Below are 240,247 nucleotides of genomic sequence, written 5' to 3'. Positions count from 1 at the left end.
GGCAAAAAGGGCATTAACAAAAACCAGTTGTCTTTGCCCTGCTGATTCTCACCACTGCTTCAGTCAGACACCTTTTCTGTGCTCAGCCATCGTGGAGTGCTGCTAGAAGGGATTACAGACTAACACAATTAGGAGAAATACTTCCTTCATCTAGAAATTTATGCTTGTTTTCTTGGGCACAGCAATAACAACAACCAAAACATCCAAACATCAAACCAAAACTAAAAGAACTCTCAGAATAATGATCTAAGGTCTTTGCAATGTCTTTAGATTGATTTGCATAATAAGAACATTAAGCAAATCCAAAATTAATTGAAGAAGGGTTGACTTCTGCATTCTGCTTGTAATTAAATATAGATCTCAAGTTGGAAATCAACCTTGGTAAAGCCTGGACTTTCTGAGTCCTGGAGACACCCAAATGTGTGCTGCAGTTTGCCTGAGCTGAGGAGGATGAATCCTCTCAGGTTCTGGAACTTTATTCCCTGCCTGCAGTGCATCCTGTGACCTATATGCCCCAAAATTCCATTTCTCCTACCAAGCAACTGGCCAATCTAACAGCAGAAAATGAAATTCAGAGGAATAATTCCCCTAAAAAAGGTTGAAGGATAGTTATGGTTTGATTAATCACCTTCTGACCAGCCACGTTTCAGAAAAGCCAGGCTGCAGGTGGAGAGGACCTTTCCAAGAGGACCTTTTATTTCCTATTATTAGGTTTATTTCCTAATAAACTTAGTGCACCTAAAACCATTCACAGCAGGCCTTTTGCAAAAGAGTTCTCTCAGTTATAGAATATCCAGTTTGTTTTTTAAAGTTTTTTTGTTTGTTTTAATTTTTTTTTGTTTTGTTTATCTTCTGGTGCTCAAATTTTTAAGTCTTGTTTGAGCTTTCTAAAAGAACTGCATTTCTTTCAGAGGTGATGGTACCTCTCCTATGATTAGAAAAGCTGGCATTAGTGAGACATGTTGAAGAGAAACCAAAAGCTGAATTACCCATTACATGCTCCCTTAGGTGAATGTCTTTCCTTGGTGGTTTATGGGCAGAAATGTTAAACATTAAAAATCTGCTCAATTGTGTATGAGATCCTTGGAGCAGATAAATGACCCTGTAATAACTCCAACTCCTAAAGCAGATGCTAATTAGGCTGGGGGTAATTTTTAAGGCATTGCCATAGTGAAAGTTTCCAGAATGTTCTCTGCTCAAAGCAGAATTTGGGAAATTCTTTTTACAAAGCAGCTTTAGTTATTCCTGGAATATAAGTGAATAAAGACATTTCCATAAGTTATTGTGTTTTATTGTGGTTTTAGCTCCTTAAACCAGTGAGGTGATTTGACCTGTTCAGGCACTTCCTGAAAGGACAGAGCTGAAGGATAGAGCTGCATCTTGAATGATACAGAAGTTTTCTGCCAATTTTAAAAATATGTTTGCAGTATTACTACTTGTCCCACAATGTTGTCCCATACTTGTCCCACCCATGCTGACATGTCTGCTGTCACCACCATGGAACAGCTTCTATTCCTCTGGTTATTGGTGTGTCAGTGACTGCAGGAATCAAGGCTCCAACTCCTGTGTGACAAGAAGAGGAGCAGAATTTTGGCTCCTGCTCCTTTTCTCATAGCTGTGAGCAGGCTCTGAGGAAGGGCTTTGCCTCAACTCTCTCTTTTGGGGAGTGGTCTGCAGTCCATCGTGGAAAACAGACATTCCTGAATGCAATAACAACAACAAAAAAGGTTGTTGTCTACAACTTGGTTTCCCAACCCTGAAAAGCTGATTCAGACTCCCATGCAACTACAGTTGCCTGGATGAAATCTGGTAAGCAAACAGAAATATCCATTCCTACTAAAAGCCAAACCACTCCTTTTGTACAGGAAAAAATGCCTTCAGAAATGGCAACAGTGAGAGACAGCTTTTTCTTGGATTTCTAAGCACATGACTCCTCACTGATGGCAAGGAAGGTGCTAGAAAGTGGCAAACTCATGAGGTAGGAGAAGCAGCTTCCATAAAGGTATTAAGTTCTACAAGATGCTCTGTGCACACTTGCTTTGCTAAAGGGTTAATTTGTGCCTGGAAATGACCCTCAGCTTGTCCTCCTTCTGGGCATCTTTTCCCTGACTCCTCTCCTGTTCCCTGCACACTGAGGTGCACTCTTATCTCTTCTCCCTGGATAACTGTGCCAAGTTATTTCTGCTTGGCTTCTTTGCTGGTGGCTCCTGAAGTGTTCCAGCTGAGAAAAGGTCCTGTCACCTTTCTGCACAGAACCTTTGTGTTATCAGAAAGGCTTTGACTGATGCAGGATTCTCTTTTGCCTGTGTGTCCCAGACATGGCAAGCAGCTTCTTTATGTTTGATTTCAACACCACCAGAGAATCCAATTAACAGTGATGTGAGAAGTGGTGAAATGGCAGTAAAAACAGGTAATGTTTTCTGAATTACTTAGCAATTTAAATGGGCTTCTACATTGCAAAGACCACTGGGGGACTATTGGTACCAGCTAAGGGTAATTAATAGTGGGTGGGAAGCTGGACTGGAAGAAAGAAAAAGCAATTGACAGCATCGTTATGACCTGCAGACACCAGGGACTTGGGCTGACCCAGAGAAGGTAAAGGAAGGTAAAAGAAATTTGAAAAGAAGGTAAAGGAAATTTGATCCCAATTGATTTGGATCAAATCAGACCAAATCTTTTCTGTCTTTAACATCCCCAATATCTTCCTTTATGTGCCTGAATGTTGGAGATTGGTAGTATCAAGCAATTATTTGCCTTTATCTGAAGTTGTTTTGATACATTCTTCCCTCTGTGCTGAATAATTTAATCATTAGTAAAATCCATGTAATCTTCCCCTAAACATTAAATTTGTCATCTGGTGTTTCTTTCCCCTGCACATTTCTTTCATTCCTTCTATAATCTACAAGGAAGAGCATCACTTTACTCCATAGTAAACTTAATGTGGAACACTTAACTCCATAGATGTTCACAGTATTTTATTCCCTATGCAATACTACTTCTGCATTCTAGTTTAATTCCATGAAATTCTGTATTTACTCTTTGCTTCCTAAACATTCAGATTTACCCCTTTCTGGTTCTTATCTGGTTTTCTGCAAATGTGAACCATTTGGCCTGTCTGACATCCCATACCCTGCCAAACAGCAGAGAAACTAATTGAAACACTCAGAGCATTTCAATTTCCATCCGTGGGCCAAATTCTCGGTTGTCATCAGCTCCGTTGGCGTAATCGTGGGGCTCCACAACAGTACGTGGAAATCTGCTGACACAAATGGAGGCTGCAGCCCACTGTCTGGAATTGAGATCCATTCTTTCCTCGCCTGATGGGAAGGAAATTTTTTGTACATCCTGATGCTGTTTTGTGCAGCGCGGATTGTCAGTAATTGCCACCTTTGTCCCCCTCATTAGGGAATGTGCTATATCCAGCAGCTGGGATGGACTGCTGTACCAGCCAGGGCTGAATGGGGCAGCGGTCACATCCACTCTTGGCAAATGCTTCCAGCCTTGGATCCTGTTCCTTTGCATCCTGATGCTGAAAGTTCTGTTTACTACAGTTTTCACAATAGCCTTGGAGAACGAGGACTCCCAGAACACAATAGTGAACCTCCCAAGGAGTTGCCAAGAGGGGAAAAAAATACATTTCCTTCTTTGGCAGTGGTGGGATATAGGTAAGGCTGTGCAGTGTTCCTGGCCAGCAAGGGGGGCAGAACAACACTTCTTGTCTCCCATGAAGTTTGATTGGAGAAAATGCCTTTTTCTTGGACAAGGGGAGCCTCGAATGATTTTTCTTGTTCAAGGATATTAAATATAGAGAGGAAAGAAGGATGGAATCCAAATATTTAAGGAGAAGGGAAACTGTGGACAGCTCAATTCTCAATGTGCCCTAGACTGCAGTATTGTTATGACCTGCAAATGCCATTTAAAATAGAGTGCCATGAGTGCCTATCGAAAATATGGGGACATCTTGTTTACAGGCAGAGTATCACAACTGCTTACTAAATATCACTAACAGAAATTCTAGCACAGGGAATAAACTGTGATATCATGAATATTCATGAGATGTTTCTGGAAGTGTGGGAACAGTCAGAGAATGAACCACAATGTACAGGACTGCTACTCCAGGGTTCTACTGCTCTATCTGGTTCCCAATTTCTGATTCTTTTTGTGTCTGGGAGAAAAACAGATGAGTTGAGGTAAGAAGCAAAGATGATATCCACGGTACTTTTCCCTCCTCCTCCCTGGAGAGAGGGGAAAGAATGGCATAGCTGCCACTGAGGCTGGGCCTGGAGCCACCCAGGACTCCTTAGAGAAGCAATGTGACAGAGATAATTGTGCTGAAGGACTTGGTTTGTGGTGTGAGGGAGAGTGGGTCAGGAAAGGGCTGGAAGGATCGAGTCTGAATGAGGAGAATGCATTGGGAAAGGGAGACAGAGGAGCCAAACATATAAGAAAGGAAGAAAGAGAAAACAGATGAGTAGAGGAACTCCAGCTTCTGGATTCTGTCACTAGGGTTTCCCTATATCTGGTACAGATTTTAGCAGGATGGGTGTTGATTTTGAGGCAGTTAACAAAACCAGAGCTGTGCTCTCACAGCTTGGGCAGTAGCCTGAGTGTGGCTGTTGTGCAGGCATGAGGCCTTTTCTGGTTTTTATTTTCAATTATAGTGTTAGTTTTGTTCATCTTCAGCAGCATTTAAAACAGAATTAGTCACACTTGCACTCAGCTCAAAGACATGTTTTTTAAATTAAGCTTCAGTCGAAGAACAAATGGATTTAAATAACAGGAAAACGTGTTTCACAGAACTTTGAAAAGTCCAGTAAAGCCCCAAACTTAAAAATTCTAGAGGTCCAACAACACCTCCTGTATTCTAACCTCATTTTTTCCCTCATCTCAGGTACCCTGTGAAGGAGTGCTTGAAATTCCCAGTGCCTTTGGAGCAGAAGAGAGCCCGTGCCTTGCACACCTCAGAACCCTTCCACAATCTCACCTTCTTCATGGAGAACTCCCAGTGCTCCAGCAGCCACAGCAGGGCAGCTGAGAGCCTGGCAGCCCCAGGAGAGCCCAGGTGAGGGCACAGGGTCAGCCCTGGGCCAGGTGTGCCCTGCTGGGGCACCCAGGGGACCTGTGCAGTCGGACTGGCCAGAGGCAGGATTGCTCTGGGGAAGGGGAGGATGAGAGAACGAGCGTGGGTGGAACACGGGAACTCTCTCTGGTTGGCTGGGGCTCTGCTCCGAGGAGAAATATGCTGACTTTTGTATGGATGTGATAAATGGGCTTTAAGAATAGCAGTGATTTCTTAATCCAGTTTTGCAAGTACAAACAATTACAATGCCTTGTAAAATAGTTGCTTGGATTCCATAGTCCCAATGTAACAAAGATCAAACTGCCTTTCAGCTTCTGACGATCGCTTGAACTCCTGGGTGAGGGAGGAGGGGAAGGAATGCCAGAGCTCAAAATCAAATCTTGATATCTTAATCTTTGATATGAACTTTTGGGGAAAAATATTAGAAATGGATCCTGCTATTTTATTCTTTTAAGCATTGGTGGGTTTAAACACGCTTGTTGTTTTGAGCTGCAAATTCCATGTGCATTTTCTGATGCCCCAGTGTATATTGAAATACAGGAGACAGGCATTTCAGCTCTTCAGGACAGAGCAAAGCAATTTTCTCTGAACAGTTTCTACAGTAGTGATGGGATTGGCTGGATTATGCTCTTTTTAAGACACAGGGAAGAGAACAATATTTTATTGTGATGTGTCTGCAGCTATAGTTCAGTTTCAGAAAGGAAAGGAAAACATACGATGACATTGAAGCTCTATATGCCCAAAACACCCCAAATCTGGATCTTCAGTTAAAACACAAAATGTGCATTGCTGAGATACTCCCAGTTTAAACACAGTCCCTAATGAGCAGTGCTGCAGTGGCATCTGAAAAAACACAGAAAATAAATCAGCACAACGTGTCACTGCTGGCAGGAATATTTCTGTGTGTGTAGAACATAATCCCAGGGCTGCTCTGCCATATGTGGTCTGAATTGCCTTGCATCCCCAGGGCGAGTTATTGCCTTCACACAAGGCTCAGTGCTGAAGGTGTTTATCCTTTTAAAGCAGGGATTACAGAATCTCTGTACAAAACTACAGGGGAAAAAGTTATAAAAATGGGGTTTGTTTCTTTTAGCTGGGATGCTCCAGCATTCTGAGTTTAACTGCAGTTGTAACTTTCCTGTAGGTAGTGTGGCCAGGATCTGATTCAGAGCCCATGGGTGGAAAAAACCCCAATCCCTGTTTCTCTTTTTCTGTTCCTTCGTTTCCTTTCCATCTCCCTGTTGTGAACTGGGGGAATTGGCACTGAGGTGCACTTGGGTCAGGGCCGGAGGAACAGCCCCAAAAAATCTCCTTCCTGCAGCTGCAATAAAGAAAGTGAAATGTGCTGTGTGTCTGTACTCAGCCAAAGAACTGAACATGGAACTTTTAATTGGATGGCTACTTTTTTTTTTTTTTTTTAATTTAGAGTTCCATCTCAGGTTTTCCCTTTACAGTAGGCTTTTAAAATCATGCAATCATTTTTAAAAGGAATTTGTTATCAAAGGTAAGAGCCAGTGCATGATTTGGCAATATTTTTGTAGGTCACTCAGGCATTTGTAGCCCGCTCTCTCTCTGTTACTTATTATTTCCTCTTTTTGCAAACCCTTTTCATATGATCTCTTGTTGTGTGGACACGGAAGTTTCCAAGTTGCGGCTGCCCAATCTGAGTCTATCAAAGGAGGAGAAATGAGGAAATGATTAATTGTGTTTGAATTTGATCATTCTTTCAGTTTTAATAGCACTGGGGCTCTTAACATTAAGTGATTTGGAACAAGCACTAACACGAGTTTGTTGCCATGCAACATTGGGATAACCTGAGATGTCCTCGTGGCTCTGGGCAGTGGGAATGGAGGGATGTGGGGGCTGGATGGGGGCTGGATGAGGGGTGGGATGAGGAGCAGGATGGGGGGCAGGATGGGGTGCTGGATGGGGTGCTGGATGGGGTGCTGGATGGGGTGCTGGATGAGGTGCAGGATGAAGCACTGGATATGGGGCAGGATGAGGAGTAGAATGGGGGGCAGGATGTGGGGTGGGATGCAGGGCTGGTTGCAGAATGCAGAATGGAATGTGAGCTGGATACAGGGCAGGATGTGGGGTGGGATGCAGGGCTGGGTGGGATGCAGAATGGGATGTGAGCAGGATGTAGCATGGGATGCAGGGAGGGGTGGGATGCGGGGCTGGATCTGGGGCTGGATGCAGAGCTGGACACACGACACGGGATGGGATGTGGAGCTGGATGCGGGGTGGGATGCGGGGTGGGATGTGGGGCAGAATGGGGGGCTGGATGAGGAGCTGGATCCGGGGCAAGATATGGGGCAGGATACACGGCTGGTTGTGGGTGGAATGAGGAGCTGGATGCAGGGAGGTGCACGATGCTGGGACTCCCCGGTGGCTGCCAGGACCAGAATGGCAGTGGCTCTGTGGGGCTGGATGTGGGGTGCGGGATGCGGGATGCAGGATGTGGGATGCGGGATGAGGGTAGAGATGCGGGATGCGGATGGCCCCGGCTCTAGATGCGGGATGCGGGATGCGGGATGCGGGATGCGGGATGCGGGATGCAGGACACGAGATGCGGGATGCGGACGGACCCGGCTCTAGCTGTGGGATGCGGGATGCAGGACACGAGATGCGGGATGCAGACGGACACGGCTCCAGCTGCGGGATGCGGGATGCGGGATGCGGGATGCGGGATGCGGGATGCGGGATGCGGGATGCGGGATACAGACGGACCCGGCTCCAGCCGCAGCACTCCCCGCTGGCCGCCGGACCAGCCCTGCAGCGCTGCTCGGGGCGGCCGCCAGCGCCGCCTGCTGGGCACGGCCGGGCAGCGCAGCCCGGGGAGCCGCGCCTCCCGCGGAGCTCCGGGAGTGAGGACAAGTCACCCCGAGCGACAGTCACCCCGAGAGGATGGACGCTGCCCTGCACGGCGCTGGAACCGAGCTTGGGAAGGGATTGAACAGCAATGACTGCTGTGGTGTTAATCCCGAGGAAGCTTTACTTTAAAATCCAGAGAGAACTGAAAGCTGCCCTGCCGAGGTTTGTTCAGTGTATGCACATGTTGAACTTCTACAAAGCACCGATTTCACCTTTTCTTTCATACCTTACACTTTGGCAAAACAAGAAGCAGTCGCTCCAACTGATAATACAAGTTCAACTTCAAAACCTAGGTGGAAAACTCTTACAGTGAATTAGGGTTAGTGCACAGCCATCTCAAAATCAATGGCATTGATCTCCTCGGCGCTTGCATCACACCAATGGTAATAGATGTTTGCCTGACGTTGGTGGGGCTGGGTGTGGTGGCAGTTGTTGGGCTGGTGTAATGCCTGGGAGTTTGGTGATTAATGGGAGTGCAAGGAACTTGTAACACGTGAGGGATGCATTTCCAACAGCTCAGCCAGCCCTGGAATGACTGCACCAGCTGGTGAGTGACAAATCAGTAATTGAGCACACGAGCAGCACTACCTGCAGGATGTCTGTGCATTGCAGAAGGGATAAGGCAGCAGACAAGTTAATTAGTATATCCTACTAATTTTCCTTCTCTTTGCTTTAATTGTTTTGGGGGCTTTTGAGGTTATTTTCTTTTTTTTATTATCTTTTTTGATAATATTGTGATTCGGTGCTTGTACAGAACTTTTCCCTGTGAGTTTTCCTTTCCAAACCCGTGGTAATTATATCGATATCAGGCAGGCAGCAGCCGAAGGAGAGGTACAGAGTATCTCCAGTGAGAAGATAGCAGTAGGCTTGGGAAATCCATCCTAACCCAATCTGCCTTGGAGAAGGGACAGGGTGGGCCTTTTCTGCTGAAGTGAGTTTTTGGCACACGTTTGCTGTTACAAAAGCTGATGTGCTGGAGGAAGAACTAGCACAGGTCACTGAGTGCAATGGCATATGGATTACATATATTGTGTGCTTTGGGAGGCAAGAGGCTGAACTGTCTTTTCTGCTGGCAATTGAAAAGTAAATTTTGGAGTAAGATGCACAGAGCTGGTAAACATTAATATACAAGGCTGAAAAACATTTCATTGCTCAGAGAGCACCTCATATTGATTTTTATTTATTTTCTAATCTATTTTGGGGAAAATCCTCTTCCTCTCCAGGAGGATGCCCCAGAGGGCCCCAGTGCCCCCCCATGCCCTGAGGGCTCACCTGCTGCACTCCAGGCTTTGCCTTGCAAGGGTCCCAGAGCCTCTTCATCTCTGCTGGCCAAGCTTTGGTCCCTGAGGTTTGTGTCTCTCGCGACAGAACAAATATATCAGAGTTCTGGTGTGCTCTTCATGTCAGTCTCCTGAACTGAGAACTGCAACTCCCCTGCTTTTCAGGAGTTTGTGCTCCTAGAGAAGGGAGCTGATCAGAAGGGAGGCTTCTTTCTTTTAGGTTTTTTAAAAGTAGTGTGTTTCTACCCCTTTCTAGTCCTGAAATTCTCATTGGCATCTTGCAAATCATGGAGCACAGTGTTTGCATCTGGGCAATGGGTGTTCATTCCCTGCATTGTGAATCTACTTTGTGAAATATTGATACCCAGAGGAACCCACCCTTCACTTGTTTAAAATGTAAAAGATCCCTGTGCTGGATAGCAATCCATTTTGCAACATGATGGCCTTTTCTGGCTCAAATCCTCCTCACAGTACCCACAGGGTTTTCAGCCTTCATTGATGTTAAAGTGCAGTTGGCTTGTAAATGCATTGGACTCCTTTTGGTTTGGGTTTAATGAATAGAAAATGTTTGCCTTAGCAGCAGATTGAGTGCCAGTATTTCACAGAGTGAACCAGTCTCCTCAAAGCTCCAAAAAATTGACCAACTCCTCCAAAATTGGCGTAAATGAGTTCAGTTATTGTAAACCAACTTTCAACGCTGCTGCAGCGAGATCAGCTAAATGAGCAGAAAACCACTCGGCCTTTTGTGTGTGTGTCAAAAACCCAGTGAAAAAAGAGGTTTTGATCTGCTGTGCTGTTAAATCACTCTGGATGCTGATTCCAAAGGGCATGGTGCTGAAAAGCAGAGCTGGCACCAAGATGCTTTTCTAGATTCGATGATGGATTGCATTTTGGAGGTGCATTGTGCAAACTGGGCACCAAAATTACCCTTGACTTAATCATCATTTCATCAACTTTCCCAGCCTTACTGATCTTGATGCAAAGGATCAAAAATTACTTCAAAAAGACTTCAAAAATGGTTTTAAAGTCTCTCCTAAATGAACACAACCTAGAATATGCAAGTTCCCATTTCAGGAGAATGAGCAGACTCTCTGGAACACTGTAGAATATGTGACAATGATTGATTTGTTTAAATGAATGTTGGTTTTGTTTTTCTTGTCTGTGTCAATTTTATTCCCATATGTTTGTAATTGTTCAGGATTTTTCACAGTCCTGTTCTAAGAACGAGGCTAACTGGAAATGTAACTTTTAGATTTTCCCAGTTCTCAGAGGCCACTGTTCAGACATTACACAGCCCAGAGGAAATGTGAGGTCTGTCACAGTCTGGTGACAAAATTCAGTCAGTTAAAGTCTTGTGATACCTTGGTGAAGGGTGTACAGATTGTCATTGCTTCTTTTCAGGGCTCAAGGAAGGGATTGAACTATTGGGAAGCAGGGTCAGAACGGAAAGTAAGGCTCAGTTTTAATCAGAGGGGGCTCTAGATGTGAGAGCCAGGCTGAGCTGATGCTGAGCTGAGGCAGAAATAAATGTGGGTTTATAAAAGCCAAGTTCAGCTGCAAACTGCCTGAAGCTGGGTCTGAACTCCCGAGCTCCATGGCAGGCCAGGAACAAGTATAGATTTTATTGAATTTACTCTTTCTAACCCAAGCTGACCAATTCTGTGAAGCTCAACCCCGAATAGCCACAAATACTCCCTTTCCACAAGTCTTTCTTGTGGGGAAAGGAACAGGAACATTCATCTGCCACTGCTTGCACAATTCCAACCCTGCTTCAGGAGAAATTTTGGCAGCCCAGGCACAGTAACTTGAACTTGGGTTTCAAGGGATGGTGCAAACTCACTGCTTAGAGGGAACAAGGGAAAGTCTCCAAGAATTGGGTCCACTGAATGGTCAGTATAATTCAGTATTCCCTCTTTAATGGCAATATGATAGGATAACAACAAAATAGTTATTTTACATAGTTAATTTGGTAATCATGCTGCTTTGGTGTAGCACCCAAATCACAGACTCCTGATTAATGAGAATTTTCTGAGATGTTCTACTTTCCTCTTTGGACTTCTACAGAACGGACAAAATTCTGGTTTGAGAATGCCAAAATCACAGGGGAAAAAAAAAAGATAAAAAAGGAAAAGGACTAATTAATCACCAGGATTACCAGGAATGTTTGCTCTCCCAATTCCATTTGGGCTCCAAATGAGAGTTTCCTGTGCTGGGCTGTACTGACTTGCAGCACCGAGCCCGGAACTGAGCGGGGAGCAGCTGCTGAGCACTGCCAACACATTTCCTGCTGAAAACCACGGAACGTGATGGCAGAGGGACTCACAGGGCTCAGCACCACCGGGAATAAACCTGCAGAGCTCCTGGGAACTGAAACATCCCGGGATGCTCTCTGGGGGCATTTCAGGAGAAAGCGGCAGCGAAGTTTTCCATGTGCCGAGCGGAGAGCACAGGAAAGCATTCCTTGGGATTGCTGAGTCACCCCGAGCGGAGCCAGCAGCTGATGCAATGCTGCGTTATCACCGGAAGATCTCCGGTAATCACAGCCACACCTCTGCTTTCAATAGCTCCGCGAAGGCTCCGAGCTCCTAACCTAACCCAGCGGAGGTGCGCTCAGCGCCTTCGCGTTTCCTCAGCCCTTCTCGAGGGGAAAGAATAAATGCAGAGAGTGGAGGCAATAGCAGTCTTCTGCCACGGAACTATAAGGTGCTTCATGCGGAGAAATCCACAGCAAAAGCACTTCTCAGTACACAAAACTATTCTGATATTTTGATGGAATAATCCACAGCAAAAGCACTTCTCAGTACAGAAAACTATTCTGATATTTTGATGGAATAATCCACAGCAAAAGCACTTCTAAATACACAAAACTATTCTGACATTTTTATGAAATAATTCACAGCTAAAGCACTTCTCAGTACAGAAAACTATTCTAATATCCAGAGCAAAAGCACTTCTCAGTATACAAAACTGTTCTGATATTTTGATGGAATAATCCAGAGCAAAAGCACTTCTCAGTACAGAAAGCTATTCTAATATTTTGATGTGTGTATAACTCTCAACATTACTGCTGCAAACAGCACAAAATTGTCTGGGTTTTAATTGTAGCAGAAATTGTTTAAGATTTACTGAATGTAAACCAATGAATTCTCCATTTTCAGTCGCTTCTCTAAAATTTTGTCCACCACATCAGATTGTATAATTTTCATTCAGTAATTTCTGTGTGTGACTAAGCTAATATATTTTGTTACCAGCAGAATGAGAACCAGCAGTGCTGCTTCATTTACTTTGTGATCAGCTTGATTGAGGAGAGAGGAAACTGCTAAGAATGTTAAGCTTGACCTGGTAAGAATTATGATAAAAATGGTTCTAATTTCTGCATCAAAAAAAACCCTCAGTGCTAGCAAAAACTGGTATTTAAGTTGGCTATGACACTAATATGACCAAAAAATTACATTTTCAAGAGAGTTGAGGAAAATGGGAGATCAATGTATTGCTTGTTTTACTTTAGAAACTCTACATTTAAAAAAATAATTGATATTCCTTCTTCCACACCCTTCTGCTGTAATTATGTAAAGAATCTAGATTATGCTTCCGACTCGATTTAACTGTTTTATAATAAGTCACAAGCATACTTTGCCTACTTGATGATATTCCTTTAAGGCCGTGCCAGTCTTTCCATTATTAAATCATGTTTAGTGTTTTGTACTGGTTGCTTAAAAAAAAAAAAATTAATTTCAAGCTCGAACTTGCCACGCATTCCCAGTTAGCCATTTGTGTGAGGGAGCACAAAACCCATCACTGCTTAGCAGCTTAACACACTATTTTTCAGTTTAATGGAAATTTTGGCCTTTTGAAAATGTTCATCATAATGAGGTCTTTAGGGTGTTAATTGGGAGAATAACCTTAAAAAGAAGGAAGAGCTGTGAATATTGTCTGTGCTGCCCCTGTATATTCTTCTCTTTCCATCCCCCATCACAAATGTGAGCCACTCAGAGAAAATCTGACTTTTGGGCTGATCTGCAAGTTTTCAACAAGACAATTCACACCCAAATACAGATACAGGAGCCCCAGTTATCACCTCTCCTGCTGTGGATTTATTGGTTTATCTGAACCTCAGAATTAGGTGAGATTTGAAGACATTTGTGTGTCTTTTGTGACATTTTTAGGTGCAGATTTTCCCATGTCCCACCCTGCATCCCCCAGGAACACACAAAGGCTTTGCTACTCAGTATCACTGACCAATCTATAGAACAATTTTTTTTAAAAAAGAAAAGCTTTGTGTTTTGTGGAACAGGGTAGGAATTTTTAATGGTGGAATTCCCATTTCAGGAGAGCTAACAATTAAGCACTTAGGTGCTTTATGTGTTCCTAGGCAGAATTCAGTGCCCTTGCTGCCAGGTGTTTTGCATGATGTGCTGAAGGGCAGAAAGAAGTGTTGATTTGCAATACCTCCACCTCAAGAAGATGCACCAAAATACCTCTGTGAGGAGAGCAAAAATCCTCTTTCTGGCTTGGGCCTGAGGAACAATTGTCCAAGGGACTTTAACCATTCCCCAGGTGCTCTGCTGGCTCTACCAACACCCGTTTTTACATCTTCAGCCTGAAAAACTATCTGCTCTATAGTCCTTGGACATAATTCTATTTTAGTCCCTGTTTTTCAGAACTGAATTCAGATTGAATTCAGCTTTTATTCAGTCAGCTTTGATTATCTGCTATTTGTAGAGAGAGCTGAGGCCAATTAAGCCTCCAGTTTGTTGGGTTTCTTTTCATTTTGGTTTTCTTGTTTATTTGTCTGTTTTGTTTAGGGCTTTTTTTGGCTGGGGGGAAAGCTTTTTTTTTTTTGGTTTTGCTTTTTTTTGTTTTTGTTATTGTTTTCTTTTGTTTGTTTGGGTTTGTTTTGGTTTGGTTTTTTTTTAACCAATTTTAGGCTTTTTGCTGCAATCAGAGAAAGGTAGGCTAAGAAATGCATCCTAAAACCTCTCAGGCAGAGTACATTTACTGCCCTGGGAGTTGTGAACTCCCATCCCATCCCATCCCATCCCATCCCATCCCATCCCAGCTGCATCCTGAGCTCACATCTCCTGCTCTGTGCCACTGCCAAGTGGTCTCTTCTCCAAATGCTTCCTAGGCTGGATCTGCTATCTCCCAGATCAGGGAGACGGATTCTGATGTGGCTGCAGACTCTAGACAGTTAAATTCACACAAATCCACTGAAGGCAGTTTGCTTTCCAGAAGTTGCTGAGGGCAAAATTTGGCTTTTTGCAGTTTGAGGGTGGGCTGTTTAACCCAAACAAGTTTCGGCTTGTTCCGTTGTAATTTAACAATATATTTTCCCCTCGCTGGCTGTGTTCCTCCCAAGAGATGCTTGCACCTCCTTGATGCATGAAAGGATGCCTGTATTTAATGTACATATTAAATAAGTCTGTAAATTCTCACATAATTTTACATTTAAAAGTCCCATTTGAGGTGTGTGTGTGTGTATATAATTTTGTGAGGTGCAGGTATAGAAATAAAACAGTCTTTGCTCTTCCCTTTTGTACCTCCTCGAGACATGTAATCTACAAAGAGGGAGAATTGCACGATGAAATGTGCCAGAGTGGAATGCATAATTATTCCAGAGGAGGGTAAGTCAGTTCAGAACTTGTACTAACATTCTTAAGGGCAGCAGGAGTCTCTTTGCCATGAAATTACATCAGCTCCCCGTGGCTCAGAGTCAATGCACATGCTTTCCCTTTCTAGTAAAAAAGGTGTGAAAGATGCTAATGCCTTCAAAAGTGTACCCTGGAACAAAGCTGAGTAAAGAATATTTGCTGGAGTGTGGTGCTCACCTGGAAATGAACCTCAGTTTGAGGGGAGAAGAGATTGAGACATTGTGCTTTTGAAACGACCATTTTGGGCTTTTTAATAGATTGAGTCGTGACTTGCAAACAGACAAAAACCATCTAAACAAGAAAAAGAATGCTTCCTTGATCCCAGTTCAGAGGCATTCCCACAGCAGGTGGGGCAGAGCCTTTCCATTCCAGGTCTCCTCCATAGACCCAAATTTGTTGCAGCTCCAGCAGGGGATGAGCAGAGCCCTTCCGTGGTGGGTGCAGACAGCACCACCCATTGCAGGGCTGTGCAAGGCTGGGTTTTGGCTGGGATTGTGTAGTAACAACACCAGAGGTGGAATCCATTCTGTATGGAAACACCCCCAGTTCCTCCAGCCCTCCCTGCCAACTGATTTATTGGAATTGTCACCAGGACAAACACAACTCAGCACAGCTCCAAATTAGCAGCATTTCTAGCTAGCAATTAGCCCTTCTTCAGCTGGTGGGCAGGGAGTGACTAATTTCCATTTCCCCACGAGGAGAGGGGAGGAAAAGAACATTTCCTTTCTCTGAAGCTAAAGCTCTGCTGCTGGGAGCTGTTTGGTGAGTCTATTGTGTTAGGCAAATCTCCCGTGGACTGGGAGCTGCTGTGTCACCCTGGCAGCACCGTTTGTTTGCACACTGAATTCCAGTGGCAGGGTTTTGTGGCACATCCTGCTTCTTCCTGCACGAGGCCACTGGAGTTTCTGGGCTGTGCATGGCTGAAGGTAAAAATATACATATATATGGGGAAAACCTGCCTGAAGATTGCCAATGCTCATAGCACAGGGGGTGCAAAGAAAGGAAAACGGGGAAAAAAGCAGAGGCTGCAGGGGTTTGGCTTGAAGCAGCCCAAAGTCTGAAGAATTCAGTGATGATAGATAGACAGGATAGTGATCTCCTGTTTGAAGGCCCATCTGGAGGATTTACATAATCAGCACTGGCAGGGGTTGTTCAGCAGATCTCCAGCCAGAGCAGCCCTGGCTGCCTCACAGCTCTGCACTCAGTGGCAGTGAGGGGGCTTTGCCCCTCTGCTGTCCTCAAAAAGTGTGTTCAAACCACTCCTGATTTCAGAGGATGAGGCATTTTAGGAGAGAAGCTCTGAGATGCTCATATTTTATTACAGCAGGTGTGAATGAAATAAATGTCTCCTTCTCTCCCGCTCTGATTACCTGGAAAGGTTTTGCCCAATGTCTCCACCAAGGAGATCCCAGGAGCCCTCAATGGCAGGATTTCTATGAAATCCCTGAGGGCAGGGGAAAGAAGCACCAGCATCTTGCTTTTCCTTGACAGCAGAACTGCTAATCCACCACCTGTGATCCACATGAGTTCTTTGGGAGATCACCTTGGCTGTCCTGAGTGACAGGAAAATTCCTCTCCAGGCTTTGCTGCAGCCTCCAAAGGGCACGAGGCTCACTAATGAAGCACAGCTCTTGTTAATTCTAATTTCAGTTCCACCTAGAGTTCCTTCAGCACTGCAGACACTGTGGGACTGACAGAGCAGATCCAGCTGGGTAATTTGAATTCCTCACACTCCATCAGCTCTGAGAAGTGCTTGTCACTCCAACACTTGGGACACACTTCTGGCAGGTAGCTCCCCAAATGAAAATAGCTAAATACCAACCCACATGCACTGCTTGTTGCTTTTCTTTCTTATCTAGGGAGACAACAGACCTTTTGTAATGCCAATGCAGGTGCTATATAAATCTACAGGATTTTTTACCAAAAATTCATTCCTAGTGAAAAAAGCAGGAGAAGAACATGAAGAGCTTTCATTTTTTACTATTTACTGTTGTTACCTTTGTGGTGTTGGGGAGCACAGGTCAGTGCAAGGCAATGACAACTCAAAATCTTGCTTTTAGGTAAAAAAGTGGTTATTCCTTGGAGGTAATAAAGCCTTGAAGGAGAATTTGGTTCATTGGGAGGTTTCTTTTACCTTGTTTCTGTCCCTTTTATAGGACAAAGACTGAGCCCCAAAGCCAGGGACATCCTCCTCCATCATACACACCTCATCCTGGGAAATCCAAGTGTCAGATTATGGGATGTGGATCAGACTTTAAACCCCACAGCCACCCTTGGAAGTGCTGAGCAATGCCACTACTAAAAGAAGTTAAAACTACAGCTCCAGTAAAAATCACAAATCCTGTTAATTTTATTTTGTTTTGTTTAAATTGTTCCTCTTCCTAATTAGTTCTGTCATTATTTGTGGTTAAAAAATTCCCAAACATGTCTCTCCTGGGCTATATTAACATGAAATGGGGGTTGGCCTTTCTGTTGTTTTCTTGGCTTATTTTAAATTTTGATACTTGAGACATTATTTGAATTCGTTCTCTTTTAAAAGAAGTTCAGTTTTTTTATCATTCTTAATCTTGAATTAATTTTTGAGATGCGATAATTTAACTGCAGAGCAGAAAATCAATGTTTTATGAAACTCAGTGTAAACTGTCATCTTGAGGTGGAACGTTCTTCCTTGAAAAAGAGGAGGGATTACTGAAAATGAGGAAAAATGGGATTTTACAAATTTGACTGTTTATTTGCTTAACTGAATATACATTTGGAAAACTAATCACTAATTTTAGGTGCCTGTTTTGAATATTTTGATGCAAAATTTAAAAAAAAATCTTAAAAATTTCTGTTTGTAGTATTCAAGCAGAGAGCCCTGTCAGTGCCAGACAACTGCCCTGCCTTCCCCAATTTTGTAAATAAAAGCTGCACTGTACGTGATCTGCTCCTTGAGCCAGCCTGGCTAGGAGAAGAGCTGTGTTTTGGTGAGGTAGGAAGTATGCAAAGTACACACAGTGTTTACAAAGTACCTTGGTACTACTTTGACTAATTTTTACTGGAGAGTTAGTGGTTGTTTCAAAGCTGGATTAGTCACTTGGGCTGTAATTACAATCTCTTGAAATCTGCTTCGGTGTTTTGAATTGGCTGCAGGCCTAATGGTCAGAGAATGGCTCCATCTCCATCTCAAGACTAAACTTGATTAGTGGCTCTTGGAGCTTTCATACTTTCCTGATTTTTAAGTGAAAGATGAATAAAGATGGAGTGCTGTGCACAGAAACTGCAGAGCTGTCTGTGCAGGGAAAGGTGGAGTGAAGAACAGCCCTTGTGCTCATGGGGATTAACCCACAGCCAGCCCTGTTCCACTGGGGCATCCCATGGGGTAACTGCTGATGATCCCACAGACATCAGGGAAAAGCCCTGTTCCCATTGCTGCATCCCTGCACACATCCCATAGGATGAGCCCACAGTCAACCCTTCTCCACTGGCGCATCCTGTGGGATAACTGCTAGTGATCCCACAGCCAGCCCTTTCCCATCCCTGCACACATCCCATGGGATAACTGCTGCTGATCCTGCTCACATCCCATGGGATAACTGCTGCTGATCCCATTCACACATCCCATGGGATAACTGCTGCTGATCCTGCTCACATCCCATGGGATAACTGCTGCTGATCCTGCTCACATCCCATGGGATAACTGCTGCTGATCCTGCTCACATCCCATGGGATAACTACCTGCTCAGACCTCACACACAAACTCAAACCCCAACCCCTCTGAGAAGCGAGACAAAAGGGACAATCAAAGCTCCTTTTTTTCCCCCTGCTGATATTTGGGAGGTGTGCTGGGATGGCTCAGAAATGCCTTAGCCAAGAGGCAGAGCCCGGGGAGAGGAGCGTGCAGCAGCTTGTGTGTGACACTCCTTGGCACGCTGCAGGGCTGGGGAGCGCTGGCACTGCGGGGAGGCAGCGTGTTCTGCACACTGCGTGGGAGGATGCACCAGGCAGCTCGGATTGCATCATCTCCCTCGCTTTTTTTTCTCCCCTTTCTTTCTTTTTTGTCTTCCAGATGGTAAAACAAAGGCTGTAGTGAAACCCGTTTTCTCCCAGGAAGAGGTGGGAGGGAATTTTATATGAGCGAGAAACTTTGCCTCGAGTGGAAATCTGGACTAATGAAGTACCTGTAATTCACATTGTACTAAATGTTGCTGAAGCCAGGCATGTACTAATCATGAGCAGTGCCAAACTATGCATAATTGCTATGCTTTCTCTGTAGCAGTAATTAATTTGCTGTAGCAACTTTGATTAATCTTTCTAATCTAAAAGTAAAGTGCTTCTCAGACATGAAAGGCTCTCCGAGTGCTCAGGGTTGTTGTTGCAGCCTCGTGGAGGGTGTTTCAATCCAGTGGGGGGCAGGAAGGGGACAAAGCTTAGAAAAATCAAAGTCTAGCTGATATTTATGAATTAATAACTAACGAAGAAGTTAGAGAATTCTGTTTTGCCTCAGAATTCATCAGCTAAGCTACAGGCTTCTGTCCACAGTGCATTCCTCCTGAAAGAAAAGAGAATTGCTTCAGTCAGAGAGCTTCTCCAAGGGCTGATCCGGAGATGAGGGGCTGAGATTGCCTCTCACACAGGACAGTGATTCAACATTTCAATTTTTTCCTGTTTTCTTCATTTGTGGCGCAAACTCACCCAGAAATCCATTTGAGTCTGAACCTGAAGCACTGCTCCAGGCAGGGCTGTGCAGCTCTGCTCCCAGGGCAGTCCCACAAGGACCAGTTGTGCTTCCCGGGGGACCTGGAGCTTCCCACTTTCCAGGAGAATGTGTGCTGAGATCCCTGAGGAGGCTGCTGACCCAGAGCTGTCAGTGCTCAGCTCTGACATCTCTGCACGGTAAAGTTTCCACATTCCCTGCCAGCCTGCCAGGCTCCTCACCCCCAGGAGCCCAAGGCTGCTGAAGGACTGGTGCCTTCAGAAGGTGCTGCTGACCTGCCCAGGCTCCATGGACCAGCACAGCTCCAAGAGCTGGAGTTTCTGAGGCTAACAGAGGTGTCTGCAAAGCCACCACAAATCCCAGAGGGTTTTCAGTGACCACAGTGTTGCTCTTTCTCTCCCTCAGCTCTGTTAATATTCCAGGTATTTTTTCTTGTTTTCTCTGTTAGCACCATTTCCTGGCAAGGATTAGTGCTGCATGTAATTCACGATAAGGGATTCAGAACAACACAAAAATCATTTGGAACTGGATAGTCCAGAGATTACTGGCAAACTTCAGCTGGATTCAGATAACTTCTGTTAAAAACTGCTGCTACTGCCTCAAAATCTGGGATCAATTCTGCTTGCACAAGTCAGAGAAATATTTTTTAAAGACATAACTCAGTAAAAAATGTAAATGTGATTCCCACAGTTTATAGGGCTTTTTTTCAAACAATGCTGATTCAACAAGGGAATTCATTGTGATAGTTTATTTTCTTACAGCTGTAGTTTGTGTCCAAATATTTTATAATCATAAAGCTCCCCTCTTGATATCAGTCAAAATAGACAATATATATTGATGTTGAAACAAGCTTTGTAGAAGACATATTTTTTTAAATCAGGCATGGGACTTTACATTTATTTGAAGGTGTTCACAAAAATAAGGGTAACATCATGCATATTCTTTGCAACTAAACCCAGTTATGGTTACAGTTTGGAAATAAATTATTTAAATAGACATATGGCGATACAGTAGTACATATACACTCTATTTATGACATTTAGTGTACTGATAACTCCCAGCAATACATAAGAAGTCTACAACCAGCTGATGGAAGGATTGGATAAGGAGGAAGAAACTGCTTCAATTTCTCACATTATTTCTGTGGCTTGACGAGAATGTCAGTGTGAACTGCCCCCTGATTTTGGGAGGCGAGAACAAGTCAAGACTATACTTCTGCAGTACAAAACATTTACACACAAAATACACATGCATTGCAATGCACTGGAAACGGGCAAAGCAAGGAGAAACCCATTCCTCAATGCTTTATTAACACAATTCTACAAAGGAGTCTCAAATAGGATTAGATACTTCAGTCACAGTAAGGCCACAAAATTACAATGGATAAGGACCTTAGAATTGGACATTCTGCGGGAGCAATGGAACCCTTCCTTCCTTACAGATGTTTATCCATGTTCCTGAACGGCACCTCACCAAAGTCCTCCTGCTATTTATTCTGTTTGTTTGTAGGTTTAACATATTGCTTGGTACAACAGTGAGCACAGTAGAGAAGGGTGCTGGCACAGGGAGAACAAAACCTATGGACATTCACGTTGGCGCTGTCAGACTATACCAGGGATGAAGCTGAGCAGCTAATCCGAAAACAGACTGGCAAAGGATTTCCTCAAGTTTCGGATGGTCTCGGCTTTCGCCTCGTCCTCGTTCACGGATGATCGGAAGAAGGAGGACTCGGTGAAGCTGAAGGCGTTTGTCAAGGACTGCGACTTGCTGCAAGACACAAACACAGCAGTTCTGCATGGTCACATCGTCCCCCAGCCACCACCCCCGGGCTCTTGGGTGAGGGGTGAGGAGAGGGGAATTGTCCCTCAGATGTGGCCAAAAATGGGTTTTCACCATTCCTGTGCCACACAGTTCTGTCCCACACAGCACATCCCTCCTGCACTCCAGCCTGGCACTAAAGCTGGATAATATTTCTTCTAAGGAACACACTGTTGTTTCATTTCCTTTCTACGGAGCTGAATTGGGTGATGTAAATCAGAGCTTGAGGAAAATGTGGGCCTGGCTACTGAATCCCAATCACAGCCCTACAGGGATGATTAATAACTGTGTTTTGGTAAGGCTGCAAACAGTTCTGCATGGAGAAAAATCAGGTGTTTTGACCAGAGCTGGGAGAATGAATCCTAAGGTTTCAATGTGCTCTCCCTCTGTCTATACGTACTGGACATTAGATCCTTAATGGAGGCTTAAAGACCTTTATAGCTTAAAAAAATACCTCAAGTCAGATATATTTTTTCTTGTCTATAGGCAGTGCCTGGCAAAACTACTTAGTGCTATCATGTAACTTCTGTGCAAGTTCCCAGAAGCATGAAAAACTCAAGGAGAACAAGAAGGAAAACAGCTGAAGTTTAAAACTTTAACTTGTGACTTGTCAGATAAAATAACATCTAAAAAATAGGTTTGAATTGAAATAGAGCACATTAATGAGTTACCAGCTTTTTACAAAGACATCCCTGCATTAGTGAAACGAGTTACCTGATTTCATTTTTATCTCAGTACAATAGATTGCAGTTTTGGCTCTAGTAAAACTGAAACACTTTTCTTATTCAGATTGTCTCAGACTCCTCATGGTTTGCAGCTTCTCTACTTCTAAACTAATAATGTACAGCAAACAGTGCTGCAGGCGCTTTAGGTTTTTCATAAATTATAGTTGTGCTAATGAGAATAGACTGATAAATGTTTGTTTGTACTCACTGAAAGAGGGAGGGTGGGAAGCAGCACTTGACTTGATTAGTAACACAATAAGCAGCCTAATTAAATATTTATTCACAGATTAATAACATGTACATACAGGTTAGGCAACAGCATGTGGGTGAATACAAAGCATACACATGCAAATAGAGTTAATCCTACAGGCAGGAGATCTGAGCCTTGCTGTGGACCTAAAACTGCTTCTGAAAGTTAGAAAAGCTGCTCTTATTATGGCTCACATCTTAAAAACTTTCATTTCTCCTTTGTTTTTTTTTTTATTTTCAATACAGACTCTTCCATTTGAAGAAGAGACAAATGAATCTGGATGTGAATAAAAAATTTAAAGGAGAAAGCTGGGAACCAGCATGTGGCAGAGTCCTGTAATTGCTCTTAGCTGCTTTTCTGCAGTGCCACAAGTTGCCAAGTTAAGTTTCAAACTAGAAACTGGTTTCCATCTTGCTTAAAACAAAATCCACCTCTCTATTTTCTGTGTGTATTTAAATGATGGATGAATCAATTTGAGGTTTAGGATTATAAAAGAGGACAAAGAAATACATTGTGCCAGGGAGGCAAGGGAAACATTGTCCTCTTTGCACACTGCCATCCAGCACATCTCTGGCACTGAGCTGGGCTCAGGGAGGACCCAGGGCTGTTTCCCCTCGTGCTAGCACAGGAGAGGTGGAACAAGGGGATCTGTGCTCCTTGGAGGAGACAAAGACTCCATGCAGGTCTTTGTACCCAGCAGACCAAGGAGATGTGTCTGAGGTTCTGCTGGCAGTGGCTGTGCCAGGGCTGCTGTGCTGGCAAACTGCAAACCACTGCTGCTGCCCTCCCTGGGGCTCCTGCTGGCTGGGTTGGAGCTGGGAGGGAGGACCCTTCCTCTATTCCATACTGGATACAGATAAATCTGTAAGGAATCTTCCACAAGTGCGACAAGCACTTTTTGTTTTGTGCAGCCTTCTCTGGGCAGGGCCTGAGCAAATCCCACTGCACTAAGGGCAGCACCAAGAACCAATTTGGCAGCCACTGTCCAGCATTATCCAGCCTGGATTGTTCTGAGATAGGGAAAATTCTGTTTTGGAAAGGGAATTTGTGTCTCAGTGACTGCGAGGTTAAAAGTTGAAGCAGATAAGACTTCCTCCTGGAGTGCAGGCTGACAGCACACCCAGCCGTGAGTCAGTGGCTCCAAAAGGAGGAAACAAAGGCAAGAAAGGTGCTGCTTTCCCAGACCTGGCTGGGGCAGAAACACAACTGGCAGATGGAATTTTGTGCCGTGCTTAGGATAGAACTAACCATAGTGCCTCACTTCACTCCATAAACAGAGATCAAGCTTTTGCAAATATTAAACTTATTTTAGGCTTATGTAAAATAGCATTAGACCTGAGCATTAGACCACCTCCCAAACGACATTTACACAAAACCAGTGCCACGAGGAGAGAAGAAGAAGGGATAAAGCGACTCTTACTTGAGCTGGGGATGCGGCTGAGGCTTCTGCTGGGGCTGCGGCGCTGGCTGGGGAGCAGCTGGCTGAGGAGCTGGCTGGGGCTGTGCCTGTGGCTCTGCTTCCTTTGATAACCTGGAGCTGGGAGGACCTTGAGCCTGGGGCCGTGGCTGCTGGGTGGTGGGTCCGGGTGGCCGCTGGGGCTGCGAGGCTGCGGGCTTTGCTGCCTGCCCCGCGGGGAACAGGCGCTGCAATGGCTCCTGGCTTTGGGATTGCATTCCTTGGGGTTGCACTGGGCCCCCTAGGTTCAGCACAAGAGAAACTTCATCACGTTATCGTTTCAAAGAGGCCTTATATATGAAAGACTTCATATCCAACACTTTAAAATAATCCTCCAACGTGAGTCATGCTACTTGCGAGGCAAAATTCTACTCATATGGACTGAGCCTGCCCGGGGGCAATAGCACTAGTCACACCTGGAACATTAGGAACTTGCTTGGAGCCCCCAGGAATCACCCTTAAAATTGCTAAAGAGCACCCCATTTACCCCAGGTACTGCCTTCAAAGCAAATCAATGGAGTTACACCCAGGATAGCTTTGTTCCGAGTCAAGGAGAGGCTGTGAGATAACTGAACACAGTAACAATATCTATTTCAGCAAGACATTCACTACTTTCTGTGGAGTTATTGCAGTTTTATTCCTCCAAAGTCTTACTATTATTTCTGTAATATTCCTCTAAGATTCACTCTTGTAGCAGTAAAACAACTTTATACTGAAATTTTCTGGCTAATTGAAAGTATTTCCATAACTTACTTAACCCCTTAGTGAGATATGTCAAGAACATCATAAGAAACGCAAGGAAATCATGACTAATCCTTCACCAAGATGATCTTTCACTGAGAAGGCACAACACTGGCAAACTACTGCGTGAAGTGTGAGAGACTACAATGTGCAGGAGAGGCTGAGGCTGTGAGATCCACAGCTGAAAGATGCTACAGCATCATCCAGAGGGGTTTTTTCTGCTTTCTGAATGACACAGGCCTGTGTCAGATATCAGGGCTTGCTGCCTGCAGCCCAGCTCCCAGCTCTGACTGGGCTTTTCTGGACTGGTGGTTGTTATAATTGAATTTTAACTCTTGCATGTCACAATGGTCTCAGGACATCTGACTTCAGGGGAGAAAGGATGGGAGGAAATTCTGAGTATTTGTTTGTATAATGCTTCACTCAGGGTAAGAGCTGTTGTAAATATCACAGAACACAACTGAGCCAGACATTCTGGATATCTGGGAATTTTTAGTCTTGCATAGATATTCAGTGCAAATAAAACACTTTATCTGCTCAGGTCTCTGAAAGAAACCCTTCATATCTGGATGTACTGCTGCATTCCATGATTTTTTTCATTTTTATGCTGTTCTAGTCAACTTTCCCCTCACTACACGAGGCTGCAGTGTGTGTGTGAGGACAGTGTGTGCTCAGTGAGTTTCAGCACAGTCGTAGCAGCGTGTTGTGGTGCAGAAAGATAAATAGCACGTACTGTGTGCTGAGGAATGTGCCTCCATTGTGTATTAATTTGAACCACTTTTGTAGGAAATATTTGAAGGTGATAACATGGTCTTGCAACATCTTAATAAGGAGCATTTTCTTATTAGTCTCCTTTCACTCAATATCGAAAACCAGAAAGGTTTCTTTCCCCCACTTGTACGTACAGGCTTGAATGCCAGAAACTTTACACTGAAGACAGATATAACTTTCTTTTATTGCACATTAAGCTGTACAAGATATTTCACATAAAAGATATACTGCTGTCACATTTCCAGCGTTTGCTCACTTTCTTGCAGCTGGGTTGTACAAAAGGCAACAATCATGAAAGAAACTTTTTACCAAAAATAACTCAACAGAACTGAACATTAAGCCTACACTGTAAAACATCTGTTCCCTGTTACCCACAATATTGCACCTAAGCATGCTGACATGCAGAGAGACATCTTGGCTTGTTTCTTGGCTGTGGGATGTAGGAACTGTGTGTGCCCTGCGGATCCTCCCCAGGGAGCAGGCTGCAGTCCCGCGGGGACACCCAGCTCTTCCGCGCACACAACGCACAGATGTCGTGTGAGAAGCACTTGTGAGCACTGGCACTACTCCATGCAAAAATATACCAACTGCTCGGAAGAAAAATCGCTCATCAGATTCAGTTCTCCACCCCAGGGCAGTGAGGTTTGGTCGCTTTTAGGGTGGCTGGAGGGAAGGATTTGTGAACCTGATTGCTACGTGGAATTTCCTTCATATAGAACAGAACAGCCAATGCCATCGTTGGAATGATCACTGACCCAGACAAATGCTGATCACTAAAGCAAAATATTCATGTAATTTACTGATAGGTAGTAAACAGTAGCACTTACCACAAACATTTAAATAGCGAATAATGCATACCTTAATTCTCATCTTACCAGCCAGCTTGTACAAATAAAAGAAACACTAAGAATGATGAGACTCACTGATAACTTTTTCCAGTGTTTGTAGGGAAAACAGAAGCAGAACATAAGGCTGTTTTCCCTTTAAACATAATTGTTTGCACTAAACTAATGGCCACTACTCATCTTTGTGCATATTCAAGATGAAAATTATAGTTTTGTGGCTCGCTTGCAACTAAGCTTTCTGGTATGCCAGCAGTGTGCAGCTCGTGATTCCAGGCTAGATTTCTCACAACAGATTAACTGCCTGCCCGTGGAGTTCTCACAACATTGCATTAGAAACTGCTCATGTAAAAATCACAAAGAATTTACCTACAGAAAACCTAGCAGTTGTCAGGCATCTCAAGGCCTTTTGCATGTTCGATGTCAAGCAGCTCTTATAAACCCTATTTATGTGGATAACGCCGGGACTGGATTTTCTTTACAGCTCTCTGGAGACTTCTAGGTGTAAAATAGGAGACCTGAGTTGGTAAAGAAAACCACTGACATTTCTGTCTTGCATCCTAACCCAGGATCCTCAGCTGGTTAAAGGTACCTTGGTCTGCCATCCCCTCACTCCTGAGGGTTTGAAATGAAATGAGCTCTTACAGGAAGTTTAACAGTCCTTGAGGTACTTCTCACCAAATAACCTGGGATTTAAATCTCAGGTAAGTATAAGATTTTTTGAAAGTATTTGCATTAGTTTTCATTAAAAATCTCCATAGATTACTAATTCAGAATGACAACAAAAGGTACTACTTAATTGAAATAGGATACATTAAATACTCACACTTTCACTGAGATATTGCACATAGGTGGCCCATTTACATAGCTTTGTAGCTAATAATTTAATGCAGAATTACTAAAAATATGAATACCAGTATGTAAAATAGAAGATATTTTAAATATTCCTTGGGAAGATCTGTATTTTATGGAGTCACTGAAACAGCAGACTTCCCCTCGCGTGTAAGTAAAACTCAACGGTTAATAAACTTTATAAAATTATAAATCAAAAGCCTCACTAGCAAATCCTACTCTAGACTTTGAAAAATATCTCTGGATCACCTAGCTATCGCTCATGCACACGCACAGAAAAATAAAGGCTATGAGTACAGTGTGCACACTCACAGAGTAAGCAAAGGGCTTTGCACCTCGGGGGGATTTACTCAACGATATCGAATACTCCAAAAATACTGTCTACCCATCCAAAATGTACAGTGGCACTGGGCTCTAGAGAGGCACATTCTCCGTACACTGTTGACAGCAGCCCTGCATCACAAGTTTTACAGAGGAAGGTTGGAAAGCTTTACACGCACAGACAGGAACAAGGAAACAACCAGACGGGAGATTGACACTGCATAGAAAAAACACAGTCCAGGTCAGCACTGAAACAATGGCAAAGTGAACAGAACCGGCATGGTTGCTTTTAGGATTGTTTGTTTCTTTTCTTTGCTTTTCTTTCAATTTGGTTGGTTTTTTTTTTTCAATATTTTCATTTTTGCTTTAACCCTTGCTTTTGGTGTCAATTAGCTAAGTAGCCTGGACTTGTTTTGGTCCTACTGCAACGCCATTACAGTCGAGAATGTACTGTAAACAACCTTGAGGTGGTGGTCGCTGAGGTGGGACTTTGTTTGGCTCTGGCTCCTTTAGTGATCCACTCTGGAAAATACATTTGAAAACAGAAGAGAAAAGAAAAATCAAATTAGAGTAGCTCGGTTCCAATTTTCCACTAATTTGTCTTTATTTTCATTAGAAAACTCTTTACTGGTGGGGCTGAACATATACTTTAAATTTATTCCAGATACCATTTTTTAATTTAGTTGCTGTCTGATTTGATATATGAAAACTGGGCTAGTCCAAAGCTGAGCTCTTATAAAAATTGTTTTCCCTTTGCTGCATGTGAGCAGGAGGCAGGGAGTGCCTTCCCAACCCTTACCTCCATTTGGGTAAGGACTTTATCCTCAGTTCCCAGCACCAGGAACCATTTTTTTTTAATCTCATTACTCCTTCTCTCTCTCTCTCTCTCTCTTTTTTTTTTTCTTTCTTTCTTTTTTTTTTTTTTAAGGACTGACTGAATAGGAAATGGATTTCAGCAGATACCTTTGTGTAATTTAAGAAATAATTTATTTTTAACTATGTTCTCTTGTATCCAGAAGCATTTGCACTGCAGGAGTTTTGCCAGTGATAGTTTCACTTTGATTTGCTGGCTGTAAGTGGGGAGGGAGATGGGCTGCTCCAGCTTCACTGTTTTGCTAAGCAAAATGAAAGAAGAAAGCAAAAACCACAGACAAATAATAAAAATAATTGACATTACTTCATGCTTCTCCATCTGACATGTTATTAGAAACACATGTAATAGTTCACTTTTCAAAACAGGAGGTTTATTTGGCAGTATCCTTTTCACATGGATGCTTGTGAAAGGAAAAGATGGGCCTGAACCACAACCTTGGAGCAGAACACCCTCTGGGAACAGGAGTGTTTAAATCCAAACCTTGTCTTAGGCCCATCTTTAATAATTTGAAACATAAAAGACGTTAAATCATTGGACAAAATAGCCTGGAATTTTTTTTAAGGATTCAGAAATCCAATTGCCATCTGTCAAGAGGGGGAAAAAATCCCAGAATTTATTAAAGAGCAAATGCAAAATCAATTAAACATGTTCCTTGCAGAGCTTACTGGGTTTTTTTCCTGATAGATTTGTATTTGATCTCACTGCTGGTGCTTTATTTCCAGAATAAATCTTGCTCCCAGTGCTGTGAATTGCTGCCCAGCCATGCAGCTGGCAGAGCTCTAAATGCACAACTCTGCAGTGCATGCAGCTGCTGCAAGTCCCTTTGCCTGCTTTAGCTGCATAAATAAAAGGGCACAGGGCAGGTCTCAAACTCTCTTTATTTAGCATTACCAACCTGCAGGAGACCCAGTGAGGAGTGAAAATGATGCCCACAAACTCTGATTTGTGAATTACCTGACCCAGCTACACAGCTCCTGGTGAGCATCACCAAAAGGAGGAGGAGATGGAGAAAACGAGAAACTCTCATAAGGAGAGACAAAGCCACCAGAAAATGTCCCCAGAAAGTGCTTTAGAGCAGGTTAAAGTCCTTTCTGTTTCGTTTCCCTCCTTGTGTGATTTGCAGAGCCACTCTCGGGGGCTGCTCTGCTCCCCTGGGCACGCTGAGCACCTGAAGGGTTTGTGGATTATCTGTGGATAAAGTGCTCCCTGCAACATCTGCCTTTGCACCACGAGCTCCCTGCAGCCCAAGGCAAGCAGTCCAGGGTGCAAACTCGCAAAGCTGCCCTGGAGGAGGCAACTCCTTCCTTCCTGTGCCTGGCTGGGGTGCTCCTGGCAGCTCCTGTCCCTGCAGTGCCCCTGGGACAGGCAGGATGCTCCTGGTAGCTCCTGTCCCTGCTGTGCCCCTGGGACAGGCAGGATGCTCCTGGTAGCTCCTGTCCCTGCAGTGCCCCTGGGACAGGCAGGATGCTCCTGGCAGCTCCTGTCCCTGCAGTGCCCCTGGGACAGGCAGGATGCTCCGGGAGGAGAACACCAGCACTGGGGATACAGAACACCCACAGGTTCCTTCTGGAGGCCCAAAGACACCACGTGGCTTTGTTAGGAAGCACAGACAAGGTTTTATAATTGCAATTACCACGATTAGCATGTGACAGGCTCCCTACCCTGAGCGAGGGCCACAGCCCAACGCGGGGCTCCCTGCAGTGGCCAGCAGGATATCAGTGCTATTGTCTCTCTGCTAAAACCAAAGACACCTAGGGAAAACTCATGTTTCATTTAGAAGCTGGAAACACAGGCTGGCAGTTGAAACTCCCATCCCTTTTAATGGCAGAACAACACCTGCAGGGCTCTGTGTGCCCTGTGCCCCGGGGCTAGAGCAAAGCTGCCAGTTGTTCTGCACTGGGACCTCTCAGCTTTATCACACCATGAGCTGACTTGACATGACAGCAGCAGCCTTGCGCAACCTGCAGATCTCTCATCTCCCAAAGAAACCATTTTATCCCCAATGAGGCTTTCAATAAACACAGTAGGAGCTCACTAATCCTTCCCTCAGCTCTGCTGAGAGTTTGGAGCCTTTGTGCATTTTCTGTTGAAGGTGTATTTCCCCCTCTCCAGTCACTGACTGCAGCTGTCCTGATTTTACCACCCACACATCCTTTTTTTTTTCTTTTTTTTTCACCAGCTATCACCTGGTGCTTCCAGGAACCTCACCCACACTCCAGGCCAATCACATGGGTATATTACTTTGGCTAATTAGCCAACCCACCCAGGCTGACCCAAAAAGTCTAATTAGCATCGCATTCCTAGTTGAGAAATCTTACTCATGGTTTTTCAGTGGTCTGGAGTAATCCAACCCTTTTCAAGAGCCTTTCTTTCAGACACTCAGAAACCTTGATACTTGATATTAAAGAGCCTTTGAACCAGCCTTGCCTGCTGCCCTGAGCCAAGACCTTTAATAAAACCCAGGCTCCTTCTGAAACACCAGAATGAGTGTTTCAGAGCTGGCAAATTGGCTGCAGACTGTTCTTCTCACCTCTGCAGGGTGGTGCCAATGGGAGAGCTGCTCACTCTGAGAGCAGAGCTGCTGGGCCAGACCTGTCCTGCAGAGTGTTCACCCCTTGTGCTCATTTGCTGTTTCCCTTTGCTGCCCAGCCTAGAAGTTCACCCTCCTACCACCTTCTCTCAGCACAAACATGTTTTCCAGCACTGCAGCTCTGAGCTACACACATTGCTGGGCTGCAGGGATGGAGGATTAAATGCAGGTTTTATCCTGGAGAATGGCCCTGCACAGCCCCTCCTTGGGATGCTGAGGAATAAAGAGCAGGATCTTTAAAAGGAGTGTGTTTGGGATGGTTTGGGATCACCTGAGTGAGGTGTGGTGACTCTAGAGGTGCCAGTAGGATCTCCTTTGGTTCTCATTTGGTGGAACACAACTTTCCCATCCCATCCCATCCCATCCCATCCCATCCCATCCCATCCCATCCCATCCCATCCCATCCCATCCCCATTCCCATTCCATCCCATCCCCATTCCCATTCCCAAGGAGAAGGAGTTGCTGATGCTGACAGGAACATCACACAGGAGCTCTGCTGTTCCAAGGGGTTTGCTGTTTATAAAACCACCCTACCAAAATCCAGCCCCACTAGGGGAAACCTCCAAGCCACATGAATGCTGCAAATACACTCCAGAGATTTCTCAGCTCTGGGGAGAACAAGTGAGGATTTGGCTGCAGAATGACCTTTAGGACTATTTGCTAATTACAGCCAGAGCACGAATCCCACTGTTTATCTAGAAGATAAATGTCTCTAGATGTCTCTGGAGCACTTCCTTCCTTTCCACACCTGCCTGAAACACTCTCCTTAGAATTTTAGGGGTAGAACTGGTGAAAAACATGTTTATTCTTCAAAGCAAGTTGTATTAGAATTTGATCAGGGCTTTACTGCTTTTTCTACCTTAACATAAATGCAGATTGGATTCATATACACTTGAATTTTGAACAGTCTGAAGAATGTTGAAATGGGTGGGAGCAAAAGCAGCAACTTGGCAGGGAAATAGCCCTTGGGCAAAAGAGATGCTAAACAGAGTCCCAGCAAAAATTGATTTTGATTTGGCTGAGGTTGAAGACTTTGTGAACTGCAGTTGGAGCACGTAGAGTTGTTTTTGGGTCTCATTTGGTTTTCTTTGTAATGCAAGGACAGGAGCTTTTCATAGGTATTTCAATATTTGAGGGCAAGGCCATGTTTTTCAGGTCAAGAAGGAGAGGGATGAATTGAGAGCTGCCAAAATATGAGCTGAGTTAGAGTGCATAAAGGAGCAGGAATAAATAGTAAAACACTTCAGGAACAGGAGAACTAAGAAAAGCTGTGATTGCAAAGGAGAGAGGTAATTGAGATGGTTTAAGTAGAGAGTAAATAGTAAATGAGTGTTTGAAGTGTCATAGATTGTGATAAACACAGGAGAGAGGGCAAGATGGCAGGTGGGATAAAAGCTAAAAATGAGATGCAGGTAAAAAGAGAACATTCTTCATCTCAGAAATGAAAACCAGCTGAATCATGAGATGCAGGATTTCCTAGCAGGTCTCTCTAAGAACTGGGAATGGCCAAGTGCCACTGGAGAAGTTAAGCATTAATGCTGCAGGAATTACATTGTGGGTGAGGAGACAGGCAGTCATTGAAGACAAAGCTTCTGGGAAGGATATCAGTGGGATGTAGGACTGGAGGAGATTGTTAATTAATGAAGTTGGCACAAAAAAGTAGGTGTGGGCTACTAAAACCAGCAGATGATGCAGAGCTGGAAGACTGTAGGAGCAAAATATCCTGAAGAAAGGATGAAATTGATGAGTGGAGTTACCAAAAAAAAAAAAATCTAAAAAATGTAATGTCCCAAATAATTAATTTATGGACCAATGATGTGCATCTGTCACAAAGGCAGAGCACACTCACTGAAACCTAATGGGGAAGGTTTGTGCAGTGAAAACCCCAGAATGTTATCCCAGCTCAGTGAAAGGTTTGCAGGAGCTGTTGGGCTCACTGCAGGGTCTCACTGCCCCAGCCCTGCTCAGGAGAGCTGAGCTGGCTCAGGAAATGCTGCTGGACTGCCCAGGCTGAGCCTGCAGCCTTTGGAAGAACCTGTCTGCTTGGTTCAGTGCAGTGAAGGGTTTGGTAAACAGGTATGGGGGCAAAAACCAAGCCAAAGGACAATGCAAACCAAGGAGAAATGTGTATAAACTGAATAAAACTGGGTGCAGATAAGCCTGTGCTGTATCATTCAGCAAAGCAGTGAGATCCTGAGGTGGCTTTCTGACACAGAGCACCCAAAAATACAAAACTTTTCAGGAATTTCTTGCTCCCTGCTGTGTCCATGCAGGGAGGGTGGCTGGGGTGTTTGCTGGCTGCTGGGTCACACCTTCCCCTGTTCCAGAGGACTCCAGGTGATGGATCTGCTCCATCGTGGTGCCAACAGCACTGAGCAGGACTGCAAAGAGTTTGCAATTTGCTGATTTTACCCATTCCCTCTGGGCTGAGGGAGGAACAGTGACAGCTACAGTGGAGAGAGGAGTTTGTTGCACATGATCAAAAAATCCACTTTTCTGCTGTCTGTGCAAGGGGGCAGTAAGAGGAGAGTTCTCTCCTGCTGTTCCCAGGTTTTTGGAGTGCCACTGTCCTGTCTTGCCCTTCTGCACTGAGGGAATCTCCATGGAAAACATTCTCCCAGCAAAACCAAGGCCAGCCTGGAGTTTCTTCACGTTGAAGTTGTCAGAAAGAATTTGAAAACTCAGACCAGCTTTTGTTGTTGCTCAACCGACTTTCCAAACTGCCTCTGCAAAACCTGTTCGAGTCTTCCCCTGAATGGGTCATTTTAAAATGACTATTCAGAGCAGAAAACAGGAAAATCAGCACAATTTTAATTGGAATACTATTTTAAAAATGCACTGAAAGGAGTTGTTTGGTTTTTTTTTAACATTATAAAGTATCCTACCCTAGATTTTATAGAGTGTTTTCCATTGCTAGATAACTATTTACTTCCTAGACAAATAGCTTCCCTCTTGAATATTTTTACACACAGTCTTAAAAATCATAGAATCATGGCAAGGTTTGGGTTGGAAGGGACCTTGGAGATATTTTTTTCCAGCTCCCCATGGGCAGGGAAGCTCCCAACAGAGCAGGTGGCTCAGGGGAGGTGAGCAGGGATGCTCTGCTGTTCCCATGGACACTCCAGGGCTTTCCCTGAGATCCTGAAACAGCTGAACTCCCTCTGTCCATTCCAGCCCTACTTTTTGCTGAACAAAGAATAGTCCCACCTCTCCATCTGATGAGGTTTCTGGAGAATTAGGTGTTGATTTATTAGGGAAAGTGACTTTCTGAAGCACCATCAGCTACTGAAGCTTGCTGCTCCCTTCCCCAGCCAGGCAGTCATGCAGTGGATGAGGATGCAGCTCTTTTGTTGCTTCCAGGAGTCAGATTTGCACTTTTGCAGCAGGGAATGTCAAACCCACTGAGCTGCCCAGCGGGAGCAGATCATTCTGGGATGGCAGTGAGCTCCCCCGTGTGCTCACACCGAGCAGGATGGGGGATTGGGGCAGAACAGCTCCAGGACACCCGGGAGAGGGAGCTGAACACATGCAGGAGATCATTTCAGTATGTGAATGAGGACAAGAAGAGGATATCATTGGTATTGTGTTTAAAATAAATGTGGCAAAATACATCCTCATCCACTGAATGACTGCCTGGCTGGGGAAGGGAGCAGGAAGCTTCAGTAGCTGATGGTGCTTCAGAAAGTCATTTTCCCTAATAAGTCAACATCCTACTTCTCCAGAAACCTCATCAGATGGAGAGGTGGGAACTGTTTTTTGTTCAGCAGAATAGCAGAAAAGGGCTGAAGTTTTGCCCCTGAGCCCAGGGACTTTGTGTGAGGCTGTGCTGGGTCTGCTCCTCCAGTCTGGACAAAAAGCAGGTTATTTTTATGGCTATTTTGAAAGATGGGATTCCAGAGTTGGAATTGTGTCTGTGTGAGGGTTGCCTTTTTTTTTTAAATTTTCTCTGGACAAATCAAGAATAGTTGAAAATGAGCTGCTCTGGTTTGGATTCTTCCATAATTCCTCTTGGTGCTTGTTTAAAGATTTTGACACACGTTTAGCACTTGGTCCTCACTGAAAATAAACCGTGGCAGGGATTGCTGGGGAGAGGAGCAGAATTCCTGCAAGTTAAACATGGAGTAAAGCCAAGCAGCTCTGCTTCACAGGGGATGATTGAAAGGTCAGAGGAATCAAACAGAGAAGTCAAGTGGAGACAGGGAATAATAATAATTAAAAAAAAAAAGGTGAGGGGGAAACACCCACCACGGTGGGGAAAGAAGGGAGACCAAGGAAAAGCCTCCAAAAAAAAGATATTTCTATTAGGTTCATCTTAAATAAACAGAATCAGAGAGCGAAAATAGCTGAAAAATAAGATAAAATAAAAAATCCAGGGATGTTCTAGGTGATGGTAAGTACAGCACTAAGGCAAACCAGAGAGGTGCAGCCTGGGCTCTCCTGGGCTGTTGGTTTCTCTGGCAGCTTCTCCCTGGTCAGCAAGGATGGATCTCTGCTGCCCTTGCCCTCCTTTGGAAGAGGAGAGGGTTTGCTCCAGAATGGAATGAGGACAAGTTTGCAGCTTCCAAACCAATTCCAAACCAAAAAGCTGTTTCTGACAGAACTGTACTCAGACCAGTCAGGCCACTCTACACTGGGGAGCTCAGGAGTGCTTTAAACCCAATTATTATCTTTCTCTGGGGGGAGAGACCATGGAGCACCAGAATTCCCAATACCAGACTGGGAGATGATCAGGAGATCATCTGGCAGGAGGTAATAAAAAGTTAAGAAAAACATCAATTTGTTGTGTGAATGAAGACAAGAAGAGAATATTATTGTTATTATGTTTAAAATAAGTGTAGAAAAGTACCTGTTCAGTACAACACTTGCTTTGTTTTTCAGTTTTACCAGCACTTTGTGACCTTCTGCCTCCCAAAATCAGCACTGAGGTCACCCAAACCCTCCTGGCTCTGGATCCTCACCCTGCCAGCTTTCCTTGGAGGCTTTTCCCTTTGAGCTTCTCTTCTCAGGAGTATTTTGGGAGCAACTCTTTCTCCTACCCAGCTTTGCTTGGCTTGTTTGCAGAAATGATTTCTTTTTTTGGGGTGTACTGCTGGTGATAAGCATTCAAATAGAGGGCTGAGAAATAAATTTAAAAAAATATTTATAATTTTAAAAAAGAATCAAAAATCAGGCTACAGCCAGAAAGCTTTATTTCATTTGGACAAATTTCAGCAGAAATTTTGACCCAGCGACCCCAAAGCTTTAAAACAAGTCCTTTAGGATATTCTCCTACGGTCTGAAGGCCATCAGATACCTTCAGAATGGCTCTGGGCAGTGAAGGCACCCTTGGCCAGTTCTTGGCACACTGAACCGAGCTAAATAGGATAACCATTTTTAATTAACATTATGGATATTGTGATTTAATCGCCCTGGTTTGATGGATCCATTCACAGCTGAGCTCCCGGGGGGTTGTGCAGAGGTTTGTATTTATCCCCAGCAGCTTCCCTTGGCTCTCACTCCCTCTGCTGGTGCAGGAGCTCGGGAAGGATTTTAAACTGTTTATTTTCACTTTCTCAATCACTTTGTCAGAAAAATTTCTCAGATATTTGTATGTTGTGTCCTTATTTCTATGTTGTGTCCTTATGGATATTAAAATTTTAGGATTTATTTGTTCAAAGGTGGACAAAACAACCCCAGTGTAGGGGAAAAAACCCATCATTTTATACTTGTGATAAATAAATTTTACTGGGATGAACTGTACCCCAAATATAGCTTTTTACGAGGCTGTGGCTCCCACTTGTTTATTTTCTTCTGCTCCTCTTAATTCCATCTGTTTGTATTGAGATCTAAAAGAGTAACAGCTGTTCTGCTGATATCTTCACTGACATAAAATAACTAAGAGGTTAAAAATCCCTTTTTTGATTGAAATAAGCTCACACAGATAAACATTGTGTGTGTGTGTGTGTGTGTGTATATATATATATACACACACTTATATAGGTACACCTTAAGGTAGCATATTAAAATATATTCCCCATTAAAATAATGAAAAGGAATGAAAGAAACACATTACAGTTTTGATGCAATTTTTTCATCATGATTTTCATATCATGATGAAAACATTTTGAGTAGGGAGCGTTTATGGTTTGTAAAATTCATCGAAAATCCCTTTGTTATTGTGGTTCAGCTTATGGATTACGATGTAACTCATTGCAATAATAACTAATAGATAAATCCCCAACTGATTTATTCTGTGACAGAAGCCACAAGGTGTCGCTGGGACGCAAAAAACCAAAATACTGCAGCAAAAGGGGCACAACCTTCTGCGAAAATGACACTTGTAAGAATGGCTTTCGACTTAAATAACCTCTGGAAGGAGCTGCCTTTCGTGTTCTGTCATTGATATCTCCCAGCAATGTTTTTCCTTGCTCTTTGTGAGTTTTGATGGTTTAGATTCTCTACCAATATATTTAGGCAGGCATCCTTTGAGTCACCACAAGAATCCTGTCAGTCTTTTAATAAGAAATGTAATTTTTCTTCCCAAGGATTTCAGTTTAAAAGGACTTTATGGACGGTGGAAGTGGTGGGGAAGAGCCAGGGAGGTGTTTGTAGGCACTGCTGCCTCCCAAAGTGCCCAGAGGCTTTCTGAGACAAACAATGAGCAGAGGAAACCTCAGGGATTGCTAAACTAAAATAAAATAAAATAAACCTCCACAAGGTGCTCCATTGGTCTCCACACAGACATTCTGTGTGTCCATGGCCAAGCTGTGGCACTTGGGGGAGAGTTTGGGAAGAGAAACAATTGGGAAGAGAAACAATGGGGAAGAGAAACTTCCCAGAAATTGCAGAGGGATGCATTCAATCCTGCTCCTGCAGGGTCCCCTGCTGCCCTCCTGGAGCAATCAGGCTGATCTCTGGGTGGATTTAAATTCTGTCCCACAAAGCTGGGCACAGCAGCTTCAGGATGGTCCTTCATCCCCTATTTCCATCTCTCCCCAAGAGGAGGAAATGCACCATCTGTGGGTTTGGGGCTGTTAGGTCATTAGCAAGCTGTCCCTAAATCCCTCTGTCGGGACAAACCCAACTCCACAGGGCTGATCCAGCTCAGCAGGACCCTCCCTGAACCCTCCATTCACCCTGTCTCAGAATAATTCACTGTGGGCTTTTAACTGGTTTGTTTTAGCAGGCAGTTCCTCTTCTAATCAAGGTTTCCTGTTCTAATCAAGGGTTTTAATTGAGGTGAACCTCTGTGAGAAACCTCTGTGTGAAAGCAGAAAATAACTTAGGGCTAAAGCCCACACCTCAAATTCAGTGCAGAAATGTTTAATTTTAGCAAGCAGACTAATGCTGAATTCTCCATTTCCACAGAACTCCAGGAGAGGATCCTTCCCAATTCAATGTGTTCCCTGCAGTTAAAATCAAATCAACTAACTGCATTTGCTGGTCATCATAAAAAGGGCAGTGATTTGAAGCAAATTACTGCTCATCAGAAGTCTTTTCCTTTAAAATAAACCAAACTAAATCCAAGAAGTGGAAGGGAACAGAACTGTGACCACTCCTGTGGAAACCCAGGAGCAGGGAATGTGCTGATGGTTTGCTTTTCTCTTTAAAACCAACACTTTTTTTGTATTTGCACTACATCCACGTGTGGTTCAGTTTTCTCTCTGGATATCCTTCAGGAGTAACCTAAACTAAGTAGGAACCTACCAGAAGTCCATCAGCTACCCAGGGTATTCTCTCTGCTTCCACCAAATCTCTGGTTTAAGAGAAAAAAAACCTTTCTGTGGACATGCTGAGTGACTGAGGAATTTCAGAACCTTCTAAAAAGTTCCTAAATCCAAGGGATGGAAAAGAACACTACTGGGGCTATTCCTATGGAAACTCAGGGACAGGGAGTTTGCTGATAATTTGCTTTTCTCTTTAAAACCAACACTTTTTTGTGACTTACACTATGAGCACATATGGTTCCATTTTCCCTCTGGACATCCTTCAGGAATAACCTAAACTAAGTAGGAACCTACCAGAAGTCCATCAGCTGCCTAGGGTATTATCTCTGCTTCCATCCAAATCTCTGGTTTTAGAGCAATAAAACCTTTCTGTGGACATGCTGAGTGACTGAGGAATTTCAGAATCTTCTAGAAAGGTTCTTAAGTCCAGGAGATGGAAGGCAGCAGAACTGGGGCTACTCCTGTGGAAACCCAGGGATAAGGAGCTTGCTGATGATTTGCTTTACTCTTTAAAACCAACACTTTTTTGTCATTTACACTATGTGCACATGTGGTTCAGTTTTCTATCCGGACATGGAGCAATAAATCTGGATTAAACTGCCTGGCTGTATCATGTAAGGGATCAGGGAAGGGAGAATAAGCTGGTTTATTAGCATTACAAACTGATAATTGCTTGATTAGCATTGTGCCACTCCTTCCTTTTCCAGCAGGAGAAGCAGGGTGTGGCTGGGAATGCTGTGCTCCTCGTGATGCCATCATGTCCTGGATATTGTGCCTCTGGAGCCCAAATTCCTTCCTTCCTCCCTTCCATCAGGGAGAACAAATCCCTTATTCTCTTGTGGATCATGCAGCAGGGTCTCTCCAGAGCTGGCCTGAAAGGACATTTTCCTAACAGGATTTTCCTTAGCCTCAGCTGCTGCCATGCCCATAAACATTTGCATTTTATGGTGATTCTCATGGACAATGCCATGTTGAGCTGATGTTTGACCATTACTATTCCATTCACAAGTTCTGGCCCAGGAATGAGCCTAACCCAGCCTGCCCTGAGCACTTCTGCACATCCAGAGCAGAACTCTGGAGTTTCCTGTCAACACTGGGAGGCAGAGAGAAGTGGTTCTGCTGGTTATTCACTGGGTAATTCTCCTATTCATTCCAATTTTTGGAAAAAAATTGGAAAAGGCTTCTCTAAAGAGCTGTCAGAAGTATTCAAAGGGGTTTTAAAACATGGAAATGTAGATTTCCATCATCTTGTTGCCTGCAAATAGAACAGGTTTGTTCATGGAAATCTTTAAAAATCATATTCTTAGATCAAGTTCTATTCTCAGCATGGTTTCGGGTAAAACAAGCTGTCATGCTTTTAAATAATAGGAACAGTTTCATTTTTGGAAGGATTTCTTTGGCTGTTTTGAAGTCATTTGAACTTCCGTGAGGCCAAGTTTCCTGCTGCCCATTTCTGTGCCCTGTGAGCAGCAGGAAAACCTGCTGCAGGGGCTGGACAGATGTTTGAGATAAACAAACAGCCAACGTGCAGAACATGTGTTTTAAAAATCTCACATTCAGACAGATCATGGATTTCATGGGTTTTACAACCTGTTTAACACCTCCAGGCACTGTCCCTCTGAGGATTCCCTTTGGAATTTGCTGCCCTGGCAGTGGGACAGCAGAGCCCTGCCAGCCTGCAGAGCCATCCCCACCCAGCCCGGTCTGCCCAGCGCCCAGCAAAGGCTGATTTTCCTAATCGTTGGTTTGTATTCTGATGGGTGTTTAATTGGGGTGGGCTTGGCCATTGAGGACGTTTCTAAATTGAGATTTTTTATGCACAATGCTGCAGTCTGGATTAGATCAGAAACACCTTCAAACCCCCAGATAACGAGGAAATGCAGACATGGCACATCTGCAGCTCTATTATTGACCACAGGCTGCTCACCTGAAAGCAGAACACAGCAAAACCCAGCAATTCCTCTTTGATATCTCCATTCCTCTGCTCTCCAAGGCCAAACCCACCCATGGCCAGAGCTGATTTGGGGTGAATCACTGCCTTTGCAGTCTGTGTCACCTCGGGAACAGGCAGTGTCCCTGCCCTGCAGGTGAGTGAGGTGTTTCTCAAGAATACAAAATAATTTCTCACTTTAGAAAAGGGGAAGGCTGTTCAAAAGGGAAAGGGGCAGCTTTGTTTCAACAGATTGATTGTGTCTTAGCAAAACAACCCAGCTAGAAATGAACTACACGTGAGGAGTTACCTGCTTTAGATATTACAGATCTGTTTATGATTTTCCCTTAAAGCTGGGAAGATTACTTGTGTTTGCAAATGGAATCTTCAGCAGAAAATCAGATCCCCTTTCCCTGCCCCAAACTGGTAAAATGAGGCCAACTTAAAGAGTCTGCTTAACTGAGAGGAAAACTAACAAATATTGAGATTAATCTGGGGGGATATCTCTGGTTTTCACAGGTTTTTTTCCCAACTGCAATTTGTAATTTAGGGGAGGAATAAGGAAAAGAAGGTTAATGTTGAATAACATCCTTTTGCCATCAGTAAGGGCTGAATCCTTCAGGAATATCCCAAATTAAATAGGAACCTGCCAGAAGCCCATCAGCTACCTAGGATATTATCTCTGCTTCCATCCAAACCTCTGGTTTAAGAACAAAAAACCTTTCCATGGACATGCTGAGTGACAGCAACAACTGAGGAATTGCAGAACCTCCTAAAAATGCTCTTTCTGTCCTATTTTCATTCTGCACTCAGGTGGGCAGTTTTTCTTTGGAAAGGCTTGGAAACTGGTTTTACATCCAACAAATATCCAGTTCCTTTGGATGACACCAGTGACAGTAAACTCTCCTCCTCCCTTGGCTGCTCTGAAATCCAGGAAAACCTACCCAAGACCTTGCATTTGTTTTTCCCCAAAATGTGATATTTCACATGTGAGCCCATTAATGTGACAGTGATGTCTATTACTGCTTTAAATTTTGATTTATGTTGACTTATACTGACTGGGCAACTCTAAATTTGACTCTTTGCTTCATTTTAACGTATGGATAATCTGCTGCTCCTAAAAGAAAGTACTTTGGCACCAGGTGATTTATTTTTTCCCCTTCTTGCCTTTCTTTTTCAGTGCCCTTTACAATGGACTTGAGTCATGGTGGATGGAAACTTCTCCATTGTATGTGGTTCTGTGGCTGAAACAATTTTGTGCTCAGTTTCAAGTGGCTGCAACAGAAATAGAAGCCACACCACTTTTTTTTTTTTGTTTAATGTGGGACTGGGTATTTTTATATCTTAAAGCACGACGAGATATTTGAAGAACAAATTAGTCACCCTGCCTCAAGAACTGCTCTGTCTGAGGTATGCCACAAAATTGTTCTCAAACTGTTTACCTGCCGTGGAGCCTGCTGGGAGCAAAAATAGATCCTGGATTTAGGCTTGGTAATTCCTGTCCTACAGTTTGGCTGATTCTGGTGCTTCCCTTGTCCCTGTGGAGTGCAGAGGTCCAGGGCAGCAAGAAAATCCTTAACAGCTCATGGTCTGGGTGTGTTTGATTGAGTTTTACTCTTTACAACCTGGTCTAGTTCCTTGCCAACCTCATTGTAAAGGATTTATGTCCAATCTGAACCTCTTTCAGTTTAAAACTATCACTCAGTCTGGGTAAAAAAAGGGATTATATTTTATATTTATATTTTCTATTTTTGATGTTTAAGCCCTGTTCAGGACAGATCCCCCAGGTCACCACTCGTTCCTGGTTTCCATCTGAACTCTGGGCCCAGAATTCCTCACCCATCCAATCCCACTCATCACATCCACCCCTCGCCAATGAACAATGGAAAAAAACCTTCTGTTCTCAGAGCCTTTTACAAAACACCACACTGCTGCAGTCATTAAAAGGGTCAGCAGAAGAAACCCCATGTTTTGGGGTCCATGGCAATGGGAACACCAAGGGGATTCCTGAAACTGCATTCCCACACTGGAGCTGTCAGGCCAGGCAAGATGAAATCAGTGAAATGCATCTGTTTGCCACCTTCGACCCATGTTTTCTATTATGCTGAACAAATTTCAGGAGTTTCCGAGATTACCAAGATATTTTCATGAACCAAATGATATTTTCATGTATTTTCATAATATTTTCATAAATTGCAGCACATCAAAAAAGATTGTAATACATTAATTTGTCACAAGAGCAAGAATTCCTGCCAGCATTCCTTCTGAAACCCTCCTGTTTTCCACGACAGTGGTTCTTATTATCTCCATGCTATTTTATATATGGAACTGGAAGGAAACAGCACAAAGCCTGGCAGTTCACTGAACCCACGGGTGAATTTCCTGCTAGAAACACAGCAACACTTGCACTTCTCGACGATACCTGGAGACACTGAAACACAACAAACTGATCAAATGTGGCAGTGAGTCCCTGAATCCTGGAGCTCCCAGATGTCCCAGTTCTGGGGGGAACATTTTGAACCTAAAATGCAACCAGGAGATGCTCTGTTTGCAAAGCTCTGTGTCCTACCTGAGGTTGCTGAGTGGCAGTGGGTCTCTGAGGAGATGGAATAGGAGTTTTGGACAACATTTGGTTCATTTTGCTTACGACTAGCTCGGTGATGTGCTGCCTGTCTTCAGCCTGGTGCTCCCCAATCAGGGGCATGGCACAGTCCATCACCTGCAAAACACAACAGCACGTCAGGAAACCTCCAGGGAACTTCAGTTTTGCCGTGCCATCCCCTCCCAGTCTCACCAAATACAGGTTTAATTCACACCTGGGCACAAACCCTCTGGGAAAACAGGAATATGGAGCACAGGGTTGATAAGGAAAATGAGATTTCTCAGGTGATCCAGTAGTCTGAAGGAATTGTTCTCCTGCCTCAGCTGAAGGTTTCCTCCCCTGCCTGCTTTTGGGGCTCACACTGTGTCTGGGAGCTTTGAATTTGGGAGTTTTGAATTCCAGCATGGAAATGCAAAGTCAAACTGTGAAATTGTGGAATTTCGCTAGGGAAGCTTAGGTCCTTATTGCACCTAGGGGGTCCAATAAGGCGTTATCAGGGTCCTCACTGATTCATTAAAAACTTTAAATAATGCCTTGTTATTATTGATGTCCTTTCTCAAAAAGTTGTGTGGCTGATGTAAAGAATAAGTAAGAATTTCTACAAAGAAAGAGATAAAAAGGGCACATTTCCATTTTAAATGCAACAGGTTAATAGTGCTCAGTGGTTATTTGTTGCAGCTACTCCAGTGAATAAAATTAATACTGAATTCTGCCACTTCTGTGGGTCCCAAGCATTTGTTACTTGTCCAGAATATTTGTTACTTCTTCAGAATATCTGTTACTTCTCCAGTGAATCTAATTTTGTCACATCTATGTTTCTTCCAGGGGAAATAAAAGTGTAACAGAGTAACCCAACTACTATTCAGAGTGGCGCTGGATATTCCTACTTAAAAAATGAATAGGATTTAATTCACTTTTGAGAAACTTCACCATTCTGCTGGGGGCTGCAGCCTTGAGCTGTTTGGGTTGTTTATTCAGCCTGAGAATTTGCAGGGAAGTTGACATTTTCTGTCTGATTCTGCAAATCTTTGCAAAGTGGAGGAGTTTTGTCACCTGAGGTGACCCAGGATCAGTCTGGAGAGCATGGTCACACCTGCATTGCATGGATCCCTCCTGGAGGGGAAGGGATTTAGTGGGAACAAAACTCCTCTCAGTGCCCCAACCTCCACAGAACATCTCCTTTATTAACAAACAACATGGTTTTACCTTCCTTCTTTCAGATATTCAAGAGCTTCTAGGAATTAGACCCAGGAGTTTAAAGAGACATTTGGATTTTAGAGAACATTGTACCTTGCACAGGAGATGGGAAGGAGCTGCATTATGAATATAATTAATATATAAACAATATAAATAATCTGACCTAAGCTTGACCTTTTCAAACCACGGTGAGTGCTACGGAAATTCTTCCTGAGTGACAAAGGCTGCTTTGTGCCAATAATGGGATTAGTTTGAAGTCCAAAATCATTTCCATTATTCTTCTGTTTGTTCATTTACAAGACTCACTGGCATTGTGTGTTGGCAACCAAAACGCTGGCAAGGCTGGAGCTGGGATTTTCAGATCTAGGAGGTCTCCTCTGAGCTTCCTCACAGCCAAAAGGCTTTAAAATAACCCCAAAGTAAACAGTGCAATAATAACTGAACTCCAGAACAAATGTTTCCCTAGAAATGAATGAATGGTCTTCCACCCTAGGGCCACATCAGCAGTAGTGGAGAAATGCTTAATATGGACACTGAAAGTTTCTTGAAAGTTTGCCACAGTTTTTAACAATCATAATTGCAAGTGGAGCATCTCAATGTTTTTAATTGATCGAGAGAAAGCTACTGACCCAGTAAGGGTTGGTATTTCTGAAGGGGTAAAATGTGGCCTTGCAGGTTGTGTGGCTCTTTAATGTTAATTTCTGCTCCCTTCCTACTACTTGTTAAAATTGCCATAATGCCTAAAGATCCACTTGCTTGGATCCTGAGCTGCTTCCTGCAAGAGGAATTTGCATGGAGCCTGGAGGGAGGCAAAGCACCAGGACTGTGAAGTGTTAATAATGCCTGAATTTAGAAAGCTTTGCTTGTTTGGTTGTTCACTACAAACTGTCTGATTTCCAGAGAGGGAGGACTGTCTGTGCTCTAAAAACCTTCCACCCTTGAAGATATGTTTTAATGAGAGCTATTTTTGAGAATATACGCTGTAGGGTGTAGATTACCTCCCCTCTCACCCAATATCAGTTAAAAGTTTCACAGGCAGGCAAAGAAAACCTCCCTTTGTTTACCATCCACTTACATTAAAACAATTACTTGGAATGACTGTGAAACAAATTGCCTCAAATAAGGTCCTGCTAAGGGATTAGACAGGATTAGGATCTGGACGGGGTTGGGGCTGAATTTCTGCCTTTAAGGACTTCTACAGCTCGAGTTCACACATCAGCTTCCTTTGGGAGATGCTGCCAAGGTGTTCAGCAGAACATGTGGGGAAAGTGAAAACAGGAAATCCTGAGGTGTCACATCTTCATGCAAACTCCAGGAGAGAAGTCCTTACACTCCTTAAATACAGAATTTTCAGACATAACCACATCTTGAGGCAGATTCCATACGATTTGGCATTAAAAGAAGAGCCATTGGCCATTTTCAATCTCTTATCACTCGGATGGGTTTTGCCCTTGTTAAAATGCTTTGGTTTGTTGCCACAGTGGCACAAATATTGTTGGCCAAAGACATGGCAGGAGAGCACCTCTGCCACTCCTGCCTTGGTGGCTTTTGGTGTATTTTTTTTCCCTTTAAGAGAATGCAGTCTATTTCCATTCCTAGTACAGAATTAATGACAGCTAAGGGAAATCAGTGCATTTTACAGAAATGTATCTTGAGAATATTTGGGGCAACACTAACAGCTTTTAAATCCTGAGTGCCTACAGGAATGTCAGGCTGGCATTTCCCCCCTCTACAAGACCTGACAAAGTTTAAACACACACAAAGCTCCCTGTTTATAAATAGTCTATTTACAGCCTGTGCTAGATTTAAAATCCCAGTTAAAACCAGCCAGTTTTTAGTTCAGCATATAGTTCAGCCATTTAAAATATTGGAATTTCCCACTAAGAAGATTTCACAGGGTAAAAAAAGAGGACATCTGTAATTTATAAAATCAAATACGTTACTTTTGCAGATGCCAGTAAAAACATGGGTCTCTATGATTTACAGGCAATGCACAGTACTGGCAGCTTTCATTTATATATCAACGTATTTCCATTTCAGCAGCCAATTCTTTGGGATGAATTTCTCTTATCACCCAGGGACTGATGGCACATATTAGTGGAAAAGGTAAATAGGCAAAATTCAGGCTGTGAGACTGAGACTGGCAAGAAAAAGAAGAGAAATTGCGTTTGGTGATTAGGAAGGGAAATGGGATGGGATTTACAAAGAGGCAGTGCAGTTATAAGGTATCAGTAACTGCAGAGGGACCACATCATCGTGTTTGAGGGAGAAATTCCGAGTGGCACTGCCCCCAGTGCAGCCTGTGCTCATCCCCAGGGGCTGGGATGGCCTGGCAGAGCTTTGGGAAGTGCTGGGAAAGGAAGGGCTGGGGAGGAGAAAGGAAGGGCAAAGGGGAAGAGCAGGGGGTGCAGAGGGAGAAAGAGGAGTTTCCCAGGATGCTGGAATTCCAGAGGAACAGCCAGAGTGCCCAGGGAATCCTGCAGGACAGATGGATCTCCTGGGAAAAGATCTCTGAATTCCAGGAGAAGGTGAGATAATTGGTGAGTACAGAGGAAGGAACTTCCCTTCACTGAGAATCAAGGCAGGATTGAAGGCTGGGAGGGTGGGAAGTTGGGAAACCATCCCTTTGCCCCATGAGCACAGCAGCTGTGGCATGGCAGCATCACCCAGGGGTTGCTGCTCTGGGCTGCTTTTGTGGGGCTTTTTTGGGTGCCTCTGACTGATCAAAATCATGGTCTGAATTTGGTTGCAAAGGCAGAGGCTGGCAGGTTTTAATTGGGGAGTTCTGTGCACAGGAAAATCCCTGACCTAAAAACCACTCTGATTTTGGGGAGGTTAAGGCTACATGGGACTGAGGAGGGATGGTGGGATTTTTGAGGAATGAGGGAGTGGCTGGATCTGGAGCAATCCCAGGGCTTTCCCTGAGGTCTCCAGAGCAGGAATAATTTGTCCTTGGGAATGGAACCACACCTGGGAAGTGGGAAGGGGAAAATCCAGCAGAAAACCAGTGCTGGCTGCTGGGGAATTTTAGTCCTTGCTGCAATGGGGGAATAACATCTGCAGGAGAAGGAGGAGCAGCTGGAATTCCTGGGTGGAGGATTCAGTGCCTACAGACCAATCTGGGAGGCCTTGGGTTCATCTGGGATGAAAACAAACCAAGCAAATCATTTCTACTCCAATCAAAATCATTGGATTTGGATGCTGTGAACTTTTGCACATGTAGTTGATTTTTTCTAAAAAGGTAAAAAATATATAGAGAATGCAGTTTATGTGGCTGAAAAAAATAATAGTGCTTTGAAGAGAATATGGGAAAGAGATTGTTTCAATCTATAAAATAACAGCTAATTTAACAGCATGTGAATTTTACCTGTATTCACCCCCTGGTAACTAAGTGGGGTTCTTACAAAAGAAAATATTAAGGTGGTTGTGTGGAAACAGTGTTATTGCTGTTAGTTTAAATTTTTAAAAGTTTGGGTATTTTGACAATAAATAAAAAAGATCAGTGAAAAATTATTAGGGTGGAACCCAAATATTGATGTTACTCATGCAGATCAGTAGTTATTGCTCCATTCAGCTAAAAACCCCTTCATTAACTCCATCATAGATACACTTAATTTAATTTTCTGTCTAAAATAAGGGTTGATGTCATAGTTTCTGGGATTGTATTTGGAAAATTTCAATGGATTAAATATGTTACTTCCAGAATATAAATAAGGTCATGGAATAAACAGATTTTTTCTAGCACATGAAGGAATAGATTCATGAATTCAGCACTAATGCATCATAAACTTGGGGAAAATTGTAATTAAAAAGTTGTTTTATTTCAAGAATTGTATCTTAGACACTTTAAAGTTACAAGTCCTATTTTTGTGCCTTTCTGAGTCAAAAACCACTAGGGAGCTAATTTTAATTTAGCCCAGGGCAAAATGAAGCAAGAGGGAATAAAGCACCTGCACAGCCTGTTCAACCTGGAGCAAAATTTGGCAGATTTTTGTGAGGCTACTGTAAAGGATTTGCTCTCTCTCTGCTCTCTCTGAAACTGAAACACCACACTCTGAGTTTTTGTTGAGTTTCCCAGAAATTTGGTTTTCTGAGAATGAAACGGGGAAGATAAAATCCTGTAGGGCCAGAAATACAAACAATGCTCTTCTCCTCCTAGTGCTGAAACTTCCAAAGTGTCAATTGGAAAAGGGAAAGGGGAAAAGTCCTGATATTCAAGGAGTTAACAGCTGCATGGACCTTGGTTTGATGTTTTATCAGGAAGGAGAGGGGAGGCAGTCAAACAGCTGCAGGTTGCAGTGCTGTGTTAATAAAAAATCCTGTTTTACAGCTTGGCTGCTGCTTGGCACTGAGAATTCCCAAGGAGGGGAAAGAACAGACACCAACTGGAGAGACAAGGCTGTTGCACAGCATCAGAGCTTGGCCCTCCTCCTGATCCACCTGCCAGCTCCTCTGCTGGGCTGAGGCATCCTTTCATTAGTTTATTCCTCCCTAGGAGGAGTTTGGAGACAATTCCTGGGAGCAGGGCAGTGACAGGCAGGGGGAACCCCTGTGTTCCTCTGGAAAAGGCAGATTTTTTCCATTCAGCAAACCTGTTCTGTTAAAAGGCAAAGTTACCTCTCATATTCTCCACCTAAAACCCTGCAAAGAGCCCAAAACTTCCCGGAAAAACACAGTTTTGTGCTTGAATAACGAAATCACTTCAATATCTTGTCCCTCCTGTCTTCAGCAAAGTCGGTGTGGATATGTGAAGTGGAATTCTCCTGGAATCCCCATTCCCTGCAGGGCTGGGTGACACACCTGTCACCTGTCCTCCTGCTGGAGGTCACACCTGTTGGATGCTCCCAGTGCAAATCAGGAAGGACAAAGCAGCAAATATTATTTCATGCCCTGAGGCAGTCTGTGTGTTCCTTGCCAGGGGATGTGTGCAGGATTAAGGTGTCAGTGACACCAAACCCCTCCTCTTCCCTGGGCTGGGACATCCCCCCAGGGCACAGCTCCAGCACTGATGGACTCACTGCCTGCCCTGCTCAGCTCCCTGCAGCTCAGCCAGCACATGCCAGCTGTAAGAACTTTTATTTTCCTGTTCTGAAAGGACACAAAGGGAGAAAATTCTTCCCATCTTGCTGCAGACAGTTTCCCACTCCTCGCTGTGGCCCAGAATTCAGTTAAAATTGCAGAGTAATAAGTGTGGGTGTGAGTTGCCTCTTTAGCACCAAACGATCATCGCTTTTCCAGATGTTCTGTTGGGTGGGAATTTTGCAAACAGCCCCACATTTCAATGCCTTTCACAGATCCCAAATATCCCTGCTGATGAGCATTGCCATCTCCCAAACAATTCAGCTGATTCTGTACAACAGCAGGAATTATCACATTTCCATCCACTCTTTCTTTTCCTTATTTTTTAATTGCAACATCTCTTCTGCACCCTCATTAAAATGCTCTGTAAACTCAGCTCCTGATGCATCCTGCAGCCCTTAGAATTCTGGGGTTTAGAATTCTAAATTTCCATGTCTCTGGCATGGAAAAGGAGATTTGTTCAGAATCAGAAAGTGAGGCAGTCTCTTGGTCCATGACACAATTTGCAGTGGCTGTTTAATTTTTAAAAATGTTTCCCCTGCTCCTCCTACCCAGCAGACCTCCCAGGCCTGATGCAGGTTTTATCTTATAAAATAAATTTTATGCCAAGCCTGGCAGGTTTTATTTTATGTGCCAGGCTTCGGTGGGGGCTTCTGGTGCTTGCTGGATTGGCCCAGAAATTAAAAATATTGTGCAATATCACAAATGTGGGAACAGCCAAGTTCAGGGAGTGAAAATGAAGAGCATTGAGTCTGACAGGAGCCTCCTAACTCAGAGTGTTACAATCAGGGAGACATCCCTCACTGCCACAGGAAACAGGAAAGGTTTGGGTGCATTCCTGCAGGAAGAGCAGGATAGAAAGAAAAAAATGAAATAATAAGGGAATTAAAGATATCAGGAGGATTGACTCAGCAGTGCCAATCATTTCTCAGAGCAGCTTTAGCCAACACTTTTCTGTGTGTGAAACCTCCAGTTCTTACAAGAATATACATGCTAAATGCACTCCTGCTCCAGCTTTGTGTCTTTTCACAAGCAATCTTTCAGTTTTTAACTCGTATCCCATGAGGTAGGATAGCCAAGATCTTATCTGAAAACAATCTACATTTCTTTCTTGTATAGTTCAAATAGCGAGGTTGAAATGTATTGGGTTAAATAAAAGCTGCCAAAGCAGCATGAAATCTCTCCAGTTGAATTGATTTAGGTGATTGGAGGTGAGGAAAAGGCTGAGCCCCGTCCTCTGAGAGGTTTGGGGGCTGTGGGAGCTGCAGAGCATCCTGCAGTGGCACAGGGAGGCTGCAAAGCCCAGCAGCTGGAGAGGAGCTCTCTTGGGAGCAGAAATCCCCATTTTCCCAGGAATCAGGAATGCCCAAGGCACACCATGGCTGCAGCACCCAAAACAAACCCTGTGCTCAGGAATTCCTCTGGAGAGATCCCCAGAATCCTCTACATCCTCAGCCTGGATGCAGAAAGGGGAAAACCCCTTTTTTCACTCTTTCCAATCCCATATTCACCAGGAAACTCAGGAAAAGCTTCATCACCCCAAGGAGCCACAGAGGCTCAGGGTGGGATCTGGGATCTCATGCTACAGTTTTATATCACATTTATTCTGCCACAATAACAACCCCTGAGCTCTGATTTGGTCAAGCAGACAAAAGAAAAAGGTTTTGCTGAAGTCCTCCTGGGGAGGCAGCGATTGATTGGGTTTGTTTAACCCTGGGAGTTGCTCCCTTTAGAGGGTTATTGATTTGGGAATGATTGGCAATTGCAATAGTGATAGATAGATAGATGATAGATAGATAGATAGATAGATAGATAGATAGATAGATATAGATAGATAGATAGATATAGATAGATCTGTGAAACCAGAGCAGAGGAAAACATACAGAGCTATTTAACTCTGTGACCAAAAAAAAAAAAAAAAAAAGGCTTTACTTCTGCAAAGCTTTTCTGTTGTAAATAGACACAAATAGCAAGAAAGGGTTAATTCATCATCTCCAGGTTACTCTTGAGGCTTCAAAAAATGTTTTTACTTTTGCTTTATTAACTTCTTTTGGAGTGGGGAGACTGTGAAGATCCTTGCCTACCTCCTGAATAGAATTCTAGGAGTGTGGAAGATGCTGAAGGAATTGTGTTATAGACAAGAGATGACAGCTTATGGCTACACAAAGTGATATTTCTCCCCAATAAACTCAAAGGAAATGAAAAACTTAGGTTTTTTTTCAAAATTACCTACAGCTAAAACTTCTGATTCATCAGGATTCTGATCTTCAGGGCAATACTTAGGCTAGGAAAAAGTCAAGTTGTTTCCACTTTGTTCCTAATCTCCCTTTCCCCAGCAAGGTATAATTTTGCTGGGGTTCCCTTGGGGTGGTGCTATCTATAAACCTTCCAGGAAAAGCTGGTGAACTGCTCAGGAAAGGAATCATGAGGGCTGGGAAAACCAGCCATCCACATTTGGTTTTGTTTGGCACTCGGTGTCCGTTTCCTCCAACACCAGAAGACATTCCCATCTATATGGTTACATTTTCCAGCAAGTGTTGCCACTAATTCGGAGCTGTGGCTTTGTATCATGATTTAAGCAGTGCCCAAAAATACACAGCCCTGCCTGAAATACAAATTAGCCAAAGCCCAGCTATCAGAAAGGTTCTTCACTTGGGTGTTTGTAATGTGTAAAACGTAAAAACAAAAATATTGGAAAAAAAGTGGGATTGCTTACCTCAAAAATATAATCTTTTCCGTCCTTCCCATGTACAGCTTTGACAGCACAGATATCCAACCCACCGAATATTTCAGAGCAGGTGTCAACCCAAAGCTTGTACCTGTTGCAGAAAAAGAATTTCCTCTGTGAGTGTCTCATCGGGCTCTTGATCTTCCACAGGCTCCCCTAATAATGCATTTAATATAACATTCACCCTAAATTCAGAATTGTCACTGTATTGTCAGTTTTGCTGAGTTTGGATTTCTCTGAGCAGCAGCAGCAAACTGTTTTCCCAGGAGCCTCCAGCACAGCTGTGGCTCTGCATCCTCACCCAGTGTCCTGCTGGAGCCATTCCCAGTTTATTCTGCTTTTACACTGGTTCAAACACCAGTTTGCTCTCAGCTGAGGATAAATGGTGCTGAAACACAACTCCACAGGAGGAGGATTTTCCACCTGACCCATTTCTGTGGCTTCAGGGGTGCCAGGGGGGATCAGAAAGTGGGAATAGAGCTTGTTTTTTTGTTCCTGGGAAGCTCAGGGCTGTGCATCCATGCCCTGTTCAGGTGGGACTGCCTGGGCAGTGGCTGAGCTGTGGGTGGGTTTGGTTCCCGGGGCAGAACTCGAGACTCTCCATCCCAAATCTCAGCCCCAGCTGGGTTCCCCAGCAGCCAGGCTGGCAGCATTCCTACAGTGCTGAGCAGAGGGACAAATCCAGCAGGACAGCCCTGCAGGTGGTGTGGGAGAACCCAAAAATGACATTCTGGGGACTGTGGAACATCAGGCAAGGGTTGTGTTCTCCATGTTGGGTTATCCATGACTGCAGCCAAACTCAACAGGAACGTGAAGAATTCCAAGGAATTCTACAACTCCCCAGAAGAGGCTGTTTGGTGCAGTGTTGAGCACAAAAATCCTTCAGTTTGTTTTGTAACTGGGGATGGACTCTTCACCCATTCTGCAAGCAGCAATGTGATTTATTTTGCTTTTTTCTCTGTGAATAGAGATTCTCTGGCCAACAAGGGCATGAGGAGGGATTTATCAGGGGAACAGTGAGGCAATTCCTGTGATCCAGGGCAGAGCTGCAGAGCCACCAGCACAGAGCTGAGAGCCCAAAGGCAAGGGCTGAACCCCAGGACCCCCAAATCTTTGGGAATGCTGAGTGCCTCCCAGCAGAGCTGGGCAGGGCAGCAGGCAGCAGGAAATGCTGCTGGGATGACGCAGGCTGATGTCACAGTGACACCAACGGAAGGATGTGATTTGCTCAAACACCCCCAGGTTTAAAGCAATCATTTATCACAAACTTCTCATCTTTCCTCGACTCACACTTGAGTCTGAAGCAGAGGTATTTCCTCTCCCAGCCCTGCTCCTGCTCCAGCCCTGGAGCCCTGATGATAGATTTGCCACCTCATTGTATTTTCCACAGAAAAAAATCCCCTACTGTAATAAACAAAGCATTTGATTTCACTGTAGGATCAAAGGTAATTCATTGCTGGGCTAAGAGTCTTACTCATGTGTAAATATCTTCGGTAACAGCATCCTTTCAAGTAAACTCATGAAGTCACATTCTTTATATTTTCTCCTCTCAAATCTGTTCCAGCGGAAAAGTTTTTCTTTCAAGCAGAATACAAAGAAATTGATATGACTGTTTGAAAAGATCCTGATGGTAATATCTCAACAATGAAAATAATGGTTTTTTTTTTTCTTTTCCTGTGAGAAACATGGTTTTTGTCCAATATAAGAGGGCTTTTTGGATGCTTGACAATTTCAACATCTGTAGATGCACTGACTGACTGGACTTTGTGCATGCACTTGCTTATAAATAACTTTTTTTTTGCTGTAAAATATTGTGTATCTTAGAAAGTCACAAGGACAACAAAACTTGTCTTTAACAGCAAATGTCTGGACTTTTTATGAAAACAAAAATGAACACGCTTTCTTTAAAACACTAAAACATCAATCAGATTTATGGAAGCATTTTTAATGGTCCATCTTCTGCCAACAAACACAGAGCTGGAAAAATACATTTGGAAAGAGAGGCTTTGGATGGAGCAGCCTGGAGTGTTTTAACCCCAAGGCTTGCACTGTAGGTTTGACCAAAGGTCACAGAGCCTCTTTTCCCAGAGGCAGAGGGAGCAGCAGTTTTGGGACTGGCAGGAGATAAAGGATCAGGAATATCAGCTGTGCCAGGTGAGGTGGCACTGCTGGCACAGCCCTGTCCCTCTGGGGAGCAGGAGCTCTGTGACAGGGGTTGGTGACAAGTGTGCCCCTGGAATGTGCTGCTCCTCTGCTTCTTGCTGTCCTTTCCTGCTGCATTCTTCCTTCTGCACATTTCCAGGCTGAGGTTTGTGTGCAGCCAGCAGTGCCCCTCAGGCAGTGCTTCCAGGCGCTTCCTCCTCGCTCATGGGCTCTATTAAAGCAAAGTGCAGCAGGTCTGATGGGTTTTGCTGTGCTGCGAAGCTACTCTGGCTCTTCAGAGAAGTCTCTTTCCCCTCATCTGCCTTGCTGTGCTCTGAACACTCTGTGGGCAATCCCACAAAATCCCCTTTTCTCTGAGGGGAAAACATCCACCTTGGCCATGCTTTTGGCCTCATCAGCATCAAGGAAGGTTTGTGTTGCTGGCCAATGCCTAATGGGGAAATCCCTGTTGATTGAGAAGAGAATGTGCTTGTGGAGTGTTGTGTGTGAGCAAAGCTTGCCCAGCAATGAGGTTCTGCTGTGATTTCTGCTCCATTTTTAAGGTGATATTTATATACATGTGCCTGCTTAAAAATGAATAATTTCTGGTTGATTTCTACTCCACACACCCATTCTGCATCAGAGACAAAATCTCATAGATCACAGAGAAAATCTCACAGACCACAGTTCAGTTATCCCTGATCAACTCTCCCTGAGCAAGGGCAGCAGGGGCAAAGCTGGGGAGCATTCCCAGGAGGAGCAGGGCGAGGGGAGCATTCCCACTCCTGCTGGCACTGCTTTCCTGGTGCAGAGCTGCAGTTCCTGTGCTCCCACACAGCCCAGGGGCTGTAATTACACAGCCCAGAGCTCACTGCTGCCTTTCCCTGCCGGGCAAGACATAACCTCACTTTCTAGAGGGAGGTGGGAGGGGAAGGAGAAAGAGAAAATAATGTGGCTCCAGTCCATCCCCAGAGGGGAGATCAGTGAGGACACAGTCTAGACAGGGGTTGGCCAGCAGAGAGCTGGAATTCCCGTCTTTCTTGTTTTCACCTTTCCAGGGCAGGCAGTGCCTCAGTTCCTGTGCTCCCCTCAGCTCGTAAGAGGGACTGAGTTGTAGGCTCCAGACTTTAAAATCAATCCAAGCCAACAAACCCCCAAACCAGGACTACTGTTGAACTTTAAAACACCTTTTAAATTACACTTTCACTGTACAGACTTTATTTCAGCTCCCCCAGTAGCAGCCTTGGGAGAAGCTGAACAACAGAAAATTCACAGCCATCCAAAAGCCCCTCTGATTTTGTTTTGCAGGGAAAAGAGGTTTATGTGTTGTGGAGCAAATGAGGAGTATTGAGAAAGGAGTTCTGAGCTTCACAGTGGTGCTGCAGGAATGTTTTCAACTGGACTGCAAGAATTATCCAGGATAGGAATGGGAGAGAAAGGGAAAAGCACAGCAAACCAAAGCACAGAGCTGGGACGATGGCACAAGGGAAATGAAGCTTCAGTGTGTCCCAGCACCAGGGGGGAAAAGCTTCACAGAGCAGTTCAGTGGGAATTTATAAAATGAAAAGTAAGGAATTTGGGATTGAAAGTAGGAAAGAGAAATGGGATTTAAATAGGCAAAGTGAAGACTGGATTGCTTGGTTGTAGCAGAGGATGTAGAGGGAGAAGAGTTTAAAACAGTGTGCATGGGGTAAGCCTGGTGGGTAAAAGGGCAAATGAACCAGGTGAAATGGCTGACAGGCTGAATCTTTAATTCAAACTTTCTGCAGGGAATTGCAGTGTTTTTCTGGGTGCAGATGGGGATGTAGGAACCCAGGGGAGCACACAGCCCAGGGCTGCTGAGAGTGGGCAGTTAACTCAGCCAGCCCCACGGAACCCCTGACAGTGCTCCTCCATCCCATGGAGAGATCTTTTTCCCCCAAATGAACACCAGACATGCCCTTCCTGTGAATTGTGCACCAACAGTGTGCTTCCTTCAACATTAATTTCAAACAAACCCCGAGAATTGCTTTAATTACCTTTGACATGAGACTGGACTTACTTATCTGACATAGCAATTTGTTCCAGCATGGCAGAGCCCGTGTTTGTCTTCCAGTTCCCGGAGATGGAAGTTCTCCTGCAAGGGGGAAAACATTACAAAGGCAGCCAGTGGTTTCATGTTCTCACTATCAAATGCCTCTGCTTTCCTGTACATGAGTACAGCATGAGTGCAATCACCTCTGAGGTGATTCCAGCCGTGGTTTGGAGCTGGATTTTGGTTTCTCCTCCAGTTCTCACTCCTTTCTGTTTACTGATATAATCTAAACACTTTGTGTCAGGTCACCTTTTTCTATTTAATCCCTGAGAAAGTGAAAATCAATGTAAAGTTTTTTCCCCCCTCAGACCTTAGGACTGCTACCAGGGCTGAGAAGATTACTGCTTTGTGGAACCTAACTGCTGCACTGGGAATAGGCTATGGATGCAAGTTATGAAGTGTTTCCAGTTAGTAAAATCAGGGGAACATCTGTAATGTATTAAAAGTATATTAGGCAGCAGCTAGAGCTTTCTCTCCATTTTTCCATTTAGTTAATTATGAGGGTCAGTAGCAATTGTGGGGGAATGTTGACTTTGCTCTGGGAGCCTCATAAAGTTTGCTGGGTTTTAAAGCATAAAGTTCTCCTGTGATGCCATGGCCTTGGTTGGTGTGGGAGAAAGTAGAGAGAAGAGAATGTGCTTGTGGAGTGTTGTGTGTGAGGAAATAGAAGGTTCTGTTGTGATTTCTGCTCCATTTTTAAGGTGATATTTATGTACATGTGCCTGCTTCAAAATGAAGAATTTCAGGCTCATTACTGCTCTACACACACGTTCTGCATCAGAGAGAAAACCTCAGCAATCACAGTTCAATTCCCTTGCAGACTTCTCACAGGAATTCATCACAATGGACTCTTCTTGGTGTCCTTCAGAAGCAAGATGTGATCAAAGGGGAATAAAAGTTCTCCTGAAGGCTTTTAGGCAGTGCTCAGTCCAGGATGCTCAGCAGCAGGGATGCAATCCCAGCAGCACTGACTGGAGAGGTTAGGATGGGCTACTTTGAGCCCTGTTTTCCCTCCACAGTGGGAAAAGCTCCTGCAGAGTCTCCCAGGGGATGCCTGGCTGGCTGTGAGGATGCTGCAGGGATCCCAGGAGGGCTGAGGACACAGAGTGAGCTTGGTGGAAGGTCAGGAGCTTGTGGGTTTGACCCAGATGAGCTCCAGAGCAGAGGGGATCCATCAGGCCATGGTGAACTGATCCCAAACTCCCCAGCCAGCCCATCTGGCACCCCTGATATGATTTCTGTAATTATATCTATCAGATATGTAGGTTTCTCACCCTTCTTCTCTTCTGATAATTGCAAAGAGCCTTTCACATCACTATTTCCTCTTCTCTAACCAAACAAGGAATAATAAATAAAACAACTCCTACACCTTGGAGTGCTTTACACTTAGGCTTAACATGTTTGCACTGGATTCACTCTTTGCAAGAAGGAAGAACCGTTTTAGAATTGCTAAACAATTCATAGTAACCTGAGTTTCCCCTTTTCCAACACCTTCCTGCTTTATTTAGCAGCATTTACAGTACCCAATCCCAGTTGCTGGGACAGGGACTTGTCATCAGAGAGCTATGCAGAGATGTCTGCCTGCTATTCTGGGGTAGGCAGCCTGCTCTGTGGTTTGGTCCTCCAGCACTCTTGCCCTGGCTGATGAGCTTCACTTCTGGTTTCTTGACCTTTTGATCAAAGCACTTTAAGCCCTGGACACACAGTGCTGCTTCTGGAGGGGAGATTGGATACAGGGTTTTTGGGTTTTTGGGTTTCTGTTTTCCTCCATGGTGTGTGACCTTCCAAAGTGGATTTCCTTGAAGTCACTGGATGTGTCTGGGTGCCCAGGGCAGGGCAGTGTGTGTCACACAGCCTGGAGGGGCTCTGGGAGTGACAGGGATCCAGTCCTGCTGTTTTGGCCAAAACCTCCCCTGACAGACGATAAGCACCCGTGTTTGGTGACTCATGGATCCACTTCAACCACAATTTCCCACAGAATTATAAAGCTGAGGCTCTTAATAACTCTCTTTAAACTACAAAAACAAATGTTCAGCTGGTATTTTCTGTGGTGGCTCTCTAAGTGCTCTGTTCCTGTGTCACAGAGCAAAATGAGAACCAGCTGTAGAACAATATCCTACTGACATCATGTATATGGATATGCACATGAAGAATTTTTCAGACATTTGGTAAATCTTCTCCTTTCCATGACGCTTTGTAATAACGAATCAGTATTTCATTTTTTGGTGTGTGTGATTTAGCTGTATGAAAAAATCTAGAGGAAAAAAATGATCATTAGGCTTTTAGCATTTGGATGAACCCATAGTTTCTGAGCAGAAACTTAAAAATAAATAAAAGGTAGGAGGAACAGGCTGTCATTTTAACTTATTTTTGCTGTCCCTTAGGCCAACTGCTTCTTCTGCAGAGAAGAAACATTTATGTTTCAGGATGATAAATTTACCACGGCTGGCTCTTCCAAATTTACTCTTGATGCTGAACAGCATTTAAATTTCAAGTCAAAGGGGGAAAAAAAAGTAGGGCTTTCTCCTCCAAAATGTTGTGGTCCAATTTCTGTCCCAGGGGATGAACCCAATATTGCCTCTAGCCATGTGTTGGAGCCATGGAGAGCTGACCTTATTCCCAAAGCTCTGCCTGGGAGCTGGGAGAGTGGGAAAAATCAGCTCTGATTGTTAGAAAAGGGGAAAGATGGGCAGCACAAAACAAGGAATCTGCCTGTGAGAGCAGCAGCAAGAGAGGAAATCCCCATCCAGCCCTGCAGAGGCATGGGAAGGTCTGTGGTGGGAGCAGGAATGGCACTGAGGGGAATCCCCCTGGTTCCCCCTGGAGGGAGAACCTGAGCAGGTCTGGGGTGAGGGCAAGGACTAAGGACAGGAAGGCTGAAGCAGCCTGGGGAAGCAGCAGGACTGGACTGAGGCAGAGCCCAGACAGGAGAGAGAGGGGACATTGGGGTGCAGGGACACAGTGCTGTCAGAAATAGGGGATTGGGTGTTTTCAGAAAGGGAGGAAAGCCAGGGAAAGCCAGGTCTGGAGCACCAGTGCCAGACAAACCAGCAGAACTGAAATGAACTTTCCTGGAGAAGCTGGGGGATAAAATCTGTATCATTCAGAAGCATCTTAGTGCCTGTGGGGAGAGGTGGGGAAAGCCCAACACCCCTGAATTCCATAGGAACTTACATCACAGTCCTGTAGCCCTGAAAACCCTGAACATCACCCACAAAGGCCTCCAGAAACCTTGGCATCCTTGTGAGCTTTTGGAGCGTTCTGCCTTGTGCACAACTCCAATTTCCATCACGCTGTTTTCACCAAATGTGGCTGATTTGGGTTCAAACCCCAGCAGGATGGAGTGTCACCCTGCAGGGTGGCTCTGACCCATGGGAACAGTGTTTGCAGCCTGCTCTGGGCTCTGCTGAGGCTCCTCCTGGGTGAGTGAGCACTGCAGGGGTTTCTGAGCTCTTCTGGGAAAGCAAAACCTCTGATGTTGTTTCTCAGGTGTCCCTTCAGAGCCAGGGCAGGGCAGAGCAGCACATCTTGGACAGCAATGTCTCAGTGACAAGTCAGGACTCTGTGACCTTCCAATCCCAACCTAAGGAGATCAATTCTTCCCCTTCTCCCACCCTGCACCAAAGTTTCTATCTTCTCGTGGCTGTTCTAAATTATTTGGCTCTTGGCCTTTTAAATGATAAACCATTTTATGCCTTTGCTTTAGCCCAGCTCCAGCTTTAGCTTCTCTCAGTATTTATGGTTTGCTTGGAGTTTTTCACTGATAAAGCACTGACTGTACCTTACAAATGACTGACAAGGAATCTCTGATCCCTCCAATGTTCAGGAGTTCCTTTGGAAATATCCCTGGGAGTGGATGTGGGTGTGCATATAGAAATGTGTATTTTTATCCATGTTCTGTTCTATTTCCCCTCCTCAGGACTGTAAGTGTGAGGGAACAAAGGCAAGAGAGGATCTGACCTGTCTTAAAACCAGGAACGAAAGGAGTGTTTGTCAGATTGCACTGCCTGATCACTGAAACAGAGTGAAAATATGAAATAACAGAAGGACCAGAGCTCAACTGCTGCCTCCAGCTCCATGTTATCTGTGGAGCTGAAACACCCTTTGAGGCTCTCCTTCAGTCATGGCCTTTAAACAAACCCCTGGGTTTCAAAATTGGAAGAGGTTTTTACGCATCCAGGTGACTGCAAGACTGGATTCTTTCTTTAATGTGTTAAGAGGAGAGGACTTTGTTCTGTTAAAGTGTGACAATTCAGGTTTGTGTGAATGAATGCCATCCAACGATCTTTAGGGGGAAGAAGAAAAACCTGAAGAAAATCTGCTCTTGAACTGATGAAAAGATACAAAGAAATTTGAATTAACAAGTCCTCTATTAAACCAAACCCTCTTCCAACTGCTCCTTTCTTTAAATGAAAATAATGAACACAAGTTACAGCAAAACCACTCTGGCAGGCTCACCTGGTGTCTTATTCTCCTCCTCCCAGTCACAACCAACTGCTCAAAAGAGTTTTGACAAATCCAGAAAGTTTCAAATACTCTTTTTAGAGAGCAAGCCAGGGGAGGCATCAGCCCAGAGACTCATCCAACACTCTTTAATCTCACTGCTGCTCATCAATTTCGAAACAAAAGCAGGAAAGAACATAAGGATTTGGCTCACATGTATGCTTTGTAGTTACTGCCTATCTTTTGGATCCTGATGTCATATTTGGAGTCTATGAAGGGCTCGGTGGTGGCGTAGGTCTGAGTGAGAGCTACCACGCTGGCTATGTCCTGAAAATCGTAGTGGTTGTCTACCTTGATCTGGAGCCATCGAGCCACAAGAACACAGCACAGACAAAAGAAAAGAGAGGAATTAGGAATGAAATGCAGAATTCACTTCGCAAATGGCATTCATGAGAAGCACGGTTTTGACAGCATCAAAAAAAAAAGTTATCTGATATTTTAGCTGATCTCTATAACATTCCTGCATTAAAATGTCCATTTTTCTAGGCAAAATATTACCTGCTCATCTGTAGAAAGCAATTTGCAGACAGTGGAATTTTATTTATATATTTATTTTTTTAAGTGGTTCTTGTCAATGCTAAGGCTGCAGGCTTTGGAATTTTGTAAGGTGTGATCTGAAATTCCAGGTGACACAGAGTCCTAGCTGGTTCTTCTCAGGAGTGTGTGTGGAGCTCACCAGGAACTCACATCACCCCAGCAGCTTTTCCTGTGAGGAAGGAGCTGAAGGATCCCGATATCCCTGGGGTTGCCCATTCCCAGGGAGCACAGGGGGATTGCTCCAGGCAGCAGAACCATTATTCCCATTTTCCCCACTTCTCTGAAGGAGCTGGGCTCTCAAGGAGTGGATTTGCCAGGTGTGGAGCACTGTGCTGATGTGGGCAGTGGCACCAAACCATCAGATTTGACATCCTGAGATAAGAGGGGATGGAAAATTGGGAATGCTGATCTAGGGGGAGAGGGACAAGGAGATTTTGGGGAGGACAGGTACATCACCTCTGGCCAGGGAGGATACATCTCCGTGGTGAGCTCAGGGCTGGTGAACAAGGAGTGAAGGGGGCTTGGGAGAGAAGCCTTGGGGCTGCTGGGAAAGGGGAATGGGACTGCAATGGGACTGCACCACACGGAGCCAAAGGGCATTACAGAATGTGAGGGAGCAGGCAGGGGTTGCTATTACCCATATTTATTTCCCATAATTCCCACTATCAGGAGAGTTTACAGCTCTCTGCAAGCCCAGCACGTTGTTTGCTTTCACTGGACTGCACAGGGACCCTGAGTGGCACAGCTGGGAGGTGGATGTGGCATGTTAAACGGAATTTGGTGGAGATGAAAGCCCTCAAGGCTAAGGGTTTCCTCCCAGCTCCCTGATGGAGAAAGATACAGATTTGCCATTTGAGAGCCACAAACCAGACAAAAGGCCTGGTTTCAGCTTGGTTTTCTGAACATTTATTGGCATGTGGGGGTCTAACTGGGAGCACTGGGAGTCCTGCTGCCAGCAGGGAGGGTGGTGACTAAAGGAGGGTGGAGTGCCAGGGGAACCTTCCTTTGCTCTCTGATTGCACTTAATCTTTAAGGGTTTTCAATATTTCATGGTTAAAAGAAAAATCTAGATTCATTTCCAGACATTTGATATGGGGAACATTTCCATGTATTATTTCCCTTTTCTCTAAATGCGAGGTGAATGTCCAAAATGCAGCATAAACATTCTAACAGCTCACAAATGCAATCCACAGAAACTGCAGCTTAATTAGTGGGTCATTCTGCTCTCAATTAAATTGGCTGCTGGACTTGCACTGATTTACTAAATATGAAACAAAACAGAACATTCATAGGCAAGAGAACATAACATACAGTACAACTTGCAATTAAATCACTTTTCTATTTCCATTGCTAGTGGCAAATATGTTCACAGAGCTTTGGAGATTCGGGATGGTAAATGTAACTATTCTCTGATTAACTGTTTCAAAATCTAAACCACTTCTAGCACAGAAGTGTTTTCAGTGCGTGCAGTAACTCTGCAGTGACTAGAAACTGCCCCTGAGCTCAGTGAAATTGGGATTTAAATGCTCTCCCATCGGCCCAGCAGTGTGAGATAAGCGACACCAAAACATCTGTACTCACCACTGAAATGCAATTACTTTGGAGAAAGAAAGCAGCAGTTATACAGTGGTAAGGAACAATCACAGACAGCACACCAACACAGGAAACCAACCAAAGTTCAGTGTTGAGCTGAAACCAGTAAAGAGCCAAGGCAAAGCTTCCCACCCTGCCAGCTCCAACAGCTGGGTTGGGCAGCAGACCTTGACTCTTGGAGGGTTTCAGGGCAGACAATAAATTGACAAGCAAGGTTTTGCTTCGAGAAAGCATCTCAGCATGGTTCAAAGGACATCCCACGCAGGGCAAGGCTTAAAGTGCTCATTGTAAAACCACTTGGTCCATGTTTCTGTTCCCCAAAAGAGATGCTTCCTTGAGCAGCAGCCAGGCAGAGATTGGCAAGGGGGATCTGAGACAGTGTGGGCAGCAAAGGGTGAAATACCCAGGGCAGGACTGACATGCACAGGGAAGGACAAACCCCAGGCTCCCCACATGCACCAAGAGGAATCTGCACCTTTCCCATGCCTGAGTGAGCATGTCCAATCTTCACCACCACAGGAAAGGTTGGCATGGTGAGCTGGGGGGAAACAAAACAGGCACGTTAGAGAGCTGAGCCACCACCAGGTCTGTGACAAAGCAATGTTGTTCAGGGAATTCTTTATTATAATGTGGCCAAAGCTGCTCTGGCCGTGTGGTTCCTCAAACTGCTCATCACCTGTGCTCTGCTGACTTGCTGGGTGTGTTTCCTGAGGACTCTGTTATTCCCAATACAGCCAGTTGGTGCAAATCCTTAAATTTTCTTAAATTAACCTAATCTTAACCTTTTTTTTTACCTCTTTCCTTCAACTTCACTTTTTAAACTGAATTTCTGCTGTTTCCCATTTTAAGTATTGCTTCTGCATTTTCTGACCCACAAGCTCACACTCTCCAAGGTTATAATCATTAATGATGCCAAATTAACCCCCTTTTCCCCTTGATTTCCATTATTTAGCAGGGCTGAAAACACATTTTCTGACCACATGTGAAAGCAGTGATGTTTAATTCACAAAAACTTGCTGTAAGGGCAGGTCCTGGCTTGGGATACAGAATATCCAAGTTTTCTAAGGAAGGCACAGAATGCAGTTCCAAATAATTCCAAATAATCCAATCATTGAGTAGGAAATCAAATATACAGAAGCACATGAAAACACTTTGTTCCACGAAATGGGAATTGTTCTGTCTCTCAAAAGGTGCTGTGAATGACCACTTTTACTTCCATCTGTCACTTGAAGAAGTTTGAGATCTCCCAGTCATGGCCATGGTTGGCACTGCTGTTTTCCCCCTAAAATGGGCATTTATTGACCCTCTCTCCCCCAAGCATAAACACTAATATTTCTCAGAAGAAAATAAGGAACTAGAAACAAAAAATAACTAGAAATAAACAGCTGAACACCTTCAACATGTAATAAACTGGGCAGCAGCAGCACAGAGTCACAGACCCCAAACCCTCCATTTAGTCCCACATTCTGACACAATAAACACAATCAGAGGCAAAGCTGATGCTCCAGCAAACTAAGAATTGTCAAAGGTTCTATGAGACATTGATTACTTTCAGAATAACCAAAAGCACTTGCAAAAGCACTGCACAGTAAATGTCACCTACACAGGAATTCAGGAATAAAGTTCTTGCTAAACTGTAGGAACCAAAGTTCCTGCTTAGTCAACATCTAGTCACTGGTGTATCACTTCCAGATTTTAAACCAGGGTTAGTTTTTTTTCAGGTTTTTGGGGGTAGGAGGGGAACAAATGATTGCCAGACTCAGGATTCATAAGGGCAGCAGCACATTTCTGTGACTGAACTGTAACCACCAGGCTGGGTTTGTAATGGAAATGCTGGCAGAGCTCTGACCAGAGCAATACAAATGGCTAAAAAATCCTCTAATTAAGGGCACCACGCATCTTCCTGTGATCCCAAAGCTGTGGAATCCTCTGTGGGCTGCAGGAACAAACACCAACTGGCAGGGAGAAAAAACAAAAGAATAGGAGACAAAAAAGAAAGAGAAAAAAAAATCTGTGCTTTCTCCCTCAGAAAAAATGCAGTAACATCATTTTGCTGCGAAGCCTGATCCCAAAATTCCTCGTGCTCCACCACATCCCAGCCCAGACTGAGGCAGGAAAGGCTCTGGATGCTGCAGTTCAAACTTCAGAGAGGAAAAACCAGCCAGGCAAAATGAAGTTATCCCAGCACAGCTCTGTACCTAACTCTGTGACAGGCCTGTGAAACCAGGGCTCAAATTTGGATTTATTTTGGGGTTTGAACAGCTTTTCCTTTACTCCTGCTCTGATTGAATTATCGCAGTTTTCCCTCTGTGCTCTGGGACAAAGATGCCATCATTCAGCACCTCCCTGTCACCAACCCATGTCCAGGGGATTGCTCTGCCAAACAAATCCTGAAATGTCCCATTGAAGTCAGAGAAAACTTGACCTGAATCCTCCCATTCTGCTTCTCAACCTGCTCTTTTCTGGGAATTTTTATTTGACAGAACAGGCAGAGTCCAGACTATTCCTATCTTTGGAGAATGTTTTATATGATACAAGTGTGACAGTGAAAACTTACCAGCTCCAGGGATTTCCCTTTGATTTACATTAGAATTACTGATAATTACCACTTATATTGTAATTACTGTTAGAAAAGCTGTTTGCTTTGAGAAGTATCACTGAGGGGGAAAGGCCATTTGACAAAAGTTTGCTGATTTTTTGAAGGCCTTCTTAAGATCAGCAAAGTAAAAATTCTACTCTGGCAATTAAAAACTGAGGAGAAAAACCCAAAGAACAACAAGAGAAACTGAGAAATCTGCCAAGTTCATAAATGTGAGGGATGGAAGTGTCTACACTGCATGAGCCCTTCCACATAAAATACACACAAAATACAGCAGAATTAAAAAAAAAAAAAAAAAGATTACGAGGATTTCTAACTTAAATAGCAGTGCAATAAACTACCATAATTAAGTAGACAGAAAGCAAAATATTTGGCAAACATGGAATAAAATTTCCAAAATTTATAGTCACCTATGAATATGATCGGATTGGTAATAAATATTGGTAGCAACTGGAAAAGCTCTTGGCTCTGTAGGAACAAAGCCACAAAGAGCTGAGGAACACTCTGACATTTGCCAACACAACGTCAGCAATCCAAACAACATTCAAATGTTTTATCAGCTCCTCAAAGTTGCAGACATGGATTCAGTCAACACACTTTCATTTCTGGGGTTTTAACTTCTCCTTTTGCTGTTTTGTTCCAGCAGAACCTGGACTTTGGATAAGCTGGATGCTTCACTGCTGTGACTTAGGTACCACTGGTCCTGCTTTCATCTGAGAATTTGCAGACACTTTCCCTTGCAGAACAAACAGATTTCATTTCACAAATAAAGGGAATTAATAACAAAACCATTGGGAAGCAGAATCCTTCAGATATCTGGAGAGCAGAAGTCAATTCCTACATTTCAAACTGAGAAATAGTGAGAGTGGAAGTGGCTTTGCTGAACTGAAATATACTCTGAACTAAAATATATATTAATAAATTAATGAATTAAATTCCCTCTGTTAATGACTGGACAAATCTCATGGTTATTTCCACCTTCCCACTGGGATTTGGGATGAGCTGGGTGAGGCAGAAAGGCTTTAATACCCCTTGGCAGCCTGGGCACTTCCCTGAGAGTGAGAAATCAAACACTGCCATGGTTAACTGTGCCTGGAAGGGCTCAGGGACAGGGGAGAGTGAGACACTAAATAATAGAAATTATTAGACCTGTAATGGAAATAAAACAGCATAGATGGGCTTCAAAAGTGGCTGTAATATCCTGCCTGAAAAATCATCACTATAAATCATCATATCATGGTTTAACAACATCCATCTTTTCCCTCTCCAAATAGCTAGAGGTATTTTTCATTCAGGAGCTCATTTGCATGCCAATTAACATGTTACTATCAGTTTGTTTTACAGAACACCATATATTTAATCCTTTTTGAGGCAGTCCAGTTGAAAAGAGTTCTTTCAGTGGTGTTGAGTGCTTCCAAAATGCATTCTGTAGTGGGCTTCATGTGTTAACTTTGGAGTAAATCAGTGTAGTCCTTACAGGACTGTGAGATGAGAGGATTTGGGGTTTTGGCCCAAAAAAAGAGTGGCTGTAATATCCTGTCTGAAAAACCATCATTATAAATCATCATATCATGGTTTAACAACATCCATCTTTTCCCTCTCCAAATGGCTACAGGTGTTTTTCACTCAGGACATCATTTGCATCCCACTTAACTCTTTACTATCAGTTTATTTTACAGAACAACCATTTATTTCATCATTTTCAAGGCAGTTCAGTTGAATTCTTTCAATGTAGCTGAGTGCCCCAAAATGGATTCTGTAGTGGGCTTCATGTGTTAACTTTGGAGTAAATCAGTGTAGTCCTTACAGGATACTGAAATGAGAGGATTTGGGATGTCAGCCCTGTGCCTGCAGGGAACTGGGAACTGGAGCTGCCCTGGGATCTGGGCTCCTGCATCCCCATGGGGAAACTGGAAGCCAATGGCCAACACTCCCACATTCCAATTAAAGAATAATGCAGCAACTGCAATATTTCTAATTATTTTAAATTCCTGATCCTAGCACCAGCAGCCCCACAGCTGTGGGTTCTTCACCCTTTTCCTACTTGTGCTAGGTAAATAAAGAGTGCAGGCAGCACCAGGGGGACTCAGGACACACAGAATTCCTGCAATTTTCCATTTGCTCCTCTGTTTCCTGAGCCAGTGACAGGCAACTCCCCGAGTGATTGCAGCTGCACTGAAGCTGGTTGGAGGCACAGACAAAAACTACCTGAAACAGGAGTTGTACCGATGGAATTGCCAAATCCAGATTTGACCCAGAGTTGTGAAGCTGCTGAAGAAATGTGAATTAAGGAAGGTGTGCATTCACAGGCAGTCATTCTGACACAGGTCATGGCTCCTCATGGCATTAATTCTCTCAGAATCAGGGATGACATCTGTGGATTCCCTGGTGTGACACCACAGAGCTTTGGGAACTCTCCTGGGAGCACTAAGTGATCAAACCATCCTCCTTAAGGCTTGAAAGGCTTTGGATTTTCACTCCTCTGCTGATGTAAGTTTGTAACATCAAATGTTCCTTGTCCACATTACAAGCTGAATTCAAAGGTTCAATATCATTAATTACTGGTCAGAACCTATTTAAAATGCCTGAAATCTGTAAAATACCATTGCATTGCTCTTCTGAAATGGCCAGATATTTTCAATATATTGCATGTGGTTTTTGTAGATGATTTAGGTGTGGCCTGCCTTCCCTTCTGTTCCCTCAATTAATAATTACAGAGAATGAATAGGGACAAGCAGCAAATTCAATCACTTTCAGAAAGCAGAAAATTCCTTTTCCTCGTCTCTCAGAAGGTGATAGAGGATTATTTTTTCCTGTTGAGAAAAGGAAGGAATCCATATTCTTCTTCTGTGAGGCTTAATTTGTAATCCAAATGTAGAGAGTTTGTCAAAGGATTAATTAACTTTATTCAAATCAACATTTCTGCCCAATAATTTCCAGCTCATGGCATCCACAGCCAAGGGTGGTGCTGAGACCCTCAGTGTGGAGCTGCCAGGAATTTGGGAAGAGAAAAATCCCACCAAAAAAACAAATAACTCAAAACTTGTAGTGTGGAAAGGAAATAATTGAATTAGTGCTACAACTCTGACATCTGAGCAGTTCATTAACAAAATGATAAAGGTCACAAAATGATAAAATAACAAAATGATAAAATTAATGCTGTGCCCTAGGAGTGCCCTGATTTTATATTATATTACCACTGGTATTTTCAGTGATGAGCTATGGAAAATCAAAAGTAAAATCAGCAGTGTGTCATAGTACTCTTTGCTAGGAAATACCTGAAAAAATCCTCCTCTCCTCCTGGATCCATTTCAGTGAAAGTGAGATTTGGGTTCTGTGCATGAAATTCCTGCTCAGCAGCAGCAGAGGAAAAACTTCTGTCAACTCTGCCTCCTCCTCTTGCTATTTGTTATTATCTTTTCTAACCCCAAAGCAAACCCCAGGCTCTTGGGCACAAATCCTACCTAGTGATTTTACATTTCCCCCTGGCTGTTAGGTGCAGGATGTGACGTGGTTTGTCCACAGGAATTTGGGGAGGAATTGTGTGATCCAAGCTGTGAGATCAGCCAGCCCTGTAAGGTCCAAGGAGTGTAACACATCCCTGCCTGTGTTTTCCTGGGCATTCCAGGGGATATTGGCACTGGAGGACAATTTGGTGGCACTGGAGGACAATTTGGTGACACTGCCCAGAGGTGTCTATATAAAAACACCATTAAAAAATCCCTAAAAATACTTCCTTTTTGATTTGATCTACCTATACACTCAGCCAGGTTCCATGTGGGAAATGAAATGCCATTTGCAAACTCCTGACAATTATCTCAGGTGTTTCATGGCTGAACACATACCCTAGAGAGGATAAATTTCACTTCTAGATGAGCATGAAAATCTGAAAACCCAGCTCATTTCATTATTGCCTTATTGACATCACAACAGCAAGGATAATTAGTACTAATTATGGCTTCTCACCGTTTCACCTGCACCAGCCTTTTAAAATGGAAGATTTTTTGTAAAATTGAAGATTTTTTTGTAGCTTAAAAGGCAAATCTCACTTTATTGTACCAACCTTCAGTGTTTGGCCACCTAAAGATTTCTTAAATATGCCTAACATGTTTTTTACTGCAGAAAGAGATGTTTTGGTTTGATAAAACTCCACAATCCCTCCAGGCCCTATCATCACCTTGGCTGCTCCTCAGTGCAGGTAATTCAGTGACCCAGCACAGTTCCCATCTGTGTTGTTTGCATTTTTCCATCTGTAATGGAAATCCCTATCCTTCCCTACTGCAGAAATTTCCTGGAGTTTCTATGTCTGGTTAGTAAAGTGTCATCCTGCAGTTATAAGTCTATTAATTTAAAATAAAACCTTCCAATTTAGGCTTTGTGGTGCTCAAAGGGTTGTAAGTTCTGCTGCAATTGAAGTGTTTTTGAACAATATTCAGACTTAAATACAAGCTGATTTTTTTTTTCTCCCCCGAGAGATATAATTTGGATTCTTCTAAACTCACTTTGAATTCTTCTAACCAAGACGTGGTGTGAAATACAATCAAAGACATCTAATAAAAATAGAACCAGGCAAAGATAATCTAAAAAAAAAGTTCAAAAACCCCTCTGCTGGCAACGAAGCAGACAAGCCAATTTTCTGAAGGTGGTATTGGTATCCACCCTGCTTTCCTGTGCTCAGGGCTGAGCTGACTAGAAAAGCCACAATAGGGAAAAAAGAGGGGGTGGAGAAGCAGTGACAAAAAACCCCAGATGTTGCATAAACATGACTTACCTCAAGTTCAGTGTTTAAATATTTATCTTTCCAATAATCCCCAAGCAAAGTTCATTTAACCACTCTAGTTCCATGTAATTTATTTGTGGAATATGCATCAGCCTAAATCTAATTTTGCTTTGCTTACTTTGGAGAAAGGAAATTAAAAGTGAAATAACGAAGGTGGCCTTTTATCCATCTTTTTTTTTTTTTCTTTCTTTCCCAGAAACAGGCAGGAAGAGCCCTAAATCAATAAACAAGCAGCAGATGTACTTTCTCTGGTCTGTTTGGTTTGCAGCAAACACGATTTGCAGATGGAGTGGGGCTCAGCCAGGCAGGAGCTCTGTCACCAGCAGGGCCAGCCCAGCCCTGGCCTCACAGAAAACCTCACAGGCACAGGCTGCAGATGTGCAGACACATCTTCCACTTGGCAGCTGGAAGGAGGTGTGAAACTGTCTGCAAGGAGAAATGGTTGATACTCCCAGCCAAGGGGGAATCCAAGGTGGTTTGGGTTGTCTTTTCAGGCACAGGGGCAGTGAAGAAATGGAAAGGTCAAGTGGGTAAAGAGATTTAATCTATTAGTGTGCCAGGGAGAGAGAAGATCACCTGAACTGTGACTCCTTTACCCAGAAGAGAAGGTTAAAGTAGTTTGTGAACCAAACAGGTCCCAGGGATACCTCAGTTCCCTCAAATACAGATGGGAATTGGGAATTGTGAATTGGGAATTGGGGCAGTTGGGAGTTCTGAGCTCCCTGTGTTCACCTCTGGCTGCCCCCAGCACCTCCTGGTGCTCTCCATGTGCTCCCTGACACCAGGCAAGGCTGGAGGTGACCCTGGGGTGTGGAGTGACTCCACCTGATCCCCAGGAGAGCCACCCCAAACACCTTTGTCCCCACAGCTGCTTTGTCCATTCCAAAATCACACTGATCTAAATCAGCTCAAAGGGATCTGATGGCTGAAAACTCTTCTGTTTTCTGTTCCTGCACAGCATGAAGACAGAAATCGTCATTAAGAAGGAGAACATGAAGTGTGGTTGCAGTGAATCAATGAGATAAGTTGCCACAGATCTCTGGCAGAAATTCTGAAGACAAGAACTTTGCAGAAACAAATTATATTTTGATTCTGGCCTGTCGGTGTTTGATTCATCCTTCCACCAGCTGCTTGCAAAACTGCTACCTCTAAAGTCAGGCAACATTTTGCCACCTTATAAAACAATTACCCAAATTGCTGTGACTGTAAACTGTGGTTTTTTACTGTAGTATTTCAGAGGTGACAGCTATAAATACCCTCCTGTCTGAAGTAGGCTGTAATTCGTACAGAGGCACTGGAATATAAAATCCATGGAATCTCATCTATTTTGTGAGCTTTTCTGGAGCTTACAAACTTTGGGAAAGGCTATTCTGACTCTGAATTTTCAATGTGATCATACAGGTTTGGTACAGGATGTGTAGTGTGAGTCGATCAGGTAAACTGAAAGTGGATTTTAGAGGTAATTGCAGTGCTAAATGAGAATCAAGGAGGAGAACAGAGGCAAAGCATCCAGCAGGCAACAAATCGAGGAGAATCTTGCCTGCAGCTGCTCTCAAATAAGATTTATTTGCCACAACGAAGAGACAATCAGGCTGCTCGAGGTGACAAACTGTACTCTGCACTGCCAGAAGCCAAAGCACGGAGCAGGCAGCCCAAGCAGAGGGCTCTGAGCAGACTCAAACTGCCTGGCAGCTGGCAGGGCCAGCGAGGGGGCTGTGGCATGTCACTGCAGGGACAGAGCTTTGGGAAAGGCTGTGAGGACAAGCCCTGTGCAGCAGAGGTCAGTGCTCTTTGCCACAGCTCACAGGCTGAGTGGAACCCAAACCAGCAGGGAAATGCTGTGAGCAGTGCCCGGGGAGGATGAGCAGTGTGCAGGGCTGGGCTTGGAAAATGGGCTGGGAAGGGACAGGGCAGGGGCAGGAGGGAACCCCAGCACTGCCAGGCACAGGGGGCTGTCCTGCAGCCCTGGGGGATCCTGAAACCCTGAGACATCCTGCAGCCCTGGGGTATCCTAAAACCCTGGGGTATCCTGCAGCCCTGGGTTATCCTCAAATTTTGGATATACTAAAACCCTGGGTTATCCCCAGCTTCAGGTTATCCTAAAACTCTGGATTTTCCTCAGCCCTGGGGAATCCTCAGCCCTGGGATATCCTGAAACCCTGGGTTATCCTCAGCCCCGCATTATCCTCAGCCCTGGGTTATCCTCAGCCCCGGGCTATCCTGGGTTATCCTCAGCTCTGGGTTATCCCCAGCGCTGGATTATCCTGGGTTATCCTCAGACCTGGGTTATCCTGGGTTTTCCTTAGCCCTGGATTATCCTCAGCCCTGTATTTTCCACACCCCTGGGTTTTCCTCACCCCTGGGTTATCCCAGGATGTCCCCAGCCCTGGGTTATCCTGGGTTTTCCTGCCCTGGCAGTGCTGCCTGTCCCCCCTCAGCTCCCAGGCTGATGTCCCTCAGCCATCACCTGTCCCCTCCAGAGACGGAAATATCCCAGTTTCAGTAGGAGTTCACTCTGGGATTCAGGGGAAGCCCAGCAGGAGCTCAGTGGGTTTAGTGGAGCTCTCTGGGGCTGTTAGAGGACACAGCAATTAATGGCAATTAATACCCACACTGCTGCTGGGAGACATTAATGTTTTGTAGGAAACAACACCAAGGCCCCTGAGAACCCACAGCACAGAAAATCCCTCCAGAGTGAGAAGTGCTGTACAAAATTCGGATTCTCATGGGGAAGAGAAGAGGCTGATTGCAAATCTGCCTGCAGTCAGGTTTGCTGCCTTGTTCTGCTATTGCACACCTCACCAAACACCATGGCTCATCCCCCAACCCTCTTGATTTTCTTGTGCTTCATTAGAAACCAGACATTAGCTGTTCAGCACTAGACTTTGAGTGAAAAACTGCCAAGTGTGATTTCTTCTGTGTGCATGAGGAATTGGAGGAATCAGTGACTGATATCATTTATCCCTTGATAAATGAACTTCTGTGCTTCTTTTTAGCCAGTGGTGGCTGAACCAGAACAGAAGCAGGGAGCTCTGGAACTCTTCCACCCTTCAGGAGTGCAGTGACATTGTTTGCTGTGATGTCGTGGCTAACTTCTCAAACCAAAGGGAAATTGCCATCAGAACACTCTGGCTAGTGAAGGAAGCTCTGGTATCATTCCATTTGTACAAATAGAAAATTTATTTCAGTCTGCTTGCATTAATAAAATGTTGGCTATGATTTCTCGACTATTGTTTCAGATATGTTATTATTTTGCTTAAATGTTAGTCAAGGAATATTCCTGTTCTTTTCAGAATAATCTTTTTGTTTTATGAGGTCAAGACCTAACTGTAATACAGAATGGGTGCTGAGACTGGGGCTCCTTTTAAAGGAACCATGGAGTGATTTGGGTTGGGAGGGACTTTAAAGGTCACCCGGCTCCACCCTTGCAATGACTGGGACACCTTCCACTGTCCCAGGTTGCTCCAAGCCCTGTCCAACCTGGCCTTGGACACTGCCAGGGATCCAGGGGCAGCACAGCTTCTCTGGGCACCCTGTGCCAGGGTCTGACTACCCTCACAGGAACAATTCCTTCCCAATATCCCATCCATCCCTGCCCTCTGGCAGTGGGAAGCCATTCCCTGTGTCCTGTCCCTCCATCCCTTGTCCCCAGTCCCTCTCCAGCTCTCCTGAAGCTCCTTTAGGCACTGGAAGTGGCTCTGAGCTCTCCTGGATTCTTCTCTTCTCCAGGTGAGCACCTCCAGCTCTCCCAGCCTGGCTCCAGAGCACTGAGACTCCTTTTAAACTCCCTAAAAGTCATTTTCCTCATCCAATGCCAACCACTGCACTACCCAATATGAAAAAGGACAATGGAGTTTCAAGCCAAGCCCTAAATCTTGCTGGTGCTGCTGGGAGGTACCAGGAACTCCAGCACTGCCTCACAGCAGCACAGGGCACAGGCAGCACTTGTCTCCTCTGATCCACAGACTAAAAGCACATTTTCCTGCATTGGTGAGAATGAATTCCTGAGTACAGAGCTTTCCAGGCATATTGAAATCCCTTTCAAAGCCACGATGTCAGTATGTCACTGTCTAAACTCAGCCAGACTTTGACAAAACTGTTTCAGAATGAAGCTACATCAGAAAATAGGAGTTCTGCTGAGGTTTCAGAACATACAGCATTTCCCACCCCACCCCTCCTAATGCCAGCTGGGAATACATTCACTGGGAGCCTCTCTTAGGGTCATTCCCTTCTGTAGGTGTGATCATCATTTCAATACCCCACCTGGCTTTGGGGGACTCTGAGAAACCCACCAGAATTATCCCTGCAGGCAACACCAGGTGAAACCATAGCTAATGTGTGTTAATGGCATTGGCACGAGCAGCACATGAGATTTACCTTCAGCATTTTTGCATTCCCACGCATCCAGTTGGAAGTATTTAATTCTCATCTCTATCTAGAAGATAGCCCTTGACATGAAATTATTTTTAAATTTTGTTCCAAGCATAGTATTTTTCTATTGATTATACAATTAGTTCGATTGTTTTTCATATAAAAGTCTTTGGAACACAGCTGGGTGTGTTGTTCTGGAGAATCCTGGACAAAATGTGCCTCAGGGACAGGTAGGGAAGAGCCTTTGCCCAGCATATGTCTTTATTATTTGAATTTTACAGCAACAGCCCTCAAATTGCTCTGTTTAGATCATCTGTAAGAGCAGCCCTGTGATGTCACATGGAAACCAAGCAATGGTTCCCAATGAATTCCTCCATCACTCCCCAGTCTCACTGAGTGAGGGTTGTGAGGTTTGGAAATCAAAAGCCCAGAATGCTGATCACAGAGGCTCTGACACACCTGCCTGGGGGTTCACAGCTTTCTGGGAGCTTGAACTTCCTGAGCAAGATTTCAGCTTTTTTTACCTTTTCCCTCCCACGAAAGAAGTCAGTTTGCCTAGGTAAGAACAGAGATGTTAACAGGTCTAAATTATTTTCAGGTGTTAGCCCTGGGCTTGGATCCAACCTTATGATTTGAAGCCAAAATTTCAGAGTGGAAAAGTAACAAATCCAAGTGTGGCTGTGTGAAATCAGGACGTGGTGTACAAATTCCTGGCTCAGTGGTCAGTGTGGATCTAAAGTCCAAAAATGAGACCCAATTCTAATAATCCTGAATATTTGCACATTTTTTCTAACGGAGTGTGTCTTGAGGAAGGTGGGAGTTAAAAAGAAAAAAGAATTAGAGCACTAATATTTGTAAAACTGCTCAGAAATAAAATAAATTGGCTGCTGTCAAGCATGTACACATCTCTCTAAAGGTAACCATCTACTTTGGGCACACCTAAACCTCAGCCTCCACAGCATACATTTTCATGAGCCTGGATTGCCATGGTTCAGGCCATGGTAATGAATTTTCAATTCCCAGCTTGATTTGGGCTGTGGCAAAGCACACAGTTATTTATGCAGCCCTGTCCTGCATGGCAATCCAGAGATGTTCTTTATTACTCTCTAATCACAGCTCGGCTTGCTTCCTCATGAAACGTTTTCCTTTATAAGAAGAGGGTGCCCACAGGTGACACTAATCCAGATTGCCACAGCAACCGAAGCTCTGGAGGTGAAAAGGGTTTCTGAGATCTGGATTTATGTCCATATTCCACTTACACCATCAGCCGGGAAATACAGACACAGAGCTGTGCTGAACAGGATTTGCATTAACAAGGAATACAGGGAAAGAGCCCTGCCTCCCAAACACACCGCTGGGATACTTTTCCTGGCTGTTTGAAATTAAATCTGTGATGAAATTATTTTTTAAATGCCTTTTATTGCAGCTCTTCTTGGCGATTCATCCTTCCCTGCAAGCGGCAGTTGCTGGAGGCTCACAAGCAGAGCACTGAGAGTTTCCCTGCCATGAATGAAGTCCTGTCCAGCCTGCGAGCAGGACGGCAGCTCAGGGAAGTGCCCAGAAGCGCAGGGGAAGCTCTGGGGCTGCGAACGGAGTTTAAAACAGCTCAGCTCTGTTTTCTCGCCCGAAACGAGATCGCCGGGCTGCCCTTTAAATCCAGCGTGCGAGCAAACTTCCCAGAACGAGACAAACCCGTCAGAAATGAGCTGCACATCCTCGTACGAGCTGTTTTTCCGTTTCCCTCCCGCGCTGCGGCCGAGGCGGCCCGGGCCGGTGTCACCAATGGAGAGCTGCTCAGCGCGGAGGGCGGAGCGTCCCCTGGGCTCCGGGGCCATAAATAACAGGGTCCCATGTCAGGGACATTCGGAGCCCCGGCAGCGCTCGGAGCGAGCAGCGCGGCACGGAGCGCAGCAGCCCGGCACGGAGCAGAGCAGCGCGGAGCAGAGCAGGAGGAGCTTTCCGCGGGGTCAGCATGGGCCGAGCGGGCAGCGGGAGCCCCGGGAGCCCCGGGAGCGCGGCCGGAGCGCTGCTGCTGGCGCTGCTGCTGGCGGTGCTGCCCGCCGCCGTGTCCGGCTGTAGCTGCGCGCCAGCGCATCCCCAGCAGCTGCTGTGCGACGCTGCGCTCGGTGAGTGTGCGGCTCCGCGGGCACGGAGCGCCGCCGGGCTCAGCCCTTGGGCAGGGCGGCATGGGGACAGGGTGCTGGGAGCAGTTCTGTGCATCCCTTGGGCGGGGAGGGTGCTGGGAGGTGTTCTGTGCATCCCTTGGGCAGGGACGGGGTGGGAAAGGGTGCTGAGAGCTGTTCTGTGCATCCCTTTAGTGGGGAGGGTGCTGGGAGGTGTTCTGGAGATCCCTTTCAGAGGGAAGAGTATGGGGAGAGTAGTGCTGGGATGTGTTCTGCACATCCCTGTGACTGGGAAGAGTATGGGGAAAAGGGTGCTGGGATGTGTTCTGCACATCTCTTTGGCAGGCAGGCTATGGGGAAATAGGTGCTTGGAGTTGTTCTGCTCGTCCCTTTCATAGGGAAATGTGTGAGGCAGTAGGCGCTGGGATCTGTTCTGCACATCCCTTTGGCAGGGAGAGCTCCTGGATCTGTTCTGCACATCCCTTTCACAAGGAGGGCTATGGGGAGATGGGATACCAGGAGTTGTTCTCCTTCCAGAATGTTTGATGCTTGCAAAGTGCTGTGTTAGAGAGTGGCTTTTTATTTATTTTTTTATGCTCTTTTATGTATTTTATTGTATCGGCTCCTAACTTAGGGAATACCTGAGCTTTCAAGTGTCTCCTCTTAGCAGTGTCTGCAGTAGGATGTTCTATCCAAATGTGCTTTGCCATGTGCATGTTGTGTGTGTCGATATTTTTATAACACTTCAGGGGAAAAAAAAACAAATCAAAAAGCAAAGGGACACAAAATATAAGCCCCCAATGCTAACTTGCAGAAACTTTTGATCTTTGTTCTGCTATACTATATTCTCTTTAATTTATTCTTGTGTTTTTCTGTCATTTTCAGGAGTAGGAAACTGATAGGCCCTTGATTTTCTGTAGATAAACTGGCTACAGCAGCCCTGTGTGAACATAACTTTCCCTTCTTTGGGACAATTGTACCTCATGAGTGTCAGGCAGTGCCATGGTTGTCAAACAACTTATAGAAAGAGCCTAAAGATCCCAAAATTAGGCTGCACGGGGATGAGAAAATGTGACATTTTGCAGCCTTTTGATTTCATTAGCTCAGGCTAAGGCTGGTCAGCTTCCATCGGGTGTGAACAGTAAATGTAGAACATGAGTTTCCAAAGTGTCACGGAATTAGCATCTCTATGGGGCAGGCAATACCTTCTGCATACTGATTCATTGCTTTTATGCCCTGACAGAAAATCTTTGTGGCCATGACAAACTCTGAGCTCTGTTTGTGGCCATCAGTTAAATTGGTTTTTAATCTGCCCATGTTAAGCAATCCCTTTCATGGATGTACCTACACCAGGCATTGCACACTTGGGGGTGTTTGGGGAGTGAAAGGGAATAAAAGTTGGGCTACAACTGAATATGGGTACATTTAACTGCTGTAGTCTGCTGCATTCCTGTGATGAGAAAGTGATGATTTTTCAACAGACTTTAATGTAAAGATTTGCCAAAATTAACAATTTCACAGTATAGAGGAAATTTAAAATATTCATCATAGGCCACCTTCCTCAGGGAAGCCATTCTGGTGATACAGATTGAGATTTCCTCCATTCTTAGATATATTTTGCAAGTAGTAACTAAATCATGCTACTTTTTATTTAAATACTGAAGATAGTTTTATGTTACAATGTTTGGACTCGATGCTCATCTCACTCCTATAAATATTCCTATCTAAGTAAACTTCCCCTTTTGGCTAAGGAATGTTTCCATCAAGGATCCCTTTGTTCACCATTTATAATTTTAAAGCAGCATTTCTGTACATTATAAAACGGCAGATGAAGGGAATTCTCTGCATAAATAAGCTCACACATATTTTTGTGTGTGCATTTGCATAGACACACACATAAAACCTGCTCCAAGCATTTCTGAGTCCCTGGATGTGCTCTGCCCACAATATTTTGCACAAACCGAGCGCAGCCCCTTGGAAGGAGCTGCAGGGAGCTGCCTGTCCCGTGTGAGAGGAAGCTGCAGGGAGCAGCTTGGCACAGGCAGCTCCCCAGGCTGGTGCCAGCAGCTTTGTGCCCGGGAGAGGAGCTGTGCCACGGGAAGGGGCATTGGGGCACTGCCCATCCCCTGGGAATGGGGCTGTGTGCCTCGGGGACACACCTGCCACCTCAGGGCCACCTGTGCTGAGACTGATCCGTGGTTTGCAGTTATTGGGCTCATCCTCTGTGCCCACAAACACAGCCAAGTGTTTCCTTGCAGTAGCTCCTTATTAAAATAATCATGCTGTGACCTACAACTCCATAGAAAAACCAGAGATAAAGTCTGGGACTTGCTCATGACCATCACATGTCCTCCAGCCACTGTGTAATGGTAATATTTTTAATTTCCTTCAGGATGACTTTGATTTGGGTGGAGTGAGAATGGAGGTGGAGAGGCTTGAATTGACATTGCTGGAAGCTCTGATGGAATGGGTGAAACCACTCAGCAACAGCATTGTCGAGAGATCCCAGGAAAAAGAGGCAGAGAAATGAATTAAGTCTGGACGAGCTCTTTGGCTTTGTTAAGATGATTGGTGCAGTGACACTTTGTCTGTTCCTGCCAGGAGGTTTTTGTGGCTTTACTCCCTGAGTGCCCACAGGTAGAACACAGCCTGAGTCCCCTGGCAGTGATTTGGGGTTGTCTGACAGCCCTGGAGCCAGGGAGAGCTCCTGGTGCTGCCCAGAGCAGAAATCAGGGATGGGGGGAGATCCCTGCAGAGCTGAGGGTTGATTGTACAGCATGGAAGAGCCCTGGGGTTTGCAGGGAAATCAGGAGTGCTGTGCCTTTCCTGCCATTTATCTGACCTTGGCTTTGTTATCTTCCCACTTTGCCTTCAGAGGATGTGATTTTGTACAGATTGCTGCAATTCTCATGAGCTTCTCGGTGGTTTTCAATTTCACTTCCCAGCGAGGTAACTCCTCATTTGTAGGAAGTGCTTGGCACCATGAGATCACACCTTCCATAAAAACCAGAGCTCCATCCCTCTTGTGTCCTTCCAAGTGATGCTGAGACTTCCTAAAATGTGCTGAATTCCTTCAGCCCCCAGAGAACACCTCTGCTTTCCCAGAGCCTTTCCCTGGCAATGGAGAGGGAGGTTCGTTCAGCACTTCCATGCTAATTGTCAGTGCTGAGCCCAGGTTTTCTGCTCCCAGAAATGCAGGGTGGGGAGGAGGTGGAGGATAGCAACCCCAGTGCTGGATAACAACCCCAGTGCTTTCAAGCCAATGCATGAAAACTGTCTGGATAATTGCCTTTTTTCTGAAGGGAAACATGGATGCAGTTGAGTTTACCAAATAGTGCCAAGATAACAGATTTCCCTTTTGCCACCGAATTTGTCTTCCTGGCCTCAATTCTAGCCCAATGTGCACTTCAAATCAGACAAGCTGCAGACAGAAATGGGGGATGGACAGGGCTGATTCCTTCCTAAAGTCTGGCACTTTATATTCATGCTGGTTTTTCCCCTTGGATTATTTTTTGGGCAGTAGGACAAATCTGTAAACACTTCACATCTCTTAGCTGTGTAACACCAGTCTCCTACCTTCATAGCTAGGTTTATTCTTTCTGATTTAAACTTCTTTTTTTTTTTTTTTTTTAATCTATTGAAAATTATACTTTTTCTGGACAGGAATGACTAACAGACCTCGAATACAAATATATATAATATAGCTTCAGACTGCAGTTCTGTAACTCTGGAGAAGAGTGGCACATTTCAGAATGGGATGGAAACTTTACAGCTGGAGCTTGGCAGCATTTTCAGCCCATGAAAATCTCCCAAGATCACTGAGATCAAGCATTGTAAAGATGGGCCAGATGATATATTAAACTTTAATCACATTTAAACATAACAGTAACAATTTTCTTTAAATACGCCAGAATTAAGTTTTCAGACTCAGCTCCTCTGGGACAGAATCACAATATGCTATTTCTTTATTATTGCATTTCAAATGAAAACTTTCATGGCTCAGTGTCCCTCGATTTTGCCTCACTGCCATGTAATATCCACTTTTGTGCTGGAATGGATTAATTTGTGCATTATTAGAGCAAGAAGCCATTTTTGCCTGGTGGGAAAAGTCAGTGTTGGGAAATATATTGGAAATGTGGCTGTTGCTTCTTCCAAGTTGGGAGAGAAAAGGTGAACAGTGGAATTAAATGGTTTTTGTTCCCCTATTATGTGATATTCACTCAGAGGGAGCAGTGGGGCTGGGCAGCTCTGGTCACTGCCTGTCCAGAATTGTTTAATTAGTTGTCCCCCTAGTTCAGGGCAGGGTGACACCAAATTCAGCAGTGATGTCCTTGGGGGCACAGTGTCCCTACAACAGTGACAGCCATCCCAAAGGGCTGTGCTGGAATAAACCTTGGTTTTTGGGAAGGTTTTTCTGAGTCCTACACCAAATCTGGGCTCTGGATTCTGTTGCTTGGGCAGGAGAGCTCCTGGCAGGACCTGGGTGAAGGTGATGCTTCCAGACACCTCCTGACCTGAGCTCATGGGGTCCTGGAGTTCCTACAGCCTTTGGGAACTCACCACAGCATGGAGAGCTCCTGATCTGCATTCCTGTGGCAGAGCCGACAGTTTCCAACCCTCTCCTTCCCCCAGGGCACAAATCAGAGCCAATCCTGCCTGTTCCCAGAGCCACTGTCACTGTGTCACTTCCCTGAGAGGAGCATGCAGCTGCCATCCCCCAGGGTCACACACAGCAGAGGCAGCAGAGTCTCTGCTCCAGGAATGGGGAATGGCATGGCAGAAATGCTGTGCTGCTCCAGCTCTGTCCCAAAGGACAGGGAAATCCCTGTCCCTGAGCGTGGCTCTTGCAAGGATTATTGTTGAAAAGGAGTGGCTTTTTAATGAGGCTGCATTGGTGCCACTGGAGGAGAATGCTGCCAGGGACATCTCCAGACCCCAAACCCAATGGATCCTCTTCAAACAAGCTGGGAATTACCCTAATCTCCAAACTCATGGTGGTAGGTTTGGTGCAGAGAGGCTGAAAATGAGGCTAATCCTAGCCTTTTCCTGAGCAAGGAAAGCAGAATTCCAGCCCTGTGTGTCCCAGCAGTGCTCAGGAAACATTTTTTGGGGGGTAGGAATTGTTAACAATCACTCCTCCCTGTCTCCACTTTTTGTTAGATGACAAATAGTAAGCTCATTAACAAAAATTATGGAGAAATAGACATTTCAGCCTCTCTTTCATCAATTTTGGCTGCACAGTGCCCTATCAAACTCAGTGACAGAAAAGAGGACAGGTTTTGGTACTTCTCTAAGTACCAAGAAATACACAGGAATTTTTCTTCCTTGTCTCTTTTGCATACTTTTATACACATTATTAGCTCTTCCAAATATAATTTAAAAATCTGGACAACAAGAGTCCGAAGAAGTTATTTAGTTCAATGCTGATGCATTTAGAGAGAAGAAAAAATACCTGGCACCATGCAAAGGCAAATTTCTGGTACAAATACCCATGGATGGCAAATAAAGAGTTATTGCAGTACATATAAATTGCATGGAATCACAGCCTGAAACTTCCCAATACCTTAAAAAATGCAAAAATCCTGAAAACCCTGGCTGCTGTGGCTGCAGGAATGCTGTGGTGTTGATCACTGATTACAGTTATGTGTGTTTGTACCTGGCTGCAGCACCTCAATATTCCCATTCAGAGAATTCCTGGAATGCTGCTGTGGGAGCAGCAGTGAGTCCTTCCTTTGCAGCTAATGTTTAACAAAATATTAGTGGAGAAGCTTCCTAGGATCAAACCTGAATTTCCTGCTTGGGAACAGGAAGAATAAGACCTGAATAAGACCTACAAATAACTCTACATCTACTTGGGAATTTAGGATAGGAGCAAACACTTTGAGAATTCCAAAAATCCATGTAAAGTTAATTTCCTAACTTCCTTTTCCGTGCTGAACTCAAGGTTTGAATTACACTGCCAATCTCGTGCAACTGTAAGAAATTATTTCCAATCTCCCCTAGATGAGTGGCCTTCAGAATCTGCCATTTAAGCATGAAAATGGGGCTCAGTCTGGGAAAACTCAGTCGCTCTCCTTCCCTTTGCTCGCTGGGTTTTCGTGGCAGAGTTCCCAACACTTCAAAGTTGGAGCTGTAAAATGAGGTGGCATCACAGAACTGAACAACAGGAATGGAGCTGAAGGAGCCAAACCCACTGAGCACAGCATTCCTGACAATTAGAATGGAGCTGAAAACTAACATAATTTTGCTTTAGTAAAAAAAAAAAAAACCTAAAAACCAGAGCTGGCTATTGTGTAGTAAAATAAAATCAGAATTATGCTGGTTGCCTGATTTAGGGGTAACTCAGTAGCACCAACTTTTTGCTGAGTACACTCTAAATTCAGAGGCAAACTGAAAAAATGGAGTTACTTTTATTTAAAAGCATTTGTTGTGGTGCTGAGAAACACAACCCCATCATTTCAAAAACAACGCTCGACACACACCGGGGGGAGAACAAACCTCCAGCTCCGAACCAAAGATTAAATAACAGAAAGCAGAGGAGGTGAACGAGTGCCAAACTCCTAATCCTATTAATCTGCCGTCTTGAATCCTGAATTTTCTCATTAACAAGTATCTCAGCAATGTGGGGTTCCTTCCGCCCCAGGGATGGAAATCCACAATAACATCATGGATGTTGCTCCACAGCTCTGCAGCATAAAGAGGGTGTTATTCCTCGGCTGCAATCAGGCAGATGTTGATTAGCACTCCAGTGATGTGGGATCTGAGGCTTGTGAAGTAGGGAGAAATATTTCGGGTAACATGAGCGGCAGCTGTGAAAACAGCGAGGGAAGAGAAAAGTGACCTTGAACAGCATTAGGAAATCATGGTCGTTTCTAGGGGATATTTAAGTTAAAAGAGTACCACGCTTCTGTTAAAAATACACTCACCTTTGCTAGCTGGAAGTTTAAGAAAACTAGGTTCTAAACCTCACTCTCATAAATGGAATGTATTCTTCTAATTAAAAAAGCAGAAAACCACCTAATCTCCTGGTTTAACAAGGAAGCCAAGCCTGATCAACTCTTGCCTTAAACACGAGGAATTTTTGCATCCTGAGCCAAAAACACAGGGATGTACAAAATCCTGACCTACCTGAGAGTCCTAATGAGCTGAAATATTGCCCTTCTACCCCCTGAAAGGCTGAAATGGAAATGCAGTTTGGGTTCAGCCTAGCTCAGCTCTGTTACACTGAGAAATAATGCAGTGAATATAGATATACATAGCAAATAGTAATTTTAAAATCCCTTTGTATCTACTCTATCAACTTTAAGAGCATTCATGGGTTTTTCAGAATTCAAAAGGTTCTGTGGGGTTTTAGTCCAAGTCACAAACTTGGCTGTAAGGCTTTGATTTCTCAGTTACAAATACAGTTGTTATCTCACCACCTTTATCTTCTCCTGCAACATCACCAAGACTGTGGAAATACTCTTCCACACATTGCTTTCCATGGAATAAAGGGGAAAAGCCTGCTACAGTCACGTTTTTCAACAAGCTCTGTGCTTACAGATTCAAAACTTGTGTCCAAATAATCCAGAAAGCTCCATTATTTCCCTTTCTCACAATTTCAGAAATTGTGTTTCAGTTCATTGCTGTGCTGATGATTTAGTTACCTCACAGCTTGTCATAAGCATTTATTGATGGAATATCAAGAAAAAAAAACCCAAAGAAGCAAAAATAAAACTGCCTTTCTATCCCAACTAGCAGAAACATCTTTTGAGCTAAAGGTTCCTTGACTTTGGGCCTAGGAGCTGTGGAGGAAGAGTGAGGAGTGACAATGTGCTCTTACAGATAAGAAATCCTTCCTGCAAACCTGAGGAGAAGATGTCTTCACTCTCACTCTGTATGTTTGCATCTAGAACTGAAAGTGCCCCACAGCCCCAACCATCTGAGCTGAGTTACAGCTTGAGAGTGAAACTGCTGTTTGCTGCTCTGGGCTGTGGAAAGATAACTGATGGATCAGCCATTGGCTAAACACATTGGTTATTTTCAGTGGTTTAAAGATCATTCAGAGAACATTCAATGCTCAAAATTGAAATCCAAGTGTAGTGGTTTAATTAGAGGTTTGAAAATTGCAATCAAAGTGTAAGGGTTTAATTTGAGGTTTGCACTCCTGAAAGGACCAGTATGGAGTATCACCTCAGCAGAGCCTGAAGGGAACATCTCTCTCTGTCTGGAGTCTGAAAGAGCTCAAAGCTGTGTAAAATCCAGAACCAGCAGTGCCAAAGGAGGGTTTGCTGTCTCCTGGATGCTGTGGAGCATCAAAGGCAAAGCCTGTGTGGGGCAGCTGTACCCCCAGCCGGGACAGGAGCCACTGGAAAGGTTTCCAGGATTTGTCCCCAAGGCAGTGGGCTGTGTCCATCTCATCCCCAGCCTGGCAGCACCAATATTTTGGCAGCACTTGTGTGGGACTGTAGGAGTCACTGTGACCTCCACAAACACCTGACAGCACCCAGCAGTCCTCATTCCCTGCCCAGCTCCACTTCCAACCCACCCCTTCCCCCAGACTGGGAATATTCTGTGTAAGAAGAGAAAACTCATGGATACTCTGAACTATTTCCAGAGGTGAAGGTGGTGGCCAGAAGTTGTGATTTAAAAAGCCCCAGCAAAGCCAATTGGAGGTGCAGCACTCAGACACCCATGGCAGGGGTGGTGTGGAGCTGGATGGAAGAGTCCCAGGAAATTCAGAACAACCAGAGGCTGGAAGATCTAATTAAATAGAAATTAATTTGCAAAATTGCAAGTTGCCTGAGTACAGCTCAGGCTACTTGTTGTAAATAAAGATAAGGATTCACATGGCACCAAGTTGAGAAGCAAATCCCTGAAGCAATGAAAAGTAGGAGAGCTTTTGCAAATGTACAAACTTTTCCATGCAGTACAGACCATCTCACCTCAAAATATGTGAAATGGAGTTACAGCACCAGCAGAGCCTTTTTTTATTTGGACTCAGAGTAGAGAAGAATGAAGGCAATTAGAGGTGGGAACAGGATGAAAAATAATGGCAATTTTAGGAGAGTGTGGCTGGCAAATCCTTCAGCATGAGTAGAAAAACCAGAATATTTTCTGTTCAGAAACTTGCTTTGGGAAGGTCTTAGAGGGTTCAGGTTAAGGGCAATTTATTGAGCCAGAACATCACCCTGGTGGCACTGGGAACCCACTGAACCCAGCAGGAAAGGTCTCTGCTCCCAGGGATGTATGGAACACTTGCAGACATTCCCAGAGATTTCCATGACTGAGGTGGAAGCCAACAGGTGCAAATCAAATACTGAAACACAAATGGAAGAAACAAAACCTTCCTTCTCCCCAGAATTATTCCTAAGTCTCCAAAAGAATCTGCTTTAAAAACATCACTGTGTATGTAAAGGCACAAATATGTTGGGTATTAAATTGCTTCTTTTAAAACATTATTTTAATCATTAGTGATACCTGTGAGTTTCAATCAGTTATAATCTGTGTAAGTAATGCTTCTTTCTTCCTCTCATATGTGTTTTGAGAAATTACAATATTTTCCATATACATGAATATTTAAGAAATTTAATTTGCTCTTTTCATTGGTGAGGATCAAAGCTTTACAAGAGCAAATGTGGCAGGGAAATCTCTGACAGCACTGAACAATTCAGCATGTTCAGTAAAGAAAATAATGGCAGAGAAAGGGAGAGTGGCAATGCTGTGCAGATGGAAGAGTTGCTCTAAATTATGGGGGAAGACTTTTACAACCTCTTGTACATTTTAGAGATTTTGTGAGTAATATCAATCAGCAGCCAACAGACCATGTTTGATTTGGAATTCCATCCAAGATATCTATTCTGTCTTTTCCATCCTGTGCAGTATTGCATTAGGGGAGTTCATTAATTTGGGTCTGTTGAGACAAATTCTGTGCAGATTCCTCTTCTGTTTGAGGCTGAGCATTCCTTCTCCTTTCCTGCTGACTCTGTTCCCTCTCTGCAAGAAAAGTGAAGTGTCTCAGATGTCAGTTCCCTCTCTAAAGAATACTGAAGAGTGTTTAAAAAAGCCTGGATGTGGCACTCAGTGCCATGCTTTAGCTGATGAGGTGTTAAGTCACAGGTTGGACTTGATGATTTCAAGGTCTTTTCCAGCCTAGTTCATTCTGGGATTCTGTGATGTTTTTCTCACGTCTGTATACTTCTCAAACCTGAGTATTCCCCACTGCTCTTGGGTTCCTAGGCAGCTCTGAGTGCATTTCTTGCCATTACTGTCCTTTCAGAGCCCCAGAAAGGGCCACAGGATGTTGTGTTCAGCTCCTGGGCCATCCAGACACGAAGAAGGGCAATGAAATCAAGTGGCCACCCCTCTCTCCAGAGCTTCCCTTGGACTCCCTGCTTTATTTGACCATGACTTGGCTTTGGTGACTGCAGGAAATGGGATCTATTTTGCAGTAAATGGGGTTCTGCTCACCAATTTTGGTTCCATTGGCTTCCTGGTGGTTTCAGTTCTTGGCCAGTTACAGATGCCTGACTGCAGCTGGAGGCAAACCTGACCTGCAGTGGTGTTTTCTGGCCAGCCTGGGCACAGCTTTCCCCTGGAGCAGCTCTCTGGGGAGGCAGGAATGAATCCCAATCCCCTCTGGGATTTCAGCTTCCCCACTGCTCCCACCCTGAGCCCTCTGGATTCATTCACCTCCCAAAAATGGGCACTGCTGAAAATCTCTTTATCATACTTGTCCCCAGACTTCTCTTACAGAACACAAAAGATTTTAGCACTTGTGGTGACAGGGTGTTAATAAAGCCCCTTCTCTCTGAATCCCACAGTAAATCCCTGAATCAATCATCAATCCCTGAATCAATCATCAGTCCTCTGGTTGAGATGATTTGTTAAAGGAAAACTCTTGGCTGAGTTTTGCTCTGGCTGGAACAAAACCTGTGCCACCACTGAAACTGGGCTGAGGTATTTCTAAGGGGTTTATCCCAATATTCTAATGAAAATCATTGGTATTACACCACTGATTAGCTAAGGCAAGAGTTCTGGAAGCTCCCCTTACATGACTGCAAAATAAATTAGGACATAGAAAATAGTAAATTTAGGGAGTGATACAATTAGTTAAATGATCCTCTTTCAATAACTTCTTTTAAGAACAATAACAGTCTACATATAAACTTTTGAGGGGAAAAGAAAAGCCCTTTTCTTTTCTTTTGGACAAAAAGAGTTTTTGAACTGAATTTGCATAAACTCAAGGTCTCTGTGGTTGGGGCTCCAGCAGTTGTCACTGTGGTATTTTCCTTCTACCCAAATTCTGGGCGGGATTTTCTAGGAATTGGAGACATTTATGGAGCAAGTTTTAAGTTTTTCTCCTCCACCCCAAAGAGGAGAAAAGTTCTGATAGATGATAGATAGATAGATAGATAGATAGATAGATAGATGATAGATAGATAGATAGATGATAGATAGATAGATTAGATAGATAGATAGATAGATGATAGATGATGGATAGATAGACAGACAGAAGTTTGAATTAATCTTACAGCAGAAAGGTTAGCAGCAACAGCTGCATGTTGTGTGTGAAAGTCCTTTCATTTTCATAAAGAGAACTTAATTGGAATATGAGGACCTCCAAAATGAGCTACATCCATATTCTGCGTCCAGAGCTCTGCTAGGTTTCCTACTGCACATTCTGACTGACATAGGATTGCACAAAAACCCTTTTTGGATCCTTTTTATCTATATTTAGGGTGCCATCCTCAGTCCAGTCACTTAAACTTATTTATTCCTTGTGCCATTTATTCATTCCTTGTCCCTCCAAGAACATCTAACAGCAGCTTGAGGTGTCAGACATGAAAGAGACAGGTGGAAAGAAGTGCTCAAAAATCACTCCTTGTGTTTCAGGTAATTAAATGAAAGGGCTAAATCGAGGCTATGAAATATCAGAGAAAAAAAAAAGAGCTTCCCAAATCATTATCACAACTTTTTAGTAGCTCACATGTTGCTTTTGCTGTCAACACAGCTTTTGAAGTCTCATGTCAAGGTTTTTGTAGCAAAGCTGCTTTTGATGGTAAACTTGTGAGATAGGAATTAAACTTTCCTGATTTCTTGAGAGGAAGATTGCTTAGAAGTGGTGGAGATCACATTTCTATTCCCAGAGCTATGGTGTAGTCTGTAAACAGCCTGGAGTGAGCTGGAGGCACAACTGAAACACAGATCCTTCCTCAACATGCCTATTTATATATGTATATATTTAAAATAACAATGCACTCAAGGGATTATATATTATATATTATATATAATTTCTTCTTATTAAATATTTTAATTTATCCTAAATATTTTCCTTTGTAAGTATTTTTCACTATTTAATTGCTGGTACTTAACAGATACTGGGGGAAATATCTCATTTGTTCATCAGTTTTTACCTCCATTACCTCCAGTTTCTCAGGATTATAAAGTTTATCTCGGGAATAAACTCCAACTTGCTTTCCCCTTTGAAGGAATAGTAAAGTTGATTACTTTAGCTGAGTAACGTAAAGTCTGTCTTCAAACACTTGGACTGGGAAAAATAGCTTAAGGAGCATAACCTTACCACTTGTAGAAGTACAGTAATACTAAATATTCATATTAAATATTAATAGTATATGATATATAATAGTAAATATATAATATTATCATATTATAGATCTTAAATAAAGTATTAAATACTGTAATACAGAATACATCACTTAATAACACCAGCTTGGAACAATGAGAGTAATTCTTCACTCAACAGTTCTCCCTCTGACAGTTCCTTAGAAATAACTCAGAAATGTCGAAAAAAGACACTACTTTTGGGGAACATGAGAATTTCAGGGGACAAAGTGCAAAGATTTGGAATATTCACACTCCCTCCATACCTGTCCTTGGCCCTGCAGTGACTGCTCAGTTCTCTGGGGCTTCTCTCCCATCCTATTCCATTGTTTTTGTCACCAGGGTGGAGGAAAATCCACCTCCTGGCAGGGAACTCCCCAGGGTAAGGAAACACACCCTTAGTGAAAGGAGTTCCTCGTGATCACAAAGATCTCAGACAGGCAAGGTGATGGCACAGCTCATTTACAGGCATTAATTAGTGTAGCTAATTCCAGAAGGAAATCACCCAGGTTTGATGGTTAGCACCCTGGGAAGATGCAGTAATTGCCTAACTTTTATTGCATATAAACATTTTTGTATTGTACAAACCCTGACCATTTTCTCCTGACAGTATAAACATTTTTCAACTGATAATATTTTCTGTCTTTCTAACCAGTTCAATGATCTTCCATTGATGCACAAATGGCTGGGAGAGGTTCATTGTTATTCAGGAAAGGAGTAAATACATTCTGCACACATTTCTAACCCTGAGTGCCCAAGGGCCAAACTTTGTCCTCCCAGAACTCAGATTCATTTCCTTCCAGTTCAGTTACCTGAGACAACCTCGGGCTGCAGAGTGGGGATAAAAAATCACATTTTATCCAAGTTGAGTCCCACAGAAAAGCTTCATCCTCCCACTGAGATATCAGGGCAAAGTCAGTATATTTAGTGCAGAACAAATCCCAGGAATTGGGAATTCCTGGCAATGGGATATGAGATCTTTGCACACGTATTCCATATATGCAAATTCCTCATAAGGAAGCAATAAGTGCCTGACAGAGAAAATGACATTATTGCACTGAACAACCAGAGGCTGTTCTCAGTCCCAGGCGTGGAAGAGCTGAAAGCATGTCCTGCAAAGAGGTGCAGCCTGGGAGGAATGCTGAGCCCCAGCAGCCCTGAGCCACAGGGAGAGAGGGACATGGCCAGGAATGCTCCTGCAGGAAGTGCTTGTGGTTGAAAACAGAAGCAACCACATGAAGGAGAGGTTTGAGGAGACAGCCAGACGACACTGATTGCAAAAAAATATTAATGCACAGGGAGAAAAAGGAAAAAAAGAGAAAACTGAGAGGGATGAAAAGGCCCCAAAAGATCTCTGTGTGTTTGAATCTGGTTTCAGGAGAATTGAAAACCCAAATAGCTAAAAATTTAGACATCCTGTGACAATAAAACCTTCTGTTTAAAAAAAAAATTAAATTTGTCCTCCTTTGCCATCTGGAAGCTTTCTCTTAAGCATACAAATGCATGAAACACACACAACACAAAAATGCTTTTCATTTTCTTCTACACACCCAGTCAAAGCTCTCTTCATGACAAACCCCAGGATGTTACCGTTTCAGCTTTGCACCACTCCATGGAGACCCCTGGGGCTGTCAGGGATCATCTATAACACTCCTCTCGTGTGGTAACAAGTAGAATTTCATAAAAACATGAAATGCACAATGTTTCAACATTAAATGCATGGGGAAAGTAATTTTAATTATCCTGCATTGAGTAGGCAGGAAAAGATTTCCTGCACATAAACCATGTTATGGCACTGGGAAAATAATGTTGTTTTCTCAGCCCTTTCCCTCAGAATTGAACAGACTCTTTAATGAGAAAACTTTTTTTTTTTTTTAAATTTAGGGAGTAATGATGCAAAGGAGAGCATCTCAAAACAAAACAGCACCATCCCAATTTGCCCCTGCCAGCAGCACAGCACACAGTCCCAGCACTTTCCCTCTGGAAGGAGATCAGAGCTCTGCAGACACACAGTTAGTTCATTTGTGGCATTGCTCACATCTGCAGATGGTTAGAGAGATGCTGCCCTGTGAAATCAGGAATTTGCTGCTCGTCCTTAAAAGAATTCTTTCCTCCCAATAAGTCTAAAATGCTTCTCAAAAAGAGTGGAAATGGTTCAGGAGGAGAGATGGAGGAGCTTGGAGGCTGCAGGCATCTGCCTCACCTTGATTATTCCATCTCGTTTGCTCTGCTAATGAGTGAGGAAATGGGAACTGCCCAGGGTTAGGTGGGACTGGCTCTACCTGCCTGGGTTTCAGTCTGGGTTTCCTCTTCCCTTTCTTTAGCTATGATGTTAAATTTGATAAAAATGAAGTCAATCTAGCAAAGAAATGGGGTTTTGGAGGGAAAACGTGATTTTGATGTCACCAAATCTTCCTCTGCTGCAGCCTTTGCCAGTGTCCCTCCAGAGGCACAGACTGTTTGTTCTAACCTAGGAGCTGCATCCAGAATGGAGCAAAAATGGGATTCTCTCTAATTTTGGGGGCTAGAAATCCCCAGAGGAACTTTGGCCATGTACCAAAATTCTCAGAGCCCTGACACTCACCATGCCAAAGAGCCCTGGTGTATTTTAAACATCACATACCACAGAGATGCTTCCTACAAAGAGAGGGGAAAAGAATCCATTTCTTCTCTCTTAAAAACTTCCCTTGATTAAGGAACAGGATCTAAATCACATCAAAACAGGGAGTGGTTGATTTCTGCAGGTTAACACAACGAAAGCTGTGCCCTGATCAGCCTCAGAGAAGTGAAAGCAAGGCTATTCTTCTGATTTCATGCATGAAATCAATGCTTTCATCTTGCCTGGCACAGGCTTTCAGGGTGTCCCTTCAAGGCTATTTAACTGATCAACAATTCTTCTGTCACCAACAGAAATGTCCCTTTCCTCTGCTCGCTGATTATAATGATGGGTATTCTGGGAAATTTTATGGGATTCAAGTCTTCCAGAGTTTCTGATGGACAGTTTTTGTCAAAACTGAGTGGTAACATCCATCAGGTTCCCAGATTCCATGGGAATTCAGCTTTACATCACAGACAGCCCACTTCCTTTTGTTTTCAGGAGCTCAGCTGCTGTTCTAATAGCAAAAGCTTTAAAATCTGCTTGGAGCTGAAGTGTCAAAACAATGCTAAAATCTATCAGTATAATTTTCACTTTTGCTTGAAAAATTGGGCATCTTCTGATCTGCATTTAAATCTCTCTCTCTCTCTCTCTTCCAGTGATCCGAGCAAAAATAATCAGCGAAAAGGTGGTTCCTGCCAGTGATGATCCCCTTGATACCCACAAAATGATCCGGTATGAAATCAAACAAATAAAGGTACATGGCATCCCTCAGCTTTTTTGAAGTTCAATGCTGATAACCTGTGCATATTTCAGCCCAAAATCATTTAGCCCAAAAGGCTGGGAAGGTAGAAAAGGCTCCAGATGCCTCCACAGTCAGACCCAGATGGACTACACAGAAGAAATCAAAGGAGGGATTAAAAAAACAGGAGAGAAAAAAAGGAAAGAAAACCATTCTGACATTAAGGAAGTTTTGCTTAATAATGGTATTTTGATGAAAAATCTTCTTACTCATAATTTATGGAGGCTCCAACAGATGTGTTTCGGTCCATGAGTGGTGTCAGTACATTTGGTTTGGGAGAATACCTGATCTCCTGGGCTGGGATGGTGTGGCAGCTCTGTGTGATCCAAACTTCCCAAAGAGAGGGGAGCATTCCCAGCTGAGGCAGCAAACCCTGTGTCACTGTGATCAGGGATATCTGCAGGGCAGGAGTGCTTCCCTCGTGTTCACAGAAACAAAAATCCGTTTGTATGGATGTTGCTGGGAAGCCAACACTGAGTTTGAGAACCCAGAGACACAGATCCTGAATCTCACAGGATTTTCCCACTGTTTGTTCAGCTCCCATTGGGAGATATAATCATTAATACAATTTAAGAAGACATATCTTGACCCCACTCTAGTCACTGCCAGTTAAAATGGTCATGATTTCTCTTTCTCTGGAATGCACAAAAAGCAGGTGATCTCTCCAAATTAAAATGTGTGAGTGTGCACAGGTGGGGTGGGGTGGTTTGGTTGGTTGGTTGGTTGGTTTTCCAGGTGGTTTCATCTCTCATTTTTCACTGAATATTATTTTACAATATTTGCACCTTTTCATTGATGGGGAAAACTCAAGAAGGTCATGATGAATGGCCACATGTTTAAAAAAAAAAATAAAAATCAGTCATTCAAGTTGTATCTACTGACACAATTCCCTCACAGGAGTTTAGCTAACAAAAATCTCTGGTGAACAAGAACGTCTCAAGATATTCACAAGGTTGGTTATCACTCATGACTTCTGCCAAGGTTTCAGAGCAATGTCTAAAGGCCACTCTTTACCTTGCTGAAACAAACCCCAAAGCTCTTCCCCATCTGCCACTTTCTGTCTTCTTAAACATTAAGGATACATTCAAATGTTTCTTTACAGAAATAAGCCCATCAATCCCAGGGAATTGCCTCTCCTCCCATTGGCACTTTAATATTCTACTTTATTTAATACTCTGCAACACTTCAGTAACTTTACAGAAGTGCAAATCTTCCAGCTCAACACAAGCAACAAGAATGAGGAGCCTAATCTGAGTGGTTATTTTCAGTCTACAACCCCATTCTTCAGCACCAGCACACTGAAATCTCTGAAACACGTTTGTATATCGAAGCTGCTTTGGAGTTTCTCCCTAATTTTCCCAAGGGGAGGCCAATTCAAAACTCAGGCAGCAGCCAGAGATGTTTGTTTAATTCCCCTCAGGTTCAGAGGGGAACACAATTGATAGGTGGCATACAGGGAAAAGTTATCCAGGACTGACATGCTGAACAATTACTCAGATTTCTGAATTACTGAGGGCAGGATCAGCAGCTTGATCTCACCATGTCTTAGATGACAGCATTCTAAAGAATAAAAAGAATAAAGGAAAAGATAAATAGTAAAAAAAATACCTCCACAGTGCATGTGAAAGAATAGGATATTCTCTGCTCACTATTCTGATCTTCTCTGCTGCTGCTGCTGATTTCTGCTGATGCCCTGCAGTTCCTACAAGCTGCAGGTCCTTAGGGTGTCCAGAGGCACTGACCATGGGCTCTGGACAGTGCTGGCCAGCAGCATGGCCAGGCTGGGGGCACAGGCCAGGAAATTCCTTTATACAACACAGCAGGGAAGGACAGACTGTCCAACCACCTCTCTGGAGCTGTAAAATTCCCCCATGATATCAGCTCAGTGTGAGGTTTGGGGATGGATCTTGGGGTCACTCAGACATTCCCACTTCCCTCAGCAATGCTCCTCTCCTGGGAAGGGAGCACAGAACCCATGAAGGCTCTGTTGGGCTGTAATCTCAGAAGTGCTGCTGTGTCTCTGCTCTGCTGCTCTCAGGGCTGCTGAGCTGTTCCGTTAATGTGGGTGGCTTAAACTCCATTTCTCTGGTTTTAAATCCAGTGCATTAGGCTTAGCAGTAAAACGTTGCTATTCTAGACAGAAATGCGAAATATTATTTTGATATTAATGTTCAGAAATAAAAAAATAATAACAACAGGGTTATTAGTTTGATGGGGATGGGTTGGCACGTCAAGAAGCCATAAATGTTTTCAATTCCTGTTCTTTCCTTGCAATATTTCCAGCCTTATCTTAAAGAGTGCAGATAATATGGGATTTACATGCAACTAAATATTTCTTCATGATATTTTTGTAACTGACTTGGTCACCACACTCAATTGAACACCATAAAGCAAAGCCATGTGCTGGTGCTGGTTCCACCCCTCAGCAGCACAGGGACAGTGTCCATACAGCCCTCAGCAGCAGGTTCACATCTCCCTGTCCCCCAAATCCTCACCCTATTTTCCTACTCTGATAAAGTCCCACGAGGAAATCAAGTTTATGTGGGTTATGCCACAGTGGAAAATCAAATCCAACCACCCTTTACAGAGAAGCACCCACGCTCTTAGGAGATGAGAGAATGTGATTGAGAAGATTAAATATGATTTACCGAGTTAAGCACAAGATTACAATCTTTAGAAATGCTATAACAATTATATAGGTCAAAACCAGAGATAAGTCAGTAATTTAAAAAAAAAAAACCCAACCGAGCAACTAAAAAATCTGCAACAAAACCAGCACCAAACTCATGTCAATATTAACTGAATCTCCATCATACATTGCTATGGATGTTTAGGGGGTTAAGCACCAAACTCAAGTCAATATTAACTAAATCTCCATTATACATTGCTATGGATGTTTAGGGGGTTAAGCACCAAACTCTTGTCAATGTTAACTGAATCTCCATCATACATTGCTATGGATGTTTAGGGGTTTTCATGGTTAATCAAGGTATGTTGTCTGCATCAAGGCTCTGAAGAGCTCAAGGGCTGAGATATCCAAGGAAAAGCTGGATATCCATGGACAGAGAAAGATTTGTGAGCATGGGGAGAGCTGGGAGCAGAGGACACTCACGTGGTGTCTCTGCACCAGACACGTTTCCCTCACCAAATCACATTTTCTGTGATTTTCCCTGCTGCCTTGGACAGGATGCCAGTTTGTGTTTTGCTCTGGTCAGCTCTGTTTGTTTTTCCTACAAAGTATTTCAAATCCCATCTCGTATTTCTGGATCAGCAGCACGGTGACAACAGCGTTGGCTCTCTTCCCCTCCGTAAATAAGGCTTCAGAAAAACCAACATATTACAGTGTACTTTCTAGCGGCCTGGGCTATTTCAGTCTCCTGGGAGGGCTTGAGGAACACAAACATTTTCCAGTGGCACCAGCTGGGGCTGGGAGAGCTGGCCTGGGGAGCTGTGAGCCCCTGCATTGTCCCCAGCTGTCAGCACGTGGCATGATGTCACCCGGGCGGCTGATGTCACTCGAGGTGATGACAGCCACTCTGGGGCTCAGCAGCACCTCGCGCTCCCTGCTCCCTGGGTTTGGGCACAGCTCAGCTTGTTTCCAGCTTCTCAGGGCTCATTTCGGGTTTCTTTTGGGAGTTGGAGCTGCTGGTTGAGGAGCAGCTGGTCTGAAAACTGCTCTGATGCCAAATCTCTGCGTTTGGGGTCAGAGCAGTAAATCCTGCAGGCTGTCAATCCCAAAGGCTGGATCCCGTTTTCCAGCAGTTTTATTGAGAAGGTCCCAGTGGTCAGAATTTTGGATGTGGAAAAGCACTTTGCTTCAGTGGCCAACTGTGAGAACAATGGTCAGAAAATGCTCAGCTCCTCAGCATATTTCGTGTCCCTGGAGGTACCAACAACTGCACTGATCAGGAGAAAATTCCCCATATGAATATCCTCAGAAATATTTGCATTTTGGTTGCGATGGATTGCCTGGATTGAGATGTGCTGCTCCTTAAATGGAAAAATGCCAGGAGAATATGAATAGAAGGGAAAGTTTTAACAATCCATGAAATACTCTGAGAAAGCACATTTTAAAACCTACAATTTAAAAAATGAAGACCTACCTAATCTCCTTCTAAAGCTGTTGGCTGTGTTTCATTAAGCGTAGAGAAAAAGTCCAACTGTTGGTGTTTTCTCACATTAATTCAGAATTTGGAGCCTCCTTTAAAGAGACTCACCCTGTAGCTCTTCCAGCTCTTGTTTGCAACTGTTTTTCGTGCATGTTTTCCACTACTGACTTTCTGTTTCTGATCATTTTCAGATGTTTAAAGGATTTGAAAAGCTCAAGGATGTCCAGTATGTCTACACCCCTTTTGATTCATCACTCTGTGGAGTGAAACTGGAAGCCAACAACAAAAAACAGTACCTTCTAACAGGTAAAATGGAACAAAAATAATGCTCCTGGAAATCCAGAAGCTACTTAGAGTGAATTTGCTAAAATAGGCTAAGAAGGAATGCATTTCTGTACTAAATACAATGAGATGTACACACTGTGTCCAGCTGTAGTTACAGTGTGATCTTGCATGCTTTCCATCCTTTATCCAACAGTCTTAAAGGAGTTCCAAAGGAATTAAAGGTCATTAATGATATAATTCGTAAATTGAAAAAAATCAGCCATTATTATTTGATTAAAACTGTCAATACTAATTTTCCCAGGAATGCAAACAATGCATGATGAGACAACCCATCCCTCTGTGTCTGCAGGTCTGGTGTTCCAAGTACCTACAGATTTTTCTAGAGAGTCCTAAAATCCAGTTTAACACTGGATTTTTAACACTAATGTACTGCATTTCATCCACCCCTTGCTGGCACATTACCAACACCTTTTGAAAAATATCCTTTTTCAATCTTTTACATCTATACACCGTGCAATTAGAAGAATATTCTCTCAGTTATAATGAAATTAATTTTAAAAAAAGTGTTGAGTATTACTGATTTCATGCAAATAGTTTAAAACTTGAGGTATCCTTATACTTTTAATATTCAGAAAACATTTTTAATGTTTTGTTTTTGTAATGCCTTGTTTCTCTGTGTTTACCGTGCCGTGGACCAAACTGTAATGCTTTTTTCCTGTTTTGCATTAGTAATGCCTTGCTTTTCTGTGTTTTCTGTGCCACAGGCCAGATTTTAAATGATGGCAAAGTTCTTATCCATTTGTGCAACTACATTGAGCCCTGGGATGACCTATCCTTGTCTCAGAAGAAGAGTCTGAACCAGAGGTACCAGATGGGCTGTGGCTGCAAGGTGAGTGCAGGGCAGAGCAATGCCTGTTCTCTCAGACACCATTCATTCACATCTTTGGGAATAAACACCAGCTGAAAGTGATGCCTGCTGATTTTTGCCTTTTTTTATATACATTTTGTATTTTTATATACCCTTCTATCCATTTTTATACCTTTCATATATCCTCTGAGTTCTCTATATCCTTCACTTAAATGCTTGTAATTTTTACAGTCTGATATTCTAGCTTAGTTTGAGAGTTCTGCAAGGCAGGAAAAACAAATATTCACAGTTAGAGGCCAGAGAGCTCTGTGCTATCAAAAACCTCGAGGTTTTTGAAGGTTGAAACCTTCTCTCTAGAGCATATTTTGTAAACTGAACTCTAGCCTCATTTAGAGAGAAATTCTTTAAAATAGAAAAACATTACTTCGTTGATTAAGTTTCTTATTGAAAAATTCTAGACAGATATGCTAATTTGCAAAGTCCATAAAAATTGCAGAGTTGTTTTGTATACCCTGGAGCTCCAGGGACAATTGTGGATGAACATCCACAAAAGCCCAACCCCCACAGGGGTGAATACAGTCTTCTAGGTTTTAGGAAATTAGCAGAATTGTTGAAGAGCACTAATTAGGAGGAGAAGTGGTGATGCTATTCCCCCCAGGTCAAGCCCCTTCTTTTCTCTGGAGCCTCCCAGCCCTCTCATTAGTTGCTCTTGTTGATGACAGTGTTGATGACAGTGTCTCTTGAAGATTTTGCTCTCCACCTTGGTTCCCAGGAAAAGCCAAGATAGGAGAGGGGCCTCGTAGCCCCCAGGCCTTGGAGTTTTGCCATGGCTTCGGTCTTTCTAGCTGGGGGACAGGGTAGGCAAAAGTGCTGGCAAGGTTACAAATATGGAAAAGGAAAAAGGCAAAAATCCTCTGGCATCAATTCCAGTGTACATCTTGACCTGTCCCACCTTTGAAGGGCTGTACACCTAGGATGCTGTTAAAACACCAGATAAAACCCTTTACCCCTTTACCCTGCCTGCCTCATCCTCCCCAGCCCAGCAAAGGGCAGCAAGAGGAGGCAGTGAGGCCCTGACTGAGCTCTCCCCACAGATCACCACGTGCTACATGGTGCCCTGCTCCATCAGTGCCCCCAACGAGTGCCTGTGGACAGACTGGCTCATCGAGAGGAAGCTCTACGGCCACCAGGCCAAGCACTACGCCTGCATCAAGAGGAGCGACGGCACCTGCAGCTGGTACCGAGGGGGGCCACCCCCCGAGAAGGAGTTCATCGACATCAGCGAGCCCTAGAGAGGTCAATTCCCAAACAAAGCACCCCTGGAGGCTGATCCCACCCGGCCTGCTGGCGGCTTTGAGCCGCCGCCATCCCAAATTGAGTTAGAAACAAACAGCGGGTGTCCTGCAAACCCCACCCTGAGGGGTTGGCGCTCCTGCAGGACAAGGGACAAACCTGCTGCAGGGACCTGCTCTGCTCTGCTCTGCACAGAGGGCTGGCAGTGCTCCCCTGTGTCCTCCGAGGCACACCGAGCTCCCTTTTGCCAATATGAATGTACGAGAACAAAAGCGTTGCCAGAATTTTGCCCCCCTGTTTGATAACCTGCAGGTTAAGAGCTCCCCGTGTTTTTATTCCAAATCTTTCCGATGAACTACGGAATGTTTTATAGAACTATTTTTTTTTTTGTTTGTTTGTTTCTGTATGAAAGTCTTGGATACAAAAGAATTATTGTACAGTGTATATGTAAAGTATTATAACAATGTGCTATTAAAGAAAGATTCACAAATATTTCCTTATCTGTCGAAACAAGTTGAACACTTCTGTGATTAAAACAATCTGTGCTCCACACTTTGTATGGTCCTTATGTCACAGCTTCCTTTAGCCACAGAGTTGTCATTCTCACTGATAACTAAGTTAAGAAAGCCTTGATAATCAAACCCCAATTCCCAAGCCAGAATTCCCATGGACAGCAACACCTTGCTGAAGGCAAAGCCAGATGTTCAGTGCTTCAGCATTCCATGGAAGCACCACAGAAGAGGACAGGCTAAAACTGCTCAGAATTGCACAAATCATGTCCATCCTCATGGAGCCTTTGAGAACACCTCCCAAAATACCTGCCCAGGCCATTGCACCCCAGCACTGTTAAAATCCTTGGCTTTAGAAACTCTTGTGAAAATCTGTGCAATAAATATTGCATAACCTACACTGCAGTGATTTCTGGGAGCTCTCAGATATTTGATCATATTTAATATGATTTAATTATTTTTATTCATAAATATACATCAAACTCTGTCCTAGTGAATTTGGCTCCTTGTGAACTCGGGCTGGAGAAGTGTTACATCACATTTTGGCTGCTACTTTTTAGTGTCTCAGCTTTCCTGAATTGATCACTGGAGTTAGTAACTAATCTCTCACGTATCTAAGTTTACTAAAATATTCAGTTCACGGTGGTGAAACTTTGGGAATTGTTTCAGTAAATGCCAAAGTTCAGCCTCAGGCAGGATGGGAATCTCCAATAGTTGTTATTTCTGACATATTTTACTCTCTCCAGTTTTCTCCATTGGATTCTCTCACAGGCAGAGGTTCAGTTCTGCTCTCATTTGCTGGGATCAGATCTGTTTAAAAGGTCAAACCAAACCTTTCCCAGGTTCCTGCATTCCCAGGGGACACTCCCAGCCTGGGGCTCAGGCAGAGTCAGCTCATTCCTGCCCTTGGGCTCAAGGGGTTCCCAAACATTGTCTTCAGCCTCTTTGCTATAGAGTCCTGATAAAACCATTGGGATTGGACTTGAAAATAACATTTGCACATCCCTGATTCCCTTTGATTCCATGAGCAGCAGTTTGGACATGCCATTCAGCATGTCCCATGCACCTTGTGACACACCAGGATTTGATGCACTGGAGAGATAAGGGACATTTGAAAAAAAACCCACTGCAGAAATTATTTTTGGTGACATATTTTCATGTCTCTAATATTTCTTTTGACAATTGCATGAACCTTTATCTAAAGGACTGGTTTGGAAACACTCTTCTGAGAAAAAATACTTACTTTTTCTGTGACTAAATTTATACATTTATAATGCAAATTGGGCAAGGCCAGCAGGAAAGCATGTAATTGTTTCTTTGAGGAATATATGTCCCATAATATAGAAAAGCCAATGTTTCACTTTAAATCAGCCTGACTCTTTTAATGTACAATCCTGAATTAAAACTTCACATACATGTGCTGCCAAATGTAAAGCCCATCTTGTTTTCTGCTTTACTAAGGCCAAACAAAAAGGTACCTAACACTAACAATTTGGCCCATAGACTTATATAAATGGAATAAAAAGAATGAAAAAGCTACATTTCTTCCAAAAGATAATTGCTATTGCAGTGGCAATACTGGCAGAGCTATTTCCTGACAGTGCTGGGCATTTATATTATGAATTTTCTGAAAGATTCAAAGCCAGGCCTTATTTCCTCTTGTCAGATCAAACCAATTCCTAGAGAAGCCCACGAGAGCTCAATAACCACAAAGTTTAAGTCAAACATGGGGCTGATTAATATCCAGTGGTTAATATTCAATGGTTAATATTCAATGGTTAATATTCAATGGTTAATACTCAAGACAAATCCAGTTGGATTTGTCTCCAAACCCATTTTGGTGGGATGGTGTCTTTTGGGTCACATTCTGCAGCAAACAGATATTTTCTGCTTTTTAACTCCCCATGGTTCTATTTCTGGCTCAGTTTTACACTAACCAGCCCTTACACTCAGCTCACCCAGCACAGATTGCCCTCTCTGTGCACCTTGCACAAATAAATGCTTTCTTTGATATTTATGAGTACCTGTAATACAAGTTATATGCCATATTTAGCTTTAAAAACATTTTAAAAATGCTGTAAAATTTGCCACATGAGGTGTTTCACAATCAATATCTGTCTACTTCAATTTCTGGCTCAGCATAAATCTGGCCAAACTTCCCACAATGGATGGTCCAAAGATTTTTTTTTTAGCTCATATCAACAAATATGGCAAGAAAAGCTTTACAAAAACCCCTCTCAGAGTGAGTTTTTATTTTCCCTGAGGCAGATTCTGAAAAGGCTTGACTACAACGTGGCATTCTGAATATGTCATTTTCCTATCAAGATTTCTACTGTAGTAGCATTGATATATTATCAACTAGTAGCATTGATATATTATCTACAGCAGATTATTTTTTACATTTTATTCTTACTCCTTGGAACTGTGTATGTGTTATATGAGAGGGTAGAGCAGAAATACACCCTGGCATGTTTGAATTTAATTTGAAAATTATTCACATGACTTAAGAGTAGAGAAAAGAGGAGAGAAGGGAGATTGTACAGGTGAACGGGGACAAAACAGCACCTGGAACATTGCTGGTGTTTCCTCCATGTTCCAGTTCAGTTTTAATTAAATTGCCCACCAATTATGCTGCAAAAGCCTTGTTGTTTTTTCCATGGCAGAGCACAGAAGAGGTGGGGATGGAGTGAAATGAAGGGAGGTAATTACCGAGGGCAAGGCTGCAGATATGACTCAACCAGCAATGAGTTCAAAAGCCTCACAGCGATTTGTGTAATCAGCCTGGGATGAATGTTTCTGTTTCCCAAAGTGTTTCATTAAAACAGCTCCATTTTCACCCAAAATGGCATCTTTGTTTGTTTACCCTTTCTTGCCTAAAGCCTCGGCACAAATCACCAGCAGAGGATGGAAGGAGCACCTCTGGCAGGCTCAGCTGGCCCTCAATTCCCAGAGATTTGGGGTTTTTCCCATCCCACATCCCCCCTGAGCTGGTTTGCACTGGGGGGGTGACAGCTCCAGGTTCCCATGTGGAGAATATGAAGGGAAGGAGCAAAGGCAAGAGGGACTCAAAACCAAAAATAAAATTAAACATTCATTGCCAAATTCTGCATCAACAAATGCAAACGAGGCCAGCTGTTGAGAAAGTGTTGAAAACTCAAAACAAAATAGCATTATATGATTTCAGTTCAGCAACAGAAGACTCTGATTTCCAGATCATTTTACAACCCACTCTAGAAATTCCAACCAAATGCTATCTTGTACCACATTGCCTGATTATTTCCCAAGCCATAAAGTTCCAAGTTCTTTCTTCAAGAGGAATAAAACCAAACAAATGAGTGTTATCACAGTCATTGCAGCAGCTCTGAGTGGCAATGCTATCCCCAAATGTGTTCATTTCCTCTAGATTAACATTCATTACTATAGAAATGTGTAACAAAAATTACTCAGCTGTGGAGAACAACATTCAAAAGTTCAACCAAAAGAGAAATAACTTATTAGTTCAGATTTTAATGAGCAGTGTAGAGGGATGAAGGCAGGGAAAACCACTCACACAGTGCCATATTCCTCAGAAAAACATGCCACATAAACTTACAAGTCTGACACATTGGTTCTCGCCCCAAAATGAGATGTTTTTCATTTCCAGGCACTGCAATTTAGCAATGCACCCAAAAGAGCTGCTTTTCCAATAAACTCATAGCCAATCTCGAGCAGGAAGGATCCCATGAGGTCCATCGTGTCCCACTAGCTGCTCCTCACTGCTGCCTCAAACTAACCATCCTCAGAGCTCCATCCAGCTGCTCCTTGGCTTCTGGCAGGCTCACCTCTGCTATTTCTCATTTCTAAAGGACTGGGAATCAGTGTCAGCTCAGCAGATCACCAGTCCCAACCACCCAAGCTCAGATTTTGGCTGTGCTCAAAGCTCTGCAGTGCCCAGCGCATCATCTCCAAACACAACAAACCCCCAGAACGAGCCAGAATGGACTGGGGGAAAACCAACCATGGGAGGAACTCCTGCATTTTAATCATTGCTCAGTGTCTTTGTGAGCATTTCATCCCTTTGAGATCTGGAGTTGGGCAGCTGAGGAATGACCTTCCCCCCTGGGAACCTCCAACTCACCATCACGGGGTTCAAGTTGTTAGCAAATTAGCTCTTGCAGAGGTTAGCCAATCTCTGCAAGGTTCAATCCTCCTGTTCACCAGAAAAGAAAGGTAATTCTCATCCTGTCTTCTGGGGAAGTTGCCTGGCCATTGCTTCTGTATCATGGAATTGCTGGCCTTGTTGCCACAGGCCATGACATGGACTCTTGCAACAAACACATTGCCAGCACAGGTGCTGCTGAATTCCTGTGCCTGTGGATATTTTTAAGCACTGTTTAGTGGCACAGATATCAACTTCTGCTCCCATAAAGCACCCAGCCTCACCCCTCAACAGCTGCCCAAAGGGCTTGTGGAACAGACAATAAATGGGAAGAGGGAATTGTGAGCCCCAGCTCTTGTTTTACAGAGACAGAAAGCAGACTGAGCACTGCTGTTGGCACCTACCATTTCCTTGTGGTTGGGGTAGAAGGTTTGCTCGATTAGAGGGAACTTCTCTGGGCCCAAGGTTTTGTAGACAGACACCAGCTGGGCAAACTGCAAAATAAAGCAGAGCAGAACAGAAAGCTTAGGAGAGAAACCACATTGTGACCCAGTGAGCTCATGCTGACATTTTGGTTCTTGTCTGGGGTGTTCCATCAACTCAGCAGATCCAGGGGCACATCCCACCCAGCCTCCTCCTCCTCCTCCTCCTCACACACCTTTTAACCCACCCAAGCTGTGACTTCATGTACAAATCAACACAGAACACCTCTGAAAGTTCAGCCCTCAGAGGTACAGAAATTAAACACATGGGAATGCTGGATTTCAGATACCTTGCTGTCTATACGTTTTAAGATGATTTTCTGATTATAAAATCATTGTAATTTCACCTCTTCTATCAGCTCAAATCTAAAGACCAGGCCTATTTATCATCCATTTAGTGGCTGGCAGCTCCCTGACATTGAAACACGATTTTGCAGTGCTGGCAGACAGATAAAAGCAGATGTGTCACATTAACAGGTAAGGAGAGGAGCAAACAGAAATTTCATCTCCACAGGCCATTCCCACATGGCCATTCTCCCACCTCCAGCAAAGATGGGAATGGTTGAAACTGCTCTGTGTTATGCTATTTTTATCAATGTCTAATATATAATATTTTAATGCAATATTCCTGAGACACATCCTGTGCTCTGGGCTGCTGCAACTCAACACAACAATTACACCCAAAAACCCAGAGAACTCTTTACCAAACAGAAGTGGATTTGGAGGCTGTTCTTTCTCTGCACTGAGCAGATCAGCTCCTCTCTGGTAAGAGCTGGAAACTGAAATCAGCCCGAGGCCAGGCTGGGGTTTCCAGGGAGCAGGAGGGCTTTGGCAGCCCAAGGGCACTGCAGTTCCAGGACTCCAAAGCCCTGGCTGGCCCTGCCTGTGATGTGTCCCACTGTCACCGTGCCAGCATGGGACATAAACAACTCAGCACAACACTCTGAATAGTGGGATTTGCTGGTTGCAAACAGCACAAAAAGCCCAGAACAATAGAACTCTGTCCATAATGCAGATAAAATACCTACTCTGAGAGGAGGCTCAGGGGGCAGGGAGAGCAAAAACTGTTTAAAGGGGAAAAAAAAACCCCATGAAAGCTTTGCTTGCATTTCCAGCTGGCAGACAGGACTTGTTTAATTTAGTGGTGTTTACTTAGGTTTGGTAAAATGCATCCTTAAATTTGGAATTCCAGTGGAAAATACCTTAATGGTGAGTAGTCTTCACCAAAAGCCTAAGAAATGGTGTTTGGGTTGTGTTCTGTGCAAATCAGGCCTCAAGGAAAGGAAATATTATCACAGCTACCAAAATAAGGTGGTTGGTGAATAGGATTCCTGACAACTTACTTGTTATTTCTGTTCTGATCCAAGATCCAAATTCAAAATTCCACAAGAAAATACTTATTATTAAATATATGATTTTTGCCAAGCTGTTAAGTTAAAATAAATCTATTTAGCTATCTTTAAATAAAAGCCTCCAAAGAAGAAATAAAATAATGTGATTTTATTTCCTGTGATTCTTTCCTTACTTTCTTTTCCATTTTCACTGAAAGGGAGCAAAACCAAGTGAGAAATTGGCATTATTTGTAGGAGTTGTGCCTTTCATGCAAGAGGTAAGAAAGCTGTCATTCAGATTAATTGTTAGCAAATGCTTGTTTACTACAAATAAAATAGTGTCCATCACAGAAAACAGACATGTGTCATTCCAAAGTATCCTCTAATCCAATAATTGACCTAGGAAACAGCAGGTAGGAAAAGCAGGTTTCAGTTTGGGAGGCAAAGGAGAGAAATATCTCCAATTCCCCCAGCTGGAGAAATGATTTCTCCTTTACCCTGCTGAGATGCTGCTCCACCTCTGTCTCTACAAATTCAGGAATCTCTGGACAATCATTTGCCCCCCCTAAGAGCAACCTGATAAATTCAACCCCAATTCACATAAAATTTTGGCATTTTAATTTTGCATCCATAAACTGCTGCAAATATTTGTTATTTCCCCTGATTGCTATTTCTATTGGGCTATTTCTGAAGAAGAATTTCATTTCAGTTTTAATGACCTTCTATAATTTTTTATGTGGGATCTGGTCTATATCTTTTTATATTTTCCTGTTGAGCAGCTGAAGCAAATCAACACCAGTCCTGGGCAGGAGCATCATCTTTTTAGATGATAAATTACTGAATTACCTAATCCACTGCTGAATATTTACAGACATGAGATGTTCATGAAATAGAAAATATTAATAGAGCCACTGAGGTATTTTATATGGATATCAAAACCCATAATGATCTAAAAAACCACCCAACTCACAGAGCTCAGTATTTCAGCAGAAGTCTTTTTTACATCTTAAGAAGAAACCAAAAAAGTGGAAAAAAGTTCTTAGTTTAGCAAGCTGAATTAACCTCTCATTTTCCATTTTTTTGCATCTCATTTTCAGTTCAAAGAGGGATGTCCTCGCCTACATGTTCACATTTTCCAGGCTGTTATTTTAAAAGGAGAATGGTTGGATTTTGCAGCCGTCATTGTAATGTCAGCTCTTTTCTAGTTGGGATAAAATTCTCCCACATTCAGACCTATGGATTGTTGCTCCAGAACAGAACAGGACAGTGACAGATGTGCCTTTTCTCCTCTCCCACAAGGTGTGACACAGAGAAGAAATATTTAGTAAAAAACCACTTATTCCCCTTGATTTCCTATAAAATCTTTCTGGGGTTTCCTCCCCCCAGGACTGGAACTCTAAATTTGCCTGCCCAGATAATGCTGTAAGCAAGCAGGAGTTACCAAAAATCCCTCTGCTAACTTCATGAAGAGCTGGATAATTATCTGCTTATCACTCTGGAGGAGTTCAGTTGTGCTTAATTCCATGTACACCATCTCTGAGAGGCTCGGAGTTGTTCCTGAACACACCAACTTTTCCCTCAAAGATAATTAGAAATGATATTTAAAACTAATTACTGCAGATGGTGCTGCCTCGAATTGCAGAAAGCTGCTAATCCCTCTTGCCAGGCTGAAGGATTTGTAGCTCTGCCTACTCCAGTGGGGAATTTCCTGGGGTGGTGAGGAAGATTTCCATGCAAGGACTGCATCCCTTTGCCTGTTCTCCACCCAGGGCTGTGGATTTTACTGAGCCCTCTCTGCCAGAGATTTCCCTTTTCTGAGGGTTTGTTATCTGTCCGCTCTACAAGCTGAGCTTTGCTCCTGCTGGCAGTGGGAAAACTCCAAGTGACCATCTAGTGCTTCATGGGAACAACTAAAACAATCCCAAATTCTCTGGATGGCTCTTACACCCACCTAGGTGGGCTGGCATTCCCTAGGACTGGAGAAATGGGAAAATTGGGTGGGTGAACACTTCTTGGATTGGTCATAAATAAGGTCTGTCATAAAAAATATCACTTTTAACTGAGAATTAACCCATCTTTGGCTGCTCTAAGGTGTGGGATCATCCTAAGAGTGAAAATATTCCATGAAATATCAGTTTACCTCTGCATGTCCATGAAAACTTGCCTCCTTCCGAAAGCATTAATGAGTATCAGAAATTGTGGCTGAAATTGCTAAAGGAAAATCTAAGTTTCTAATGTGATCTCAGTGCTCACCATGGATGACTCTGCAATGGGATTTTCCCTTTCAATCCACAAGGGGAAGATCCCTTTGCCCTACAGGGTCCCTGGAGGGGCTGCAGGTTTATAAAGCTGAAAGATGAGCTGGTCTGCACTACAGGCTGGTTCTGTTACAATGCTATTGTAGGGATTAAATCAAGAAAATGACACATTGGTTTCTTCATCCCCTTCAGATGGCACCAGGAAAAATGTCCTGAAGGCCATTTTTAGGCTGAAATATCCATTTTTAGGCTGAAATGTCATCATTTTCAGAAATATGGTTGGTCATTCCATAAAGGCTGAATTACCTTGTGGGAATAAGAGATGTTCAAAAGCACAAAGCACAAACAGCAGGTGTCCTTGGAGACACAAACCTCTGAGATCCTTCAGAGTGAGAAGGAATGAGGCAGTTGTGTGGAAGGGGCTGGAAGGACACATTTGACACATGTACTGTCCACTCTGGCCAGGATTTTTCACTCTATCTGCATTTTAAACACAGTGTCTGCACTGCCTTTGTTTGGATAGTTGGGTTTTTAAATTATTACTACCCGGGAAGCATCTGTGTGACCATTTTCATGTTCTCCATGTGGTTTTTTTGTTGAGATTGGTCAACATTTTTTCTCTTGCACTTCAGCAAACACTGAATACTTTTCCAGCAGGCTGAGTTCATGTACATTTGGTTTGCTGTTTGATAGCTCACAGGAGGATGGAGGGGAGCAGAGCTCTGTCAGCAGGAGCTGACAGACAGCTCAGGGCAAGTCTGAAACCTCCCCAGGCAGCCCAGACCTGGACACAGCCCCTGGAAGATGGAGCAGTGCCTGCCAATCCCTTTGGACACAGGGGCAGGATCCAGGGAAGATGGGATCTGACAGAAGAACTCAGTGTTCCTCCAGTGCTTTTCCAGCAGGAGCCAAAGCCAGAGGCAGCAGAGTTGGGCTGTGGATGCAAGGATTGCCTCCATGGACCCTGCCTGGGGAGTTTTATCACACAAACTTGTTCCCTGAGGTTTGGCAGCCCAGCCTGCTCCAGAGCAAAGTGATCTGTGCTCTGCAAGGTGAGATCTGCATTTCCCCCTCCAGCCCTGCCCTGGGTTAGCAGCATCTCCTCCTCTTTGACTGCAGCTATTCCTCACCCTCAGCTCCCTCCTCTCCCTCTGGGGTTCTGCTGCACCTCGAGATGGAGCTGCTCAGCCTCTGGGGGTTGTGCTGACCCTTCCCAGAGGGATTTGGCCTGCCTGCTCCAGCTCTCCAGAATTCCCAAGGGCATTTACTTGGCTCCTGCAGCTCCCCTGCAGCATGGGAACTGCAATCTGAGAGGCACAGCTCATCCCCTGCTAATCACTGCTGTAATTAACTGCTGGAATATTTTCACATTAGAATTACAGCTGATGAGATACAAACCATTAAGAGCTCCTACAGGATGAAAAAAAAAAAGCCTTAAATAAAAACCTCATGCCCTTGGAACAACTGCACGAACTGGCTTACAAATTACCAGAGTGCATCCATGAGAGGGGAACAAAAAAGTTTTCTACAACAGTTAGAAAAACAAGATTTAAAAAAATCCCAGAGAACCAGAAAAGAGTCACAGTCAGAGACATAAAAACATCTCCTGGCTTGCAGGGTTGGGCAAGAAGGCATCTGGCAAGGAGAGGCACCTTGGCTGGTGGAAGAGGCACTGACAAAATGTGTAAACAGTGAGGAAAGTGAGATTTAAGGAAGACATGAGGATTAAAATGAAGGAAAACAGCCTATGAGCATGAGAGGGTAGAACACAGATCGAGACATGTCTGGAATAAAAGAATTAGCAAAAAGCAATACCATGAGGTCTAGATGGAGAGGCCTTCTGGAGGCCTTTAGTTCAGAATGAAAAGTTACAGAAGGGAAAAAGAAGTTTCTGGAAGGGAGAGGCTCTGGGGACTCCTTGCTGGGTGCTCTCCCAGCAATGAGAAAATGCTCTTTATTGCACTGTTATGGGAACATGGAGTTCAGTGTTCTGCTCAGGGAAACATTTGTGCTCTTGTTTATTTTGATGGGACTTGGCCATGTGTTTAAGCACTCCTTGGAATGGTTTGGGGCTCACTGCCACAGAAAGAGATTTTCTCATTTGTGAGGGTTTTTTTAGAGATGAGGTCCTGAGACTTTCTTGTTCAAATAGGAGGTTTTCACAAAAAGTAGTGAATTCAGTGAAACTTGTGGAGGAAGTAATCAGTGGTGGGTTTCCATGCTGGATTTCCTAGGTGGATTTCCTTGGTGGATTTCCATGCTGCATTTCCTTGGTGGATTTCCATTATAGATTTCCATGGTGGATTTCCATGATGGATTTCCATGGTGAATTTCCACAGTGGATTTCCATTCTGGATTTCCATTCTGGATTTCCATGGTGCAAAGCCATTCCTCAGACACCACCAGAGGACTCCTCCAGATATAACATAGATTTTGACTTGAAAAAATGATTCCCTAAGGTAACTTCATAGGGAATATATCACACAGGTTTCCTTTTTAATTAAATATTAAGATTGCTCAAGAAATCAACCCTAATTTCCATCATCTGACCCATAGTTATGGATATTTGCCTTAATCTAGCACAAAAGAAGGTTTCTACTGCAGCAAGACCAGCAGGTAACACAAAGGATGTGAGCCACAGCTTTACAGTCCTGTTTTGAGTATTAGTTTTACAGCCTTTATTTGAATACAGTTTCTTTCACTAGAAAGTAAGAAAGTCTGTTGGAATTTTCTGCCTCCAGGAATGTCCAATGCAGTTAAAGTCTGTAATGGATGTCAAGAGCTCCTACTGCTGCTTTTTTGTGTAGAGAAGAGCAGGGAAACTGGCAACAACCTTCACAAAATTCAGGAATGGAGTCAAAATATTGGAGTCTACTTTTGCACTAAATTATGCTGATGGCTCAAAAAAAATACTCACACAGTTTGTACATAAAGAAATTTAGAGTGCAAGCAAGGATTGACAAATGTAGAGCTGAGAGATTTATTGGCTATCCGTATGAGATAGAAGACAAATCATCACCACACTGAGATTTATTCATTTATTTATTATTGACGGATCTCTGCTTTTTTTAAACAGGAATTTCAAATGAGCTGACTTATTTTAGGGAATCAAAATCAGTAAGGAAGACTGGAATATTCCCTTTCTGTTCCAAGACTAGATTAAACTAAAACCAGCTCTACAGAGAGGTGCAAGGAGCAAACACACAACTAGGATCAATGTATTTAGATTTCTAGGGATGCATTTAAACTAATAAATATTTATGAACTTTGCTCCAGTTCAATGTTCAGACCTGGTATTACATTTTCTTTTGACCAAAAAGCTTGCAATGTTTTCACCTTGGTATTCAATTTTCTTCTGACAAAAGGCTTGCAATATTTTCACCTTCCTTCTGACACAGTTTTGTGAGTTTACTTTCAGCTCTCGCAGTACAAATCCATCAGCATGTTTGGCTTTAAGTGGCAGACTGGGCAAAGAGGCCAAAATCTTCCCTGGCTGACAGAGAATCCAACTGCAGGTTTTTTATCCTTTGGGAAGCTCTGCTCAGAAGGAAAGCACCTGTTTGTTTGTTCTCTGTAGGTACACAGACCTCTGCCTTGAAACCTGTAAATCCAACACCCTTCTGTAAATCCAATATTGCTAGGAATAAAGGCCACAGAACTGGACACTGATGCCAATATTTGCTGTTAGGCACTGGGAATTTGATACAGACATTGCCACACATCATCACACAGGGCTGTTTGAGCCCTGCCATCCAAATCCTGCTGTCCCATGCCTCAGGAGGAAATTCTGCCCTGCTTGGGAAAGGAGGCAGCTCCTGCTGAGGAAGGAGCAGAGGAAGGAGCTTCAGCAGCTTCCTGAAGCCAAAGGGCAGGGAAAGGACACTGCACACCTCTGGCTGCCTTTCCTGTACCTGTCCAGCACATCCAGCCTGCCAGAATGGTTGAAACTACAAGAAAATTCAGTGCTGGCTCCAGGTTTGGTTTAATGAAATACATCAAAGTGACTGAAATACATCCCAGCATTTCTAACATTTATCATGATGGCAGACATTAAATCTGAGCTTCCTGAAATGCCTTCCCTACCTGAGCAGAAGGCAGATTGCAGGTAGGCAATCTCCAGCCTTGACCTTTAAGAAGATCCCCTCTGGCATATAAAAGACAGCAATAACCAGCCAAATTCTATCCCATTTTTCAGGATTATTGTACAAATCTGACCCTTGGTAACGAGCACAGGATTTTCTTATAGTGAAACAAACATTTAGACTTGCTTCCTTTAAACCCAACGTGGAATGACACTGAAAATCTCCCAGATTTACAGTAAATAGCTTTTCAAAATGCTTCTCTTCTTGCCCACATTCATTTTGTTTGCTGTTCACTCTCCAGAAGATGCTTTGACACCAAATTGAATCTCCTCTGCGTGGTTGTGTCTCCCATTAGCATAGCTTCAATAATTTGTGTCAACAGGAAGCTGGAAGGAACAGAGCTCATCTCTTTTTTTTCTGCTCCTCCCTGCAGAGTCCCGACAAATGTCCTGCCAGTGCCCCAATCTGTTGCTCAAGATTATTGAAGTATAACTGGGAGTGAGAAAAAGCACAAGAGACCAACTTGGAGCAGCAACACAGGGAGGGGAATACAAGGTGGGGAAGAGCACTAGAAACCATCAAACAGCCAGAAAGGGCAGCTGAAACAGACCTTCCATGAAAGCAAGGTAAAAATGGGGAAATTCAATGTTCCATTAGAGTGGAAAGATGAAGACAGATAAGTAGGAAGGCATCTGCAGAGGAGCTGCAGAGCAGAGACATGGAGACACCGAATTGCGTAAGCTTGGCAAGGGGAGCAGAATGAGGGAAAACATCAACAAACTTGCAAAAAAGTACTTGGCTGTCTGCTCCCCAACTGTAGGAAAAGAAACAAACAACAACTGTGGGGTTTACATTGCTACCAAGTTTGACAAGAGGAAAAGCCATGTCCCTTGGAATGGCTGTGGGTGAGCAGAGCAATGAATTTTGGCACAACAAAGTGTTCTGTGGCACTTCTCTGACATCCCAAAGCCCTAATGACAATAAATCTCTGCAATGAAGCAGAGTGGGACATCTGAAGATGTTTCAGCACAGGATGGGTTCCCATCTGCAGCTCTGTGTGAAGAACACCAGGGCCTTTCAGCTCTCCTCACGTCCTCACAGGTATCTCTGCCTCCCTCTCTGCCAGCTCTGGCCCAGAAAACCCTTCCTGGCTGGTTCCTCTGTTTGCCACCTCCTTGGAGCAATGGAGCAGAGTATCCCCTGGGCCAGCAGTGCCCTTTCTTGGGGCCAAGCTGCTCAGCAGCAGCTCCCATCCCTGCAGAGCACAGGCTGGGACAGCTCTGCCTGAGCTCAGCACCCACAGGCTGCCCACAGCCCTCTGGGATCCCTTCCTCTCCATATTTCCAGCTAAATACAGACCCTTCCCCACCCTGGAGCAGCTGACTGGGGTCACAGAGCTCACCAGGGAGGGGCAGCACACTGCAGGCTGTGCTTTGTCCCTCAGCAGAGTGCAAGTGTAATTCTGGGATCAGCAGGTCCTCAAAGCCTCCACACAACCCTCCCTCACACACACAGTCCCAGGAGAGCAGATGTGCAGCCAGCTGCAGGGCCTGGGGTGCTTTTCCTCTGCAGCAGGGGAACCAGAGCTGCACTCATGGCACTGGGCTGATTTTGGGAGGGTTTTGTTCCTCTTCAGCCATGTACAGCTGCTCCATGCCAGTGCAGTGGATCTGGAGGCTCTGCAGGGCTGAAATGTCTGTCACTGTCAGGAAGGACCTAGAAGTACCAATCCAGCTCCTGAAATGCATGTAATTATCACATGTAATGGAAATAAAAACCAGCCCTAAGTTCTATCTATGGCAGCCATGGGCATTGAGCCCTGCCAGGTCAGTCAGAGCCTGCAGGTTTGGTGTGCTCCACTCAACCCCACCTCCCTGCCTGACTCCACTCCTTAGCCATCTGCTGGACACAGAAGGGTGGGCAGGGAATAAACTGGGGTGTTCCAAAAATACTGCACCCCTATCACCAATATCTGCAGCTGAAGCTAAAATCCAAGCAGGGTTTAACTGAAGGAAGCACTTCAGCATGCAAGTTCCACACCAATCATTATAAGAAATATGTAAAGTAATGCATGCAGGACAGGATTTTGTTTTTAAAGCTTCATCCCAGGACATTGGAAAACCATGTTTTGTGTTTTTTTAATACATGTTACTTTGTTGGGGTTTTTAAAAATATTATTTCCCCAGTCTAAATCACAAGATTTTACCTATTGCTGCAAGCTCTGACATCATCATCACATTTTCCAGTTCCTTCTGGCCTCCCCAGTTACTCACTTCCCTCACCTACATAGAACCACAGAACCATTTAGGGTTGGAAAAGCCCTCTAGGATCACCAAGACCAGGCACTGAGCCAGAACTGCTTTGTCCACCACTCACCCATGTCCTTCAGTCCCACATCTATGTGTCCCAAATCCCTCCAGGGACAATGACATCATACACTGTGAGAAAGTTTGCATGCAAACCCCTAAGCCTCAGTTAAGGGAAGTCTCCCTTATTTCCTGAATGATGTTTTTTAAAGGAAAACAGATCATTTAAATAATGTTAAACATTAACTTTGGATAATTAATTATGCTCTTTTTCTTCTCTTTACCTTTCCTTTTCATAAACACTTTACAGCAGGACCTGCATCCTGTTCGACATGAGTAAAACTGGAAGGTGGATAGGCAATCCAACAAGGACAGTGGATGGTTTTGCCTCAACTTAACTCAATGTAGCTGTAAATTGAATCAGGTGAGATTTTAGTCTCCCTTGACTGGGCTATGGCATGCCCAAGACTCTTCCTCTGCAGCATGACCCTGCGCTGAAACATTCTAATGTTTCAATAATAATTCTCCAACGAGGGCATGAACCTTAAAATGGTTCCTCCACAGCTCTGCATGAGCTCAGCAATAAAGAACTTAGCCTTTCTTTATAAAACTCCTGCTTTCCCCGCAGCTTTCTGACATTCTAACTAGCATTTAAGTGAAATCTCTCTCGAGCCAGGGTCATGAATTTTCCATGAGGTAAGTGCTAAGTGTTATCACAGAAGTGAAACAACCCGAGCACTGTAACAACCCCAAACCATCAGCATGTTTCAGTACACAAACATCTCACCACACACGTTCATTCCAACATTTTCTTCCCCCTGGTTGCTCCCAGCCCAACCTCTCCCAGTGCTCTGAAATTCTGCTGTGTGTTTGGAGGAGCTGTGCATGTCCTGGCACCTGAGAACACAAGCTCTAAACCTGTCCTCAGGATGTTTCTGGCACTCGTCCCACCACACCCCATCCTTCAATAGTACACCTCAGATCAAATACTAATTTGTTCACTGTCTGTTGGCAGAGGCACTGAAAGCCAGAGTAGAAGAAGAGCTTTCCTGGAAAAACAAGGGCAGGTGCTGCAGTTTGTGGCACAGAGTGGATCTGCCCTCGGAGTTGAAAAGATGTTGTACATCTGGAGCTGTGTGTTCCCAAACTCTGAACACCTGAACAGCTATTCAAACCCCAAAGACCTTGTACATTGAGTCCTAACTCTCATTTTATTTGCAAGCCCTTTTATAACTGCTCTAACTTCCCTGCCTTCCCCTCCCAGCAGTTCTGTGCTCCTGATTTTACCCTGATGTAAGGAAGATTGATTGCCCATGGCTAACTCAATAATTTCCCATCCCTTTAAGGCCATTCCATTGCACACCCCACTTTTCTTTCCTGCTGCTATCAAAGTTGCAATTCCCTCCTGCCACTCCAAAGCTGACCTGCAGGAAAGTCAACCTATTCCTCACGAATTAATAAAGATTGTAAGTTACAGTTTTATGTACCATTCTGCTCTCCAGTTTTCCAGGGGGCTTTCAAACCTGCAATGTTTACAGAAACAGCTTTCATACAAATATCAGGTCCCTGGTGCTAACAGAGAGATTGTGCAAAATAAAACCATCCCTGCCATGCTGGGAATTGGGGTGAATTGCTGTAAGCCTAGGCATGGCCATGGCCATGGAGGAGCACAGTGGTTTTCACCCTTAATTTTAGCTGACAGAAATAGATGAGGAGTGCATTCCCACTTTCCAGCAGGGATTTCAGCCAGGCTGGGAGCACACCTGAGGTTGGTGTGACCAAACAAGGCACACAAGACTGCCAGAACCAGCAGTGCCTGGATTCTGCCATATCTGAGCATCCATGAAGCTGGCTGAGTCAAAGGATTCATGGATTTTTACCCTCAGGATATCTGTTCTGGACTGGAATGGCTTTATGGAATCAGGGAATACCCTGAGCTGGAAGGCCACAAGGGTCACTGCAGTCCAGCTCCTGGCCCTGCACACCCCAAGAATCCCCCATGGGCCATGAGTTCTCCCCCTGTTTTCCTTTCCTAAATCTGATGAAGATTTTATGCTGCTCCCCGATATCCACAGTTGTGTCTACACCTCCCAGCACCCCAAGAGCACTAGGCAGGATATTCCAGGTTAAACAGCCAAAAAACCTCCCAAAAATGTGGTTTTTGTACAGAACCTATTTCTGTGCTCACACTAGAAGTCCACACTCCTTCCTAGGACTCACCTCAAGGGCAGTGATAAAGTGATAAATACATAGATATAGCAGTCTGCCAGGAGGAATTATTCCTTTACCTTTTCTTGCATCATTTTTGCATAGAAATGCTGCTGGCTTTGCCTCCCCACCCAGCTTTATGGCACACAGTGAATCAAGGCATTGGGAAATGCCACACAGCTGGAGAATGTGATGTACTTAAATAATGAATTCAGCAATGTACACTATGTGCTGAGGAGTTGTAAATGCTCTATCAATTATTTATTCCCCCCCTCTGCAGCAGTTTACTGCAGAATAAAAGTGTAATAAAATTAGCTGCAAGAGGTATGTGTTAAAAAGTGCTGACAATTGTTTGGAGGGATTTTCAGAGTAGTAAAAAATAAATATCTTCAAGGCAATAAAAAGTATCATAGTAAAACTTCCCTGCAGTGTGAAAAATATTGACAACTGTTCTTACCCAGAGATCAGGGGGAAAAATGAAGTTTTGGCTATCTATAAGAAGTGGGATTTTTTAAAGTTGTGTTAGCTCTTGGACAATGGAATTACAGGAGATGTGACTGCATGGTGGATCATCACCTTTTACAGCAGCACATTTTCACTTCTTGCTCCTCATGTTTAGTTCTTTATGAACCCAAAGCATCACCAAATTCATCTCCATTTCCACAAATCTAGTCAAGAAAAGCTGTATTGGCTCCTACCCTGAAACTGCCAAATCTTGGTGGCTCTGCAGGGTTCCCCACTGCTCCAGGTGGGACTGAAAGCTCCAACTGCTGCCCCAGGGGCACCAGATTATGAAAAGGGCTTTCAAAAGAGGAAACGAGTCGCTTCAGATGCCCTTGCTAAAGCATAGCCCCAAAAATTTCACAGGAATGAGGAAAACACTGGCCAAAGCCTGTTCAAATTATGTTCAAAACCACAAATATGAGAAATATTCTCAGCTTGCTTTTCCCAGACAAATTGTGAATAAACACTCTTTCCTCACTTGAGGAAGGGGTAAAGCTCTCCCTTGGATGCCTCACTTATTTCTCTGTTTGTACTACAGAGATCTTTCATCTCTGTCTCCACACTGGGTCCTGGAAAAAAAAGATTTTAAATCTTGGTTTGGTTTTTAGTCCTTCCACTATTCTTCCCTGCTCAGCGAGGGAAGTTTGCAGTTTGATAATCAACGCTCATGAAGGGGAATTAATCAGGCAATTAAATAAAGGATTTATTTAACAAACTCCTAAGCCTCAGTTAAGGGAAGTCTCCCTTATTTCCTGAATGACATTTTCTAAAGGAAAACAGATAATTTAAATAATATCAAATGTTAACTTTGGATGATTCATTATGCTCTTTTTTTTCTTTTTACCTTTCCTTTTCCTAAATGTTTTACAGCAGGATCTGCACCCCATTAGACATAAGTAAAAGTTGGATTGGGACTCCAATCCACCGATTTTTCACATGAATGAGCAGACATTTTCAAATCCTTTCTTTGGAGACATCCAGGACATTCCTGATGCTGTCCAGCTCCCTGCCCTGTCCCTCCTGCCCAAAGCTGAGCAGCAAACTCCCAGCAGAATTCCCAAGGCCAGGAAACACCCAGGGCAGCACTCACCACCCAGGGCTTGTCGCAGAAGTTGTAGATGGAGTCGAGGGAGTTGACGCTGGGGATGCCGGCGTACTGCATGCCGATGACGAGGTTGCGGAAATCCTCCCTCTCGGCCATGCTGTGCGAGTGCTGCCGCACCAGCACGAAGTCGGGCCGGAACGACCTGCCGAGGAGAGACACACACGGGCTGCTCAGAACCCAGCAGCAAATGGGGTGATTCAGCAGGGAAATCTGTGGGGGGAAAATGGCTGGATGGGGGAGAAAAGGGATGGAGAAACACTGGGACCAAAGGGAATGGTAAAGGATGGAGAGTCTGCGTGGCTTTATGAAAATCTGTACTGCAGCATCCTCAACCTGCTTGGAAAATATCAGCATCCCCTCAATAATCCCTCATTGAGGACTCTGTTATTGGGGACTCCAATATTGAAGACTCCGTTATTGGGGACTCCACAACTGGGGACTCCATTACTGGGGACTCCATTATTGGTTCCATTATTGGGGATTCCATTATTGGGGACTCCATTATTGGGGACTCCATTATTGACTCCATTATTGACTCCATTATTGGGGATTCCATTATTGACTCCACTATTGGGGATTCCATTACTGGGGACTCCATTATTGACTCTATTATTGTGGAGTCCTTTATCAAGGGCTCCATTATCCACTCCATTAAGAGGAGAGAGAAATTATCATGGATTTCAGGTTGTTTTCCTGCTGGAAGGTAGATCACACCCATAACCTCTGGGATGTCCTCAGCTTGTGTTCTGCAGTTTCTGAGCAGTGACAATCAAAGCTAAAGCAGGCAAAGGGCTCTGCCACAAGCCTGGGCTTTTGGGGACCAATTTTTTGTCACAACTATTGTCAGGCTGCTTTAGGGACAGGAAGAGATGAAGCAACCACATTGCTGGAGAAAGGAATCAGAACAAAATGGAGAGAATCACAACCCAAGATTTGACCAAGAGTTTGTCGAGGTGAATTTCTAAACTTCCTCCTTTTCTCTCTGGTATCTGATCAGCATTTCCCCTGCTGCTCTCCATGGCTTCCTGCCTATCACCTGCACCTTTGCCAACAATCTGACATCAGTTCACCTCATGCCAGCCCTGACATTTTGTTACTGGAGAAGGTTATGGAAAAGAGAAAACACAAAACAACAGGACAGAGCCTCCAGAACAGGGGAAATTCTCTCCTAAATTTTACTTTTATAGGGAAAAAAAACCCCCTGAATAGCTTGAAGATTTCAACCTCCTAAAGAAGGTTATAACTGCAGGGTAAATTAAATTAGCACAGTAAATTGGTGAAATTATTTACATGTCCTGAATAAATACAAGCTGTTTACTGGAGTGAGACACTCTGAAGATTACAAAATGACTCAGAAGTCTCAGTCTGGGAGAACAAAACAAAACAATTAAAATCCATGTTCAAATTGCTTTAGGAGTTTTGAGACCCCAGCCTGGATGAAGCAGCCAAAGCAGATTAGCTGGGTTCTTAAATTTCAAATCACATTGAGCAGTTTGGGTTGGAAGGGAGCTTTTAAAGCTCATTTTATTTTCTAGAGGAAGGTAGGGACACCTTTCACTGTCCCAGGCTGCTCCAAGACCTGTCCAGCCTGGCCTTGGACACTGCCAGGGATCCAGGGGCAGCCACAGCTTCTCTGGGCACTCTGGGCCAGTGTTTCACCACTGCCACTGTAAAAATAATTTTAAAAAACCCAAAAAACCACCTAAACTTGCCCAATTTGGCAAAAGCAACATGATAGATTTGCTGTCAAGAGTCATTAAAATGGCACTGAAGCTCAACAAGTAAAACCTGCAAAGAAATAATTGCCTTTAAACAGGATTCCTAAAAAATATCTGCTGCAGAGCTCTGAGATGTTGTGATCCAGGTTTGATGGGGGTGCCAAGGGTTTGAGTCACAGAAATCCAATTTACTGGCCCAGCATGAATTTAATACTTAGAGGACTAATGATGCCTTCACCAAAATTGCAGATCCCTCAGTGAAAGAAAGAGGCAACTTCTGTCACTTGAAATGAGGAGATAACACATCACAGACTGCACTGGGGCTCCAATAAAGGAACAGAAAATGCCCTTTGCAAAGACCAATTTATTGAAACAAGTGGGGAATTGAGGGGATGAGCTTTTTAAAAATTAAAAATAAAGAAATAGGTTTTGCTTTGCAAAAGCTCCCCAAAGGAACAGGATACATTCACATAATTGCTCTAGGTCTGTAATTAATGCTGGATGGAGTGACTGCATACAGAAGAAGAGCAGGACAAAAGTTCTGCGCTTGGCTCAAGCATCAAGATCCAAAATCTCAACATCACGTTACACAAAATGTGATTTTTCATGGTGTGATTTGCATTGACACAAATCAAACAAGTTGGTGCCACATGTTCCACATTTCTTTTTCCTCCTAAACTAAAACCGCAACATTTTGCCTTTGAAATTTCTGTGATGTTGCTCCCTAATATTTTGCTCATAAATCTACTATACGAGGTCACTTTGGGCCTCAAATTAATAACAGATCTCTCCAGTTATCACAGGAACAGAGAATTCTCTCCCATCATGTCCAGACCTCCCTCTCACACAAACCCAGGGACCTCACACCCCATTTGAGGGGGAATTAGCAGCTCCAGGTAGTTATGTTTGGGTGAATAAATCACCCATAAAATGATAATATTCTAAAATCTCTTGTTATCTCACTCTCAGAGTTATCAGATGACACGAGAGTTCTTTTATTGCATAACACAAGCAGCATTTTTACCAAACTTTCTCATGAACTGCAGATCTTTGTTATTTTCTGGAGGTTTCCAGCCCACATTATCTCCTGACATGTTTTGATGGTAACTTGGCCTCGATACTTTTTGGAATACTTTTTGGGATAGTACAGAAAAGCCACTAGGGAGCACAGATCAAGATTTCTTGGCTCCAAAACTTCCATCCTTGGGGTAAAAAATTCCACCAGCCCTAAGGAAAAATCAAATCTCTTACTCTTCTAAGGAAACAGAAATCTTGTGGGTTTGGCACAAGGTCATTGTTGTTGTATTAAACTGCAATATTTGTAGAAGATGCCAGAGATTAAACAGTTGTGAGCTTTGAAGCATAAACTTATTTTGGATATTTTTTTCCTGATTTTTTTATTTTTTTTTTACATGAATGAGTAGACATTTTCAAATCTTTTCTTTGGAGAGATCCAGGACATTCCTGATGCTGTCCAGCTCCCTGACCTGTCCCTCCTGCCCAAAGATGAGCAGTAAATATCCAAGTCACTATTGGCTCTACCTTTAAATTCAATTATTCAGCCAAACTGCCACACTTCACTCACATGTAACTGCCCCAGCCAAAGCAGGAGCAATTCTCACAATTTCAGTCAAATACAGGATATAATTTTTCTAATAATTTTGTCAATATATTAATTTTTTTGATATAATTTTGTTAATCCTTCCTTAAGCTTTTGATCTGCCCTGTTTTTTTGCCTCGCATTTACAAGGTTGTTGATGTCCTCTCTGAAAAATAAAAAGTTAAATTTACCCTGCCTTCAACTGGCATCATTATTTTTAGACAAAACAGCTATTGGGAAATCTGAGGTGTTTAAACTGGAATGTTTCAAGCAGACAGAAATATTCCAGGAACTGAGAGGAGTGTTGTGATTCAGTCTGTCTGAACAGAAAATATTCCAGGTTGGAAATAAATACTGCTCATCTGGGGAAGCCTGGCAGGTGCAAAATCCCCAAATCTGGGTCTTTCTTGGGCAAAGACAAAACCCAAATCAATAACCCCAACTCCCAGTCATGTACACTTTATTCTGGACTTCATTTTCTCAATAAACCCATTTTTGCCACAATTAAAATACTGAGATGTGTCCTCCCTGTCACAAAGGGTTTGTCACAAAGAGTTTGTCACAGATCAGATCTTTTATTTCCTACTTTCCCTGGCCGAGGGGCACCAGCCAAAACCCACAAACACAACCAAAGCACTCAGCACCTTTCACATCCATTCTATGATGCCATTTCTTGCTTTTTGCTGTTGTTCCATTGAGTTTTCCTTACCTGACAACTTTGTTGCCATTCCGAATGACTTGGATATCCACTGCATAATTGCCATCAGCATGGGCTATCAAGTTGATCTCTGAGAATTCTGCCTGTGAAAAGAAAACCCACATTAGTCAGCCTGGCTTATTTTATCCTTTTTTCCCTTATTTTGAGCATTAGGATTTGAACTGCTGGCAATACAATTTGAAATCAAATGAGCACCAAGAGGACACTGACCCAGCAATATTTGTCGAGTGTGACACATCATATTGAAAAAGTTTTAATCCTCAGAGAGCGAAAGGTAAAATAAATGTTGTGAGAATGGGTTGTGGGGCAGTAGCAAGTGGATTTACTCATCCATGTCTGCAGAGAAATGCAGGGATTATATTTTTGCTTTGCACAATGTTATCAAAGAGATTAATGCAGGCTCAGCATCGACATAAAGATTTGAAGAAAACAGTACAAAAACAGAATTAAAAGGACTGTGATGAAAACATTTTCTTATCGAATTTAGTGGCTCCTCATACTGCTCACCCCTTTCTATTTCCTTTATGTGCATTTGCTCTTCTTTTTAAAGGATCTGCTGCCAATGAACGATTGTCTCAGCAAATTCACAATTCAGGCACTTTTTCAAAAGTCTTCTCACACTGGAAATGTGGAATTTAAAGGGAGCCGCTCCCATACTCTGAATCTACAGTTATTTGAAAGGAAAGGACAGGATGTTTTTCATTTATCCACAGCCTTTCACCAGCTTAGGCTCTCAAGGCACTTTACAATCACATTACCCAGCAGAATAATTGAAATGCAGCCAACTGTCTTCTGGTGGATAAAGAAAAGTGTCTTTGCTGTCCCGGCCACCAGCCCAGAATAGAGAGTGTCACAATTCTCATTAGTGTCCTCTTGAAAAATGGTATCACTGCAAGTCTTCCTCGGGCAGAGCTGTGTGAGGCTTTCCCATTCTGGTGCTGCTACAGCTCAGTGAAAGCAGTGCTGAGCTGTTCCTCTCACTGCTGCAGCTCCATCCATGCCGTGGGGCTTTCTTTCCAGCACAGAGCTCTCCTCATTGAATCCAGGCTCTCACAGCCCTGCTGGGATGGCTGGGACAGCATTCCCAGAGCAGGGGACATGCTGAGTTTATTGCAAACACAGGGCAAATGGGGAGAGAGTGAAATATTTGAATAGGTGCTGAAAATGTTGAATAATCATTTCCAATCTACTGCCTCTGGGGCTGAGAATGGACATCTCCAATTCATGAATCACTTTCAGAGCTTAGTAAATGATAACAGAGATCATGTGTTAATAAAGGCAGTGGACAAATGCAATAATGCTCTGGTGTTAGCAGCAGGACACTGCAGGGAGTGTCTCAGTGCTGATGTGCAAAAAGGGATTTGGGTGGCTCCAACCTCCCCTCTCTCAGTGACTCAAGGCAGTTCTGGTCCCACAGCAGAGCACAGGAAGGAAATTCCAGGTCTGCACCGAGTTTTTGTTCCTTTTGAAGGGATGGGGAGTGTGCTGTCAGCTGTCTGGGCTGATCCAGGGGTGAATGGCACTTCTGCACTGATCAGTTGTCTTCACTCTCCTGCCTCCCCCTCAGTACTCCTGGAGATCCCTGGCAAAGCTCTCCATGCTCCCAAGGCAGGAGCAGCAGATATTCAGTGGATGCTGCACCATAACAGTGAATTTGGATCAGCTGGATCCACACCGTTGGTGAGAATTTCCCCTCATTCTTTAAAAACCGAATGACAAAACAAATCAAGCACTGATGCTTCTCACAGCAGCATCTATTTGAGGAATTCAAGATTCAAAAGCAGTGAAAGGATTTATTTAAATCCCCAGTTTCAACTTGAATAAAATAGCCATAAATCTAGCGCACCCCATATAATATCTCCATATTTATTCCTATTTATGATGGGTTTTTTAAACCCCACATGCTGTCACTGCACCCAGAGCACATTTATATTCTGGAGTGAGGAATCAGTGATACAGAACTGCCACATGGAATTCATGGAGTGTCTGGGAGCTTCGCAGTCTCTAAGCAACACCTTCTGAATACAAGATGGTTTTCATGCTGTGAAAATTATGGTCAGAATGCTCTGAGAAGGTGCCAAGAAAGGGCTGTTGTGGTGGAACCCAGCTGGCAGCTCAGCCCCACACTCATTCCACCCAGGAGGGTGAAAGTGGGAAACTCAGGGTTGGGATGAGCAGAATTGAGGAGATAAAGGCAGAGCTGAGTGCAGGCAGAGCAAACCAAACCAAACTAAACCAAACCAAACCAAACCAAACCAAACCAAACCAAACCAAACCAAACCAAACCCAAACCCAACCAAACCAAACCAAATCCAAACCAAACCAAACCAAATCAAACCAAACCAAACCAAACCCAACCAAACCCAACCCCACAGCAGCTGGAAGGGACAGAATGAGCTCTGCCTCTGCCAAAACCAGCACATCTATATAAATCCATTTAAATCTGTTTAAGTGTGAGGGGGTTTGGGGTACAGAGGTTGTGTGTTTATCCTCATGTCTGCACACATGGAATCACTGAGGCTGGAAAAGCCCTCTCAGATCATGGGCTCCAACCATTAATCCAAGGCCACCACCAAACCATGTCCCCAAGTGCCACATCCACCTGGTTTTCAAACCCCTCCAGGGAGGTTTGTATTAAATATGTGTTTCTATAAATGCACAGATATGAGAATAACATTCAGGTGAGGTCAGTTACCTGTTCAACCTTTATGTCATACTCTCCATGGACCTTTTTCCCACGAAAAGCTTTGGCCCTGCAGGTAAAAAAAAGAAGATAAAATCAAGGATGTATCTGTAATCAATGTCTACAGAAAAATTCCTGCATTGCCTTCAAGTGTCTTGAAAATATGGAGATATATTAATTAAATCTACCTACTACACATACACAGTTTCTCTTCTCTGACATGCTTGTATTCTTCATTCCATCCCACAGTATTTTTGGAACAAAAAGCATGCTGTGATTTCCAGCAGTGAAGTAAAAACACACTGAAATGATAAAACTTTCTGAAATACACATTTCACAGTGATTAAATGATATAAAAGGAGTCTTATCAAACAGGTACAATCTTGCTCTCAAAGTGAACAATTCCAGTGGAAATTCATTTCCATGTGAACAACTTCCTAACAACCACTCCTGTTCACCTTAATCCATGGAGCTCATTTAGAGACTTTGATTGGTTTATTGGGAACATTGTGCTTGGAAACTTCACATTTTTTGGAAAGGATCAGAGCACTGGAGACTGCTGCTGTCAAATCTGTGCCTGCCTGGTTTCCTAATCAGTTTTCCTTTGTCTAGACTAACTGGAGATGAAATAATTAATGTGCAGGAGAGCTTCTGAGCAATGACTCTGCACCAGGATAGAGCAGAGCTGAGCTGACTTTGTCCCCCAGGCCTCCCAGGCAGACATTCCTCTAGGAATCCATCCCTTGTATCCCTTAGGCTGCATGGATCTGCTTTGGACTAAAAGGGAATTGAAACAAAAAAAGATAAATCTATTGATAAAAAGGAATTATTCTAACACTCTGAAGTTGGGAAAGGAATGTGGTATCAGTCTCTCTGCATTTTCTTTGCTCAAGCTAAACCTTCTTTTTCCTACTTGTGTTTTTTTTCTACAAGGAGAAAAATGTTTCACAATTCGAAACCAGAATAGCACAGAACATCATCTCAAGTGTTAAAGAAGAGGAGCTTTGTCCATTTTCAACGTCTAACAAAATGCTGTTTTATTACATGAATCTCCCTCACCAGTGAGAGCAATATTAATACATGCTATAAAAATATGTCATTGCTTGTGGAAAATCTTATTCCCACTGTGGTCCAGAAGATTTTCACCACTGGTTTCAACAGTGGATGAGAAAAACTTAAATCAAATGAAAACATTGCCTTGGGCAGCATTTTGTAAAGAATAAGGATATTTCTCAAGGATATGTTAAATGTATGGATAATGAATGGTAGAATGCTGTGTGTTTATCCTGAAATAACACACTAAAATATTACCCAACCATTAATTCTGTACAAATATGCAGCTGGTAAGAAGAAAACAAGGAAGAAAGCATTTGCATATTATTTATGCTGTATTCTTGCAATGAGCACACAGGAAAGATGAAGTTTGAAAGCCATTGTTTTGTACAGGAGGTGTATACTCAGCTTTGTGTTATTCAAACATTTCTGCCAATCCTAAAAGTAGAAGTTAAATACACTGTACCACAAACCTAACTGACAGAAATATCATCAATCTCTTGTTTCTCTTTCCAAATTCATATTGGAATCCCACATGGGGAATGTGAACATCATCTTTTGAATGCCTTGAGGATGCTGAATATGACTTAAATTTTATAATGTCATTTATGCTGAAGCATCAGCTGGAGCATGTTAACCTTCCAGGGGCAGGAAAAGGCAGGACATTTGTGCCAGAGCAGGGAGGAAGGTCTCACAATCACACATAACACCACATCTGCCTTGGGAGCAAAGCATGCAGCTCACAGCCACAGCCAGCCTTAAAGGCTCTGAAAAACAAAGATTTACCACTGCAAAAAATACTTAAAAAATACTTAAATCTCCAGTTCTGATCCCCATAAACTTAACAGCAGGGTTCTGGTTGAATTCTGTTGGGAACAGGGAGAGCTCCTGGATTTATTTCTGAGGGGATTTTGTTGGGAACAGGATGAGCTCCTGGATTTTATTCCTGAGGCAGTAACAGGTGTGGTCAATGCACTGTTGAACATCCCAGGGCACACACTTAATTTAAATAGAATTATGTTGGCTACACTATAGTGACACTGCCTCTTGAACACTGCAAAATGAGCTTGGAAAAATTCTCAGTGTCTTCAAATCTGAGTGAAATTTGGTCATCCACAGAGATTAAACTTCCCAAAGGCCTCTGCCCTAGCAAATATCAGCAAGGGACACTTCTCTGGGAGAGGAAATGGAGCTGGGAAAGCACAGAGAGCCCAAGGCAGACCCTTCTGCTCTTTACCCAAACTCCAATGCACATATGTGTTAGTGAGATAACCAAAATATTCATTAACTGGTCATTAGTGAGATGCTAGTCCTCTAAATTCAGTCTTTCTACTTCATCATGAGGCAACCTCCAAAGAGCTAAACTCTGGCATGATTCACATTTCAACAAATGACCTCAGCTTCGAAAACAAACAGGAGTAGTAAGGAGTGAAGTTAAGCAATCTGAGGCTTGAAAACTACTCTGACATTCAATCACTGAAAGAGACACAATTTCATAGCAGCTTTAGCCAACAACTTTTATAAAAAATGCATAATATTCCACAATATTCCCCAAATGCTGAGCCACAAACTGCAAGGATTTTTCTTGGTATCTCTAAAAAATGCCTTACAGACTCATGACTTGAGCATTTCAGAACAAAGCCCAAGATTTTCTTAGCATGTGTTTGCTGTGAAATAGAACCTAGTTTTCATTTTATTTCCTTTACTAGGAAATTCAGTCAGGATCTTATTAAATTATTTCCCATTTTCAACGAAAGGAATGGGCAATGCTGTCCAAAAGACATTCATTTTATGCTTAGGGTTTGGTTTTTTTTGTTTTTTTTACTGAGTGAAGATGAGGAATGAAATTGTTTGGTGTTGCTGAGAATTCCACTCAATTGTAGTTTAGAATTCCTGTTCAGCCTTATTCCTCTTGGCATGGAGCATGGAATAGCTGTGAGCAGCTCTCAGAGCTTTCCAGGACAGTGTCTCTGAGGAGAGCGAGGTGAGCAGCCAGTGAGAGTGAAATTAAAAACAAATATGCCTCAAATCAGGTAAGATTTGGCTGCCTTTTGGATGATTTTTAGCATTGTAAGAAGGGAAGGGAAGGGAAGGGAAGGGAAGGGAAGGGAAGGGAAGGGGAAAGGGAAAGGGAAAGGGAAAGGGAAAGGGAAAGGGAAAGGGAAAGGGAAAGGGAAAGGGAAAGGGAAAGGGAAAGGGAAAGGGAAAGGGAAAGGAAAGAGGAAAGAGGAAAGAGGAAAGGAAAGGCACCATCATCCACCTGAAACTCAAACTCTGCAAAGGCAGCAGAGAGAGCAGAGAGTAGGGAAGTGATGCTGCCGGTTGGAGTCACTGCCATGGCCTCTTACAGTCAAGCTTTTCAAAACACCTGAAATATTGATGCATTTCTTGCTTCACTATTCATATTTAAAATAAAGCAACTGGAGAAGATGCAGTTGCCATAGAGGCAGCCTAATATGAACTCACTCACTGGGTGAACTCTGGCAAGGACAGGGTGTGAAGCAGAGTCATTAACGGTGTTTCAATTATGTTAAAAAATCTGATGTATTTCCCTTTTCAGCTACACAGCATCTACACACATTTCCACAAATCTATGCCATGAGACCAGCCAGGTTTCACTGTGTATGTATATTGATTTACATATATATATGAACACAATATTCCCAACTAACAGGTTCACTGGAATTATCACTGAGCTGCATGTAAAGACAGTGGCAGACAAATGACACAGACCTGGCCAGAATAACATGGACTTGAAAAGTGTTGTTACACTAATCTCAAACTAGGAAATGCTGAAGAGAAACCAAGCCCAGTCTCCAAGCTGAGACTTCAAGCAGAGTCCAGCTTCAAGCTCAAATCTGATTAGAGATAATTAGTTCTTCTGTTAAACTAAAAAAGACTTTTGTAAATACAAGAAGACCATTAAGATAGTGCTACCAAATGCAAGCATGTGATAAGATCTGTGCAGCATTTTTATTGTGAATTAAACCATATGTGAATTAAACCTCTGAAACCAGGGGGAATTTCTCTGTCAACATCCACGAGCTCTGCAGCTGACAGCACCAGCATCTGCTATGCTGCCTGCCCAACCAGCCAAGCTACTGAAACTCATCATTTAGATCACTCACCTGTGATGAATTTTATTGTGCTTAAATAGAATTTATCAAGAATACTGTAAACAGTGATTTACAGACTTTCTTTTATTTACTCCTTCCACATTTCTGCAAAAAGAGATTGATAAGAAACACAAAAATGTTCTACTTCTAACCTGACTCTGAAGGACCTTGATAACCTTAGATGTGTTGCTCAGGTTCTGCAAAGAATTGTGTTTGAAATTTGGATTTCAAACACGTCCTTTCTGTTTCTTCACGGTGGAGTTCCACTGCTGGCACCTCACCCAGCCAGGATTTCACTCTTAGAAAACAGGGATGTTTGCTCAAGCTATTACTTCATGCAGAAATCACCTCAGAAGGAGCAGACCATCACCCCAAATAAATGACACAACACACCAGACGTGTGACTTTGAGGCACTTTTAGCTTTCCCAGTGCTCCCTGCCCAGCTGGGTGTCAGGAGATTAATGCTAATCTGCAGCAGCAGCAGCCTGTAAATCTGTCAGCAGCACGTTTCCCTGGCTCTGGGCCAGCCCAGGTGACTCCAGCAGGTTGCATGGCTCACACTCCCAGCAGCTCTGCTCTCTGGCAATCCCTCAGCTGATGCATTCCCCATGCCAAGGCAAGGACACACTGACTGCCCTTCAAAGCCACTCACCCTGGGAACTGACAGCTCACAGAGACCCAGCTGAAATTGATTTATTGCATACATTTCCCCCCCCAGCATGTCAGGTAGGACATGACTGATGCAGCTCTTCACTCTCAGTCCTTGTCCAGCCTTTTGAAGGGGAAAATAAACTGCTTGTTAAAAAAAAACCAAAAAAACCCAAAGTGCTTTTGCAAATATGTCTCAGGCTTCACAGTGCCTCTGTACCTGAAATCAATGTATTAACTATTTCTATACTTGCTTAAAACCCAAAGCTCCTGCATGCACCCTCACACCTTTCCCCAGCCCCTTCATCAGGGATGGCCAAACTCATGAAAAACCAGAGCAAACACTTCTCAGTGGAGGATTCTCCTGCCCAGGCAATAGAGGAGCTGCCCAGAGAAATTCAGCTCTAAAAGCTTATTTAAAAATAAACCCTAAATGCCCTAGAAATAAAGAACACAATTTCATTAAGCAGCAATTATTCCATTTCCCTGTCTGGGCTGCACACTCCTCTTGCTAAAAAGGTGTTTTGTTTTTTCATAGCTTTATATGTGGCACCATCAGAGGCTTCCATAATCTCCAGTTCAATCCCTTTTTTTATGCTCCTAAATCATTACCAGCCCTCTCTCTGTCAAACAAGTTCTCCCATCCCTTGGCATGTACCAGCTCCCCTTTACTCAGATTGATCAAACAAAACAGAGCCATTTTATTCTTTCCAGCCCAAGAAGCATCTTTATTTCTTTAATCTGGAGAGTTTCTATTTGTCCCTCTGCTCTGTGCCTGAGCAGTGTTTTCACTGGAGATGTACTGCAGAGGAAAGTGCCTCCTACTCCTGAATCTCTCACTTGAACTTACATTTTCTGGGTCTCTCGAGCAGCACACTCAACTGAAAATGCCTCATTTTCTGCCCACTCAAGGTGAAACAAGTCCTCTTTCATGCCCAAACACCAGTCTGCCTCGCTGGAAATGCCTCCAAATCCCACACCTCCCATTATGTAATATTTACCATTAGCCCATTACCTCCCTGCAAGATTTATGGTCACGATGTAACTTCTGTGAGCTCTTTTTCTGCAAATTGGATGACAAATGAGAGTATTTTTAAATGTTCATTCCCTCCTCAGCAGAAGACCTACTACGTGATGCAACACATTCTAACCTTTTCCAGATCTGTTAGACTCATTAGGAAGACTACTCTACTTTCCCAGGGTTGGGGTCATAAAAATATTTTGTACTCATGAGACGAACAGAAAGTTCCAACTTTTCTAACATGAAAACATGGCCAGCCAAATTACGAAATATGACTGCTCTGAGCCCAGCTTTTATTGGTGCTCAAGACTCCAACTGCACCTTCTGCACCAGCTGCCCTGAGTTCCTTATCTCCTGTAGCCACTATTGCAGGATAAATCACAAATTTGGCATTTGCCTACCAAGTGAGTAGTCCATGATTTCCATTTCATCTGCTGATAACTGAGATAAAGGAGGACAAACAGTTATTGAGCAATCCTGTTTAGAAAGGAAGACACATCATGAAGGAGGGGCAAAAATATCCAACAATGCAGCCACTAGTTGTGGCTAGCACAGGTCTTTCCCATGAGAATTTTCTCCTGTGTTTTATAAACAAAGATAAAGTTTGGATGTTATTGAAAGCAGTGTCTCGAGATTTGGACAGTTCAGGCCTGGCCAATCAGGCCTTGGGGGAGGTTTCTGACTGACCAATCTGGGTGACCTCTGAAAAGTCTATATAAGTTGGAATCAAAATAATAAAGTTCTTTTTTCTATGCCACGCTGAGAATCCAGGTCTTTTTCTCTGCTAGCGGCTCAACAGCGACAACTGGTGAAAGTTTACGACAGAAAAATACCCAAAGCAGCTAGAAAGATAAGCTAGATTTATGTTACTTTATTTTTTCTTATTGTAGTAAAGAAAATCAAGTGAACTTAAGGACTTTACACGGCCAGGAGGTGAATTCTGGCAACATCTGAAAAGCCACATAAACCAGCATGGAGTGAAAGAGTCTCTGAGACTGAATCCAATCCGTTTTTTCAGCACAAACGCACCTGGCTTTTAATTTTTCTATTTATACCAAGTTCTCTGAGGTGTTTCAGACATCTCTAAAGAAGATGTGTGACTCTGATGTAAATTTGAGCCATTTATGCCTGGAGACACCACAGAGTGTCACTTGAAAGGACAACTTTTGTTTTTATGTTTATACTCAAGGCAGCCATGTGCTGCCCTGTTTGTTTGAGTGGATCAATCAGAAAACCTCCTCTTGGTTTAGCATCTGCACAGACACAGGAGGGAAAGGAGCTGATGGCTTTTGCTGCCCTCTTCTGTAGGAAGAAACGCAGATGGGATTGGCTGGAGATTTGTTTCCAATCCCAGATGAACACATCCATGATATCCCTCTGGCTCTGACGCTCCTGCCAGGGCTTGGGCAGGCAGGAAGCACTGGGAGGAGCTTTGGGAATATCTCAGTGTCTGCCCGAGCTCAGGGTGGGTGACAGACACCACACGGGGCACAAACCCAGCCTGGGAATAACTCAAACCTCCCAGGAAAAGCACATTACCAGCAGCAGGCAGAACACTCTCCATGTGTTTCACGCAGCATTAGCAGCAACTCACAAGGAAATCAATCACTGACATCCACGTGGATGAAATTACTGCTGATTGCTGATGCTTTCTGGGATGCTCTGCTGTTGGCAGCTGGATTTGTGAATATTTTCAAGGTGGGCTTTTTTCTCACACATGCACACAGTTCCCATTGGCTTCACCACAATCTCCTCTGACTTGAATGGGGATTCCCAGTGGATCAGAGTGCTGGGTGGTGCTTCCAGTGCAACTCCCCCACCCCAAAGGGAGGAGAATTTCATGCTCTATGCTCAGCAGAAAAAAAAAAATCAGTTATCGTGGAAGAATGAGCCTAAAAAACACTCATTTTATCTACTGGGTAATTCTCAAGGCAAATGGATACCAAGAAAACAGAAAATGCTTTTGCCAGTATCACCTTTCCACTGTCTTTAAGCTTCCCAAGTGTGTTAGAAAACTAAACTAACCACTTTGTAGTTTAATATTGTACCTTGAAGTACAACAGCATCATTCTGTCTGTACTTCAAATACCCATGTTGGGTTTATTGATTTCAATATTCTCTAAAAGCCAAATAACTAAGAGCCTGTGCTTTGAGGGTTTTCAGCTTCTCACTACAGATTACAGAACAACAGAATTTTCTAGTGCTACTGGTGAGCAAATTATGTTTTTCACTACAATAAACTGGCAGAGGTGATATTCCCCTTCCCCTTCCCCTTCCCCTTCCCCTTCCCTCCCCTTCCCCTCACTCTTTTTTTCTGTTTTGCACAGCTAAGTGCTGTCAAATCTGAGATTTACTGCTAGAAAATGGTAGTGTAACCCACATGATGCAGCCAAGATACAAACAAGCTTTCTCTTCTGACATACAGCCACACATAGCAGAAGCTGCAGTAATTCCATCATTGAAGGATTCAGATTTATAGGATTAATTCCCCCCATGCCTATAGGGTGGGAACAGGACCTCTCTGTGTACTCTTTTGCACACAATTGCAGAATTTCCAAGGTCTGGGTAGGTCTGATCTCTGCCTTCCCATTCTCCTGGTGCCACAGATGAATTTCTGGCTCTGGGCAAGGATGATCCTCCAGTGAGCAAACAAAACACAGACAAATAACAGCACTGGGAGTGGGAATGTGTTGGTGATTATTCCACAAGAACAGAATAATAAATAATCAATAATTTGGCCTGTTGGGGCAAAAATTCAGGATGTGCTGAAAGCCTCCCAGAGCTGCAGAGCCAAGGGGTGATACCCCTGGGATGTCCATCCTGCAGGTTTCACTTGCCTGGGAAGGCAAGGCTGCTCTGCTCAGTGGGGCTGCACTGCAGCACAGCAATGAGCCTGCAGCTCCACCAGGGATCACTGAGGCTGCTCTGCTATCAAAACCCCCCAGAATGGCACTCTGCCAGCTCCTCAAATCCTTCTCTCTCATTTGTGAGCTGGGAAGAAACCAGAGCACACAAAATGAGCGAGGAATCCCTAAGCTCCTAAAGCACAATCAAAAGGGAATTGGCCAGCATCCGCAGCCATGGCCATTAATTTTTTTAAAAGCAAGTTGGAGGTGAATCTTTCTGACTGCTTTTGAAGTCAGGATTTTCTATCTTTTCTCCTTTTCTCCTCTTTCACTTTAGAGGATCTTTCTTACTCCCAGTGGCTTTTATAACTTTCCTTTCTGAAGCAACACCTATTTTCTATAGCAATCAGAGCACACCTGGGGAGCACTGTGTTCATTAAATTCATTCGAAGCTCCTGTGGTCTGAGTTTCTCCAATCTCATTAATTACTTATCCTGTTCCATTGTCCAACAGCTAATTAAAAAACCCCAACAATTGGCACTGTTGATTTACAGACAAAATCTGAAGTGCTACTCGTATGTTTTGTTTTGAGGTTATTTTTAAGATTTCTTATTAGTGAATCTCATTTTTTAAATAATGCAGGAATAACACAGTAACAGTGTGAAGGAAATAAGGGCAGAAGATTTATGGGCAACGGAAGCCAATCTCAGCGACTTTTAATGCAGGTTTTCATGGTTATGGGCATTTCTGCTAAATACATCTCACATTCTGTCAGTTCAACCAGGATAACTTCAGACAAAATCTACACGAATTTTTATCTCCAGGCATTTCAGACTTCCCTGGCATGCCAAGACAACCTCTTTGCTGGGCAAGGGAAGCAAAACCAATCCAGATCCATCAGTGCAAGGTGTGTTTGTAGGGAATAAGGAATCCCTGGGGTGAATCAGAGACACCAAGGGCTTTCTCTCCAGGCTGGAGGAGAGCAGATTCTCACCCACATCCAGTCCAGCACTGCCATCTGCCGGGAGCTGCAGCTCTGGAAAATCCCTGGCAAAACCAGGAGTTTGGAGTGCTTTCACCCATCTGTCAATAGAATTACTAATTAAAAGGTGATGGTGGTTTGATTTTAAACGGAGATATTAATCGCTGTGAATACAATCGGAGCAGCTGAAGGTGATTTGAGCAGTAATTTCCATCTATTCGCCATTGCTACTTATTGAACTCTAATTCTGCTTCTGCAAGATTTCAGAGAGGACATAGCTGAGGTGTTTTCTCAGCTGCACCTTGGATGAACATTTGGAAATGAAGTTATCACAACCCAAGCCACACTGAGGCTTCCACAAGTCCAGGGCTGGCAGGGACCAAACCCATCTCTGCCTTTTGCTTTCACATTTCACCTCCGTTTGAGAGAGACTGGGAAATACAAAAACCAATTAAAAAAATAAAAAAAAAAAGAAGAAGCATTATTTTTTAATAAAATAGTATCAGCTAGATTAGATTCCCTGAAGTTTTCTTTCTCCCATCAGAGTAAACCCCACTCATTAATTTGTGGGTTCCCCATTCCCCAAGGTGACACCTGAGCTGGGACAGCTCCTGGGAAAAGCTGGACAGGGAGGGCTGGAGGGAAAGCAAAGGGGAATCTTCTGCTCAGAAATGAACACAAGACAGGTCTGGATACCAAAAACTGGGAGACAAAACGGGAAAACTCTCAGTACCAGTTTGTGACAATTTTTGGCATCATTCATCCAAAAGAAAGAACAAAAAAACATGGTCACTTTTACTCCAGTTTATCGTTAGGCACCTACATAGGCAATAAAGAAATAAGCAAAATTACCCAGTTTCTATAATTTGTAAGAGACTAAGTCTAAATTCTGAGTATCCACATCTTGCCAGCAGCCCTCAGTGACAGGACAGCTGGGGACAGTGACACACTGATGGCTGCACCCCTGTTCCTCTCCATCCTCCCTTTCTAACTTCCCCTCCAATTGTCCCTGGGGCAGGAAAATGTGTTTAAAAGCAATTCCCAGCCAAGGAAGGGCAGGATCCATGAATCTTTTAAAATCACAGCTTTTTTAAGGCACAACCCCCAAAAGCAGTGGGTCAAGGCTCTGAAATCTCCATCCTTTCCATACTTGTGGGAATCCCCAGATCTGCAGCATCTTCCCTGGACTGACAGCTTGAGGAAAGCAGTTTTCCAAGGGCTTCACTGCAAGCCATGATATTGTGATACTTTGGTTAATTCCCAGTTCCAATCTGAGACATCCCTTGGTTTAGACTTTACTGAGGGTTTGTTTTGGTGCTATTCCCCTATAAAATGTCAAACTCTCTCTCCCATCCCTGGATTCACAGCTCCTTACTCCCTGTCCCTTCTGCCCTCTCATCCCACATATTTAAGAGCAGAGAGCTTGAGCATTTCTCAATTACAATATTTATCCATGGTTTCCATTTCATTATCACACAGTTCTTTTTTCCCCATTCTCTAGGCAAGCTCTAGCTCTCATTTTCCTGAAAGACAATCTCCAATTATTTATCCCATTTGCCTTGGATGGAGTAGTCCTGGCAACCAAGTTGAAGTAGACTCCAAGGACTAGTGGTGTCTTGAGATGAAATTCCTCACTCAAATCCTGCAATATGCTCCTCTCTGAGCACAGGCAGAAAAGCCATTAACCTGAACAGATGGGAGCTAGTCTGTGGGCAGGCAAAATCTGTTAGAGCAAAAAACTTTGAACACACACACAAAAAAAATAATTAAAAAAATCTGACTCACAGGCCTGATAAAAATCACAAGATTGGCTTCAGATATTCCCTCAATTTTAAGAGGAAACATGTCTTTTAAAGAAAGCAGACACATGATTCTTTTTATTTGGTGTGAGCTTCTGATTCCCCTCAAAGGCAGTGTACACTGATTTATTTGAGAGGAGAGCTGGGATCATTCCTGGTTTACAGAAGCTTTAACCCCAATTAAAAAACAACAGCAAAACAAGATGGTCACAGGAAAATTCCAAGCCCTTGGAATATGAGGGCAGTCAATGAGCTCTGCTGGTTTTTCCAAAGGTGTGGGAAAGCAAACCCAGCAGGGACTGGAGCAGGTTGCTCTTCAATTCCACTGCAGAACAACCTCATTGGAATCCACTGAGGACACAAACAAGGCCCAAGGAAGGGTTTGTTACATTCATTAACTGCTAAACTTCCTGGAAGGTGCAGGAATGGTTGTTTTCGTCTCAGAACTCGCTGCAACTTGTACTTCGGATTGACAAAAACTGAGCCCATGACTGGGAAATTGTCACAGCTTGAAAAAAGAGGAAAGAGGCATGAAATTCCCAAATGCAGGAGAGATTGAAATCTGCCATTCTTTGAACTGGGATCTCCCTGTTCCCAGGGCTGTGCTGTGGGATCCTCTCGAGTGACCTGCTGAGGCTGCTGCTCAGCACTTGAGTCTCCCAATGGCAAAACTCTCTATTTTATACCAAAATCACACCCTCATTCTCACACTTTCCCCCCAGCCCTGCTAGCAAAGTGTTTTTTGTGAAGTGAAATCCAGCCAGACTAAACCAAAACGTTGGATTTTCTTTCTGCTCTCCTCCTGCTCCCTTCAAACCCTGCTCTCCCTTCTCCCTGCTGGATTTGTAACATGTCAGAGGGCCAATGGCAGCTCCTTTTCCAGCTGCCTCCTCCTTTCCTTTCCTTTCCTTTCCTTTCCTTTCCTTTCCTTTCCTTTCCTTTCCTTTCCTTTCCTTTCCTTTCCTTTCCTTTCCTTTCCTTTCCTTTCCTTTCCTTTCCTTTCCTTTCCTTCCCTTTCCTTTCCTTTCCTTTCCTTTCTCCTTTCCTTTCCTTTCTTTCTCCTTTCCTTTCCTTTCCTTTCCTTTCCTTTCCTTTCCTTTCCTTTCCTTTCCTTTCCTTTCCTTTCCTTTCCTTTCCTTTCCTTTCCTTTCCTTTCCTTTCCTTTTTTCCTTTTTCCTTCCATTTAATTTCTTTTTTTCCTTTTTCCTTTTTCCTTTTTCCTGTTTCCTGTTTCCTTCTTCCTGTTTCCTTCTTCCTTTTTCCTTCCATTTCATTTCTGGTTCTCCTTTCCTTTCTTTCCTTTTATCTTTCCCCCAGCTTTTTCAGGGCTTTATTGCTCTCCTCCTCCACGGATGGTTAGCAAAGTGCTGCATGTCAAACACAAAACCTGCGCCACTAATTTTGTCATAGTTTTGTGCAGCTTTGCCTTCACTGGCAGTTCTGCAAGTTCTGCAAGTTCTGCAAATTCTGCAAGTTCTGCAGTGCTTCTGTTCCATGCTGGATTATTGCACCCCAGGTGCCCAACCTGCATGCCTGTATATATCAATTATTGATATCTCTGTGTAAAACATGCACATGGATGTGAGGTTAGAGGTCTGCAAGGAGACAGTCCTCACTTTCCCTTTCATAAAATCCACTTTTCCTCTGTAAATCCCTGGTTTGCCTTCCAAGAGAGCAAGTCAGAGCCCAGAATCCCCATTTTTATTTGGCATTCTGCAAATCATCACCGCTAGGAGGGGAGAGGAATGGTACACAGTGATCTCCCTCAACAACCACTCCATATCAACCTCCCAACAAAGGCAGAGGGGAAATACACACAGTGATGAGGATTTGTGGTTTTTAATCTGCTATTCCAACCATTTATAGCTTCCTGCACCAAGATTTATTGGACTTTTCCCGTGTTTCCCATTCCCAATGAAATTCATCCCAGAATGCACAGGCATATGTAGTAGGTGGAAATCTGTGGAATTATCCCAACTGTGATAGTGAGAGGATGAAGAGAAGGATGCAGGAGGAGAAGGGAATTTGGAAGGAAAGTACCAGGATAGCAAAACACACAGGGAAAAGGGATTTTTCTGGCTGCCCCAAGAGCATTTGTGCTGCCAGAGGAGCAGCAGAAAGGCAGAGACAGGTGGGGACAGGCAGGGACAGGTGGGGACAGGTAGGGAGAACTTAATCTCTTTCCATGGCAGCACTGGCAGGTGACCTTAAAGAAGCACAGAAATGTATCCATGAAATCCAGCTTGGTGCAATTTGTAATTCTCCATAAATAAAAGAGTTCTGCAGGGCTGCACCTTGTTAGTAATTCCTTTTTTCTTTCTTTTAATGGATACTCATATAGAAAGATATTCTTCATGTATTCTTGTATCTTTATATGAATAAAAAATGCATTTATATATTGTATATTTGAATCCCCTCTTATATTTATAAATTTCAGTCCAGTAAAATATTTTATTTACATGTATAATATATACCACTTAAAAAAAAAAAAGGCAAAGGAGAAAATTCTTTTATATGAAAGATGATTACAGCAAATGGGTGTAACAGCTTTTAACAAGTGTTTTTTGTTAGTTTTCTTTTTTTTTTAATGAAGATATAATTCTATTCAGCAAACTTCAGAAAAACACTAATTGGAGTAAAATTTCTGCTAGGCCTGTAGAGTCCAAAATTCCCTGTGGAGTTTGAGTCCCCAGCTCTCTGCAGGTCTTTATCAGCTGAATTGATGCAGCTTGTCAAATCCTTGGTCAATATTGGTCAAGTTATTGGTCACAGCCTGGTCAGTTATTGCAGTGCTGTGATCTGAGACCAATGAAATGATGGAAAAATTAATCTTCATTTAATTTTTTTAGTTTCCATTCCAAATGAAACCCTGAACATTTCATTGGAATGAGGACAGAATAACAACAGGGGGTTTGTAGTGGCACTGGCATTCTGAAATCCCAAATGCCATTGCAAAAAAATCCTTTAAAGAAATCTGGAATTGCAGGTGAATTGCCCTTGAATTGCCAAGGGTTATGCTCTCCCTCCTCTGCTGGGAGGTTGGGATTTGTGAGGACAGAATCAAACCTGCCAATGAGGTTGGAAAGGAAAAAGGAGGAGAAATCAGAAATGTAAATAATTGAGTTTTCTTGCTCTCTCTCTTGAAGAAATTTCCAAGCAGGTCAGTCCTTAGGCCAGAGAAAAACCACAATTTCCATAACCTATTTCACCATGATACACATGTCCCTTACTCTGAGAAATATCAGACTACAAAAGGGATATGCTAATGTTTCCTTCTTTAATTTTAAGCATTTTTCTCTTGCTATAAATTCATAGATTAAAGCTAGATAAGGCAGGAAAATCATTGCAAAACCACAGGTCATTTAACAGAATACAAAAAACCCTAAAATCACAGTTTTAGAGGCACAGGGGAACAAGAAAGTGCCTGTGAGAAAACCAACACGTATTCCTAGGTAAAGCAATTTATTTCCCTCTATACAAATTCCTCTCTCCATTAAAAAAGAACAGCATTACTTCAAAGAAGGATTTCTCAGCTGAAAATAAAAGTCAATACAAGGTTTTGATTAGGGAATACATTAAACCAAAATTGTTCTGTTCCTTTATCAACACAGGGCAGAAGTTACCATGGGTCTGAGTAACTCTCAGAACGGCAAAAAATACCATTTTTGATGATAAATGATCATAAATTATCATTGATGCCCAGCAGAAAGAACACTTTTAACATATCCCATGCAATTCCCAATCATTCACACAGCTGAAATGCATTCCACCAGAAAGATGTGCCTGACTGCTCAAGGTCATTTGGGCAGAGTGGGGAATAAAAATCCCAAAGTAGGTAGTTAATCTATGGACCCATTAGTGCTCTAAACATGCTCTCCTGTTGCTCACCTGGCCTTTGGAAACAGTAGATCTCAGGGAGATATTTGTTATTAACACCATATTTTGATGAGGATTTAATTTACAACATGTGGGAAAGGGGAATAGAAAAAGGACTCTACATGATAGCATTTGGGAAAACACAATTTTGGAAATAGAAATGAGGAAATAGGACAGCATTTGGCTTTCTGTGCCTTCATTCTCATAACTCACAGGTTTGAAAGCCTCATGTGTTCCAATAAAGTAGCAGTTTTTCGGGGACTTTATTACTCCTGAATGCTGGGGGTTGGCAGTACTGCACCAATGATCTAGACAAAAAGGATTACCTCTATTTTTCATTACTTTCATCACTCTGGGGAGGCTGGGTTTATCTTCCCCAGGATGAAAAAGGAGGAATTACCACAGCAAAGAGGCCATTTCTCACCCCCTATTTTCCCCAGGCACAATCCATGTTGCAGCTCCAACTCTGCCTTAAATGAGTATTTTGTTATCATTTCTCACCCTTTTGTAATGCCAGCATCACCTTCCAAATTGTCATCATCCTTTGCCTCGACTTCAAATCCTAAAGTAGGATTATTTCGTACACAAATGTCTTTATTGTGCTAGAAAATACAACAAAAGCCCTCAAATACGCTTGGCAGGGAAATTATCCACCCCAACATCTCTTCTGGTCTACAGAATTTCCACGGCAAGGCATTCCTAACAATGGAAAGCCTTGCATAAGCTGGTCAGGTGTGAGATCTCCTTGCTTTCAGAGAAGTCCTTTTGCATGTGATTTAGTGATTACAGCCACTGCTAAATTTGCTGTAATTAGAAAAACGTCAGCCCAGGTGGCAATGGATGAAAGCCTGCAGAGGAAAAAAGCTGAAAGGAAATAAAAACCACAGAGCAAAGCGTGGCTTGAAGGCCACAGCTCATTGTGCTGGGAGGGGAGGAAAGGATGGACAAAAGGAGTTGCAGTTGGTTTGGAACAGGAGCAGGAGGGATTGCAGGGATTGAGAAGAGCTGTGACTCATCCCTGCTCTCTGTGCTGCCGTGCTCCTCACAGCCCAGTGCCTCTCATTAGCCTCATTTCCACGTTCCTGGGAACTGCCAGGGATGTGGCACAGGTTGGGTAAAGCAGGACAGGCTGGAGGCTCTGCTGCAATGACCTGGGCACAGCTGATGCCTTAGGATTTTGGGATGAAAACCTATATTTGCCATGTATCTATAACCTGCAGTGTGTAACTCTGGGCTCCACACAGGGTGCTAAGCTGCTATTCTCTCATTTTTAGACAAAACAATTCCTCTCTAAGCTCCAAACCCAAGGACACCTCACTGTCTCAGAGCCCCAAGATATGTAAACAGCAGTGAATTAATTAGGGAGCAAACTTGGAGTAATTGACTTCATCACCTGAAGCTGTAATTGGAGGATTAACCCCTGATATGCAAATGGACAAAACTTATAAAGTATGAAAATCTCCTGACCTGCTGTCCATTTTGGGTGTACCCTGGCTGGGCTGTGAGTGCTCTGAATGCACCTAAGGCCTTCAATAACTATAAGTGCTTTTATTCTCCTAACCTTGCCCAGCCTCTATTTTAGGTAAGCCCATCCCAGGTATCCCAGCAGCACCCAGAACCACCAGGGTTTCCTCACAGCATCTTCCTGATGCATTTTAAATCAGTGATTTTTTCCCATCTTAAGAGAGAATCACTGTTTTCCTTCCCCTGAGAACATAGATGGATCCAAGTGCATTTTACACCAATTTCCTTCCTTTTACAGCCACACAGTCTTATTAAAGCTGAAATATCACTGTGGAATTACAAGGTAAAAACAACAACAACCACCCTACCCTTTAGAAAATGAAATTTATACCAAGTAATCTTTACATCTTAAACTGTTCTAAGAGAACCAACTTTCTAATCTGAAGAATGATTTCACTTATCCCAAAAAAGGTTTTAATTGGATTTAAGTCCAACATTTGCTAAATGATTGCCATCCAGATTTGGAAGAGGATTTGGGTTTGTACATCCTAATAGCAGCACTATTTAATTTATTCATGACAGAGGAGCTGTGTCCCACAGGATGGCCAAGGCAGGTGCATGCCTGGCACACACATTTCCTGCCAAGCCAAGGCACTGCAGAGCTCTGTGGGTGCCCCAAGGGGTTTTAGAAGTGGGAATTAAAGAGTAGAGTACTCGGAATTGAACAAAAATGGGTTGAAGTTCATGTCCTGAGACAGCTGGAATGATTAACCACACCACAATGCTTTTCTCTCTTTTCCCCCCACCCATGACTACAGTGCAGAGCAGCTGAAGGAGTGAATTTTTTACTTCCTGGCATCCAGAAACAGGAATTTCCTCAAAAGCAATAATAAAAATCCCCACAGGTCCAGAACCCAGTACCACCAGTAACTCTGCCACAAGAGCATTCATATTAGAAATACCAGCTATTTACTAATACTGCTGAGAACTGATGCAATACACAAAGCTCTGCTGGCACATGGGCTCACAAGAATATTTTATCTTGGATTTATCAACTCCTGAAATAATTGATGATAACAACTGATGGATTATTCCATGGATTAGTATTACATCATGGAATTACAAAGGAAAATTTCATGTCTGTATTCTGTATCCTTTAACTTCCCTTCCTTTCGCAGGAGTTCTCCAGTGGGACTTTTTCTTGAGGATTTTGAGAAGAATAATATTTAATTTCCAGGGTGGCATTTCCCAAAGTACTGTTTTGTTCCTTTTTGCATTCCTGACTTAATTATTTTGCAGTAACACCACGTCATTTTTTGTGGCAGCCAGCTTTGTGAATCTGTAATTACACCCAGTGCTTACAAATATTACAATTGCAGATCCATTGCAATTCAGACATCTCCCATTTAAAGAAAGCCTTGCAATTTCTTCAAGAGCATTGTTCCATCAAAGTTCAATAATTGCTCCTTTTTCAAAGCAGCATGAATGGAGAGGGGGGAAATCCAATGTGTGCTGCTCAGATGAAAAACCCACACTTTTTTTTTTTATATCCCCAAATCCAGCAAGTGTGGACATTAAAAACCCACAATCCATGCATATCCTCCCACACTGGCTTCACAGGCACACTGGCTATTTCCTATTATCTTTATCACTTTGAATATGCTCAAACCATCCATCTGATGAATAAAATCATGTTGCTTTCTTGTCCTTCAAGGAGTGACTTGTCTCAGTGATCAGCCCAAGTGCACACACAGGTTCTACAAATAGAGAGACCTTTGCAAGCAGAGCTGAATTCACTCTGCACACTCTGAGTCACCTGGAAGCCATGGAGCCTCAGTTATGCAAGCCCCAACCCCAGCTGAAATCCTAATTTCACATCCCTCCTTCCCCAGCCTGCTTACACATCCCCTGTATATATAGAGATGCAAATCACTTCATTCCACTTCTCCTAAAGCTCCTGTGTGGTGAAGACAGGGAGATCTTCTGTCAGTTGGCTGTGCACAGATTGACTCCTGAGTGAGGAGGAAATTAAATCCTCCGTGAGGGAACAGTCATAACTGAGCATTATTACATGGGAAAGAAGGACCACACGCAAAAAATAAAATAAAAAACGCATTCAGACATGAATCACGGATTCATATTCAAAATACCCCCCTGCAATTGTCATGCTGAGGCGCTCTGAGCTGAATTCAGTGTACAGTGTGGGTTTATCTCATGGCCTTGCTCACACAGCCGTGCTTTCTGGCAGATGGAAGGTGAGTAAGTGGCCGTGGGCTCTCCCTGCAGCAGCAGCAGCTCACAGAGTACACCTTCCCCGTGCCCAGCTGACTCAGACACTGCCCCCCGGAGCAGGAGCCATCCTGCCCAAATGCCACAAGGAAAACTAAAATGCTCCAACCCGTTTTCAGCAAACAATTCCTGTCTGAGGCAGAGCGGGGAGAATCCATCAGCAGTGACCAGGGCAGCAGCGTTTCTGTGCTTCTCATCCTGGCACAGCCTGGCTGCAGGGAAATACTGGTGCCAAGGGCTGTGGGCAGCCAGCCAGGTGCCAGGGCCACGCTGGGCAGGGAGCAGGGAGAGGAGCAGGGAGCAGGACAGGGACATAGCCAGCACGGGTTGGCACCATCCCTGCAGCACTGCATGGGGACAGGGGGGTGGCACTGCCAAAAAACCCAAATGCCTCCACACCATAGCATGGTGCAGCTCCCCATGGAGCACATGGGATCTCCATGGAATGGTGCAGCTCTGCATGGCACACATGGGATATCCATGGAATGGTGCAGCTCTCCATGGCACACATGAGATCTCCATGGAATGGTGCAGCTTCTGCATGGCACACATGGAATGGTGCAGCTCTGCATGGCACACATGGAATGGTGCAGCTCTGCATGGCACACATGGGATCTCCATGGAATGGTGCAGGACACCCTTGTCAGTGTGGAATTTGGAAGGACCCACAATGATCAAGTCCCACTCTAATGTGAATCCCCCATCCAGGGACTGAACCCACACCTTGTTTTTGAGGGCTACAGAACAACACAAACCCTGATCATATCATTAAACACAGCATAAGCTGTCAGTCACCAAACCTTATTTACATGCACTTCCTTCTGTGGGACATATATTTAGGAGAGAGCTGTGGTGTTTTTGTTCTCTCCCCCGAGCTGTGCTTCAGTCCTGCAGCACGACTTCCCCTGCAGTCGTGCCTCAATTTTCACCATTTCTGTGCACTCAGGCACAGAAGTGCCCAAAAATAAAACAAGTGCTTCCATTAGCGGCAGCACTTGGCAGCTGGGAAAAATCAAGCTTCACATTTAAATTTTGCTTGGTGGAGCAGAATCAAGTCTTTCCACCTGCTGAGTACCAACTTCACCTACCTCACTCGTGTCTTCCTCACACCAGAGAGGAGATGGAGTGTTTTGGTGCAAATATGAAAGGGTGAATTGAATTAGTGTAAAGTCATGAGATTGTAAAATCTGAAGCAGCTGATGAAAACAAAACAAAAAAAAAGAGAGAAATCATAGAGTTGTTAACAATTATTCTAGTTAAAAGAATACAAGCTTGCAGATTGTAACTGGTAGGATTCTGCTCTTAAGTTTCTTCTGTGTAGCCACTGTGTTGGATAGAATATACATAATTAATCTGGATATTTTTGGGTGTGTTTTGGAGTGCTCTACATGACAGATTGCCAACCCAAAGTCAGCCCCACCTGATGGGCTGTGTTCAGAACCTCTGCCTTGCTGCCAGCACATAATTGTCAAAAAATAACATTTTTATAAGCTGACACTGAGCAAAGCAGGGAGAAATTGTAGAGATGAATTTTTAAAAAGTAAGGCTGTGGCCTTACTCATGTGGTTCATCTGGTTCACAGAACTTCATAACTAAAATTCTTGCACTGCAAGTCTGAGTCAGGGAGCACAACCACATCACAATTTTCTATTATGTTCTGCCACTGGATCTCCAGACAAAAACCAATTATTGTGCTTGAGGTGATCCCTTCCCAGTGTTATTAATTGCAGCTGGCACCTAACATGTGATAACAGCTATGCTGTGCTTGATATCCTGACAAATACCTCCAAAAATCAGTCATCTGCTTTTCTCACCGCTATAAAAAGAAAAATCAGATAGAATGTGTATTTAGACTGATGAATTTCATGCACAAACATACAATTTGAACTGAAAAAGTTCATCCAGCTTCCCACAAAAGCAAGGCTTGATCATCCTGTAACCCCAGTGACCTTGTGGGCACTTCCAGCCAAATTTGAGGGGGAGATGGAACCTTACAGCCTTACAGCCTTACAAACTTACTGCCTCACAGCCTTATAGCCTTACAGCCTTACAACCCTACAGCCTTACAGCCTCTTTTGTTGTTGTTTGTTGTTGTTGTTAAACTTACAGCACTACAGACTTATAGCCTTACAGCCTTACAGTCTTACAACCTTACAGCCTTACAGCCTTACAAACTTACTGCCTTACAACCTTACAGCCTTACAGCCTTACAGCCTTACAGTCTTACAGCCTTACAGCCCTACAGCCTTACAGCCTTAGAACCTTACAGCCCTACAGCCTTACAGCCTTACAACCTCACAGCCTCACAACCTTACAGCCTTACAGCCTTTACAAACTTACAGCCTTACAGCCCATTTATCTCTGTGAAAACAATACAGGGCAGTACAATAATATTTAAACCAGCAAAAGCTGGATAACATATTAAGAATTTCATCCAAACAAGTCAAGCACCTTCTATGTGATTTTAGATCTCTCAAAATCCTTTCTCCGATGTTTATCTTAAAATCATTCCCTACAGCACATTAGGAATTCCATCCAAACGAGCCGAGCACCTCGGTGTGGCTTTGGATACCTCTCTACATCCTTTCTCCCGTGTTTGTCTTGCAGCCATCTCCTACAGAAGCACAAGGAGATCTTCCATGAAGAGCCACATGATGCTGGGATGGGGAAATTCCCAGCTGGCTCCTTTTTGCTGAGCAGTGCTCAGGAGTGTGAGCAAGGGGAGCCCAGCAGAGCTCTCTGGTGTGGTGTGAGTGGCATTTGCTGTGCTGCTGCCTGCTGGGAGTCTCTGCTCACAGATGGTGCCTCAGCCCTGCTGCCAGCTCCCTGCCGAGATGTTCCATGCCATCCAAGCCCCATCCCTGGGGCAGCACCTGCTGCTGGCACTGGCCACGGCTCCAGCCCAGCCCGGGGCAGCACTGACACATCCCCAGCTCCCAGCTGGGCCAGCCCAGCCAGGCCAGGGCAGCACTGAGGGGTCAGGAAGGGCTGGGTGGGGTGCATCCCTCTGGGAAGCTTTCTCCACCTCCTCGGAATGATTTCTGGATTCTGCATCTATTTAGGAATTCACATGTGGACAGCAATGCAGCTTAAAGGGATTTGGTTTTTTAGTCACCTTCCACAGCCTCTTTAGAATAATCCCTGTGTGTTCCACAGCACCTGGAACAAGGGTATCTCTGCTGTCAGCCTTAAACCACTTGCTCTGTCATTTCTAATGTTCACATTACTTTGCTCTCACACCCCACAGTCCAGCTGGATTCTCACAGAGTCTGTTTGGGGGGACTTGGGTCAAATATGCCCAAAGAAGATCCCGGAGGAGTGTCCTGAGTGGGAAGGGTTCCACAGGGGTCATTAAAGTCCAGCTCCTGGCCCTGGCACAGACACCCCAACCATTTCAGTGCCACCTGCCTCCTCCACAAAGCCTTCTCACCTCAAGATTTCTCAGTTCTGCAGTCATGTCAAGACTCTCTAGGCTTTTTCCGGATTCCAGCTGCTTGTTGCTTGGAGTCTGAAGAAAGGACAGTGTACTGTGGCAAATTGGAAGATAAGGTTGGAGAAGAAGGTGGAGGATGAGCATTCTGTGAATGTTTGGCAATAAAAAAGATATTCATGAGCATTACAGAAAATTTTTGGTCTGTACTGCTGCTTCATGGAGGTAGGAGAGCAATGCTTCTCCCAAGGTTAACTGAAATTAGTCCATAAAATAATGACTGACTTCAGCCACAGATCCATCAAGAATCTTTCTTCCAAGCTGCCTTTTTTTGTTCTCCTCTGATTGAAACTTCTGGGCTAAGTGGTATGATCTAGTGTGGAAAATTAAAAAGTAAACTCTCAGTGCTAATGGCAGCATTGTGTCCAAACCAAGAAGCCAGAGCTCCAAATGATGCCAGGCAATTGTGTCCCTGGTGTTGCCTTGCTGAATTTCTGAACAGCTTGGAAAACTTCCAGTCAGGCACCTTGTTCAGATCCAAACCAGCTCCACACCCTGGGGAAAGCAACTGTTTGTGCAATCAACAGCTCGTGGAACACACAATGGAAATTAAAACAGCCTCAGCCACCAGTGTTCCTGAGGATTTAACTGCTCCAGTTCACAGATTTCACAGAGTTTTGTGTCCAGGTCAAAATAAGTCAGTACAGGAAATAACTTCTCCTTCCTTCCCTCCAGCTGAATTATGTGTAAATTGGAGATGCTCTCTGCACTTTCCTGCTTTCCCAGAAATTACATGAATTCTTTTATTTAGGTTTTCTCTCAGCAGCTGGGGGATGTGCCCTGCCTAGGTCACCAGGAGCCTGTGACAAGGCAAGGGTAAAGGGGAAGATGGAAAAGCACAACAGAGGCTACATGGTAAGAAAGTATGAATTAGGTACAAAGCACAGAGATGAGATTTTAATATCCTTTCTTCACTTTGCCAAGCTTTGGCCTCACTGTGACCCCACTCTGACTGGGGTATGAGAGAGGCATTGCTGGAATTTGAACCCACAAATCCAAATATTGAACAAAGAGGGTAGAAATCTTCTTTTTCCTTTGTAAACATCCTGGATGTAATGAAGACACAGCTGAAGGCATAAAGGAAAGTGTCTTTTGGACAATATTATCTGTGTAGTTCTTTAATATTCATGGTTAATTTGGCAGGGAATGCTTTCATTTGGATCAAAACACAGGAGAGAATTCAAATTGAACAAGCTGCACCTGACTTCAGAGAAAAATTGAATCCATAAAGAGAGTTTCTCTGTCCTTCCTGTGTTTAGCTTCTGGCCATTAAAAAAAGATATGTAAATAAGGCCTTTGATAGCATCACTTAGCTATGATTATTTAAATAACTGTTATTGTATTTCATAAATCCTGATTGTGCAAGAGAAATTAGAGGGAATATATGGCACAGAAAAAGAGAAGGAATTTCTCAAAAAAAAAGGCTAAAAAGGGATAGTACTGATGTTTGAAGGGCTGTGATTACAGCAACAAGATTTCTTCAAGGAAAAGAGTAATTAGGGGGTTATGCTACCTGACCCACAGGTAATTTAAAAATCTGTCTTTTTTTTAATGTTCTGATTTTCTAATGATGAAACAATATTTTGGGGGAATATGAATCCTCTCATGTAGAGAAATAAAACACTTCCTCTTCCATCCTTCTCTTTTTTCCTCCCCACACTGAATATTGTCCATCCCATCAGAGGCCTTCTTGTCCACCAACAGCTTTTCCTCTTTTTGTGGTGTTACTTTGCCTTTTGAACTTTAATATTTTTAATGATGACCCAGGCCCAAACTTTTAAACTAAAACAAAAACTTTCAAAAATCTTAAAGCAATTTCTTAGATTAAGAAATTATTTCTGCATCCCAACCAACCATTCCCTCCAACCCTTCCTTATTTTCTGCAGAGTTGTCACCCAGAGCTGGTGACATTTTTGGAAGGAGAGCCATTGACAGGGAAGGTTTGAAATCCAACTCCACAGCACCAAATTTCTCAAGTGCTCCTTGCAAATCAAAGCCCAATTAGGACACCACTCAGCTTTTAGCCTCTGAATGATGCTCTGCAGTAATCATCACGGGCGCAAATAGCCTCATTTAAAAGCAATTAGCAAGTTGCATCATTTGTAACAGAACATTCTGAATATATCTGAAATCTGGCTGTGCCCTGTGGTTTGTTTTTTTTAATGCTTCAACTCCATTTTTAGCACTAGCAGAAAGGAATTAGTAGCCAAACCTGTCAAAACCTGCTGCTGTATTATTTCCAAAATCCAACATTTTCTGTCAGTGAAAGCTATTGGAACAACCCATTTGAACAAAACTGAACAAGTGTTTTGTACAGAAGTTTTTTGGGGAAAAAAAAATTGTCTATCTTGTGACAAAAGTCTTAAATCTGCCTGATTCTAGTTGATGAAGGTTAATGCTGTCAATATTTCTCTTTAAAAGGACAGGGCCATCATTATCTGTCATGGAATAACCCAAATGGAATGACCCAGGAATCCAAAATGGTAACTGAAAGCAACTGAACACCTTCAGCTCCAAAAACCTGGGTCAAAACACAGCCATTGCCCTCTTGAAAACAGCTTTCACTCTCTTTAAAACCTGAAAACTCTCAGTACTATTTTATACAGAGTATGTTGATCATATTTCAGCAGAAAATCCAACTTTGAGAGGAGAGGATGGAAAGACACTCAGCCATTGACTCTAGCAGCAGTTTGGAGCTCTTTCCACAGACAAATTTTAGAATTCCAGGCTATCTGCGAAATGCTAGACACCAATGGCCAGTAGAGCTTGCATTCTGGCAAGCAGAATGCAGAATTTCTTCAGCTCCTCAGCTCTGACCCTGAGAAATGGGAGTTTATTCAGTTTATTCAGTTTATTCAGACACGACAGATGGGATCTGCTGGATCATCTGACACAGGATCCTGCTGGAAGGATTCCAAAGGGTTTGCAACCTTCCCTGCTCCTCTCAATATTTGCAAGTTTCCATTAAAAAAGAAAGAAAACAAACCCTGGGGATGCCAACAAACTTTTAGCATTAGTGCCTCTGGCATGAGGAGATGAAAATAAATTAACAGCTCCTGCAGATGCAGGTTCTGGAGGAGCCACTCCAAAATATCAATATTGAAAGAGAACTCATCAGGAGCAGAGCAACACAGAAAAAAGGCCTGAAAACCAGCAGGTGGGGCAAAGGGAAGAAGGAAAGGTATGGAAATATTATCATTTTTCCAGTTCTGACTGCTCTACCTACAGATTTCCAGCAGCCAGCTGGGATACCAAACGATGGCACTTTGGCCTGACCTCCAATCTCTCCAAAGTCATCAATTCTGAGCAGAGTTTTTCATCCTTTCAGCTCTGGAGCTGAGCAGAGCAGAAGCCAAATTCCATCTCTCATTTCACGGCTTATCTTCCAGGCTGTGTGCACAAATTACCGTCAGGAGTGCTTGAACAGTTTAAAAAGGAGAAAAAAGGGGAAATCAGAGATCTGCAGAAAGCAGTGACTAATGTCCTGGAGCTTGTCTGGGGCTTTATCACAGGAGAGCAGATGAACCACAACCAGATCTCAACCACCTCTGCTGCCAAGGCTTTGCTCCAAGTGCAGCCCTTTTACAGATCCACTGAAAAGAGTTTGCTTCTAACTTTTCATGAAAAAATAAAATCAAGATTAATCCTGAAGGAACAAGAAGGTAAACATCAGATACCTGAAGTCCTTTCAGCTCTGTTTTGCCGTGAATGCTGCTATGATTGTCCTCAGATGGCAAAATGCCATTTGATAATAAATGTTTAATATTACTTAGGTGTGACTTGGTGCTGAGATGTAAAATGAATCCTAAAGATTTTGTCATGTAATTTTGCTGTGGCGTGTTCCATGCACAGCTCTGGCTCTGAAAGAGGACTTTGTCTCCTCAAGAACTTGCAGAATTAATATTAATTTAGAAGTTTCTCTTTAACCCCTACGATTATGTCACTTTGTGGATAATATAATCAATGGAAAATACAGATATTATCCAGCTTCATGACAGTTTTCCCAGGAACCTCAAAACTTGCCTGAAGAGGTTCCAGATTGGACTAAAATAACTGGACTGGTGAATAAACAGTATGGAGGGAATAAATTAAAAAAATCAAACAACAAACTGGCAAAAATCAGGGAAGGAGTAAAAGTCCTGAGCACATAAATCCATGAGGAATGGCACGATGGAAAATGGGAGCAGAAATTGAAATTTGCAGGGAAAGGAAGGAAGAATCCATGATGAATGTGTGTGTATTTACTGCTCCCACAGCACACACACACAGAGTTCAGTGCCAGGGAATTACTCCTTTTCTCTCACTTTTTGCTGTTTGGTTCTTTGGTTTCTGCAGACTGGACAAGGATTTCTGCTGCTGGGTGAGCCTGAGAAGCTTCCAGCAATGCCTGACCCACGGGGAGCTGGAAATCTGCATTGCCCTGTGTTTGCTCCCAGGTAACTGATTCAGAGCATCTCTATTTTCCCAAATTCCTGAGCTCTGGCATTGCTCTGCCTCGATAAAAAGCACATTCCAGAAGCTGGAGAGTTGACTCATACCCTCTGCTTTAATCTGAGCTGAATATTCTCCTTTGAAGTTGGGAGCTGAACGCTGACTCAGACCTTTTAAAATCCACAGACTGCCATGCAAATTAATAAAAGATTTGATTAACATGACTGGGAAATTTTATTTTTGTAGATGACTCCACTTCTGGAAATGCAACAGAAGAATTGGATATTATTTTATGTTCTCAAGGCAGCCACCAAGTGAAGGATGGCACATCAAAAACTCCAGTTTGCAAATGAAGGCATTGTTAAAAGCACAAAATTCTGTTTGGTTTCAAACAAGTGTCCTACCTCTGCATCTTCATCATATTGCTTCAGTTAGCTCTGAGACACAATGCATTTCCCTCACATCTTAGTTCTGCTTTTTAAAAATCACTTGAGTTCTGACTGGAGGCAAAACCTTCAAAGGCAAATGACTCAACTCCTCACCACTGAAAAGGGCAACTCTGAGCACTGAGAGGTGAGGCATGAAACAAATGCAGAATTCACCAAACTGATCCACGTCTGACCTATACTTAGCAAGAGGCAACAGAAGTCCCAAACACTCAGCTGCTGCAATCTGAATAATTGCCATATGGTGTGTGTGGAAAATGCATGCAAATATTCCATGTGCAGCATAAGTAGATCCTGACATCAACTTGTCTGGGGTTGGCTTTTCTTTTTTTCCTTTCCATGGCAATGCCAGAAAAGGCAGTGGTTGTTATTCCCTGGATTGCAGATCCATCTTTCCATGACACCAGGTTTGGGCAGCACTCAGAGGTGCTTTTATTCATGTTTGCTTTTATTCATATTTGCTTTTATTCATTGGGGTTTTTTTCTGTTTTATTCATGTTTTTTTCTGTTTTATTCACATTTTTTCTGTTTTATTCATGTTTTTCTGCTCCATTCAGGTTTTCTGTGCTTGAGGAACCTGACAAAACTGCAAAATGCTCTAACCCCCTTCCCACTAAATATTGATGCAAAGCCATCCAATCCTTTGGCTCCAGCACTTTGGGAATGCAGAACTTGAGCTTCCAGGTTCTTCCAGGTTCCAGTGGGTGGAAAAATGTGTGACACATTCCCCTGGGTAAAGCACAGGGGAATTGCATTGGCCTAATTACACATGCTGGGCTGAAATAAATAACTGGGGTTTTATTGGGTTATTTATTTCCTGCTCCAAGGAAAACCGTGAGCTGCAGAAAGACAAATGTTGAATTATCCTGCTGGAAGGTGTCTGTGGCACTCAACTGCTCATTGCTGAGAGCAGAGCTCCAGCCCCTGGAATTAGTGGGGCTACAGGCCAGGAAATACAGTCATTAAAAGGCGTTCAGAAGCCCTGTGGAATGTAAACAAAATAATTACTTTCCTGCATTTCAGCTGGATAAGGGCAGTGAATTTTGGTAGATTTATCCTTAATGAAGGTAAATAAATAAATAAATAACCATCTGAACAAAACAGCTCCAAACCTCAGCCAGAACTCCCTGATGTTTAACCTTTCTGACCTGAGCTGCAGTGTGATCATCCTTCAGAAAAGCAAAGGGAATTGTGCCTGAGAGGAAGTGTTTATTCACTACAACTGACATAATCATCATGTATTATCTCTAGAAAAGTGTAATAAACCCAGTATTTCTAGGCAGATCCTCCCCTCTCTATCAGAGTTTGCCCAGAGCTATTTTGTACAAGAATTCCCTCATTTTTATTGAACATCCTGATTTAGGGATGAGGTCACCCTGGATTGCAGGATTCTTTCTGAACATTCCCATCCTCTTCTGCTGCTCTGTGATCACCAAGACAACAAGTTGGGTAAAAACACGAAACCTTCCCTTCAGGATAATTCCCAGTCTATTTCAAGGCTCTTGCTCCTTGAAAATAGCTCTATGGAATATGTGAACTGTAACCAGGATTTATTTATAACTGCAGAGAAATAGCCCACATTTCTCAAAGGTTGCATCTCAATTTACATTTGTAAACTTGAGGAGATCATCACTTTTTAAAAATACAAGCTATTTTCTGCTGTGTGGTTTTAGGAAAGCAGCATTTGTTGAATTATTGATGCACACAACTTGGGTTATGTCCCTGTCACCTGCAAAATTCATGTTTATCCTGCCCCCTCAGCTGGGAAATTCAGAAACTAAACTTCTCTGCTTGGAAGAAAGACAGAAAACTCTTTCCAAATTCTTTCAGGTGTTAAAAGGATAGGATTACAGTAATTTTTTTATCATAGCTTCTTGTATTGAAGCTTTGAGTTGAAATGTTTACAGGTCTGTTCTCCTCCACTTCCCTTGTCTTTCCATGTCCTTTCCAAAACAAAATCCCTCTTCCATTTTCTTCTATTCAAACTCAGTAAGAGCAATTCTTCTGCAACTTTTTAGGCAATTATTATTTTTAACTGTACATTATGTTGAAGAAAACATTGTACTTCTGTATTTTATGGCTCATAAAATCAAATCAAAAGGCAGTTTACATGCCCAGGAGCAGTAAAAACCAACTCCATAAAACCCAAAACCTGCAGTTTATTGCCAAAATCTGGGATGGTCTCCCAGGCTGTGGATTGTTCTTTAGCTCCCAGGTTGGTGAATGACCATGCAATAATTTCAGTTTAGTAAATAAATAAATGTCAGCTCCAGATATTGTAAAATACATAAAGTTTTATGATCAGGAACTTATGGCTGTGCAAAAAAATCTGCTTTTAAAATCCAGTTGAACCTGAAAAACTGCAAACACAAAACAAGAGCAATTCTTTGTAAACCACATCATATTTACTGACAGAAAATCAGGGGACTTTCAAAAAATCACAACCATCTCAGGACATTTTAATGAGAGGCTTCACTTTAATTTTTAGAGCTCTCAGCCTTTGTTTTGTCACTCTCACAGAACTGAGGAATAATTCACCTGAGAGCAGGAGAAGGGATAAGAGGAGGGTGTGGAATTGCTGGAGCAGATCCAAGGAGATGATTTAAGGACAAGAACTCTGACCCTGGGAATGCTCAGCTGGAGAGGAGAAGGCTCTGCAAGGACCTTACCAAAGTGTGTGAACACCTGATGGGAAGCACTGCAGAGGATGGATTCATAAAAGCACCAAAACCCACCAAAAATTCCATTTAAGATGTGTGATGCTGCTTTCCACCATTGGAAATGCCCACCTGGCTGTTTTAGTTGGTTAAAAACCTTCTTTCCAGCAGCTCTGCCCACTGAGGTGATGGGAAATTTTGAGATGCAGTTTCACTCAGGGTGCCAGGGCTGTGTTTATTCTGTGTTTTTGCAGCATCCAGAACATGCTGGTTCCAAACTCAGGCTCTGTGATACCAACCAGCCCCGACAGGGAGAGCAGAATTGGATTATCATCTCCATCAAAAGGCAGCAGTGTGGAGCCTGAGAGGAGGGAGAGTGTCTGAGTGAGAGCAGAGCCCCTTCTGCACTGCCACCCAGCCTGGGACCTCCTTCACTGGAAGGGAATTCTCACACAGCCTCGGCATTTTAATAATTGCTCATTAATTGGGCCAAGTAACTCCTGCAGAGCTGAAATGCTGAACTCTGGTACAGCAGAACATCTCTGTGGAGCCAATTCTGTCCACGATTTCTGTAAACACAGGTATAAAATGAACGCTTTTCCTCTTTTTGAATATATATTTTCGATAGCATTCCTTCAAATTTCTTCTTTTAAATGCAGTTATTCCAAGAAATGAGCTGCTGGGAGCACAGCTCACATTCTTCTTGCCATGAACCCATTTTTCAGCCAGGGGAAGTGGAAATATACTGAGCATCCACTCAGCACAACTCTAAATAAAATCTCCTGCATGTCAGAGAAAACTCTGTCCTCGTTCTATTCAAACAGCTGCGACTGAGTAAGCAATTTTTATAGGGTGGAAACAAATTTTCTGTAAAAATCATTTCAGTAGATGGACATTTACTGTTACAGAGGATTTGTTTCCCTCCCCGACCTCTGTTCTTATCAGCAGAATTGTAAACAGAAAATAGATTTCATTTTTATTCTGCAGACACTTTGGGAAACATAACCTGCCTTTTTATAGGAATAAGAAAATAATTTCCACTTCCCTCGTGTTCCCTGTTCTAGATTTTAACAACAACATTTTATCACTGCAGTGGCTCAGCCTTGCTGGGCTGATATTTCTTTTAGATTTTCCAGTGGCAGAGGTGACCTTCAGTGTTTTAAATTCTGCTTAAACAAGGCTCAGGCACCTTGAAATGCTGATTCCAAAGCAGTTTCCTCCATTTCTGCTAATCCACACAAAGAGCTGAAACTCAAACCATCCAAGTTTCTTACCAGACCTGCTGCTCACTCATCTGATTGTCATCCTGAGCTGGAGAATGGCACATCCAAACACATAAAAACCCCATTTATTTGGATTTGTTCACCTCAACTTGAGTGAATCTCGAGAAATTTATATATTTATAGGACAGGAGGGAAAAACTAACAAAACAAACTGAATTTGGATTGAGGGTTTTTTACTGATAAGCAACATTATAACCAAACGTAAATTCATTCCTCAGTTTTATGGCACAGCAAATCCTGTCCCTGCCTGTGTTTTCTCCCAGCCCTAGAGATCCTTTCCTCCTTTCCTTCCCCACCAGCAGCACCAAATTTACAAATTGATTTTTCCCCTCCTGCTCTCCCCCTTTTGGGTTGTTCCCACTGCAAAGAATTCATTGTTGTGCTGCAGAGAAAAGCCTCAGACTGCACAGACAACACAGGATGGGAAGAGATAACCTAACAAAAACCTGAAAACAAAACAAAGCAAATAACCAATCAGAGAAACAAAACCCCCAAAACAAAAGAAGTGGAAACCAAAAAATCTTGCATGTTTTCCATTTCCATTTCCATGTTTCCATCATTATACCATTCTACAATTCTTTAATCTTCAGTATTGAAATCCTAGCTTCTACATGTATTTTTATCCCCAAACCTGGGGTGTTTTAGCAGCAGAATTATGGTTCTGCCCTGACTTGTGATCTTGCAAACCCTCCCAGCTCTGACAGAGCTCTGGGCACAGCCTGTGCTGAGGGATGCTGAGTGTTTCACCCCTGATGCTTCCAGGAACTCGAGGAGCTCACTGAGTGCTGCTGAAATCAATAGCAGTTCACTCTGGGGTGAGGTTTGCACAGCTTGGCTTTCATGGGGCTTCAGTGCTTTTTTAAAGCTGCAAGACTCAGACCAAAATATCTTACACTCATAATGGGCAATGGCAAGGGCTCATGGCCAGCTGTGGTTATCCAGCAAATTATCTAAATTTGCTGAAATTAAATAAAATTAAATTTGCTAAAATTAAATATCTAATTTATCTAAAATTTTCACTTTAGATATGTTTCACAGGCTGTCCATGAAGTCATTAACACATAAATATATTCAAGTCTTGTAAAAAATTACTCTGTTTTGAAAGTGGAAAATATTGATGTCTTAGCAAGAACGTTTACCAGGAGGACCTGGTATTTCACCTTTAAGACAAAAAAATATTCTCTGAGGAATTAACTTGAAATCCTCGAACATCCTTAGCTCTGGATAAACACAGAGTAGCAATCTGGGTCAGCTCAAACAGCTCAGAATTCACAGTTTGTACTCTTTTTTCCCACAAGTACCTATGGCAGCAGTTGTACTTCTGTGTCACAACCTCCCGAAAAGCTGCAATAATTACTGTGTGTCAGCCCCAAATGAGAAATCCTGGCTGGGTGTTCAGCCAGCAGCATCACAGGAGGTGATTTCCCTCCCAAAAACCCAAAACCCTGATTGCTTGGAGCCACGAAACTCCACAGAGCCCATGCAAATCTCCTCCTGAGATCTGCACGGCCTGATTTCAACATTGTCAGGGCTAAACGGGTGTTTAGCAATCATTTAAGACACGATATTCTTCCCCTGGTCTATTTGCTGGGATATAGCTGAAGTAGCCTATTTTTAGGCTGTTTGTGAATGCAAAGCCTTGCGCTGCTCCCTGATGTGAGTCATGAGGCAAGCAGCAGGGTGGCAGTGGATGGCACAGGGACATTGTGCCAGCATGGCCCCCTCTGCAAGGAATCCTAAAGGAATCCTAGCCCAGGCTCTGGGGCAATCCAGCTACAGCTCGTTCGTCAGAGGTGAATAATTGTCATCCCATAATATGCCCAAATTCCATCTTTGGCACCAGCCAGAGCTGATCTCGTCTGTAAACACTGTCCCATTTTGTCACCTTAACAGCAAACCAGTGAGCATCACAGCCCTGCTGCAGGAGAGGTAAAATGGCTTTATTCACGCTATAAATCCAAAATAAAGCAAAAAAGTGGCTACACTGTAATAAAGCAGAGAGTGGCTTTGGCAGGAAGAAGCAGGACTTGTCAGCAGTGACACAATTTTCGTGGCTGGGGATCCGTTTTTGGTGTGTCCAAAGCTGTGATCAAGTGCAATCCAGCTGAGGCTCCTCACTTCTGCCTATTGCTCACGTTATTGAAATGGCTCTGTGAATGCCACAGCCGTTAATTAAAGCTAATTGCAGGGGGAAGGAGCTGATCAGGGGAAGGAGCTGACCAGGGGAAGGAGCTGACCAGGGGAAGGAGCTGATCAGGAGCCAGGCTGTGCTCCCGAGCTCCCTGCTTCCCCTCTGGGCAGATGTGTAAAATCTTACACATTTCTGGATTCCCATCTCCTGGGGGGTCAGGCAGGGCATTTAACCCCCCTGGCTCTGGACAGGTGAACAGCTGGAAATACAGATGTGGCAGCAAAGCACAGCTGGGAGGGCAGTGCCATGCTGGCAGTGTGGGGACAGGGACTGGGGGAGCTTTGGGTGCACTGGGACACTGCCCTGCCCAAAATGAGCTCAGGGTTTCGGGAGCAGAGCACCAGGGATGAACCATTTACAAAAACGATGCCTCATTCACAGAATTGCCAAGGAACATCCCCAAGTAGCCTCAGGGTTTTGCTGGAAGAGGGAGCAACTTCAGGGCTCCAGATGGCACCATCATGTGAAGCCTCTTCCATCCCAAACCTGCAGCAAGTGTGGGATTGCTCTGCCAGGCACTGTGAGGAGCAGGATTCAAGGACAGCAGAGGACAGAGGATTTCCATTTGCTTGGAGGAGCTGAGAGTTAAACAAACAAACAACCTGGACGTGATTAAATGCATTATCAATCAACTGCTGACGTTAATTAGCAGAACAAGCAGCTCAGAAGGGCAAGAACAGACTTCTGGCACCGTGGGTAAATTCTGCTGTCAAAATTTGTCCTGGGAAAAAATAATTAATGTCATTGTGTCTTGACTAGAGCGAACACAAGCAAAGAGTAATAGAACTTGAGGAATAAAAGCTGGTCAGACATGGCAAATTTCTGTTTTTCCTTTCTTGAATGCACTCATTTCACAAAGTACAAGCTGATTATGGCTTCAGGGCTGCTGGGAGTGTCTAGGGCTGTGTTATCTGGGAGAGATTTGACACCAGAGCCACTGAACAAACAGCTCAGGAAGGGATTCCAGCCCTTTTCAGTCCCACACGGAAGCTCTGTGAGATAACAATGCCCAGTAAAACATCTGGGGTGACCTCTGGACCTCTGCAGAGTCTCTCCTTCAGTGGAATGGTTCATTGCATCAATAAAGTAAATCAAGAAGTTGGGTTTTCCTCAGCCAATCATTTTCCCATGCATTCAGAGCCTTTGTGACAGCCTGCAGGAGCATTTGAAGCACACACTGGTGTTGTTTACGTAAGGAAAAGTACTGCATTAAAGGAAATATTTCCACATGGGAAACTCCATCCTAAAGCATGTCTAAAGCAGATGTAATTTGGCCTCTTTGCTTTCTTTGCAACCTATTCTGGAAGAACATCACTATTTTCCCTATCAGAGGAACCTGCTGTCTGATTTTTAGATAGAAAACCAAAGGTATTTGTTGATGTTTGTTCTCCCAACCCTGTCCCTTACATAACCATCTCCTCCACACACCCTCACACATCGCAGCGGCGTGGGAAGCAAATTAAAATTAAGGATGGCAGTAAAAGCAAACAACCTGAGATCTGATCCAAGCTGTGACTCCTGAACAAACTGCCTGCAAGGCTGGTGAGAGTCGTGCATGTGTTATATAGGTCAGTGCATGAAACTCGCTGATTTTAGACAACATTTTGCTCCCCAAAGGGAATATGAGCTACTGAGACAAAACCAGACCTAATCAGAATGGGAGAGATGCATCCAGTGTGAAGATAATATATTTAGAGAGTCAAACAACACTTTTCTATGCTTCCAGACAGTGGGGGAAATGAGGTTTTATTATTCCAAATTAGCAGTATTTCAATCCCTACTAACAATGCTTAGCATTTCCCTGAGCTAACTGTGGACAACAACTCTGTGGTCAGGAATGCTGCTGGTAAAAATGGTTCTGGAAAAATCTGTGTGTGCACAGGAAATCCACGTGGACAGAAATGTCACTGGCAGCTCTGATTCCCAAGGTGAAATCTGGCAGGTTTTTTACAAATCATTTTGTTGAGCTGAAGGACTGTTACCAGTGGGAAGCATCTGGAAAGGATCTGAGATGGGAATTCAGTTTTCAGCCTGTGGCCATGTGGTAGTAGCTGCTAGGAGAGACTGGAAATAACACCCCTCAGCCTTGTTTTAAAGTAGGGAAAAAACAACATCTTTTCCTCTTGAACCAAGAGCTTCTCAAGGCAGAGTTTCTCACAGAGGAGCTCTGAACTCCCTCAGAAAACTCAGCTTCAGTCTCCTCATGACACAACCTCCCCAGATCAGCTGTGATTTCCTAGAGTACACACAAGTGAACTGCTCTTGCTTTGGTCAAGAAACAATAAAACAAACAAATCCAAAATTATAAATTATTTTCAGAAAAAAAATTTAAAATCCACATTTTTCTTTCTACTTGATCACTGCAGTTCTCTAACAAAAGGGAATTATTAACATAATGGCATGAACTGCAGCCAGGAGGACATAGCAGTCAGCTGCTGTTTAAAGCTATGTCTTGGACAGAAGTCCCACTAAAAATGCAGGTTTTGACACTTCAGAGAGGAAAACTGACTTATTGCCCTTCCCTGTGGATGTTAAAACTGTGACTGATGTACCTGACAGAGGCCAGGCTGGTGCAGCAGTGACACTGAGCTGGAGTGAACACTCAGCCCTTGCTAACAGAGAGGAGTTCCCATAAATGAGCTGAACCACAGCACAGAAAGTACAGCTGGAAATGGTGTCACTGCAACCTCTCCTCCTTCCACACTTCTACTCTCTGTCCCATAATTTGTAAAATCCTTTCAAGCCCTGCCCAGCAGCACAGTGGGCAAGCAAACCCAGTGGTGTTGGTTTGGAAGTCCCTGCTGCTCCTCCTCCTGCAGATGGAGACTGGGATCACCCAGCAGCACAGCCCCAGCTGGGGGGCACTGGGGGGACTGGGAGAACTGGGAGTGAAGGGCAGAGATGGGGAGCTCCAGAGTGGGGGGACCAAGCCATGCCATGTCCATCCCCATCTCACCGTGACACGTGTGGCACAGGAGTTAATTACACTGTGTTATGTCATGTTAGCCATGTTAATTACACTGCATTATGTCACGTTATCCTTGTGAATTACACTGTGTTATTTCATGTTATCCATGGTAATTACACTATTACGTCATGTTATCCATGTTAATTACACTGCATTACATCGTTATCCATGTTAATTACACTATCATGTTGTGTTATCCTTGTTAACTACATTGTGTTGTTTCATGTTATTTCATGTATTCCATGTGAATTACACAGTGTTATTTCATGTTTTCCATGAGATTTACTGTTATTTCATGTTATCCATGTTAATTACACTGTATTATGTCATGTTATCCATGTGAATTACACAGTGTTATTTCATGTTTCCCATGAGAATTACTGTTATTTCATGTTATCCATGTGAATTACACTGTTATGTCATATTATCCACGTTAATTACACTGCATTACATCGTTATCCATGCTAATTACACTGCATTATATCATGTTACCTCATCCACCTGTCGACAAATATAATTTTCAATGGCATAAAAATAACCAACCCTTCCCTTCCTCACAGCTGTCCCTTGGCATTCCTGGCGGTTGGAACACCAAGGTGTCACACCTGGCTCAGCTCCATGGGTGATTCTCAGGTGTGTTCAGATCTCCTGAGGTTCGTGGGATCAGCTTTTTCCTCTAACCAACACAATCTGAGATGGTGAACAGAAAGGTTTCTCCATAGGAACACAGATAAATTCCTCAGAGCAGAACATACAACAAGGTGTCTGCATTACTCACAGGATTCAAAGTGATTTCCACCACTAAATTCGATTTTGTCTCATTTATAGATCAGTAGTTCTTCCTAGACACTTCTAATGTCACCATCAGGCACTATTAGATAATTACAGATTTACCTGAAGGGCTTAATTCACAGATTTGTCTTACAATAAAAACAAAATATCAAGATGCTATGTTTGCACACTTCGCCAGCATTCCAAAGATTTTGCAAGATTTCTGAGCAAACAGAAACTGAATTAAAGCTTAAATAGCTGATGTATTTGGTACCAAGTTTTGTTCACTTCTTTTGGTAAATTCATTTAGATAAAGGATTTATAATCAGTTAGATAAAGAAGAAAGCACTGAGTCAGATACAAGGAACCTGTTATTCTGCATTGTGGTACAGATTCTTTATTTTGCAAACTCTACACACTTATACATATTTAAAATACTCTTTTCAAATGCTTTTCCATTACTGACATTCCCTCAATTCTGCAAGAATGAGCTTTGGAACACTGTGAAGAGGTGCAGAGTAGTGGATGACTTGTCAGGCAAAACTTCTCTCACTGCAGAGTTTGGAAAGACTAAAACCAAACCCTGAAATTTTAAATAGACATTGAAAATATAAAGTTCTATGAAAAACTTAGCAGAAAACTTGGTTTACTCAACAAGATAATCTTGTCAAAGTGTAAACCTGGATGCCACTTAGAAAAGAGAGGAAAAATCAATCAAATTACCAAATCTGAAGACAATACAAAGAAAATAAAATTGAAAGAATAGAAGTTCATGTCTCCAATCAGGGAATTTCTTCATGCCTGCCTGTCTGCACTGAAACAAAATAAATCTGTGATTATTCACTCCAAAATGACTTTCTGCAACTTGGGCTTTAATAATGTCACTGTTCCTGACAAGAAGAATGAAATCTAAAATACTGATCTCCCTGGCTGCAATAAAACATTCACTCCAACCAGCCTTCTGCTGCCACTTGTTTATCTAAAATGGACCCAGAAATCAAAAGCTTCATCTCACCAGTCAGCAGAACCTGTCCAAATAATTTCCCACTGAAAATTGATCTGGAATCCAAGTTGCTTACAAACATCCTGGCTCATTCTTCAATCGTTAAACATCTTCCTGCACCAAACAGGTCCTGAGAGCAACTGATTGGGGAAAACTATTCCACAGTCAGCTCAGAACCAATTGATTAATTGTTGAATTTTGAAAAGGGTAGGAAGCCTGGGGAATGTTCTGTTGGTGTGCCAAAGGAGCTTAGGAAAAAGTGAGAATAATTTGTTAGATAACATTTAAACACTTGTAAAGAAAATAAACTCAGGCTGTAATCCCCTAAGTCTTTCAGGATTGCATTCTAAACTTCCCAAAACGTCTTCCCAACTGGCACCTTTTAAAATAACTATAAAGCCTGTCAGATTAACATCATCTTGAAACCTCAGATCTCTGCTGCCTGCCTGATCTCTACAAAACACAGTTTAAAGTGCCAACACCACCAAGGTGTGCTCAAACCACCATAATTAGCCACATAATTTACAAGTATTCCACGAAGGAAAACATTTTAAGAGTTACAAAAGCTGTCTGCGAGTGAAGTGAGGAGGGGAATTTTATAAAAGTAACAACACATCAGTTTTCAGACAATCTGTTAATTGGAGAAGGCAATCTCAGTTTATCTGAACATGGCTACAACTTCAGACAGGAGCATGAAGAAAAGCTGCTCAACAGCAACCTGACACATTGCAGGGGTGCAATGCAGAAAGGTGGGGCTTGGGCTGGGGTTTGAGTGTCTTTGAACTCAAATAATATATTTGGTCAGTGATGCTTCACTTCAGCACTTGATATTCACATAGCCAAGCCCAGCTGATAAAATGGCAACACTGATAAGAAACATCCCAGGATTTGCAAGGTCAGGTGTCCATGGGGAAGTTGGAATGCAGATGCCATGGGAATATCCATGTAGAGACTCTTGTATAACTCAGCTGTAAACTTGAAATCAAGCACACAATGGAACAGAAAGCCAGCAATCCAAGGAACAAGAACTAAAATCTGCCACATTATGGAATACAGGGAAAATGGTTTTTTCCTCTTCCTTTCATTCCCAATGGCACAGCACTGCAGAGCCTGGACAGTGGGGCATTTGTTATGCTCTCCCAAAACCACAAGCAGCCCTGACCTCCCTCTGCTCTGCACTTTCCACCTCCTGAAGATGCTGAAAGCTCCCCGTCACCTTTGGCCTTTTGAAGAGACCCAGGCTCGGCACAACCTCTGACAGCTTTCACCATAATGTATCAGCATAAAGAAATAATCCTATTTAACCAGTTTCTTCCAAATTAAAACAACCCCAAATCCCTACTGAAAACCCAGCCACGCTTCCCACTGGAAATGTGCTAAATCCCAGTGTTTACAGAGGACAGAGCTTTCCCAGCTCTCCCATGGAGTATGCTGCAGCTCCTTGGATTTGTGCACTTTTCTGCCTGTCTGCTTTACCCCACGGATGTGCGTGTGAGATGATGGCTCTGCAGCCCAGGTGAAGCCTCTGCTGTCAGTGCTCCCAAAAGGACCAGGGCACTGCAGCAGGGATGCTCAGCGATGGTAGCCACAGGGCTGGAGAGGAGCTGAGTCACAGCTCTGCCTCTCCCCGCCAGGGGTTTGCTCTCCGAGCTCACAGACATCCCTGCCATGAGAAATTCGGCCTTTCAGGGCTGCAGCTCCAGCATCTTGACACGGGAATTAGGGATTTGTATGAATTTTGTCCTTATCTCTGTCCCGTGGTTAATGCTGCAGTTCTCCCCTTGCCCCCCAGCATCTCTGCTCAGGCTTTGGCTGCAATCCCAGGATGAGATCAAAACCATTCCCATAAAAATTAGAGTGAATTTCCACAGCCATAAATTTATCCAAACAATTATATTTATTTAAACTATTTTTTTATATTTTATATTTAAATTTTAATATATTTTTTATATTTTATATTTTTTAAATATATTTGTTATATTTTCCTATACTCAAGGTGGTTTCTGATAGGACAAATATGTACAATTTTATATTCATCACAAAATCTCTACCAGCCCTGGAAATACAAGAAACAGATCCAAACTCTGAACTTTTGATATCATTCCTTTGGATAAAATCCTCTGCTTTAGAAATGCAGAAAATCTGTTCCAATGGTTTGCTACAAAGGAAAAGGTTTAATCTTTGCTGCCCATCAGTTGCCAGGAGGTCAAAGACTCTTTTCCTGAAATGTTTTCCAAATGATAAACCAAGAGAAAAAACCATTCCAAAGGTGATGTTCAGAACTGCAGGAATTACGTCATAGTAATTTTAAAAAAAATACTGTCAAAGTCAAATGAACAAAATATGCTCTTTGCCACCCAAAGACTTTTAATATTCAAGCTGGTTAACATATGGAACAAGAGACTGAAACCTCTTTGTAGTTGTTTCACTGAAAATTCTCTGTTAGTATTTCTGTATTTAATTCTACGTTTGCTAGATGCCTGTGGGGATAAATATGTTTTGCTCCTCGTTCTAGATGTGCTTGAAAAGCAGCAAACAAATAGTGATAAATAATAATTCAATGCAGAAAAACCGTTCTTTTTGTTTATTTTAAACTCCACTGCTTTGTACAAGGTCACTTTGTTCCACAAATACATAATTTACCAAAAACAAGCTACAAGAGTCAGCCTTGGTGCACCTGGAGGTGTCCAAAGAGGACTGGAGGTGGCACTGAGTGCTCTGGGCTGGTGACAAGGTGGGCATTGGGCACAGCTTGGGCCAGGATTTGAGTCCATTTGCTTAATTCTATGGAATTTCTAACTCACATGATAATTTTTACTGCTAAATTGAGCAAGAATTCTGAAACCTAGGGAGTTCCTCCATCTCATCACCAACAACACTCCTGTAAGAAAACTGAAAACCACAGAGGCAAATAGGGGTTTGCCTGCAATTCCTGTACTTATTATAAATAAGAAGTTGTGATGTCTCTGAGTAATTTTCTGGATCAATAACTGACCAGCAGCCAAATTCTCATCTGTACCAACTCTGCCCATCCGTGCAGAACTGCAGCCTTAGCTCAGAGCTGTCCAGCTCTCAATTCCATCCTCCTCCTGATTTATTTGGCAATTTGTAACACTGTGCCCCACGACTCCAGCAAAGCCAGCAACAAATAACAGCTCAGGGAAGCTCTGCCATCCTTGACAAGGTGAATGGGATTTTCACTGCCTTCCCCAGTCTGCCACCAGGATTTGCTTCCCCAATAATTCTTGGCCTGAACTGCAAAATACAAGCAGTTGCTTATGAGAGTTGCTACTTCTTCCACATGATTCTGTCTTTAATCACAAACCGGAGGGAAAAATGAAAAATTTGAGATTACTGATGGATGTTCCTTCCCCGTGAGCATCCTGCCATACACTCTCAAGATTTAAGGTTTGCTCAATCTGTCTGCTCAAGAGCTGAACTGCTGCTGCAATGCTAAAAATGAGTACAAGGAAAGGGCATGAAAAACTGCAAGGAGTTGATGCAAATTTCTTTCCTGTGAAAATGTGGTTTCAATATTCCTCCAATGTACTCATAACTCACTAAACAGCAATTTAGAATATTAGATGTTACAGTAATTTATTTCTGAATTCTGCCACTCAGTTATGGGGACCAAAAAATGACCAAATTGCTACAAAATGCTGCTTTGCCACTGAAACTACAAGATGTTGTTAGTACATGTGAGCCAATATCTAAATTTAAATACTATGCACATCTTGCCTTAGTTTGATTCTTTTTAAACACCAAGATCATCACAGGGAGTCTGGCAAGTCATTTGGGCTTTAAGGAAGGAGTAGATATTGGGATAAAGAGGAACATCAATGTGTGATTATAACAGATTCTTACAAATAAATATTCTAATGAGTTAGGAGCACTGGTGTTTTATCTTTGATAAATCCTGTTAAAGAGGAACAGCTAATTTCACACAGACAGCAAGAGGAAAAGCTAATTTCACACAAGACAGCAAGGTCACAAGGAAAGAAATTTGAATTATGACAACCTAAATGCATTGGATCCTGCAATTTAGATGAATGGCAAAACAATAATCTGCTCAGGTCCTGAATGTAATTCAATGTATCAGTGATGAATTGAGTGTATCAATAGCCAGTCATGAGAATTTTAAAATCCATCATTACAGCTTGAGCAAGGGTGATTTATCCCAGCCTGGGTGCCCTTTACAAGCTGAGCACTTGTAATCAGTGAGAGCTGAATGACCAGAGAATAAAAACTCTACCCAAGAACGGGAGAGGGGAAGGGAGGAGCAGAGGAAAGCAAAAAAACCTTTCAGAAGGATGGATTGGGAAAAGCTTGGCTCTGCTGTGAACTCACACATCCCACAGGATGGAGGGAGAGAGGTGAGCAGAGCAAAGAGCCAATTCCCAACCCCAAATTCCCAGTGCTTCTGCCTTCTGGGTGCAACCAGCATTGCATTTAATCATGCTGCTCACAAGCTGCTGGAAGGCTACAGAAATAGGAGAATATAATCCCCATTATTCCAGCACAAAGAAATTCCAGCAAGGTGATCTATCCATGGCTGAGCCACAAGGGAATTGTAAATCCCAATAGTTTGATTTTTTTCCCCCAAACAGATGCTACTGCTATAAATGGAAATGCAATTTCTCCAAGTGAAAAAGGCATAAATTAAACACATATTTATCCCAGCAAAATACTGGAGAGGTGATTTTTTAACAATGCCTTCATTAGCTACAAGGATACTTTATGCAGAAATGGGGAAGGTACTTCTGAGAAAATGTGTTTGAACGATGGCAAGTATTTCATTTGTTGGCAACCTCTTGAGCTGCACACTGAGAATGGTGTCACTCTGCATTCTGTGATGAGTAAAATGATGCAAAATCTTGATGTAAAATCTACACTAAATTTTCCACTCTCTCCCAACTTTTCCATGAAATAACTCTAGAATGACAGAAGGAGAACAAGAAGATAATTTCCCAGCTGACAGTTCCCGGTGGGCTGTGGCTGTCCCACCCTGTGTGCATTGTTTTGAAGGAGAACAGAGCCTGGTGGCTGTTGATGATTCATGGGATGGGGAAATGTAGCAAATGTCACAATAATCACTGAGAGCAGCTCTCCTGGTCACAGAGCCCTGAACACTGCACTGCTGGCCCAGCACATGCTCTGATTTGCTTGGAAGAGCTGCAGAATTCCTGCTTTTGTGGAGGTGTTTGCATCAGTCTACAGCTCACGCTGGGAATTGATGAGCAGAGTGCCATCATTTTGGTCACATTAATTTAATGCCGTGACTTTTGGCTGTCTGAAACAAAAGATGACAGATTGACTGGGAATGACTTCTCAGAAAAATCAACTAATCCCCAAGAAGCAGCTTGAAACAGCTCTTGTGAAAAGGAGCAGCAAGTGAAAATGTCATGACTAACAACAGCACATTATTCCCCCAAAGCATCACTGCTACCACAGGCAGACACTTCACTGTTCAAGTGGAAACAGTACAACAGTAAATAAACACAGGAATTGTGAACAGAACATGCCTAATCACTATCTGATGGCTTTCACTCTCACTTCCAAGCCTCCGCAGTAATTTCACCCTAAATGATCTATTTTGGTTTCCATATAAAAGGACAGATTGGAAGTTGTTGATGGCAAAAGGCAATGACATGAAAAACACAGATACTTGGATTTCTCTTGTTCACCCGTTCCAAAAGGTTTTGGTAATGTGTGATTCAAGCAAAAGCAACTTCTGAAATAGTCTTTTGAAATAAAAATTTTTACTTTTAAATAGTTCTTGAAGTCTGCTCTATTTTTTTTTCACGTGGTTAAGTGACTGCACACTGACCTCAAAAAGTGCAGCAGCATTAGTGGGGACAGCTGACAAAGAGAATTGTAAAAGGCAGCAAATCTGCATCACTTTATCTCAGTTTAATTTGAGTTTGGGCAGAAAAAAAACCCTTATTCCATTTGAATACAATCAAAGAATCTACACAGGCAGGTCCTGTGTACTGGAATCTAAATAGAAATATTTTTTGCATGTGTGTTAAAGATGATTGAGTATTTATAGTTTTAACTATCTGATCAGAGCTGTTCCTAATCAATTTATTCCCCACGTCCAGACTTACAGAACTGCCACTAGTCCCACAGTCATGGGTTTTTACCCTGAGTTCTCAGGCAATGTTTCAGACCAAACTGGAGGATTTGTCCTCATTATGAGGAGTAATTTCATGCCTCAGACAGCTCTTTCAGGAAAACCTTCCTGGTTTAGTGCAGAGAGGGACAGAGATGGCTCTGGTGCAGCAGAGATGGAGACTTTGATCAACCATGCTCTGCAACAAAGCTGCTTCTGCTGATTAACATCATTAACTCTGATTTATGGATTACACATAATCCTATTTTCCAACATGAAAGTTATTTGCTGAAGTCCTTGAATTGAAAATATTCTTTCCTCATCTTGAAGAGTCCACTGTCTAGATCTAAAGAATTCCAGTCATCTATCAAAAAGACTTCTCTAAAATACAGACCAATTGAAGAAACACAAAAGTGACTTTCAGAGTTCATCCCTCAAAAATAAATGTTTCCTTGAGATCAATTATATCAGCTTCCTTTCAAACACTCAGCTGAAAATTCACAAACTGAAAAAAGTCTTGAAATGAAAAAATGTTCTTTAGACCTTCCACTGGTGTTTGTAAAATAGTTATATGAACAAAGTCTTCATCCCATCCTGACAGACAGACAGACAGAGAGCAGTTTGCCATATGTTTGCCAAAAGGCTGAAACCAATACTGCAGTCCTGCTCCTCAGAAAGCATCCTAAATGCTTTATAACATCTTTAAATTCTGTTCTCGATCACCCAAATGAGAAGTGACCGACAAACATTCAGGGAAAACCTCCATTAGCCCAGCGACAAGCACAGCAAATCAGAAAACAGAGATTTAATTCTGTTGTTATAACAGCAAGTCACACAGAGCCTGGATTTCAGCAGCACAGCACCTGGGGGGTTCATTCTGCACTGAAAGCCTTCCAGAGCTCTGCTCCTGAAATACATGACATTATCGCCGAGGGATTTGGACAACAACAACTACACTCCGACACCTTGTTCTCTGCGCAATTGTATTTTACTGGAATGGCTGCTTAGGAGCTGAATGGTCATCAATACACAGCCCAGGAGCCAAGGATCTGGGCATGCTAAATGGATGTTTAGAATGGGTCACAGTAGTCAGAAGAAAACAAACAAATAAACAAAAAAAACCCAACAAAAATCTCCCAAAACAAATTAAAAAAGACAAGCAAACAAAAAAACCAACCCAAAGAAAACCACCAAACAATTACCCCAAAGCTTCATTAGCTGCCTGACTTTTTGGAAAGGCCTTCTAGCAAAAAAAAAAAGAAGAAAACTACAGGAATTCCCAGAAAGGCACTGCTGGGAGATCTCCCCAGCCTGGCCAGGCAGAGCTGCAGTGTCCTTCCAGCCTCACATTCCACCAGCAAAGACCAACCCAGGGGAAGTGTTTTTAGCAGAAATAATGTCAACCTTAATGCACACTAATTATACTTTATATCATGGTTCACACCACAGGTTTCCTCCTTAGGAAGGAAATTAATCAGCACCAAAACCCTACAGCATGGACCCAGCTAAAAGGATTGAGGGAGAGAACAGCCTGACACAAATCCTGCATCTCTAAACCCCATTGCACTGCAACCCACACAATGGATTCTCCTGATATCAAAAGAGCTCAGTGATTTCTCATGGCTGGATGGAAGAGCCTCCTTTTATTCCAGAGCAACCCAACAGCAGCAGAACTACAGCCAGGAGCTGTTTTCTGTCTGGGCAGCATCCATCAGTGAAAATTCCTACAAATTCTCCTCCAAAAAACCCTTATCCATACAGATGTACATGACTGCACACACACCAACACATTGTCAAAACCCTATCATAAACACTCTTGGCATTTATTGCTATATATCGTATGGAACAACCACATGAGACTCAGGAGAATTAATTCTGGCTACCTGTTCAAAGGCAAAGGCTTCATCAATCATTTTTCCTAATTCAAGGTATCCCTAGGATTTTTATTTCCTTTGAACAGCAGATGGCTTAAGTAAGAGTTTTACTTAACAGCTCTTAAGGAGAACAATTCCTGCAGTCACAGCACACCAATGTAGCCATATTGCCACTCGGTGGAATTGGGTGTATTTATCATGTTTTATGATTAAACCTTTTGATCAAACTTCCACAATCACTAATCTCCCATGGTGGCTTTCCTAATATTTTTTTTTTTGGCCTACAAAAAAAGAAACCTTGAACATCTTTTAAGACTTTCTCAATGATGAGGTGTGTGCATGCCTAGAAAGCTTTCATTGGAAATGATCTTCAGTGCAGAGGAAAGCACTGAAGCAGACTAAGAGGGAGTGAAACAATGCTGGATCTTCCTCTCTGGAGCCATCCTGGCTTCCCTGAACAAATGTGAGACTTAAGAGGCTGTGACTGATCTCATATTGGAGTTTAATCCCCTAAATCTGGGCTGTTTCAGTGGAATCATAATCAGTTTTATTAGCAAGAAAGCAGAAGGAATGAAGAAGAAACGAGGTCAAAGAGAACAAACCCGAGGTCAGGATGGAGCTGTGCACACAACAAGCTCACACTGCTGCCTTGGGTCAGAGCTAGACATCAGCAGCAGGTTTTTCTCTTTTGGAATTCACTTTAAATCACAAAACTAAACCAAGAGGCATTTTAACTTCTGCTTTCTCCCCTCAACCCTTCCCCCTGACTGGTTTTTATCCCCCCCTGCACTCAGCCCTGATTTCTCCTGTGAAAGTCACATTATTGTGTTACTGCATTTCTTAACGAGAAACTTTTGTAACTTTTATAAGTGTTTTTCACTTTCAGCAGTGGAAACAGCTCTCTCTTACGGTTTGAAATATTTATGAGGAATTGATGTTCCTATTACATCTTTAAAGAACAATTTCTGTGTTTTCATCTGTTCACTGGGAGATTCACTAAAGCTTGGGCTCTCACAGTTTATTTCTGCAGAAGTAATATTTTTAAAAATGTGATTTCAAACAGAAAATTATAGCTTTTTTTCTTCTTAAAGGTCATATCATTTAATCCTTTTCTCTTTAATACATTTATAAAACATGTTTTCACATAGTGTAATCTATAATCAGGAATAATTTCTTAAATTGAAGAAATCTATTTCCATCAAATTATTTTATGCTGGGGCTTTAGAACAGAATGAAAACATTTAAATATTATACATGAGGCACTGATAGTATTTTTTAAGTTCTTTAATCACCTGATTAAAAAAAAAATCAGAGATGTGTGTATTCTTAATGTTTTTTTATAACTCCTATTAGCAATAAGTGAATACCATGTGTTACAAACACCAATATCCAATTGGGATAGAAGAGCACAGGGACTAAATGGGAAATCCAGGTAGGTGAAATATGGAAAAGTCATTAAAAAAAGCTCAAAGATAGTGCATTTAATGCAAATTTAAATGCAAAGCCAAACCCACCTTTTGGGTAACAACTTCCAGCACCTGACTGGCTGACTGTGGCATATAATGGGGGCAAAAAGAGAGGATCAGCCTTTATTGCACACCAAACCTCTCAGTTACTTGGGGTTTGAAGTGGAAATAGGGAAATCCCAATTCTGCCTCTGTGTGCACAGCTGGGACTGAGTCCCTGGTGTCCAGAGGGAGCAAAGAGCTGCTCCTTTCCTGTGGCACACAAACGGGCTGAGCCCAAGCAAACCCGGGTGACAATACCCCAGAGAGCACTGCTCACTCCTTGCAGCACTGAATGCACACTGGGACACCCCAAGGGTGTCCTGCCTGCCCCAGGCAGACACAGCAGCACTGACACCTGCAGTGGGCACAGAAACCAGCAGGTTCTGCACAACCTGGGCTGCTGTGTCCTTCCCCACCTACTGCAGCCACCCATGGGGTCAGTGAACCCCAAAAGGAGGGAGCAGGAGTGCCCTGGCAGGCAGGATCCCAGCAGGAGCCCCACACATCCCTCACCATTCCCTGAGCAGCTGGAGCTGGGCTTGGTGCTTTGGGAACCCTGGGACACCTTGGGGCTGCAGGGAAACCAGGAACAACCTCCTTGGATTCCACAGTCAGTGTCCATTAATGAAATGGTTCTGTCCCTTCAGCTTGCCAGTGGAGAAAGAAGGATTTGACTTCAGCCTGCAGCCACTAGGAATCCATATTCCTAACAACTCATTCCCATCTGTGTGTCAGGGAGGGACACACCGTGGGGACAGTGGGGATGGGAAGATGGACAAAGCTTTCCCACTTCTGGCCAAAGGCAGGACGAGGCTGCAGCTGGTGTTGCCCTGAGTCACTGCAGCCCAGAGCTCTCCCTGACAGGCTGGAGTGACTGGGCACAGAGCAAGTGTTTAATTAGCAAAAGCAGCAGTGCAATCAAGCGAGCAGTTTCCATCCCAGCCCAGGCTCAGGCTGCCCTCCTACCCACAGCTCTGGCAGCTCTTATCACCTCCCTGCACGCTGCTGTCACTGCACAAGGTGAGCTGCCTGCTCTCTGGGAGCAGTGGCATTACTGCAGGTGACATTTTACTTCATCAGTCATGGCTTCATGTCATCTACAACGTTGCTTTCTTTGCCAATTTACTCTTTTCCATTCCTGACAATTCTTCCACCTGCTCGTAATTACCCTTTGCTGCTGTGCTCAACCAGCCAGCTCCAAAATGCTTCTGTGGAGGTTCTGTATCCAAACCTGACTGCCTACATTTGTCATTCCCTTCCCCAACCACAGCTTCATACTCAATCATATATTTCCACTGATCACATCTCTAAATGCAGATTGCAGTGTACCTTATCTATAAATGTACAAACCCCTAAATATCAGTCTATTTCAATGGTATTAAATCAGATTTCCGTCATTTAGGGGTTCCCACTGGGATGCAATTACGTGATATTGGATAGGAATATTTCTGTGGGTCTCTCACACGGTGCTATTAGGATCTAAATAGGGTACTGAAACTGCAGAAAATGAAGTCACTGCTTTTAGAACATCCTGTGGAAATATTTAGCATCAATCTTTTGGGGAAACATGCTCTCAGCAAAAATGTGTTTCCCAGTGTCCTGCAGTGTTTACAGAATGGCAAACCTCATCCATTTAAAACACTGAGTCCTCTGCACACATTTTTGCAAGATGAACAATTAGACATCTAATATTATAGTTTTTAATTCCCTTTTGTTCCATGCTGTTCCTGTTTCAACAGGTTACAATTTGCTACTGGCAAGCCCTTTTCAAACTCTGAATAGGTTGTGAGTAGAATTTCTTATTTTACTTGGTTCCCTAGTCTACTAAGCAATTTGTTATTCCTTTTGTCTTCACTTGAGTCTCACTACTTTGAAATGGACCTCCCTGAAATCCATTATTTCCTTGCCAATTTTTCCATTTCCTTTCTATGAAGGCAAACTTTAGGAGAAAACATTGGCAAACCTTTTTCTCTAATATTACCCATTCAAATAACTGCATTACCTCAAGGTTCATTAAACTTCAGAAATGTTTCTATTGCTTCTTCAAAGATAAGGAGAAAAGAAAAATTCACTTGGATTCTGAACACGGGGGGACTGGGATGGGATGGGATGGGATGGGATGGGATGGGGTGGGATGGAGTCACACCAGATAGGATCTGTCCAAATTTGTAGTTAGCATCTCATTTACACTAAGCTGCCTAAAATAACATTGAAGAGCTTGTTTGGGTAGAGCAATACACAGAGCATGGAGGAGCAAGTGTTTCCTACTGAGAGATTTTGTTTTCCTTTTCTATCCAGTCAAAAAGGTAATCTCTATCACATACTGTGTTCTGCTATTTATACCAACGTAGCCAAGCACTACACATGACAGAACTGCAGACAAACAGAAAAAAAATCAGCAATTTTTTTTTCTTAGATCATCTTAAAATACCATCACACACATTGTCTGGTGCTGGACCAGCTGGCTGTTGGGAGAGCAGACACGAAGCACAACTCGTGTGAGGTTGCTGTGCACTACAAATTCAGATTTAACACGTTCCATGCCTCAGTTAGCTCAGCTGCACTCTCTGCTTCTCCAGCCCTTGCCCAGCGTGGAGCTAATATTGAAAAACTGGCCAAAGCAGCAGTCAGTGCCCTGAGAGCTGCACTTCACCCTGAAACACCTCCTGCCGCGGCTGAGGAGGCAGAGCTCGGGATGAACTCTGAGCAGGAATCCTGCTGCTTTGCTGAGAGCCCTGCAGGCTGCAGGAGGAGCTGGGGGAGCTGCAGCCCTGCTGTGCTGAGGGCATTGCAGCAGCACAGAGCTCAGGGCAGCCTGGCAGTTCTGCTGGGAGCACACTGAGCTCATCACCTGCGCAAGGAGCTGCCTGAGCACTCACTGCCTGCAGGGAAACTGATGGCCAGCTCATTGCTGGAGGGCTGGGGGCTCACTGGAAGGATGGTGCCTTTTGCCTGCTGGAAATATGATGCAGACACAGTTAAAAAGGGGTAAAATGGTTTTATCTTGGTATTTTAGCAGGATTTTTAGTTGCACAGCTCTCTGTGGGTGGAACACGCTGAGGTGCACACACCATATATCATGATACAATTTTATGGACCTTGCAAATTACCATATCTGTCTGAAATCCCCCAAGAAGAAACTTAATAAATGAAAAATCATGGGAAGACAGGGGTGGACTGTGGCCAGCCTCACTCTTGGTGGGTTGCAGCTGTGTCCTTGAACAAGATAGATAAACAACTTTGAGGGAAAGAGTGTAGAATGTGTTGTGTTGACAACAAGAAGCAGAGAGATTTGTGAGCAATTAGAGAAGGTGCATGTACATAGCTCATTAGCCAGTTAGAATGCAAAAAGGAGTGCATGTTATGCATCTGATATGGATAAAAAATATAAAAAGTTGTACTGTGGGATAATAAACCACTGATGCTTGCCACCATCTTCAGTGTCATTCTTTTGTCCACCATCAAAAAAATTGTCCCCCAATTCTAATCACACCCCTCAAATGAGGTTAGAGCCCAGTTTACAAAATAGGTTACAGAGAAAAGGCTTCAACCAAGGTGTAAACCTCAAGTTTTTCATAGTATAGAACTCTCTAGGCTCCTACTGTGAATGTTTGGTTTTTTTGCCTTACAGAACCCCAAAATTAAGCTAAAATATCAGACTGCAAAAATTACAAGTCAAGGTACAAAGAGGGTGTAAAGGGTAGAGAAAACATTAAAAGGGTATAAAATTGTATAGAAGGTTATATAAAAAGAAAAGGCAAATGTCATCAGACATCAAGGCCACAACTACAGTTGGACTGAATTGTCTCACAAAGATCAGTTTGAAACGGGACATTTTTGTGTGAAGCAAAAATGAGAGAGAAGCCAAAGCAAAACCTTTATCACTCTTGCTCAGTTTCAGGGGTTTTAAGGAACCTATTGCCTGCTTGAAATATTACAGTGTTGCACAAAAAGAAAGGTTATTTGCCTTTAATATCAAGAGTTCCTTCTTGCAAAGGGCATTTTAAATTAATAAAGGTAACTCAGTCTATGGTTTTTCTTCCCATACAAAATACTCATAATTATAAGGTTATCTTTTCCTCACACTCCACATTTGGTCATTTGGAGACCAAAGAGAGCTGAGACCCTTTAAAAACCAGCTGCTCCCTCCTCTGCAGCACTGCTGGCTTTGCTTCCAAACACATCCCACCTTCATTCCCAGCCCAGGGAATCCCTTCCATCCCTCCTCTGTGCCATCACCACCATTTCTCACACCCTGGGCTTCCCTGCCCCATTTCCTTTATTTTACTTTACTCTTACTTTTTTATTTATTGTACTCTCTCTATTTTATTTACTACCTTTATTTATTTTGCTTTATTCCAGTAGCAGGGAGCTCTGCCTCAGCAGGAGGCTGCAAGGACACTGCTCTACTCCAGAGCCATCCCAAAGGACTCAGACTGCTCTGGCAAAGCACTTGCCCTCCTTTATGCATTATTAAAATGGAGTGACGCCTTCTAAATTTGGCAAACTCGCTCACTGAAGGCTCACACTGAATGAAACAAAAACTGCAGCTACTAAATCAACGTGTTACAACCAAATGCAGGAGGATTCCAGGCCAACTGGAGTTAGGAGCTGCTGATTAGTTATGCACAATTGAACCATCCCTAATGAACAGAAAAACTGCAGGGAAATTGTCATTGCAGTGTATTCATGCAAGCTGGGTGGTTACCACTACAAAAACAACAACAGCACACACAGTTTTAATTGAAACTGTTTTCCACCTTCTAGTGAATGAAAAAAAAAAAATTAAACCAACAAGAAAACCAGAAAACAAACTCTAAGAAACTCATGCTGCTCACTTAATGAAATTTTTGTATCACCAACCAGCACTTTTCTGCACTACAACAATAGTGTTCATATTGAAAATATTTCTGGTGAGCAATGTTGGCCCATAAATGAGTGAGTAATTTGAAGCCAGAAAGTTTGCTCTTCATATAGCATTTGTCCCAGCCAGTTGGGGTTTATCTTTGGAGCCTGTCACAGGCTGACTAACCACTCAGGCAGTAAACATGGTGTGAAATGCGTAATTGTCTGTGAAAATAGAAAAATGGTACCGATACTTATAACCAGATTTGTGTTTAAAAAATAAAAGATCAAAATTTCCCAGCTTGATGCTTTTTATAGTTTCATGGCTGCTGCCAGCAAGTCTTATATTCAAGCTTGAAAGGACAAGACACACTAAGTGATGATTAGTTTTCAATATTGAAACAGCTTTCTGAATTTATACATAAGCTTTTAATAAAGATAATAATCTATACACAGCATCTTGGCCCCTTGCCACTGATGTATGGCCTCTGATCAGTTGCTTGTTCAGCACTGAATATTCAGTACTTTTTGTGTACAGAAAAAAATGGTTATTTCCTGAGGAAATTAAACACGTTTTGAAATAAACTTATCTAGATGGAAATTTTGGACACTTAATGCAGAGCAGTAACTGGGAAAGAGGAATTAAAAGGAAAGTTTGAGCAAGCTGTCTAGTTTTAATTGAGCTCTGTCAGTGGTCGCCTGGCTGACCTTGAACAAATTATTTCCCTTCTTTGTTTCCTCCATTTGTAAAACAACAACAAACATCCTCAGAGCTGTAAAGCAGCCACTGAAATCTGTCACATCCAGTCATCATCAAACCCAACAAGTGGCTTTGGGAAGCTCTCCCCTCCCCACAGATCCACAGAACATCTGTGCATCACTCACATCTCCAGTGCATCTGAAACCTTCTGCCAGATGTGCTAACCCATAAGCCTGCTGGAGATCAGGGTATTGAACATGTCTGCTCCATGCACAGCTGCAGATCCAAAGGACATCACATTCAAATGCATAGAGAGCAGGTTTGGCAATAAAACCAGCTTTCCCTGATATAAATTGATATCAATTAATAGCACTGCTCCTTTGGAAGGGTTGGCATTACCTCTTCCTCATGGTGCTGCTCTGGAAGGACAGGAAGTTTCTGAGATAATCTAGGGAATGATTGCTGCCCATTTGCCTCCACCTGTGGATCATTTCTTGTGCACAGGGACCAAGGGAAAGCCTTCCCTGAGAACCACAACAACACAGGATTTGCCATGGATTTAATTCTGACAGCTGACTACAACCTTCAGCCTAATTTCAATTTTTTCCTTCACCTGCCACCAGGGTATACATAAAGCTACAGCTGCTGGAAAGCCTTTATTCTGCTTCTTTTGCACTCCTGCCTTCAGGAGAAGTCTAACCACTAATGGGGCTGGAAGACTCCAAGGAGTCTGAAGGAAAAGAATTATCCTTTACAGATCTAACATGCTTTGGGTTGAGAAAGGAGGGTGGTTTGACACAACTGCGTTTGCTCTTCCCTTAAGAAGTCAAGAAAATGGTAAGAATGTACAAATTAGTGTAGGTAAGCCAATTATTCCATTTTTTTATACTGTCCCATGCCATTAAAGCAAATTGAAATGGAGAATTTCAAAACTTGCAATAGGACAAACCTCTTAGGGCAAGAAATCAAAAGGAAAGATGTCATTGAAATCACGATTATAAAATGCAACCAACAACTGAGGTTTGCTTCGAGGTAAAATATCCCAAATGACTCCATTAACAACAATGTCAATGTTGGGTTACTAAATTTCAGACTTGAAATACGAGTCAGCCTCTCACAGAAATAAAATGTATTGGAAACAAAATGTCCCTTGATGCCAGGGGTAAGAGGGATGCCCTTTGCTGGGAGAAGAAGGTGTTTGTGCTTCCTCTGGCCCTTGCTGAAAGCAGGGTAGTGAACCATAAGATTTCAGTGAGATCCAGCCTGAAATCCTTTCATCACTATCAAACTGCAGCCCACAGGCAATACACACATTTTCAATGTAAAGCAAACACAGTGCAGCTCACAGCATCACAAAAACAAACCCCAAGCAGCCGATCCTCCTCTCAGGATGATTGCCCAGCAGCGGGGAGGGTTTGGGGAGGCTCTGGGGATGATGTGGTGCTGTTTTGCCTGTTATTGACAGGGTGTGCTCAGAGCATCACATGACAGCTCAGCGAACCTCCCCTTGCAGCACAGCCAGGGCAGCTGGGGGTGCCCAGAGCTCACCTGCTGCACAGCCCAGCCTCCCCTTTCTCTTCCCAAACCTCAATCCATGTTCCATTTCCCTTTTAGCCCATACAGTCCAGTTCTGCAGCAGATCCCTGCATGCCCACATGGACAGCCGTACTTCCCAAGGCATGGAACAAACTGCTGCATGTATTAGCAGAGCACACATCTGGAGTTGCAAGGGACGAATCCACAAGGATCATACAGATCTTTTTTTTCAGAATATATCTGAAAATCTCCAGTTACAAAATTACAGGTTTCCTCGGAGAGGAAAGCGCCAGTGCAACAACAAACTGGTTTTTTTCTAGAGCTACTACGTATCCATGTCACATACTATGAGGGGATAAAAGCAGGCAAAAGGGAGCAGGCATGAGTAACCTTGTGTACACTGGTGAGGCTCCCACCTGCAGTGCTCCAGGGGAACTCCCCGTGCAGGGCTCGGAGAGCTTTGGCCCTGCCAACAGATTGAGTGAATTCGGGGTGCATTCATCAAGTGTGCAAAACCACGTTCAAAACACACAGAGTGGCTTCGGCAGGCACCGAAAAACCTCCCAGAAACAAACGTCACGAGCATATAGAGTTATCGAATGCATCAGGCAGGAAGCTGAGCGCTGTGGAATATTAAATAAAGAGCTGTTTCTGCAAGGCAGGGAGCAGTGGCCATGGATGCATCTCCATGACGTAGGTACAAGAGGCTGCCTTCGTCTGGCAGATACAACCACCTTGCTTTTTTTCAAAGAGAAAAAAAAAAAAAGAGAGGAAAAAAAAAAAAGAAAACACCCCCCCCCCTTCCATAACCAGCCACAAAACCAGCCACAGAAGAACAAGCTCGGGAAATGTAACAGGTCATGTTATCTGAACGTAAATAACGTATCTGCTGTAGTTCAAGGCTTACGTTTTCATTCTAAGTATTTTATTAAAGTGCCGTTTTAAAGCAAATTGGATCAGCTCACAGCACTGCACGAGTCCATCCAGACAGCAAGGCTACACATTTGAGGAGCTGAGAACAAAATCCTAAACCCACAGTCCATTACCGGATGATCTTAGCGCTACCAAAACAGACTTGTTTTACTCTGTATTATTTTAAGGCGCTGCTAAGACCTTCCGCGCTGTAATTAGCAACAGCGAATGAGGCGATGAGCAAAGAGCCAGGGACACAAGTTAGCGAGGGATGGCTAGCAGTGTGCCCTTCCTCTGAAGCACAGCACCCGGCAGAGCAGAGCGGCAGCGATAAACAGCTCCGGACAGCCATCACCTCTCCCGCCGGCACCAGCCGGGCACGGGCAGAATCCCGCATTTTTAGTGGTGTCAGGGGAAGCCAAGCACGCAGCCCGAATAAACGCGGCGGGTTCATGAACCCTGCCACAGCAATTCACCCAGCTCCGGCAGAGGCACGGCTGCTGCCCGGCATCCCGAAGGACCTTCGCCCGACGCGCACCGGAGCTGCGTGGAAACAGCCCGGCTAGTAAACATGAATTAACACACTAACGCTACAACCGCCCGCAGCTCCGCACCGACAGCCGTGCCCAGGGCACCTCAATCAGCCTGCCCTGCATGCCAGTGATGCATTTCGCCAGAGAGCACAGGATATGCTTGGTCAGGGCGGTAAATATGTTTTATTTAGTGCTGTGATGGGAAAGAGATTTCCCGGCTAGTCAGGCGCTCCGGGGCTCTCTGGGGCTTGTTTTTTTGCTCCATCTTCCAGTCCGTGAGGCTGCGCTGCAGCCCCTCAGCGGACCCGGCTCTAGGGGGCTCTGCCCGGCTCGCTCCGCACCCCCGGGCCAGGTGAGCCCAGGTGAGCCCCCGGGCCAGGTGAGCCCAGGTGAGCCCCCGGCCAGGTGAGCCCCCGGGCCAGGTGAGCCCCCGGGCCAGGTGAGCCCAGGTGAACCCCCCGGCCAGGTGAGCCCGCACCTGCCGGGCAGGGACCGCGGGAAGGACGGGGGGCAAGGAAGATGATGATGATGATGATGATGGAGATGATGAGGGCGCGGAGGGACATGCGGGGAGCACCTACCAGTCCGTGTGCGAGTCGTCGATGACCAGGAGCAGCTTGAACTTTCTGCCGACAGCCGCGGAGACGGCGGCGGACGCGTCCACCAGCCCGGCCGAGGCCGCCGTCTGCTTCACGGCGTTGGAGAGCGAGCTGAAGAAGCTGCTGCCCGTCGACTGCTGCGGCGGCGGCTGCTGCTGCTGGGGGGGCGCGGGCTGCGGCGGCTGCCGGCGCTCGGCGGCCGGAGAGCCCGAGGCGGGGGCCGAGGAGCCCGCGGAGGGCGGCGGCGGCGGAGGCTGCTGCGGCTCCGGCCGCTGCAGGTCGGTCATGTAGCCATTGGGCAGGTTGGCGATGAAGCTGCTGTCCGAGAGCCTGCGCCGCAGAAAGTTCATCATCTGGCCGGGCGGGCGCGGAGGGGCTGCGGTGGGAGCGGGCGCTGGATCCGCCGGCGGGAGCGGGATGTGGATCCGCCGGCGGGAGCGGGATGTGGATCCGCCGGCGGGAGCGGGATGTGGATCCGCCGGCGGGAGCGGGATGTGGATCCGCCGGCGGGAGCGGGATGTGGATCCGCCGGCGGGAGCGGTCGCCGCCTCTCTGCGGCCGCGGCGGCGGCGCTGCCTGCGCGGATCGGCGCGCCCGCGATGCTCCCGCCCGCCGGCAGGGGGCGGCCGCGCCCGGAGCGGAGCGGGGCGGAGACACGGATGGGGATGGGGACAGTGATGAGGATGGGGATGGGGATGGGGACAGGATCGGCAACGGCCACCGGGATGGGGAGGGGTGGGTGGGGGGTGGGGTGGGGTGGGGTGGGGTGGGGTGGGGATGGGGACAGGATCGGCAACGGCCACCGGGATGGGGATGGGGATGGGGATGGGGATGGGGACAGGATCGGCAACAGCCACCGGGATGGGGACGGGGATGGGGACACATATGGTAATGGCGACAGGGATGGGATCGGCAACAGGCACCCGGGGATGGAGGTGTGGGTCCAGTCGTGACCCCCAGGGCCGCAATTCCCCCCTGTCAGCAGCTCCGCCGTGCTCAGCGCTGCGGCGGGCAGCGGGGGGCTAACATGGAGAGGGGAGCAGTGCTGGGGACAGCCCTGCGCTGGCTCAGGTCACTGCGCCTGAAGCACATCTCCGGACACGCTCCATCCCGAGCATCCCCGCGGCCCTCGGCACCGCAGCGAGCGCAAGGACGGGCAGCAAAGAGCCGCCCGAGGCCGTGGCTGTGAGCACAACAGGCACTGCCGCACTTGCATGCCCCGAAACACTGCTGGAGCCTCTGCTGTAGCAGATCCCCGCACTGGCTGTGGCAGAGTGCACTTTGATGAAGGGCAGTGCTGTGTATCTTCGAGCAATTCCACGTTGTCATGAGAATTATGGGTGCTTTCTTTAAGAGCAATTTGGATTCTGTTTCCCCTGAGTTTTGGGGTAATCACTGTGTGTGTAACATAAAACGCATAGCTCAGCCCTTTCCCTTTTATCCAAGATACACATAATCACAGCTCATTTTGCAGCTGATCTTTACAGGCCATACTGAGAGTAACAGGTGCTCCAATACTAAACACATTACATCCATGCAACCATTTCTTTTAAATTATAGGTTTAATAAAATCTCTCATGCTAACACTTCCACAGTTTGAAGTTTACATGGTGGAAGGTAGGATCCATTAATGAAAGGCTGAATTTGGAAACATTAATGTCCTACAGAATGATGAACCCAAATAATGCACCGAGGCTCTTAGGCAATGATTATATTTTAAGCATCATGGACACACTGGGGGAAAAGCTGCCTCTGCCAAGCCATGGCATGGAGCACATCCAGCTACAGCATGTGGCATACAGGGGCAGAAAATGCAAAGGAGTGGAACCAGCCTGAGCCACAACTGCAGAGTGTTCCTGTCACTCCAGCCCTCTGTGGCCTGTGCTGCCAGGCAGTTGTGAGCCTGCAATTAAATCTAGATAACTCCAGGTCTAGTAGGACCTAGAGAGAATCATTTTCTCCCAGCAGGGTTGAGATATCTCGGGGCAGTTCATAATGATAAAAAGCTGGTGTGCAATAATGTGAGTTAGAGCAGCCAGAGCCCAGCACAGAGGAGCAGGGGTAGAGCACTGCAGTTCACCTGGGCAGGTGCAAATGGAGCATTTCCACTGATATCACACATGCAGAGATGGTAAAACTCACAGGACTGAGGAATTGTTTCACTCTGCCTTCCTTCAATAGCTGTATCATCAATCCTCCCTTCTCAGCTGAAAAGAAGGCAGGCAAAGTAAAAGAAAAAAATGACTGCTTATACTATTCAAAACACAAATTTTTATATGATAGAAACTATTTCATCATCGCTACAAAGAGATTACTGAAAACACCCCTGACAAGTCTGATACTGAAAAATGATATTTTAATAGTTGTTCAATTCCTGTTCTAGACTGACAGGTGATTGTATAAAAACACCTCCCCTTTGGGCACACTGATTCCTGGGCAGACTCAGGACCTGCTGATTGTGCTGCCAGCATTCCTGGGAATTTGGCTCCCTCAGAATCAAATTCCCCATGGCAGGATGAGCTGGGGTTGATTTTCCTGGGCATATAAAAGGTTTGCCAGGCTTCTACTACAGGGCTGAAACCAACCTTTGTGTGACCAGGAGATGCACAGAAGTGATGGGAGCAGTCTGAATGTCAGCTGCCATTGCTATAAAACAAAATCAGAAAGAGATTAAACAGAGTGGTCATGCTACTCAGATGTCAGTGAACACAATAAAAAGAAAAGTATTAAACAGAGGGGTTATGCTGCTCAGATGTCAGCGATACAGAATCTTGCCCTGTTAACATATTTCTGTGGAAAAGTCGTTTTCTCATTGACAAAATCTGATTTCTGTCCATGGTACTTCCTTGTACAGTCCCAACAATTATTTCAGATTTTAAGGACTGATTCTGGTGGTAATGGCTAACAGACTCTCCAAAACTGCTGACCATTATGATTTCACTCTGAGGTGTTTGGGTGAGGAGCAGCAGCCTGGTTCACCCTCCCTGTGCACTCTGGAGATGTTGTGGCTGTGTAAAATACATGATATTTCCCAATTTAAACATTTTATTCACTTTGAAAGCACTGGCTTTTCTCTATGAGCACTTCTCAGGGTGTTTTTGTTTTTATTTTTGGGGTTATTTTGTTTGGGTTGGTTTGGGTTTATTGTTGTTGTTGTATTTGGTTTTTGGGTTATTTTGTTTTGTGGCATTTGATTGTTGGTTTTTAATTTACTTCTTTATGTTGTCATCACTATGCTAACAAAAATTTTTAAGATATCCATCACCCCCAAATGCTACAGTCTGAGGGGTTTTGTAACATCCTGCAGGGTGCTGTAGCAACCTGTAATTCAAAACTGCTCCAAGGCAGCTGAACTTGGTGAAAGCCTCAAAACCAACCCAAAATGCAGAGCTCTCTGTGTGGAGCTGTTGTTACTGTGATGGAAAACTTTGTTGAAAGAGTATCAGTAGACATTACAGGGAGCTTGATGAATTTAACAGCACATAAACCTGTGCCTGAGAAAGAACTAATGGCATTTTTTGTCCAACCTGCTCTTTGTGATACTGGAAACCCTCACAGCACATTTGAGAGGTGATTCAATGCAATTATGTCTAATGGGAAGTGAAAATCCTGAATGGCTGCTATGTTAAATGACAAAAAGGCTCACTATCAAAGCAGAGAACACAGCAGCAACCCAAAATCCAGTTTTGTTTCCTCCCATTGAAATCAAACTGCCAAAAGAGATCAAATTAGTGCAGATTAGCTGTGTTGACAAACTGAGAGGAGGAGAAGCAAAGGCAAGGATGAAGCACACTTTGAGTGAGTTTCATGAGACACTGCAGTGAATTCTCCCAGAACTCCTGCTGCCACCACATCCCTGAAGCAAAACCTTGTCAGCTTGCTATTTCTGCTCTGCCTGCCTCGTGGCTGCCCAAGGTGGCACAAGTGCAGCTGAGCCATGTGAAGGTGTGACAGAAATAGGCACAGCAAGGAGGGTGCATCCCTCACTGCTCCAGCAAGGACACAAGTCACCTCCAGCCTCCCTCCCTCTCCTGCTTTGATTTATGGACATTATCAGAACCCAGAATTGGGGTTTTTGTCAGGTGGTCACTTCCTGAATGATGGTTCTGTTCCTGAAGGACCAACAGCAAAACTTGTGCTGCACTGTCCACCCTCTGTGCTCAGCAGTCCAGTAAATCTTACCTAGAAACCCCATGGCAGTTGATTTAATAAATCATAATTCATTAGAGACTAGACTTTTACCTTTGCAGGCTTTGAGCAGCGGTGAGTTCCTGCTGCAGAAGAGGCTTTTGTAGTCTCATGAATAATTCTTGCTGAGATGTGAGAGGGAGTTCAAAACAAACCCTGTGTGTGACATGAGAACAACCTGCAAGAGAAAGAGGCAGGTGACAGGCAGGTGACAACCCATGTGAGTGATAACTGCAGGTCAGAGCAAAAATTACAGGTGAGAAGAGTCTGTCTCTTCCAAAACCTGAAGCTGTGATGGCAATAGCAGTTATCTTTCCCTTTACAACTGAGAAATGATCTGATTTGTGGTCCAGTATATTCTATACTTGAATCATTGTTAAGATCTTTTAAAAATTTTATTTTATTTTTAATGCCTTCATACAAATAGAAAGGCATTTCAAACATTTTTAGCATGTATTTAAAGCTCAGATACTGCTGCCCTCACTCAAACTAGTCTTCTGTAAAGGCTGAAGGCAATCTTGCAAGCAATTCAGAACTCAAGTCACAGAAGTCTAAATAATTGATTTTAAATAAAATTTATTTTAATAAAATACAACCTTTACACATATGGACTGACAAACTGAATATATAAAGAAGAGATATATGTAATACTTGTCTTAATTTTATGTGATAATATATATACATTGAGGTTTAGATAACAGTGTTCACTGGCATTGTACATCTGGAGGAATGCAGCAATAAATCTGCTATTCTCATATCACCTGCTGTATTTTGTGTTTTTCACTCTCTTTGGTTTGAGACCACTGCCTTTCTTTTACTCTCCATCTCAGACACAGCTGGTTTATTTCTTTTCCTCTCACTGAACCGTTCTTCCTCTTTCAATCCCTGCCCTGAGTTACAGAAAAACCAGCAAGTGAGTTGATGCAGAAACCCCAAGCAGTGAAAATATTCAATATTTTGCAGAGGAGTAAATACTAATATTTTTAGACAAACTATTCACAAACTGCAGGTAATATGAGGGAGAATCCTATCAAAAAAACTTGGATATTTCTGGGCCTGGAGGAGAGGCACCATTGTGAAAAGCAACCAAGAGCAGTTCTGAGGCACAAAAATAAGCCATAAATCAATGTTCTACTGGAAAGGGACCAAAGCAGCAGAGGAAACAGATTTCTAAAATATAATATTTCATAAAAAGATAAATTCCTCATGGGTTTTTGTTAATGTATTGCTGCTTATTGCAACATTTAAGGCTTCACTTTGATATCTAAAGAATAAAACTAACAAGGAATAGTGTAAAAATACTGGAGAAAAGGTATAGGAGACACAAAAAGCTGCTGTGCTGAGAGAGCTGGGGCTCGAGTTACACCAACTGCACTTCTGTGCTTACACAGCCTGGGCTTCCCAGTCACTGAAAACCCCACAAGAAAGAAATAAATAACATTTTCATCCTCCAAACAGGAGGTTAAACAGCCTACAAGCATCGCCTGAAGATGAAGAAATCTGCCAGGTAAATTGCAGATAATCAATTTAATCAACACAAGAATGGTTTGGTCTGGCTTTTTCCTTTTGCAAATTTTTTAATTTACATTGTGGAATTTGGAGTGGAAGTGTCCTACCTTTCTGACTCATATTCTAATTGATTGGGTAGATAAATGTGAGACCAACTGCAGCTCAGTTCTGTGCTGCAGAATAAAGCCAGCACTGGCTCCTCATAAAATAGGATAAAGCACTGTAAACCTCAATTGGAGCTGAACTACACCAAACAAATATGACATTTAAATCCAGTTTGGTCATCACAATAAAACTGTAATTTCCTTTTAAAATGACTAATCAGACTACTAAGATGACTGCACAGTTACCTAATTAATCGCCTGCTCTCGTTAGCACAGATTAATTTTGGATGCCATGGGTGTGCAAACCTGATAAGTGTGAGGTGCAGGATGAGCAGGGGGTGGAGGGGATGGCAGCACAGAGCTCAGCAGTGCTGGTGGGTTTTGTTATTTAGTTTTTTCTCCAGTGAAGCAAACCCAGCCCTGTGCAATATTTGTAGGACTCATTCCCTTCCATCTCACCATCAGCAATGAATGCTGATCTAGTCTACAAAATAAGATGTAAAATAAGAGTTAATATAAAGGAATTCAAAACTGCTTTCTGAGTGGAAGGTAAACTCTACAATGTAAATATCCTGCATTGCTGCATGGATGTTATCCGGATACTCACTGTATAAATCTGCAGACATAATTACATGCATTCCCAATATTTTCCTCAGAATCAATATCTAAAAGCATGGAATGGATACACAGGCTGGGAGAGATAATCCTCAATATATTTTATATTAAATTGTACTTTTTTAAAGAAAGTTTAGCTAAGATGTTGGATATTGGGAAGAAATTCTTCCCTGTGAGGCTGGTGCAGCTCTGGCACTTTTTATTCAGTTTAAAGAAGGCTGTAGAGTTATCTTTGTTTTCTCAAAGCTGATTTCTTAGTGCTGGAACACTTTCACAGTGTTCTGCTTTGAACTACTGAATTTTCAAGGCTTTTGAGAAATCTTCATGAGCCTTCTGGTTTTATTTGCAATTCTACCTCTCTCTGTTGCTCACCTGAGAAAGTACAGAAATATTTTAGCTCTGGTGTGTACTTGCACAAGTGGGCAATTAAGTGAAATAATGAAATATTTCAAATAATGAAATATTTTAAGGAATTTTGAGTCCCAGTATAGTTTTCTGTACTGCAACATCAAAACCTCCCACCTCAGTGCAGTCAGCAGGAAAATTAGGCAAAATGGTGCAAAGTAATTACTGGAATTATTGGGTAAATCATTGTAAATCATTATTGTAAATCATGTCCTCAGCCTGGCCTCACCCAAACACTTCTTGAAGAATTGGGGATACAACAGAATTTGATTCAGTTCTCTAATAAAGGCTGAGATGAAGCAAAAGTACAGTGTTATTCCAAATGCATTCATCCTGCATCCCTGCAATTCCATAGCCTGAAAACTCAGGGAATGAAATAAACTCCAGATGTAAACAAGCAGAAAACCCAGAAAAAAAATTAAAATTCCTTCAGGTTTACTTGGCTCCCTTTAGCTATCACTGCATTTCTCTACTTTTATAACAAAATAGGAATCTATGATTTTTTTGTCTGCTGACAAAATTCTGTCATCCCTCCCTTAGCACAGTGGGAGCTCAGAGTCTAAAACACCCCATTTGACAAGCACCTGTCTAGTCTAAAATTCACTTTTACAGCATGAAGGCCACTTTGCTGAGGAATACAAAAGAGCACAGCAGAATCTACAATTCACTGACAAATACATGGTGATAGCAGGACTTTAATGCAGCTGCAAGGAAAAGGGTGGAAATGTGAACCTGTGAGTTCTGTTCTTGAGGAGGGGAAGGAAAGGAAAGGAAAGGAAAGGAAAGGAAAGGAAAGGAAAGGAAAGGAAAGGAAAGGAAAGGAAAGGAAAGGAAAGGAAAGGAAAGGAAAGGAAAGGAAAGGAAAGGAAAGGGAAAGGAAAGGAAAGGAAAGGAAAGGAAAGGAAAGGAAAGGAAAGGAAAGGAAAGGAAAGGAAAGGAAAGGAAAGGAAAGGAAGGGAAAGGAAAGAAGAAAAGAAAAGGAAAGGAAAGGAAAGGAAAGGAAAGGAAAGGAAAGGAAAGGAAAGGAAAGGAAAGGAAAGGAAAGGAAAGGAAAGGAAAGGAAAGGAAAGGAAAGGAAAGGAAAGGAAAGGAAAGGAAAGGAAAGGGGAAGGAAGAGAGAGAGGAAGGAGGGAAGGAAGGAAGGAAGGAAGGAAGGAAGGAAGGAAGGAAGGAAGGAAGGAAGGAAGGAAGGAAGAAAGGAAGGAAGGAAGGAAGGAAGGAAGGAAGGAAGGAAGGAAGGAAGGAAGGAAGGAAGGAAGGATAGTTCAACACTTCTTCATATGTTAGATTCAGCAAATCTAACGTAGGACAACAAATTTTTCTTTATCAGTCTTTACAGTTAAGGACCTTAGAGAAGAGAATCTTAGTGCTTTGCCTTCTGCCTTATTACTTTTACTGCACAACAGTGCAGGCCTCAAAATTCATTGTTATTTTTCAAACTATTACCAGATGCCACCATTTCAGTCACAAATAATATCCTGGAAGGCATGACTCCCAATCACTGACTACATCATTGTTTATAAAAAAAACCAAATTGCTTGGGACTCCTAGTGAAGGAAATATACTATAAATTCCATGAGCAAGAGGACAGAAGTTTGTATTAAGGCTGTGGTTTGATTTCTGTCCTTCAAAGGTATACAGACTTTTTTTAAACCTGAAATCTCATATCTCAGTACCTTTATGGCACAGCACTGAAGACACAAATTTAACTGAAACATTTTTAGACATTTTTAAGCAGTTAAAACTTATTAACTCCCGAAAATTATTCTAAAAACTCAGAGAGTGACTGTGTAGCCACAAGCATCACAGAGATGCCCAGAACTTTGGGATTTTCACTGCAGCTAAAAGCACTTTCAGAGCTGTTAGGTCTCTTTTGTGTCCCTTCTTGAAGTGCTGACAGACACATCGTTATTATCTTGCTCAGCATTTTCCATAGGTGATGTCACATCTCTGTTCATGGTTTTCTTCACAAAATTATTTCCACTTTTCTGCTTGCAGTGAGTTTAATATCATCCAGTTGTTAGGCAAGGAAAATTCTGAGAATTTTTAGCACAGCAAAAGAAGAAAATGAAGAGGGCAAGTGATGTGAAAGATCCAAAGAATAAATTCAATATTGTGTATTTACTGGGAGTTTGCCTCGTTGCCCACTAAAATCAAGTGAATTGGACAAGTTGTTTTTCAAAGAGTAGCCAAAAAAAGATCTTCTCTTGCTACAGCTGTGTAGAATTTGCACAGATTCTCCTTTTCAGATATTTAAAACCTGTCTGTCCTCACAATACCCAGAGAGCAATGCCATGAGAGAAGGACACTCCACTTGTTGCTGCTTGTAACCCAAATATCTGCTGATAATTTGGGTTCAATCCTTGATTAAATCTGTGCAAGAGCTCACAACAAACGGCAGTACAATGCATTTGCTGTTAGCAGGTGATTCCCATTCTGTGTTTAACCAGAATAACTCCAGTGCTAGCTAAGGAAATTGAATATTGCACAAACCCTCCTGTAGGAAGTTCTGCACAGAGTGAATCCCTGGTGCCCTGAGACACTCCTGCTGCTCACCACCATCAATCTGAGCCCATCTGGAGCAGAGCAGCTGCTCTGGCTGCCCCTGAGCAGACAGCAGACAATTCCAGAGGCTCCTCACTTCCCCAGACAGTGGAGCAAGGTCTCTGCTCCAGCCCAGACTCGCTGCACTAATCACAGCCTTAGCACTGCTACTCTACTCTTGGGTGTGGAACCCAACCAGCAATCAGCTGGGCATAAAACACACGGCTGGGTGCTTCCTGAAAGCTGAATTTCACCACGTTCCCAGTTAAAAATATCTGGAAAAACTACACAAAATATGGATACCAATCTACCCACCATATTTGGGAATTGCCATGAAGACTGGTGCATCACAGTGACAAGTTTATATCATGTTGTGAATTGAAATCATCAAGCAGTTGTTGCTAATGTGCTGTAATTACTCTGAAAACTGTCACATCAGTTTGTAAGTTTTATCTGCTTCATTAAGTGCTATACTCAGGGACCAGGAAGGAAGGGAAATTGAAAGAAATCTCCTTTCCAATATGCTCTTGGAAATCAATGGAGCTAAAAGAGGAAGGTGCAGGACAGAGCAGCAGGTTTAGGTCCTTGTGAAGATTTGAATGTCTGAGCAAATGGGGAAGACTTTCAAAGTTTTGATGTATTATAGATATTTTGTCAAATGTTCAAATCACTCTAGGGTGGTTGTGCTTGAAGCATTTGACTCCTCAGAAACATTCTAGGGTCTGGAGATTAATTCTGTTTCTTCAGAACCATTTGAGAGTCTGGAGATTAATTCTGTTTCTTTTACAGATCTGAAAGAGCAAGAGATAATCTCTGGCATCTGACACTCAAATGCTGCAAGACTTTTTGAAAGTAGAACAACAATCACCTTCCATATCCTTTACAAGAATGCAGTTCCTATTACTTCCAGTGTGAAATAAAATAAAAGTACTGCATAAAGTACAAAAACTGAGCTACATTGTTCCTGCTTCCACAATATTTCTTTGCTTATAGGGATTATTACCATGGCTTTTTAAAATAATAAAATTGATTATGGATCTCTCCAAACCTTATCTGTCTGGGAATTCCACATCAGCCTCTGACCTTTGCTTCATTGTAGTTCCTTCTCATTTATTCACTTCACCTTTAGATCTGAACACAAAGCACCTTGCAGTGGCCTGGGGTGAAAACCCCTAATTTTACCTTCACAGAGGAGCAGTTGTAGCTTTCCCAGTGAGTGACAGTCAGACCAGAACAGGGAGGCAGAAAGGGAGATGTCATGGGATGGGAAATCAGAGCTAAGAACCCTCAAGGAAGGCTTTCTCCTCAAGCGAGATATTGACGCTCATGCAAAATGCATTTATTTTATCTCTGGTGTTTCTCTGCTCTAGAAACACAGGCATGGCTCCAAAGGTGAGCCTCTCTCTCTGCCATCTGCCAGGAGCAGCAGAGATGCCCACATTGTGCTCATTTCCCTGCCCCAGTAAATGGGAAAATGAATAATTTGGACAGCTGGCAGAACCTCTTCCAGGAGAACTCTGGAATAAGGGAAGTTCCTCCTCCTCCTCCTGGAGCAGCTGCTGTCTCTCCAGCAAGCAGGGCTGTGCAGACACAGGGGTTCCTCCACAGCAGGAACCCCAAATGATCATTATCTAGGACAGAACATCATTTTGGACAGCCAGGAAAGCTTTGAGGGAGGTTTTTATTTCAATGCTTGATTTTTTTTATTTCTAGAGTAATATGTACTATTTGTACTGCATGCAGAGCAATTCTAACTTTCTGTCAAGGGCTCAGGGTGCTTTCCATTAGATGTTTCTCTGCATCCCAAAATCCATGGATAACTATTAATACCAAAATATAAGGCAGTGAGAGTGACAGGAAAAGTCAGGGGCTAACACTTGGCAAGAAATCTCGATTTATCACAGAATTTGGCAAAGCACTCGAAACCAATGAGCTAATTTTATGTGCCATTAATATGGATTTTCCTGCCAGTCTGTATATTTTCACAGCACAAGCCATGTTTCAGTGCCATGTACAGGCAAAACATTCAAATCCAGGCAGGAGAGTCAATAACTCAGCTTAGCTGAGTCACTCCAGTGCAGCTCAGGAGGAAGCAGAGATAGCAGTGAGCCTCACCCACGAGGTGAGGGCATCACCACCAGGGACTAGCACTAAAAACAGCACCCAAAAATTGTGAATTGTTGGCACCAAGGTCATTGATTACGTCTTTATAAACATTAGCATCATGTGCATAATGCAGAGCTGATAAACGGATGCAGAGCAGGAAAGGTTAAGTCATAAAAATAGAGCATTTGCTGCCCACTGGCAGAGTTTCAGTCAGTAATGGGTTTGGGCAGTGAATTAACCCTTCAATTCGATGTCTCTGTCTCCAGGAATCCTTTGCTGGATGTTCTCTCAGCCCTCAGCTCATTAATGAGGAGCAGAGCCTTGTGTTTTCCCCAGTAATGAGTCTGAAGGCTCACAAATAGCTCTGATTATAGCCCTCGGGGGAAAAGGGGAAAAAAAAAAGAGAAAATAGGATGATGAATTTGGTCATCTGAGTCACCTGGCTTGAGTGGCAGCACCCTGCAGCACACAGAAAACTGCCCAGATTGGATAAATTATTGTTATTACTAGAAATTATAGTATAGAGTAGTCATTTCCTAGGAGCAGTAACCAATATCTGTGTTTTTAACAGCTGTTTCTCTGTCATTCCTTCACATTTTGTGGAGCTCTGGATCTCTGGCAATGGATTGTTTATCCCACTTGCATTTCTGTTGGATGTGGCTGCACCACTGCATCATTTTGGGCACAGAAATGAGCTCCTGTGGCACCTCTAACTCACAGGGAGCACTTTGAGGTGGTTAAACACACAAAACCTGCAACACCTCCCAGCCAAGGAGCTCTCTGATATCCCAGGGATGACAAATTCACTCAGAAACAGTGCTCAGGGCTCTGGGATGGGAAACCATTCAGCCCTGGCCAAAATAAAATAAAATAAAATAAAATAAAATAAAATAAAATAAAATAAAATAAAATAAAATAAAATAAAATAAAACAAAGTAAATAGGTGGGAGGAGCAGCTCTTTGTGTCCTGACTCTCAGCACAGAGAAGTGTTCCTGCCTCACTCTCTGAGGTCACCAAAACTGCACTTTGCTAAATTCCCAAATCCCTCCCAGGGCTGCACATGAAACGCTGCTGAAAGCAAAGCAAATCTCCAAGCATCTCTCAGGGTTCAGAGGATGAAGCTGTGCAGGGCTTTGGGAAGGAAGTTACCTCCACAGAGGTGTGTGGGCAAAGTCCCTCTGGTTTTGTTCTTTGAATTGTTGCAGACACAAAGTGCAGCACCAAGTGAAATTCCTAATTGCACTTGAATCACAGCTTTGCAAAGGGGCTTTTGTAATTTTTGGGGGGTTTTTTGGTATTTTTTGGTGATTTTTTGGTAATTTTATGTATTTTTTTCAGGAGGAGGGAGGGAATATCAATGTCAAGATGACAGAAAAGAGATTTTAATATGAATAATGCTCCTTGCAAAGGAAATGCAGTGGGGCAGAGAGAGCAGAGAGGGGTTTGGTTCCATTGCTCCCCTGGGCAGCAGCTGAGTTTGTATCCACCCACTTCAAATGTGGATATTACTGCTTGCTCTCTCTTTGCAGTAAAATCCAGTACTTTTGGGGGAAAAAAGCAAGTAAAACCTTAAAAAATATCACTACCTTACCACGTAAAGTCACATTTTGTCACTTGACAAATCTTTATGAAGTCAAATAACAACTTTTTATCAGTGACTTTGAATTCCATAATACAACAGTGAGAAAGAGAATTTTAGAGAATTGAAGTTTAGTAGAAAATCAGAAGACAAGGTTTCTTTTGGGTCAGCTGGGTGATAGAATGCAACTAACACTTTCAGAGGCACCTACCCTGCAGTGGCAGCCTGTAGGACAAGGCATAATATAATAATAATAATTCATATTGTCATTATAATGTCATCATAATAATGTCATAATGTCCTATAGGTACAGGAGCAACACAGCTGATGGATGAACAGATTAAAATCTGTGAGTTGGGCATTCAGTCAATAATTACCACATAACCTAAACTACTAAAACTTTACCTGAAACACCAGAGAGGAAAGCACTTTTTTTAATGTCAGATAAGTGATTTTGGGACAAACTAGAATATCAATAATATCAATAATATCAATATATCAAAATATATATCAATAATAACAAACTATAATATCAATAATATCAAACTATAATATCAATGCAATCCATTTTATCAGCTAAGGCTGGGGAGCCCAGCTTGGCCAGCTTGGTGCTGTTTGTTACCTGGGAGACAGAGAGCACCTGCACTGATTCCTGAGTCCAGCTTTGCTTCATTCCCAGGAATTCCTGCCAGCTGGGAATGCCCTGGAGAGCCCTGCAAGACAGGGACACGATAAAAAATACCACTAGCTGTGCTGGGGTGTTAGAAAATCCAAATCCAGTGGTTGTAAAGAGAATATATATTTCCTCATTTCTACAGACATCGCTCAGATCACTGTGATACATTCTCTGTTAACATCACTAATGATTTTGGGGATGCTGAGGATAAAATTCATCTCATGAAGGTGAGGTATATATGGACACAGCTTTTCCAGGTTAATATAGTTAATTGGGCTGAGCTTTGCACAGCTATTAAATGCTGCCTTCAATGGAACAGCATTCCTGCCTGGATTTTCAGGCATCTGTTTTGGATAAATCTCAGTATTTCAGCTCAGTTTTACTGAGCAGCTAACACAGCATAGCCAAAAGAGATGATACTCCCAGCATATCCACAAAAACATGAGGAGACCATCATTTGTAATATGATATTAACTGTGTTACCTTGAAAACCATTGAAAGCCTGGGTCAGAAATTGAAATTCTAGCCAAGCAGATGGTTCAGTCCCTGTGCTGCTGCTTGGTAAAAATGGGTTTGTTCACCCCAGTGCTATGGGAATGGCTTTTTTCTCTTGTTTTCCTAAACATGGAAGCAGGAGAATGACACTGAATTTTTGCTGTTGGTGCCCAAATACTTCCATTGAGGAAACAGCAAAGCAAATATCAGGGTATTAAATGTATTTTCATTGCAATCCACAAATGAGGAAAGGAACAAATTAGCAGCCAATCGAGTGCCTAACTCCAGTTGTGGGTTATTCCAGAAAACAGATTTGTTTTCTACCTTCACCACTCACCTGCAACCATCCTTACCTGTCTGATCACAACTCTTGAATTCCTGACACAGAGAACCAAAACCACATCCAAAAAATGACACTTGGCTGAGGTGTGATAATAAACCAGAAGTGCAGCTACAAGTTATCAAACCCATAATCCAAAGTCTCCATTTCAGGAAAAAAAATAAGGTATTCAAACAAACACATTCACAGGTAATTACAAATAATTCTTGCAGTTGATTTCGTAATTTTACAGCATCTCCAAGTGGCCCTCAGTAATTGGCTTCCCCAGGATAATTGTTCACACAAGGGGCTGAGGGAAAAACAAACCCACAAACACACAAATAAAAAGCTTTTCATGCAGAAGCTTGCTGGCTGTTAAGGCAAAACTGATTTACTTAAAATTGCCTTTACTTTCAGTGAATTTATAATAAAAATTGTATCCAAAATGCACATTGAAAGATAAAAAACTCCTCCAAAATAGAGAATTAATGACAGGATAGGAACCAGCAGAGTCGCTAGGACAGGCTAGGAAGCAGCAGAGTTTTAACTCCCTATTCTGCTATTGCAGTTTCTAATTTACTTCTACAGATGGACAACAGCACGAGCAGAAAAATGGAGAAAATTAAAATAATAAAGCTTAAAATTATTAAATTTTTTAAATTAAAACATTTATTAACCATACTTTTTAAATTACAGTATCTAACTAAGTGAAATAATAGAAACACTTTAGTCTTTCAAGACAGAATGACTCAAAGAAACCCTGCCCCATTTTCACTAGGCTTTCACAGTGGTTTTATGCCTAAAACAGAAGAAACCTTGACAGGATTTACTGGAAACTTCCACAAATCATCACTGTACATTGCTTAAAGTGAATTTAATAAAATAAATGCATGTGGGAAGGAAAGGCATAGAAGAAAAACCCTACAGCTTTATAATACATCCCTTTTTGCCCTTCATTCACAAGCCAGGCCATTAAAAAAAAACCCAAAATATTTTGTTAGAAGTTTTGCCTCATTTTTTCCTGATTATTTAATTGTCACTGCTATGTTAAACCAGCTAATTTACTGGATTTAAACTGAAATCTTCCCAGGTTTCTCCAGTCATACAGCAGAACTTAGGGAAGAAACTCATTAAAAGCTGCTCCAATTTATTTCATTAATAGGAAAGCAGCAGTGGTCCTGTGGCAATGGTTCCACATGTAGCAAAGAGAATTTAGGAGATAATGAAACCAAACATTTTTTTTAGCAACATGCAGACTTTCAGAATGTTACTGGGACAGTCAGAGGGGTTCAGTGACAGCTAAAAAGCAAAATAAAGCCTCAGTGCTGCAGCAGAACCTTCCTGGAATGAAGCTGCACGTTGTGAAAGCCAAGCCCTGTAAATTCAGCACATGCTGAGGGATGGATTGGGCTGCATTGGATATTGATGAATTGATCTGAAAACATTTCTGAAGGGCTGCAGAAACATGAGGGACAAATGGAGTTGTATGAGCAAATCCCAGATTTGCTGGGTCTGCTCTGCTCCTTCCTTGCTCCTTGGGCTGCCTTTGCTCTCCTGTTATGTGTGACCATTAGGAAAGAAAAATATCTGGGAAAATAATTAGTTCTCAAAGCCCTTTAATTATAGCCTGCAGATAACAGCATAATAAAGCTTGTCAAACAGACTGGGTGTGATCAGGGTAACCTTGGCAGAAACAAGGGTAAGTCACTTTGAAAATGAATCTTTTATAAGAAAATCCGTGTTCATCCATTCGGTGACCAGAAGGTTTCAAAAACTTTGTTTTCATGTCAAAATAGAAACAAAAAACAAAGTCCAACTTGAATTAAAAAAATTATTTTTGCATAGAAATGAGGAGGGGGAGAGGAGGCACTTTGTAGAGGAAACTCACTGCTACACTTGCTCCAAATGCCCCAGCGTCTGCTCTGAACCTCCCAGTCCTGCTGAACACCTTTTCCTACTTCTGGCAATATATTCCATTAGCAAATTTCAGTCTGAAGGCAAGCTGGGGAGTTCTGCAAGGCTCCAATACACTTCAGTTTCACCTTTGGATACTACAGAATGCTCCTTCAGACAAGCTTTGGGGTTGCCAACACACACCCTGCCAGCTGTTACAAAACCAGCAGAACAAAACAATATCTATATTATTAGAAATAACATGAATAAGGGAGCCAGGGGGATTTCATGGACACGTTAAGCTGCTTTAGGCTGAGGAGATTTGGTTGAAAGGAAAATCCTAACACATCATCAAGGAATTCTGAAGGACTCGGTGGGGTATTTTAGGATGCCAACAACAATGAGTGCCCTAAATAAGAAGCTGATAGGTGATGCAAATGGGATCCTCTGGTTGCACTGCAGTATGAGTCACTGGCTGGGATAAAGGAGCACAGCAGATGAAAGCTGAACACATTTCCAGCTTGCAGGGACAGAGATCCTTCCCTGCCTGCCTGAGGGCTCAGGGGCTGAATCTCCAGCTCTGGGGTCACTGCCTGTGCTGCTTTGGAAAGTAAAAATGCTATCAAATCTATATTTCATGCCTTTGTCTTTCATTCTCAGGCAGGTTTGTGGAATTTCACATCAGCTCTGGGGTGGGAAACCCTTTAGAAGCAGGGGGTTTGCACAGACATCTGTAAATAATGCAGAGTGTGATTAGGAAACCATGAGATGGGAGAGAGGCATTGCTCAGCAGGCAAGATGGAGAGAAATCCCATTGGAGATGCAGCTGTCAGACTGTTCCAAACACCTTCAGTGGATATCAGACTGTTCCAAACACCTTCAGTGGATATCAGACTGTTTCAACCACCTCCAGTTAGTATCAGACAGTTCCAAACACCTCCAGTTAGTATCAGACTGTTCCAAACCCCTTCATTTGCTATCAGACTGTTCCAAACCCCATTCATTTGATATCAGACTGTTCCAAACACCATTCAGTTGATCAAAACCAATGGACATTGCAGACATCTCATCAAACACAATGTCAGGGTGGGTGAGAAGGGGAAAGCTCTCCCCACCAGCCCTCCCAGCAGCTCAGAAGCTGCAAGGGCTCATATGGACAGCAGGGATAATTCTGAGCTGCTGTGCAGCACAAGAAATCATTGGTGATTTCCCTCACTTTTTTGTCATGGTCGAAAGAATTCATTTTTGGTTTGCAAGCCTCGAGGGGAAAAGTTCACAGACATGGCTTTCAAATAAAAGGAGGTTTTTAATATCAGAAAATACTTTGCAGTTCATTTTCCTATATCATATGATCGTTCAGAAAGCATTGTTTTAATTATTTTAAGTTCCTGTGCTCTTTCACACCAAGTTGATTCTGGCCTTTCCAAGCTTTTGATTTCAATTTTTCTTCTCATAAGAAATAAGTAAACAAGTATTGAACAGTTAAAAGCCACCTTTGCAATAGCTATCCTGTTCACTTCTATCCCATCCCTATTTTCAATATTTTATGGCTCCAGAAATTATCTTCCCCAATCTAAAGAACTGTGCTGACAATTTTACTGGCGTGTGTAATGAAAGCAATCCATACTCAAGGCTTAAATGCAATTTTATCCCACAGGTATTTTGCTTCATTCACTTACCTGAGGATGATTTAACCCAATTGATTTTGATCTTTATTGAGATAAACTTTATTTTTAATCGCAGCTGAGTAGATCTGCACACTCTCTGCGTCACAACCTTCCCCTGCCATCAAAACAAGTGAGACAAAGTCACTTATCTATAAAAACTTCAGCATTATTTTTCAGCTTTGCTGCTGTGAGAGCAAGTGTAGAGAATGCAGACGGAATTTAGCAAATCAGGCAACAACTTCATTTTTGACACAGGAAACCATTCAGGCTGACACTGAGCTCTTCTGTTCCTTCAGCTTTTTTGTTTCATATTTGAGCTTTGGTTCAAAGTGAGCTGCAGCTTATCTGAGAGCATCTCTGAGCTCAGGAGAGTCAGAACTGGGTGCAATGAATAAATAAATCATCACCCATCAGAGATCTCTAGTCCCTAACAGAACACATCGAACTTCTGCAGCACCAGCCTCCTTTTGGGTAAACCTGGTTTACCCATCACCATTCTGTCCTTCAAAGGAGGAAACATTGTGACCTCTGCAGTCACTCTGCCCTCCATCCTGCAGTTTGCACCACAAGGGATTCATTCTCTCTTTTCACAGCTTCTTCTTACAACTCCCCCAGCAGAAATTCCAGTCCAAATTGCATTATTGTTATTATTATTATTATTATTATTATTATTATTATTATTTCACCCACTTTTATGGCTCCCCTGTTGGAACTCCAGTATGGCTCCTTTATTAAATACACTCATTTTAACATAGGAAAGGAACTATAACTAAAGGAAATATAAAGTACTTATGCAGGACCTAAGTGGTTAAACAAGGTTTTGCTCCACTGAAAATTTGTAGAATTAAGTCTGGACTTAAAACAGTTTGAAAGTTTTGTCAATTACTGCCAGGGGAGAAAAACCCAGGGGAGTTTTTGACACTCAGATTGTTCAATACTACGAATATGCAAAATTAGGACTCAGTAACATGGGTGAATTTAAAGGGGAAAAAAAGATATTTGAACCTGTTTAAGCATTAAATAAAAAAAAGTTCCTTAAGTTTCAAACTCCCTCTGAAATTTATCTTCACCATCAAGGTTTCATAACTGTAAATATTTTCCTGTGAACTCTCTCATGGTCTTGAATATCTATTACTCTCTCACTGTTTGAATATCTGATTATTTTGTAACACACTGATTTTCATACTCCTGGATGGGTGATTATTGGTGATGGTGGTGTTGCTGTTTTAAAATAAAATTATATTTTCCAGCATTTCAATTAATTGTGTAAATTAATAATTCATATTTTGGTCATTGTTTGAAATAAATTATTGATTAAATGATAGTTTTGCTAAAGGTAATTATTTTGATCCAATTAGGCTTTTATAGAGAATGACTTAGTATTAATCAGCATTCTGATTTCCTGTCTTCACCAAAGGGGCTAAATAAACTATTTTAAAGTGACATCCAAGCATGGCCAGAAACTTTACTCACATTTAGCACCTTTTGTCTTGCAAATAATAATTTAAAAAATATACCTGTTCACTGAAATAATTTCCCCTTGAGGCAGATCCATGGACTCAGGTGGTTGAAAGGCACTCAGGTAAGCTTTCAAATTTATTTTATTTTCTCCATAAAGGTGATCACAGAACAGAACACACTGGTTCCCATTAGCCCAAAAGTAAATTTGCTTTTGAAAGTCATTTATTACAAATGGAAGAGAGTCCGTGGTTCCTAAGGGCAGTTATTAAATATTTATCAAATAAAAACCCCCAGCCTTCACTTCAATTTGTAAGTGTTGGTTGATACTTACAGACTGATTTTGTCTCTTGCTGGTGTCACAATCTAAGGCAGCAAACCCGTGAAGATTCACATCCTTGCATAAAAATAAACACTAAAAAGGGAATTTAAAAGGCAGCAGAGTGTCTGCCAGGCTGAAGTCCAGCAAAGCACTTAACCACACATCCATCCTCTCACTTTCCTCTGGGAAACTCCCCCTGTGCCTTGAGCACTCTGCTGGCTCAGGCAGCCAGGAGAGCATTTCTGTCCCCAAACTCTGCAGAGAGTCTGTGTAGCTGTCAGCTCTGTCAATATTTCATCCCCATTAAATCCCTGCCAGTATCTACCAGTTTCACTCCCAGTCTATTTGGTGACAGTTTTCCTCCGAGGAAGTGTCTAACTCCCTGTCTAACTTTACTAAATGGAAAGTTTATTTAGAAGAAGTGAATGAAAGAGGAAATACTCCAAACCTCCCCAGTCTGCTGGTGTGACTGAGGGAAGATGTGGGGCTGGGAACTCCAGAGCTGCAAACACCAACAGAGCCACAGGAGAAGCTGCACACGGGAAAGTCTCACATTAAAAACGGCCTGGGGAGGTTTGGGAATACGAAATCACTGGCAAACCAACACAATCCTATCCCTTCCTTCTTCAGAGACAGCGGGAGGAGCACAGAGTGACTCCCGAGGAATTAGGAATATCATCTGTTTCTCCTTTTCCTACAAAGGCAGTGGATGCTCCCAACCCACACAGCCCAGAGGAGCAGCTCTGCACAAAGACTCAGGTCTCTGCAGACCTGTGAAACACAATCACAAAAGCTTCCCAATATCTACATTTGAAAGTAATTCAGTTTACTCCTAGAAAATATTCACTGTGTGAATGAGCTCTCTGCAAGTACAAACCCTCAGAAACACTCATTCCTGAGAGGGAACAGAATTCTTGAGAGCTGTGATAAAGGCTCTCATCTGCCCTTCCCTCACATCTCTGCACAATGAATTTATGAGATGGGAAAGAATTATGGAGGCTTTGCCATAAGGAAACAGCAAATGAAAATGCCTTTTACTTAAACCTGAGCACTGTGGATTTATCTGAAGCTGCTAAAAGAATGTTTTTCTGTTAGTCTCAGTAAAGCAATCAATTTCTTAATGAAAAGCAAAGCAAGAGATCTCAAGTAGTTCTTCAGCAGCACAACACAGGAAACTGAGCTTAGCTGGGGAAATCAGTGCAGCCAGGGTGTAGTGAAAGGATGGTAAGAAAAACTTGGGAAAACAGTCAAGTTCCAGGGGCAACATTAATGCTAAATTCATACTTCTGTAATTGCATAACAAGCCTACCTAAATCACTCGGTGCTTAAAGTACTAATTGAGGAATTCAGGATCCCTGGGAGGACAAACTTGTACCCATTTCACAAGAGGCTGAAGCATGGTTATGCCCTGAGTTTTTATTTTTCCATCTTCCTGGTAGTTTGGGAAATTGTGCTTCAATAAGCTCTAATGGCTTTGCATGGACTCATTTGAAACTGATAAAGATGTCAATTTTAAAGCACCGTGTACTGAAAATCCAGTGCAGTGTTGATGTAGTAATGCAGTTAAATGTAACTCTTTGCTTCCATCCTAATAAATCATATCCTATTACTTCTTATTTCTCCCAAGATCCTGAACTGTCATTGCACAGCAAGGTTCTGCAGTTCTTATCAGACAGAAGGATCCAGTGAGAATGCTTTGGATAGGAACAGACCCACAAGTGCCATGTGACATCTGAAAAGCACAAATTGAAACAAAACATCCACAGAAGGGAGTTATAAATCCCAAAATTATTGGATTCAGTGAGACAGTTCATCTCTCTCTCCTCTGTCCTCAGCTCACCTTCCATTCTCCATCATCCTGCTCCCAATCTCTGCTCTCAGCTCTGCTCCCAGTGCTCCAAACATGGGGTTTGCTGCTCCAAACTCACCCTCAGTCCCTTCTCCCTCTAAAGTTGGTCAGTGCCACCCAGCAAATGGCACAGTTCGGTCAGGATCTCATCCTCTGAATAACTTTTCCTGCAAAGCCTCTTTCTTTCCTCCAGCTTTGATGGGATTTGATTCCTGCCCAAGCCTGTGTGGATACAAACCCCAAAACACTCTCCCTTGGCTCTGCAGACACAGCTCACCTCTCAGCTGTGTTACTGCACAGACCTTCTCCTGGTTATTGTGTTTAGGATTTTCCACATCTGTCATTGATCCTTTGGCTTCTCTGCCCCAGTTCCCAGATTTGGAGAGTTGTGGATAACTCTGGCTCCATTCTGATGGACACCTCTGCCTCTATGCAGTGTTTTATTTCAGATATTTTCTCTCTGACCACTTGCCAGACAGGTCTTTGCTAAGCACATCCTCTCATCTTGTTCAGGGTTTTTTGGTCATCCTCTCCCTAATCCCTACTGATTAGTTTCTTCAGTGCTGATTTCCAGCGTCTACTTACTTGACAGCCTTCCCTCCATGCAAAAACAGAGTTTTCTTACCCAAAACTTTCAATATCAGTGTACAATTTTATTTCCAACAGCACGTATCTGTCTGTGGCACAGGCAGACAGCCCCACCTGGCACAGTGTGTCAAAAATTGCCAAACTCTGCAACCATACTCCTGCTCCCCAGAGGAAACCAGGGCCATGGCAAAATTCCTCGTGGCCTTGATGCCTCTCTATTCCTGCTGCTGCCCTCTGTGACCACACCAGTCCTCTTTCCTGTTTAAGCCTTTGTGACTGTTTGCATGGACAGAAACTGGAATCACTTAAACCTTGAAAAGTCTGCATTGAATTAAGTCTGGAAATTTTCATCCTCCACAGTTGATAACGTCCTTTCTGCAATTTGTGGTCCGTAAGAAGCCTGTGGTTCAAAATTTGATCACATAATTATCTTTTGGGAATGGGGATGGGGATGGGGATGGGGATGGGGATGGGGATGGGGATGGGGATGGGAATGGGAATGGGAACAGGAGTGCTTCCTATACCTTCTGTGCTCCTTCCCTGAGCCATGCCCTCATTAATACCCCACGGAAGACATTTTCTGGTAGCTCCTGGAACTCGAACACAAACTCCCAAGCAGCAAAGCCCTGCAAGTCACCACCCTTCAGACCTGCCTGGTCACACCCCAGCAAAGGCACCACTCACTCCCCTGTCCTGGGGCTGATTCAGTCAGGAGAAGTGGCTCCAGCTCATCAGGGCAGCAGCAGGCAGGAGGGTGAGCACACAGCCCCAGGGCCCCTGGGTGAGGGGACAGACATGATCACCCTGCCAAGCCTCTGTCAGCTCAAGCATCAGCAAACCTGGGGTAAAACTTCACACTGAGTTTTTAAAGAGTAGCACTGGTATGGTATTGACAAATCTGAATTAATGGAAGGAAATTCTACTCAGCCAAAGTGCCTTCATCCTGGATTCTGGTTTGCACATGCAGAGAAACACATCAAGACAGCATCCTGGGGAAGACAAGAGCATTTTGATGGAAGTTGTGTGGGTTAGAGCGAAGAGCTGGACCAGAGCTTCTCCCTACCCAAGAAAAAAAGATTTAAAAACATCAGAGCATTACTAAACCAACATAATGAGAACGAGAAAGCTGCAAGCTACTTGCTCACACTGCAACCCTCAGTGTTTAATTCATGAAAGTATTGGTGTTAGCATCCTAACGATCAGAAAGCAATTTGTGTGCAGGGCAAGGACGATTTGTGTTGCTTAGTTACCCTACTTTTGATTCTAAAAGGCAAACTCATCGCCTTGTTACATAAGCAGCAGTGTTCCATCCATCCTGAGAAAAACACCACCAAAACCTGCCTCCCTGAGAGGAGGGGCTCACCGAATCGATTTCCATAGAGAACACAGAGTTTTTTTCCATTTTTCTTCTGCACACAGATTTGCTCCAGATGGTCTGAAAAGGCTCTAGATGTAAATGGTACAGCAAAATATGCAGCAATAGAGGAGATTATGGAGCCTCGGAAAATTCTTTGGTGTCTTCTGGAAACATAAGATGGATTAAAATGCAAAGCCTTCGGTGGATCTAATCCCAAATACTCCCTGCACACCAGGAACAACTCAGTTTCAGTTCCCTTGCTGCCTATTAAGAACAATGACAGAACAAAACAGCAACAAAATGCCAACAGTGAGACAATGCCATTAACAAACAAACCTGCCTTGCTTTGTCTTTTCTGCTAGACAAACCACTCGTTGCAAATTAAATGGCTGCTTAATTAGCAGTTTAGAAGTTCTGTGCACAAAGCAAGGTATAAAACTTGGGTTATATCTTTATCTTTGAATGCAGGGATTTAATTAAATGCACAGGAACTTGGAGGGAAGAGAGGAGCAAGGAGCAGTGCACAGATGAAATGTGGTGTTCTCCCTGCCAGGGTCAGGGTGGCTCTGGATGACACAAAGAGGAGACAGAAAGTGAAACAACAGTGAGGAAGGTTGCTCTGGTGTGTCCAACATGGATGAAGGAGTTTCAGAAAAACATCAAGGAAAATATTTTTTTGTGAAGTCGAATTTTTGGATTTTAATAGTATTAAAATATTGGGATTCTGCTGTACCATGTGACCACTAGAGATCTGTTGCAGTCCTAACTTTGGAGATGTTGCATATTCAAATTTGAATCTACATCCAGCCTGAACAGTGGCATAAAACCCAAGAGGTGTCAGATACCAACAGATACAGTTTTTCTCCAGAGTCTGAGAAGTTAATTTCCCATATAAGACATATATTACTCAATTTAGCTGCAAGTAAAATAAGCCAAAGTAACATCAAAATGAGTTAAATTCCCCTGACTAATTTTAGGAATGATAGCAAGTGAAACCTGCAAAACACAAACACCATATTTTTATGTTCTATTCTAGTCTAGTCTAGTCTATTCTTTAAAGTTTACTTAGTGGCTTCTTGAGATCCTTAATGAAATCTTCCAAATATCAATGAAATGCCACAGCAGTCTTTTATCACCGAGAGTCAGAGACCTGCACATCTAGTGCAGTACTTCATTAACATTTAAGTTACAATTTTTTCAACTATGCTGTTTAAAAATCTGTTTACTGTTAATTAGGCAAAACCTATCCTTTTGGACTACAGGGGAGAGGTTGTTGTTTTGGGGTATTTTTGCCTGGAAAGGTTCTGTGACAGCAGCTAAAGTGTAAGTTTGATGGAGGAAGGCTCAGAGCATCAGAAATAATTTAGGATTTGGTAAGGAAAGATTGTAAGCAAATCCTTATTTCAATATTGTCTTCCTTGTTGCCTATGTGGAACAATTCTCAGACAACTTATGTTAGATAGGATTAAATATACAACTAAATAGTTTTGCCTACTATTCCACAGAAAAGATCTTCTAAATCAGACATTGAATTACCACAAGCTAAACCTGATTTTCCTAGGAATGCCCTCTCTATGTCAGCTCTTGGTGTGCTAATCTGGGCACTTCATTTGCCAGATTTACTTTGCAGCACTTTACAACCTGCTCTGTGTCTGTTGAGGGAAATTTAATTGCATTTTTACCTCTTTGCATCAACTGTGGCATTATTAATGCAAATGGGATTTGTGTTGCTAACGTAAGAAGCTGGAACCTCACTGCCTGCAGAGAAAGGGGAACAAACCCAAAAGCACTTCAGCTTCTTGCTTTTTAGCAGATGAGGCCTCTACCAACAATTTCTAATTTTAACCTATCCTTGAAAGGTCAGCTGAGGCTCAAGGGTGCACATATTTGTTAACTACAAATAAAAACCACGTGCACTGTGAGTCAATGCTGCACAGCCTCAGTGTTATCAAAGGCCACCACTCCCTAATCCCACTTTGGGCTGACCTCTGCTTTAAGGAGGGATTTCTGGTTTGCTTCTAGGAAGGCAAAGCAGACATTCTGTCTGGCTGATCCTGCAAGCCTTTCACATATGGCTTCTTCCCAGGATGAGCACCAAGCACAGCATAATAAAGGCAGTGAGATAATTAAGATATCTGAGTATTTACTCTTCGTTCCTAATGTGTGTGTCAGATGGGAAGCAAATACTCTCCAAAGGAGCAGCACACAGACTGTTCCAGCATCCTCCTGAAGGCCAATAATGGCACTTTCATTTTCTCTGAGCCACAGGCAGTTGGACTTCAGCAAATGCTGCACTAAGCTAAAAGCCCACTGCTGCTGCTCTGATTGTCCTCGGAGGGACAATGTGTGACCACTGCTCATTGCCATTCACTCTGTGCCTCAGGCAGTCTAGCACAGCACTTTAAGAATCACTTTCCATCCGTTATTCTGGACATTCCTCACATTCATCAGGAAAAGATGATCCAGCAGAATATTGCTGGGAGTGGAGCTGGAAGGACTGAGTCATGGCAGGGTGCTGATGGATAGCAGTCAGCAGCAGCACAGAGCATGTTGTGCATGTTGTCCTTTTGCTCAGGGAAAACACTGAAATGTCTGGAGTTTAGCCAGTGAAATAAAGAAGAATAACTATTAAAGACATTGCTATCTTGGTAGCTGGCAAGGTGAAACACAAGAATAAGCTGTGTACAGAAGTTATTTGTGGATTTGATGGCAATAACCATGAACCAATAACCTATGAAACTACTTCTGTTGAGTGCTGCCACATTCAGATTGTCACAGAGGTTATCCCCCCTTCACCCTGGGGTTCTTACCTGGGTCAGATTATATTGCAACAGAAATCTCTCAAAAGATGAAGGTTATAGCAGCATATCAGTGCTGGGAGAGGAAAGTAACACTGCAGGAAACTCTAAACAATGATAGGAGTAGAGTTTGAGTAATATGGACGATAATCTTTAAACACTGCTGTCACTGCTACAAAACTAAACTACAGATTCCATTTTATGCATTCCTGGCAATCAAGGTTTATTCTGCCAAACCTTTCTGTCATCAAACCCATTCCTCACTGCTCTGCTCTGTTTTCAATAGTTCAGCCAGCAAGGCAGGAAAATCCATTTAAGCACTCTTAAAGAGCTGACCTCTGTCACACCCCGGTTATTTTCCCTCTCCTGCTCTGTCCACACTCCCACCACTCCCAGCACACTCAGAACTGGGGGCTGAGAATCCTGTTAGGAGATCATGGTAGGGCAGGAAATGTGGAAGTGTTGCACATCATACTCAGAGTAGGAAAAAACAAGGTTTGAAATAATCCTTTTCTTGGGATTCTTTCTGGACTCCAAGTGGGAGATTAAAATAATAAGAAATTGAATTGTAAGGGAATTTTCTGCAACAATGACTCACAAGCTTTGTTAGCTCTAGATTGATCCTACTGGTTGTCCAAGCACCTAAAAAAAATGGGAATCACAGGCTGAGTATTTCAGAGTCATAATCCCAAGTATTCCATCTTGTCTGTTCCTGGCAGTTCCTCATACAGGCCACTGACAATCCTAGAGAAAAATACACATTTGATTAAGTATCTTAAAAGCTGTTCCTTTCACACCCCCAGGTAATTTCAGAATGTCTCTGTAAAACATAAATACTTCCTCAAAATTCAGTAAAAAACCCCAAAGTAGAAAATAAATAGTTTGATAGAAATGTTTCACATGATAAAAATTAGTGACAGACTTGGTAATTCCAGGATTTAAAACAGCTCAGTGTGAATAATCTCAGAACATCTATCGTGCAGCACAGGGCAGAGCAAGACTTATGGAAAAACCCAAAAACAAGGCAACAGCAAGAAATTACTTGCAGCAATACTTTGGGGTTTGGTTTGTTTTGGTAAGATGTGTCAGAAGTGAACCCACATGGAGCATAAATCAAAGGAGCAGATTTCAGTGCTCCATCAGCAGATGTCTGTGAGACAAACACACAACTCCTCCGGAATGTTTCTGGATTCAGCGTGGGGCTGAGCAATCCTGAGCCCCAAGGGATGCAAGATGGGAATGCTCTCCACACAAATGAGCTTTCCAAGGTCATTATTCTATGGACATGCAGCATGCCAGACAGTCTTTTCCCCCCCGTGAAATTGCCAACAGTTGCATTTCCATTTTTCATTGACTGGGAAAATTCTGATCATGCCATCCATGACCACAAATGCCTTAACTATAGAAATTTCCTACTAATTCACTGTAACATAATAATTATTAAAACCAAATGCTACAGAAGTAGCTTTCAAAGCTGTTTCTAAACTTTCTAAACAGAAGCCTGTATTTTGTTGTGGGAAATGTTGCTGCTCAGCCACAAGGTCACCAAAAACCAGCAGTGCTCAGACAAGGATTTACAGAAATAGCAGGTATTTTCATTTCCTTTCATCATTTCAAAAGATGACTCAATGGATGTCAAGGAGTTTGAAAGAGAAAGAAAATTTGATTTTTACTTCTGTTCCGCTGAATTTCTGCAGAGGTCAGCATGAGCAAGAGTGAATAATCCCAAAGTGGGGAGAGAACACATTGCCTGCTTTGCCTGGGGATTCCATCTCAGATAAAATTTAAGTGCTTAACAAGTGTTTGACAACATTGCCATATCTCTAATCAGCTTTCATGAATGAGTGAGATAAATCCAAATCTTTCAGATCTTTCCTCCTCAAATATTTACATACTACCCAATGGCTTGCCCATGGCTATTTGCATCCAAAAGCCTTCAATAATTAGCATTAATTAGACCTATCAAAGCAGGAATATTCCATGATCTCTATGTAAAGCTTGACTTGTACAATTCTGCTTCTCAGTCTTCTTATTTCTTCAGTGTCACTCCATTTACACAAGTGAGATCAGCATCCAACAAAAGCTTTCTTCTCCCTGTCCAAATTTTCCTGTTAGAGAGAGAAAGTGTGTGTGGTTTCTTTTTTAAATAAGAGGCAGATTCAGCTCTTATGAAAGAAAGCACCATGGAACCAATACTGCTGATTTCACGTGGGAATCTCCATGGGAATCTTGGAATTTGGTGTGAATCTTTGGTCCCAAAACAGAAATAGGCTTTAACTGCCCTGTCTACTGCCCTGTCTGAGCACCGCTGTGATGATTGACAGGTAAAAATACACAATATTTATGGTGCTTTTATTTCAGAGGAATCACTTTAATGAGCAGGGGTTTTGCTTTGAGGAACACTGGCATTCAACCCAAAATCAATATGTTTTTGTATTAGCCTTGGTTTTCTCTGGTGACAGGTTCTGAATTTTGCATAGCCACATCTATATCTAAGTCTTTATTCATTTAGATTAAAAAAAATTCAAAAAGTCCACTTTATATTCCTCTCAGACTTTCCTAATGGAAATTATATCTCAACCTTCAAAGAGATTGATGGAATACATCTGAAGGCTTTTTTCTATTAACGCAAATTAGAGAATGTATAAATGCTTTTCTGAGGATAAATATGCATGAAGAGAAAAATCAATTCTGTTTACCTTTTTCAATGGAAAAGAGTCAACACCAGTTAGGTGTAAAGGAATTTTTTAAAAAAGCAGTACAAGCAAAACATACAAACTGCTGATGCTATTTTACAGTTGAAAGCTGAAGGATTCCCTCCCTCCCCTCCTCCCAGCAGAATCAGAAAGAGCCCAGCTCCAATCTCATGTTCCAGTTGTGTGCTATGATGTTATCCTGTCGTAGGGCTGCTGGAACAAAGCAAAAAGCAGAGAATTGCTGGGTCAGAGTGACCTGCAGCCCAGAACAGGCTGTTCTCACAGCAGCAGATGTTATCAACAAGAGATGCTCTACCCACAGTGTCCCTGGGGGCAGAACATGCTGCTCCCACCTTTCTGCCTCCCTACCCTGTGCTCTCTTCTCTCCCAGGGGAAGAAAAGTGGATATATTGGAGCTGAACAAAAAGCATTCTCCATAATTCACCTCTACAGTCACTTTGGAGTTTGTTCAGGCTTTGTGTTTCTTAAAAGCAACCACCACGCGTGAAGGTGGCAGAGGCTATGTCTGTGACAAATACAGGCCTCAAATTTTTATTTCATGGTGGTGTTTTGCCTCAAAGCAGACACCAAAAGAGTCTTTTTATTCAAGTCATCTGTTGGAAAGAACACTGCACTCACCTAACAGCAATGTGTAAACATTTGTGGGAGATAGCCAAGTTTATAGTTAAATTTTTAGTTTAGACCATTGATAAATCAGGTGCAAGTCCCATGCCTTCACAGGAAGCTGAAATCAAATTCCATTAATGACATTTCTGGTATTCAAATAAGCCAATTGGAAGATGAAAGGTTATTCAGGGGCAGCAATGCAAAGGATTGGCACGAAGGGCAGAGGGATGCTCATCTGAGCCCATGGCAAAAGCAGCTCACCAGAGCTTTTGCTGCAGCTCAGCATGAAAAGCACTCCCTGTTCCCATACAAGGCACCAACTCATTACTTTTTGCTTCCTGCCTGTTTTCCAAAGGTATCCCATTGCCATGAAGGCAGCCTTAGCTAACTGTTTGCATCTGGAAGCTTTTCTTAATACACATGGATTCTTCACTTTGCTTTTTCTTTTATAATAGCTTAAGGACTAGAGCCCAGCTCTCCAGAAGAAGCTGAGAAACCTCCCAGATGAAATCCTCCATCCATAGGGCTCCAGTGCCACTCAGAGTTTTTGGAATACTTTGCCAGCAGTCCCGTTCTGACTCACATGCTATCGCTAGCTGCCTTCCCACACCGCGTGCCACTTGAAGAGACAGCGAGTTGTAGGAACAAAGCCTAGGGAAAACAATATTTAGGGACCTTTTGCTTGCAGAGATTGTGCATTACAAACACCACCTGTTCAGAAATGGAGCTTTCTGCTGCTGCATCTGCTGTGGCAATCCAGGCTGGGATGGACCAGCTCTCCCTGGGAGAAGGACTGGGGGGATGAGAGGCTGGACACTCCCCAGCCATGCCCTGGGCTGACCCCACAGCCTGGGCAGCAGCAAAGGGATTGGGAGTCTGCCCCTCTGTCCCACTGAGACCCCACTGAGCTGCCCCAGCCCTGGATTAGCACAGGGAGGAGCTGGAGATGCTGGAGAGAGTGCAGAGGAGGCAGCAGGATGAGCAGAGGATGGAGCAGCTCTGCTGGGAGGAAAGGCTGGGAGAGCTGGGATTGCTCAGCCTGGAGAGGAGAAGCTTTGGAGTAACTGAATTGTGAATTGTGAATTGTGAATTGCAGGACATGAAGAAAAGATGGACAGTGACTTTTTAGGAGAGCATGTGGTGACAGGACAAGGGGGAATGGCTCCAAACTGTCAGAGAGTGGATTCAGATTGGAAATTAGGAAGAAATTCCTCCCTGTGAGGGTGGTGAGGCCCTGGCACAGGGTGCCCAGAGAAGCTGTGGCTGCCCCTGGATCCCTGGCAGTGTCCAAGGCCAGGCTGGACAGGGCTTGGAGCAGCCTGGGACAGTGGAAGGTGGCACTGGTATCAGTTTTAAGATCACTTTCAACCCAAACCATTCTGGGATTCTATGATATGGCAAAACCCTCAAGGATTACTAAATTAGAGGCTGTTGATATGAATATGCCTTTTAGTAAAAAAACAAACCCCACACTAGAAATTGAAAGTGTATGAAAGTTGTAATTGTGCATAACCACCACACCAAGAGGAGAGGTTTTTTGGGCTGGAATGGGCAGTCCTGATTTGCAGCTGCTGGAGGTGTCTGCTGCACAGAGCAACAGCAGCATCCTTGTGTGTGTAACTTACCAGTCTGGGAGTTCTTTCTTGTCTTTCACATCCACAATTTATTAAACTTGTTCCCAATTCCCTTGTTGGAACAGACATTTCTACTGCAAAATGTCCGATTCATCTGGAGAAAAATAAAGCTGGGGATTATGCAGGGAATTGAACAGCGTGCTAGGGTTTTTCCATATTGGTCAGCAGTGTTTTTAAGATTGTAATTGACAATAAATAGAAGGCAGTGCTTTGGAAACACTGCCCTCCCTGCAGGGCTATGAAAATGATCAGGCAAATCCTGGCTTTGCCATGGGAAACACAGCCCTTACCACTCGGGTTTCAGAAGGAAAATAGAGAGGCTAAAAATAGCAATAATGTCCTTCCTTTTGTAGCTCCTGTTTTCCTCTTTCTGTGGATATTTGTGTCACCAGCAAAGTCAGGGTTTGGGTCTTGTCTCCAGACAGATGCTGAGCGCAAGGATTTTCATTTTCCCCTTTCCAGGAGCAGCCATTTTGCATCACAAGTGTCACTCCAACAAACAGCAAGCCCATACCTTTGGGATGCATGGCTCAGGAATTTAATATTCCTGAAGAAAATTCAGAAAATCTTCCCCAGTGAGTGGGCATTTCACTGCTCCTGTGTGCAAATCCCATCCACATACAGACCAAGCTCAGTTATGTAACAATGTCTGCTCCAGCTGCAAAGGCCTATTGGAGAAGCAGAGAACAGCCAGAAAAATCAGAATAAATGCAACCATGACAAATCACCACCTCATCTGTAAGACTGTGCATGGACATATCCAGAGAATTTAATGCTTCTATTTAATCAGCCAGACCTAAACCACTGTCTGCTGTTTTCACTCCAGTCAGGTTCTATATGAATTTCTGACCTTGTTTTGGAAGCTTCATTAATTAATTGGCTTTTCTGTAAACACTACAATGACAGCTCTTCTAGTTGCACCATTTAGCTCGTTCTGTGCATCCCATGTTTGCTTAAAATAATCTAAGCCATGTTATTAGGCATTATTATGTGGGGAAAAATAAACAAACAAACAAACAAACAGCAAAACCAGATGAGGACACAGACTTTGGGAGAGCAGAAAATTCTCTGGAAAAATGCAAGTTAAAGCAAAAAGGGAAGATACAGCCATCACAGAAAGGCTAAGTGAAATCTTCTGCAGCTCTTAAAAGAAATCAGTGTATCAGCTAAAATTACATAAGTGTACTGTAATGGGATTGTTCAAACCTCTGACACCTCACCAAAGGCTCTTCAGGAGAATAAATCCCCTCAGAACAAAAGGAAAAGCCTTCGCATGGACTAATCTTTTCATAAATAAGAAAGGTTATGAATAAGTGGAGAGTTTTCACAAAGAAGCAATATTAATAATGAGGTCACCAGGCACAGTTTTTGGGACTGGAATTGTTATACACTTGCAGAAATGTTCTGCAAGGAAGGGTGAAAACCACTGAGATTTGAAGGGGTTCAAACCACTGAGTTTGCCAATGGACTAAAATCTAAATCAGCCTTCAAATATCCCATTGAGTGATGAGGAGAAAATTAAAGGCACAATGTCAAGAAGTCCAAAGCAATGCATAGTCAGGAAAAATTACTTTGCTTACCCAATTACAGCTTTAAAAAATTAGCTGTTACCTCTCAGACAATACGTGGAAGATATTCTGATGGCTCTCTAAGAACCCAGGATTAGTGTGTAAAGACACTGAAAATGTAAGAAAGTAATAACGAAAGAATTAAAATTAAATTGGAAGATTAGAAGGTGTTCTGCTACTTAATAACATTCTTATGATGAATACTTGGGGGAACTGTGACTTCCCACTGTCCCATCTCAAAAAACACAGATGGATTGGAAATGATAAACAGAAGGGGAAAAAAAAACCAAACCAGCAAGGAGTGCAGGGAAGTTCTCCTGTGGGAAGGACTGAGAAAGCAGGGATTCCTCAAGCAGGAATAGTAATGGTGGGAGATGGGAAATTGGAGGAAGTCCTGTAATGTAAGTGAGAAGCAGTTGTATTCAAACCCAAAAGGAAATACTTGCTGTGGAAGGCAGAGTAACAGTGCATTTGTTTTTAATTAAATGGCTTAATTGAAGATATGTCAGCTGGTGGCTGTGAAATGGTGATTCCTCTGGCAAACAGGAGGGGACAGAGACAGCTGGTACCTCACAGCTGTCTGCAGGGCAGCTGGAAACACAACTGGCCACAGCCTGAAAGGGAGCAGAGCCAGGGGCAGCAGCCACAGCTTCCCTCTGGCCATGGGTATCAGTGTGTCCAGCAGCACTGAGTGCCCAGGGGGATGGATGGGCTCTGGCCATGGGTGTTAGTGTGTCCAGCAGCACTGAGTGCCCAGGGGGATAGATGGGCTCTGGCCATGGATACCAATGTCTGGCAGCTCTGAGTGCCCAGAGGGATGGATGGGCTCTGCCCCTGGCCAGCTGCTCACACCCACGGCTGGCTGTCCCAGCCCCAGGGACAATCCTGCTCTGCACAGGAGCTCAGTCTGGGTGATCTCCAGAGAGCCTCCCCAGCCTCTGCTGCTCCTCTGCTGGCTCACTCTGCACAAATCCTGCTCCTCCTGGCCTTTGCTGAGATGCTCACTGCAGCAATTATCTCAAATTATATTTGCATATGACTGACAGTCATTCATCTTCTGTTTCAGTTGTGAAAAATGTCCCAAATGAAGTTAGGTTTGAAATCCCTCGTTCCTTTCCCTGGTGAAAAGCCCATTTCCAGACAGGATTTCCTGGGTTTTGCTAGAGCTGCTGTTGGTTCTGGCACTGTTTGGTTCAGCCCTGCTTTTGGCTTCTGCACATTTTGCTGGGTCTGGACAAGATAAAGCTCCTGCAAATAGCAGCAACACCCAGAGGACACACTGTGGGCATTTAGTCTCATTAATTACAATTACCAGGCAGCAAAAGCATCGGAACAGGAACACTCAGGGGTCCTTTCCACTCCCTGATTCTGTGAGGGAATGATAAACTGTAGTGATATGTAAAGAAACTTCCTCTGAGAATATTAAGTATCTTTTTTTTCCACATAAAAAGCAGGAGCAATACCAGAACGTTAATTTTGTTTCGATTCGCATGCCTAGCCACACGTCAAATTAGCCCTTGAGAGACAAGATTCTGGTTTTTGCTCATCCAAAACACCACCATTACTAGAGAACATAAGAACATTTCATTGTTTATACTCTCTAAGGATAAGAAATAAACTGTGATATTTTTATGTCAAGATTCTCTCATTAAAAGATTCCTACCTCTAACAGTTATGAAATAGATTCTGTTCTCTGAGGTCCTGTGAAGGGAAAGTGGGAGAAGACTCTAACTCACAAAACAGCATAAATTTCATCATTCCTCCTTCTGGAAAACAGTCAGAAAAGTGGGTTGTTTCTCCTTTAATTAGAATGTAAAGGGCAGAATTGAGAAACTGTGGCACATTTACCACTCCATATGCCAGTATAAAAGAATGCCAAAGAGATTTGAGCATTTTAAAAGATAAATGTGTCATGAAGGTGTTTAGACTAAGTTAAACAAATATTTTTGTCCTGATTTAAATCTAAACACCTATGATCATAGAAAGGTGTTTTTCTCCATCTCTTTTCACCATCACTTACTCCAACTACTATGTTTTATAGGAATTTTAGCCTGATTTTTTTCTACCCATAAAAAGGCAGTGGAGCCTTAACCATATACCCTTGATGTTTTTTTCTTTTTTCTTTTTGTAATTAATGGCCTGCATGACTCAACATATTCTACTGTTTTTATCAGTCTGTCCAGGCAGTCTTTTTTTTTTTTTTTTTTTTAAATGCTCTCAATATTTTCAAGCAACTGGTCTATTATAGCAGGGTTAAAATCCTCTTGAAAACAACTTCTAGAATTTCAAAAAGGTGGCTATTTAGACATAAGTGATACAACTTTTTTTAGCATAAAAAGGGGAAATTTAATAGTCTCTGTTGACTGAACAGCTCTGACTCATCTTGTCCAAGCTGTCAGTGCTCTCACTGAGGTGGAGGGAGGGAGAAGAAAAACAAAAATAAAACAGAGTGTGCAAGAGAGCAAGAGAAAATGAATGTGATCATGTCATTAGAGACTGCATTCGAAATGATACACAGCAGGGAGCTGAATTAAGATCCTAAATCCCCAGTGCTGAGTGTTATATTTGCCTTGTTCAGAGAGCAAACCCATGTGCTGACATTCTAATTGGTACTTTCTGAGGGAACAACGTAAAGGAAAACAGCATCACTTACAGAGGGAGCAAAATACTCTTCCTGCATCTTCTCCCAGGCCTGTCTCCCAGCAGCACATTTGTGTCTCTAAATGTGGCCCACAAAAATCACAGCTACACATGGCACACCTGCTTCTGTTTTGCTTGAAATGGTGGTAGAATTTATTTATGTCTAGCAGGTAAAATGTAAGCGTATGCTTGATTCTCTTGCCCGAAATTCCCTTAAATCCAAATCCCCTATTTCCTCTATACCTACATCCTTCCCAGAAATCCGTACATCTACGCAGGAACTGGGCTAAGAGGGTTTTGGGATATTCCCTTTCCAAAGTGTGGCTGTTCCCCTGCAAAACCTCACAGGGATTTGTCTCCTGAGGTTTCAGTGGCACCAGGAATTCTGTAAAACTCTCTCCAACACCCCAGCCCTGCACACAGCATCGGCTCAGCCTTCAGAACTCATTTTTCACTGTCAATCACACGGCTTGTCAGATGGAAGGGAGAATATCATTCCTATCCCATCTCATCCAGTTCATTGCTAAAGGCTGCCATTTAGCTTTCCTTTCAGTGCTGGAGATGATGGATGGATGGATGGACGGGCAGAAGATTATTTGGATCACAGAACAGATGAGTGCTCAATATACACTGGGAAGAAAAACTTCCATATTTCATTTCAGAGCAATGCTGAACCTGGTGAAGCCAGGTGAGGAGCGAGGTTCCAAGGAGCAATCTTCCTAATTTCAGAAACACTAAGCCATTAAATCGGATTTCAATTTCAATATACCATCTAGTTTTTTTTTTTTTTTACGGCAGGATGCTCACTTTGAGCCACAAACAAATTATGGCTAATGAATTAATATTAACTCAATTAAATAACACTCTAATCATTAACTGCTGTGATAGGGATTTCTGAAAAAGGCCATTCAGCCTGTATTTACTGTATTTATCTAGTACTTTTCAAAAACACTCTACAGGAATACTTTTCACTCTTACAGATTTAAGAAATGCTGCATTTCTGACTCATTCAATCTTTTGCCTTGATACCTTAGCATTGCATTCTGGCTAAATGGTGATCTCTGCCTGCACCCAAGCTGGTTCAAGTTCAGTTTGTATAGTGCCAAGACCCAAGGATTCTGTGAAAATAAATTCTCCAAAAGTGGGTCTTGTCCCCTGCCAAGGGGAAGCAGCCCAGGGGAATGACTCTGAGAGTTTCTGTGCTAAATACCAGTGCAAGTCAGCCCAAACAACATATTTTATTTAAAGCCTCTACTTGCATTTTGGCCAGGCAGCAATGTCCTTCAGTCTTTGTAAGAGACACCCTCTCCATCCGGGGACAAACAGCCTGTTTTGAAGAGTGCACCTCTCAAAATGCAGATTTGTTGTCACCATTTTATTTGGGGAAAAAAGTCAGTTTGGGGGTTAAGGTCTTAGCAAGACTGCTGCATTAATTCATTATCAAGTGGTTTTCTTTGTTCACCACCTCACAACTTTGCTAAAAGGTGTGTGTTGGCTCTGACTCCCCATGGTGTGTAGGAACCTTCCCAGTTCCTGCTCAAGGTGCTAACAATGAATAGATGTGAATATTCTTATATATTGCTTCTAGAAAGATAGAAGCACCAGTAGCAACTGGCAAAAGTAAGAATTGGGTCCAAAAGAATGAGGTTCCAGCTTGCTGGGAGCACTGTTTGACACTTTTCTCAGTTTTCATGCTGCTGTTCACTGTCCCACTGGCTGAGCTGAGACAGCCCCAGACAGGATCCCAAATTCTTCAAGGATGTAAGACCTTCAGTGAGGGGATGGGGGAATGCTGCCTTAGCCCTGCCTCTGCCAGAAGCAGCCCTACCTTCAGTGTGCTAGCAAAACATTCACCTCACAAAGCCACATTTCCTGTCCAAGGATGTGCAGTACATTTCCAAAAGCATTGCTATTAGAGCTGAGCAATAAGTAAGTGATCAATGGATGTAGGAAGATCATTTTAATCTTCCTGACGTTACTCTGTGACATCATCTGAGGGAGGGGAAACATAATGCAATTGTCAAACTGCTTTGCTGTAAATCCTGCTTTATTAACTGCACTGACTCCTTTATTCCTTCCCCTTATGTATATATCCTCTCCTCTCCAGAATAATTTAGTTGTAGGAACAGAAAATAAATGCTGCAGGACTGCTGGGAAAACCCCTGATCCCCAGCTATCAAATCCCAAACAAAAGGCTTCCAGATATTTTTATAAATACATGTTATGACAGATTTCCACATCTACTGTCAGAATGAAATAGTGGGTTCTGAAAGTGTCCTGCAAAGGAGATTGATTCTGAAATTAAAGGTTTTCACAGAGCACCATAGGTTTTCACAGAGCACCATAAAGACGTCAAGTTGTGTATTTCCCTCCTCCTTTTGATGAGTCACTGCTTGTGACACGGAGACGCTGCACAGACTTGGTGCCTTCATGGAGATTAAGGAGCCTTATGAAATGCAATTAGAATAAATATGTACCTGTCAATTTGTAATTGCATTCTGAACAAACTCCACGTTAACAGCAGGGTTAGAAGCCAGCAGCAGAGGAATACAGTCTGCCAATAACCTGTGTCCAGTCCCTTTCCCTGGAGCTGCAGGCAGAGATTCAGAAGAAAGCTTTCCTTTCTGATTTCAACAGTAATCCATTTATGCCCCAAAGGAAAAGAAATCAGCCAAGCATTAGGACTGTCTCTGAACATACAGGGATATCTGGTTTGTAGGGCTGCTGAATCAGTCATCTCAGTGGCTCCATGGGAGAGGTTTCTGGATAATCCAGTAAGTGAGAGGAGTTTGAGCAGAAGAGTTCTGGGAAGAGCCAAATGAACTCCTGTTTGCTGTTCATTAGATCAGAAAAGGAACGTGTGTGAGCAGAAGAGTTGAGGTTTGGGTTCCACCCTACAGAGTGCACTGCTCAGGCAAGGCCAGGCAAGCAGTCAACCCATGGCTCCACCCAGAGATTTCTGATCAATTCATTTTAATAATCTAGATGAAGATTTATTTTTGCTATTTGACAGTACCTCTGGTACCTCAGTCAACCAACTCTTAGCATTCATCTTGCCTAATTTTCCTTGGAAGGCATAGCTGGAAACATAACTCTTTAGAGCCAAAATGAGGTACCACTACTTTTATTGCCACTTGTGCTTCCTGATGTGATTATCTCTGTCACTTGGGAAAAAACAAACCAGGGAAGTGCTGCAGGATTGCAAATGCTACCAACCTTGCCTCTAGCACAGATCTAACATACAGGCAAAAGGAAATACTTCAGTCCTCTAGAATGGGTGAATCAATATGAAGAAGCAATCAAACCCCAGGTTTGTCTGATATTTTTAACCGTAGAGCAATAATGACTGCTTATTATGAGCCCAGCGCTCTGTGTGTTTATTTACAGAGTTTCCTCAGGAGCTCTGCTCTTCACCTTGATTAAACAGTGAAATGCACATACAAGGCATTATGCATTTACCAAAGTTTCTGTTCTTTTCCAGAGAGAAAAATACTCAGTGTCTCCACATGGGTGTTCTCACTACTGCTGCACATTAACCGTGCAGAGTGCCTGTGAAACGAGGTATCTGAGCTGGGGATGGGAAAAGGGGAGCAGGGGCAGGCAAACAGCTCCCTCAGGGAGAGCAGGAATTCCGAGCAGCCTGGGGGAGAAGGGAATTCAGTGCTCTCAGTCTTGAAGGTGTTGCATGCAAGGCCTGATGCAAGAAGAGGACACTCAGTCACTGGGAAATGCAGAGAGCAGACTTCTAACCCTGATTAATATATATTGACCATCACATCCACTGCTCACAGGAAGTTTTAATTAGCCACGGTGGGGAGTTGGCCAAAAGGACCTCGTTAGGCTGTTGACTGTGACAATTGGCTGCAGTGGGGAAAGCATTGTTGAAGTCCTTGCTCTGTCCTTCTCCCAGGTAATTCCCTGGCCAACAGCTTGCTCTGTGGCCAGCTCTTTGTTAATGCATGTATTTAATCTTCTGTAAATATTCACAATTCAGAAAAAGATGTTCCGAGCATGGATTCCAGGTACTTAGAATCCTGGCAATATAAATAGTTGCATGTAGTTATGCAGCTCCAGAAAGGACAGCTGGGAAAATCTGACAAAATCTCAGCCATAAAGGCACTCAGGATAATGGGAGACCCTGTTTCTCGAGAGAACAAATACATTAATATTTCAGGTTAATTATTTATGTCTTCTTACTCTTCTCAGAAATGTTTTAAAATCATCCCAATGAAGAACAGGGATTTATATTTCCCTAAAATTTTGTAGAATGGAAGAATGTTTCTGTGATCAACTTTTAACATATTCTCAATTTGTGATTCTGCACTTGCAAGAGCCTTTTGCTGGCTCATGCTCATATGTGGTAATCAGAATATTACAAACGCTAAAGGCTACAGACAGTGTTAAATAAGAAAGAAAGATACTCCTGAACTTATCTAAACAAAACAAATCATATTATGTGAACTAATTATCTTCAATTGCAATGCCTCCAAATCTTTGGATCTAATCCAAGTTCTTTCCCACGCAGACATTTCAGCCATGCTTGATGCTTTTAGAAAGAGCTGACAGAGATATCAGACTCTTATTTCACTCAGAAAAAGCCAACAGACTTTCATGTCGCTCGTCTTGCAGTAATTTGTCTATTCCTGTGTTCCCCACAGAAACTCCAGGCTCCACCTGGAGCTTGCAGCAAGTGTGCAAATCACTGTTGCTGCTAAATTGGTGTTTCACAGGAACAGTGCAGTGTGCTCCTCTTCAAACACTCAGTTTTACATCCACATCCATCAGAAATTAGGTGTCTCTAACTGTGTTCCAACGCATCAGGATTCACCTTTACCAGGTTCAGCCTTCATGGTTTTATTCCTTGGATTTTGAGAGGCTCCAGAGTTCTGATGGAATTTCTGCAGCACTGACATTTGCTTCCCACTATTTATAAGCAATTGAATATCACCTGCAGACCAAAATGTTTGCTTTTGTCTCCAGGTGTGTGCAGTCTGGGAGAGGTGTGCAACCTGCATTGTCTTCATTTACAAACCTGTACAGGGACGCACAAAACTAAATTCCTACAGAAGTGCAAGTGACTTCAAACATTTCAAAAGAACGTTGTGTTTTCTCTTTTGCCTTACCATCCTCTCCTGTCACAGAATACTTAGAAAAATAATGAAAGCATTGCACAATGGAAAATACATTTACTCTTGCATGCAAGACATTTCTAATGCTTTTACTGCCTGACATACCAAATGAGATAAATTACATGCGTGCCAAGCATCAGCAGACAAAAAGCTCAAGTGACAAACACAGAAAAAGGAGGATGGAAAAAGCACTGGCGCTTCAAGGATGTGGTTGTGGGTTTTCAGACAAAATACCTTAACGAATTTATTAAGCCAACAACTCTTTTCATGATAAAAAATTCTTAAGTGCCAATCCCTTTGCTGAATCCTCTACAAGGCAATGAGGTTTTGGCCAAACCTTTCAGTGCCATTCCATGCACTGAAATAAATTAAAATATGCTATTCCGTGCACTGAAATAAATGAAAACGAAGCACTGCTTACAGGCCAGTTCTGTTTACAACCAGAGGGAAGAGAACATTGTCTCTAATGAAAGGACATTTTATTGCAAGGCATTTTTGGAGTAATGACACAGCTAAGTAGTTTAGAGGAATTTACATGCTAGTAATGTGAATGAATATTATAGATTAATTACACTTAATAAATTCAAATTTTTCTAACACAAGTGGTTTTCTAGTTTAAGCCCCTAACAGATATATGTTTCTAGTAGTTTAAAAAAATATGGGCTTTACAGTTTGGCTTTGTGTTTAGGCTTTTCTTTCCCTGAAAGGTCTAGTGGGGGCAGAGATGGTTTTATATCTGTATAAGATGAATATAATACCAGGATGAATAACTAGAAAGTGCTCTCCAAATATTTTGAAAAGCAAATTACTGACTCTTACTGTTAATAATATAATAAGATTAAAGTACAAATAGAAGAATGAAAAATTATTTTTATTAGAAAATCTGACTTCATTTTCACATTCTCAGGAGAAAAAAGTGAGAAAAAGAGAACTTTTGGATTAACCAACAAGAGACACAAATTTTCCTTCTAATTTGAATACACAATGTTAAAGTTGCACTGCATTTTTTAAATGTTAACATGCAAGTTTAAGCTAATTGTTTTAAGACAGGGAGCACTGATTTTATTCTCAAAGTACCCAATTAGCTTAATCACAAATTTCATTAAAATGCAAATCATTGTCCAATGAGGAAAAGGTAATGGAAGTAGAATGGAAAGAGAAGAAAAAGCTGCACTGTAACAAATAGTTACAGATTTCATACTTACAGATTTCAGACTTCTATTATCCAAAGTTTTCTACCCTCACCAGTCATAAATAGTAAGGAAAAACAAAATAGTCTGTTTTAGCACTAAAATGTGTTATTCAGCTCCTGTAAACGGTTCTATTATGGTCCTTATAAATGCTAAACACAAGTAAATAATTTAACTGTCACGACCACAGTAAAAGCAGTCAAGAACACTTTTCAAACAATGAGAATTTTTCTGTGTAACTCTTACAGAGTTATGCAAGGATTTAGAAAAAAAAAAAAGGATTTTTATTGAGTTGAGCAGATTTATTAATTTCTTTTTAAAAATAAAGTTGTGTAAGAAATTATGCATATGTTTATTTGTAAACATCAGAGTCTTTACAAAATCAAGACTGCTACAGACATAAATGAAACTCTGGATGAACTCAGATTTCTCTTCTCCTGTACTAAGCAAGAAACCCTGCTTGCTGACCTGAAAGAGGAACACTTTTTTATTCTCTCCAGGAGCACTTCTTTATTCTCTCCCATCTCCACACATCCAGAGCTTGCTAGCCTGAGGGCTCTCTGGTGTTTGGCTGCTGCTGGAAGCAGCGAGAGCCCAACTCAGAGCAGAATTTGCAGGTGCTGGAGCTGACTCAGGGCTGCAGCTCACTCAGGTTGATGACAATAATTTCGGGATTTTTACTCTTCATGTATCTGTAACTTGCTGTAGTTCTGTGCTTACAAAATGCTAAAGTCCTCTGTTCCCAGCACCTTTAGCCAAAACAAATCGCTCTGGATAGAGATTCAAGGACATATTCGTTGCCCTAGGACCCAGAAATAAGTGAAAAATGGTGGAAAGGGGGGAGCAGACCTCGGTGATCAATATCATCACCTGAAGGTGTGATTGGAGAATTAGGGACCAATATGCTAATAGGACAGAACTCATGAAAGGTGAAGAGCTCGTGCCCCAGTGTCCATTCTGGGTGTTTTACCTCAAGGGGGACTTTGTTTGACCGAATGTAATTTGAAGACCTCAAATAAATTTGTATGCTTTTTATACTCCTAATTTCTCTTGGCCTCAGTTCCAGGTAGGCAGTTTTAGGCATCAAGGTGCTGGAGCTCACTCAGCCCAAGTCTGCAGGCAGCTCCAGCAGCTGGGCTGGAGAGAGGCACAGAAGGGCATGAGGAGGAGCAACCGAGGATGAGCAAATTACAAGATTTTTTCCTTCAGCAAGCAGAACTCTTAATCCGGTGGATCTGCATGTTATTATTAAACTGCAGCTTTTCCCCCTGAAATTTGGATATATCATTTATATCATCTGCACGTATCAAACTAGAGATTTTCAAATGCTGGAAACCTTGTCTTCTCTCAGTTTCATACATTTTTTTTCTCATCTCAGACACATTGTACTGCAGAAATTGTTAATACAGACTTTCAACACAAACTATAATTTAGCAACTGTGAGTTGTACTGCAGCACTTATACTAAATTTTACTAATGGTATTAAAAAAAAAAATCATTCTTCCTTTATCAGATATTTGTGTGTTTCCACATATTTCTATTTGAAGTTGTGACTTTGTGCTCATTCCATGTCAAAGTCCTTCTAATTACAGCCCTTTTGGTTTCACCAGGTTCATTCTGCACTGATGTTGTTCTACAGTGATGAAATGAGAAAAGGCTGAGATTTTCCTTGCATGTTTTGGTGTACAAGGCTGGCAGAAAAACAGCACTGCTCACCAGGACAGCTGACTACTCACAAGCACTTGGAGTTTGCTTTCCAACAAGGACTGCTTTCCTCTCCCAGCTGTAAAAACACGAGTAGAAGAACAAAATTAAGTGACCACCTTACTCTTCCCATGGAATTTAAGGCTTAATCTCCAACAAATAAATGAGAAGGGTGAGTCTGACTTATCAAGAGAAATAAAGGACAACCAGTGACACAACCAATCATTTTCTAATGCTCCACAAGATCCCTCTTGCCAAGAGCTCAGTGTTTCAACCCATGGCTCATGCTGTAATCTCAGAGTCAGGCACATTGCCACTTCCACCACATCAGCTGCCTGGCAAACCCAGCAGCAAGGCCAGGCAAGCCTTGAATTTCCAGGAACTTGTGCCAAAAAATGGGCAAAAGCACCTTAATAAAGGACATTCCAATGTCTGACATGAGGTATGTGCCCCTCTTGCTTATAATGTATGGGCTGGCTCAGAATTCATCCTTTTTGGTTTTTTCCTGTGGGGTTTTCTGAGGCTTCAGTACCATCTCTACACCATGGAAGCTCCTCCAGACTCTCTGTGTTGCCATAGGAACAGATTATTTCACTTACGCTGCTCTTTTAAGTGGTCAAATTGGGTAAATGCAGAAATCATCAACTGCAAAACTGAACTGATTACTCTTTTCAAGTCCCTTCTGAGCAGACCAAATTTTAAGAGAAATGAATCAGCAAGACATTTGGTGACTGAAAGCAAAATTGGATCTGAAGTCAATTTTAATGGGTATCTCAAAAATATCTTAAATAAACTATATAACATATTCTCTTAAATGAAAATTAAATTCTCTTTAATTTCTCTTGAAATCTGCTTGCTGCTCACTATGTCATCATTTCTGGACTGTTCATATAAATCTAGATTGAGAGAATGTACATTTCCCAGCCCTTCTTAGTGTTCAATACATTTGATCACCCCAAATTTCCTGTTAAAATTCAACAAGGAAAGGAAATTCTGGGAGGAGAAGCATTTTAATTATTAAATCGTGCTGTAATAGGAGTTACATGGACCCACCACAAGGGAAAAGGGCAAATTCTATTTCTGTTATAGTTACCAAAACAACTTCAGACAGTCATCAAATGTGATATTGTTCATATATAGTAAATACAGCACTGACACTTCAGCTGAGGAGGAGGGGAGGAGGAATTATGGTCATTCCAGGACAGAAAGTTGCAGCAATCTGGAATTCCACGGATTTTACCATCTTTACCATCTGCAAGCAAATCAACTTTTGGGTTTTTGTGATGCTAAATGTTATAGACATTTTTTCATGGATAGGATCCATGAAGTCTGGATTAAAAAAAAAAAAAACAATAGGAAAAGGATGTGTTTCGATAACAGACAGACATTAACCGCCTTGGCTGTCCTCATACATTGGAATTAATTTATATTATCAGTGGTATATCTAGACAATACTGTGGTATATTTTTGTCTAAAAGAACTTTGGACCTCTGAGTATCTTTTCATAGTGCAAGAATTATTCATACATTTAGGTCACTCGGAATCTTACGAAAATGGTTTTTACTGTCACTGCTGACAACCACCCTGAGGGAAGGAATGGGAAACCTCAGGAATATTCTGCTTGGACTTTGTATCTCAGCTTCCTGAAAGTGTCCATTGCTAAGAAAAGTGTAAAAATTCCTTCAGAGCAAAGAGCAAATGGAGAACACCAAAGAATGTGAACCATCTCGGACATTTGATTGAATTAAAGATGGACATTCTGCAGTGAGTAAATTTGACAGGAGCAGTGTTTATGTCTGTCTGAATCCCTGATCAGTTTTTGCTACCTGCAGAATACATTAGACTTGAATTTTTGATGCTTGACCAAAAAATAAATCTGTGCCTGCATTTAAAATTCTGGTTGTGCTGCAGATGCTCAGAAGAACACTTTGACTAATTCACCTTGCCTTCAGAATAACACAAGTTCTTTCTTACACATTGCTTTATTGTTCTTCATCCTACAGCTGTATTAAGGATATGACTCACTAAATAATGAGCGGTTTCTCATTATTTTATATTAGTGATTTTCTGGCAGGTTAGATTTAACTGTATGTCCACAGGGCAGGAAAGGTTTGCTTTGCATACCCAGAGGGAGTGTAGACACTGGAATTCTCCCCCTCTGCTCCCCAGCAGGTCTCATTATTCTTGGCTCCCTGGAACTGATGGGCTCCATCTGCCCAGATCAGACCTCCAGAAAAGCCCCACTGTGTGCCAGCAGAAATCTCTACAATCCATTAAGAGTCTTCTGCTGAACAAGACCCTAATATACTTCATTTGTCCTGCGGGAAACATCTTTCGGTATTTTGCAGTTCTATTTTTCCGCAATGCTCTCTGTAAGAGAAAAAAATCATTTGCTCATGATTCATTTTTGTCTGAGAAGCTCTGCACATGTCACCATGTAAAAGAAAGCACTCAGTGCCAAGCTGTGAAGCACCCTGCATTGCCAATGTGCTTTCATTATTTGGTTTTTCAAGCTATATATAGTTTTTTTAAATAAAAAATGAACTCTTTGCTCTACAGTCCAACCCTAAGATTGTCAGAAGGATCAGTCTATTGCTATCAGGGAAGGAGACAAGGTTGGGGTTTTTTAATAGTGCCCAGAATGTCAACAGAAACACTTGACATTGATTCTTGCTCTGGAATGGAGGATTCTTAACGAAATGAGATCTGAGCCAGCTTAATTGGCTTGGATTCTTTACAATTCTGGCTTAAAGTGGGTGAACTACTCAGTCAATACAGTATTTTGGGAGGCTGTGCATTTTATTCTGAAAACATGAGTTTGAAGCGGTGACATTTCAATTCTCTTGGAAGACAGCAGAAAAATAGATCTGCGAATTAAACCTCCTACATGGCCAGAGACCAGAGACAGAAAGCACGAAGTCGCTGCTCCAGCTTCTCCTGTGCTCTGCCACTGAACTGAAGTGTTCACCTTGAGAGACACCTCTGTGCTGGCTTGTAATTATTGAGAATTACAGTCAGAATCGACACATTGGATAGGAATCTTCTTTCTTTGGATATTTACAAACAGCAGGAAGTGGTTATGAACTGGGCAGATTCAAATTTAGTCATCTGCCATGTGAAATGTGTTCCTGTCACTGCACAAACTGTGGCACTGGCAGTTCCCTTTAATGATATGTTCTATTTCTTAAATACCTGTGAAGGTGAAATATGGCTTTTGCTTAACTAACACAGAAATCTTTTTCTCCTTAGTAATATGTAATTAAGTCTGCCAAGCAGACCTAGAAGATTGTTAGCAGCCCATTGAAATAAAAACCTTAAAACTTTCACTCCATACAAAATAAGTATGGAGAAAGGCATCTAGCACTGACCAAATCTCTAAAAACTGCTGTCCAAAATACAAGAATATCAGAATATAATGGTAAATTTGAGCATATATTTGCTATATAATCACTTATACTGAAAAAAGGGTTAAGAGTAACATCCCATAGGCTGGGCTCAAAATGTGTTCAAGGTCTCCAGCCCGGGTATGCATGGAATAATTAGGTCATGGAGGTTAATGAAGACAGATCCACCTGAATTCTGTGGTGAAGGGCTTAGCAGAGCTCCATATCATTTCCCTACTCCAGGAGCACCTCAGTGTCCTCAAACACATCTCAATCCTGACATCATTAGAGCAGAACATGACCCTCTCAAGAACTGCTGTTATATATAAATCTGTTTATTTTAACAGAAGCTGACCTACATCATTAGAGCAGACTGCTTCTAACAGCAAAGTCATTTTTCTACTAAGAAACACTTGTTATTCTCATTTACTACGAAGATAAACAGCCAGTCCAGGAATCATCTGAATTTGCACTGTGTTTTAAGACACTGCTAATTAGAACCTAAGGAAAGCACTAAAAATACGCAGACATGCAGCTGACATCTCCCTGATTCAACGTGAGAACCTTCTGTGCTAGCTGGGAACAGTGACTAACACAACTGCTTCTTCATCAGCACTGCCACTCACCACAGCTCCTTTTGCCTAAATAACATGGAGAACTTAGGTGAGAAGTCCTTTTTTTCCCCCTGCTGAAGGCAAGTGATTATTAAGTTATTCAGGAATTCGGTGAACAGAGCAAACAGCCAAAATTTAATATATTCAGAAAGCAGTAGATGCAAGTTGCTGGGAAAAACAACTCCTGATCTGCATTCCAGGGCCATCAACTGGAAATGATATTTGAAGGAAAAGCTTTTGAATGTTTTCAGACTTCTGGTGAAAGTCTGTGGTTTTACTCTGACAAAGCAGCCAATGAAAGAAGCAATAGCCCAAGAAACAAGTAAATAAACAACCCCCGGAAAATGTCATCAACACTACCAGGCCAGAAACCATGAATTTTTTTGCTCTGTGCATCATACAATCCTTCAATATTATTGGTACTTCAGATTAAACTGAAATATTATCTCAAGGCTTCTAAGGTTTTTGATTCATTAGAATGTTATGACAGTACTTTCCCAGTTTTTACTGACACACCAATGAAGGGAATCAGAAGAATATCCAAAGTTACTGATCAAAATTCAGGCATTCAAATGTGTAGTTAGAATAGAAATACATGAGAAAAATAATTAATTACAAGTTACTGAGCAAACTTAATTAAAGCAAGGTCCCACTCCAGCAGAAGAAAGGTGCCTCATAATCTTCTCAAAAATTTGCTTCTAAATCTATTATTTAGCTAATAAGAGTAGTTCTAAAAGCAGACCAAACAGGAATAGGTAATGTAAACCAAACATAGGACACAAGAGTCTAAGTAATACAGCCTATATTTGTCCATTTAACAAGACTGTATTTAAGTAAATATTATTTCTGTTGCAGAAAATGTCAGAGAGAGCATTTTATCTGCATCTGAATAGACCAAGGCGATTTGCCTCTTCATCCTTCACAATTTCCAAAATCCCAGATGCTCTGATGACAAGCAGAGAGTTTCCTACAAATCCTAAACATGAGGGCAATAGAGCATCACACAAGTGATACCCAAATGTAAGCTATCCAATTCAAAAGTTGCAGCTTTAGACCTCAGAAAAGAAAAAAATAAACAACTTCAAGCTCCTTTAATAATCTTTTTTATTTTGGTTTGAAAATAATTGCTTAATCACAGTTTGCTTTTTAGTTTACTGGATTCATTAGGTAGTTCTCAGCCTCTGGAACACAGAATTTTTGCAAAATAATTAAGAATTTAAGAACTAGAAGTCAGAAAAAAGTCTCTGAAGTTCACCTTTCTGTGCCTCCATCTCCAAAGTAGCTCAGTGCAGTTTGCACTGAATAATAAGAGCCCTTCCACTTAGAGAGAATCCAACAACCAGAAATCACTTTTCTCAGGTTTAGTACCTAAAAAGAATAGATTTTGTGTTGCTTCCTCCATGGCTGCACCTTGCATTAAACCAGGTTGAGCTGAAGAAAACTGGGCAGTGATTTACCCTCCCTAGTGACACCCGAGGGATATCAGGCCAGATTTCAGATTTCTTGTGGGTGTATTTGTCTCCCAAGGAATCCCTGCTCCCTCCTGCTCCTCTCCCGCCTCATCTGAGAGAATTCTAAATCTGTGAAACAATACTCCTTTTACTGTTTCCTTGGGGAAGTTGGTAGGCCTGTAATAAATCATTTATCCTGAAATGCATTCAGCTCTTCCTTTTTTAATTTCAATTCAGCGATTCTAAATCCCCCAACCACCTACCTGAATTAAAATTATATCTCTCCATACCATTTGATACCATTTCCATCATAAAACACTAATGAGATTTTGTGAAACATCCTGATTTTAAAACACTGTGCCAGATAATTTAACACTTCCATCTAGAGCATCTCAAAGATATGGGATGAATTCTCAAAGTTAAGATTCCTAGGGAATTCTCATTTTTCTTGTAATAAAAGGTTTCTCCAGATTTAACTATGATTGCTTTGGACGTTTCAGATGTATTTTGCAGATCTATACTATTAATTTCCTGCTTAAGCACCTATGTGCAAGACTGATTTCATCAGCTGATCACAAATTCTTCAAAGAAACTCCACAGAATTGTTCTGTTTTGTTTTGGACTCCAAAGCAGACTCGAAATCCAAAGGATATTTTACACAAAACATGTGTATAAACAGAGACAGACAGCACAGTGGTTATTGAGAAACTCAGAGTACTAACAAAGCCAAGAACATCTAATAACTTCCCCTCTGGCAACAACAAATCTTACATCTCTGTAAAACCCAAACTGCTTTATTGGCCACACTGGGATGTTCACTGGTCTGCATGTAGAAGTTACTGTTTCAGCACCAGTAAATTGGAAGGCAAATAAATTCCAATAATTAATAGAAGGGTGATACTCTTAGAGAAATAGCAATAGTGTGATTGAATTTTGATAACTGATGTGGGGGATTGTTTCAGCACTGAAATGTCAAGGATGTTGTGGCAGCCCAAGGGGATTTATCCATTTTTTACATACAAGAAATACACAGAGAATTTATGAATGACTCATTAAGTTCTATATCATGCTTTTTATAAGCCAAATTAATGATGAGACTGATGGAATTTGTAACAATTAGGGTCAGCTAGCTCCACCTCCCAAGCAAAAGTTAAACTATATTCTTACATAATTTTATTAACTATGGATCATATAATAAATCATATAAAATACAAAACCAAGGCAGCTTGCAAAATATGCTCATCACCGGGATTTTTGCAACAGTTTTGAACCTCTAAATGAAAGGGAAACCTTTTCAACATAAGTTAAAATTCCATGATTTCTCCTTTGCCTTTATCCAACTATGAGTGCACTGAATTTTGGAGATGTTTGTTGAACACAGTATCTCGAAGATTTCATAACTGCAAGAGAGACCGAAAGAAAAATATTCACCACAAAAAGGATTTAGTTAATAACTGTTGCTCTGCAATGCAGTTCAAATCCTCTGAGATTTTTCTAAATAAGGAGAACAAAGGCTTATGGAATGAAATGCAGAATAGGAAAGTAAATACAACACCAGCTCAGGTGAACTGGATGTGTGGACTGCAGGCATTTCAAACAGAACTACAAGGAGCAGCATTTATGATGAAAGAAATTAAACAAAAACCCTATAGGATTGATTAGCTACGCAAAAATGGCCTTTTAAATATGTTTCATTTCCACTACAGATAACAAAGTTCATGTGAAATGCGGATGAGTGGTCATTAAATGATTACAAAATGCCAAAAATGCATATTCTCATTTTTCATGAATGTGATGCATTTTTGCCGTGACATTATAAACTATACTCAGTATTAAAAGCTCCAATTTTCACAGAATATGAATTCTATTGATTGCATCTCCCACTATTACAATTTCAAATAAATCAGCTTAAGTAATGGAAGAGCAGCTAGGATTCCACTGATAACAATGTAATACAAGTGAATATTTTTATAAATGAGGGACTAGAATGACAATTTGCCCTTTCGTCTATGGAATGAGACTGTTTATACTAACACAGAGCCTCCAGTAGGACTAGAACCCAGAAAGGATAAAGAACATAAATTAAGACTTTTTGAGGGACAAAAAATTCCTCCTGATTAGGGTCAGCCTCTTTATGAAGATAAAAGGAGATTTTTAAAATTACATTCTGACTAAATGGTCACTAAATATCAGTCATTTTCCAGGTCATTTTTATCACATTTTTATCATCTTTATCCCATTTTGCAGTCCTGTCACCTTGTTCTCCTCCCTCTCTTGCTTCAGGACATGAAGGGCTTTGCCCAGCCTGGCCAGGGAAAGGGAAGCAGCAGAACAAACCCCTTGTTTAGTAGCAGAACTGCAGAAACGATTGTAGGAGATAAACTCTTTGTGCTTTCGCACAGCCCACACAAGCATTAGCTTAAAATATCACTGTAATGTATTTTTCAGTGTCACTTGCTGTTTATTCTGCCTAATGATCCTTTTCACTCTTTCTCATGTGTGCGCAGAATTTCAATAGTGCTTTAGTAACTCATCATGATGAGAACATGCAGTTTAGTGGCCATAATTATTGGGCTAATAAATAATGTCCTGTATTGAAGCTATAACTGCCTTCCTTATGATTTAAATATATTAGCATATCAGGAACAACATAGGCAGTTAAATTCACTTTAATTCAGAGACTTGAATTCAAGCTGCTGTCCAATGAAGCTGCTCCAACACACAAATTGTACAAGCTAACTACAAGTTCTCACTTTCATGAATTTGTATGCAGTCAAATGTGGCTAAGCTGTAATTAAGAGCTGATCAACTAAAATACTAAAAAACAGCGAAGAACCGCTGCAGAACCTGTGGTGATCATTCAGCAGCTCAAAGCATCACACCCTCAGCCCAACACCCTTGACATGACTTACCACCATAATTTCATATTATAGAAACAAACAAACATTATGGTTAATCACCCAATTACATTTAGAAATATTCACAAAATGGAGTTACAAAAGCAAAAAAAGGTGGTAAGGAACCATCCTGTCACAGTCAGTGCCCTTGAAAGCACCAACATCACTGAAATGGTTTCTTTCTGGAGTCACCTTCGGGTGCTGTTTCATCACTTGCCTCACAGAGCCATTGGGCAGCCACCATCTGGTGTGGCTCTAGGTTACTGCTGCTGGGAATGCAGCTGCAGTTCTGTTTCCATTCCGGAGCCAGGGCTGTGAATAATTCAGGAGTACAGAGCTGAAATAGAAAGTATTGAACTGGGGATAACCTACGGCTTCTATTTGTTCCATCTAATAATGGCACAAGGGAACACCCTCGTTTGTTGCTGTTTGGTGTCTCCACAGGGAGGGAAAAAACCCATAAAATGTGCTTTTTTCTTATCTTCCATCCAAATACATAAAATAAGATGCAAGTTCCCTAAAAACTTGAAGGTGGCATACTGGTTTAAGATACTCAGTCAGAAGAATGGCAGTGCTACTGATCCCTTCTGCAAAACAGGGGTTCCCAGGTCCCAGGGGATTTCAGCTGGTCCCATGGAGAGAGGTCAGTTCTGCTGAGCTCAGAAGTTGCTGGGGACAAAATCAATCTCCCTGGACCTGGGTGGAGCACCTGCAAGGACACAGCATGATTTTCATCTCCCAGTGCTTCACGGCATCCCACAGAAGGATGTGGTGCCGTGTAAAAATATGTTCTCTCACACATTGCCAGTCTGTCACAGAAATCCCTTCCTGACTAGAACAGGCAGGCAGACAGAACCGAGGCAAGAAGAAAACATGCAAATTTCAGCATTTAACCAACTTTTATGCTCATTTTTATTTCAATTATCTCAACTATTATTCTTGCCTAGCAAAAATCTATTTGTTGATTGATGCTAACTGCTCTTGCTAATCATCTCTCAGCAAGAGAGGGATGAGCCTTTGTGAGGTGATGGCTGAGCTGGTTTCAGCAAAAGGTTGGGAAGAAACAACTGGAATTATCCAGCTACTTCTCTGTCCTTGCTGGAATATAATTCCTTGGATACTGATGAGTCATGGGGTCACAAATAAGTGTAGGGGTGAGGGGGAAAGCTCTGCTGACAAAATGTAGCAATGAGTGCACATCCTCTGACATTCCCAAGTGGCTGCACACCACAACCTCTTCAGAGCTGAGAAAAAGGGTTGTGTGTCACCCCTCACCCCTGGGGTTTGTTTAAAATGAATATTTTTGAATCCAGAGGAGGATACCCAAGAGGTAATGCAGATCTGGTAGAGAAGCAGAGGACACCTGGTGGTGTTTAGTTGTTAGCATATAAAAAACAGCAATCCAAATCAGATGTACATGCAGCTGCACCAGCAACAATTAACAGAACCCATGCTTTAAATAAATAAAAGATGGAGTGATGGAGAATTTAAAATAGTGTAATCATGGAAACACACAGAAATTTCAAACAAACAGCTTCTGATTCCAGATGCTGCCACTACTTTATGAAAATTACAACTTTAACTTCCAACCGTTACAGGCAAGAAGTAGCAACTCTACAATCATAGGAGTCTGCCACCTCCACCAAACAGACACATGCTTTGGGAAAGTAGGACAGATTCCCCACTACTGAAAAACAGAAGGGCACAATGTTGTCAGTTTTGCTGGAGAAAGATCCACAGAGGCAAGAGCAGGGAAAGAAGCAGTCGAGCAAAGTCTGGGGCAGTGGTGCCACCACAAGTGGCACCACCTCAGCACCTCCTAAAGCACAGCATTTCTGGCACTGCACAGAAGAAACACTGGTCCACACAGAAGAGAGCTGAACCCAGCTCCAGACTGCTACAGAACTCATGGACTGACAGACTGTGAGTATTCAGATTCCCATATTAAGTTAGTGGAACTGTTCTTTGAATTGAAGGTGCTGTTATTAAGATTACTCTGTGGAACTTTCTATAGTGCAATAGATACAGTGAGCTGCAAATATCTCTTGGAATTCAGACACTGAACACGGTCAACCTCTGCAAGACTCTTCCACTCTAAGGAGCTGGAGGGCACAGGGGTGGTGAGGCAGAAACAAAAAGTACACATGCAGTTGTGAGGGGGCTATTCAAAGTGTGCATTTTATTGCCAAAAATGAAATAAAGCTCAAGGTCACACTCCTGTCATGCTCTTTCATGTAAATATATTGCAGTGAGGATTAGAACTTACTTGACTGGAAAGGAATGAATAAAAGTAAAGGACTGTGCAACATGCAGAATATTATACCCTTCCTTACACAACTTTAATGCATGGGCTCAATCCCAGCCAAGATTTTAAGTGTGAAATTTTGTTATAAAAACCCAAAACAAGTGCTTTTCTCTTTTGAACCAGCACTGTCAACAGGGGAAGAAATCTTCTCATCTCTCCAGCTTGTACCAACACAAACATGTGTGGTAAAGCACACCAGTGACCTGGTTAAGACCAGCCTGGTTTAAAAAGCCCCAACAACCCCCAACAGTTGGTTTGAACCCACATCAATTCCCCAATCTGTTCGGATCTGCAGCCACGCAAACACCTACACTGATAGGAGCGGTTACAAGAAAACTGCTCCCTTCAGCAGCAGTGCTGGCTGAGAGTGAAAATTAAATTGAGGACCTTCTGGTGTTTGCAGGCTTTCTTACCAAAGTTAGCAAAGCAAAAACTTCCACTGAAAAATAGATTAGAGGCCAAGTTCAGAATCAATATGAGATGGAAGATAGCTTTACATAAACCTTCAGATGAGCTCTGAATTTTGTCCCAGATGACAAACTAGAAGTCTCAGCACTGACTGTGCTACTGGAAACAAAACCAATTTAAAAGGGACTAGTAGATGCAAGAAGCAAACTTTAGATTTAGCGTAAAATACATAAAAATCAGCTAAGGAAGAATAGCAAAGAAAAAAGTTGTAGGAAAGTTGAAAAACAAGGCCTTTATATGAAAAAATCTGCCTTGCAAGTCTCAAGGAGAGGATTTGAGCTGGCAAGGTAGAGGTTGAGATGGACTATTCTGCATTAACCAAACAACCTTTTCCCCAGAATTTGTGTAATATAAAAATTTCCAAGAAAAAAAGCCCCAGATGTCCTATCTTCTCAAGAGTTTACTTTGCTACCTTTATTTTTAATGTGAGCCAACAGCATAACCCTTTGGAAAGGTTATCAATATGTTAATTTTCGAAAAAGCTTCCTCTTTTTTTTAACTTATTTATTGGAGTAAGTAACAATACATACACAGGCCTTCAGCTTCTGTTTTGATTTAATGAAATTAGACTTCTTTGTAGCAGCAAAGAAGTTGAATACAAAACAAACTTGACCAGTAAGTCAGTACAGGTATTTGAAAGCTTTTGTATTCAGCTAAGTTGTGACAAGATGAACCAGCTGAGCAATACCAGTTACTTACACCATCAGAATGTTTCTTTGTGTATTTCCATAAATTGTGCTGTAGATTTAGATCATTCTTTCAAAAGTAATGCAAAATTTTTTGCTAATCTAAGCAGCAGGAAAGAATTTTAAGTGTGAGCTCAACAAATCTACTGTTCTTTATATTGTGTGCCATGGAGTACTTAAATAATAAGTATTAATTTTAGTTAATATATATTAATGTAGCACTTAATATCAAGGTGTTATTAATATCTTTAATAACTAAAATACTTTTACTAAGGAAAGAACAAGGTCCATGGTCTGACTTATGAGCAGCTAAATCAGTTCAGAGGCATTGCTGGGCACTGAATCACAATCCTAGGAGAGAACAAAAGTCTCCAAACCCCAGCCATAATTGGACCTTTGGGACTTTAATATTCAGAGTTGTAAAAATTCATTAGTTATAATGTGATTATTTCTAATATAAACACATTCCTCTTAGCATGCTATGGTCTCTCCTCTCAAAGTATTTGGAATGGAAACTTCAGAAGGTTTTGTCTGAGTCATTTGATGTCAACAAGCTCAGAAGAGCAGAGGTCTGGTGCAGCTTTATGATAGAACCTGCCTCACATCATTAAAGTTTTACCTTATTTGCCAATACACAGACTGTTCTCGTGCTTCAGGTGCTCCCTCCCAAAATTCCCAATGTGAAGGGTCACACACAGGCTGATTTATCATATGTTCTTCTGTTGTCACAATAACAATTGTATAGATGGTGACTTAGCTGTGTGTACCAAACTTCCCTGTGTGTATCAGGGTTACAGAATATTTCATGTTTATTTTAAGCAGATGTTATGAACCCAGTGATGTCTAAAGATCTGACTGTGTTTGGAATTTAGTGTAGGCATAAATTTAGCTCAGACTGATGGCCTTTGCTCAGACCTTGGGTAGGGAATTTTGCAAACTACAACCCATAGGAAGATAAAATGTGACTTTTGGGTACCAGATTCAGGCAAGTGTAAATTCATGAGGGAACAAGACACGCTTCAATTTCCTGAGACACATTTATTCATTTAGCACTCTCCCGAAGCTCAGACAGGTTTATAATGTAGGACTTGAACATCCAAACGGAGCCAGGCTCAGCACGAGGAGAGCGTGAGACAACCCTGAGCACAGCCACGATGATTAAACGCTGTGGGTTTGTGTTTGTGTTCCCCGGGGGATGTGTGAAGAACTGGAACGCCGGCAACAAGTCCTGAGGAAAGCCTCGCAACAGGATAAAATATGAATTTTAAATAAAATTAAAAAAGAGGAGGAAAAACAATCGAAGAAGGGTTGCAGAATTGTGATGACCTAAAAAAAATTAAGCTGCAGCGGTGGTGGGGTGGAAGACTAAAGATTATACCTACCTGCTGAACATCACCGTGCTGCGCTGAGGGTGCTGCGTTCGGGGGATGGCACAGGCTGGGGGGACCCTGAGGGGACAGTGAGGGGGCCCTGAGGGCAGTGCTGAGGGGACCCTGAGGGCAGCCTGAGAGGATCATGAGGGCGGCACCGAGGGGACCCTCAGGGAAGCCTGAAAGGAGTGCTGAGGGGAGTGCTGAGCGGATCCTGAATGAAGTAGTGAGAGGATCCTGAGGGGACCGTGAGATCCTGAGTGAAACACTGAGGGGATCCTGAGGGGAGCACTGAGGAGAGCACTGAGGGAAACACTGAGGGGATCCTGAGGGGAGCACTGAGTGAAGCACTGAGGAGAGCACTGAGGGAAACACTGAGGGGATCCTGAGGGGACTGGGAGGGGAGCACTCAGGACACCCTGAGGGGACGCCGAGCGGGTCCCTGTCAGCGCCCCGCGGCCCGCCCAGCCGCTGCTGGCGCCGCAGAGCCCGCCATGCCCTCGCCGGGCTGCAGGGGGCGCAGCGCGGATCTCCCTGCCGCGGCCTGTCGTGCCGCCGCTGGGCGGGCCGGGCGGGCCCGGGGCCGGGGCCGGGGCCGGGGCCGGGGCCATGGCGCTGCCCGTGCTGTCCAGCTCGGCCGTGAAGTTCCGGCGGGTCCTGGCGCAATTCCCGCAGGAGCTCAGCCTGGCCTTCGCCTACGGCTCCGGGGTGTTCCGGCAGGCGGGCGCCTCGGCCGAGCAGGGCGAGGTGAGCGCTCGGGCCCCGCGGCGTTCCGGGTGCCGGAGCCCTCCGGCCCTGCGGCGTGTGAGCGGCGAGGCGAGGATCCGGATCGCCGGGGAACAGCGGCGGGGCGGTGTGCGGTCCGGCCGGGGGCTGCCCGGGGTGCTCCCGGCACTGGGGTTGGCACTGAGGGAGGCTCGGGGTCGCCTTTCAGCCCAGTGTGCAGACTGTGTGTTTTGAACCTGCTTTTAGAGGGAGCTATCACAGCTTGTCCGACCTGCTGTGCACCGTGTGAGGGGAATTTAAGCTATAGTGCCGCACTGAAATGGCACTCTGGGGGCTTCCTCATCGTCTGAGGGCCAACAGCTTGGAAAGAATGTTTATTTTTATTTTGTGTGTGTTTGTTTATGTGTTCAACCTTTTTAAAATTGTCAATCCATAGTATTGCTCATTATGGCTCGACTGGGAAGCACTCCCCAAAAGTATGACTTGAAATGTGTCACGTTTCTGGGAAAAGAAAAACAGGATAATAAGAACTCCAGAGCTCTCCCAGCATATCATCTTCACACAAAAGAATGGGGAAAGAACGGAACAAAGAGATTATATTTTTAGTAGTATTAATGAGTTAGCTAAAACGCTGCCCACAGTTGATAAGGCACAGAGAGCAGTCCTGGTGGATTTGAAGCAACACCACTGCAAACAGCAGTTTGCTGTAGGTACGAGTTTTGAGCTTTCAGCCTTTCTGTGTGCAAGCA

The 240,247-nt window shown here is 43.0% G+C and overlaps 3 protein-coding genes across 3 annotated transcripts in view; 2 read left to right on the top strand and 1 right to left on the bottom strand.

The window, feature by feature from the left end:
• Nucleotides 1-20,314: 20,314 nt before the first annotated feature.
• On the bottom strand, nucleotides 20,315-182,511 carry SYN2 (synapsin II). Its single transcript, XM_085073065.1, has 13 exons — nucleotides 181,920-182,511; nucleotides 124,996-125,053; nucleotides 122,292-122,383; nucleotides 118,250-118,406; nucleotides 104,393-104,482; nucleotides 63,388-63,450; nucleotides 60,937-61,079; nucleotides 56,247-56,321; nucleotides 52,052-52,154; nucleotides 43,027-43,176; nucleotides 27,819-27,879; nucleotides 23,795-24,071; nucleotides 20,315-21,348 (listed from the first exon to the last, which is right to left on the bottom strand). Exons 1-13 carry the CDS (start codon nucleotides 182,288-182,290, stop codon nucleotides 21,213-21,215), a joined length of 1,776 nt encoding a protein of 591 aa, XP_084929191.1. The 5' UTR covers nucleotides 182,291-182,511; the 3' UTR covers nucleotides 20,315-21,212.
• Nucleotides 76,515-99,891, top strand: TIMP4 (TIMP metallopeptidase inhibitor 4). Its single transcript, XM_085073064.1, has 5 exons — nucleotides 76,515-76,788; nucleotides 92,644-92,741; nucleotides 97,087-97,201; nucleotides 97,945-98,069; nucleotides 99,143-99,891. The coding sequence occupies exons 1-5, from the start codon at nucleotides 76,635-76,637 to the stop codon at nucleotides 99,338-99,340; spliced, it is 690 nt and encodes a 229-aa protein (XP_084929190.1). The 5' UTR covers nucleotides 76,515-76,634; the 3' UTR covers nucleotides 99,341-99,891.
• Nucleotides 182,512-239,329: 56,818 nt separating the features above from the next.
• The window catches only part of TAMM41 (TAM41 mitochondrial translocator assembly and maintenance homolog), a 19,610-nt gene continuing 18,692 nt past the window's right edge, over nucleotides 239,330-240,247 (top strand). The window contains exon 1 of the mRNA XM_085073063.1: nucleotides 239,330-239,519. Coding sequence (XP_084929189.1) covers nucleotides 239,382-239,519 — 138 coding nt within the window. The 5' untranslated portion in view covers nucleotides 239,330-239,381. The remainder of the gene's footprint in view (nucleotides 239,520-240,247) is intronic.

This window comes from Lichenostomus cassidix, chromosome 12 (assembly GCF_008360975.1).
Source record: "Lichenostomus cassidix isolate B80296 chromosome 12, HeHo_3.0, whole genome shotgun sequence".
NCBI lineage: Eukaryota > Metazoa > Chordata > Aves > Passeriformes > Meliphagidae > Lichenostomus > Lichenostomus cassidix.
Note: the sequence above shows the minus strand (reverse complement) of the source record. Positions and strands in the feature narration are given on the sequence as shown.

What these genes read in the sequence shown, in the direction of transcription:
- TIMP4 (XM_085073064.1), top strand. Translation starts at nt 76,635, where the DNA reads ATGGGCCGAGCGGGCAGCGGGAGCCCCGGGAGCCCCGGGAGCGCGGCC. An exon ending in GCTGTGCGACGCTGCGCTCG is followed by an intron (nt 76,789 to 92,643) that starts GTGAGTGTGCGG and finishes TCTCTCTTCCAG; the next exon opens with TGATCCGAGCAAAAATAATC. An exon ending in AGATGGGCTGTGGCTGCAAG is followed by an intron (nt 98,070 to 99,142) that starts GTGAGTGCAGGG and finishes CTCTCCCCACAG; the next exon opens with ATCACCACGTGCTACATGGT.
- SYN2 (XM_085073065.1), bottom strand. Translation starts at nt 182,290, where the DNA reads ATGATGAACTTTCTGCGGCGCAGGCTCTCGGACAGCAGCTTCATCGCC. An exon ending in GACGACTCGCACACGGACTG is followed by an intron (nt 125,054 to 181,919) that starts GTAGGTGCTCCC and finishes TTTTACCTGCAG; the next exon opens with GGCCAAAGCTTTTCGTGGGA. An exon ending in AATGGCAACAAAGTTGTCAG is followed by an intron (nt 118,407 to 122,291) that starts GTAAGGAAAACT and finishes TCTCCTCGGCAG; the next exon opens with GTCGTTCCGGCCCGACTTCG.